Source organism: Myotis daubentonii, chromosome 9 (assembly GCF_963259705.1).
Source record: "Myotis daubentonii chromosome 9, mMyoDau2.1, whole genome shotgun sequence".
In the NCBI taxonomy this organism is placed as follows: Eukaryota; Metazoa; Chordata; class Mammalia; order Chiroptera; family Vespertilionidae; genus Myotis; species Myotis daubentonii.
The window spans coordinates 80823470-81095536 of NC_081848.1; the positions used below are offsets into that span (position 1 = coordinate 80823470).

Here is a 272067-nt window from a genome sequence, read left to right on the forward strand (position 1 = left end):
CGCCAGTGTGGCTAGGTTAGTTGGAGCATCTTCCCGTACACCAAAAGGTCAGGGCACATACCCAGATTGCAGCTTCCATACTCGGTTCAGAGCCATTTGGGAGGCAACCGATCAATATTTCTCTCTCCCCCTTCTCCCTTTCTTGACTTTTTAAATCATTTTTTTCTCCCTCTCTTTTTAAAAAAATATATTTTATTGATTTTTTACAGAGAGGAAGAGAGAGGAATAGAGTTAGAAACATCGATCAGCTGTCTCCTGCACACTCCCTACTGGGTATGTACCGGCAACCACGGTATAGGCCCTTGACCGTAATTGAACCTGGGGCCCTTGAGTCTGCAGGCTGACGCTCTATCCACTGAGCCAAACCCATTAGGGTTTTTCTCCCTCTCTTGAGATATCATTTGGATTTTCCTATTATTCTGTGTATGTGCTGAATTTCCTTGATTTTCAGACGGTAAACAACCTTGCATTCCTGGAAGAACACTTAAAAAAAAATGTATATATATATATATTGATTTCAGAGAGGAAGGGGGGAGAGAGAGAGAGAGAAACATCAATGATGAGAGAGAATCATTGATCAGCTGCTTCCTGCTCATCCCCCACTGGGGACTGAGCCCACAACTGGGGCATGTGTTCTGACCAGGAATCAAACTGTAACCTCCTGTTTATTGGGTCAACGCTCAACCACTGAGCCACACTGGCCAGGCAGAACACTTTTGTTATAAAGTACTAGAAGCCTGATGCACGAAATTCATGCAAGTGTAGGCCTATCTTCTCCTGGCTGCCGGCACCGGCTTCCCTCGGGCACCCGGGACTCGGCTTCCCTCACAGCCCCAACTTCGTCCAGAAGGACATTTGGTCTAATTAGCATATTATGCTTTTATTATTATAGATTATTTATAAAATATTTTGCTTATTCAACTTGATAATATTTTGTTTGTGATTTTTGCATTTATGTTCACAGAGAGATTAACCTGCATTTTTCATTTCTTGTAATGTTTGTGACAAGCGTTTTGGTAAAATATACATAACATACAATTTACCATTTTAATCTTTTTTTGTTTTGTTAATCCTCACCTGAGGATATTTTTCCCATTGATTTTTAGAGAGAGTAGAAGGGAGGGGGTGAGAGAGAGAGACATTGATATGAGAGAGATACATCATTTGGTTGTCTCCTGCACTGGCCTGACCTGCAACCCAGGGATGTCAAGGATGGACCACAAATCTAATTTCAAAATAAAGAACAGAGAGGATCCAGAGACATGGCAGCATGGAACAGAATGTGGAATCTCAGAGGGAAGGTGGGGGAGGTAATCAACCAAAGACTATATATATATATACACACTCATGGAGGGATAGAGAGAGAAACATCGATGAGAGGAACATCGTTTGCCTCCTGCACATACCCCTACTGGGGATTGAGGCCGCAATGACTGGGAATCGAACCAGCGACTTCATGGTTCCTGGGTCGACGCTCAACCGCTGAGCTCCACCTCCCAGCCTCTCGGTGCTCCTCCATCACTCTCCTCAGCTGCTGCGCACAACGACCCCGCGGCTGGCCACTGCCCGCGCGCTCCCGCAGCTGGGTCCCGGCTTACTCGCCCCTAGAACCCGCCAAGTGGAGATACTATCAGCTGATGGAGACGGTCTCCTCTTCCGTCGCCGCCAAGGAGTCACCTGGAGTCGGGCATGGCTCCCCCCGCCCCCCGCCCCACAGCTTTGTCTTTGATTGGATATCAGGTTTATCGTGCGCGACGCCATTGGCTGCAACGCCTGTCGCTTCCTGTGTCCAGACCTCAGCTTTTCAGGGGAATCGCGGAACTGAGAGGGCCCGGAACCAGCGGCGGCGTGGGCGCTGGGGTGCGGGGCTCGGGCTGTGGGGCTCAGAGGTCTCGCGCCACGTCAGCCCCGCCCCCAGGCTGGCCGCTCGCCGCCGCCGTTTGGGTCTGCGCCTGCCGAGGGGCGCGCGTGGTCTGCGCGTGCGCACTAGCCCCTTGCGCCCCCCACCCCGGTCGGTGGGTGGGGCGGCGGGCTAGTGGGCGGAGTGGGAGACTAGCTGGGGGGTGGGAGGTGGGAGGTGGGGGGTGGGGGGGAGGTAATGGGGAGCTGGGGTGGGAGGGCAAGGACTAATGTCTGTGGAGAAAGGGTTTCCGTTTGGATTTCCGCTCTGGGACCCGAGGGAGCAGCGGGGAAAGCCGCACTGGGAGGCGAGGGGGCGCGGCAAGGCCCGCGGCCTGGGCACCCAAGGCCAGGCCCCGGCCCGCGTGTGCTTCTTATCGGAGCTGGGAAGCAGAGGGTCGCCGGTGCGAGAAAAAATGTGGGTCCCCTGGAACGGGCTCATCGTGATTGGGAAGAAAATGGAGCTTCTGGGTAGAAACAAGCAAAAGCCTAGGAAGCCGAAGCCTGAGACGAAGTCCCAGGGACTGGAAGATGAGGAAACGGTCCGGAAAGCGAAGTCGGGCCTGAGTCAGGAAAGGAACGTGCGGCTCCTGCACCGGATGGCCAGCGTGTTACACTCTTCAGCGGGCTTGGTGACGGAGAGCCCGAAGGAAGCGTGGGCGAGGCCAGAAGTCAGCCGCAAAACCAGGGTTGACGTTCCCGCGGGGACTCCCACGGGGTCGAGGAGGCCGTCCGGGCTGAAAGAGGCGCCGAGGTTTCCCGGGGTGGGGACCAGCAGAGAGGACATGAGATCCCGAGGGTACAGACCAGGGCGGGATGGGGAGAAGCTGAGCATCAGTGGAGGGAAGCTGAGGTTGAACGAGGAGAGGAGGCGATCCAGAGGGGAGAAGCTGGGGACTGATGGGGAGGATGTGAAGGGCTCAGGAACAGGGAGCATAAGCGAAGAGAAAACGGAGAGAGTGGTCGTGAAAGAGATACTGGCGCTGAGATAGAAATTCCTTTTCAAAGGGTGGAAGGGAGTGATGAGCGAGGAGCCTGAGGACGGGGTGGAAGTTGAGGAGGATGTCTTGGTGGAGCGAATGATATTGCGGATGAATCTGTTCCTATGGGAAAGGAAGGCTATAGAGGAAGTTACAGGTGAATGAGGCAGGTGAAGGACTGGAGCTAAAGAAGGGAAGAGAAGCAGTTGGAGGAAGTAGTGCAAGTCAGCGAGGAGAAATGAGGGCCCAGCAGGACATTATTGACCCTGAAAGAGTAAATATGAGAGAGGGAAGGAGGCATCTAAGCCTAAGACAGCGGGAATGAAGAGCTCCCGGGGTTGAAGGCAGAGACCACGACCAAAGGAAACAAGAGTGGTGAAGGAGGTGGGAACATTTTGAGGAGAAAGAGAATACTTGAAAATGTGTTAATGCGTAAAGAAAAATTGGATATTATTAGTTTCTTGGAGAAGAGTTGTAAACCAAAGAGCTTGTAGAGAAATAGCTGAGAAATGGATTTAGGATGGGCTATCAGGATTTGGTTTGCATAGTAAGAATGCAGTGAGAAAAATGGAAAATTACAGCACGATAAAGGATAAGTAATGAACATTATTGGAGGAACATAAATGAACGTTATGGAGGAAGATACAGGCCAGAGCGAGCAAAGAAAATTTCTGAACGAGGATCCTAAAGATGGACGAGGGACTCTACAGAGACAAAAGCAAGAAAAGAGAGAGAGAAGAAAATAAACAAATGAAGAAAAAAAAGTAAGAAGCCAAATCTCATAATAGTGATTATGTGTGTTGGGTTTTAAAGTCATTTCATTCACTGTTTCTGTGCCCTCCTCTCGATGTAGCCAATTTTATAATGTAATGGAACAGGCCTCTCACAGGGCCTGTATATCTGGACCAAGCCCATTCCCATTGGTCTTCCCTCTCATTATTCCCCACTATCCTATAATTTCCAAGTTGTTGCTGTTTATAAACACAGTTTTGAATAATTGCTGGGCTCCACTATTTTAATCACTTCACCATGATTGCCATTTCCACAGGTTTCCCTCACCTCCACAGCAAATTTGAATTGCTCATATTGATTTGAAGTTGTATCAATTATTTGTATTGTTTCATCTTTGATTTTTTAAAAAATATATTTTTATTGATTTCAGAGAGGAAGGGAGAGGGAGAGAGAGATAGAAACATCAATGATGAGAAAGAATCATTGATTGGCTGCTTCCTGCACGCCCCGCACTGGGGATCGAGCCCACAACCCGGGCATGTGCCCTTGGCTGGAATCGAACCTGGGACCCTTCATTCAGCAGGCTGACGCTCTATCCACGAAGCCAAGCTGGCTAGGGCACATCTTTGATTTTTAATTATTCACATAATCACATGGACTTTTCCCCTTGTGTTTGTGTACTTTGGGACTTTTTTTAAAAAAAACTATTTTTTTTTTTAATATATCAGAGAGGAAGGGAGAGGGAAAGGAAGATAGAAACATCAATGATGAGACATAACCATTGATTAGCTGCCTCCTGCACACTTCACACTGGGAATCAAATCTGCACTGTAACCCAGACATGTGCCCTGACCGGGAATTGAACCATGACTTTCTGGTTTCTAGGTTGAGGCTCAACCACTGAGCCATGCTGGCCGGGCCTTTGGGACTTTTTTATTTATTTTATCTTTTAATACATTTTATTGATTTTTTTACAGAGAGGAAGGGAGAGGGATAGAGAGTTAGAAACATCGATGAGAAAGAAACATCGATCAGCTGCCTCCTGCACACCCCCTACTGGGGATGTGCCCGCAACCAAGGTACATGCCCTTGACCGGAATCAAACCTGGGACCCTTCAGTCCGCAGGCTGACGCTCTATCCACTGAGCCAAACCGGTTTTGGCAATAAAATATATATTAAAAAAATAAAATAAATGTCTTCCACATGCCACCCAATGTCTACTCTCATTCCAGGGAAGAGAGAAGACTCCCTGAGTGCCTACTGTCAAGACATCAAAGTCAAGATTTAGGCTCTTACATCTGTTGTCTCTTGGATAGGACAACAATCATGGATAGTTAGGACGAAAGGAATACGTAACCCATTTTTCTCCAGGTACTTTTAAAAGTCTGTAAAATATCTAAGGAGTAGAAACTTCATATAACATAACACAGATATCATAATACAAATTTATAATAGCCTCATGTTTTTTAATTGTTAAGTTTCCTACATGCCCTTTACTAATTCTCCCCAGTCTCCAAAAGATATGTACACCCCATGCAATATTTTCATTTATGTGGTCAAACCTAACAGATAATGTATCAATTCAGTTTTGTCCACTGGAATTTTCTTTTCTGGAGTCCTTCATCCTTTGGGTTTAATGTAGGGTGGTTGCGTCCTAGGCTTGCTCCATAGCTGCTTTCCTGGGCTTCTTAAGACTTCTCCTGTGGGGAGACAGGTGGGGCTGTGGAAGCATGTATAGCGGGGATAAATGGTGGTGGAAAAAACAAAACAAAATGAAATTTAAAAATAATAAAAAAAATCACCCTTGCCAGTTTGACTCAGTGTTTGGAGCATTGGCCTGCAGACTGAAGGGTCCCAGGTTAGATTCAAGTCAAGGGCTTATACCTTGGTTGCAGGCTCCTACCGGGTCTGGGCTCATGTGGGAGGCAACCAATTGATGTGTTTCTCTCACATTGATATTTCTCTCTGTCTTTCCCTCTCTCTTAAAAAAAAAACAAAAAAGGAAAAATATCCTCAGGTGAGGATTAAAAAATAGTAATAAAAAGTACAAATAATAATAAAAATAAAAGTAAGCTATAAAAAAAATTCTCTCTGTTCTGTGTTGAATCTCCTACTGCCTGGACCTTAAACCTTCTTCCTCTTTCTTGTTTTACAGGATTATTTTGGTCAACCACCTCATCTAATAGCTTCCAGAGAAAGTGACCATAGGAGGTAAACTTTGTGACACCTTGTCTGTCTGAAAATGTTGATTCTTCGCTCATAGTTTATTGATAGTTTAGCTGGGTATGGAATTCTAGGTTAGAAATACTTTTCCCGCCTTAGCCGGTTTGGCTCAGTGGATAGAGCATCGGCCTGTGGACTCAAGGGTCCCAGGTTTGATTCCGGTCAAGGGCATGTACCTTGTTGTGGGCACATCCCCGGTAGGGAGTGTGCAAGAGGCAGCTGATCGATGTTTTTCTCTCATCGATGTTTCTAACTCTCTATCCCTCTCCCTTTCTCTCTGTAAAAAATCAATAAAATATATTAAAAAAAAAGAAAAGAAATACTTTTCCCTTGGAATTTTAACGGCGTTGCCCCACTGTCCTCTAATTTCCAAGTGTTGCTGTTTATAAATGTAGTTTTGTTCCTCTTTTTATTTTTATTCTATGTTTTCCCCCTTATGTAAAATACCTGTTTTCTACCACTCCATAGTTCAATCTGCACTTTTATCCCAATTTCTGTGGTTCTACTAAAGGATATTGGAGCCTGAATTATAGCTCTTACTTTTTTCTACTTTTGCCCCTCTCTTTCTGTTTATTCTCTGGAGGACAGTTTCATTTTATCTTCTTCTTCTTTTTTTTTTTTTTATTAAAATATATTTTATTGACTTTTTACAGAGAGGAAGAAGGGAGAGAGATAGAGAATTAGAAACATCGATGAGAAACATCGATCAGCTGCTTCCTGCACATCTCCTACTGGGGATATGCCTGCAACCCAGGTACATGCCCTTGACCGGAATCGAACCTGGGACCTTTCAGTCCGCAAGCCGACACTCTATCCACTGAGCCAAACCGGTTTCGGCTCATTTTATCTTCTTATCCTTTCTATCGAGTGTTTAATTTTAACTCTCTTGTTCACTGATTCCTTCATATATATATATATGATATATAATATATATTATTTCTGTTTTATTTCATGCTTTCTTATCTTTCCAAGGAATTTTCCTATTTTTAAGTTTTCTTCTGCTTTTCATATTGTTTCCTCTGAACTCCCCCATTATCTGGTGTACTAGTGTATGTGTGTTATTGTTCTTGAAGGTTTTCCTCAAATGTTGGATCTTTGATTATTTATATTTAAGAATAAGGCAATAAGCAGAGTTAATTGGAAACTCTTTGTGCACAGATGGGGCTTGCTAATTGATGGCTTTCGTTCTAAGGTGACTAGAGTAAGCAGAGTGTTTTTATTAGGTACCCTCAAATGTCAGGTTCTATAGGTCACATTGCAGGGCCGATACAGTTTCTCCAGAGAAGAATTCTCCAGCCTCTATCTGGGGAATATTTGCATGGCCACCACTGTTGAGGTTCTAGTATCAGAGTAGGGGGAACAGAGCTGTGGATCCAACATTTCGCATGCGTGTTTTCACCCAGTCTTTTTGTTTTCAGCTCAGTGCTCACTACTGCCTTCAGCTGTGCCTGGTGTCCCTGAGATGGTGTTTTGCAGATTCAGTTTCTCCCTCTGGTATCCTGCAGGGGTTGTTACCAGGCTAAAAAGGGTTGGAGAGGGGATATGTGAGTTTAACTGCTTTATATACATACTTTTAAACAATTTCCCTGTTTTCAGCTACATGCCTTTCTCCTTCCACCTCCAGGTCCTAAAGTTTTGGAGGGATAAATACAGTGAACATATTAATCTTCTTGTTTATACTCTCCTCTCTGAGCATTCAAGTCCCAGCTTCCTGCACTCTGCTAAGTGAGTTCCCACTTCATCTCTGATTTGCTGTTGTCTGCTCTCCTGTCCTCTTTGTCTTTATAGTTTTATACCGTATTTGTTTATTTATTTTCATCTGGTGGTTTTGGAGATAAACATTGTGTGTTCAATCTTCCACGTTTGACAGAATGTCTCCTCCATTATATTTTGATTTTTCTTAATTGAATTCTCAAGAGTAACCCTCTTTTTCATCATGAAGGTAACTTTATGAATTTTTCTGTGTTAAAGTGGCTAACACAATGAATAAATACGCTGTACTACTGCACTACTACTATAGTGTACAACAAACTCTACTAAATATTATTATACACATGTAACTTCTCTCATTTTTAAAAAACTGAAAATCTCTCTTTACCCCACATTCCCCTCTACATACTGCCCTATTTTCTTGCTCCCTGTGGTAGGCAAAAAAGTGGCCTTCCAAAGATATACTCACTTTCTAATCCCAGGAACCTGTGAATATTACCTAATTTAGCAAAAGATGTGATCAAGTTAAAGATCTTGAGAGGAGGAGCTTATTTTGGATAACCTGGGTGAGCCCTAAATGCCTTCACAAGTGTCCTTATCTGAGAGAGACAGACCAAAGGAGATCAGACATACACAGAAGAGGAGGAGGCAGTGTGACCCCAGAGGCAGAGGCAGGAATGATCCAGCCACAGGTCTAGGAAAGTTGACAGCCACCAGAAATTGCAAGGGCAAAGAATGGATTCTTTCCTAGAGCCTCTGTCGGGAGTGTGGCCTCCGCCAATATCTTGATTTTTGGATGTCTGGCCTCCAGAACTGTGAGAAAATACGTTTCTGTTCTTTTCAGCCACCCGATTGGTGGTGATTTGTTAAACAGTTGTAAGAAACGAAGATCCTCCCTTTACAGCAGAATTCCTCCAAATAGTTGTCATGCTTATTTTTTCTAAGTATTCTCCTCTATTCCTTTCTATCTAACTTTTTACATTGGATATTTTAATATATACAGAAAAGTTGAAAGATTAGAGCAATGAACAACTAAGTATTCTCTACCTATATTCAACAGTTGATAACTTTGCTCTATTTACTTTATGTCTGTTTATTTCTGCACATACCTCCTAAGAATGTAGATATTCTTTTTTTTTTTAAATATATTTTATTGATTTTTTACAGAGAGGAAGGGAGAGAGCTAGAGAGCCAGAAACATCGATGAGAGAGAAACATCGATCAGCCGCCTGCTGCACATCTCCCACTGGGGATGTGCCCGCAACCCAGGTACATGCCCCTGACCGGAATCGAACCTGGGACCCTTCAGTCCGCAAGCCGACACTCTATCCACTGAGCCAAACCGGTCTCGGCAAGAATGTAGATATTCTTCTACATATCAATAATACCTAAATAAATATGATTTTTAAAATTTTTATATATTTTTTAAATTTAATAGATTATAAACAATTCTCTTATCTAATATTCAGTTTATATTCAAATATCCTTTCTTGTCCCCAAAACATCTTTTTTAAAAATATATATATATTTTATTGATTTTTTTACAGAGAGGAAGGGAGAGGGATAGAGAGTTAGAAACATCGATGAGAGAGAAACATCGATCGGCTGCCTCCTGCACGCCCCCTACTGAGGATGTGCCGGCAACCAAGGTACATGCCCTTGACCAGAATCGAACCCGGGACCCTTCAGTCCGCAGGCTGATGCTCTATCCACTGAGCCAAACCAGTTAGGGCCCCAAAACATCTTTTATAACTTTTTTCCTTGGCTCAAGATCCAATCAGGACTCATATTTTCAGTATGATTATTAACTCTTTTAGTCTACATTAGTTTCCCTTTTATTTGGTTTTAACAACTTTGATATTTTAAATTTTTTTTTTAAACACATTTTATTGATTTTTTACAGAGAGGAAGGGAGAGGGAGAGAGAGTCAGAAACATCGATTCAGCTGCCTCTTGCACGCCACCCACTGGGGATGTGCCCGCAACCCAGGTACATGCCCTTGACCGGAATCGAACCTGGGACCCTTCAGTCCGAAGGCCAACACTCCATCCGCTGAGCCAAACCAGCTAGGGCTGATAGTTTAAAATTTTTAAGCCTGTATTCTTATACATGTCCAACATTCTGGAATTATCTAATTGTGTCCAGATGGATTTATCTAATTAGCCCATGCTTCTATCTGCTGTAGTTCCTGTACACTGGAAGTTAGGGTTATAGGCCCTGGTTTCTCTTTCTCTGTAGCACTCATCACTCCCTGACTCAGGGTTTTCCTCCTGTAATTTATTATCTCTCTTCTCCACTAGAATGTAAGCTCCATGAGGGAATCAGTGTGTGTCTGCTGGGTTACCTGGTTTAGTCACTGTCAAGCCAACATATAGTAGGCACTCAGATATATTCGTGGTATGAAACAATCCGTCAGATTCAGTGATTTTACCTGGCTCAATACTATTAAACACCTATTGAGGAATTGCTGTAATAATTTACCCTGTTCTTAGATTATCTCAAACTTTTTGAAGCCTCAAATGCCTAAAAAGTCTCTATTCCAGCCCTAGCTGGTTTGGCTCAGTGGGTAGAGCGTTAGCCTGCAGACCAAAGGGTCCCAAGTTCGATTCCAGTCAAGGGCATGTACCTCAGTTGCAGGCCAGGGCCCTGGTCGGGTCTCTTGCAGGAGGCAACCAAAGCCAACCAATTTGATATTTCTCTTTGTCTTTCCCTATTCTTTCACTCTCTAAAAATCAATGGAAAAATATCCTCGGTGAGGTACAGAGTTCCCCTCAGCAGTTTGAAGGCAGGCCCCTTTGTTTTGTCCCTTCAAGATGGCCGTCGAGAGTCCAGATCTATTTTATGCTTGAGCTATTGTACGTGACCAGGTGTTCTGTATATGTGGCCTGTTTTCTTCTACTTGTCTCCATATTTCTGTTCACTTATTTATTTTATTTATTTTAAATATGTTTTTATTGATTTCATAGAGGAAGGGAGAGGGAGAGAAATATCAATGATGAGAGAGAATCATTGATGGGCTGCCTCCTGCACGCCCCCTACTGGTGATCGAGCCTGCAACCCGGGCATGTGCCCCAACTGGCAATCAAACCCTGACCTTTTGGTTCATAGGTCGATGCTCAACCACTGAGCCACCACTACCGGACTGCTTATTTATTGATGAGAAGTTTATAGCTTGTGCTTTCTTCCATTCTCAAGGAACAATAATCCCATAGTTGGACAATAAAGTAGAGATATTGGGTATGGGCAGAGTTGGAAAGAGAAGCTAAAGAAGGCTCAACTCTCCTAGTAGGAGCTCTTTGACAGATGATGATAGCCAACACTTACTGAATTTATAATAATCAGAATAATTTCACAGGCATTATGCTAAGCACTGTACATGTTCTCTAGCATTTAAGCTGTCCAGCAACTCTGAGGTAGGAACTCTTACTCTATCAACTGTCCCAACTAGAAACTGCAAGGGCCAGGCTTGAGCCCGGGCAGCCTGACCCCAGAGCCACACTCTGCTAGATGACCACCTTGGTTTTGTAGGTTTTGTAACCTGCCAAAGCCAGGGCTCTGAGCCTGGGGCAGGGAATGAGGCTGTGCAGTAACTCTCCCATTCATTCAGTGAATGCTTGTTGAATGAGTGCTTCAGTGGCAAGTTTTTAGGACCATAAATGCCAAAAAAACAATGATGTTTATTTTCCCCTCAGACCTCTGCCTTCCCGAGATCATCCACTCGTAGCCTCCTCTGGTGGGGTTCTCTGAGCACCGAGAACTTGTTGCCTCTCTTAGAAGAGGCCTGCACATGCATGAGGCCAAGATGGACACTTTTCTGTTGTGTGGGTCTCAGATTGCACTGCACAGTATATACATTTTGAACCAAACAACCATACTTTTTCTTTGGCTGCATTACATTTTCTCTTGGGATAACGATGCATTTCACTGAAGCTGCAGAAAGAAAAAGTGGAGATCAAGAACCTGTGGGAAATGGCAGCCACCTTATAGGTATAGGTATTTTCCCTCACCTAGGTGGCTAGCACTTTATCATGTCCCTTTTGACTAGAAGTAACCAAAATGCACACCGTCCAGAGAATTGAGCGCTCCTGAGTGATTTTTTAACATGTTTATTATCCTATTTTTTCTTTGCACACTCTCCCAAATCCCTGTTTCTTGCAACAGGATGTGTTTAAAGTGACATTATTGTTTGGTTTTATTAAAATGTCCTCTTAGTCTGTCCCAGTCATTCATTCAGCAAATACTGAACATGCACTATGTGCCCGATGGGAAGGCAGCCAAAGCGTAGGGCCAGGCCTTGCCCTTGACCTCCTTTCTCATGTTGAGACAATGTCTCAACACGTAGATCACCGTGCATTGTGAGATGGGTTAGCAGGGAGCTATGGACCAGGTACGTGGGAACCACCGAGAAGGGAAGGCCCGACCCCAGGGGGGCTAGTCAGGGAGGTGATCAGAGAAGGCTTTGTGGTGGAGATAACCATTTTAGGCTGGACTTAAAAGGGTGAGACGGTAACAATGGGTGAGAAAAGGACACATAAACATTCTAAGCAGAAAGAATAGTGTTGCCAAGGTACAGTGACCAGAACCTGCATGGCTCATTCAGGAAAAGGAGTAAAGAGGGTATTCTAGAGGCTGGTAGGATGTGAGCTTGGGCAGAGCCTAGGGACAGCCTTGATACAGGATTAAGGAAGTTAGCCTTTGTTCTGTACGTACAGAGAGAATGACAGCATTTATGTAAAGCATCAGATCTTTGCTTTACATAAAGTTCCAAGCCGAGAGATCTAAATCAACTGGGTACAGCGTGGGAGTGGGTCAGAGGGGGCCACTGAGCGGTGCTCTGGCACAGAGGAGGTGCTCAGTAAATCAGGAGGTGCAGTTATTAGCTCATAATGAATAGGGCAGAGAGGATGAGGCTATGAACTAAGGCAGACAAATGGAAATGAAGAGAGGATAGATTGGAGAGGGTTTTAGATGTCCTATTTAGCAGGATTTCCTGACTCTGAATGGATGGTGAGGAGGGAGGCACCAAGCTTAGAGATAATAGTAGTTGCTCTATATCTTCAACCTTACTCTGCAGTTAGGCGCTTTGCATGCAGTATATCATTTAATCCCATAATAGCCTTATGGGAGGGGTTGTATTATTATCCAAATTTTATAGATGAGGAAGTTGGAGCCCAGAGTGGTCAATCGAAGTGACAAGGCAGGTATGTTGTGATTGTAGTCAGGATATGAACCCAGGGGAATCAGCACCCTTACCGCTACTCAGTAGCTTCTGCAGCTGACTGGGTTTCAGTGCCAAGTGATTGGGAGGTGAAGTGGCCACCCTGAGAAGCAGTTAACAGATGGCAGATTCAGGCCTGGATCCCCCTGGAAGCACCTCCTACTTCCCAGAGTTCACACGCAGGCTGCCTGGGTGCCATCAGAATACAGATGTGTTGTGTTTGGTCCATAGAGTTGTTTTTTTTCCTTTTTCTTTCTTTCTTTCTTTTTTTTTTTTTAGAGAGAAAGGAAGGAAGAAGGAGAGGGGGTGGGGGTGGGGATAGAGAGAGAGAGAGAAATTGATCAGCTGCCTCCTGCATGCCCCCAACTGGGGATTGAGCCTGCAACCTAGGCATGTGCCCTGATCAGGAATCAAACCAGTGACCTTTTGGTACATAAGACGATAGATACTCAACTAACTGAGCCAAACCAGTAAGGGTTGTTTTTTTTTCTTTTTAAAATTACAATTGATATTCAATATTATTTCATACTAGAGGCCTGATGCATGAAATTCGTGCAAGAGTAGCCCTTCCTTCCCCCGGCTGCCAGCACTGGCTTCCCTCTGGCACCTGGGACCCAGGCTTCCCTCTGGCCGGCCGCCGGCAGGCACCCGGGACCCGGGCTCCCTCACAGCCCCAGCTTCATCCTGAAGGTTGTCCGAAAGGACGTCTGGTCTAATTAGCATATTACGCTTTTATTATTATAGATTAGTTTCAGGTGTACATGGCCCATAGGAAATTTTAAACAGTTTTTAGAATCAATTGCTAACATTTAAACATCTACAAATTCACATTAAAACCTGGGTTTCTGGCTTTCTTAAAAAGCAGGGAGATCGGGCCACACTGGCCACATATTGCAACCCTTGTTGCCTCTCCGGGTTTCCTGCAGCGGGGACCTCTTCTCCCAGTTGGCCAGAGCCCGCCAGCATGCCTAGGGTCTCCGCCCACCTCCACAGGTACCCGAGTTTGCATCTCTTGGTGACAAGCTGGTCCAGTTGATGCCAAGCTGTGCTTGTGCATTTATTCTCGTGTCAAGCCCAGGCCTCTACTGATGGCTAAAAGAGTTGTTGTTTTTTAAGTATATTTTTATTGAGTTCAGAGAGGTAGGGAGAGGAAGAGAGAGAGAAACATCAATGATGAGAGAGAATCATTGATCGGCTGCCTCCTGCATGCCTCCCCATTGGGGATCGAGCCCATAACCCGGGCATGTGCCCTTGGCTGGAATCAAACCTGGGACCATTCAGTCCGCAGGCCAACACTCTATCCATTGCCAAACCAACCAGGGCTAAATACTCTTTTTGAGCTTAGGGAATGCAGTATAAGATAAAAACTGTGTGTTTTGTTTTGTTTGTCTTTTTCTAAATGCTGTGAATTGAGAAAAACTACATACCTACCCATGCTTGAGTGCCCACAGGGAGCAGGCTTATGTGCGGTAGTGCAGGACAAAGGTGAATGTCTTAGTTTCTGAAACCAGCACCGATTAAAATGAACCATCAGTCTTACCATGGAAAATGGCAAAAGTAGTGGCAGCTGTACAAATTATGCTGTGATGTTTTTCTGTTTAATTTGTTTTGTAATAAGTCATTGGCTTGAATTTTGAGCTGTGTACTTTGGGTGTATTATAAGGAAGCTTTTTGGGAAAATACGTGTGCATGTGTGTGTGTGTACTATAGCTTATATAGCTTGAAATTTTCTGCAGAAATTCCGTTTCAGAACATTTTTTTTAAAGTTGTGATTTAGCCCTAACCGGTTTGGCTCAGTGGATAAAGCGTCGGCCTGCGGACTGAAGGGTCCCAGATTCGATTCCGGTCAAGGGCATGTACCTTGGTTGCGGGCACATCCCCAGTGGGGAGTGTGCAGGAGGCAGCTGATTGATGTTTCTCTCTCATTGATGTTTCTAACTCTCTATCCCTCTCCCTTCCTCTCTGTAAAAAAATCAATAAAATGTATTTTAAAAATAAATTTTAAAAAAGTTTTGTGATTTATCAAATGTTGAAAACCTGTTTCTGTACCATTAAGTTAAAATGTGAGGCACAGGATGGGAAATAGGCATTTGTTCATATTAAATATTTTGTTACATTTCAGACGTAACAGTCCCCCATGGTGGCAGTGGTCAGGTTGGCCAAATAACGGAATTTATTATAAATTGCATTTAGAGACACGGGTTCCAACAGATGTAAGAGATAGAGCTGATGCCCTGGCCAGCGTGGCTTAGTTGGTTGTAGTGTCATCCTGTACACTGAAAGGTCGTGGGTTCAGCTCCTTGTCAGGACATATACCTAGGTTGTGAGAGGCAACCAATCGATGTTTCTCTCCCACATCAATGTTTTCCTCTCTCTCTTTCCCTTACCCTCTCTCTAAAAAATTAATAAAAAACAACAACACATATCCTGAGGTGAGGATAAGAAAGAGAGAGAGAGAGAGAGAGAGAGAGAGAGAGAGAGAGAGAGAGAGAGAGAAGAGAAAGAAAGAAAAAGAAAAAAGAAAGAAAGAAAGAAAGAAAGGAAGGAAGGAAGGAAGGAAGGAAGGAAGGAAGGAAGGAAGGAAGGAAGAAAGAAAGAAAGAAAGAAAGAAAGAAAGAAAGAAAGAAAGAAAGAAAGAAAGAAAGAAAGAAAGAAAGAAAGAGGAAGGGAGGGAGGGAGGGAGGGAGGAAGGGAGGGAGGGAGGGAGGGAGGAAGGAAGAGTGAGCTTCAGGAGTTTGACTCCTACTCTAGGTTCTTGTGTGACACCAGTTTCCCATCATGCCTGGCCCCTGATTTAGGAGCTGGAGGAAGGTGGTGGCTGCTGCTGGGCACAGATTTCTTAGAAGCCACTGGGCACTATTATGGGATGGCCACTCGTCTCAGAAGTTCACTGTCCACCTTGCAAGAGTGTTCATCCTGCCAGATCACACTGACCCAACTTTCATGAGGCCAGCCCTGCCCCCCTTTTCCTGGAAGTTAGAAATAATTGTCTAAGGTTCACATTGCAGAGCCATTTCTACGTAGAATACATGGGCTTGCGAGGCCACACTCTGCTGCTTGGACTCTGACCCTTGCCCAGCACATTCTCCTTCCTCCTCCTCCTCCTCCTCAGAGACGCCCCACCCCCGATGTGTATGCCTAGGGTGGGACCTGGACGTGTGTCGTGGCCGGTTCTGTTCGTGTCTGTATTGCTCAGAATCCATTGTTTCTTATTGGAATATAGACAAATGCCTAGTACTACGTGATCAAAACCGTGCTGAGAGCCAGGGACACAACAGTCAGGTGCCCTGCCCTGAGGACGAGAGGAGCGTGCAGGGACTGATTTGTGAACAAGGTACCCTTTGTTACAGTACATTAACAACTGGTATTTTTATCTCCGTCACATTGTAATTTTATTTTTGTGGTGTGGCCCAAGAAGATCCAGCCAAGTTCATGGTAAAATTCTACAACTTATTCACTTAACAGATATTTAGTAAGCACCTGTTATTTGCCAGGCACTATTCCAGATGTCAGGATTTTAACAGAGAACAAACTGACAAAGCTCCCTGATCTCTTAAAGTTTATGCTATTGTGGAAGCAGACAGAAAAGTGAGGACGATATGTAATGTGAGCTAAGAATTTTGAAGGAGCCGAAACCGGTTTGGCTCAGTGGATAGAGCGTTGGCCTGCGGACTGAGAGGTCCCAGGTTCGATTCCGGTCAAGGGCATGTACCTTGGTTGCGGGCACATTCCCGGTGGGGGATGTGCAGGAGGCAGCTGATCGATGTTTCTCTCTCATCGATGTTTCTAACTCTCTATCTCTCTCCCTTCCTCTCTGTGAAAAATCAATAAAATATATTTTTAAAAAAAAAGAATTTTGAAGGAAAGGCAAGCAGGGCGAGGAAGAGGGTATGGCGGTGTGTGCGCCCTTTTAAGTGGGGGAGTTGGGGAGGGCCTTTCTGAGGAGGTGACTCAAAGCAGGGCCCCCAAGGAGGGGAGGGAGAGGCAGCTGTTTGGAGGAAGTCCTTTCCAGGCAGGAAGGCAGCAGGGACAGAGCCCGAGTGGCAGGTGTGCCTGGCCTGTTGGAGGAATAGGAAGTCACTAAAGGAAGATCTGCGCTCCTCATCCTCCTTGTGGGCAAGTCCATGTTGGGAGGAGCAAGTGAAATCATTCATGTAAACCATCAGGCGTGGTAAAAAGTTGACTTCATCCCGTATTTGTAGAGTGTCTAAATCATCACGGATCATAACGAGTATATTACAATTCTGTCCTTTCATTTTTTTTATGATCGAGGTGAAATTCACAAAACATATAATTAACCATTTTAAAGTGTACAATCCGGTGGCATTTAGTGCATTCACACTGTTGTGCAACCACCACCTCTGTCTAGTTTCCAATCTTTTCATCACCCGGCCCTTTTATTTTTAATATTAGTGTGTGTTGCTGCTCTTGAGAAAGGGTTCCCCGCCATATCTGACTTTGCCCTTTCTGTTTCTGGCTGGCCTCCCCCAGTTCCTATGATTCATCCAGGTGCTTATTCAACAGATAATTATCAAGCATTTACTGTGCAATCGGCACCAGGTTGGGTAGGTACTGGGAATGAAATGCTGACAGAGGACACACTAGTACAGGTCCCCCACATAATCTAGTGAGGGATTTAGCCACTGAACATATCGTTGCCAGAAAATGGATTTAAATTATGATAAATGCTTATAGAAAAAATGCTTTGAAAATTGTGTGTAAAGCTAATAGAAGTGGAGAAGCCACTAGCTTTTAGGGCTCAGAATAACATGATTATATATTTTTTATAATTTGCTCGTAGTTCAGAGACACTGGAGAGAAAGACACTCAGGAAAGTGACCTGGATTATGTGAAGGCAGGCGGTAGGAAGGCAGGCAAAGTTATTTCATTCATTTCCTCCTGATGACAGCCCTTTGAGGTACGCAAGGACAGATGTTCTTACCGTCCCTCCCATGTTATAGAGGTGGACACTGAGACGTAGAAGGCCGTGCCTTGCCTGAGGTCACCTGGTGGGGCTTATCACTAATACTTCACTGTAGCCCTCAGTCTGGTGAAGCTGGAAAGCACTGTGTCCAATAGGGGGCAGTGGCACACCTGTTTGGAAGACTCGCACGTGTGTACCTCAGGGTTTGTCTGCAGCCGCCCAGCCCAGGAGAACTCCCAGCTTTCCAGGAGAGGGCACTGCGAGGCTGGCCTCAGAGTCACCTCACAGGACCTCTTGGGTCCTGCCTCCTCCCTCCCCGCTCCCATCCGCCAGAGACTCATGACCCAGCAAGCTCTCAGCTCCCTTGGGCCTCTTCTCCGCATTGGGTGATTGTTTCTTAATCAGGCTGTGGAGCAACAAATCAGGGCTGGTAGCCCAAGTCAGCTCAAGCGATGAGCTGGTGATCACCAAAACATAGGTGCGGCCCAGGGCGGGGAGCTACAAAAGCTGCTAGCGTGCGCCTCGGCCTCGTGGCCACCTGGTGCCGCCGCTGCGGCCTCGGCACGTCGGTCATGTAGGCGCGATTGTCAGGCTTCTCTAGGCTGGATGACCTGGCAGCGTTTCCACCCCACCCACAGCTAGTTTCGCTTTCCTAATGTCGTTAAAAAGTGCCTTCTAACTGAAGTAGGGTGGTTGAACAGGTTCCAATATTTTACTTAATTTTTTTAAAATTTATTTCAGGCAGGAAGGGAGAGGGAGAGAGAGAGATGGAAACATCAATGATGAGAAAGAATCATTGATTGGCTGCCTCCTGCACGCCCCCCATTGGGGATTGAGCCCACAACCCAGGCATGTGCCCTTGACTGGAATCGAACCCAGCCCCTTCAGTCCATAGGCTGACACTCTATCCACTGAGCCAAACCAGCTAGGACAGTGGTCGGCAAACCGCGGCTCGGCAAACCGCGGCTAGTGAGGCACATGCGGCTCTTTGGCCCCTTGAATGTGGCTCTTCCACAAAATACCGACTTCTATGCATGGGCCATGAAGTTTCAATCACACTGTACGTGTGCGCCCGCACGTGGTATTTTGTGGAAGAGCCACACTCAAGGGGCCAAAGAGACGCATGTGACTCGAGAGCCGCGGTTTGCCGACCACGGAGCTAGGACTTACTTAATTTTTTTATGTGACCAGTTGTTGAAGATTTCTTCCTTCTAGTAAGTCACTTTCATTTCCTCTCAGGGTGAGGCCCAGAACTGGTCTCTTTGGCATTTGTCCAAAGTCCAGGTTCTAATAGCTCTTGGACTGTGGTTTAATTTTAACCAGAAACTCTTCTTTTGGAATAATTACTTTTTAATCTGAAAAGAGCCAGTTTGATCAGAGCAATAACACCTCCTGCCTGAATCAGTAGACAAAGTTATGTCTATTGCTGACATATCCTTTTTATTTATTTATTTAAATATATTTTGATTGATTTCAGAGTGGAAGGGAGAGGGAGCGAGAAATAGAAACATCAATGATGAGAGAGAATCATTGTTTGGCTGCCTCCTGCACAATCGGGGATCGTCGAGCCTGCAATTTAGGCATGTGCCCTGACTGGGAATCAAACTGTGACCTCCTGGTTCATAGGTCGATGCTCAACCACTGAGCCACCTCGGCTGGGTATGACATACCCTTTTTAAAAGGGGAGGCTGATTTGGTGGGAAAACTGAAAATTGTGGATGGTCCATTTGGAGGCCTGTTTGAACATCTGCTTTAATCAGTGTAATAAACTCCAGGCATCTGGGGAGAGAATTGATGGACATGACGGAGAGTCCCCTGAGCCAGCCACATGGCATCAGTTTCTGAGATAATCTCAACTCCTTTGCCAGCCCATACCTGGCACCACGTCTCAGTTCTGAAAGTGTGGCCATGGACAGGCCTGTCAGCAACGACAGGCATTATCGCCTTAGGACTGACCTTCCCAGGCAGGGAAGCAGAGCTGGTTCCCAGAGCTCCCTGCATTGGTCAACATTTCCCATTTCCTTGTCTTCCCTTACAATGCAAGTCCTTCGGGAATGGGTACTTGTATTTGTAGGACCTTAAAGAATTTCTGATGCAGTCAGACAGAAATTGGTTTTTACCTTTTTTTTTTCAGTTTCGGTGACAATGGAAACCAATTCTAGAAAAAAAAATGATTTATGCCAGCCCCAGATGAGGCAAACGAATTTGGGAAAACTTCCTTATTTTACAGAAATAGTCTTCACTTTGTTGGAGATTCATCCTTGGGCTTATTTAAATATGAAGCTCGCCCTGGCCAGTTTGGTTCAGTGGTTGGAGCGTCGGCCTGCAGACTGACAGGTCCCAGGTTTGATTCCAGTCAAGGGCACATATCTGGATTGCAGGCTCGATCCCCAGCCCTAGTTGGGGTGCATGCAGGAAACAACCAATCTATGTGTCTCTCTCGCATCCATGTTTCTCTCTTTCTCCCCACTCTCCCTTCCTCCCTTCCGCTCTATCTGAAAGCAATGGAAAAATATCCTTGGGTGAGGATTAATAATAAATAAATAAATAAATAAATAAATAAATAAGAAGCTCTCCTAGAGCACTTAAGTAGGAGAGAGGAGAGAAAAACTGGAAGCTAACTGTTGAAAGCTGTCACCAGTAGGAGATGAGTCTTACATGAAAATAAAGGCTCTGAGTACCGGTGAGTCAGTAAGGGCTGAGGCTTCCATGTAGGAAAACCTGACCTGGCGCAGACTTTTCTAAGGGCAGGTGTATAAAGGCAGGTGCAGTCATGCTGGCCTGATTAGCCCCCACAAAAGCCCCTGAAGGCACAGACTCCTCACAGCTCCTCACTGCCACGGCTCCTTGTTCAAAACACTCACTGAATGTCAGATCAACATATTTATCGGTTAGATTTGATGTGTGTAAGGAGAACGGTCCATCCGCTCACGACCTAACCTGGCATCGAATCAGAACCTGTTTCTTCTTCCTCCTCTTGCCTCTGGAAGAGGATGGAGAAAGAGAAAGCGAAAGTTTCCCATGCCCAGAGGAAAACTGATGCTACAGAGATGCATTTTTTTTTTTTTTAAAGAGAGCAAACCGACCTAATCTGGGAGTTTGATCACCACTGAGAATGTGTTTCTGTTTCATCATTTAGTTTCTTGCTCAGTCTTCCAGCTCAGACCTGTGCAGCAACGTGGCAGGCAGCTCCTTCATTTCTCAGGCCTTTCCTTGCCCGCCGGGCACTGTTACTCTTTCAGACCTGGGCTGCTACATCCAGGGACATCCCTGCTTCCTGCACCCTCCCTCTGTACCTGCCAAAGGCAGCGGCACTGGGGAGACACTCTCAGGGTGATGCCAGGCTTTCTGAAGGGCACTGTCACCTCCTAGGAAGGACTTCTACTTGGTGGTGTCTCTGAGGAGCCCTGGGACATAACCAGTTGGGCACGGATTCAGTTGGGAGGGAGAGAGCACAGACTGCTGATGCCTATCTAAAGCAGCCTGGAGAAGGGCGGGCCTGGGTCTCCAACTGGTTTGGGGTGGGACAGTGGCGCTGGGAACTTTTGCACCAGGAATTCTTTAGATGTTGTAATGGTTTCCCCAAGATCCCTTTATCTTACAGTTTTCGCCGTCAACCAGCACACAGAGGATTAGGGTTTCTCTTTCGTCCTGGTTGTGTCATCAGAAGCCCAGGACAACCCATGAGAGTGACAAATCTGAGAGTCAAGCTCACATGGGAGGCTCAGGCTATTTGGGGCAGATGCCAGAGGCGTGGGCTATCCGGGGGTGGCTGCAGATGAAAGACTCAGTGAGTGTTTTGGGGTTTGAGGAGAACACTGCTATGTTATTGTCAGTGAGAAATTCCCTCATAATAGTCCCTTCTTGGAGAGAAAGGAATGGAACGAAGGGCTTACATCAGAGTATATGTAGTTGCCCTGGTTAGAAGGTTGTCTGTCTGTTTAATTAATAGATAGTTCCATGGTGTGGGACGGCGAGGTCACGCATAGCCCTGACCGTGAGCAAGGCTAGCGTAGGGCTCTGGAAAAGTGGCGACATCGTGTCCAACTGCAGGCTGGCCTGGATCAGAAAGAGAATAAAATATTGGGGTGACACCCCAAATGTTAGTTCTACAGGACAAACAGACTGGAAAGGGAGAGCAAGCGCCTGCAGATCCAGCCAGAGCGGCCCAGCCCTACGTGAATGATGTCACCACGTGTGCCTCACAGGAGCCCTGCGGCTGTGTGGGAGTTGTTGTCATCTGTGAGACAACACTGCTGACTGCGTGGCTTCCTGCGTTGGACTCATCCTGTCAGCAAGACACTGTTTACATTATTAGTTTGCCAAATTATGCTAAATGTACAATATCTTTTAAGTTCAATTAAGTTAATGTTGAGAAATACTGTAACAGAAAAGGCTAGAATAGCACTACAGCAAACAGTGATTACTGAGATTAGAGTGCTTTGAACTTGAGCACGAGAGAACCTTGTGAATTTGTAGGAATTAACCGGGACAGGTACCCATCTCTTAGAAGAAGCATGCAGGTTCCTAAAGGGAGTAAGCGGTATTTCAGGGAGCAACTAAGGAGGAAAGGAAAGAGATCAAACATCAGAAGACATCTTTGAATACCAGAAGTTGTAATCTCCCTCTACAAAACACTGGGGGCTGAATTGTTTGGGTCAGTTACCTGGGCAGAAGGGTAAACTGAGGAAGAATTGCATGGAGCGGCCTCTGGAAGAACTGTTCAGGGATGAGGGTCCAGTGGCAGCCTCTTTGATTTCAGAGGTGAAATAGCTTAATCCCAGACTCTATGAGATGTGAAGAGTCACTCCAAATTTATAAGCTCATTAAACTTGTATTTTTGACTGTCTACACATATGGCTTTAGGGAAAACATGCTTCTAGCCACGCCTTCTCAAACCACTTAGCTATTTTGTCTTCTAATTTCTCTAGTGAGTGTCTCTGTTATTTACAAAGTTTGGGTAAGTCAGGGCAGGGGGGTTTGCATCTTGGTATCCTTTCTAGAGGGGTCAGATTCAGCCTTGAATTCAGTCTGAACACACACATACAAAATCACCATCTGTCTGATTTGCTATGGCCATGGGGCCTGGGTCAGGGTTTTAGAGTCTGTGCTTCTTTTGTTATTGTTAATCCTTACCCAAGGATTTTCCATTAATTTTTAGAGAGAGTGGAAGGGAGGGGGAGAGACAGAGAGAGAAACATTGATTGGTTGCCTCCCACCCATGCCCAACCAGGGCGGGGGATTAAGCCTACAACCAAGGTATGTGCTCTTTTTTTTTTCTTTTTTAATATATTTATATTGATTTCAGAAAGGAAGGGAGAGGGAGAGAGAGAGAAACATCAGTGATGAGAGAGAATCATGGATCGGCTGCCTCCTGTACATCCCCTACTGGGGATGGAGCCCACAACCCAGACACGTGCCCTTGTCTGGAATCAAACCTGGGACCCTTCAGTCCGCAGGCTGATGCTCCATCCACTGAGCCAAACCGGCTAGGGTGGGTTTATGCTTCTTTATTGACTTTCTGGCTAGTTCACCTAAAGGCTCCTCCTCCCCATTGGTTTTTTTTTTTTTTTAATTAAAACCAGAAGATTTCTGCCCATTCCTTTTTTCCCTTTCTTAGATGTTGGTAAGATCAAGATCATGGTCATACAGTACTTTGCTGTTGCTGTTTTGCGGGCATCAGGACCAACGATCACCAGCTGCCCAAGTTCCAAAAAATTATGCTTCTGAAATCTCTTGATGTCGATTCCACATGTAGAGCAATCAAGCTGCTCTACGTGTGCCCTTGACAGAAGCCCTTTTTGATGGCGTACAGTGCTTTGAATGACTTCAGGAAGAATGCAGCCTGACTGGCCATTCCCCTGGGGCAGTTCACAAAGCCCCAGGCCAGGGCTTCCCGACAGAGATGCTGTTGACACAGTGCCCATGGCACTCTGTTGTTCCTGACCTTGGCATCCACACTCTTATCTCCAGAAGTAGGATAAGCGGTAGTTCAGCCACTTGAGTCTCCTCACGCCAGCCCTCTGTCATCTCCAGCGTGACTTGTCGGGCTGGAACTTTGCAGGTCCAGGAACTAATAAGAGGTAGAATGAAGATTTCTTCCTCTGATGCATGTTTACAAGATGTTTTCAAAGATGAGGCTGCAGGGAAGCGGTGACCTCTGCTCCCTGGTGCGTCAGGCGTCAGAATTCTGACAGGAGGGCAGATGGAAGCTCCACCTTCCCGGAGACCTCTTGCTCCGGACAGCCAGTTCCATGCCAGGGATCAGGGAGCATCAGTTGACCAGGAGCCCATAACTAGATATTGTTGTGCTAAGTAGGCTGGTGCAGTGGGCAGCAGCTGGTTGAAGAACAGCTGTGGCTTGGGCAGGCGGCCTTTTGCACACAGCTCTTCCTGGCTAATGGCTCTTCACTAAGCCTGTGCTATTGGGGCTGTCAGACTTCACCCTGACGCACCTGGCCTTGTGGGTGGGAAAGGAGTTGGATTTTGGGTGGAAGGATGTTAGGTCTCTGTGCCCAGAGGAGGAACCACTGTGTCCATGAGGATTAGTCACCCACAGGAGAACCTCAAGGACAGAGACATGTTCTAGAGCAGAGGTTCTCAACCTGTGGGTCGCGACCCCTTTGGGGGTCAAACGACCCTTTCACAGGGGTCGCCTAAGACCATCGGAAAACACATATATAATTACATATTGTTTTTGTGATTAATCACTATGCTTTAATTATGTTCAATTTGTAACAATGAAATTGGGGGTCACCACAACATGAGGAACTGTATTAAAGGGTCGCGGCATTAGGAAGGTTGAGAACTACTGTTCTAGAGGCAATGTAGAGGGAGGGGTTTGCAGAAGGAGACTCCGGAGTGAGCCCAGAGCCTGGTGGGAGCTCACTAAATCCTTGTTGAGTGAGGAAAGGAAACAGCAGAGGCCGGGAGGGATTGGGAAGGTGGGGCAGTGGCCGAGGAGCATGACAGGAGGAGGAGCTTAGTTATGCTAATTATTAGACTAACTACAAGGGACTGTAACGTTCATATGGTTGCCCAAGGTGTTCTTAGTAGAAAAAATGTGCTCTCCTGCACTGGAGATTGACAAAGGCTTGGTAAGCAAGTGTTGAAAAGGAGACTCACAGCAAACCTTGCAGCTATAAATGGATAGTTTCTATGTTTCCATCACCAGAATTTGTCAGTTTGATGTCAGGTGACTCTTAGTGTTTGGGTGTGAGTGTTTGTGCTATGAGATTGCCTTGTGAGCAATTCTGACTTTTAAGAAAATGGTGGTGAAGTCAACCACCAACAATTCCAGGAGCCCAGGCTCCACCCAGGCCTTGCTCAGGGAAGATGAGGCCCTTCCTCCTGCCGTTCAATGTGTGGCACTCCTGTCATCCTACCCGGACACTGCCCCTTCCTCCGGGAGAGCTGGGCTAGGCCCTGGCGTGTGTGCGTGTGTGCGCGCGTGTGCGCGTGTGTGTGCGTGTGTGCGCGTGTGTGCGTGTGTGTGTGCGCGCGCAGTGAGGGTGGGATTGAGGACAGAGCTGTCTCCTCTGTGATGATGGCCACTAGTCTGAAGGCTTTGAGCTGAGTCAGGGTGAAGCAAGAGTGACACCAAGTGCCAAGAACAGGAGTTCGCCGTGGCATCGGGTGTTTTCTCTCAAATCAGAGGAGAGGAGCGGAGAGAGAGGCTTTGTCTCGGCCCATGGCGTTCACCTCAGTGAGGGAGCGACAGCCTCCGAGGCCGCTTGGCATCCATGATCTGCTCTGGCCATTTGCATGAAGGGATTGGCTCTCTGGGACTCAGATGCAGAACTGGGCTTTGAGTCGATTTTTAAAAAATCAAGGTGAAATGTCTTCTTGGCCAGAACATGATGCAGAGACCCAGGTTGCTCTTCTCCCCCAGGCTGGTCCTTCAGCTTCCCCTGGAGGAGGAGCAGTACCCCAGTAGGGCGACCCTCCTTGCTGGGGAGCGCTCTCAGGTTACCAAGGCAGGTAGTGAGTGGGTCACCTTTGTATGCAGAGAGCAACCCGTTTTCCTTTGTTCAAAAAAACACTGACCCACTTCTCTGTGTTTGTTCCAGAGGCTGCTCCTGGCTCAAGGTCCCTCTGGCCAGAAATCCAGCGCATTAAGCCCTGGGCGGGGACTAAGATTCCCATTCCTGTGGAATCGCCCCCTGAGAGGGACTGGGCACTTTTGGGGGCAGAGATTCTGTGGGCTGCTTGGAGAGGGTCGCCCCCCTGCAGGCTGGAACTGCATTTACAGCGAGCCCCCAGCCGTCTCCCCAGGGGAAGAATAGGCCAAGTCGGTACCTGCCTTCCGGCCAGTTCCTGTTCTCAGCTTGGAGCCTACTTGGCTTCTTCCTTCACGGGAGATAAGGAAGGAATGTTTGTCCAGGTGTCACTGACTATCTCGGGCACAGGAGTGTCTTCAGGGCGTAGTGTCAGAACCGGTCCCCCTGATCTGGGTGTGCTGTAAACAGCAGGTTGATTCAAAGCTGAGAGGCGTTGGGAAACCCCTTGGGCAGGAGATTTCGAAATGAGATTCAGATTAGAAAAAACATAGTTGGGTGAGTTCTAAGGAATGAAGGAGACAGAAAAGGCTTCCATCTGGCACTTGGTGGGTAGCGGGGATAGATGATGAGCCTGGGAGGCCTGGAATGGGAGGAAGCAGCTGAGCTGAGCACTGCTCCCCTCCCCACTGCCCACAGGACAGGAGGCCCGCTGCGCCTGTCCACCAGGCGAAACCACACCCGGAGCGGAGCGGAGCGGAGCGCCCAGCTAGGGCATGTCAGCACCAGCTAGCAGCTCCATCAGAGGCTCTGCGGAGAGGGAGGGGCCTGGGCAAAGGAGCAGGGTTGGCAGGAGTATTAGGAGAAAAACTTAGTTACACAAAGATTTTAAAAGATGTGTTGGATAATTGAGGAAGGGACTGGTGAGGAAACGAGGAATAAAGCTCTGAAAGCCAAAGCCTTGGTGGCCGGGCGCAAAGGGACAGCCCCGCACTGCTGACCAGAGCTGTTCCGCCCGCGCCCTCATCACACAGGCCACTGTGCTCTAGCTCAGGACGCCTGCATCGGCTGGCTCCCTGTGGTGGGTGCCTGTGACATGAGGAGCACGGAGGGGGGTGCTGGCCGGATCTGGAACCAGCGAGGGGACAGGAGGAGAAGGAGAGGGAGACTGAGGAGCAGGGGAGGAAGAAAAGGGAGGAAAGGGCAGGAAAGGTGGAGGAGGAACGGAAGAGTGAAGATTATGCTTCTCATCTGAGGCAGGCGGCCTTGGAGTGGTGCAGTCAAGAATGAGTCTCCGACCTGATCAATACTTAGAGAGCTTGTCACCGCGTCAGTAAACCCCTCTCATGTAGTGGCATGAAGACAGTAGTGCTCTTTGGGGACGTTAGGGGCCATCCTGCGCGAAAACGGCGAGTGGCGCTGTAAGAAGCAGCCAACCAGTTATGAACAAGAGGGGCTCATATTCACGAGCGTGCCTGCCACCTCCGCCCGGAAGCCATGACTTCCCTGTCTCGTGCAGAGTGGGGACCCATCGAACCAGAACCCCACCCAGCCTCTCCCCATCTCCTCAGATGGCAAGCTCTGGCATCCTTGGTCCACCCAACTCAGCCCCAAAACATTTTGCCAAAACATCAGTAAACAAGTATAGGTGAAGGGGTCACAGACCTCTGCCTTTTGTACCATTTTCTCCTTCCCAGAGCTCAGCACATGACTAGCCAGGGGTTTCTCATTACAGGCTAAATATTGTTTCCTCAAAGAGTAGTCAGAAGGCCCCCAAACACCTTCCTCTGAACTCACAGTAGGTGTATTTTGTTTTTATTTTCCATACTATGGACCAGGAAACCCAAGACCTTACCTGAACATGGGAAAATGTGTCCCTCCCTCCAGCACATCCAGAATCTCTCAGCCAATGCAAACTTGTCCACAGCCGCTGGCCACCTTTCTTGCGAAGGTTGAATCAGAGATGAATGTTAATAACTACAACATCTAATGTTTGTTTGGGGCTTTATACCGCACGAAGCAAACAATTGTCATATGTAATTCCCACAGTAATTCTGCATTACTATATTTCCCTTTATAGGCATTGAGTTTCAGAGAAATAAAGCATCTTCCTCAGTGTCAACCGGTAAACCTAGGATTCTCTCACGTCCTCTGACTCCCAGTCCTCTCTGCCTTCTATGCAAGGTCATGGGCCCCCTGTCGATTTCAGAGCATCATCAGAGTTGGGATTCCTGGGTCTCCTTCCTTATCCCATCTCTGCACCCCAAGTGACCTTAGACCTCAGCCTTCCTCCCACCTATTTCCATCTCACCCCGACTTGTAAGATTAAGGGGGAGAAGAATCGCCTGGCCGGTGTGGCTCAGTAGTTGAGTGTCGACCCGTGAACCAGGAGGTCACAGTTCGAGTCCCAGTCAGGGCACATGCCTGGGTGGCGGGCTTGATCCCCAGTGTGGGGTGTACAGGAGGCAGCTGATCAATGATTCACATCATTGATGTTTCCGTCTCTCCCTCTCTCTTCCTCTCTGAAATCAATAAAAATATATGTTTTTTAAAGAGGGAGAAGACTCCATTTCTCAGTGAAGACTGTACACAATGCAAGTGATTCTCACATTTATTCTGCCAAGGACTCTTTCAAAGTCACCAAGGTTTCTTTTCATTACAAAAGCAATGGGGGGGGGGGTGGTTATTGTAGAAAACAAGTACAAAATATAGACAAAAAAACAGATGAAAATAAAAATCATAATTCTGCCATTGAGTAATAACTTAGTATGCTGAGCATTGTGGAATTTAGTCTTCTTTAACTTCTATGATGTACACATGGGCTTGTGTTTACAAACATGGAATATGTGCCTACTCATAACAATGTTTGGGACCTGCTTTTGAACTTAATGTAGTGTAAACATTTTCCTGTTAGTAAATATTTTTATTACAACATCTTTAATGGCTACATAATATTTCCTGATTCTAGAGTTAAACATTTTGATTTTTCCTATTTTTTCATTATTATAATGTTTTATGATAGATTTCTATATCTTATTTTAAGATATAGAATGAAGTTGAATTTTTTTCATATGACTTTGATCATGTTGAATTTCTTTTATAAATAGGTTCTCCACACTATTTGTCAGGGTGGTTTTTTAAAAAAATATATGTTTATTGATTTCAGAGAGGAAGGGAGAGGGAGAGAGAGAAACATCAATGATGAGAGAGAATCATTGATCAGTTGCCCCCTGCACACCCCCTACTGGGGATTGAGCCCACAACCCGGGCATGTGCCCTTGACCGGAATCGAACCCAGGACCCTTCAGGCCGACACTCTATCCACTGAGCCAAACCAGCTAGGGCTATTTGTCAGTTTTTAATGGTATATTTTATTCTTATTGATACGTAAGAACTCTTTATATTAAGGCTAAAAATTTACCTGCCAAGAACTCATTTGGACATCACATTTTAATGCACCACGTTGAATTTGGATGCATATTGATTCTCCCCGACTCTCCCACCGAGACCACGAGACCAGGAATGCTTTGCTCTTTTCCCTCTTCTTGCACTTTAACAAATTCCCCCCAAACAAAGCAGACTCAGGAGAGGGCTCTGCCTCAGGCCTCACCCTCAGAGCACCTGGGCCTCCTAAGGGCAGCTCCCATCCCTTCTGTCCTGACCTCCAGGACCTCCTCTCCTCCCCTTACCCCCGAGGCTGCCAGGGTTGGGGGGGGGATGATGGTGGCCCTAGAGGTTCCTGCTCACGGCTGAGACATGAATGTCTAGAACTCCTGGGAGATCGTGGAGGAGAGGGGGGTGGGTATTAGCATTAGAGGAGACTCATCTTGTTGGGGTGGGGAAAGCCTGTCAGGTCTGTCATGGCAGGAATGTAGAGAACCCCACTCTCCAAGGGCCCCTCTTCCAAGCAAGGCCCTAATGGCAGGGGCTCTGGCATGGCGGTGGCAGCCAGCCTGCCCTCCTCTTCCCAGGCGGGTCCGCTCCTTTGCCCTGTTATTACCGCTGGCAGGTTCGTGTGTGCCTCTGGCAAAGGGGACACAAGTTCTACCAGTTCTCCTGGGTTCCTTCAGCAGCTCGCCCGCTGCGCTGCGCTGCGTGTGGGGAGAGGGAGGCGCCTGGGCCTGTTACCCGGAGTCCCCCTCAGAGGCGGGGGAGGCGGAGAGGGGCTGGCTGGAGCCGGCTGGACTGGATGGGCCTAGGGGGTGAGGACAGGATGAGTTTCTTAGCGAGATCACTACCTTGGAAAACCAGGACTGTGGGGAGGAGGTCAGGTACACGCGGAGGCGGACGCTGGGAGTTCCTGCGGAGCTCCTATGGGTTTGGAACGTCCTGACCCACTCCTGGTCCCTTCGCCCTTCCTCCGGTTTAACAGGAATATTTCAGACAGCAGTGGCTGCGACATTCGCGGGAACAGCACACCTGGCATTTCTGGGGCAGGAGCTAGACCCCCCGCCCCCCCAATGGCTTTTCCCCTACAGTTGGGCTTAGGTCCTTCCAGAACTCTCTCCTCTTGTATTTCTCGGGAAGACAGTGTGATGGCTACAGAGAGCCAGTCCGGGCGTCTGCTGCCGGGTGGCCGTGGGGGCTCTGGCAGGTGGTCGGTCTGCTAGGCTTCTCTTTCCTGCCTGGAGAGACGGTGATAGGGACGGTGCAGGAGCCAGGCAGATGGTGCACGCGCGGGCGCCCCTGCCAGCGTTTCTCCCTCCTTCCCTCTTCTCAGCTCTGTCACATGGGTGACATTTGGGGGCTTTAGAGATGGCCGCTCAAGGGTGGGCCCCCTTCCTGCTGTCCTCAGTTCTCACCCGCTGCTGCTCCTGTCCCTTCACCCCCCGCCCCGACTGGCCACGTCCGTTTCCCCCAGGAAGGTGAGCTCAGGAGCTCGGGGCCGGGCCTCGTTCAGCTGTGTTCCCCGCCTCAGCACAGCGCTTGGCACAGAGCAGGTGCTCAGTGTCAGTAAATGAAGAACCGAAAGGAAAGGGTCCCCCGTTCCAGTCATTGCTAATTTGAAAGTCAAGAGCCCCAGTTGAGTCCAGCAGCCCTAGGCCAGAGGCTGGCTCCCTATCCCCTGACCTTGAGCCAGGCACTGCGTCTCCCCAGCCTCAACTTCTCTGTCTAAAAATAGGAACAGTAATGACTACCTCCCAGGGTGGCTGTGGGGGTTCGCGATGATGTCAGAGAGAAGCCCGGGGTGCAGCGTGTATAGGAGCCATAAACGGAAGGGGTGATACGCTGCTGTTCTAGGACTGTTTACCTACGTGCCGAAAGCCGAATGCTTGCCCCAAGCACTCGGGGGTCAGCAGGGCCCGTGGCCCTGCATCTCGGCGCCCGGGGAGCCTCTTGGTAGGGTCTCCTACCCAGTGCGTGGCCCCTCTGCTCTGGGCAGAGACCTCTGCTGCCGTGCCTGCGGGCAGGGCGGCCGGCAGCTTGGACAGAGCGGCTGAGCGGTGGCACTCGTGGCTCCGCCTGGGGCGGCTCGGCCAGGTCTCCTCTTGGCCAGGTCTCCTCTCGGCCAGGTCTCCTCTCGGCCAGGTCTCCTCTCAGTGGTGTTGGGGCGGGTTTGCTGCCCCTCAGGCCTGGAGTCAGAGGTGGGGCTCCCGTTTGACATTGAGGCCGGGTGTGCAGTGCCGCCAGCTCAGCCCGCACATCGCTGAGCAGTTTTAGGCGCCTGATTTGTGTTTCTTTCTGCTTGGAAGGCCGGTCAGGGGAGAAGTAGCACTCCACCGTTTTATGTGGAGAGAGCAGGGGGAACCACTCACGCCAAACCCAGCTCTTACATTCAGGACGCAGACCTGGCGGCTCGCTCAGTGCACCGCCCCTTCCCAGGACCAGACTCTCCACACCTGACTCAGCCTCCCCTCCAGCGCGGCCCTGCAGTGGTGGGGGACATGAGCCGTCCCCCCCGCACCCCCCCATCTCGTGTCAGCGAGTCTGCTGCCCAGGAGGAGAGCTGCCAGGCGGGGAGGGTGATCTCAGGGGCACTGAGAGGAGCGGCTGGTTGCTTATAGGAAGGGACTCAAAGAGCTGGGCGCATTGGCTTGGGGGTTGGGAGCTAGAGTTTCAAAACAGACTCTAGAAACATGGGAGGGGGCTGGTATGAGGAAAGGAGGAGGGCAGATTGTCTGGGACATGAAGAGTCGGGGACATCCTGGGTCAGGTGGCTGCCGTCACCTGAGGGAGTGGACTGGTCTTGGGAGGCCCCAGAAGACGGGCCAGAGCCGGTGGCAGCGAGAGGGGAGCCCCTGCCCACTGCGTGTCCACATCCTCATCACCCCAAGCCCAGAGGACGGAACAGCCTCCCAAGTCGTGTCACTCAGCTGGTGGCTTCCTCTCCGTTTCATTCTGTTCTCTGGCTCTGCTTCCTGGGGAATGGCGAGGAGGCCTGGAAGGCCTGACCACTGCGCTTTGGCCCATCCTTGTAGAATCTTGTGGGTGGAAAGAGCCTTGGAGATCGTTGTCGTCGTCAGCCTTCAGCCCCGTGACCCAGTCCCTCTGGAGGCTCCTAACAAATGGCCCCCCAGCCTGGCCAGCAACCCCGAGGTGACCATGCCCGGCTCCTGCCCCCAGCAGTCACCCTGTGGCTACGCTGTGCCAGGGCTCCCTGCAGTGGAGTCTGTTCCCCCACCCCCCTCTGGCCCAGGGTCTGCCCCCTGGAACGGCGGACTAAGCCGGTTCCCTCTGCCGGCAGCCATGTTTCCACTCGGAGCAGCGTCTCAGCCTTGGAGCCTCCTCACCGCCACTGCAGTTTGTCAGTTTCCTCGAGGCTTTTATGGAAATGGGGGCCTAGCAACAAAGTCTTTATAACAGAAAGGGACTTTAAAAATATTTCTTTTTTATTGGTTTCAGAGAGGAAGGGAGAGGGAGAGAGAGAGAGAAACATCAGTGATGAAAGAGAACCATTGACAGGCTGCCTCCTGCATGCCCCACACCGGGAATCCAGCCTGCCACCCAGGCATGTGCCCTGACCTGGAATGGAACCGTGATCTCCTGGTTCATGGGTCGAGGCTCAACCACTGAACCATGCCGGCCGGGCAGAAAGGGACTTTTGAACGTAGGAACTCACCTTATTTTATAGATGAGAAAACAGAGGTTTGGCCACTTGCCGAAGGCCACGCAGACAGCATGAGGCAGGGCTGGGCCTCCACCCGGTCTCTGCTCTTCCCCTGTCACCCACTGACTGCTGCCTAGCCCAGGGCAGGGAGGTGGTCTTGGTTGCCACATCTCTGTTATTGTCAAAGATCACATTAGCTTTTCGGGGGGCAGCCCCATCTCCCTGTTGACGTGTTGAATTTCAAGTCTACTAAGCACCCTAAATCAGTGGTTCTCAACCTTCCTAATGCCGCGACCCTTTAATACAGTTCCTCATGTTGTGGTGACCCCCAATTTCATTGTTACAAATTGAACATAATTAAAGCATAGTGATTAATCACAAAAACAATATGTAATTATATATGTGTTTTCCGATGGTCTTAGGCGACCCCTGTGAAAAGGTTGTTCGACTCCCAAAGGGGTCGCGGCGCACAGGTTGAGAACCGCTGCCCTAAATTGTTTTATAACTTTATTTTCTCTTCATTGTAAAAATAATATATGCCATTGTAGAAAAAAATTAGGAAATACATGAAAAATATAAAGTATAAACCTTTATAGCACTTCCTGTTGTAAAGTTTTCCCACCTTGCACTTGGTTGCCTTGTTTTTCGGTATGAAAATAGAACTCTACCTTCATCCTCAATGAGACCCTCTTGCTAGGTCCCAGTCAGCTCGCCTGTCTCTCGGAATCTTGTTTTGTTACCAGTTCTTATTGGCACCTGGGCAGGGCTCAAAAAGCACCCGTGCTGTGGCTGACGGGCCGAATGGCGCAAGCATCCAGACTGTCGATGGAAATACAGACATACCTCGTTTTATTGTGACCTGCTTTATTGTCCCTCATAGATGTTGCGGATTCTGTTCATTCATTCATTCATTTTAAATATAGTTTTATTGATTTCAGAGAAGGAGAGGGAGAGAGAGATAGCAACATCAATGATGAGGAGAATCACTGAGTAGCTGCCTCCTGCACACCTCCTACTGGGGACTGAGCCCACAACCTGGGCATGTGCCCTTGACCAAAATCGAACCCGGGACCTGTCAATCCACAGGCCAACGCTCTATCCACTGGGCAAAACTGGCCAGGCCCTGACCCTAAAACACCTTCCCTTTTCTTTTGTTCTGTTCAGATCCTCCCATTTTCCCAGACCAGCTGGATCCCACCTCTTCCAAGAAGTCTTTATTGTTTCAGATACAAAGACCCTTTGGGGTTCCAGAGCATCTGCAGTGCAGCCATACCATTTGTCCTTAGTTATAGAATGACTCGCACTGATCACTTCCCTCTCCTGCTGGGCCTAGTTCCGTCAGTGAGGGACCCGAATCGCTCTTGTTTCCCTCATGGTATCCATCTTACGAAGTAGAGATCATGATGAGCCCCCAAATGATCTGGCTGGGAAAAAAGTGACTGGCCGTAGCCTGCTAGGGAAGGTGTCCGAGCCTTGAGCTTCTCTGAGGAATGGGAGAGTAGAGCTCAGAGGGGCCCCAGGACCCTCCCCACACCCCACCCCTGGCTTCCTGGAAGCCTGTCTGTCCTCAGCTCCTCCTCCAGTTTACATAGCGGTTAATCATCTGGGCTCCAACAATGGGCTCTGCTCCCGGTGGGGCCTGTGAAAAGGAGATTTGGTTGGTGTTTCACATGGGGGCGCTTGAGATGAAGAGCAATCTCTGTGCCTCGCTATTTAAAGAGACACAGGAGGGTCAGTGGCCCTTTCCAATCCTCGGGGCTTCTCACAGGGAGCCTTGGAGGTCAGATCAGTGTTTTCCTTCCTCCTCACAGGACCAGAGCACTGACCCTTCCCTCCCAGATCATCACTCCCGGGGCCCAGCCTGCAGCTCCCCTCCCCTCCTCGTCCACCTGGCGGGGCGTGACGGGAGAATACTGACCTGGGACTCAGACACCAGGGCAATAAGGTCCCCCGACGATCCTGGGTCAGTGATGGGAAGGCCAGGTCATCTCTAGATTTGCTGTTACTTTGCATTTCCTTGAGGTGCCACGAGGCCTCCTGGTCTCTACATAGCAGTGTGCACAGCGCTTGCAGGCATAGACCTGAGCCGGTCTGGTTTGTGTCCAGCTCCATTACTGGTTAGTCGGAGACTGTGGCCACCTGACTTCTCTCTGCCGGGCGGCGACAACCTCCTGCCTCAGAGGGCGGCTGGAAGGTCCAGTGAGCTGCTGTGTACAACACACGAATGTGCCTGGCACAGACTACATCACGGTGTCTGACCCGGAAGTGACATGAACTGTGTGCCCTATTATTTGGGAATGTGGCTCTTCCTCCTGTGGTCCTGGCAGGCTGTTGGGAACAGACGCCAGACTGTTTGTACCCGCCCAATGGAAAGCCTTGTATCAGGATGTGGGAGCATCAGGCAGGCAGAGAGCCCTGGGGGAGGCCCCGCCAGTCTGGGGTCTGCAGGTACTGACTGCGAGACCAGAGGCAGGCCACCCAATCTGTCTGGGTCAGGCCTTGTCTGAACCCACTGGTAACCATAAGAGGATAAAGCTTTTAATAGAATGCATCAATTGTTTTGATTAATTTCCTGCAAGTGGAAATAGGCCTATAAGACAAATAACAACAACAAAAAACACAGAAAAACTTTTTTATTTTAATAATTGGAGAGAAAGTTATAAAATAGACAACACAGAGCCTTTTGACTCCCTCAGATTGGCAAGGAACACAGGGATACAGACATGTAAACAAACAGAGCTTCCAGATGTTATTTTGTCCTATAGAACTTCCAGAACACAGCAGCGCCCATGCTCTGCAGGCAAGTAAAGCAAGTCTCCATGCAGAGGGCAGCGAGAGGCTCCTTGCCCTCAGCCGGGCTGTGCGATGCTGCTCTCTCTGGGCAAGTCTTCAGGGGTGGCCCAGCGGCTGTGTTCTGTGGACCACTTTCAAGTGTAACTTCTCGCTCTTCTTCAACCCCTGCCCAGCTCTCCCCTCTGACCCACGCCCCGTTCCTGTTACTAGCAGGAAACCTGCCAAGCTAAGGGAGCCTGGCGAGTCCCTCAGTTGGAGCCACTGGCTCGAGACCCAGCCTTGCTACTTGAAAAACAGAAAAAAGGCTACAAACATAACTTATTAGCCATCTAATACTGTCCTCCTGCTACAGGTTTCTGATGTGTCCCAATTTTTGGCTGTTGTTCTCAGGTTTTTGACTCAACCAGGAAAAGAGCAGGCCTTGTGGCCTGGCCTGCACTCTTCTGTGGTTCAGGCCACAGCTCTGGGCCTCTCAAAGATTCTCCCCACCTGGCTCACCCCTGAAGCTAGACCCAGACAAGCCCTCGACCTCCAAAACCGTGAGCTGTTACGCACAAGTCTGTTATCTGAACAGAAGGCCCTTGGTCGGCCCAGGCTGCCTGGAAGCAGTGGGAGGGAGGCAGAGCTGTGGGAGGGAAGAGCAGATGGGATGTGCTGTCCTGGTGGCAGGGGACCAGACAAGGCCCGAGGAAGGACACAGGTAGCAGGAAGCTTGGGGCGTCAGGGTAGCCACCCCAGAACCACGGCACAGAGCACGTGAAATGTCCAGGATAAATAGAACCTCATGGGAGAGAGATAAGCCAGCTCCATCCTCTCTTAAAAATAGTCGCCATCAGCACCAAAAATATATTAATATCTATACATTTGTCATCTTTTAAAAAAAGGGAATAAAACCTCCTTGGCACCTTGTCATTGATTTTTTAAATGAGGTGATATGTGGAAAGGCCTCCTGTGTGTGCAGGCGCGCACGTCTTCAGTGGTGCACACGCGCCCCGCAGAGGGCAGAGCCCTGCAGCCCTGGGCGTCAGAGGCACTGCCAGGCAGGTCATTGCCAAGCGCCACGGCCGTCTCTCACAGGCTGCTTTTTGCAGGTGCTCCTGGCCCTGCCACCCACAGGGGACCAGCAGCCCCACCCAGTGCTCAGAGGCAGAAAGGTCACAGGACCACCTCCTCTGGGAAAGAGTTCTTGGCTCTGCAGGTGTGCTGCTTCCTCAAAGGCAGTCCTGGCCTGGCCCCTGCCCCAGACGTCTGCCCGTCTGCCCAGAATACAGGCTTGGATCAGCCTCCGCCCAAAACACAAAAAGGCCGACATGAGCAGAGGTCAGTGCGGGGCCGAGTGAGCACACATCCTGGGGCTTCAGTCCCGATCGCCAGTGTTCCAGCAGGAGGCCGCAGGAGGTGGACTGGCCAGGCCGCAGGGTGGTGGCCCTTCCTGGGCCGGACGGCGCACTCAGAGGTGGTGGTTGCTCTGCAGCAGGGAGTTGACGGTGTTCTGCAGGGCCACGGCCACCTTCTTGGAGGTCTTGCGCAGCAGCGGGCTGTCAGGGTGGTGCTCCTTCAGGTGCAGGATGTGGCCCTCCTGGCTCTCGGACGTGCAGCCGCACTCCTCGCACACGTACAGCTTGGCCCGCCGCTCCTTGTATGCGTACTTCTGCTGCACGCCATGGATCTTCTTGAGATGAGACTCCAGGGAGCAGCGCTGCGTGAAGGCCTTGTCACACAGGCTGCATTTGTAGGGCCTCACGCCTGCGAGGAGGACAGGGCTGGGCGTCAGGGACCTGACAGCAGCTTCCCGGGCACAGGAAGGCCCGGCCACCTAACTCTGGGGAAGAGGAAGGGACGGAGGCCTGTGCATCTCCAGCTCCCCGAGGGCCCTAGCTGCTGAGCTGAGGACGGCTTCTGCCCTGAGCTCCGGTGCCCCTCCCAGCCCCCCACCCCCAGACAGCAGGCCTGCCGAGTGTCCCACGTGGCCTCAGGCAGGCGCCAACCACGGGGCTCCTCTCACCAGTGTGGGTGCGGACGTGTCTCTTCAGGTCGAAGGTGTCGTTGAAACCCTTCCCACAGTAGGTGCAGAGGTGCCTCTTGACGTCGTTGTGACACTTCATGTGGCGATTCAGCATGCGCTGGTAGGTGAAGGCCTTGTGGCAGATGTGGCAGGTGAAGAGGTCTCCACTGGGGCTGTCCCCCAGCGTCACCTGTGGGCAAGGACAGTCTTTGTGACAGATACCCAGCAGTTAGGACTGCAGGTTGGAGGACACAAATGCCAGCCCCCAGACCCTCTGAGGAAGTGACACCACCCGAGGCCACACCTCTGTGCTGCTGGCTCACAGAGATCAGTGGTGACCGGAAAGAATCTCTGAGTCAACGTCAGCCTCCTGTGAGCTTCCCAAGTCCTCTTTCAAGGTTGCCAGCCAGCCCCTTCTTTTCTGGAGACGGGCAGGGAACTCCCTATACAGACAGCCCATTCATCCTCAGCGATTCTACCTGCTAGAACGTTCTCCCCTTCGCTGAGCCCAAATCTTTCCCTGTCGTTTCTGCTCTCCGTCCTCATTCTATGCCTTGGGACAGGGAAAAATGTCCACAACACTGTCTCCTGCACAGCCTTTCCCGGCGGAGACACCGCTGGGAGCCTGGGCCCCTCCAGGTGAGCCCTGCCCCTGGTTTTACTTGAGCCAGGCCTGACATGATATGGTTTGAGTCCCTTTGCTACCTGATGACTTGCTTGCTTATAAGCATTTTTCGTTTTTTGTTTTTTTTTTGTAATTATGGAAAATCTCAAATCTATTCCTAAGTGGAGATGTGGCCTCAACGCCCCACCTCTGTTAATGTTCTGAGGCTGCCTGTACTTGGTGGGTGGCCATCGCCGGCAACTTCTCCTGAGCTTCCTGTGCACTGGGTGCACCTGTCACACCGCACCTCGTCCTCTGTACCCTGGCCCCGGGTAAATGCTCCTTATTGCCAGCTAGTCAAGATCAGGATTCGCCCTAGCCAGTTTTGCTCAGTGGATAGAGCATCGGCCTGCAGACTGAAGGGTCCAGGGTTCGATTCCAGTCAAGGGCACATGCCCGTTGCAGGCTCAATTCCCAGGCAGCCAATCAATGATTCTCTCTCATCTTTGATGTTTCTGTCTCTCTCTCTTCCTGTCCCTTCCTCTCTGAATCAATAAAAATATATTAAAAAAAAAAAAAAAAGACCAGGACTCATTCCAGCACCTGCTCTCCGGTGCCCTCTGCTTTCTCTGCATCCCTCCCTACCTAGTGGGGCCCCAGGCTGGGAGGAAGGGGGTGTGGGGACCAGGGGCGCCCCGATGGTGCTGGCTCTCTGGCCAGCCCAGCACACATCTGGGTGGTTCCCCTTTCATTACAACACACTTGGCCTCCGCAGGAAACAGAGGAAAGAACAGTATCCACTGCCAGCTTCTCCAGGCTTCTGGCACATGGACGGCGCTTCAAGAACGCTTACACTGGATCAGCGCTGCGGGCGCCTCCCGGTCTGGAGCTTTCAGGAAGGAAGGCCCGGCCAGGGCAGCCTGCGCAGGTGCACTCCTCGAAAGCCTGGGGCATGTACCGCTCCACTGCAGAGCACAGCGGGGCGCCCACCAGGCCTGCCCTAGGCGCAAGGCCTCGAGTGGCACTGGGTGAGGCGGAGACTGTTGAGCACGTGCCTCAGCCGATAGCCAACCCCCAGACCGACTCCAGACCTCACTCGCCTTGCTGCCCGGAGAGGGCCCCAGGAGGTGCTGAGCCGGCCTCACTTCTCCCTGATTTTCCTAGGACTTCAGTGTGAACAGGCTCCCCTTGAGGCCAGAAATAAAACTAAACCCCCAGATGGACTCCCAAGGCTTAAATGTCCTTTGAACCCCGCTGCTGCTTCCCCGCATGACAGCCTCACTTTAGAGCCACTTTTCATCTCTTCCAGCTCCTGTCTATGCCCAGTGCAGGGTCACCTCTGCAGAAACCTGGACCCAGACCTCAGGCCGGTCTCCACTTAGGTCTCATTTGTGCCACATCTCCTGGGCTGTTCCTCAGAGACAGTGTGAGGTCAGTACCTTCATCTTGGTGCGCAAGAAGCCGTGGTCTCTGCTCTGGGGGTCTGCCAGGCGGCCCATGTCTTCAGATGGCAGCTGGGCCACCACGCAGGGTCCAGAGGCCACGCTGTAGCCGGAGTCTCGAAGGCTCATGTCCAAAGCCAGGGGGCACGAAGGGGGCTCAGCCACTGATGGCTCTGGCTCCGGGCAGGGCTGTGGCGGATAGAAGCCCAGGCTGACTGCAGAGAGAAGAATGGCCAGGTGAGGGGCTTGGTGGAGAAAAGGGGATTCAGTGGGATTTCAGGAAGGCTCCCTGGCACTTAGCTGGCTGGAACCTGGAGCCTCCATCCCACCCCTGGCAGGCATGTGGCAGAGCAGGGCTACCCCCAGCTCACTACACATTGCACCTCCCTCCTGCCCCATTAAGGTAATTACAGGTGACGCCAGCCAAGCACCTCGACCCACAGGCCTGCCCGCTGAGTAATTTGTGTCTTAGCGGAACTGGGAGGACCAAACCTGCCCTGCCAATTATCCCTCCGGAGCAGTCTGCCTGCCCCACCTGGGCCAGTCCCTCTGGATTCCAGGCCTCATCCCTGCTCCTGCAAGGACAAAGGGCAGCCCTGGAGGCCTGGCCCAGGGACTCATCCCTGCCCCGGAAGAGTTCCTGGTGGCCTGAGCCACCCTGGGCCTCTCCTCTAGGCAGTTTAGCTGCTGGCTTTAGGGCATTGAGTGCTCCAAGCCCCTTCCTCCTCCGATTGGCCAGTCCCTGCCGCTGTAGCCCAGAAGGGCTCCAGGGACCCCCCTCCCACTGGCCCAGCTTGGCAGGCAAACAGGCCAGGTGGGGTGGAGCAGGGAGGAGGTCAGGGAGCAGCAGGTGGATGCTGCGTAACAGTCTCCCGGGCACCTGCCCAGCTGTTACGCAACCCTCCCCCACGGCAGGGACCGCTCGCTGTACAGTGAGGCTGGGCTCCCGCCCTCCTGGGCACCACCGCCCTCCTCGGCACCGATACCTGGCAGCCTTTGACATGACCGCTCCCCACGACAGACACCTCACACTGAACGGGGCCGGGGAGGCTTGGCCCTGGTCCCCACTAGGGAGGAGGAAGAGTTCTGAGTGACACAGGAAACAAGCCTCAGAGCTGGCAGCTGGGGCAAGCAATCTAATGTTTCAGTTTAGTCAAGAATTTTCTTCCAAAAAGGCAAAGCTCTGTACTTAAAGCCCACACGTGAGGAGCATTTTCCAAGCCACAGAAGGAAAAACCCAGAGGGGCCAAGAAAGAAAGGACGAGTGAGCTTCAGGGAGAGGGACTTGGAAGGTTGAGTTGGGGTGTCAGGCCCATGACAAGGCCCACTGCCCACAGCTGGTGAGACAGAGGGACCCAGGCAGGAGGGCTGCTGCCCTCACCTCCTCTCCAGGCCACTGCGACGAGGCCCAGGTGCACAGACGACGTGGGGGGCGGGGGGGGGCAGAGGGACGTACGGATGGAGGGTGAATGTGAGACACCGAAGTTTCGGGAGAGGCCCCGGCTCTCGCCCCCTCAAAACACAACAAAGGTCTGACAGAGGAAGAATGCGCGGCCTGCCGCCCAAACCCGTTCTGCTGGCACTGGCGTCCGTCTGTCCGGGGGACTTTAATGAGCCACCTCATTCCGGGAGTTGATTCACCAGCGCCTGGCCCTGGCCTGGCCCCTGAAGTGGTGTGGCACCTCCCCAGGCCCTGGAAGGCTGGCCAGCAAGCCCAAGCCGGGGGGGGGGGGGGGGAGGTTGGGGGGGGGGGGACACGACTCCTGTCTTGCTGCAAGGGCAGCTGTCTATATACATGGGCTGGGGGGGCTGGGGGACACGGGGGCGTGTCTGAGTGTTGGCAGTTTAGCAGCTATTACAGATCTTGGCCAAGAATTCAAAGCTGAATGACTATTTCCATTCCTCAGTCCAGGTAATGGAACCTCTACCCTCTCCTGTCTTTCGGTGTCGGAGGCGTGAGTGAGGCTCCGGAGAGTGGGAGCCGGGCGCACGCGCACATGGAGCAGCAGAGGGAGGAGGGACAGCAGGTGAGCCAGCCGGTGTGGCTCACGGTTCCCTCCTAATAAATGGGCTCATGGGTAGTGTTCCAAGGATCCACGCCAGTTTGGGGGGGACCCCGTGCCTGCCTCTCCCATTACAGAAACCTTGGAATGCTGGTGCTAAGGAACTGGGGATGCGCGCCCACCCGGCCTGGCCTCCTTGCTCCTCTAGCTCCCCCGAGGGCAGCCTCATGGCGGCCAGGGTGGGGATGTTTGCCTCATCCTAGCCACCTGCCGAACCTGTCCTCCTGCCACCCCCACGAGCGTGTCCCTGATGCTGCCGCACGCACAGGGAGTGCTCATCGGCGTGCCGCTGCTGTCACTGGGTGTCACCGAGTGTCACTGAGTGGCAGGAGGCAGGAAGCAGAACTGGTTGGGCCCGCCTTGTGCACCTCTGTCCCCTAATTAGATGTTTCCGGCAAGGCGGTGGCCGCTGTGGCTATTCATTGCCCGCCCACAGCTGTGGCGTGTGGCAAGGCCAAGGCCAAACCAGCCTGGCCCTCTCCTCACTCCCTCAGGGGGTTTGCGGGTTCCCCTTCTGTTGCCCAACTTGCCTCTACCTGCATGGCATTGAGGGCAGAGGCCCAGAGCAGCCGCCCATCTGAGGGCCTTCCCCTCCCTCACCTCAGCAAGTCCTGTCTTTCTTGGATTGAAAACTACTGGGCCCTTCCTGGCCGGTGTGGCTCAGTTGGTTGAAGTGTCGTCCCACATACCAGAAGGTTGTGGGTTCGATCCCTGGTTGGGGCACATATGGAAGGCAACCAATCGATGTGCCCTCTCACATCAATGTTTCTCTCCCTCCCCTTCATCCCCCGTCTCTAAAATCAATAAGCATATCCTCAGGTGAGGATTAAATCTTTTTTTTAAAGCTACTGGGCCAAATAGTGCCAGGCCCTGCTCCGTCTAAGGCAGCCGTGGGCAAACTACAGCCCGCGGGCCGGATCCGGCCCGTTTGAAATGAATAAAACTAAAAAAAAAAAGACCGTACCCTTTTATGTAATGATGTTTACTTTGAATTTATATTAGTTCACACAAACACTCCATCCATGCTTTTGTTCCGGCCCTCCGGTCCATTGTGGCCCTTAAGTCAAAAAGTTTGCCCACCCCTGGTCTAAGGCCTCAGGCCAGGCCTGGGCACGAGGTCTGGTCTCAGCTCTCTGGGGAGAGAGAGCAAGTGAAGCAGATGCGAGGATGCACAGCCTCTGAGCCTGGGGCTGGGGCTGACCTGGGGGGTGGGGGTCCACTCAGCTCTGAATGAGGTGGGGGGAACCCACTGCGTCAGTACATCCCAGGTTGGTGTTAGGCCACCTGACACCCTTATCAGCAAGGGCAGGGGTCTTGTGCCGTCTCCTCCAGCCCCAGCAGGTCAGCGAGCAATGCCCGAAAGAAAGCCAGTGCCAGCCAACTGGCAGAGGCCGCAGCCCCGGGAGCACAATGGGTCTGTCCCTCAGCTTGGCGCTTCCATTCTCTCATTCCATTTCTCTCAGGCAGTGTCTTTCCCCGCTCCCCACCCACTTTTCATGCCGCGTCTGTAATGAAGTTGAAACTCTGCACTCAGCCCTCACACTAGGTGGACAGCCCTGGCCAGGAACTAAGGCCCGTTTGCATCCTTCCTACCCTCCCGTTCAGCACAGGGCTGGGCATCCTGCAGGGTCCACACAAGACTTGTTGGAAGTGAACAGCGTTAAAAAGAAACCCCGATATCAACAAAGCCCATGCTTCGCTCCTGTCCTCCCTGTGCCCTCACAGCTCTCCTGCTGGGACAAACAGGTTGGCAGCCTGGGTGACGGCACCCCACGGGACAGGTAGGAGTCCCATCTAGCCCACTGCCCAGGCCCAAGTTGCTCTCTGTCCCCATCCACTGTCTGGCTGTCTGCTCTCCCAGCCTTGCTCCCTGGAGAGCTTGGTGACAAGTCGTTCACTGTCGACACTTCCTAGGAATCACAAGAGTAATCATCACCAGCCCCATGAGGGTAGCTCAGTTGGCTAGAGCGTTGTCCCGATACGTCAAGGTTGTAGGTTCAATCCCCATTCAGGGCACAAACAAGAATCAGCCGACGAATGCATAAGTAAGTGGAACAACATCTCTCTCTCTCTCTCTCTCTCTCTCTCTCTCTCTCTCTCTCTCTCTCTCTCCCCCACTCAAATCATTTAAAAACATCATCATCATCATGATCACCAGAGGCCTAATCTCTCCCCGCCCCCACATGTGTATTCTGGGACCCACAGCTGACTTTCGTGGCCTTCAGGGCCAGGTGAGGAAACACCAGTCTCCCGCACAGCAGCCTGTCTGCCTCCTCGGGGTGGGCATGTGCTGAGGAACTGGCAGAACAGGCAGCAGGGGCTCGAAGCAGAGGAGGGGGTGGTTGGGGGCCTGCAAGAGGCCCTGGGATGCCCATGTCATTCCAGTTTCCAGGGGCCATCTATCTTCAAGAGCCTTTCTGGCCTCCCGAGATTGAGAGACTGAGGTTGCACTTAAGGCCTCGGAGGACTTGCTCGGTGGGAGTTTCCCCTTCAGACCATGAAATGGAATTCGGCCCCTGGGTACAGTGGGTCCGGGCATCCTCAAGAAACCAGCATTACTCCCAGCACTGCAGTCAACATTGACATAACAAAGGAGGAACGCCAGGGGAGACGGGGAGAGGGGAGTGAAGGGCACCGTGGTAGCATCTTAACCTTAACTGCAAACCCTTTCACCTCCCAGCGTGCATGCAGCCATCTCCCACCCCTGTGGCCCCCAGCCACTCCTGGGCTTGTCCTTGGCTTTGGGAGGACAATGAGGCCCAAGGGAAAGGTTCTGCCCTGGGGACGTGTGTGGGGGAACCTCTTGAACTGTGCCTCAGGGCGAGAGCCTGGAGTGCTGGTGGGACTGGGCCCAGGGCCTTCAGTCAGTAAAAGTACAACTCCTTCCGCGCTCTCTGGTGTTTCAGGGTCTCAGAGGGCCCTGGCGGGAAGGTCAGGCCTCAAACACTTCCCTGTTCCCAGCCCCTGCAGTGCCTCTCAGGGGGATGGATGGGGTCAATGCTTAACTGGTCACAGCGTGCCCGGTCTGTGAGGTGGGGTGACGGAAACGTGCCCAGCCGGCTCCTGGGGTCACAGTCGACTGGTGATGGATGGCCCAGCCAGGGGACAGGCCAGCCCCCCCACCTCCAGCCATCTGAGGCACCCGAGCGTGGCCCGAGAACATTCCATTTCTCATTTCCAAAAACGGTGGGGACACTCTCCAGTGCGCCACATGGCTTTTGAGACAGAATTAAGTTCTTTAACTTCGACCCTTTACTTGACTCCACAGGGTTCTCCCTGGCCAGAGCGATGAGGCCACCTCTCACACGCACCTCCATCCTGCAGGGCGAGTGGCCGGCAGGCCTCCCCACCTGGGTCACAGCAGCAGGTGGCAGACGCCCAGAAGCCCTCCTCAGCGCCCGCTGGCACAGCCCTGGGCTGGAGGTCCCCTCAGCCACCCACCGCGGCCACCAGAACTGCGGGGGGGGGGGGGGGGGATCACCAGGCAAAGAAGTCAATGATTTCGGCAAACGGAATTTCTTTGTCCTTTGTAAAAGTCAACACATGCTCTGTTCCTGATTGGGATGTGAAATAAAACTAAAAATAACAGCACAGCGAGTCTCCTGCAAGGCTCTCAGCTCACCTTTACCACAGTCCAAGTTCAGTTATCAGATCCCAGGGAGCAGCTAAGCAGCAAGTCAAACACAGGTGAGGGAGGAGGCGGGAGGGGGGCCCTGCTGGACCTGGAACCCCCGCCAGGAACGCGGGGAAGCAAGAAACTGTCAACAGCCCGGCGCCGCGAGTCCACCTCCGGGGGGAGGCAGCTCACTCCCCTCTGCCCGTTCCCCGCCGGAGCCCCGGGGTGCGGAGGCCACGGACCGGGGGCTCGGCCCGAGAGAAGGCTGCGCTGGGACACATCCCGCCAGCGCCGCGGGCCTTTGGGCCCCGGTGGGTCGGCCACCCAGGTAACCACAGCACCTTTTCCAGAAACGTATTCGGGGGAGAAACTGAGGCAAGAGCCCTCACAGGCCCCCACCGCCCTCATTTCTCCACTTTCCTCCAAGGCCTGGGGCGGTGCCAGGGAGCCCGCGGATCAAGGGTCAAAGTCGGTTGGTTAATTACAGCCTCTCCCCCCTTGGAGGCGCTGGCCGGGTGTTTGGCACATCCCGCCGCACCCCCAGGCCCGGGGAGGGGGCGTCCGAGGAGCGGGCTTTCTCCAGGGGGCGGTTTGCTGGGGGCGGGGGAGGGGGAGGGGGCGGCCACCCGGAGCAGAAGGTTCTGGGGCCGAGGGAGGAAGAGGCCGCCGCGTGAGAAGCAACGCAGGTTACTCATTCCGAGTGGCCTCCGACGCCGCGGTCCAGGCGTTTCCCCAAAGTAAACGGGGTGCACCGCCTCCCGGGGCCTGGTTCCCTGGCGGGGGGCTGGCCGCCTTAACACCACTCCCAGCTCAACTGTGCCCGCTGCCAGGGGGGAGCAGGCGTTTGTCACGGGGGTGGGCCCTGGTCCCCTCTGTCTCCGGGCCAGGGGGCGCCCCGTCGCCGGCCCTCACCGCGGCGCCCTCCCGGCCCGCCGTGCAGGTGGGGAGCGGAGAGGCCGGCGCAGGCGGCCCACCCTCGGGTTTTCTCTCACGTTTCGCACAAATCTCAGCCGAAACTCCAGCTCGCTCCCTGCCCCCCAAAGTGGCATCGCTCCAGTGCCCTCTTCCCGCCTCATAAAAGTCCCGACTTTCCGGATTTACGACGCGGGAGCGGGGGGTCGCCTGAGCGGTGACACACCCGGTTGCCTCCCCTGCGCCGCGGCTCGGGCCGGTGGAGGGGGGGGGGGTCGCCGCTCGGAGACGAGCGCCTCCGACCCGCCCGCTCCCGCCCGGCGCGGGGCCTGGGAACTGCGCTCCCCCGGCGGGCGGCCCCGGCCCCCGCCCTCGCCCCCGCCCCCACTCCTCTCCTTCCGCTGCCCCTGCCTCCCCTCCCCCCCGGGCCGCGGGCTAACGGGGCTGCGGCCGCTGGAACCTGAAATCGGGCCGCCGGCCACTGCGCCTCACGCGTCCGCCCTCCCGACGGGGCCCGGGCTGGCGGGCGGCGGGGCCTCGGGGCCTCGGGGCCGCGGGCCAGGCCTCACCTGGCACGTAGATCTCGCCGCGCTCCTCGTCCGGGAGTTCACTCCAGTTCCTCTTGCACGTGGAGACGCACGGCTTCTTCACTAGAAACGCGCGCGGCATTTTCGAACCCCGCTCGCCCGGCACCGTCCGCTTCCGTCACCAAAGCCGGCGCCGTCCACCGTCCCCGCCGGGGAAGGAGGCAGGTCAGCGGAGAAGTCGCCGCGGCGCCCCGCGTTCCGCCGAGAGACCGTGGCCGGACGCCGCGCGCCGTTCCCAGCTCCTCAGAACGAGGTCGCCGGCAGCCAGGTGCGCCGGGCGGGAGGGGGCCGCGGCAGGTGAGCGTCTCCGGGCTCGGCTGGCGTCCCCGCGCCGCTCGGGAGTCCTCAAGTGCGAGCCGGCCGGCCGGGCTCACGCTTTATTGGCTCGCGGCGGTGTGTGTTGGTGGCTGGGGCGGGGAGCGGGGGTGATCTGAACTAATTAGCTTGGAGCGGCCCGGGCAGCGACGGCGCATGCGTTGGGAAATAACGGTGACAACCCACCTATTTGTTACCTGTCGAACCGGTTTTCATTCCGCTGCTGGTGAGGTGGCCTCGCGGCCTGGGCGGGGTGGCCGGGCGGGGGCGGGGGGCGGGCGCCGGGCACCCAGCACCCGGCGGCCCAACCAGCCCAGCCGCCGCCCGCCCGCCCAGACCTCCCCGACGGGGCGCAGCGTTCGCCAACGGAGTTTGGGAGTTTCGGAGGGAGCAGGGGAGGGGAGGAGGCAACGTTATTTGCACCGGCGCTCGCACGCTCTGCGGGTGATGAAATGAAACTCGCCCAACTGGGTCCGGCCCGGCCCGGCCCGGCGCGCCCCGGGCGCCTGGGGAGGCGCGAAACCGTCGGGCGGGAACGGGCGGCCCGGCCCACACTTGTTGAACCCGGCCCGGGCCCAGATAGCCCAGGAGCCCGATGGCTGGGCTGAGCAGTGCGTGGTTCGGCCCAGAGGTATTTGCTGGGCGCGGACTCCGTGCGGGAGGGCACGCGGGGCCCCGGAGCGCTCCGGCCGGTGGGCCGACGGGCGGCTACACGCAGGGCCGCCATGGAAAGCGGAGAGCGCCGAACTCGGGCCGGAAAGTGTGGAAGGCTTCGTGGAGGAGGGGGCGTTGAAACCGCTCTGAGTCCACCGAGATCCCGAAAGGCGCCAGGCCTTAGGCAGTGGGGTTTACACTGGCGCAAACACCCTCGTCTTTGTCCCAAATGGACGGATTTCAGGTACAGCAATGCCGGAGAGCCGCGGACTCCATAGGAAGTCAGTCCCGGCCTGGCTGCAGCCAGGACAGGAAGCTCATGTCGGCTTCCCCCTAGAGCCCACCCTTGGCCGAGGTTCTGCCTGGGACCTTCCCCAGCCTTTCATCGTGCTCTGCCCAGTGCCCAGGCCGAGCTGGAGGGAGACCCACCCTCCTCAGAACCTGTGGAGCGCTGGTGGCCTCCAGGAGGCTTGCCCCTTGGACGCTAGGACTCAGCTGAGCTTCTCTTACTGACATAGTCAGGGCAGGGACCGGACCCTTCTTTTTCGCTCTCTCCCTGCCCCATAATAAACATCTCGTAGTCCCAGCCACACACACCTTCCTCACATATTGAATGTTTGCTGGAACAGATTAGGAGGAAATGAGTCTGAAAAATGAATTCACAGTTCAAAAGTCACAAGAGAAAAGGGTAGGGTAGCCTGCTGATGGTGGCCTTTCGGGCATCCAGTTGAAGAGGACAGTTTTTCAAGGGGTGGCCCTGTACATCCCCCACGGGACGTCTGTGGAGCATCCAGCTGGGTGGGGAGAGTGTGGCTCTGGGGGGCAAATGAACCTCCTCCTCCACTCCTTCCTGGAACCTGGAGGTTTAGCTAAGGGGCTTTCCTTTCCATCCTGCTTCTTTGTCTGTCACCTGAGAATCCTATCACCACCTCCTAGGGTCCCTGTGAGGGGGATGTGGGCTTGGCAGTGGGGGTAATATTCACCTCACCCTTCCCTTTCCTTTCCAGGGACCTGCCTTCAGGCAGCCCATGTCTGCCTGTCAACCTTCCACTCTTATCCCAGACTGTCTCTTTCAACTGACCCTAAGTGAGCACCTACTATGCACTTCCCTTTCGGATAAATCCTGGAGAAACAACATTGACTAACACAGTCTACCTAGGAGAGAGATGAATTTGGCTCATTCACTCAGTCCATATTGATTGAGCACTCTGGTTGTGCCAGACCCTGACGGGGCTGGTACATAGTAAGTGCTTAGTGAGTGCCCTGTTGTAGTCTTCAGAGGTGACCCTGGATACAAAAGGCAGTCTTTTTCATGGACTGGGAAGCAACGCAGATGTCCCCACGTGTGGAAAGTTACACAGTGTTTGGAATGAGGCCACAGGGAGGGAGTGATGTTCGCCCATGCCGTCCATGCTCTCTCTTCATACCTATCCTGTGCCTGGCATAGTGGGTTAGCAATATTGATTGAATGAATGAATATCCAATTTTTCTTGATTCATGTGACCCATTCAGCTTTTCCTGTTCCAACTTTTGGTATACTAGTACACAGAGATACAGAGCAAAGTTCTTTGTTTGTGTTTTGTTGTTGCTCTTAATCCTCATCTGAGGGTATTTTTCCATTGATTTTTAGAGAGAGTGGAGGGGGAGAGACAGAGAGAAACATCACTGATGAGAGAGAATCATTAATCAGCTGCCTCCTGCATGCACCCTACTGGGGATGGAGCCCAGGCATGTGCCTGACCAGGAATCGAACCGTGACCTCCTGGTTCATAGCTTGATGCCCAACCACTGGGCAACACTGGCCAGCCAGAGCAAAGTTCTTTATTATAAAGAGAACAGTAGTGCAAATTCAGTCATAAGAGGCAACTGGCGCTGGCTGTCAGGGAGACTGGAGAGTCCTGGGGACTGTGGAGAGTGTGCTATCTGCAGGGGCAGTGACAGTTGAGCAGAGAAACCCAATGTGGCCACATCTGTCCGTTTTCCAAGAGAAATAGGAAATCCAGGTTAGTATGTGAATGCTATCAGTTTAAAGTCGACTCGAAAAATTTTAAAGCAGAATCTAATCTAATAAAAGAGAAACATGCAAATTGACTGTACCTTCGCTATGCCCCCAAACCACACCCACCAGCCAATCAGAGTGGCTATATGCAAATTAACCGAACCAAGATGGTGGCTTGCAGCCATGGAGCTGGAGAAAGCAGGAGGCTTAGGTTACCCTAGCGATGGAAGAAGCCAAGCTCCCCGCCTGCCCTGGCCAGCTTTGGCCTCCGCTGAAGGCAAAAAAGTTTCAATTATAATCCCAGATACCTGCTTCCAGCCAGCCTCCACTGGGAGCTTGGGTGGGTGGGGGCGGTGGCCAGCCTGCAAACAGCCATCAGCCCCTCACCCAGGCAGGCCAGGCACCCCTGCGGGGACCTCCATCCTGAAGGGGCTGTGCCCAGCCTGAAAACGGCCCTCAGCCCCTCACCCAGGCTGGCCAGACACCCCAGGGGGGACCCCTAACCTGAAGGGGCTGTGGCCAGCCTGCAAACAGCCATCAGCCCCTCACCCAGGCTGGCCACACCCTCATGGGGTGAGGGTCCCTGCTGGGGGGCTTGGCCAGCCTGCAAACAGCCATCAGCCCCTCACCCAGGCTGGCCAGGCACCCCAGGGGGACCCCCACCCTGATCCAGGATACCCTTCAGGGCAAACCAGCCGGCCCCCACCCATGCACCAGGTCTCTATCCTATATAATAAAAGGGTAATATGCAAATTGACCCTAAAAGCAGAATGACTGGGAATGACTGGTCACTATGACACACACTGACCACCAGGGGGCAAATGCTCAATGCAGGAGCTGCCCCCTGGTGGTCAGTGCGCTCCCACAAGGGGAGCTCTGCTCAGTCACAAGCCAGGCTGATGGCTGCCAGTACAGTGGTGGTGGTGGGAGCCTCTCCCGCCTCCTCAGCAGGGCTAAGGATGTCCGACTGCAGCTTAGGCCTGCTCCCTGCTGGCAAGTGGGCATCCCCCGAGGGCTCCTGGGCTGCCAGAGGGATGTCTGACTGCCAGCTTAGGCCCAATCCCCCGGGGAGCGGGCCTAAGCCAGCAGGTGGTTATCCTCCGAGGGGTCCCAGACTGCAAGAGGGCACAGGCCTCTAGTGAATTAAATAAATAAAATACCTACTAGTATGTGGGTCGGATTTGTCTCAGGCTAATGGTGTGTAGCTTGTGGTTCATGGGCAGCTCTGGAACCAATGTGTACGAACTTGGGTAAACACCAAAGCTAAACTATGAGCTCCATGAAGACATTGTCTGCTCTGTTCACACGATGCCAGTTAGATATTATTCCTTCATTCCTTCATTTAGTCAACAAGTATTAATTGAACATCAGCTGTACACTAGGCACATAACCTGTAAAGGTCAACAGAAAGCTAAGGAAACTATTATTGTGACACAGGACTTTAGTGACGGGATAGCGACAGACAGGGGTGCTGAGATCTGAAAGAGAGGTAGGAGCCAGCTGTGTAGAGCTGGGAAGAGCCTGACCTGCAGAAGGAACAGCTGGTGCGAAGACTCCAGAGTGGGAGTAAGCCTAGTGTGTGCGATGAACCGAAGGGAAAGGCGGCCAGATTGGGAGGGGAGGGGAAGGGAGGGTGTGGGAACTGAGGTTGCAGAGGCAGGTGGGCCACATCGTGTGAGTCCAGTGCGGTGGGGGCTCAGGGTCTGGTAATGGGGGAATGGAGTGTGTTTGGAGGAGGGGTGTGTGTGAGGATGGCAGTAGGGAGACCAGTAAGGGAGGCTGCTTTTATAGTTGGAGCAGGAGGTGACAGTGGCCTGGGTCAGTGCCAGCAGAGCCTTGAGCATTGACTCTGGGTGGACACCTCTCGTAGGCATAGTGTGAAGGAAGGCGGAACCCCAGCAGGCTAGTGAGGACCATGCACCCCAGAGTGCTCGGCTGCCATCCGGAGGAGCAGCCCAGGAAAAGCGAGGGCAGAGGTTGGGTGGAGGGAGAAGGTTCGCAACCAGCCTTCCTGTTCTCAGAGGCTCCCGGGAGGAGCCGGATGGTGTGGAGGCTGAAGCCCTCCCAGGCCAAGAGGGCTTCCAGAAGCTGAGATGTGCTGAGAGGACAAGCAGGAAAGAGCACTTGGCCAGTCGGGTGCCCCAAACTCTTCATCTTGAGGACCTGGGCCTCAGTTTACACATCTGTGAAGTGGGGCTCCTAGTTCCTGCTCTGCTCCTCAGAGCCGTCTAATGATGCTACCAATTTGCTTTTGCCAGAAGGCTAGCAGCCCTAGAAAATGAACTCAGCCTTAAAGCAGGCGAGTGGTGTCCCTTGGTCCCAGGCCTCTGCTCGGCTCAAACAATGGCTTTTCCAGCCTGACAGCAGCTGTGGAGGCTGCACAGCCCCTAACAGAGTGTGAAGTGCCGTGGGGGGTTGATTCCTTCATCTCTTGCTGAGTTCCTGCCCATGGGCCTCTCAGCCCACTGCCAGGGGGCCAGGGCCACATAGGGCTAGCAGGGAGTGGGGGGCTGCATGTGGGTAGAAAGCTCCTGAGGCGGAACTGGGGACCATGGGCAGAGGGGCAGGCCCCCTGGGCCAGCTGGAGCCCGGGAATGCCGAGGGAAGCCATGGGTTCCTGTTGGAGGAGGCCAAAAGCCTGGTGAGGCTCACACTGGCCACATGTCTGACCTGCCAGACTTCATTTCATCCTCACAGCTGTCACAGCCTCTCCATCTCTGACACAGGAACCGTCTCGGAGTCTCAGGGCCTCTCCCTTCCGCTGGTTCTGTGAGTTCCAGCCACATCACTGCCCTCTGTCCACTGATCAGGCCAAAGCTGTTCCCAGCTCAGGCCTATCCTCTGCTCTGCCTTGTGCCCGGAACGCCATTTGCTACTTGATGGCTGACTGCCTCTCATCACTCAGGTTTCAGCCAAATGTCCCCTTTTCTGAGAGGCCTCACTGACCTCCCCAGCTAGATCCTTGTCCCCTGGTCACCTCTGTCCCATGACCCTATTCTGTTCTCTTTGCAGCATCTTTGTTGTCTGTTCCCCTTCCCCCCATGAAAGTTCTGTACAAGAGGGACCTCTTTTAACACCATGTTAGTAGCTTTATTTAGATACTAGAGTCCCGGTGCGTGAAATTCATGCACGGGTAGGGTCCCTAGGCCTGGCCAGTGATCAGGGCCCATCAGGTTCCCTACCTCCCTGCCTCCTCCTCCCTCACTCCCTCAGCACCCCACTGCAGCTGCTGGTTACCTGCCATGTTCCACGCCACCCCTGGTGGTCAGCGCATTTCATAGCGAGCGATCGAACTCCCCAGTGGACAATTTGCATATTAGCCTTTTATTATATAGGATAATTTGTATACCAGAAAATCTATCCTTTCAAAGTATACAATTCAGTGGTTTTTAATATCTTCACCCATGTGCAACCACCACCCCAAATGAAACCCAGTACCCATTAGTAGTCACCCCCATTCCTCTCAGCCTCTGGCACCCACTTCTCTGCTTTCTCTCAGGCATGTTCTTTTTAAAACATCTCCTGTCGCCCCAATACACATAATTAAGCCGGTGTGGCTCAGTTGGTTGAGTGTCATCCCATGCAACAGGAGGTCACCAGTTCAATTCTCGGTCAGGGCACATGCCTGGATTTGGGGCTCAATCCCCGGCCGGGGGGAGGAGTGGGCATGTGGGAGGCAGCCAAAGTGATGTTTCTCTCTCGTCGATGTTTCTTTTGTTTTTGTTGTTTCTCATTGATGTTTTTACATCTCTCTCCGTCTGAAATCAATAAAAACATATTGAAATAATAATAAAATAAAACATCCCTGTACCCCCAGTGCCCAGTGCTGTGAGGACGGGTTGGTCACATCCCCCACTTTATAGGTGAGAAAACAGGCTCAGGACCCCTCAGAAAACTGATTTTCCCTGTTCCGAGCCTGTGTTTATCATCTCCCCGGAACTAGGCTGCACTGGGGAGGATGGGACTCAGCAGGAAAGAAGCAGTGAGGTGTGGGCATCGAGGGGGAGTTCCCATCTTGGCTACCTGGCTGAGGCCCACCCTGGGCACCTCTGCGAGGTCTCCTTCAGAGCAGGTCAGCAATGGCAGATTGAGGGGACATTCATGCCCTCACTGCTGGTGGGCTGAGTTAAACTCTATGCCTGTCCTGTGCCAGGGACAGACCAGCACCACCCTCCCACGGGGAGCAGGGCAAGCAGCTGAGGGCAGGGCCCATCCCGGGAGGGTTGAGGGCAGCTGGTATGGGAGGAGGGCCAAGTCAGGGCCGCGCGGGGCAGTGTGTTTAAGTCCAGGCTCCACTTCGTAGGAGCTCTGGGACTTGGGGCAAGTGACTGCACCTCCCTGGGCCTTCCTTTCCCGTCGGAATGGCACCCATCCGTGGGTCCCTCAGGGTTGTTGTGAGCCTGTGAGTCCATGTGGATGAGCCCACCACAGCGTCGGGCCCCACATGGGGTGCCCTCCCTTCAGGCCCTGGGCCCAGTGGAGCCCAGGCTCAGAAAGGCTGGTGGCTCTCAGAGGCTGAGTGGGGGCCAGAGCAGCGTCAGATTTCCTGACCCTTTGAAGCCTGTCTCCTCAACTGTAAAAGGGGTTTAATAATCAGTCCTCCCTCCCTGTGAGCGGCGAGGGCTGGGGATGTGCAGTTATCAGCAGCCTCTGGGCCTCAGACAGGGAAACCAGACAGGCTCCCTCCCAGGGCCCTCTCATCCTGGCCTCTTTCATCTTAGGCTTAATTAGCCAGGCCGCCCCACCCCACAGCCTCTTGGGGCGGGGGGTGTCCTCACTCCCATTTTATAGATGGAGAAACGGAGGCACCTAGAAGGAAGTGGTTTGGGGCTGCCGCCTGTGAGTCAACTGTGGAGCCAGGGGCAGAGGAGCTGGGACAGGCTTTCCAGTCGGACCTGTCCCTGGGGGTGGATGCTGGTCTCCATGCCCCTGGCACCCCAATAGCCTCTTTTCCAGCTACTCCATCACTTCCATCTGGAGGGCAGCAGGCTGGGTAGGGAGGGAGGGACCTGTGAAGCCTGGAGGAAGGAGAGAAACTAGTTCTCAGCTGCTGTTACGGGGCTCAGGTCTGTTTCATCTTCAAAGCCGGCTAATGAGAGCCGCAGGCCTTAGGCCAGTGGGCTGTGGGGTCCGGCTGCCTGCAGTTCTGTGCCCGGGAACCTGCAGTCATTGGGGCATCACAGCCTTGGTCCCCGGCCCAGGAGCGGCTCCTAGGGAACCCCTGGCCCAGTTCCCTTGGTGCCCCTCAAAGCCTTGACCCAGCCCTCTGGAAGTCAAGAGCGCGGGGTGCCCGCCGTCCTGGGCCCCAGGTCTTCCCCCGCGAAGCCTAGGTTTCCCATCGGTGCGAGGCGCGCGGTGTCCTGACGCCGTGACACGCCAGGCGCTGCAGGCCGCACCTCTGCATCCCGTTGTTCTCCGGCTTCACGGTTTATGGTCTTGTCTCCAGCTCTACGCCGGCCTGGCAGCCGCGACCATGGCCGACCGTCGGTGCCGCCTCTGGCAAAAGTCAGCAGCTTCCTCCCGCCGTGACCCGGGCGCCGGCTCCGCGCCCCCAAGCCGAGCGGGTGGGGGCTCCCCAGGCCGGCGTCGGAGAAGCGAAGCCAAGCCCTGAGGCACCTGCCCGACCGGTTCAGCCAGGGCCGCGGCGCGCGCTTCCTGCGGGAGCCCTGGAACCGCACCTTGCGCACCCCCAGCGGCCACCTTGGGAGCTGGAGCGCCCGCACCCTACACCACCCCGGGAAGGCGCGCGGCTGGCGCGGGGTGCGGTGCGCCCGGGCGCCGGCGGGGGGCGCGCAGGTGGCCATCGTCGCCAACCCGGGGTCGCTGTCCACCCGAGGGCCCTGGGATCGCAGCTCGCGCGCGAGGGGACCCCGGCCTCTGGGAGCGGGGGCCACCCAACTCCACCGCTCCTGCCCCGGCCTGCGGCGGTTTCGGGGAAGGGGGGCCGGTGCGCAGCGGGACAGTTACTCAGCCCCAGCGAAACCGGCGAGTCGGCACCTGCCGGCCGGGTGGGAGGGGGAGGCGGCGGCCCCGTTACGGCCTCGCCCCGCCCGGCCCGGCCTCCCACGCGCCCCGAGCCCCGCCCTGCGCTGCGCGTCCCGCCCCGCGCCGCCCGCCCGGAAGGAGCCGGCTGGCTGGGGCGCCGGCGGCGGCTGAGTCAGGGGAGGTAAGCGCTGCCGCCCGTTACCGCAGGCGCTGGGGACCGGGGTGGCGCTGTGGTTTCGGTGCCGGCCGCGGGCGGGCGGTCTAATGAGCCCTCGGCACGCACCCGCGCTGGCGCCCCGCCCGGCATCCCCGCCCCTGTTCTCCCGCGTTTCTGCCCCGCAGGGATCCTGGCGGCCCCCCAGCGTCACCCTGAAACCTCTCGGTTTTATCTCGGGGCCCAGGCACGGGGTCCCCGCTGGCGTTTGCGCGTAGTCGAGGGTGGCTGAGTTCTGCAAAGGGCTCTGGGGTGACGATGCCTCCTTCGGGGTTGGCGGGTCTCGCGGCCGCCGATCTGATCCCCCCCCCCCCCCCGCGCGCTCCTCCCTGCAGGGACGGACCCACGTGCCTGACCATGGGGCTCCTGAGCCGGGAAGCCTGGGCCCAGCGCCTGGGCGCCTTCCGGGCCAGCCCGTCCGCCTACATGGCAGCTCCTGAGGGTGAGGATCTGGGTCGTGACCTGCTGAGCGACCTGCGGAGTGAGAAGCTGAGCGAACAGACCAAGGTAGGCCCTGAACGCCCCGCCCCTGCCCTGCCGCGTATGGTCTCCTCAACCCACCGCGCTCTGAGCTCCATCGTCTCCAAATCTCCCATCCCCAGGTTTCCATGTTGGCCCTGAGCTTGGAGTACCCAGCCCAGCTGTGGCCAGATGCCCCTGCAGCTGAGGCAGCTGCCACCTCCCTGTTGGATACCCTGGTCCTTCTACCCCCGCGGCCATCAGCTCTGCGGAGGCCCCTGTTGCTGGCAGCAACCACAGCCCTGGTGACCGGAGGTGTGCTCGGCCCCACCTCCGGGGCCTCCCTGCGGCTTCTGCCCCTGCTGCTCGGCTTGGCTTCAGGTGGTGATCTGGGGCGAGGCTTTGGCCCCTCCTCGGAGCAGCGACCCCTGCAGGCCACTGCGTGCGAGTGCCTGCGGGAGCTGGAGAGCTGCAAGCCTGGGCTGCTGGGGGGCTGCCTGGGGCTTCTTCGTGGCCTGTTGGGACAAGAGGGCCCCGTGGCCCCTGTCCAGCCACTCAGCCTGCTGCTGGCACTTGCCCTGCGAAACACCTTGGTGATACAGGCTAGGGTCAGGGCCAGCCTGCAGGGCCTGCTCACAGTCAGGGCTCCTCCCCCCGGGGGTGGCCCCTGGAACTGGACACTAGCTCAAGAGGGCGATGCCCACCTTCAGCCCCAAGCGCCCAGTTGGCCGGCAGCTGAGGAGTGTGGCCTTTCAGCGCTAGAGCCCAGCCCCGAGGAGGCCCGGGAGCTGCGGGCTGCAGTGGCCCAGCTTCTGGACACCTCGTACCTGCTCACACCTGTGGCCCAGGCCCAGCTTCTGTGGCTGCTGGGCTGGGCCCTGCGGGGTCTGCGGGGACAGCCGCCAGTGCTCTTCAAGCCACAGTTGGTACGGCTGCTGGGCACAGCCCAGCTGGCACTGCTGCACGCTGTCCTGGCACTGAAGGCGGCCTTCGGCGAGGCACTGTTCACAGCCCAGGACGAGGCCTTGTTGCTCCGCCGGCTCACCTTGGCCGCGCAGCACCCAGCCCTGCCGCTGCCCGCTCATCTCTTCTACCTGCACTGCCTCCTGAGCTTCCCAGAGAACTGCCCGCTGGGCCCCGCCGGTGAGGAGGCTGCCCCGCTGCTGCTAGAACCGCAGCTCTGCCGTGGCCTCCTACCCAACCTCCTTCATGACCCGATGGCCCTGCTGGCCCGCCTGCACCTGCTGTGCCTTCTCTGTGCTGAGGACGAACAAAAGGAGGAGAAAGGACAGGCTCAGAGCCCCTGCCACTACTTGCAGGAACTCCTGGCCGGCTTGCAGCAGAGGGCGGCCCTTCCCGGAGGCCCCCGGGCCCTGGCAACACTCTGCTTCCAGGCGTCATACCTCGTTGCTCTCTGCCTGGCCGGGCACCATACAGTGCTGGCACCCTTGACCCACGGGCTGGCCCAGCTCTACCGCGCCCGGCCTGCGCTGGCTCCCCATTTTGTTGACCTCTTGGATCGAGTGGCCCCTGAGCTGGGGGAGCCCCTGCGGGTGGTGTTGCGGCAAGAGGTGGTGTCAAGGCCAGGTGGGGGTGAGGCCCTTCGTTGGCACCTGCAGATGCTGGCAAAGGTGGCAGACAGGGACGCTCAGAGTGCCACCCTCGGTTTCCTGCAGGCTGCAGCGGCCCACTGCACGGACTGGGGCCTCCAGCAGGCCTTGCTGCGAGTCTGCCGGGCCCTGCTGCGGGCGGGGGTTGGGGGAGGCCTGGCAGACTTGCTGCAGGCATTGGCCAGGCAGCTGGAGGACCCTGATGGGCGGGACCACGCCCGCCTCTACTACGTCCTCCTGAGCCACCTGTCAGGGCCCAAGCTGGGGGTGGCGCTGGGCCCCTCCCTTGCTGCACCTGCACTGACCTCTTCACTGGTGGCCGAGAACCAGGGCTTTGCCACGGCACTGATGGTGCAGGAGGCCCCAGCCCCGATTCGGCTGAGCGTGGGGCCCCAAAGGGCTGAGGGCCCGGTCCCAGTGCTGCAGCTCCAGGTGGAGGTGCTGGAGCCCGTGTACTCTCTGGAGCTGCGCTTCCGAGTGGAAGGACAGCTCTATGCACCCCTAGGGGCTGTCCACGTGCCCTGCCTGTGCCCTGGCCGCCCGGCCCGCCCTCTGCTCCTGCCCCTGCAGCCCCGGCGCCCGGCCCCTGCACAGCTGGATGTCCGTGCTCTTTACACCAAGTCCACTGGCCTCACGTGCTATACCCACCTGCCACCCCTGCCTGTGAAGTTCGCTGACCTCTTCCTGCCTTTCCCGAAGCCCCCCGAGGGTGCCAGGTTGGGCTTCTTTGAGGAACTGTGGGACTCGTGCCTGCCAAAGGGCACCGAGAGTCGCCTGTGGTGCCCTCTTGGGCCACAGGGTCTGGAGGCCTTGGTGTCACGCCACCTGGAGCCCTTTGTAGTGGTGGCCCGGCCGCCCACGAGCTACCACATAGCCATCCGCCTGCCCCCGGACTCCAAGCTGCTGCTGCGGCTGGAGGCAGCCCAGGCGGACGGAGTGCCCGTGGTCCTGCGGACGGACGCCTGGGCTGTGCTGCCCCTGGTGGGGGACTACCTCCGCGGGCTGTCGGCTGCGGTCTGAGCCCCGGCTGGGCTGGGCCAGGTGGGAACGGGACTGTGGCCCTTACAGGCTCCTGTCTAAGACGGGCAGCTGCGGAGCAGGACCCAGTCCTATGGATCCTTTGTTCAAAAACCTCCGTTCACCAATGACCCTCGTTTGTTTTCTTCTGGGCCCTAATCGGGAGCAGACCACTGCGATGGGGTCAGAGGCTCCCCGAAAGCTTCTAGAGTGGGAACCCCCCAGACTGCGGGGCTCCAAAGTTCCCTCCTGGCAAATAGCCTGGGATTCTCCAGAATCTCTGCCCAGGAGGCAGGAGAGAAAACATCATCTCTGCTTCCCAGAGGGTCTGGTCTTGCCCAAAGCTCCCCAGTAATTTAGGAATGAGCCTGGAGCTGGGGGGCCTCTCACCTGTGGGCCCGCGCTTTTCAGCTCCTGAGGGTTGCAGGGTCCTGACCCCGGGAGCTTAGGCTAGAAACAGTGAGGAGATTGCAGTGGCCTCTTCCCTGGGGAGTGAGGCTCCCCCAGGCTGGGGAGGGGAGCCAGCTCTAGGAAGGGCCTGCTGGTACAGTTTCAAGGCTGAGGGGGCCCCATGGTCTGGGCTAAAACGAAGCTGGGTTTTCCTTACCCCACCAGTGGACCTCGAAATCTTCCTCTAAGAACCACCCCCTCGTTCTTATTCCAAATATGCAAAATACTCAGGATTCTGATGTGTGTTTTTTAATCCTCACTGGAGAGTGTGTGTATGGCTTGACAGTGCTGCTCGGTGGATAGAGTGTCGGCCCTCAAACCGAAGGGTCCTGGGTTCAATTCTGATCAAAGGCACGTACCTGGGCTGCAGGCTCAGTCCCTGCCCCAGTAGGGGCACATGCAGGAGGCAGCCAATGTGTCTTTCACATTGATGTTTTTCTGTCTTCCCCCCTCCCTTCCACTCTAAATATCTATGGGAAAACACCCATGAGTGAGGATTAACCTAAATAAGTAAACACAGTTGTGTGTGTGTGTATACATTTTTTTCCCCCATTGATTTTTAGAGAGAGGGGAAGGAAGGACAGGAGAGAAGCATTGATGCTAGAGAGACATCCATTGCCTCCTGCACACAGCACGTCTGGGGCATGGTGTAGAGGTTTACCATCCTGGAGCGGGTTTCTGTTGCCACATTCAGAGCTAAGCTCTGCACGGGCCATGGGGGGACAGCCCCCACCCTCTGCCCTGGGGCCAGCCCCCAGGAGCTCACAGGAGCAGCAGTCAGCAGTGCTGGGTGGAGAATGGCCAGAGGCTTGGGGGGAGGGCCTCTTCTGCCACCTGCCTCCTGCGCCCCCAGCCAAGCCTCTCCTGTCAGGCTGCCTAGGAGAGGAAAGAAGGGCCTGGGACAAGTGGAGCCGTTACAGGGCGGGGGTCAGGTGGTCTGTCCCAAGGTTGAGCTCCAGCGACTTGCTGTAGATCCGGGCAAACCCTGCAACACGCTTCTCCAGCTGCTTCCAGCAGAAAGGATCTAAGGCAGAACCGGGTGCTTAAACCAGGGGTCCTCAAACTACGGCCCGCGGGCCACATGCAAACACAAATATTGTATTTGTTCCCGTTCTGTTTTTTTACTTCAAAATAAGATATGTGCAGTGTGCATAGGAATTTGTTCATAGTTTTTTTTTAAACTATAGTCCGGCCCTACAACGGTCTGAGGGACAGTGAACTGGCCCCCCGTTTAAAAAGTTTGAGGACCCCTGGCTTAAACCCCTGGGGAGGCTGGAGAATGGGCCTGCAGGAGGCCACGGCTGGGCTGTTGGGTTCCAGAACGTACTCCCCTGCCTGCAGTCCAGCTCTCAGCACCCAGGAAGCTGGTTCCGGCCCTGGAACATGGGGTGGGGCTGCCTTCACTGCCTCGACTCTGCCCACAAAGCCAGGGAGCTGAGGCTGCTGCAGAGACTGGAGCGGCAAAGGGCTGCGGCCTCACTCCTCCACCCACACTGTGCAGAGGGCATCTAGTGAGTGGGACCTATTTCTCAGGCACCACAGCTGTAACTATTCATTTTTTTTTTTAAATCCTCAGCCAAGGATATGTTTTTCTGTTTTTAAATTGATTTTAGAGAGAGGGGAAGGGAGAGAGAAATATTGATGTGAGAAACATCAGTTGGTTGCCTCTTTACACGCTCTGACCAGGGATTGAACCTGGTGTGTGGGCTGGTACTCCAGCCACCTGAGCCACCTGGCCAGGGCTGAATTACTCCTGAAGACAGAGGACAGCTGTGACTCTTGGGGTCACGGGTACCCAGCTGGCTGCAGGCTTCCTTTCTCCACACTCAGGTTTTGCCTCTCCCTGTCATCTCTTGCAAGGGGAGGGGCTGGGGGTGGAGTAGGAGAAAAGGTAGAGTGTGGTCAACCCAGAATTGGGTGGTGGGGACCTCACAGCGTGGCTGCTGTGGGGCCCGGGCTGGGGTGTGACTGCTGTTGGCACATGGACGGTTCTGGTGTCTTAACTGTCCATCTTTCTGTGCTGCCATGGCTGGGACCTGAGTTGCAGCCGGAAGCCACACCCTGGGCATCTCTGGGCGTGTTGTGGGCTGTGCAGCTACTGTGTAATGCACTTGCATCCAGCTGTGGCCCCAACCCCGGCGCTGCAGGAGGTTCGGTGCCCAGGCCACAGCCTACAGCCCTTGACCTGTGGAGGCATGAATGGGTACGATGGATGGAAGGATGGCTGGTGAGTCCGTACATGGGCCGATTATCTTAATCTTGGGCAAAGGATTAATGCCATCTTCTGCATCTGAAGTCAAAAAGAAAGCAGGTGCGTTTTCCGGACTCCTATGGTACCTGGGAAATTTGCTGTGGTGAAAATGTTTAAATATCAAAGAACTTCCAACACAGTATTCACACATCTCCCAAGCAACTCTTCCAGGAGGAGGCCCTGTCGAATACAGACAGCTCTGCCAGCCTCAGCGGAGCCACCGAACGAAGCCACAGAAACCCTGAGGATCACAGGTCCAACTTTTTAAGGGCCCACGGGACCCGGTTCAGGTCAGGTAAGACACACAAACCACCTACTCTTTCAGGCTCAACTGCAAAAACTGCCCCCCCCCCCCCGGCCAGCCCCTCCTACTACAGGAGCTGGGACCCCAAACTAAGGACCCTCCTGGCCTCAGACTCCCAGACTCTAGAGGTGGTGTCCTCTGACACCTGAAATCAGGCGAGGAGGGACCGCACACCTCAGCCCCAGAGCAGCGCCGGACACACTGCAGGCAACATGAAAACAACTGCAAAGAAGACGAGGGGGCCTCTTTTTGGTCCAAGAAAGACCAAGTCCGCTCTAAGTCTGGAGAGTTAGGGCTGGGACTACAGGGAGGGGTTTCTGAGTGTATGTACCACTTGAAGGGGCAGCCTTTGAAACATGTAAACTCTGGGGGAGCAAGACACACGAAAAGGAAGGAAGTCATTTGGGTGTGAAAGGGGAAGTAAATGGAGAAATGTCATGGTTCTGCAAGACAAAACAAAATCAGAGGCACTACAACTCCGCCCCCATCTACAAACAAATCTGGACTCAGCAGTGTTGACAGAAGAGGGCGCATTAAACAGGGATTTTATAAAACACCCAACAGCACAGCAATGAACAAGATAAAGATTAACAGGTTTGTACAGTTATTGCAAAATATCAGAAAATGAATCTCATCATCTATCAAAGTAGTCCACACACATCCCCCTGGAAAGGCAGCCTGGAAACAGAAGAAAGCTGTAATACAACACTCTAAACAGGGCGAAATAGATCAAAACCACCTTGGATGAGAAACTTGAAAAGAAAAGAAATAGACAAAACCCAGGAAGAAATAAACAAGATAAAAGAAACACAAAGGGCCGAAACCGGTTTGGCTCAGTGGATAGAGCGTCTGCCTGCGGACTGAAGGGTCATGGGTTCAATTCCGGTCAAGGGCATATGCCTGGGTTGTGACTCGATCCCCAGTAGGGGGCATGCAGGAGGCAGCCGATTAATGATTCTCATCATTGATGTTTGTATCTCTTCCTCACCCTTCCTCTCTGAAATCAATAAAAATATATTTAAAAAAACCCACAAAAGTATCTAGAAATAAAGATTACATTACAAGCCCTGACCGGTTTGGCTCAGTGGATGGAGCGTCGGCCTGCGGACTGAAAGGTCCCAGGTTCGATTCCAGTCAAGGGCATGTACCTTGGTTGTGGGCACATCCCCAGTGGGGGATGTGCAGGAGGCAGCTGATCGATGTTTCTCTCTCATCGATGTTTCTAACTCTCCCTCTCCCTCTCTGTAAAAAAATCAATAAAATATATATTTTTTAAAAAGATTACATTACAAGATGCCCAAAGGAGAATAGACTCAAAATATAATAAGGGGCATTGAAGAAAGACAAAAACAAGAGAATGAAAATGAGACAAAGGGGTCACAAGAAAGGAATGAAAACAGAAGATAGTGAAAGAAGGAATCGCATTTGCGTTATTGGGTCCCTGAAGAAAAACTGACGGATGAACCAGCACCAATATTTACTGCTGCATTCTAAGAAACACTTCCCAAGAAAGAAAAATCTGCACATTCAAAGGGCCCACTGGGAACCTTGGAACAGTTAACTTACTTTGTGACATCCTCATAAAACTATTAGTTTTCTATTTTTTTTTTTTCCAACAAAAATCCCCAAGATCTCCAAGCAGAAAGATCAAATAACTTAGAGAGGCAAAAGAGCCAAAATGGCACATAAAAATCAAGATGACATTTGGAGCAGCATCTATTAAACATTTAAGGGTAAACCAAGGTTTTTATATTCGCACGGATTGTCCGTGTCAAGTGTCAAGGCTTTAGGAAACAGTTTTATGTTTTTCAACAAGTATTTATGCACCCATAAGGGAATCTGATAGAGAATGCACTCCATCCAACCGAGAGATAATGAGCATGTGTGTGTGTTTATCTAAATATATGATCCAGGACTAAAACAAAGGTGGGCATGAGGGTAAATAAATAAATAGATATATATCATCATGAAGTAGAAATAATATCACTAAAGGCATGAGAGAGCCGGTGGGTGTGGCTCAGTGGATGAGCATTGGCCCATGACCCAGGAGGTCACCCCCAGGGCACGTCCCTCTCCCTCTCCCTCTCCCTCTCCCTCTCCCTCTCCCTCTCCCTCTCCCTCCCCCTCCCCCTCCCCTCCCCCTCCCCCTCCCCCTCCCCCTCCCCCTCCCCTCCCCCTCCCCCTCCTCTCCCAAGTAAATTAAAAAAATATATATTTTAAAAAAGCATGGGAGAAGGGAGAGGGAAATAGGAAAGTAAGATAAGCTGACTGGTGGCTGTGTAGGTGCCTCTCAGCTCCAAATTCATTCTTCATTGCCTACTCTGAAAATGGGCCTGGACCCTTTACCTTTGCCAGCTGGCGCATTATTAAGCTCTGTCGGTAGAGGGCGCCAGGGAGCCATTGCAGAAGGGCTTTTTCGAACTGCCTCCTGTGTGCTGACCAGAAAATTTCTTCAAGCTTGTCTGGTACCCAAGGTCGTCCAGCAGCTGCCATGGTCAGTGCTCATGGCTTCTCCAGCACCAAGCTCCTGCAGGGTGCAGCAACCAGCAGTACAGCAGATGGCCCCTGTGCCCCAAACACCGCAGGAATGATGTAAGCTAGACAGCCCTAAACTGTTGATCCTAATCCCACCTTTCCTTTCCCTCAGAAGCATCAATAAACGTGTGGCCTATTCTGTCCTTTCTGTCTCCCGACCAACTCTAGCGCTTACCCATGTGGCCCTGAAACTAGCAAGAGTATGGCCCCCAGTGGGTGGCATAACCGAGTCTTCAGTCAGCACTCCACGGTTCATGCAAGCCTGCTGTTCTGTTTTTTTTTGTTTGTTTGGTTGGTTTTTTTTTTTTTAATATATTTTATTGATTTTTTACAGAGAGGAAGGGAGAGAGATAGAGAGTTAGAAACATCGATGAGAGAGAAACATCGATCAGCTGCCTCCTGCACACCCCCTACTGGGGATGTGCCCGCAACCCAGGTACATGCCCTTGGCCGGAATCGAACCTGGGACCTTTCAGTCCGCAGGCCGACGCTCCATCCACTGAGCCAAACCGGTTTCGGCTGGTTGGTTTTTTTTTTAAATATATTTTTTATTAATTTTTTACAGAGAGAAAGGGAGAGAGATAGTTAAAAACATCCATGAGAGAGAAACATCAATCAGCTGCCCCCCGCACATCTCCCACTGGGGATGTGCCCGCAAGCCAGGTACATGCCCTTGACCGGAATCGAACCCGGGACCCGTCAGTCTGCAGGCCGACGCTCTATCCACTGAGCCAAACTGGTTTCGGCGCAGCCTGCTGTTCTGGAAGGAGGCGCACGGGTAGGCCAGGGATGCCCATGGTTCTGGTCCCGTTACTTCTTCTGTAACCGAAAGCGCTATCACACGAGGAAGCAGTACTGTGAGGCCGGGTGGGGAGCTGGGATACTCTGTGAAAATAAGGGCTGAGGCAGTGTGGTCAGGGAAAACCACGCCATGTCCTGAGGCAGCCAGTCCTGCCACTTTCATGATGGGAAGGGTCTGCTGTGATTACCCTGAAACAGTGTCTGGCTGGTCTCCTGGGCACGTTCTGCTATTTGGGAACGCAGTGCTAGTCTCTCCTGGACATTAGACGTGTCTGTGGAACAGATCAGCCTTGCTGAGGAGAAACTCATGTTGAGCTCAGCATGCATCACTTCCAGCCCTCATCCATGACATTTTTAAAATTTATTGATTTGAGCCCTGGCCCGTGTGGCTCGTTGGTTGAACAGCAGCCCGTGCACTGAAACGTCACTGGTTTGATTCCCCGTCAGGGCACATACCCAGGTTGTGGTTCAATGAAGGAAGCAATCAGTTGATGTTTCTCTCACATCAATGTCTCTCACCCTCTCTATCTAAAAAAAAAAAATCAATAAAAAACATTTTTTAAAATGTATTGATTTGAGAGAGAGAGAGAGAGACAAACATCGATTTGTTGTTCCACGTATTCATGCATTTATTGGTCACTTTTTAATTTTTCATTTGTATGTCATTTTAATAGCAGAATACTCCTTATTTTATGGGTTTAAGAAGATGCATCTTGTCTTTATTCTGTGTGTCTTATTTTAAATGATGTTTCTGGGCTTACATTGGCTAGGAAAATCCTTGGTTACTGCTTGCATGTGCCCTGACTGGAGACTGAACTGCAACCTTGGAGTATTGGGACGACGCTCTAGCCCAGGGGCCCTCAAACTCCGGCCCGCGGGCCACATGCAAATACAAATATTTTATTTGTTCCCGTTCTGTTTTTTTACTTCAAAATAAGATATGTGCAGCGTGCATAGGAATTTGTTCATAGTTTTTTTTAAAACTATAGTCCGGCCCTCCAATGGTCTGAGGGACAGTGAACTGGCCCCCTGTTTAAAAAGTTTGAGGACCCCTGCCCTAACCAAATGAGCCACCTGGCCAGGGCCTCCCCTGACGACCTTTTTCATGAGCCTGGTGAGCAAGGATCGGCATGATTTGGAGAGGAAGGTGTGCCTTCTACCTGCAGAAGGTGGTCTTTGGTGAGCATTCACAGGGACAGTTAATATTACACTCTGGACCCATTCCAAGAAGCCTACTGATACCAGAAATGAAAGAGGAGTCATCACTAGTGAGCCCATGGACATTAAAAGGATAATGAAATATTATGAACTACTCTATGTCCCCAATCTGATAAATGGACAAATTCTTTGAATGACACAAAATAAGGCAACCTTGAATATACTGGGGTTTGGTTCCAGACCACTGCAATCAAGCGAATATTGCAATAAAGTGAGTCACACAAATGTTTTGGTTTCCCGCTGCTAGATTTTGCAAATAAAGTTTTATTGGGCCCTAACTGGTTTGGCTCAGTGGATAGAGCACGTGGACTCGATTCCAGTCAAGGTTGCAGGCTCATCCCCCGTAGGGGGTGTGTAGGATGGAGCCAATCAATGATTCTCATCATTGATGTTTCTATCCCTCCCTCTCCCTTCCTCTCTGAAATCAATAAAAAAAAATACATACATACATATACATATATATATTTTTTTAAAAAAATATATATTTTATTGATTTTTACAGAGAGGAAGGGAGAGGGATAGAGAGTTAGAAACATCTATGAGAGAGAAACATCGACCAGCTGCCTCCTGCACACCCCCTACTGGGGATGTGCCCGCAACCCAGGTACATGCCCTTGACCGGAATCAAACCTCGGACCCTTCAGTCCACAGGCTGACGCTCTATCCACTGAGCCAAACCGGTCAGGGCAATAAAAATATATTTTAAAAAAAAAGTTTTATTGGAACACAGCCATGCCCATTCATTTACATATTGTCTATGGTTGTTTTTATGCTACAATGACAATTGTGACAGAGACCATATGTGAGGTCTGCCAACCTCAGTAGGTAAAATGGGAAAAAAGATCTAGGAATACACTTTAAAATATAACTATTGCCCAGCTGGTGTAGCTCAACAGATGAGCGTCAAGCCAGGAACCAAGAGGTCGCTGGTTCGATTCCTGGTCAGGGCACATGCCTGAGTTGCAGGCTCAATCCCCTGTGCGGAGCGTGCAGGAGGCAGCTGGTCAGTGATGTTTCTCTCTCATTGATATTTCCATCTCTCTATCCATCTCCCTTTCTCTCTTTGTAAAAATCAATTAAAACACTTTTTAAAAAAAAACTATTGTGTATTAAGAAAACCTCAACTGTACATAGAAGATGTAATTGGTACTATGTATCTTATTTTTAAACTTTTTAAAATTGATTTTAGAGGGAGGGAGAGAAACATCATTTGGCTGCTTCCTCCTACACATCCCCTATTGGGGATTAAGCCCATAACCCAGGCATGTGCCCTGACCAGGAGCTGAACCAGCAACCTTTTGGTGCATGGAATGACGCTCAACCAACTGAGCCACACCAGCCAGGTTTATGTATCTTATTCTTGATAGAAAACTAAAACAAGATTCTCTAAATTAATATGTCAATACTCTCCGGCCCAAGACCACCAGGAGCACATCTGTAGGTGAATGAATGGGTTTATTACTCTTACGCTGTGGGGCATCTCAACAAGTGGGTGTTAGGAAGGATTTATAGGGTCCGTGCTTGTGTTAGGTGATTTGGGGGAGGGTTTAATGAAGCAGCGCTTTTCTCTGGATTGGATGCTTGTTAGGAAGTATTTCTATAATGGAATAATGTTAACATCTTCACTAGATGGAGGCTAAAGCTATATTGGTAAAGAAGCAAATCGCATATAATCCAAGATAGAGGGATGTTTCATCATTTTTGTGGTTTGGACAATTTTTGCTTTTGTCCAAGTTCAACAGATTACAGAGTGACCTTGTTTTTCTTTTGGTCCTCATGGCCTTGTCTGGTAATCTATGGAATTATTGTGTCCAACAGAACACCAAAGCCAGCTCCCGATATCGGGGATACTTTTCTCTTTCTCAAATCTATGAATTAAATGCAATTTTAATCTTAATCACCAGTTCATATGTGTTTGTTTTTTGAGGGAACTTGACAGAACATATCTATACAAATAAACATTAGAGAAGAGTTAAGAAACCCAAAAAGTATTATGAAAACTAAAAAACCTGAAAATAAAAGATTGGTAAATTTCACTGCACAAAATAAATTCATCTGTGTAATAAAAATCAACCCTAACTGGTTTGGCTCAGTGGATAGAGCGTCGGCCTGCAGACCGAAGGGTCCCAGGTTTGCTTCCAGTCAAGGACACATGCCTGATTTGCGGGCTCGATCCCCAGTGGGGGGTGTGCAGGAGGCAGCCGATCAATGATTCTCATCATTGGTGTTTCTATCTCTCCCTCTCCCTTCCTCTCTGCAATCAATAAAAATATATTTTTAAAAAATCAAAATACACAGGTTTGGAAGACAAACCACAAATTCATATAAAATATCTTTAATTCATTTGAGGAAGAGTTGATATCCCTAGTAAAATTTAAAAGAACCTCCCCTGCCCTGGCTGGTTTAGTTCAGTGGATAGAGCATCGGCTTGTGGACTGAAGGGTCCTGGGTTTGATTCCAGTCAAGGGCACATGCCTGGGTTGTGGGCTCGGTCCCCAGTAGGGGGCGTGCAGGAGGCAGCCTATCAATGATTCTCTCTCATCATTAATGTTTCTCTATCCCTCTCCCTTCCTCTCTGAAATCAATAAAAATATCTTTTTTAAAAAAACCTTAAAAAAAATAAAAGAGCCCTAACTGGTTTGGCTCGGTGGATAGAACGTCGGCCTGTGGACTGGAGGGTCCCAGGTTCGACTCCAGTCAAGGGCATGTACCTTGGTTGCGGGCACATCCCCGGTGGGAGGTGTACAGGAGGTGGCTGATAGATGTTTCTCTTTCAAAGATGTTTCTGACTCTCTATCCCTCTCCCTTCCTCTCTGTAAAAAATCAATAAAATATATTTTTTAAAAATAATAAAATAAAAAATAAAAGAACCTCTTTGTCAATACAAAAAATTATTTTAGGAATAATTTTAATTTTTAAAAATAAGAATGTACCATTCTACACCTGAAACTAATATTGTATGTCAGCTGTAATAGAAAACACATTTTTGAATTAAAAAATATATCATTGAAAAAATTTTCAAGGCCCTGACCTGGTATGTCAGTTGGTTAGAGTATTGTCCTTATACACCAAGGTTGCCAAGGTTGTGTTTGATCCGAGTCAGGGCACATACAAGAATCAACCAATGGATGCATAAATGGGTAAAGCAACAAGTTTTTTTTCCTCTCCAAAATCAGTAAATTTTTTAAAAAATATGTTTTTATGGATTTCAGAGAGAGGGCGAGGGAGAGAAACATCAATGATTGAGCCCCCAACCCCAGCAAGTCCTGGGACTGGGAATGGAGCTGTGACCTGGTTCATAGTTCAAAGCTCAGCCACTGAGTCACACCAGATGGGCATAAATGTTTTAAAAAGAGAAAAAATAATTTTCAAGAAGAAAACAAAACTGGGACTTACACAGAGGAAGGTGGGGCTTGCAAGAGTCAGAAAAAGACTACGCTTCCCAGGAGGCTCTGCGCTGACTATCCAAGGGCTCCCGACAGGCTTCGCGCGCTTTACGCGCCAGCTCTGGCCTCAGTCCGGGAGCCACGGAACCCGCGGAGGATGGAGAGCGGCGACGAGGAAGACGTGGAGAAGCACCGCATCCACCTACGCCCCGTCACTCTGCGCAGCGCCCCCCCTGTCACGCTGCACCTTCTGCCCTGCGAAGTCGGGGTTAACCGGCCCGCCCCTGTGGGGCGCTTTTTCACCCCGGCCATCCGTCAGGGTCCCGACGGTGAGCGCTCGCGGCCGGACTACGGCTCCCGGTAGCCCCCGCGCCGGCGCCGCGCTCTCATCGGCGAGGACGGGCGCGAGGGCTCCTGGGAACCGTGGTCCACCGGAGGCGGCGGGAGAGCCGCCCCGGGGTTGCCCCGTTGGGCAGGGACCAGGCCCTCACTGAGGCCCCACGACCCCCTTCTTCAGGACTCGAAGTGTCGTTTCGGGGTCGCCGTCTACGGGGCGAGGAGGTGGAGGTGCCGCCCGGCCTGCTGGGATACGTGATGGCGATGGAAGAGAAGTCGCTGGGGAAGCAGGACTTCCCAGGGGGCTCGGACAGTGAGGAGCAGGAGCTGGTGGAACCCCCGGAGGCGCTGGAGCGGGACTTCGTGAGCACAGGGGCCTGGGGGTGGCCGGGGGCGCGGGCGGGAGCGGCGGCCCCACGCTGAGCCCGCCGCCTCCCCCAGGACCGCTTCATGGGCGCCTCCGCCAGTTTCCGCCGCTTCACCCTTTGGGGCCTGGAGACCGTCCCTGGCCCGGATGCCAAAGTGCGTGCGGCCCTGACCTGGCCCAGCCTCGCCCAAGCGGTGAGTGGATACGTGGGCCGCCTCCGGCTTATTCACTGGGCTGTCTAGAGTCCTGCCCCACGCGGCCTTGGGCTTTAGGGCTGCTGGTACAATGGGGCTCTAACTGGGAGGTTAGACTGACTGGGTTAGGGCTGTGCCCCCCCCAAAGGGCTGTCATTCTGGGGAGCTGGGTCCCTCCAGAGTAGGTGGACCACCCAGCCCCCCCCCCCCCCTCTCAGAAATCCAGTAGTAAAAGTGACCCCTGTTGCAGATCCATGCACAGGTGCCGCAGGACTGAACCGGAGCTTGAAACTGGAAGCCACCGATCCCTTCACCCCAATAAACCAGCTCTCCACTTTGGATCCACCGATTCCATCACCCCAATAAATGAGCTCTTCCACGGCGTCCGTGAGTTTGCCCACACCTTGGAGCTGCTCTTTCTCCCACAAGAACATGTCATGGCTCCGGCCCATAGAAACAGTTTATTACAGGGGCGAGGGGAACAGGGGCAGGACAGGCACTGGGGCAAGAGGCCAGAATTCTGTAGCCAATACCCACCCCCACTCCTACTTTACAAAATCTTTTTACAGCCGCCAACCCTCTGTACATAGTGCCCCAGCCCATCTCACTGTACACGCCCGCCTGGCTCCCTCTGGGCCCCGGTTCACAGCAAGCCCGGGCCTGCAGCCAGCTGGCCTTAGAGCTGACCTGAGCCCTGAGCTCACTTTGGTGCTGGGCACCAACCAGCCCTTCCCAGGCCTGCCCTCTCCTTGTGGAACTGTCCTCAGCCTGGTCCGTCTCCCTTAGTGTCCCCCTGGGGGGCCCTGGGGCGGGGGGTGGGATGGGCTGTCAGCTCCAGTTCTGCCAGCTTTGTTGGTGCTGCCATGGGCTGTGCCTGGTCACCACTTCCCCCTCTTGCTCCAGTCCTTGGGAGTGAAGTGCAGACACTTGGAGTCGATGCGGAGGAGTCGCTTGAGCATAGCCCGTTCGTGCCCATCCACGATGTCCTCTGACAACGTGAGGATATACTGGCCCTGGGCAGGAGATGGGACAAGGCAGGTCAGCCCATGGGCTTGCACTCTGCACCTCCACACCTGTCCCTGCCCACCTCCCTACCTTGTAGTAGTTGATGAGGTTGAGGTACTGGAGCGTGGAGATGACATCCTCCTTCTTGATGCTGGTGATCTCACTGATCTCACTGTGGGAGGACAAAGACCAGGTTCCCTGGGGCCTTCGTCTTTGCCCCCGGAGCTCAGGGTGAGAGGCCTGGGAACACCGGCCACGCCATGCACCCCCAGGGGGGCGGGGCCAGGCTCACTTGATGGTAATCTGTGGCCTCTCCCCGCTCTCAGACTTCAGTCCCATCAGAATCTCCAGGATGGTCTGGGACCAGTAGCTTCGGTAGGACAGGAGGCCAAGGTCCGAGAGGGGCTTCTCAGGGGTCCCCGTTTTCCCTTCCACTTTGGAGAGTTCATAACCTAAAGCATCGGAGAGGAAGGGAATGAGTACAGGGTCACAGCTTTGTGAAACCAATGCCGAGGCTGACTGCCTGCTTCCCATCGGGCCCTGCTGTGGGGTGGTTCTGTGACAGGGTGTGTGGCTTGTCTGCTCTGTGCCTGTTTCCTCATAAAGGACTAATGAGCACACACTCCTCACCTGTGTGCCAAGCACAGGGACGGGTACTGAGAGAAATGGCTACAACCAGCTAGGAGGGGTGGTAGGGTTAGGGCAGGGGTCCTCAAACTTTTTAAACGGGGGGCCAGTTCACTGTCCCTCAGACCATTGGAGGGCCGGACTATAGTTTAAAAAAAACCTATGAACAAATTCCTATGCACACTGCACATATCTTATTTTGAAGTAAAAAAAACAAAACGGGAACAAATACAGTATTTGTATTTGCATGTGGCCCGCGGGCCAGAGTTTGAGGACCTCTGGGTTAGGGTAAGGGTTTAGAGGTGGGGTATGGCGAGGCAGAGAAAATGGCTTCTAGAAAGAGTGCCTCCGCTTTTCCTGGGCCATCCCACACTCGCTCTGTACTTGGGTGTGTGAGGAGGGAAGCAGAGCAGACCCCACCTGTGGACCAGGCCTGAGGTGCTCCCCGCAGCTGTGACCTGACCAGGTGGTTGTGAGGCTGCAAGGAGCACCAAAGAGCTTCCCAAGTCAGGGAAGACAGTCCTCCCTCTCAGTTCTCTCCCTCCCACTCTCGACTGCTCTGCCCTCCTCTCGCCTGCTGACCACTGGCAGTTCCTGGTGAGAACTCAGACCTGCAAAACACTGCATGGCCTCACGTTCCTTGGCAGTGCAGTCTTCACCCGTCAGGGCCCTGGGTGTCTCCACCCTTCCTCATCCTCAGTCATAACCGCTTTGTTGCACCATAGCCCATTCTGCTTTCCTCCTCGGCTCATCTTTATCGGCCAGTCTGGCCCTCTTGCCCAACCTCATGACTTCCACCGAGAAAGCCAGTGTTGAGGACAGAGGGTCGTGCTTTGGAGAGAGGAAGCACGGAAGAGGATGGAACACACTGGGTTCCTACTTAACCTTGCTGGGTCATGGTGCACGTAAAGTCCTGACTCATCAACTGGACACCACACTGGCCTCCTCAGCTGTAGGGAACTCCTAGCCCCGCATCAGTGCCCCTCCTAACACCTCCCACCTTGTCTGCCAAACTGAGCACACGTCCTTGGTAGCCCTGCCTGCACCCCCTTCTCCATTGAGGTCTGACCTCCAGGACTTTGTTCAGCGTCACCTGCTTTACCAGGCTGAGGGCTTTCTAAAGATGTGACGCCATCGTAGCATCGTTCTACCAATAACATTTCTCAAGTGGGCCACGACCCGGTCAAGTCCAGCCTCTGTCTTTCCCAAACAGCTAAGGCTCCCTCCCCGTCTTCCCGCTCAGCTCGGTTATCTCAGTGAATGGTGAGTTGAAGAGAATGGAGAGGGAGGCTGGGAAGCAGAAGGGAGACTTGGGATTGGAGGGGACACTGACAAGCTCATGAGGGATGAGGGCAGAGTCCCTTCTGGGCTTTAAGAGACTGACCTGATAGAATACGAGGAATATGGGCCATAACCATGCAAGTCAGTGTTTCCACCTCTTTGCTGAATTAACAGCATTTTGAACATCTGTCTACCAAGCTCAGGAAACAACTGGTCCTCACCCAGGAACTTACATGACAATACAGTAGCAGAGGGATGAGCAACAGCGGCTCACTCGGCTTTAGCTCATGGCCCTGGGCAGGATGAGTCAAATTTGGGGAAAGTGGGGTGATGCTTAGAACCTTGGTCAAGGAACAGTGAGGGGCTGAGAACCTAATCCAAACAAGCAGGGCCGTCAACCTGAGAATGAAAGCATCTTGGAAGAGTCCCGTCTTGACTTCTGGCCAAGGTGACTGGGCTGAGAATCACAGCGAGGCAGCATATGCGATGGGAGCACTGGCGCCCCAGCCCCTGGCCATGAGCGCAAGTACTCACTGAATTCAATCAGCAGCTTGCCATAGCCCCGACGCTGGTAGGGAGGCAGGGTCAGGATGCAGGCCACGTTGTAGTCTTCTGTCGATTCCTTTTCCTGAAAAGTGGCAGGTGAGTGTGAGGGGAGGGGCCTGGCCCAGGGCAGAGCAGGCTGAGGGAGAGGCAGGGTGAGCTCACCTTGGAGAAGTAGCCCACAATGTGGAAGCCCTTGCAGTCGTACTCGGTCATGACGTAGAAGAGGAAAGGGTCTGTGTCATAGTACAAGGTCTTGTGGTCGAGGAAACACTTGGCCAGAAGACACAGGTTCTGGGAATAACTCTGCAAAGGAAAAGCCTGTCACCGCTCGGTGCCCGGATTCCAGCATGGCCATGGGACAGGGTCAACCAGGAGCTTCTCTGTAGCCCAGGCCGATAGGGGACAAGCGTTCCTCCCCGAGACCCGACTGATTCCATCAGGCAGGGCCACTGTGCCGTGTTGAGAAACCCATGGACCAGCCCATTGGCCCTGGGGGACCTCCACTGCCCTCCCCGATAGTTAACAACGGTCAACAAACTGACATGTACCAAGAAGACTGACGATGCTTATGAGAGCAGCTCTGCCCATGTGACAGTCTTAGGAGTCTGGCTGTCAAAAAATACAATTCTTTTGCCTACAGTCACACCTCTTGGGAACTGACCTGATTGTCTACAACTGAGGTAAGGCATTCTGGAACTCAAAAAAAAAGTAGCCTTCGGAGCTCCCTGCCCAAAAAACTTATTAATTTTGCTATTTTAACTCTGCACATAATTTATCCTGCATTTCAGACATGACTTTTTAACTACCTGCTGGGCACTGCCACCTGGATGCCAAGTCCACCCTTAATACAGAACAGTAGTTAAAGCAGCCCTTCCTCTCAAGCTCCCAAGCCAGAGCTCTCCCCTGCCAGTCAAGGTGCCTGCCTCTCCCTCTCCCTCACCACCTTCTAGGCCCCAGGAATGGGGGAGTCTCTCAACAGTCCCTCCAGATTACCCCTCCTCCCCACAACCACAGGCTAAAGCAGGCTTGAAGCTTCAAACTTACGGTGTCCCCAACTGGCCTCATTCCCACCTCCTGAGCTCTGTTCCTTGTAACAGCTTTCCCTCATCCTCTCTGCCCTTCAACACCTACTATCGCTATACATCCACGCCTGCCCTTCAGAACCCCACTGCTTGCGAGTCCCTTACCCACCTTGTCCTTCACGTCAAGGCTCAAAAGTCACCTCTTCTGTGAAGCTTTGGTGACTACCTCCTCTGGGTCCTAATAACCCACCCTTTGCTTCAGGATACTTAACACACTGGGAGATCTAATGTGGTCATGGGGCCTGGCTGGTTTGGCTCCGTGGATAGAGCGTCGGCCTGGAGACCGAAGGGTTCCGGGTTCGATTCCGGTCAAGGGCACGTACCTCAGTTGCAGGGCTCCGCCCTGACCGAGGCCCCAGTCGGCATGCGTGCAGGAGGCAACCAATCGATGTGTTTCTCTCACATTGACATTTCTCTGTCTTTCCCTCTCTCTAAAAATCAATGGAAAAAATGTTATTCGGATGAGGATTAAAAAAAAAATAAAGTGGCAATTGGTGTGTCTGTTTCCTCCTTGGACTGTGAGCTCTCAGCAGAGATTTTTATCTAATTCCAGACTCCAAGTTCCAAGGCACTCCAAGTGCCTCAGTCACTGACCTTATTCTTTCGTCCATCAATCTCAAAGAAGGAGATGGTGCCTTTGCGATAAATCTCGTTGCCTGGAGGATGGCGCAGGTCACACTTGGTCTGAGGAAGAGAGGAGGATCAGGGGTGGCGAGGGATGGGGTGGTAGTAGGGCAGTACCTGGGACCCTTCATACCAAGTGACGCTGCAGACACTTGAGGCTACGGCCATACTTGAGGCAGAACTCGCAGAGATAGAGGACTGGCAGTGTGGTGAGCTCCTGTGGGTACGGGGAAAAGTACCACGGCTTGAGGCGGTGCCGGCCCAGCTCGATGCACTCAATGTTCTTCATCCGGGTGACAATGTCGTCGTGGCTCCGGTCAGACACCAGGCTCCCAGTCATGCGCGGAGCTGATGGTATTCCATCCGAGCTGTCCTGGGAGTCCTGCCCAGGGCCAGTGAAAGGCACTGGGTTACAGGAGACTACAGCTCACACAGCACTGCCCCCTCTCCCCCAGGTTCTCTTGTTCAAGCCTAACAGCAACCCTGTGGGGGAGGTACATATAACCCCCACCCTCCAGATAAAGAAACCAAGATTTAGAAAGTTTTCATTGAAAACTTTGGAAAGATCGCCAACCAGTTCGGCTTAGCTCCTAATAGCACCACCATGGCTGCCCACCACTGTTATATATTTTTAAACTAGCCACTAAACTCTCCACCTGCCTTTGTCCCTTCCTTTTTACTCAGCTCCCCTCTTCCCAAGACCTACCTCATCAGTGCCCAAGCAATTTGATTTTCGCTTCCGTCCCGGCTGAGCTGCCACTGCCCTGCGGGCTGATCCATTCTGTAGATGAGATGACAGGAATAGAAGTGGCTGTGAGATGCGTCTGAAAGGGGCTACCAGAAGGTAGAAGAAAGGAAGGGGAGAAAAAGTGGTCTGGAGGACTCACCTGAGGAAAAACTGAGGCTGGGGCTGTCTCGCTGGGCACTGGAGTTGCTGGTGAAACCACCTCCACCTTCCGTTTCTGCAGAGAGAAACCAAGAAAGGTGGGTCAGAAGGTAGAGAAGGTGGGACCTGAGAGGAAAGCAAGGTCCCTGGAATTGCTGAGGGTACCGTTGAGCGGTGGTTGGGCTGCAGACAGGAGCTGGAGGAGAGCGGCTGGTCGGGCTCACCACCGGGAATGGCCTCCCGCTCCTTAGGCAGGTTGAAGCGGAGAGTGATCTGGACCGGGATTGGCAAGGTCTTCCCGCTGGCCTGCGCGGAGGCCGGCTGTAGAGATAGGTCCAGGGTCTTCCTCTGGGGTGGGGATGGTGGTGGGACGGGGCAGGGGGGTGGGGGCCCCTCAGCATGGAGTCATCAAACCCCTCCCCCTCAAGGACACAGGAATAGCCGCTGGACTCTGGAAGCTACATCTGCGATTTGGTCCCCATCCTTTGCAAGCTGAAACCAGGATGGGAGGTGCTGCCTCCAGCCCATCCAGGAACCACTGAAGCCAAGAGATGAGAGAAGTAGGAGGCAGGAGAGAAGAGGTGAAGTAGGGGACCTACTCACCACCTCTCTCTCTGGAGAGCCAGGGCGGGACCCAGGAAGTCCGTTCTTGGTGGGGGTCTTGGCCTCTTTCTTAGGGAACTGAATCTTCTTCAGGTCCAGCCGTTCGTGGGTCACCCATTCATCCAGGCGCTTGTTGACTGCAGCAGTGGGGATGGCTCAGGAAGGAGGCCAGAGACCATCCCCCAACTCTACCAGGGGCCCCTCCTTACCCCAGCCCGGCACTCACAGTCAATGTAATGAACGTAGAAAAGCTTCCTGCCACTGATGTCCTTCACGCTCAGGATCTCGGCCAGGGCTGGGGAGCAGCATAGGGGCCGTGGAAGGGTCAGGCCGGGGGCGCCACCCTTCTACGACCTGAATACACTCCCAAGCCCATCTCTAAGCCCCAGCACTAGGCAGCTCTCGCCCAAGCCCCTTGTCACCCGGTGCCACCCCCTGCAAGCCCCGCCCTACCCATCGCGGAGCCGCGACAAGCCACGCCCCTCCTGTGTATCTGCGCCCCGCCCGCCCCAGAATTCCCGAGGTCCCTCCTCCTCCCGAGGGTTCGGTTGACTCCCTCCCGCCCCTCGCCCTCGGGTCGCTTAGCCCCGCCCCCCGACGTCACTCACGCCACTCATCTTCGTTGTCCTGGTTCCGCCGCAGCACCGGCAGGCGGCAGCCTTCGATTATCTCCCCCTGGGGAGACAGCGCGGCGCCAGGGTCGGCTACTGGGGGTCCTCGGGCTCTACCCACCTCCCCTGGCTCCCTCCGCCCCGCCCCGGGCACCGGACTCACCACCTCCGCCATCTTCCCTCCCTCCACTGCCACTTCCGGCCCCTCTGGGAGACGTCACTTCCGGGACCGAGCGCGTTCTAGGCCCGGGCTTCCCGGTGCCACGCCAGAGTAGGACCTTTGAAAGACCCCACTGCCCAGCTGGGAGCGGGAGGACGGCCCGTTTGGCTGGCAGGACAATCGGGTGTTTTAAATCTCGGGCCGGGTCCTGGGTGGAATCGCCACAACATGCACAACGATTGGAGGAAAGCTGAGTCCGTCACGTGACGCTCACCGGGTGCGACGCCAGTCACGTGGGCGCCGCGCGGGTCACTTGGTGCTAGTGTTTGTGCTTTGGGGGTGGCGGGCCTGCTGCGTCTCCTAGTGGCTATGGGGGGTGTCGATGGCGGGAAAGGGCAGGTCCGGAAGGCTTGGGAGGCTGGAGAATTGGGTGGGACTGTGAAGGGACTTCATTCCTTACTTATGGGGACTCACAGAGTATTTCTAGGTTGTCTTGTAAGTTAAGTTTGTAGTTATAAGAACAATACCACATTATTCATTCAGACCATGTGTCAGGTACTGCTCCTGGAGTGTGGACTACATCCTGTATAATAAAAGGCTAATATGCAAATTGACCAAACAGCTGAATGACCAGTCGCTATGATGCACACTGACCACCAGGGGGCAGACGCTTGAGCAGGAGCTGCCCTCTGGTGGTCAGTGTGCTCCCACAGGAGGAGTGCTGCTCAGCCAGAAGCTGGGCTCACAGGTGGCGAGCACAGCAGTGGTGGCAGCACTAAGGACCCCTTGGGGGATGTCTGTCTGCTGGCTTAGGCCTGCAGGGTTTAAGCCAGCAAGTGGACATCCCCCGAGGGGTCCTGGACTGTGAGAGGGTGCAGGGCTGGCTGAGGGGAACCCCTCAATACCTCCCCGTGCACGAATGCCATGCACTGGGCCTCTAGTCACTAAATAAAGAACCTTGCCCTCATAGAGCTTACATTCTTGGAGGTTGGGAGGAAAAAAGTGTGTATGTAACAAACAGTAAATATGTCATAAAGTAAATCATTCAATATATTAAAGACAGGTAAGTGTTTGGGGAAACCAAAAAGAAGGCACAAGGGAAAGGAGATGGGCAGGTAGGTTGCAGTTTTAAATAGGGTGGTCAGGGCAGGCCTGGCTGGAAGTACACCACTTGAGAAAAGATTTAGAGCAGGGGTGGGGAACCTCTTTTCTGCCAAGGACCATTTGGATTTTTATAACATTATTCAAGGGCGATACAAAATTATCAACTTTATTTGGCCAATATTCTGCCTACAGAAACACAGTTCAGACTGAAAGATGCACACAGGTTAAAAGTAAAGGGATGGAGCCCTGGCCAGTTTCCTCAGTGGTTAGAGTATCGTCCTGTAGATTGAAGGATTGCAGGCTCAATTCCTAGTCAAGGTCATGTACCTTAGTTGCAGTTTCCCCAGCCCCAGTAGGGGCACATGCCGGAGGTAGCCAATGGATGTATCTCTCTCACATCGATGTTTTTCTCTGTCTCTTTCCCCCTCCTCCCTCCCTTCCACTCTCTAGAAACCAATAGGAAAAGTATCCTTTTGGTGAGGATTAAAAAAAAAAAAAGTAAAGGGATGGAAAAAGATATTTCGTGCAAATGGAATTGGAAAAAAAAAAGCTGGGGTAGCAATGCTTATATCAGACAAAATATAGACATTAAAACAAAGGCTTTAACAGACAAAAAAGAACTTAGGAATTCCACTTCTGAGTACTTATCCAAAGAAACCCAAAACACTAATTGAAAAGACATGCTAGCCCTGGCTGGGTAGCTCTCTCTCTTTTGATTAGAGTGTTGTTCTGATCTGCCAAGGTTGGGGGTTCGATCTCTGGCCAGGGCACATACAAGAAGCAACCAATGGCCCTGACCAGTTTGGCTCAGTGGATAGAGAGTCGGCCTGCAGACTGAAAGGTCCCAGGTTCGATTCCGGTCAAGGGCATGTACCTTAGTTATGGGTACATCCCCAGTGGGAGGTGTGCAGGAAGCAGCTGATCGATGTTTCTGGCTCTCTGTCTCTCTCCCTTCCTCTCTGTAAAAAATCAATAAAATATATATATTTTAAAAAGCAACCAATGAATGCATAAATAAATGGAATAGCAAATGGATGTTTCTCATCAATAGGTAAATAAGCGAAAGTAAAGACATGCAGCTTTGTGTTCATTGCAGCATTGTTTACAATGGCCAAGAGAGGGAGGTGACCTAAGTGTCCATTGACAGACGAGTGGATAAAAGAAGAGGCGGTGCCAGCCTTGCCGGGTTGCTCAGTTGGTGAGCATTGTCCTGTACACCAAAAAGGTTGCGGGTTTGATTCCCAGTCAGGTCACATACCAGGTCTCCGGTTTGATTCCTGGTCAGGGCACACATGAGAGGCAGCCGATCGATGTCTGTCTCTCTCTCTCTCTCTCTCTCTCTCTCTCTCAAAATCAATAAAACATCTTTTAAAAAAATAATAAGAGAGCCCCAGTCAGAGAAAAGTGGCTCACAGAGCAAAAAGTCAGGGCCTACCCTTCACATTAGCTCCAGGATTTTGGCTTGAAGGGTGTTGTTAAGTGTTTGCGCAGGGAAATGGGCCTCTGTCAGGCTGAGAACTTACCTCAAGGTGTCGTCTGCCTTCCATTCTACATGTCGCCAGCACAGAGGCCCTCAGCCATTCCACCACTTTCAGAAGAAGCTTATGTGCTGAAGCAAAGGAGAAATGCCGATTGCTGTATCACAGAGACAATAATGGTGACACCTACAGATGAAGCCTGTGCAGGTCAGACACAATGTTCAGCACATGGTGAGTACCCCCAAATCAATAGGTCTTTACCACAAACAAGGTGGTTAAGTGTTTTCAATAAGCCAATCGTGCCTGATGTTGCAAAAATGACGCAAGAAGAAATAGAAACAGAATAGTCCTATGTGTATTAAAGAAATTTAATTCATAAATTAAAACCTACCCACAAAATGCCTGGCTGGCATGGCTCAGGGTTGAGTGTCGACCTATGAACCAGGAGGTCACGGTTCAATTTCTGGTCAGGGCACATGATTGATCCCCAGTAGGGGGCATGCAGGAGGCAGCTGATCCACAATTCTCTCTCATTATGGATGTTTCTATCTCTCCCTCTCCCTTCCTCTCTGAAGTAAATAAAAAAATATTTTTTTAAAAAACCTACCCACAAAGGAACTTCCAGATCCAGGTGGTTCACTAGTGAATTCTATCAAAGTTAAGGAAGAAATAATACCGATCATATGCTGGGGTCCAACCCCAGCAGGTCCAGGGGTCCCCAAAGGTGTGGACGGAGTCGGCGAAGAAGGAATGACACGGAGACAGCGTTCAGTTGATCAGCAGCAGCCAGGATCTCTAGCCAGGATCTCCAGCCAAGTTCTGGTCTGGATCTCCAGTGAAGTTCTTGTTAGGATCTCCAGCGAAGTTCTTGTTAGGATCTCCAGCGAAGTTCTGGTTAGGATCTCCAGCCAGGTTCTGTGTCCATGTTCTCTTGCTAGGTTCTCCAGCCAGGTTCTCCAGGTTCTCCAGCCAGGTTCAGTCACCAGGTTCTAGTCAGGTTCTCTTGCCATGTTCTATCCAGGTTCTGTAGCCAGGTTCTCTCGCTAGGTTCTGTCTCCAGGTTCTGTGGCCAGTTTCTGTCCAGGATCTTTTGCCATGTTCTCTCCAGCGAAGTTCTTCTGTCTCTAGATTCTGCGTCTAGGTTCTGCGTCTAGGTTCTGTGTGTTGTTGTCTTGTTACATGTGTTTTATACCAGTTGATTCCAATCCTATCAATCTCTATTTCAAAGGTTAGGGCGTTTCTTATCTCCATTCCAGGGAGTAAAGATTATGTAGCTTAAGCATGATTGTTGTAGTTAAAGTGATTAATTACCCGCCTGTCACTTAGTTAAGGGGTTTTATTCCCTCCCTAACTTCAGGGGAAAATCCCTACCTGGGGAAACAACCTTTCTCAGAAGTGACCTTGGTTAAAACACATAGTGCCAAGAAGGTGAGCAAACATATTAAGAACAGTATGCCATATATGCCAGGTCCCTTGAAACAGCAAGGATGGACCGGCTCCCGGCAATCATACATACATTTTCTTAGAAAACAGAAGAGGGGACACTTCCCAACTCGCTTTATAAGGCCAGCATTACCCTGACACCAAAATCAGAGCTATCACAAGGAAAGACTTCACAGATCAATATTCCATATGAACACAGATACAAAATTCTTTAATGAAAGATTATCAAGTAATTCCTCCTCTTCACTGCACTTATCTCTACCTGATATATTACACACTCATGTGTCTACTTATTACCTTTATCTTCCAAGTAGAATGTAAGTTCCCTGGGTGCAAGGACTTGTTTTGTTCATGACTGTCCTCTGCACAGCACCATCCAGCATCTAGAATAGTGCTTGCCCAATGTTAGATGCTCAATAAATACTTGTTGAGTGATGAAGTGAGAGAGGGACCGCCTGTTGATTTCAGGAGACACATTGCTGCCCTTGTGAACCCACCTACAGACAAAGATAATAGGACACATTTAAAAAATATCAAAATGAGGATTGCAGCCCTGCCCCACCCTCATACTATTCTAGTTTTAAATGCAGGTAGATGTATGCCATTAATTTGTTAATAAGGCTTTAACTTCTATTTTGTTAAAACACACATATTACTTACCCTTTTAACAACTTATAAGTATACAACTCAGTGGCATTCAGAATACTCCCAATGTTATGTAAGCATAACCACAACCCATCTCCAGAATCTTTTTCATCATCCCATAAACTCTACCCATTAAACACATTTCCATTCCCTGCTCCCTAACTCCTTGGTAATCTCTACCCTGCTTTTTGTCTCTATGAACTGGCCTGTTCTGGGTACCCCATCTAAGTGGAAACACATAATATTAGTCTTTTTGTTATGGCTTATGTCACTTGGCATAATGTTGACCTTAAACAGCCATTTATTTTACCAGCACAAATGGGTTTACTAGGGAAGTGCCAAGAATCGTAATTGAGGACAAGCAAGCTATAGCAAAAGCCATAGGCAAATTGACAGACAAAAGAGAGGAACATTGTTTTATGGAGAGAAAAAAGGAGGAAGTCAGGAGTTGTTTTGAACAAAAACCCATTGGAGAACGGCAAGAAGAGTTCAGGGAAATGAAGGTTTCTCGTTAGCTGAGTTGCAGGGCTGGTGGATTCCTTGTAGGAGATGCAATGTAAATCTTTTCTGTTGGGGCCTGTAATTGATCATTAATTCCTGTTGACAATTCTGTTGGGGTCTGTAATTGACAATTATTATAGTTAGCATCAGTGGTACTGAGTGAGAGCTCCCCCTATTGGCCTTCTGACTCCTTTTTAGTGACATTTCCCTTTATTTTCACAATGTCTTCAAGGTTCATCCACCATATAGCGAGTGTCAAAAACACATTCATTTTTTATGATTGAATAAAATTGCATTATATGAATAGACTACATTTTCTTTATTCACTCATCTGTTGATAGGCATTTGACTTGTTTCCACCTTTTGGGTATTGGGAATAATGCTACTATGAACATTGGTGTACACATCCATTTGAGTCCCTGTTTTCAATTCTTTTGGCTATATACCTAGAAATGGAATAGCTTGGTTATATGGTAGTGCTATGTTTAACTTTTTGAGGACTCACCAAACTGTTTTCCACATTTTACATTCTACCAGTAATGCACAAGGGTTCCAATTTCTCCACATCCTCACCAACACATTAATTTTTTTAAATTAAGGACTGAACTTTATTAATTATTCAGATTATATCAACTTTGGTTACTCCATGGCTACAGTTAATAATTACAAATTCTAGAAATTTGATTTAAATATGTAGTTGTCCTTTCTTTTCCCTTTTTTTGTTTTTTTGCCCCCCCCCCTTTTTTTTCTTACTGTTTCTGGCCCTGGCCAGATAGCTCAGTTTGTTAGAGCATCGTTCTGATACACCAAGGTTGTGGCTTTGATCCTCAGTCAAAGCACATACAAGAATCAACCAATGAATGCATGAATAAGTGGAACAACAAATCACTGTTTTTCTCTCTCTAAAAATCAATCAACACTAATAAAAGAGAAAAATGGTAATTGGCGTACGAGCTACCCTTTTCATTGGCTAATCAGGGCTATATGCAAATTAACTGCCAACTAAGATTGGCAGTTAACTGCCAACAAGTTGGCGGCTAATTTGCATATGTAGGCACAATGCAGGGAGGCGAAAGGGAAAGCAGGAAGAAGCCCCCTGCCACTGACAGTGATTGGAAACCCAGGGGGGAGCTAAGAGCTGGGGGGCAGGGCAAAGGCGGCCCTGGGGCCGCCTTTGCCCTGCCCCCCAGCCATGATCGGAGAATCAGGTGCCTTTTCCGCCCTGGCCAGTGATAGCAGGAAGTAGGGGTGGAGCCAGCGATGGGAGCTGGGCATGGTCGAAGCTGGCAGTCCCGGGAGCTAGGGGTCCCTTGCCTGGGCCTAAAGCGAAGCCCACGATCGCGGGGCCGCTGCAGCTGCGGGTCCCTGCTGCCCAGGCCGGACGCCTAGGCCAGAGGCGTCAGGCCTGGGCAAGGGGCCGATCCTGCAATTGGAGGGTGATGGGGGTCAACGCCTGAGGGCTCCCAGTATGTGAGAGGGGGCAGGCTGGGCTGAGGGACACTCCCCCCCCCACACACACCCAGTGCACGAATTTCGTGCACCGGGCCCCTAGTCAATAAATAAAAGAATGTACTGTTTCTAAGCAGTCTTTCTTATTTTAAGAATGAGATTCAATTTTATAGATTCAAAAAAGAATCTTAATCAAAATCTCATTAGTCTGGCCTGCGTGGCTTAGTGGTTGAGTGTTGACCTATGAACCAGGACATCATGGTTCGATTCCTGGCCAGGGCACATGTCTGGGTTGTGGGCTCAGTCCCCAGTAGGGGCCATGCAGGAGGCAACTGATCAATGATTCTCATCATTCATGTTTCTCTTTCTCCCTCCCCCTTCCTCTCTGAAATCAATAGGAAATATTTTTTTAAAAATCTCAGGATGCCGAAACCGGTTTGGCTCAGTGGATAGAGCGTCGGCCTGCGGACTGAAGGGTCCCGGGTTCGATTCCGGTCGGGGGCATGTACCTGGGTTGCGGGCATATCCCCAGTGGGAGATGTGCAGGAGGCAGCTGATCGATGTTTCTCTCTCATCGATGTTTCTAACTCTCTATCTCTCTCCCTTCCTCTCTGTAAAAAATCAATAAAATATATTTAAAAAAAAAAAATCTCAGGAGACTTTATTGGTAGAAATTGACAAGCTGATGCTAAAATATATAGAGAAATTCAAAGGACCCAGAATAGCCAATACAGTTTTGAAAAAGAATGAGATCAGAGGCCTCACAGTATAATATTAGCATAATAGAAACATATCAAAACATAGATCTATGGAACAGAATAGAATCCAGAAATAGATCACACATACATATTCAATTGTTTTGTGACAAAGTGAAGAGAATTCAGTGAAGAAATAATAGGCTTTTTAACAAATAAAGCTGGGATAGCCAGACATCCATTTGGGGAAAAATGAGCTTTGATTCTTCATAGCCTATACAAAAAGTAATTAAATATTCATTATAAATCTAAGTGTAAAACTAAAACTATTAAACTATAACAATAAAACTTCTAGAAGAAAATGCAGGATAAAAGTTTTTGTGACCTTAGGGTAAGCAAAGATTTCTTTGATAGAACATAAGCATGAGCCATAAAAGAAAAAAAAGTGTGAAATAGCCCTAGCCGGTTTGGCTCAGTAGATAGAGTGTCGGTGTGGCTCAGAGGATAGAGCGCTGGCCTGCGGACTGAAGAGTCCCGGGTTCAGTTCCGGTCAAGGGCATATGCTGCATATGCTCAGAGTTTGGGGCGTGCAAGAGACAGCCAATCAATGATCCTTTTTCATCACTGATGTTTCTGTCTCTCTCTCTCTCCTTCCTTCCTCTCGGAAATCAATAAAAAAAAAATATTTTTTTTAAAAGTGTGAAATAAATACAAATCTATTCTTAGAAAGACATCATTAGCTAAATGAAAAGGTGAACCACAAACTGAAAGAAACTATTTGCAATACAGGTGTTGCAAATTGGAGACTGGTATCCAGATGTATGAAGGACTGAAAAACTCAATAACAGAACAAAACAGCAAAAACTGGAAACTTCACAGTAGATGACATATGAAGCCAGACACAAAAGAGTACATACTGTATGATTCCATTTTTATGAAATTCTAGGTAAGACAAATTGAATTAATAGTATCAGAAAACAGATCACTGATTGCTTGGGGCCTGGGACGGTTGTGGGGACCGGCTGGGAAAGGGCACAGGGAGCATTTTGGGGCGGTGGAAATCTTCAGTATCTCGCTTTTGGTGATAGACACATGGACGTAAACATTGTTAAACTCATTGAACTGTACACTCAAAACATATGCATCTATTGTGTGTAAATATGCCTCAGTAACATGGATTTCTAAAAACAAGTGAAAATACTGCCCTGCCACTTACCTGCTGATTCCTTGAGTGTCTTCACTTCGCAGTTCTCTCGTCTGTAAAATGGGAAGAATAGTGTCTCACGAGGTTGTTTTGAGATTTAAATGAGACTCATTCACATGAAGGGTCCTGTTGTGAGCACCCCACAAAGGCTCAATACTGCGGTGGGGGAGGGGCACCTGATCCCTCCTGGCACCCAGGGAAAGTCCGCTTGGTCCCTTCAGTTGCATCTTGTGCCTCCCCCTCCTGCCGGCAGGGCCACTCCAGGCCTGCCAGCTCTTTTTAAAATGCCGCTTCAAGGCCTTGGCACTGGTTGCTTTCTTCCCCTCCCCAGCTCCCCTAACCACCCCCCTTTGGCAACCATCAGCTTCTTCTCTACATCTGTGGGTCTCTTTCTGTTTTATTTTGTTTATTCTTTTTTTTCTTTTAAATATATTTTATTGATTTTTTTACAGAGAGGAAGGGAGAGAGATAGAGAGTTAGAAACATCGATGAGAGAGAAACATCGATGAGCTGCCTCCTGCACATCTCCCACATGCCCTTGACCGGAATCGAACCTGGGACCTTTCAGTCCGCAGGCCGACACTCTATCCACTGAGCCAAACCGGTTTCGGCTTTTTTTACTTTTAAAAAAAATATTTTTATTGATTTCAGAGAGGAAGGGAGAGGGTGAGAGAGATAGAAATTTCAATGATGAGAGAGAATCACTGATTGGCTGCCTCCTGCACTCCCCCTGCTGGGGATTGAGCCTGCAACCCAGGCATGTGCCCTTGATCAGAACTGAACCTGGGACCCTTCAGTCTGCATGTGACACTCTATCCACTGAGCCAAACCAGCTAGAGCTGTTTTGTTTGTTTGTTTTTAGATTCCACTTATAAAGTGAAATCATATGGTACTTGTGTTTGTCTGACTTATCTCACTTAGCATAATACCCTCTAGATCTATCCATGTTGTTGCAAATGACAAGATTTCATTCTTTTTTATTGCCACATAATGTTCCATTATGAAGACACACCTTATCTTCTTTATCCATTCATCTATCAGTAGACACCTAGTGTTTGCTTCCATGTGTTGGCTATTATAAGTAGTGCTCCAGTGAACACAGGAATGCACATCTTTTCAAATTAGTGTTGTTGTTTTTCTACCAGCTCTTGATGCTAAATCACTCAACTCTTGGTGGCTAGGGGAGCTTCTTCTGTGCCCTGACTCCTCCCAAAGCCCGGGGACTCTGCGAAGCTCCTCACCCCAACTCCCAGGCTCCCACTCGGGCATTTGGATAGACCCTTGTCCTGGTTCCAGCCCAGAAACACGGCCCAGGCATCAGGGCGGTCAGCAGGCCTGCCTCCCTGCGTCCTCTTTTCATTTCTACACTTCAGCTGGGGTGGAGGCCAGTAGGGACTGAGACACAAGCTCTTCCTGGGAACACCCTAACCCAGTGGTCGGCAAACTGCAGCTCGCGAGCCACATGCGGCTCTTTGGCCCCTTGAGTGGGCTCTTCCTAAGCCTTAGGAGTACCCTAATTAAGTTAATAACAATGTACCTACCTATATAGTTTAGGTTTAAAAAATTTGGCTCTCAAAAGAAATTTCAGTTGTTGTACTGTTGATATTTGGCTCTGTTGACTAATGAGTTTGCCGACCACTGCCCTAACTTCTCCACTCCTCTCTGAAACTTCTGCTATTCCTCTCTTTTCCTCTCCTCATCTTTTCATTATTCCCCTTGGTGGAGAGTGGTAAGTTGATCAGTTCAGTATCCGAACATTTCATTCTTCCAATCTATTGTTTATGACAATGAAACCAGTGACTTCTTTTGTTCCACTGTGTCCTGAGTCAGTGACTAAAGAGGGAGTGTCTCAGGGTACAAGGAAGTGTGTGTGTGTGTTTGTGTGACCTGTGATACTATCTCAAAATGTTCTCCCGTTCCAAAGATCTGTCAGGTTGAGAGGTGCAGCGGAAGGGAGGGAGTCTAAGGAAGCATCACTGACTCCTGGTCTTGGGTCATGCCTGCACTGAAGATAGAGGAGGGACTGAGATATGTGCGTCTGGGGCACAGTGAGAATAAGCCAGCAAGCTTGGGGCTGGAGGAGGGCCGAGTGTGACTTTAGGCAGAAGTGCCCATAGGCCCTGGCTAGGGGAGGGCAGAAGCAGACGCAGGACTTAGTTGGTGGGAGTGGGGAGTGGGAATGGGGGCGTCTGGCCTTTGGGAGAGGGCGGGAGGCCAGTAGAATGGACGTCCCTTACTGCCTGCTTGTTTGGTCTATGACAGCCGGGAAACGGGATTTTCTTTTCCTTTTGGCAGGATTTGGACAGAGTGAAGCTCCAGGATTCCCAGGACCTGTGACCACTCTGAGCCCCAGGAACAAACCAGGGTATGTCTTGTGGGGTCATCACAGGCACCCCCATGGCCCTGCTCTTTGTGTGACTACCTCATCTGGGACCACATTTCCAAAGGGTGTCGAATCTGGAAATCTGGAATGATCCAGAGAGGCTAGAAGGGGACAGGGTGTGTGTGTGTGTGTGTGTGTGTGTGTGTGTGTGTGTGTGTCACTGTCGCCATGGAGCTTATGTCTCTCTCCTTTTAAAACATCAACTCCAGCCCTAGCCGGATTGGCTCAGTGGATAGAACATCAGCCTGCGGATTGAAGGGTCCAATTCTGGTCAAGGGCACATGCCCTGGGACTCAATCCCCAATAGGGGGTGTGCAGGAAGCATCCGATCAATGATTCTCTCTCATCATTGATGTTTCTATCTCTCTCTCCCTTTCCCTTCCTCTCTGAAATCAATTAAAATATATTTTAAAAATAAAATAAACATCAACCCCACCAGGGCTACGACTCTGTCTTGTTCACGGCTCTGTCCCAGGCACATGTGGGCACACAGCCAGTATCTGGTGAAGGAGAGATTCAGGAGCTGAGGGACTCCTTAGCGTGGGGAGCAGCCTTATGTGTTCTCTAAGGCCCACAGGGCAGAAGGCTGACCGTACAGGGAAGTCAAAGGGAGACAGATTTTGACCTTCCACCAGAAAGGACCTGGAGAAACCAGAGCTTCTGGGAGCAGCCTGTTGCCTAAGCTGACCAGGTTGGGGCAGAGATGGGTCTGGAGGGACACGGAGGAAGCTGGCTTGCTTCAAGGCAGACCTGAAGGCCGCTGAGGGCCCTTCCAGCCACTGCATCTAGGACTTGCCTCATGGTCACATTGTGATAGGTAACTGCACAAAATGTCCACTCTCAAGTCAGACGTAACCGGGTTCAAATCCTGACTCCTCCATTCAGCTGTGTGACCTTGGGCATGTTACTCAGTGTCTCTGAACCTGTTACCATGTGGAGATATCATGGCACAACACCTACCTCACAAGTTGGTTGGAAGCTTTAGATTCAAATGGTTACGCAGGTCCAGCCTTTAGCTCAGCATCTGGCACGCCGCCCGTCTCAAACCTCAGCTGTGATTACCGGGCTGGAGATGTGCCAGAGGGGGCCGCTTCCCAGGGCCCCGGGAACAGGCACAGGCACATGTGAAGTGGGGGAGAGATGGAACAAGCAGCACAGCTGGCCATTTACACAGGCTGAAGGATGGGTGTGTGAGGTTAATTATACCATTCTCTTTAACACTGAGTGTGTTTGGCCCTAGCCAGTGTGGCTCAGTGGATAGAGAGCCTGGACCAAAGGGTCCCGGGTTTGAGTCTGGTCAAGGGCATGTACCTTGGGCACAGTCCCCTCCCCTGCGCGGGCTCCTGCAGGAGGCAACCAGTTGATGTGCATCTCTGACATTGATGTTTCTCTCTGTCTTTCCCTCTCTCTTCCACTCTCCACCCCCCCACAAAGTATCATAATGAAACACTGTGTGTTTGAAAATGTTCATAATGAAAAAGTTAAAATCTTTCTCTAGAGGAAAACAACAGCTACAGGCAATTTTACTGGTGAGTTTTACAAACCCTTTAAGGAACAGCTCTAGCTGTTCGGTTCAGTGGATAGAGCATCGGTCCTCCTCGGACTGAAGGGTCCTGGGTTGGATTCTAGTCAAGGGCAAGTACCTCAGTTGTAGGCTCGATCCCTGGTCCTGGTGGTTGGGGTGCGTGTGGGAGGCAACCAGTCAATGTGTGCAATGTGTGTTTCACATGGATGTTTCTCTCCCCCTCCCTTCCTCTCTCTCTCTCTCTCTCTCTCTCTCTCTCTCTCTCTCTCTCAAATCAATGGAAAAATATCCTATCTTCGGGTGAGGATTTACAATAACAAAAATATCTTTTTGAAAAAATATATTTTATTGATTTTTTACAGAGAGGCAGGGAGAGGGATAGAGAGTTAGAAACATCGATGAGAGAGAAACATCCATCAGCTGCCTCCTGCACAGTCCCCTACTGGGGATGTGCCTGCAACCAAAGTACATGCCCTTGACCGGAATCAAACCTGGGACCCTTCAGTCCGCAGGCCGACGCTCTATCCACTGAGCCAAACCAGTTAGGGCCAAAAATATCTTTTAAGGAACAAATTCTTCCAAACTTATGTGGACTTTTCCAGAGAATAAAAAAGGGGGGTATTTTTCTTCAAATCATTCTATGAGGCTGATACAACTTTGATACCAAAATTAGACGAGGCCAGGAAAAATAAAGGGAAACTACAGCCAGTTCATTTACAAAGGGAGTTGCAGAATCCTCTCCTAACTATCAGTGAATCAAATTCAACAATATGATAACACCATGAGCAAGTGAAGTTTATCCCAAGAATATAGGATGGTTTACTATTAGGAAGTCTATGTCATACTCTACATTAACAGATAAAGGAGAAAAATCTCACGACCTTCTCTACAGATGCAGGAAAAGCGTTTGATAAAAATCAGCACCTATTTATCATAACCATTCTTAGTAAACGAAAAGTAGAAAGGAGCTTCCTTAACTTGATAATGGATATGTACCCAAAAGTATATATAACCTACGAACAAGAACTGCAAAATGTGTTCTGTTTCAGTAATCACATTATTGGTGGGAGAGCCGGTATTGTTATTCTGAGAGTGTTTTGTGGATAGTGTGAGGTAGATCCAATGAATAACTGATTGGTATCATTGATAATTTATATTCTTTGGTAAAGAGTACATAAAATTTACCATTTTAACCATTTTAAGTGTACAGTTCAGTGGCATTAAGTACATTCACACAGGTGAGCAACTATCACCACTAGTTCCAGAATCTTTTCATTATCCCCCAACATAAACTCGGTACCCATTACACACTAACTCCCCATTCTTGCTATCCTCGCCATTGGTAGCCATTATTCCACTTTCTGCCTCTATGAATTTGACTATGTACCTCATATAAGTAGAATATACAATGTTCGCCCATTTGTCCCTGGCTTACTGCACTTAGAATGTTTTCAAGGTTTGTCCTTGTGGTAGCATGTATCAGAATTTCATTCCTTTTAAAAAATATATATTTTTACTCATTTCAGAAAGGTAGGGAGAGGGAGAGGGAGAGATAGAAACATCAATGATGAGAGAGAATCATTGATTGGCTGCCTCCTGCATGCCCCTCACTGGGGATCGAGCCCACAATCCAGGCCTGTGCCCTTACCAGGAATCGAACCCTGACCTCCCGGTTCATAGGTTGATGCTCAACCACTGAGCCATGCCAGCTGGTTCATTCCTTTAAAAAAAAATTATATATATATATATATTTTTATTGATTTTCAGAGAGGAAGGGAGAGGGAGAGATAGAAACATCGATGATGAGAATAATTTTGTTTGTTTGTTTTTAATATATTTTATTGATTTTTTACAGAGAGGAAGGGAGAGAGATAGTTAGAAACATCGATGAGCGAGAAACATCGATCAGCTGCCTCCTGCACATCTCCCACTGGGAGATGTTCCCGCAACCCAGGTACATGCCCTTGACCGGAATCGAACCTGGGACCTTTCAGTCCGCAGGCCGACACTCTATCCACTGAGCCAAACCGGTTTCGGCTAATGATGAGAATTATTGATCAGCTGCCTCCTGCACACCCAACTGAGGATGGAGCCTGCAGCCCTATTACTTGACCAGGAATTGAACCATGACCTCCTAGGTCAAGGCTCAACTACAAATCACTCTGGCCAGGATGCTGAACATTTTTTCATGTGCTTATTTATTGCCCCTTTTATATCTTTTTTGGAGAAATGTCTACTCAAGTCCATTGCCGATTGTTTGAATTGGGTTATTTGGTTTTTGTTGTTAAGTTTCAGGAATTACTTATATATTCTGAATATTGATCCTTATCAGGTATGTGGTTGTAAACATTTTCTACCATTCTGTGGATTGCTTTCTTACTGTTTAAAGCTTCCTTGATGCACAAGTTTTAAATTTTGATAAAGTCAAATTTATTTTTTTAATCCTCATCTGAGGATATTTTTCCCATTGCTTTTCACAGAGAGTGGAAAGGAGGGAGGGAGGGGGAGATAGAGGAGAGAGAGAAACATTGATGGGAGAGAGACATATCAATTGGTTGCCTCCTGCAAGTGCATGTCAGGGGCCAGGGATGGGGATCAGGAATGGAACCTACAACCCAGGTGTGTGCTCTTGATGTAAATGGAGCCCAGGGCCCTTTGGTGTGATGGCCCAGACTCTAACCACTGAGCATGCTGGCCAAAGCCACAGGAACTCTCTCTCTTTAAACATTAATCCTCACTCGAGGGTATTTTTCCATTGATTTTTAGAGAGAGTGGAAGAGAGAGGGAAAGAAATATTGATGTGAGAGAAACACAATTGGTTGGCCTCCTGCAAGCACCCCTACCAGGGCGGGGGCTCAGGAGGAGCCTGCAGCTGAGGTACATGCCCTTGACCGGAATCGAACCTGGGACTCTTTGGTCCGCAGGCCGCCGCTTTATCCACTGAGCCGAACCAGCCAGGGCTCACAGGATGTCTCTTAATCACACTGCTTGTAACGGCAAAAAACTAGACACTGAAATGGCCATTCTCAGGATGAACAAGTAATCAGTGGCTTGTTTGCACAACGGCATCGTCAACAGCCATAAAAAGTGGATGAACTATGAAACTTAGTAATATGTTGAGTGAAAAAAACAAGTAACAAAGACCAAAAATAATATGAGACTCTCTTCATAAAAGTTCAAAACTAAACAAAATCAAACCGCCTATTGCGTAGGCATGTGTAGTGAGCACGGAACAGCGAACAGGGAGTTCTGGGCGGTGGCGCCCTGGACGGGGACAAGGAGACGGACGGTGGGTGGCCAGTCCCGGCGGTCTGACCAGCCCCTTGGGTTTGGCAGCGGGTACAGCGGAGTTCTATTTGTTGATTTAAACGATAAGTAGATATGACTTTTTAAAAAGAGGCCCATGCAGGGGTCGCTGATGATGGCGGCCGTTCACCAAAGGTGACGTGAGCCTGTTCTGATCCTCAGCGGCCTCCCCAGCAAAGTAAACTGGCGGGACCGGCGCCCGGGCAGCGAGGACCCAAGGATGGCGGGTGGTGACCGTTTTCACTTTTCTCTTCCTGTTTTTTCAGGGCCGGGGAAGCAGCTCAGAATTTCCAGTCTTTTCCAATTCCCACATGCTTCCCTAATTTAGAACGAATTCACAGAAAATAAAGTCTTTTTCCATCTGGGAAGACGCTAGAGATCCTCCCTCCGGGGTGAGGCCCCGGCCCGGCGTGGGGGCCCGCCGCCGCCCCTACCCCGACCCGGCCCCGGCCACCCCCACCCCGATCCGGCCCCGGCCCCGCGGACAATCAATCCGCGGAAGCGCTTCGGCCAACTGGTCCCTAACGGGAGGCCCCGGGGAGCGGCGGGGCGGCGGCACATTGTGGGTCAGGCGGCCCCTGGGGGTCCCGGCCCTCGGATGCCGGCGTCGGGCTGCAGGAACGAGGCCCGGAGATACCCCTCCTGGGCGCCTCCTGCTCACCCAGCGCCCGGGGCCCAAACCCGCGCTCGAAGGGCCGGGCCACGACCCCGGGGCCGGCCCGCCCTCGCGTGTAGCAGCTCCCGCGGCCCCCGTCCCAGCTCGGCCAGGGGGAGAGGCCCGCCCGCCCCGGCGGCGGCAACGGACAGACAGACAGACACCCTGCAGCGGTGGGTAACGTGCGGGGCCCCGCGCTCGGCTCTGCGGGCGGAGCAGGCCGGAGCCTCTCCCTGCGGGGCGGGCGGCCGCAGCCCAGCAGCCTGGCGGGGCTCCAGGCCCGGCCCGGTGACATCACCAGCTCCTCCGAGCGGCGGGAGGGGGCCCCGAAATCCCCTAAAAACATTGTGAGTAATCGGCCCGCCCTCCAGGCGGGGCCCAGACCGAGGAGCCGGCCGAACCCGGCCGCCCGCCAGCCGCCCGCGGACCAGAAGCCCCCGTCCCCGGCGCAGCGCACTCGCCCCGGCCCCGGCCCCGGCGGCGCGCAGCCTCTCGGTGCCGGGCGCGCCGGTGGCCCCCGCGCGGAGCGGCGGCGGCGGCGGACGCAGCGCGCAGGCGCGGCCAGTTCCCGGCAGTGACGCGGCGGCGGGCGCGCGCGGCGCATTTCCGCCTCTGGCGAATGGCTCCGCAGTAGCGCGCGCCGCGGGCCCAGCTGCGACCCCGGCCCCGCCCCCGGGATCCCGGGACCCCGGCCATGGACGGTGAGGGCGCGCCCGGTCCCCGGGGGGTGGCCGTGCGGAGGCGCGGGGACCGCGGCGGGAACCGGCGCGCCGCCTTCCGCCCCTTCCTGCGCGGAGGGGCCGTGGGGCGGGGCCGGGGCGGGGGGCTGACTCACCTTCCCTCCCAGCGGGACGGGACCTGGATCAGTAGGTGGCGGAGGGGGGCCTTTGACTCAGTTTCCCCCCAGGCTCCGGGGGCGGTTCTGAGTTCGTGTCCCTGTTCGGGGAGGAGGTGCCCGACTCAGTTTCCCCTTCGGATCCCGGTGGGAGGTGCCGCCCGCCGGTGTCTTTAGGAAAGTAGAAAGGCCCTGACTCAGTTTCCCCGAGTAGAGGGCGACCGCCATCCCCGTGTTCCCCGGGAGCAGGTGTCCTGGCTCCTCTCCCGCCCTGAGTTCCGCCCGGGCCCCCGGGAGCGGGCCCTGCCTCAGTTTCCCTGGGGGAGCTGGGAAGCGGCTTGTGCTGACCCTTTTCTCCCTCCCCTTTCAGACCTGTTCCCCCTCATCTTCCCCTCCGGTAAGTGGACCTCCCTCCCTCCCTCCCTAGAGCTGCCAGGGGTGGGGGCGGCGGGGCGCCGCCTGATGGGCTGTGTGTCCGCAGAGCCCGCCCAGGCCCCGGGCCCCTACGTGGAGATCATCGAGCAGCCCAAGCAGCGGGGCATGCGCTTCCGCTACAAGTGCGAGGGCCGCTCGGCGGGCAGTATCCCGGGCGAGAGGAGCACCGATACCACCAAGACCCACCCCACCATTAAGGTCAGCGGGGCCCGCGGCCTGGCTCGGTGGGGAAGGTTTGCCTCCGGCCCTGCAGTCTGCGCCTGGGACTTGGGTCCGGAATTCCTGAGCCTCCAGCGTGCGCTCTGTGCTTTGGACAGATCATTGGCTACACGGGGCCGGGGACGGTTCGCATCTCTCTGGTCACCAAGGACCCCCCGCACCGGCCTCACCCCCACGAGCTGGTCGGGAAAGACTGCCGGGATGGCTTCTATGAGGCCGAGCTCTGCCCGGACCGCTGCATCCACAGGTGAGCTCCCCAGGCCCGCGGGGCCTCAGGGTGCGGTGGGAGGACAAGGGGAGGGCGTGTCACGTTACAGAGTCACTTCTTTCTGGACACGGGGCAGAATTCCTTACTGCTGCTGCGTCCCCAGCTCTGCCGGCAGATGTCTCCTCTCGAGCAGATCTTCATTGCAGCGCAGTGGGAAGCCCTGTCAGATGGGGCTGGGGCCCTAATTACCTCTGACCCCAACCCCTGTGGCTGGAACATCTTTCTCAGGAGAAAGGAAACCTCAGAACCAAGTCTCCCCTGGAGCTTACAAACCAGTTGACAGAGACAGGCTGTAAAGAAAAATGTAAATAATAAGCAAAATACTGTCCGAGAGTAATAATCTCATGGTGAAGATGAAACAGGAACAAGTCGGGAGAATAGCCTGGGGTGGGGAGGCGAGGGAGCTGGCCTCATTGCTTTGAACTGGGAGGCTCAAGAAGGCCTCTTCCAGGGAAGATGAATGTGAGCTGGGGCAGGGAGGCACCGAGAGGACATTCCGCGCAGAATGGACATGCAGAGGCCTTGAAGGGGGACTGGGTTTAGCATGTTTGGGGAACAGAAAAGAAGCCGCTGGGACTGAGGGTAGGGAGCTGGCAGGGGCTGTGGCTAGGGCCAGACCACAGGCAGAGGGTCTTGTCAGCCAGAGTGAGGAGTGGGCTTCATTGCAGCGCAGTGGGAAGCCATTCCAGAGGGCTGAGCCTGGAGTGGTCTGGTGAGGGGATAGGGGAGGAAGGGACAGACTGGGTGAGGCAGGAGGCCCAGGCGTTGCTGGAGACAGTGCGCCTGATGCCTGGGGAACTCAGCTTCCAGAACCTGGGGATCCAATGTGTGAAGAAGCGGGACCTGGAGCAGGCCATCAGTCAGCGCATCCAGACCAACAACAACCCCTTCCAAGGTGAGGGCTGAGGGCTGAAGGCCTGGGCCTGTCTGGAGCACCCCCACCCTCTGTCACCCTTCCGCGGCCACTCCCTGCATCTCCCTCATTGGCCAAGACTCACAGTACAGATGGAATCTTGCTGGCCATTCGATACACTCCCATTTTACCACTGGGGAAACAGACCCAGAGAGGGGACGTGACACCCAGGGTCACACAGGTCAGTGATGGGTCTAGAGCCTTCTCTTCCTCTTCTAGGACACCTACTGTTTCACATACCCTCAAACAGCCCTTCCTAGCCCCCAGCTCCCTGCCCCCAGCCCCTGCCCCGGCTCTCCTGACCACCCGTTTTCCTGGCAGTTCCCATGGAAGAGCAGCGCGGAGACTACGACTTGAATGCTGTGCGGCTCTGCTTCCAGGTGACAGTGCGGGACCCATCAGGCAGGCCCCTCCGCCTGTCACCTGTCCTCTCTCATCCCATCTTTGACAACCGTGAGTGGCCAGGGAGTGCAGGAAGGGAGAGGAATGGGCCTGTGAGGAGGAGGAATTGGTGGTTATGGCCTGCGAGGGCACTTTGGCTTAGTTCGGTCATCTGGCCTTTTCATCATCTCTGTGTCCTGTTCTGCTGCCCGGGAGACAGGGCAGAGAAGACTTAGCTGCTCTGTGGAGTAGCGCCCAGGCCGGCAGGGAGTTAGATGAAAGGATGGCGTGCCCAGAACTGCAGTCATGATTCCAGGAAATGACTCCCAGAAGCAAGACAATGTTAGAAAGTAATAATTCAATGATGAAAGCTGACAGGAAGTTCACAGATCAATTGGGCTGACATTGATTAACTGCAGTCTTTAATTAAATAACCAAAAGGATGAATGAAAATAAAGGGCTCTTGCCCTGGCCGGTGTCTCTCAGTGGTTGGGCATTGTCCCATGCACCAAAAGGTTACCAGTTTGATGGCTGGTCAGGGCACATGCCTGGGTTGCTGGCTTGATCCCCGGTGGGGGGAGTGCAGGAGACATGTTATGTTCTCACATTGATGTTTCTCTCGCTCCCTCTCCCTTCCTCTCTAAAAATCAATAGAAGGATTCTAAAAAAAATAAAAGGGCTCTAGGCCCTTAGGACAGGAAACTAGAATGAACAGGGGGTCAGGAGAGAAGGGTTCATTGCCAAAGTGGATGTAATAAACTGGGCCTTGAAGTCAGGTGGAGAAAGGAGGTGTGGCCAGACTGGTTCCCACTGGACTGTAAGCTCCATGAGGGCAGAAATGCTTAGGTTTGAGTCGTTGCATTCATGCCTAGAAGAGTGCTGTACACATAGTAGGGGCTGGTAAATAGTTGCTGACTTGGTTGGGGTGAGGAGCCAATGGGAATGGTTGAACCTTTGGCCGCAAAGGAGTGGTCAGCAAGCTCTGGATAATCTGACTTTGGGGTGGACCAGGATGTTGCCTCTCCTTCAGGCCAGGCCTGGAGACCTCTGGTGGTTCAGGGCTTTCTTCCTTGTTCCCACCCTCCAGGCGCCCCCAACACAGCAGAGCTCAAGATCTGCCGAGTGAACCGGAACTCCGGGAGCTGCCTCGGGGGGGACGAGATCTTCCTGCTGTGTGACAAGGTGCAGAAAGGTACGTCCAGGAGGCAGTCAGGACTGGAGGGGGGTGAGGGCAAGGCTGAGCGAGGTGGAGAGTCGGGACTGGCTCTAAACGCTCGCCCACCTCCTCGGGGAAGCCTGAGTATCTCGGGGAACAAGCATCGGCGATGGGGTGGGCAGCGGGCTGTGGTGAGGCGAGCACACCAGCCACACTGCCGCTCCATCTCCTGCAGAGGACATCGAAGTGTATTTCACGGGACCAGGCTGGGAGGCCCGAGGCTCCTTTTCACAAGCCGATGTACACCGACAAGTGGCCATTGTGTTCCGGACACCTCCCTATGCAGACCCCAGCCTGCAGGCCCCCGTGCGCGTCTCCATGCAGCTGCGGCGGCCTTCAGATCGGGAGCTCAGCGAGCCCATGGAATTCCAGTACTTGCCAGACACAGGTACACAGCTGGGGAGGGTGACTCAGCCGAGGAGAGCAAGGCCAGGGCTGGACTTGTGGGGCTGTAGTTGAATCTAAAGCTAGAGCTGGGTGGGGTTCACACAGTAATCGCATTCTCTCTTGCCTTGCTGAATAATAACAATATTCAAGACTGTTGAGCTCTTATGACACTCTTGCCTCTATTCCAAGCATATCAGCGCATTACCTGGTTTTATTCTCTCATGAACTTTTTGAGGCAGGAGATAACATCTAATTTGCCTGAGGCCACACAGATAGTGAACCAGAGTCAGCAAGGGAACCCAGGCTTCTGGCTCCAGGGTCCTTTTGCCATGCTGTCTCTTGTCACTGTCACACAGCCATGGTTTCATCAAGGCCTTTGTGCATCTCACCACAGTAGGAACAGCCAGAATGATCCTCTATCCAGTGCCCCTCATCTAGCCTGTTTTCTGCCCTAGGAGCTTGGAAAGCAACCCCCAAACCAGCCATCAATTCATTCCACAAATAATTATTGAGTGCCCACTTGATGCCAGGGCCTGTGCCAGGTATTGTGAACACAAAGATGACTAAGACGTGGTCCCTGAGGTTCAGTCACATGAGGAAGACATGCAAAACAGAGTGACTTGTGAAACGGGGAGGTATGTGCTGGAGGCAGCAACATGGAGGAGGTGGCATTGAAATTGGAGAAAGATAGAGCACACTCCCCAGGCAGGTGGACCAGTGCCTGGAAGGGCAGGGAGCACGCACAGCGTGTTTGGGGCAGTTTTGTGGTGGGAGGTGACACTGGGCAGTGAGCAGGCCCAGGCAGGAGAGCCTTGAATGTTAGGCTTAAGACATTCATCTAGGGTTTTGTCCTGAAGGCAGTGGGCAGCCACCGAAGGTTTATAAGCAGAGAAGTGATGTGAGCAGATCTGGAAGCTCACCCTGGCAACAGTGAGTAGAGGATCTGAGAGGGAGAGACTGGAGGATGGGAGGCCATGCTGGAAGGTGTCACAGAGTCCAGGAGGAGAAGACTCTGCCTGAGCCTTGCAGAGGGAATGGCAGAGACGCTACCATACGCTGCTGTCCTCCTCTGTTACCCAGCAGCCCCACAACCCTTTCTGAGTTTCACACACACCAAGCTCGTCCCGTCTCAGGACCTGTGTTCTCGCTATTGCCTCTGAAGTGCTTGGCCCCAGATCTTCATGTGATGGTCTTGCACCAGCCTTTCCTGGCCATCTCTAAGCTAGACTCCCTGACATCACCTTGGTACTGTTAACGTCACCGGTGTCTTCCTTAGTGCTTTTATCACTTGTACAGGTTGTCTCCCTGCCCCTCTGTCACTAGGATGTCACTCTTGGGAGCAGGAACCTTGTCTGGTTACTCAGGGCTATATCCTCAGTGGCTAGGATGGAGCCTGGCACATAGTAGGTGGTTGGTAATCGTATGTCAAGTTAGTGAGTGGTGTGAGTGAGAGGAAGATGTTGAGGATGATGCCAAGATTTCTAGATTTGGTGACAGGGCAGACAGGTGGGAGGGAACACGGGAGGAGAAAGAACCAGGTTTCTGAGGAGAGATGATGAGGCTGGCTCTGGACTGATGGTGTTGAGTACCTTGGAGTTACCCAATTGCTGCTGTAGTTAGGAAGACAGTTCTGAAAGCTCTAGACTGAACTCTCAAGCCATCAGAGAAGAACAGAGCCTCTGCCAGGCCTCAGCTGTCCCAGCGCACAAAGAGATCACCGCCAGGCCTGGATCGAGGTGGAGAGGACCTAGGATGTGAGCAGTGCAAGTAAGAGGATAAGCTGAGATGGGGCTCATGAGGACCCCTGCTCTCCCAGACCAGGGCCCTTTACTTGGAGGCACTCATGTGCCCTTCAGAGGGGACAGATTCAGACAGCGGCGTCTCAGAAAGCTGTGGGATTCTTAGAATCGTTGAGTGTCATGCAGCTCTTCTCACTGACTAGGAAGGTTTGGAGAAAGGGTTGCAGGGAAGCTTGGCTCATCACCTTCCTCCTGAGGGCCCTTTGAGAGCTTGGGGGTCTAGCTGAAAAGAACAAGACTCATTTCTCCCCGTCACTTTCCCAGATGATCGTCACCGGATTGAGGAGAAGCGCAAAAGGACATATGAGACCTTCAAGAGCATCATGAAGAGGAGTCCTTTCAATGGTGAGGTGGGGAGTGGGGAGAGTTAGAAGGCATGGGTGAGGAGTGAGACCCCGGGGGCCAAGAACTGACCCAGACTTGCTCCACAGGACCCACCGACCCCCGGCCTCCTCCCCGGCGCATTGCCGTGCCTTCCCGCAGCTCAACTTCCGTCCCTAAGCCAGGTAACGATTTCCTATTGTCCCACTGGAATTATAGGCTCAAGTCTGTTCAGCCTGTGGCTCACACATCCGCCGGGAGAGAACAGAGCAGTCAGTCTCATCCGCAGGTGTCTGACGACTGCTGTGTGTTGGGCTCATGTTTCTCAGGGCGTGCAGCCTAATTATCTCTGCCAGAGCCACCTGGGAGTGGTAATGATGCAGATTCCCGGGCCCATTGCACATCTGGAATCAAGCTTTGGAAGTGTGGTCAGGAACCAGCTACTTCCTGGGGACACTAACGCACAGTGAGGTCTGCGAACCACTGTGCCAGTTAGAAACGCCGTATTGGATACCTAGGGATCCAGAGTTAAAAAGCACACCGGCTCTGCCTTCAGCTCTCAGTTGAATTGGGGAAACAAAGAAACACGTCTAAAGTAGCAAAATGTACGTGCTGGTGTGTGGCTCAGAAAAGAGTGATGTAGTGCCCTGCTGCAGACTGCACTGGCTGGATACTCCTTGGGCCCATGCCCTCCTGGGACTTGGCTTTTCAGCTCTGAGATGACATTTTACCAGCCGACCTCTGAAAGCATCCCTTCCTCTAAAAGGCTGGGAGAGCTTTCTGGGCTGGAGTGAATAGAGCTCCACGGAGGTGGGGCTGGACCTGGACCCCCAGCCTGGTCAGACTGGGTAAAGGGTGCTGGCAGGGACTCCACAGGGAGGGGTTGGTCCTGTGCATACTGATGGGCTGGGTTATAGAGGACGGGGTGGGTCTCAGGCTTTCTCTGACCCTTGTCTCTCTGTCTCTCTTCCAGCTCCCCAGCCCTATCCCTTTACGCCACCCCTCAGCACCATCAACTTTGAGGAGTTTTCCCCCATGGTCTTTTCTTCTGGGCAGATCCCAAACCAGCCCTCAGCCTTGGCACCAGCCCTTGTCTCAGCCATGACACCAGCTCTGGTTCAGGGCCCAGCCCCAGCCCCTGTCCCTGTCATAGCCTCAGCCTCCAGCCTTGCTCAGGCTGTGGCCCCGCCTGCCCCCAAGCCCACCCAGGCAGGGGAAGGAACACTGACGGAGGCCCTGCTACATCTGCAATTTGATGCTGATGAAGACCTGGGGGCCCTGCTGGGCAATAATACTGACCCAGCCGTGTTCACGGACCTGGCTTCCGTCGACAACTCTGAGTTTCAGCAGATGCTGAACCAGGGTGTCTCTATGGCTCCCCACACAGCGGAGCCCATGTTGATGGAGTACCCTGAGGCTATAACACGCCTGGTGACAGGGTCCCAGAATCCCCCTGACCCAGCTCCTGCTCCCCTGGGGGCCGCTGGCCTCGCCAACGGCCTCCTCTCAGGGGATGAAGACTTTTCCTCCATCGCAGACATGGACTTCTCAGCCCTACTGAGTCAAATCAGCTCCTAAGTGGGTGACCCCTGCCTTGCCCAGAGCACTGGGTTGCAGGAGATTGAAGCCCTCCCAAAGCAAGCACTTCTGGATTCTGGGGGGAGGGGTGCTCCAACTGCCCCCAACTTCTTTGGGTGATGATGTCTTTGTGGTGGTGGGGGGTTGCATTTTATTCTTTCATTGGCCATATCTCTCATTTCGGAGGTGCTTAAGCAGAAGCATTAACTTCTCTGGAAATGGAGTTGGGAGGACTCAGACCCTTCCCTTGTCCTATGTTCAGCTCCTCTGTAGGGAATTCTGGAGGCTCCACCCCACCCTCCAGCTTCTAGTACCTCCCAGAGAGGGACAGGCTGGAGCTATGGCCTTGGAGGCCACAACGCCTTATTGTCAAGTGTCTTCCTCAAACCATGGGTTCATTTACACTTGAGCCAAAATGATGCCCCTGTGACCAGCTCTTCGGTGGTGCTGGCATTTCCCTTGTGCCTAACACCAGCATTTGAGAGGCTGGACTTCCTGCCCTGCCAAGGTCTCCGCCGGCTCTGGCTTTGCTCAGCTGTGGCTGAGGAGACTGGTGGGACAGCTCTGGCCCTCTCCTCTCCATATCCAGGGAGGTTAGGTCTGAGACTTTTCTGTTCCCCTTTTTCAAGTGCCTTAATAGAAGGGCGAGTTGTTTGGAGAGTGGGGGGAGGGCAGGCTGGCAGCTCTCCAGTCAACAGGCTCAATTTTTACTGAAGAATCAAAGCAGTTGGACTCTTGCTCATACTCTGAACTAATAAATTTGTTGCCAAGGCTAACAGATTTGCCTTCTTTAATCGCACTCCTTGCTGGTCACGTCAGACGGGCCTTGGTGATACAGACTTGGATGAATATTTAGTCATTGGGGAGCTCGCAGTCTGAGGACGCCCTTGGAAACCCTAGTCGCTGTCCAGTGGATGCAAGTAGACCGCTAAGGGGTGGGGTTCTCAGGGTAGTGAGAGCCTGCGGCGCCTATTGGCTGTGGAGCTTCAGCTCGTAGATGAACAGGGAGGTGGGTGTCAGAGGGGCCAGCCAGCGTTTGTAGGTGAGCAGGGAAGAACGGGGTGGACAGGTTCACTGGGGCCAGGCTGTGAAAGATCAAGAATGCTGACTGAGGTTTGGACTTCATCTTTTGGGTGGGCAAGGGAGAGAGTGTATCTGTGGGGGAAGTAAGTGCCAGGTAAGGTCTGTGGTTTGATATCCTGTTCTGCTAGGACCAGGGACCTAAGAAATCTCAACTCGGCAGCCCCACAGGCCTAAAAGCCAGGCCACGACCCGAAGGGCTGGAACAGAGGCATTTCCGGTTTGGCCTGACGCATGCGCAGTAGAGCAGGATCCCGGTGCACTAGGCCCGGCCTTAATGAGTGCGCATGCGCACATGTAGTATTGTGTGCCCGGAAACCAGGTAACGCGCTCGGGGAAAACCCCTGCCCTGTAGCAGATGACGTCTGTGTTCCGGGTTTTGCACTGTTGCAGGCGGGTGAAGGCAGGGGGACTTGCTGCAACAGCTAGCGAGGCCCGTGGGAACACGGTAGACTGGGTGCAGGGGCGGCGGAATGTTGTGAAACCGGAAAACGTCTGTAGCGTGGACCTCGCTGCAGCCTCTTGGTCAGGGGGCGGGGCCAGCGGCGGGGCCTGAACCAGGGTGAGCTCCTCGGGGTCGGCACCAGCGGCACTTCCGTGCGAGGGGCGGAGCCTGACCGTCGTGGCCGGGTCAAGACCAGGCCAACCTGCCGGGCAGCCCTCGGGGAGGCGGGGCTTGAGGGAGCCATGTCCTGGGCCGCCGGGGGAGGGGCCTTGTCTGGTGAGAAGCCTAACCCTAACCCTAACCCTGACCGCGGAAGCGGATGGCGGGGCAGGAGCTGCCCGAAACGTGGCCAACCTGGGGCATAGAGGGGCACTCCTGCCACGCCTCGCTTCGCTCTTGGCATTCCCAGCGTCCGGCAGTGTCCTCCCGTGACCCCGGAAACCCTCTAACGGCCCTTCCCACACTTCCTGAGTGACCTCATCCTGCTCAGGGAGCACCGGCCCCAAATTCTTATCTCCAGCCTAGACCTCTCTCTCCTGCATGCCAGTCCACTGGACATCTCACACCGGCGTCCCTCTCCAAAGAGCCATTTCAAATGACCAGAGCCCTCCCCAGCCTACTCTCCCCATCTCAGCTCTGCCCCTGTCCTCCTCCAGGGGCTACCACTGTGGACGCTGCATTTTCTCCCCAAGCCAGGTCCTGGCAGGTCTGCCTCCTCCCCATCTCCACCCCTAGCACGCCTCGGTAGGCGTCCACTACCTCCCAGCAGGGCTGCTGCTACAGCCTCCTCCCTGGCTTTGCTTTCCCTGCAGCCAAATCTCACTTCATCAGTCTCATTTTGAACATCTATCAAAGACATGACCAGATCTGTTTTCTGCAGACACACACCCAGAGAGCGACCAGAGCCTTCCACACTGGGCCGTGAGGGCTGCTCAGCATAGCCCAGAGCAGGTAGAAGCTGGACGTGTTGGGAACTTAGTCCGGGACCCCTAGTGCACCCTTCACAGCCCTTTCTGAGTCAGCTCCAGCCTCTTGCCCTGATGCCGGTCCAGCAGTCCCCAGACTGGTGCTGCCCAGAATGCCTTCAACCCAACCTTCAAAACCCAGCCCTCACTACCTTCCGCATGAAGCCTGACATCCTGACGCTGTGACTCAAAGCCTAGTGCAGCCAGCCAGAGCCTGAGTTAATGGTGAGCCCAGCCAGCCTGCAGGAGCGGGGCAGGCATGTGACACTGGGCAAGTCAGTGCCCTGTTGGGGCCTCAGATCCAGGAAACGGGTTTAGATACAGTTCAGGTTTGGATCTGCTCATGGGAAAGGGCCTAGCCTGGTGAGTGGTCATAGGCTGGTGAGGAGAAAAGTAGGTCAAGGACTGATTTCCTCCAGGCAACTGAGGCACAGACACCGCCACTCTGGAACTGGGCCCTGTACCATCTGGCCCTTCGGGAGGGGGAGCAGGGAGTGCCAGGCTTGGGAGCTCGGTGACTAGAGAGGAAAGGAGGGGCTGCGCAGGGGTGGGGAGGGCCTTGCAAGGTGAAAAGGGGGTGGTCAGGGTCCTTGACCCCTAAACTCCATCTCTTCCCTGTCCTGCTGACCCACCCTCTGCCCCTGATCTCAGCCCCTCAGGTTTGGTTCCAGGGCAGGGACCTGGCTGGGCCTAGTTTGGACAACCAAGCAGAACAGGTGTGGGTGTGGCCACCTGCTTCCCCACAGACCAGAGGAATGTTTGTGGAAGAGAAGCCAAAGGGTGGCCGAGCATCAGAGACCCTCAGTGAGTGCCAGCCCAGCCCTGGGCCCATGTCCCCTGGGCCTGCCTTTCTGACAGGTCTGGGAGCTTGGCTGGGGTCTCTGAGGGCAAAACCCCTTCCCCTGTCATGAACATCAAACACAAACAGACACAAATTGCAGTGGCTTCTTTAATCCCTGAAGTCCCCTTTTCTCACAGAATATTTACACACAGGATGGGGCAGGGGAAACTTCGCCACCGGTAATGGGCTGGGGAGTGGGGGCAGTGCCAAGACGCGCCTCTGCGCAGGGAGAGTTCCTGAGGGGGCCCGGGCCCTGAAGGACCTGGGCTGTTCTGAGCAGGTGCACAGCCGGGCTAAGGCTGCACCAAGCGGCTCAGGCCAAGTCCGTGGCAGGTGAGCCCAGATGCTGCGAGGCCAGGAGCAGGCGGTTGTTGTTCCGCAGGTTGCGAACCTCCTCCTCCAGGGCTGCTCGGTCTGCCTTCTCCTGGGGGTTGGGGGGGAGGGGGGCGAGGCAGCAGGAGTCAGAATGGTGGGTCCCTTCCCTGAGGCAGCCCTGCGACTCCCCCACAAACCCCAGCCACCCTGTCACCTTCTGCAGGTCCTCCTGCAGCTTCCTGAGCAGGGACTCCAGGTGAGAGACCTTCTCTGACAAGCTCCTGGGTTCTGGCCTGAGGACATGGGGGTCAAGACTCAGTTGGACTGAGGCAGCGTCAGTACCACAGCTGGCCCCAGACCCACCGGAGAGGGCCCCCCAGTCTTCTCAGACATATGTACGTGCTTAAGGCCACTGAATGGGCACAGATGGTGGTCGCACAGACACAGTGAAGGGAATAGATCGGGGGGGGGGGGAAGCCTTACTCAGCATCAGCTTTTGGGGCTCCCCTGGTATCTCCACTCTCTGGGATGGGCTGTCCTGCGGGGAAAGAGGAACAGCAGATTGGTAAAGGAAGTAAGAGCCACCTCCTGGCTCCTCCCCCCAGCACTCACCCTCCCGGGACAGCGACTCCAGGATGGTGTTGCAAGTGGAGGCGATTTCCGAGATGGACTGCCACTCGTCTTCCAGAGTCTCCATGCCCGCCTCCGACATGACTGGGCACAAGGAGGTGGGCTCAGCGAGGGAAGCCCCGGCCAGCCTGCCCACGGCCCACGGCCCACCTCTGACCCTGTACTCCACCTTGCGCCAGACTCACTTTTGCTGATGGAGTTTCGAAGAGACAAGGTTCGTGGCAGGAAGGAGGCCCTCATCTCTGGGGCCGGGTCGCCTCTGTCCTCACCGCCACTGGGGCTGGCTGGGCCCTCCTAAGGGCGGAAATGGGTATGGGTGCCGTGATGCCCACCATCACCGCTGTGCCCACCCCTGCTGGTAGGGCTCCAGAGCCTGGTTTCTGCTCACCTGGGTGGGGGGTGTCTCCCTGCCAGCACCAGGAGGTGACGGCTTGGCCGTGGTTGCCAGGAGGAGGTCTGGGGTGGTGTTGGGCAGGACTGGGGCCTCATCGGACAGGGAGCTGGGGAGAGCAAGGAGAGCTCAGCACTGGAAGCTGCACCATGGCCCTTGCTTGCAGAGGCCGCCTGCGCAGTCTCACTGGGCTGCAAGAGAGCGAGGGCAAGAGGGTGCACCTGCAGGGCGATGGCGAGTTCTGGCTGCGCAGGAACTCAGTCCGCTCCTCGGCTAGGTCCCCAGGCCCCGGAGGACCGCTGCCCTCGCTCAGGCACACGTGCAGCAGCTGCTTCGTGGAGGGCATCAGGGCCACCTCGGGGGCCTCTTCCTGTGCCGGCTCTGGGGCCCCACGCCGGCTGGGCTCCTGCAGGGACAGCCTGTACAGCTCCGAGAAGCTCCTGGGGGAGGAGGGGAGCTTCAGGTAGGAAGGCCCCACCCCCAGCTGTCGAGGCTCACTTCCAGGAGGAGAGCTCTCCACACTCCCTAACACTGAAAAAACGTTAGCCTGGCTACTGGCCGCTTTTCCAGACTTTAATCCAAATCGCTGTGCTGCCCTGTGTGTCCTAGGCACATCACTGTCCATTTCTCCGCCTGTGAAATGAGGCAACAGTCCTGACCTCATACCTTCCTGTGAGGGTTTAAATGACACAGGTGCATGCCCGGCTGGTGTTGCTCAGTGGGTGAGCGTCGACCAATGAACCAGGAGGTCACGGTTCGACTTGACTTCCGTCAGGGCACATCTCTGATTACCGGCTCTATCCCCAGTGCGGGGCGTGCAGGAGGCAGCCGACCCATGATTCTCTCTCATCACTGATGTTTCTATCTCTCCCTCCCTCTCTGAAATCAATAAAAATATATTTTAAAAAGATGACACAGGTGAATCATTTAGCATAGAGATCCAAAAGCTACTGTTTGGGGACCAAATCCAGCCTCTGCCTTTTCTGCCCATTTCTTAACTAACGCAAGCTGAGAAAAGCTGAAAGAAATCAGAACATTTCATGACACGAGAAACTCATAAAACTCAAAGGTCAGCGTCTGTAACTAAAGCTCCAGCAGAACTCGGCGCAGCATGGCTTCACCCGGCCCATGAGGACAGGGCTGCGCAGAGACGGGCCGGGGGTTTCTCCCGAGGGACGGCCCTCAGCAGCTGCTGGCGACGCAGGAGCCGCCCGGCCCTCCCGCTGCCCGCACCCACGCCGGCGCCCTGACCTGCGGGGCCGGCCGCTCTCATCCGGGGGCAGGACGGTGATGCAGACCTTGGGCGCGGAGCGCAGGCGCTGAGCCGCGGCCTCGGGGCCCAGGCTGGGCAGCGTCTGGCCGCACACGCGCAGCAGGCGCGCCCCGGGCCGCAGCCCCGCCGTCTCCGCGAACGTGAAGCGCTCCACGTGCGTGACGAAGCCCTCGGCATCCACTTCGAAGCCCAGGCGGCCCTGGCCGTCGCGGGGCAGCGCCAGCTCGCGGGTCTCGCAGCCGCGGCTCACCAGCTGGGGCGGAGCGAGGCATGAGTGGGGCGGGCGGAGGAGGGGTCGCCCCAGCGCCAGCCCCGGGAACCTCGTCCACGGCCGCACAGCCCTCCCCCCGGGCCCCGCCCGGCAGATGAGGGCTCGGGCTCGGAGACCAGGGTCACCCGCCCCAGGGCCCGCAGTCCCGGCTTTGCCCAACTCGGGCGGGGCCGCCCCACGACCGCCCACCGCAGGCTCCGCCCCGGCGCCCCGCCCTCCTCCCGTCTCACCTGCAGGCGCGCCACCACCTCGCCCACCGCCTGCTCCGGGGGGCCGTCGAACCGCAGGGTGATCGCCTCCCCGCGGCCGTGGTACAGGTCGAGCTGCTGCTCCGAGAAGGTCCAGGCCAGCACGTCGCGACAGGCGCAGTTAAAGACGACCCGGCCGTCGCGTGGCACCACCAGCACCAGCGCCTCGGCGGAGATGCCCAGCAGGCAGGGCACCTCGGGGTGGTCGGGGCCGCCTGCCTGGGCCCCGGCCGCGCCCCGCGCCCCGGGCGCCGCGCGCACTCCCCACACCAGCGCGCCCGCCGCCTGCAGCTCGGCTCCCGCGCCCCGAGGGGACGCCCGCCGCCGCACGCCCAGGGAGGGCAGGCCGAAGCGTGAAGCCGAGTCCAGCGACGTGGTGGTCACCTCGTTGGTGGCCAGGTCCTGCAGGTACTGCTGGCGCGTGCGCGTGGCCATGGTGTGGAACTGGCGTGCGTGGCCCGCCGCCTGCTCGCCATTGAGCGCCTTGGCCAGCAGGAAGGCCCGGAAGTCGGCATTGGCCGGGAAAGGGCCTCCACCTAGGGGCAGAACCGGACCAAAGGCTGGGGTGTCCTGGGTGCGGCTCACGGCCACCCTACGGGGAGGAAGACGGTAGTCAGGGGCCACAGGAAGGGTCCAGGGAGGCCTGTCCAGGGCAGAGCTGGGGCCGCCCGGGCACCCACCTGTAGGAGGTGTGCGCAGTGCAGGGCGCCTGTGCCCGCACCACCAGGAACACGTGCTGAAAGTGTGAGCGGATGGTGGTGGGGCAGAAGGGCTTGCTGCCTGGCTCCTGGAACACGATGGTCACAATGTTGTTGCCGATGTGGCGCTTCCGCAGGAGCTGGGGGAGGATGGCGGGGTGAGTGGGACCTGTCTGTCCAAGTCCCTCCCGCGCTCCAGCAGGGCAGGGCCTGGGCACCCGTGGATCCGCCACTTTGGGGAGCGTTAGCCCCGGGGAGGGTTGTTGGAGGTCATCAGAGCTCAAGCCAAGGCTCCAAGATTGCCATCCCCACAGCGCCCCCCCTGGCTCCCCTGAAGCCCCGACACCCCCACCCCAGCCCCTCACACCTGCTGCTGATTATTGGGGGTGTAAGGCAGCATCGTGGACACGTGGAACATGATCTCGTGGTCCTGGTACACGGTGTACAGCGAGTGCGTGCCCGTGGAGTCCGCTGGGACACAGGGAGAAAGGGCCGTCTGGGGGACTTGCCGGCCATCTCTGCCCGGAGTCAGGAGCCTCGGCGCCCCCGCCCCGCAGGTGGACAGCCCCTCATGCCACCAGGCCACGAGGCTTCCAGCCTTGGCGGCTCCCTTTCCCCTTCCCCCACAGGTTCCAGCCTCCAGCCTGGGGTCAGGTTGGGGTGTTGACAGAATGAAGACAGAAATAAGAAATGGCCTGCTAAGAGGGAGGCAGGACAGCTGTCCTAGGGGAGGACAGATGTTGGCCCAGGCACCAGCACGTGTGGAGCAATGAGAGTGGAAGGCAGGCAGGAGGTGCTCCATAAAAACACCTCCTAGGGCCTGGGCCCGTCCGGCTAGGAGGCAGGCGCCCCCCGGAGTGGAATGTGCGTTTGATGGAGGGGGTGGTGCCTCCAGACCACCTTGGCCCCAGCTCAGTCCCAGCCCCTCCTCCAGCCCATGGGTTTGCCTGTGCAGCCCCTGACCCATGTCCCCAGCCACCAAGGAACTCTCCACTCCCGGCCCCACCCCTAGGACAATGAGACAGAAAAGTGACAAGACAGTTGGTTCTCACCAAGGCATCCTGCCCCTCAGCACAGGGCTGCCCCCACCCTCCACCCCAGCTTCCTGGGTCTCAGAGGATATTTTTCCATTGATTTTTTTTTTTTTTAAGAGAGAGTGGAAGGGAGAGGGAGAGACAGAGAGAGAGAGAAACATCGATGTGAGTCCCAACATCGATTGGTTGCCTCCCACACGCGCCCCAAACAGGGCTGGGGATTGAGCCTGCAACCGAGGTATGTGCCCTTGACCAGAGTCAACCCCGGGACCCTTCAGCCCACAGGCTGATGCTCTACCCACGGAGCCAAACTGGCCAGGGCGGGGGCTCACTTTTGGTGTCCAGCTGGGCCCGGTAGCTCTCAAAGCCTTTGAGCCGCACCACGTCGCCCAGCAGCGTGAGGAACTGCATGAGGGCGGGTCCTGCCTCCTGGTTGTTGTACATCTCCTCTTCTGAGCCCTGGCCCGCCCGGCAGTACAGGATGCCCACCTTGCGCTGGAAGCTCAGCTGGGGGCAGGGAAGGCACAGGCGGAAGACACGGGCCTCAGTCCCTCCCAGTCCCCCGCACCGGTCTTGGGGAACGGATGGGACGCTGGCCTGGAGGCCGGGCTGCCCTGATGCCCAGCCCTGAGCGCCGGCCTCTCTAAGCCATCTGTGTCCTCACCCATCCAGTGGGTTTGTTTATCCGCTCCCAGTGCTCAGGAGGGGAGAGGAGGCCCCAGGTGGGACAGCGCTGGGAGGGGTTGGCTCTCCTGTGTCCACAGAGGAGAGGATTCATGGAAAGGATCCTAAATACCGTGGACTCATCTCGATATACATTCACATCGTCATCCTCCTCGTCTTTTTTTTTTTTTTTTTTTTTTTTTCATCCTCCTCGTCTTAAAGCTAGCCTGTCCCCTGCTCCCTCAACCCCAGCACCCCCACCCCAGCCTCTGGCGACCTTGCATCCCATACCACCTCTGCTCCCTGTGTGCTCCCGGCTCCTTTCCATCTGGGCTTAACTGCACAACTCAAGGCACTGTGGCCCCACACAAACAAGACACATCTCCCTCCAGCTCTGGCCTCCCTTCGTCCTGCTAATCCTGTCTAACCATCATCCTCACTGTAATTTCACCCCCCGCCCTGACTCCTGCAGCCCCACTTCCACCCCAGCTCCTAAACCCCGACTCCCTCCCAAATCCATCGGATCTTAAAGCACCTGCTCTCATGCAATAGGTCTGGGGCCGGGCCCAGTACCTGCATTTCTAACAAGCTCCCAGGTGATGTGGCTGCTGCTCGTCTAGATCTTATTTATAGAGGCCAGGCTCCAGATGACCTCTGCTACCCTCTCTGAAAAGCCAGCTTCGCTGGGGTTACATTCCTGTCCAGGATCAAGGTCAGGGCTAGGTGTCCGAGAGCTGGGCAGGCTGGGTTCAGACCGGGTCTAGGGATAGGGCTGGGGGTACCCCGGCCACTCACCACTTGCTCGTCCAGCGTGAGCAGGGTGCGTGGCACCTTCGGTGAGGCTGAGCCCAGGCGCAGGCAGGTGGGACTCAGCCTGGGCGCCACATGCTCCAGAAGCTTCCTCGGGGACAGGCCCCTCGGGGGCCCTGGAGGCAGCACCTCCTCCGAGATGGTGCCACGGAGGGTCCGGAGCTGAGGAGGAAATGGAGGGCGCTCAGAATACATGCGGGTTGTTGAGGATGACATCCGCGGTCTGACCCCACGACCCTGGCCCACCTGCGTGGTCCGAACGATGATACGGTAGCTGTGCAGAGTGCCCCCTCCGCTGCCCTCCTTCTCCTCCCGCCGCAGGCTCACTGCCACCGGGCCCAGCACCTCATCCAGTCCGAAGAAGTTCTGGTGTTCTGAGGGGCCCCAGACAGTGGGTGACTAGTCCTGCCGGCCCAGCAGTCCACCCTCGCTGGACCACACCCATCACCAAATCCCTCTCTCAGGCCCCAACTCATCACCTAGTGCAGACCCTACCAGTGGTTCTCGGCCTTCCGAATGCCGCGACCCTTTCATACAGGTCCTCATGTTGTGGGGACCCCCAACCATAAAATTATTTTCCTTGCTACTTCATCACTGTAATGTTGCTACTGTTATGAATCGTCATGTAAATACCTGATATGCAGGATGTATTTTCATTGTTTGTGACCCACAGGTTGAGAACCGCTGCCCTAGACTAAGGCCCACCCCTCCCAAGCCCGCACACATTCTACCAAGCCCAGCACCTGCCCTGGACCCCAGGCCCTAAGCCCCTCCCCCCTGCATCCCGGACCTATCACACCTTGTCTCGGATCCAGGGGGCCAATGCCTGCCTTCTCCTCGCCTAGACCCTGACAGGACCCTGCCCACCAGCTCAGTCTCCAGGATGTGTGGGGCCCTCCCTTCTGGACACAGACAAGAGTCAGGTTCTGGTTTGCGGGGTTTTCGGGCCTCAGTGTTCACCTCACCGAGAGGTAGATAGGAAATCTCTCCCCAGCCCAGAGGAGTCTGAGGCGGAACCAGATGGAAGCAGAGGGGCGTGCCTGGCTGTGGGTGGAGGCGGGGGTTGGCGGGCCCAGCAGAGCAGCCCTGGCCCAGCGGCCCAGCCTAACCCTTGTCTGGCCAGGGACTTGACAGGGAAAGGCCAGCTCACGAGTCTTACTGTGTGCACCGCAGTGACGGGGACCGCCGCCCTGCCCGGGGCCTGCCCTCACCTTTGTTGTAAAAGTACTTGCGGTAGTAGCCGGCGCCCAGGTCGGCGTGCTCCAGGCTGTAGGCTGAGGTTCGGTTCTGTGGCTCCTCCAGGACCGACACGGCCGCGTTGGGCAGCGCGGGAGGCACGGGCGGGGACACCGGTCCGCCCAGGCCCAGCTCACCCTCGCCCCCGAGCTCACTCACAAAGCCAGGCGCCTCCAGCAGCAGGTCTGAGCTGGCAGTCCGGTCCGCGGCCGAGGCCAGGGTCCCGGAGCCGGGCTCAGCGTGGCCCCCCGCCCCCCGAGGCCTCGGGGCCCAGTCAAAGAGCAGGCTCTGCACGTCATAGTGGGCGAACCAGCGGGGCTCAGGCACTGGTGGGAAGGAGGGCTCTGGCTCCTCGGCCGGCAGCCCCAGCAGGGCCAGCGGGTCAGTGAAGAGCCGCGTGGGGGCCGCGGCAGGGCGGCTGGCCTCCTCGTGGCTGTGGGCGCGGGCTCGAGGGCTGGCGGGCGTGGGGGGCCGGGCCTCGCCCGCGTCACTGCCGCTGCGCAGGAGCGGGCCCCGGGCCGGCCTCGGCTCGAAGGTGTGTGGTGTCAGCGGGGGCCGGGCCGGCTGGCGCAGCTTCCGGGCAAAGAGGTCGTCGGTGGGTGCCGGGGCCGTGCCCCGCCGAGGGCTCCCCACGCCGCCGGCCCACATGGGCATGCAGCGGGCCTGGCTCTCCCGGGGCCCGGCCGCATTGGCGGGCGCGGCGATGCTGGACGCCGGGTTCCCAGCCGGCGGGCCGGTTCCTGCCCTGAGGGAGGAGGGGGCTGCTCAGAGGGGCCTGGGGAGAAAACAGGAACCCAGGTCCTCCACCAGCGGGCTGGCTTCCGGCCCCTCTGAGACCATCAAAGCCGCTTCCGCTTTCCTGGCCACTTCCTCTGCCTTGGGCTAAGGTTTCCAGCCCCCTCCTCCGGCTTGGTGCTGGGCAGGGCCAGGGCGAGGCTGTCGGGGCCTCGGCCCTGAGGATCTGGAGCCTGGGCTGCCGGTGCGACCCAGTTCCCACTCACACACCTCGGCTTTGGCCCGGGCCCAGACCGAGGTCCCCACCAGGCCTGGCCCAACTGGACAGATGATTTGTCCCGGCTGGGACGGGAAACCCATGGGGCCACTGGTGTCTGGATCCTGCCCACTTGACAAAGGGAGGACGTCCTGTCCCCAGAGACTTTCCTCCCTGCCCTTCCCACTTCCTCTGGGGTCCCCGAGGAGGTGAGCACCCAGACGCCAGGTCTCAATGCCCTCCCTCACGGCCTCAAGGATACAGGGGTCCCCAGGGGCACTGCCAGGGCAGCAGGAACGACAAGAGGACTTCCTTTGGCACAGGAAGTGGCCCCAACTCTGGGCCCAGCCCCCTGCCCAGCCCCACATCCTGAGGAAGGTGGTGGGGTCACACCAGCTCAGTCATGGGACCCAAGTCACACTGGCCTGAAGGACAGGCCTGGGGCTGTGGCCATGCCTGGGGCAGGGGAGTGAGTCACAATGACTGGGCCCCTTTTCTGGAACCGAGACCCTTGGGGATCTCTGCCTATCTGGCCTCACTGATGCTCACAGGGAGGGCTGAGCCCATGTGGCAGACAGTCCAGCTGAAGTCCAGATAAGGGGATGCTCTTGCCTGAAGCAATTTCATGGCAGAGCTGGGATGTGAGCCTGGGTCTGTCCACTTCCAGGGCCTCAACAGTGCTGCACCCGCCCACTCCTGTCCCTGTGTGTAGAGTGTGGGGCAGGTGGGGGGTTGGGCCGAGGCTCAAGATCTCACAGGATGTAAGACTGAGGCACCCCAGGCCCCAGGGACCTGCTAGGTGCGGAAATGTGTTGGGGGCAGGGGCAGGTGCAAAGTGTGGTATGAGAACATAAGGGGAGCACCCCGAGTGAACCCAGGATGGAGTTGGCCACTAGGGGTGCAGGCAAGGGTCTGTATACATCATCCAATAACACTGTGTGGGACTGGGCTAGGGGAGGGTTGGGGCAGAGGCTCTGTGCACCCCGCTCAAGTTCCAGAGCCAAGCAAGGGGAGGTCTCCAAGGCTGAGTGTCTCCCTCCTTGTTTCTCCTAGGACAAGCTCGATGCCGACCCCGAGCCTCTGTTCTCTAATCCCTAAAATGGGGTTAACCAATCCCATCCCTTCTCAACACTCCGGGGTGCCTGGAGGGTGCAGGAAGTAAAGCTGGCCATGTGTTAGGTGAGGAGGCAGATGCAGGCCCTGCTCCCCGAGCCAAGCTCTTGGGCCTGGACTGTGTTGTGTGGTGAGTGAGGGGACAGAGGGAGGGGTCTGTGCTGTGTGAGCTGAGCTCCGTGCAGACCAGCCAATGGGCTGCTCTTGCTCTGGCCCAGTGCCAGGCTCTGGCCGTGCCTTGGGGGTGTTCTTGGGCTCTGCCCCCCACCCAGCAGCTTCACACAGGGTCCATTGAGGCCGGGACATTCCTCCCCGCCTGTGTCACTGGGGAAGGGGGGCTGGCCCCGCCCCCACAGATCCGGAAGGCCCGGCTGCCCCAGGAGAAGGCGCTGGATGCTTCCCAGCACATCTGGAGGTCACGACCCTATTTCTGCTGCCAGGGGGTGCGACAGATGTTTCCTCCCAGGCCTGGCCCTGGACTGGGGGCGGTGTGCAAAGGCTAGGGAGGAGGCCACCCAGGGAGAAGGGGAGCCCCAGAACAGGGGGAGCCCTGCGGTCAGCCAGCCAACTGCAGGGGCAGTCCCAAGTGTCACCGAGAGAAGCCAGGGGCGGCCGCATCCACTCGTCGCATACTCGCACACTGGCCCGGCGGGGCAGCCAACAGAGGTCAGAGTGGGGACCTGGGAGCCACAGGCAAGGAACCAGACACGCCGACTCGGGACCGGAGCCCGAAGGGAGGCTGGGAAGCTACGGGCAGCAAAGGCGGCGAGGGCCCCGTCCCACACGCACAGCACCGAGCCCACGCCAGTCCACGTTCTCCCCTCCAGCCCGACCGCGGTGACTCCACTCCCCCGCGCCCGCCGGTACCTCTGGGGCTCCCGCCCTGCGGCCGCCTCCCGCGCTGGGGTCCCACTGCCGGCTCTCCAGCTGCCGCTCCGGCGCCGGCTCCGCCTGGGGGGGCGGGGCTCGCGGGGGCGGGGCCACCGCGGGGCGGGGCCGGCCCAGGAGCGGGCTGGGAGGGGAGCGCCGGCCAGAGCTAGGCCCGGCCCAGCCCAGCAAGCTGTCCGGTCCTCCAGCGCCAGACTAAGCCGCACAAACAAGCGGACCCGCCCCTCAGACCAACGGGGGGGCCAGAGCGGATACCAGCGTCCACTCTACCAGGTGCGCAGGAACAGAGACCACTGCGGTCTGAGCCCTTGCTAAGCACCGGTCCTGCTCTATGCACACAACACCGCACACAGGTGTCACCTTCCTTACAGCTGGAGAAATTGGGCTCAGAGGAAGGTCTTGGCCAAATAAGGCCAGTTATCAGGGCTGATCATTGGAGGGGCCAGCCACGGTAGCTGGAAGGCTCCAAATGTTACACAGGTGAGAAGAAATGAAACGGGATTTTAGATCAAGGCTTGAACAGGGAATAGGCTTGTAAGGAAGGGGGCCCAGGCCTACCTGAACCCCACCTTGGTCTTCTGAACTTCTCCCCCCATCCTTTATACTCCTCTCCATGCTTACTCACTCTGACCTGGCAACTCTACCTTCCACCCAAACATTCCCAGAGAGAAGAAGAAACCACCAACCAAAATCAAAAATAGTGTTATTAATTCTGGTGTCTCCGAAGCACGGAAGAAAAAAAAAAAAGAAAAGAAAAAGAAACCACCCTTCCCACGTTTCAGCCCCAGGTCCAGGCCACGGGGCTGCCCCTGCAGGCAGTGCAGGCCCAGAGGCCGTCAGTCCTGCCACAGGCGTGAAGCGGGACCAGCCCATGGGTTTGGCTCTTCGGGCCTGGCTGGGAGGCTGCCTGCCTCAGTTCGGGGAGTCCAGGCCCTGGACTAGGGATGAGAGATCAGGGGTCAAGGTAAGAGTTCTGGGCCACTTAGTTCTGGTGCTCTGGCTAAGGCTACCAGAGGTCAGGGTTCAGATGTGGACGGAAGCCAAAACCATTCAGTCCTGTGGTCCAGCAGAGAGGGCCAGAGGCCATGGTCCAAGTTCCTGAATCCGGGCTGGGATCCAGAGAAGAGTGGGGCATTCAGTACTGATGGTCCAGCAGGGGCTGGGCGGCTGGGCTCTCACGCTCCTCAGAAGGGGCAGGCCAGCCACCCGGGGCCCCCGTGGGTGTGCCACTCTCCGGAGCACTGCTGTCCAAGCAAGGAATGTCCTGGGCTGCTCGGGGGGGTGAGGCATCGGTGCTGATATCCAGGCTGAAGCTGAGGTCTAGGGGTGCCTGGGGGAGGGGAGATAGGTTGGTAGAAGAAGATCTGAGCTGCCCAGAACCCACCCCTCCCACTGGATCCTTACCTGAGATTTGGGGGTGCCTCCTTTGGGGCTCCCTGAGGCTGGCTCCCCCTCGGATCCCCCTAGCCCCTTTCGACCCCCCAAGCTCCACTTCCCACTGGGACCTTCGGAACCGAGGAGACCAGTGCCAGGGGGCCTTGAGGGCCGGGGACCCTCAGTGGGGGCAGGTGAAGCGGGGGGCTGTCCAGGGAGCCGAGGGGGTGGCCAGTGCAGCAGAGAAGGGGGGCGGCCATCACCAGAACTGCTAAGGGAGGGCCTCGGGCCCCAGCCAGCACCTGGTGGGAGGAGTTGGTCGCCACTGCCTGTGGAAGACAGATAAGAGGGCAGACACTCAGCTAGGCTGTCCCCTCACCTACTGGTTCAGCCTGGCCTCGCTGGCTCACCTGCTGTGTTCTCAGGTGTGGGGTGTGCCAAGGGGGGGTTATTGCTGAGGGAGGTCAAGCCACCGCCTCCACCACAGTCTGAGTCGTCTACGTTTCCGCCACTATTGCAGCCGGCACCACAGCCCTTATGAAGCCTGGAGGGGGGGAGGTGAAGAAGTTGGTGGAAAGGCCAGAGACCTCACAAACGGAAGTTCTCAGTTCAGGACAAGTCTCCTAACATTCCTGAGCCCTGGGGTGCTGTCTCTAAGAGATTTTGCCATCTGCTTTACAGGATCTTTTCAGGAAGGCATTACCAACGGCTCTTAAGGCTAAAGGCCACCTTCAGCTGTGGGGTGGGGTGGAGCCGAGTCAGCTCTGGGAAGGGGTCAGCTCTCGGCTCCATCCTGGCTCCAGCACTTCCTCCCCGAGACCCTGGAGGAAGTGGCTTCATCTCCTCGAGCCTCAGCTTCCTGCCCCGTGAACCAGCCTCCCAGGTTGGGTGGCGGTGAGGGCTCACCGTTCCCAGCTGTGCAGAAGCCAGCGGGCAATGGCGCCCAGGCTGATGGGGCCGCCCCACAGCGCCCGCAGCTGGGGGTGGCTGCCAGCCAGCGAGGTGGTGAGGGGCGACACGTAGATGGGGTAGCCGAGTGGTTGGTCGCAGGAGGAGTTGATCATGTTGCGGAGCGCCTGCTTGGCGTTCTGGATGCTGCCGCGCTCCGGGTTGCGGTTGCGCAGGAACACCAGCTCCTGCTGCTGCCCGGCCCACAGGCCGCGCACACACTCCCGGTTCACCTGCGGGAGGCCACATGTGAGGGTCAGGGGGCTGCAGCAGGACGGGGGCCGGGTCGGGGGGTAGGCTGGCCCCACCTTGATGACTCGGAAGCTGAGGTGGCGCCGGTTGAGCATGATGATCTTGTACTCGTCAGAGGCGTCATCCAGGACGTGGCGCAGCGCCAGCAGCGAGGGCGTGTTGCTGAGGATGGCGCTGCGCCAGGCCGGGTCGCCCTCATGCGAGATGACCAGCCGCTCCTCATTGGCCGCGATGGCATCATACAGGGCGGCTGGCTCCTCGTACTCATCTGGGGACGTGAAGTGGTCCTGTGGGAGGACCAGAGGGCTGGGGTCAGGGGCCCCTGCCCCGAGGGGCTTCACCCCCACCTGCCCACTCTGCCTGGGCACGCCTCTCCCCACCTGGTGAAGCTTGAGGGCCATGCGAACCCCGGGTGCCACCACGCGGTGAAGCAGGTCCATGTCGGCAAAGACCCACTCGTCTCTCGGGGAGGTGATGCGGAAGTCCCCCTTGAACAGGGCGTGCAGGCCGTAGAGGAAGGGCTCCAGGCTGGAAAAGGAGCCAGGAGGTGAGCGCCAAGGTTTCTTAGCGCTGGCTCCACATGCAAAGGGCTATGCCGAGGCCAAGCTTCATGCTGGGCCTCAGTTTCCCCATCTGGACAAGGAGGTCAGTTTCTGCCCAGGTCCCTCACAGGGTGGTGGTGAACAGACAAGGTCACGGCTATGGGGTGCCTTGCCCACAAGAGAGCCACACCGAAGGAAGACCAGAGGTGACTCCTGGTGGCCTCTGGCCTGGAGCTCTTCATGGAGGGGTGGAGGGAAGTGACCGGCCTGCCGGACGCGGGCACTCACCTGGCAGACATGCTGTGAGAGGCCGTCCCCAGGGCCCGGCGGCCCAGCACACACAGGCCAAAACACAGAGTGACCAGCGGCGAGTTCCAGTCCTGATCCACGGGCTGTGGCACAAGGACCCCCATCCCCAGAGCCCAGCTCAGACCTGGGACAGGGAACTTGGGTTGGGGTTGGGGCTGGGACCCAGGCCAAGGGAGGCTGAGGGTGAGAGGAGGCCACCCAGGGGAGGAGAAGGCAGTCCAGACCTGGCTGCGCCGGGAGGCGCAGTACTGGATCCACTCCAGGTGCACGGCGCAGAAGGAGGGCAGCGAGAGGCCGGAGAGGCGCAGGTCGTAGTCCTCGTCCACGCTCAGGGAGAAGGTGGGGTCCGAGTCCGCATAGCCGGGCGCCCGCACAGGCCGCAGGGCGGCCGAGATGCCCTCATGGCCCAGCCACGCCTCCAGCTTTGGGGAGCGGCTCACATAGTAGATGATGCTCTGAGAGGAGACGGCAGGCGTCAGGGCTGGGCAGTGCGGGGGGCAGTACCTTAGCCCTGGCCGGGCACTGCTGCAGGAGAGCGTGTCGGGTAAAGGGGCTTCTCCCGGACACGGAGCAGGCCTGCTTCCTCGGACGCCCATCCATGTCCCACCTCGGCTTCCGGAAGCCGCACAGGCAAATCTGCTCCTCTCCCTTGGGCCCTGGAGGAGCTCGAGAAGGCGGAAAGCAAGCACCCCTCCTTACAGAGCGTCCCTGGGGTCCCGCACTGTGCAAATGCTTGCCTCGGAAGATGCCCCATTTGTGAGGGAAACCGAGGCTCAGACAAACCACAGGCCTGCCGAATTTGCACAGCAGGGCTGACGGAGGTGCGATGGGATCCCAGGCCTTTACTCTCACGATGCCATGGGGTCCAGATCTCAGAAGCCTGGCAAAGTCAGGCTGGGTTAGTGGGGCTGCCTACAGGCCACTGGGGCCGGCGCACAGGTCTCTTCAGGCAGCTCAAGTGTGACCGTCACGGGACCTACCCTCAGAAAAAAGCCATCCTGTGCCCAAAGTCAGGGACTTCCGGACCCCTTAGGAGACTGCTGGTGTCTAAGCAGCGTTTGGGCACATGGAGAGGAGCTTTTGGAAGCCTCGCTGAGTGGGGCCTCATCAGCTCCCAGTACATGGCGGCTGGAATGGAGCAGCCCCATGTCACTCTGGCTGTGGGAAGGAGGTTGGACAGTCTGGAGAGGGCTGGGCTGCCCCCTTAACAAGAGGAAGGGGTACCAGGAGCCTAATGGGTGAGTAGGGCAGGATGGCTATGGGGTCACTTTGGGCTCCAGGCAGACTGGTTCCTGACTGACCTTTTGCCTAGAGGGCATCTCCATAGTCTGGGCCCACCACAGCCTCCAAGAACCAAAAAAGAAAACCCTTGGGAATGCGGGGCGGGCTGGCCTGGCACAGTAAGTGCTGCCCACCTGCCCTCAGTGCTACTGCCTTCTGAGGGAGGATGCTGAGACTGGCGTCCAGCCTGCACGCACTCCGGAGGCCTCTGCTTCCCTTGGGCAAAACAGGCTCCCACCAATCCAGAAGCTGGCACCCGGGGTGCTGCCGGCCAGTGAGCAGGACGCCACTGTGCAGCCCCGCTGCCGTACCTTGACATAGTAGGTGATGAGGATCTTGCGGAGGTCGAAGACCTGCAGCATGGAGGCTGCGTTGTTGTCGCTGATGCTGTAGCCCTCCAGCACGTACTTGCTGGCCGTCACCTCCCAGGCCAGCCAGCGCTGCCCGAAGGCAGCGTTGAAGGACAGGACCCGCGGCAGGTGGCCCGGCTCACAGCAGCAGCAGCCCTCGTCCTCCTCCACGCCCTCGGTGATGGCCTCCACCTCACGCTGCTGGCAGTATGTGCCTGTGGGGAGAGGGGCCCTTCAGAGGCCCACCCGGCGCCCCGCCTCCCTCCTCCCCGTGAGTGCGCACCCATCACCCTCCAAACGGGGATGCTAGGTGAGTAAGTTAACGAATGGGCTCCTTTCTCCTGACTCCAAGGGCCACAGCGGGGTGGGAGTGGAGGGCACAGGGCTCTGGTCCCTCGTTTAGAGGCAGACTGAAGCTCAGAGAGAAGTGGCTTTGCTCAGGTTCATGAGCTGTGCTCAGAGCCCCGGGCGCCGCTAGGGGCCTCTTCTGAAGCAGGCATCCAGTGTGTACGTCCTCCTGTGGCTAAGAGGCTAGTTCACCCACAGGGGTTACGTGTGGCACCCAACCTGGGCCAAGCCCAAGGCCAGGGAGCAGGCCAGAAGGCACTGGCGGGAGAACTCAGAGCTCCAGGCCCAAGCCTTCACCACGCAGTCCGGTCAGTCACATCAGCCCCAAAGTCCAGGCAGGGACAGAGCTTGGCCAAAGGCGACCCTGCCACCCCACTGCTCAGACTGGCAAACCCAGGAAGGAAGAGTGCCTTGCTCAAGGTCACCTGGAAAACCAGGGCAGAGCTGGACTGGCCTCCAGCCTGCACACACTATGAACGAGCATCCTGCGTCAGGCCAGGCCCAGCAGCTCACCCCGGAACTCAAGGCCACGCAGCTGGAAGGTGACGAGGCCATTGCCAACCTCGATGAGGTGCACCAGGGCATTGAGGTAGTCGGAGGCCAGGACGAAGCAGTCGCCGGGGCCGTAGTTGCCCCAGCGGCCCAGCACCAGGTCCCCACACAGCGTGTGCTGCAGCGAGCGTGTCAAGTGCTCATAGAAGATGGAGTTGAGGTTGTTGTCATCAGCGCCTGGGACCAGGACAGACAGACAAGTGACAAGTAAGCGAGGCTCCCTCCTCAGGAGACCCCACCTGAAAGCCCCCTGAATGGCCGAGTACACACCGGGGTTCCGGTCCAGCTGTGTGACCAGGCGGGTGTTGGAATGATCCACACGTTTAGTGCTGTTCAGAGAGAGCGACAGCAGTGGGTGCAGAGCAAGCGGCTCAGATGGCAATGCCCCTCGGGCCACCCTCACGTCCCGCTGAGCCCCCCCCGCCTGGGCGGATGCCATGATGGCACCGTTACTTAGGAGGAGGCTGAGATTCAGGAGCAGGAGGGGACTCACCCAGGACCACACAGCCAAGAAGCCCGGGGTGAGCCCGAGGCCGTGGTGTGGCCTGGGTTTTGCCCTCATCAGACCAGCCACCTGAGCCCATATGCCCGGGCCTCGGCCCGCCGCGGGCCCAGCTGGCCTCCCTCCCGGAACCTTCCCTGCCTCAGGCAGCAGCCCCTCCCCCCAGGGTCCCTCCGAGCAGGCGCCTGTCTCCCTGGAGACTCACTTGTAGTCGCGCTCCCAGAACTTCAGGGGCCGCGCATAGGACATGATGAAGACGGCGCTGCCCAGCAGGGGGTTAAGGGGCGTGGAGAAGAGCGCTGAGAGCAGGGCCTGAACGAACAGCATGGCCGAGTCTGGGCACGAGTCAAGGAGGTGGCCAGGACATTGGACCCTTCCCCGCACCCCTCCCCACCCCTCAACCCCTGCCAATCCATCCCGTGCACCCCCATCCTAAGCCATGGTCCTCTCTGCACACCCCCACCCAGGCAGCGGGCGGTAGGCCGGGTACGTGGCACGGCGAAGGGCTGGGCAAAAGCGTGGAAAGCCGAGCCCCAGGTGATCTGCCAGGGCGCGATGTAGGTCAGCACGAAGCGCAGCTTGTACAGCAGGTCCCACAGCTGGCAGGTCAGAGGGGAGAACGTCAAAGACAGGAGGTCACTCACAGAGTGGGGTCTACCAAGTGCCCACTCAGAGCCTTGGGGTACCCCACTGGCTGCCCACATGAGAGTCAAGCTCAAGTTCACTCCCAGCCCTTTCTCTCTGGACATGGCTCAAAGCACTTGTTCCCATTAGCCACCGCGCTGAGGGGGCATTTAATTCGTCCAACCACTCGAGGAGCTCCCATTGCAGGCTCCCTTCACAGATGGGAGAGCCGAGGTTCAGAGGGACCTGGGCAGGTAGGACGAGCTCAGGCCATCTCTCTGTCAGTGATGAGGCTGGGCCTCGACTATGGTACCAAAAGCCTAGACACAGTCACAGGCCCTGCCTCAGAGGAGACAGTCGGGCTCTCCACTACCATGGGCCAGGCCAGAAAACCAGGTCAGAATGCCCCACGAGTGAGAAAGGGCTCGGGCCGACGCTGTGGCACAAGTGCAGAGCCAGGACCAGTCCTTTGTTCACTGTGACCCCAACCCCCACTGGGGTGTCCTGCAGCCTGGCAGAGAAGTTTTTTGTTTTGTTTTAATTCTTTTTAAAAATATATTTTTTTTATTGATTTCAGAGAGGAATAGAGAGTTAGAAACATGAATGATGAGAGAGAATCATTGATCAGCTGCCCCCTGCACCCCCCCGACTGGGACTCGAGCCCGCAACCCAGGCATGTGCCCCTGGCCGGAATCGAACCCGGGACCCTTCAGTCTGAAAGCCAACGCTCCATCCACTGAGCAAACCGGCCAGGGCTAGAGAGAGAAGTTTATATACACCCCGGTCCTAGGGGCTTCTGCAACTCAGCTCTTAACTGGACTGCTGCTGGCAAAGGGGCAGAGCCCAGAGGTGGGTGTCCTGAGAACAAGGCCAAGACCTATCTCCTGCTCACAGGAAGGTGGTCAAGTATCACGATTCAGAGAAAGACCGAGATTCAAACCCTGGCTGGTGCCCAACCAGCGTGGCTCACTGGCTGAGCGTTGACCTATGAACCAAGAGGTCTTGGGTTCGATTTCCAGTCAGGGCACATGCCCAGTTTGCAGGCTCGATCCCTAGTGTGGGGTGTGCAGGAGGCAGCCAGTCGATGTTACTCTCTGTCCCTCTCCCTTTCTCTCCAAAATCAATAAAAACATATATTTATAAGTAAGAAACACAAATCCTAGTTGGTGACCAATTCTCTCGGGGACCTGAAGCAAGTCACTTAACCTCTTTAGACCACACCTTCCTCTCTGTCCCTCAAGAAGCTGCTGGGAAGGCCCACAGCGGGGCTGATGTGGGAAGCAGCTAGAGGGGCACAGGTCCCTGGGAGTCACCCCCCCCCCCCCACTGAGGCAGAAGAGCTCTGCTCCTGCTGCACAGCCCAGAGCCCGCAATGCAGCCACAGGCTCACCTTGCTGCAGAGCAGGGACATGAGGAAGTAGTCGAGCAGAAAGCCCTGGGAGAGGCGCGGGTAGTCGAAGTGGAAGAGCAGGACTGTGAAGGCCAGGGTCAGGTACTGCTGGGGTGGACAGCAGAAGGCAGAGCGCAGCAACTTCAGCCCAGCCACGGTCATCAGCAGCGCCCGGCAGCTAGGGGTGAGGGGCAGGGATTGTATTAGTTGCCTGGCGGGGGCTCAGGGGACACGGCTGTGCTGCCTGGGCTCTGCTGGGCTGGCCCTGCTCTTTTGGGCCAATGACCCTTAATCTCTGCCCTCGTAGAGTCACCCCCTTTAGACATATTTGGGAAACACACTGCTTTCCAAGAGGCAACTGCTCAATGGAAAGCGAGTTAGGAGCTGGGGTCCCCTTTAGCTTGCTGGGCACTGAGGCAGGTCTCATTCCTCTCTGGGCCTCAGTTTCCCTGTGGATCAACGGGAATGTAGGTGGTAGGAGGGGGGGTCCTCACTAGAGGCAGAACTTGTCCGGGTGGCTGACCACAGTGTGGGCATCCACCGTGAGGGCGTTGAGCACCACGGCGGGGTAGATGAGGTACTTCTCCACACACTGCAGACCGGCGTACAGCTTCTCAAACCACATCACCTGGGCAGCACCTGCAACACAAGGCGCTGTTGTCAGCATCCCCCCCCCCCCCCCCCCCCGCTGCAGAGCCAGAACAGGTGTGCCCCGGAGGAAACCTGGAGGGAGGGCAGACCGTAGGACGTGGGGTTCCGGGTCCCTAGAGACTCTGGTGGGGGAGGCGGTGGTCTCTGCACTCAAATAGGGATGAGGAGGCCTGGGCAGGGCGCGTTCAGGGGCTTTGGGAAGGTGCTGTAAGGCCTGACCAGGGCTTCCCAGACGCCTGCTACAGCCAAGGCAGGCGGGTGAGGCCCAACACAGTGACCCTGAGCTCCAGGGCCCTTCTGAAGGGGCCACTGCCACTTGGTTCAAGCTAATTACAGCCACATGGAAATGCTGGCCCAGGGCTAGATCTTCCATCGTTTTATAAAAACAAGGCACGTGGGCCTCTGTATAACAAATCCAGACGTTAAATACAGGCTCCAGTGAGTTTGTTGCACCGCCCAAGTGAAAACGTGCACCAGGCAGACTTAGTCCACGGGTAACCAGTTGGTAACTCTTTAAGGCCCTGGAATTCTTCCATCTCCTTGGAGAACGCAGGGTGAGAGCAAAGCAGGAGCCAAGCGGGGCCCAGCGGGTAGGAGAGGGCACAGAGAGCAGTGGGGCCCAGCGGGTAGGAGAGGGCACAGAGAGCAGTGGGGCCCAGCGGGTAGGAGAGGGCACAGAGAGCAGTGGGGCCCAGCGGGTAGGAGAGGGCACAGAGAGCAGTGGGGCCCAGCGGGTAGGAGAGGGCACAGAGAGCAGTGGGGCCCAGCGGGTAGGAGAGGGCACAGAGAGCAGTGGGGCCCAGCGGGTAGGAGAGGGCACAGAGAGCAGTGGGGCCCAGCGGGTAGGAGAGGGCACAGAGAGCAGTGGGGCCCAGCGGGTAGGAGAGGGCACAGAGAGCAGTGGGGCCCAGCGGGTAGGAGAGGGCACAGAGAGCAGTGGGGCCCAGCGGGTAGGAGAGGGCACAGAGAGCAGTGGGGCCCAGCGGGTAGGAGAGGGCACAGAGAGCAGTGGGGCCCAGCGGGTAGGAGAGGGCACAGAGAGCAGTGGGGCCCAGCGGGTAGGAGAGGGCACAGAGAGCAGTGGGGCCCAGCGGGTAGGCGAGGGCACAGAGAGCAGTGGGGCCCAGCGGGTAGGAGAGGGCACAGAGAGCAGTGGGGCCCAGTGGGTAGGAGAGGGCACAGAGAGCAGTGGGGCCCAGCGGGTAGGAGAGGGCACAGAGAGCAGTGGGGCCCAGCGGGTAGGAGAGGGCACAGAGAGCAGTGGGGCCCAGCGGGTAGGAGAGGGCACAGAGAGCAGTGGGGCCCAGCGGGTAGGAGAGGGCACAGAGAGCAGTGGGGCCCAGCGGGTAGGAGAGGGCACAGAGAGCAGTGGGGCCCAGCGGGTAGGAGAGGGCACAGAGAGCAGTGGGGCCCAGCGGGTAGGAGAGGGCACAGAGAGCAGTGGGGCCCAGCGGGTAGGAGAGGGCACAGAGAGCAGTGGGGCCCAGCGGGTAGGAGAGGGCACAGAGAGCAGTGGGGCCCAGCGGGTAGGAGAGGGCACAGAGAGCAGTGGGGCCCAGCGGGTAGGCGAGGGCACAGAGAGCAGTGGGGCCCAGCGGGTAGGAGAGGGCACAGAGAGCAGTGGGGCCCAGTGGGTAGGAGAGGGCACAGAGAGCAGTGGGGCCCAGCGGGTAGGAGAGGGCACAGAGAGCAGTGGGGCCCAGCGGGTAGGAGAGGGCACAGAGAGCAGTGGGGCCCAGCGGGTAGGAGAGGGCACAGAGAGCAGTGGGGCCCAGCGGGTAGGAGAGGGCACAGAGAGCAGTGGGGCCCAGCGGGTAGGCGAGGGCACAGAGAGCAGTGGGGCCCAGCGGGTAGGAGAGGGCACAGAGAGCAGTGGGGCCCAGTGGGTAGGAGAGGGCACAGAGAGCAGTGGGGCCCAGCGGGTAGGAGAGGGCACAGAGAGCAGTGGGGCCCAGCGGGTAGGAGAGGGCACAGAGAGCAGTGGGGCCCAGGGGGTAGGAGAGGGCACAGAGAGCAGTGGGGCCCAGCGGGTAGGAGAGGGCACAGAGAGCAGTGGGGCCCAGCGGGTAGGAGAGGGCACAGAGAGCAGTGAAGCAGAGGGGCAGCCCAGGAGGAGGCTGCCCCCTGCTGGCCCTCTAAGCCGAGAGGACCACACTGTGACCAGCCAGGAAGTCAGGGCGGGGGGGGGGCGGGGGGGGGTGGAGGGGTCCCAGCACAAAGGCGGGCACTCACCGCGCACTTCGTACTGGCTGTACTCCAGCGGCTTCAGCACAGGCTGCGACAGGCAGAACCAGGGCAGCTGCTTGCGGAGCTGTGGCAGCAGGTAATGTGTGAAGAAGCCCACAGCCCCGGCCAGTGCATACAACACGAACCCCAGCACTGACTGCAAGAGAGAGAGGCCAGAGGCTCAGCCAAGGGGAGTGAGGCGAGGGCCACAGGGGGCCTGGGCACAGGCTGGGCAGGGGCCGAGGGGACATGAGGCCCAGCTGCTCAGAGCCCTCAGGTCAAGCAGGCTCCTGCAAGAACCAAGGGGGAAGGGGGCGGCCTGGCCACACAAACCTTCAGGGCAATGAAGACGGTGCTGGCGCTGATGGCAAAGGTGAGCACGGCGATCACCACACACATCACCAGGTCAGAGTGCAGGACCTCGCGCTGCAGGGCCAGGAAAACCAGCTTGGGTGCCCGCCACCCAGTGGCCGACAACACCCTCGCTCAGCCCCCACCCCAATACTAGAGCCCCACACGCGGGCCCCTCACCACGGACTGGCGCATCTTGTCTGGCAGTGGGTCTGGGGGCTCGGCCCGGGCTGTCTCCAAGCTCCGCTCCTCCAGCTCAGGGAAGAGCTTGCTTCGGATCAGAGACCTGCGGGGTGAGAAGAATCAGGTACCCAGGTCTGGAGAGAGCCCCCTCCTCCCACAGGCCCCAAGGTCAGTCGGTGACAGGCACATGCACAGACCCAGACCGCCCCCCCAACCCTTGCCATGCAAAGACACACATACAAACACACGTGTGTGCACAGAGACTGGCACATGCAGGCACCCACCAGAGCACGGTGGGGTCACTGCTCTGTCGGCTCAGGTGGTAGGACAGTGCCACCAGGAGGCCACAGAAGACCGAGAAGAGGACTGGGACGTGCTGCTCTGGCCAAGGAGTCTGGGGAGAGAACGCATGCTGGTCAGGGGAGGGGAGAGGAGGTGAGGTGGGAGAAGGGGATGCCGCCCCCCATGGGAGAAGCCATTGCTGAGCTAAGCCCAATACACAGCCCTATCCCGACAACACCCTGGGCCTCAGCGTGCCCTCCACCACACAGTCATCGCTACCTTGATGGCCCCGAGGCAGAAGCCGTAGAGCAGGGCAGCCGCCAGCAGGCTGCGGGAGAGGCTGAAGACTGCAGTGAGTGGGCTGGTGGCGGCTGCGAGGTAAGAAACAGCAGCTAAAGCCCTACTCCTACCTGCTGGCACCCCACCTCACCCTCACCCCGCTGCCCCTCAACTCCCAGAGGCTAACCTCCCTGGAACCCCGTCTCTAGCCCCTTTTCTGTTCCCCCAGCCTGAGAGGCCTCCAGAGCTTCTGGCATTTTTGGGTTTAAACCACCTGCCTGGGGGGGAGGAGAGGGGAGGAGAGGGGAGGGGAGGGGAGGGAAGGGGAGGGGAGGGGACAGACAGGCTCTTCGAATCCATGGTACCCTCCTGGGCCCACCCTGCCCCCCAACCTCCAAGCCACCTGTGGGCACCATACCTGTGCCCCCAAAGCCGTGCATGTCTATCTGTTCCAGCAGGTACATGAGGCAGGTGTTGACTTGGGGCAGGAGGCCCAGGAGAAAGACGAATGGGAAGCACAAGGTAAACACTGGTAGGAGGGGAAGTGAGGACCCAGTCAGCCTGTAGGCTGGCCACAGGTCCACCCTTGAGGCCTTGCTCCCCTGGATCATTGCAGCCTTGCCCAGTCTCACCGGTGGCCACGTCACGGGCACAGAAGAAAAAGGAGGCGGAGAAGAGCGTGAGGCCGTAGAGGGAGACGGGCGGGAAGGGCTGAGCCGAGCCTAGGGCATCCAGCAGCCAGATGAGCAGACAGCAGATGCAGAAGTAGACAGGCCGGCTGTACGCGATCACCCAGTTGTGGCCCTGGGAAGTGGGCCTGTGAGGAGCTGGGCCTCCCCCACTGACCACCCTGCACGCATGTGCACACATCACACATGCACATGCACACTCAGGTGCCCCAGGCCTGGCCCTGGACCAAAGACAGAAAGCCTGGCAGGGGAGGGGCAGAAGGACGGAGGACCTGGGGCTAGCCGAACCCTCCCCACCTGGTCTCAGCCCCGCCCAGGGCCAGCCTCCTGGCACAGGGGCTGCTCCGCCAGGACTTACGTGCATGGGAGATGCCGCATCAGGCTGGACACTCTGGAAGAGATGGGAGCTACGTTGCATCGAGAGCCAGCACCCTCGGGGGGACAGGGGCCCCAGGAGCTGCTGAGTTCTACCAGGGGCTATGAGTGACCAGGGAAGGACCCTAAACTGTACTGAGCCCCGGTTCTCCCATTTGCAAGATGGGGGCTAGCTACAGGGGATTTAGGCATCTTGCCTTCGAGCTAGCTCACCTCCCTCAAGACAGGTCGGGGAAGGAGGCGGGGAAAGGAGCCAGGCCTGACCTTCAGCAGGGAATACTGGCAGGAGGCGATGACCAGGCAGAACTGGAAGACCCAGATGTCGGTGAAGAAGCCCTTGAGCAGCAGCAGGTAGCCCAGGAAGGCGACCAGGCTGCTCAGGCCGACGCCCAGGATGTTCTCCAGCAGCCCCCGAGTCCTGGGGAGACAGCGGGCCGGGTCACACAACCTCCTCACCACTAATGGGGCAACAGGAGCGGGGCAGAACCTGACCGCAAAGGCCCCTGTCTGGGCCTGTGCCCATGCCAGGCGTCATCCTCTGACCTATGACCTCAGGGGCATGGCCAGGTTGCACCTGCTCCAGGAAGCCACCCTGTGTCCCAATCTGTGCCTCCTCTAGAGACTGCGGACTCCAGGTGCCACCACTCGTGGGACCTGCCCATCTCCAGCTCAGGCACGCCACACGAGGCACACGGGCAGCCCAAGACACACTGGTCACAGAGCCTTGGGAAACCCAGAACACAGGAAAACAGGGCGTGGGTTCTAGGCCGAAATTGTCCACACGGGCAACAAAAGACACCTGACTGCTCTGACTTTCTGGGCCTCAGTTTCCCCTGAGAAATGGGGTGACAAATAGTCTGTCAGCTTTTTTAGGCAATAGGACTCGATTAACCCAACCCAAATAGACCACAAAAACAAATAGAATAATAGGCTAAACAGAAACAGTTTGTTTTGAGCAGAGCTTTGGGAGAGGGCATCACCCACTTGGCCATCCCTTTGTGCCCCAGAGGAACCTAAGAAACCCCACTGCAGACTTGTCTTTGGGGCACCCTCAGTGACCCCAGCAGCCAGGTTCTCGGATGCCAGGAGAGCCTCTACACGTTCACAGGGTCTAGAAGGGACTGGGGCTAACACGGCGGGCACTCACCGGTCCAGCAGGGCCAGCAGGGCGAGACGCTCGTAGCGCACAGACGTCCAGTGGCCGGGAAAAAGCCAGTACTTATAGCTGTGCTGGGCTCGGGGCGGTGCCTCCTCCATCAGTGTCTGCTCCTGGGATTCGTGCAGGGAGTCCTGGTCCAGCAGGTCAAACTGCAGTCCCCACAGCCGCGGCCATCAGCCCCTCGCCCTCTACATGGTCTATCACCCCTCCACCCCCCACTGGGCACACTGTACTGGTCGACCATTTCCTCCAGCACAGAAAGTCCCCACCTTCCAGCAGCCCCGTGGCCTGCCCCGACTCTCCACTGCGAGGGCCTCCTCATTGCTCCAGGTTCCCTGGACGTGGCTCACTGCCTGCCGGGACCAGCTCCTGTATCTGCCTGTCTTCTCCGCTCGGGCAGCATCTCCTGCCTCTTCCTGGGCTCACTGACACTCACCTTGTCCTTCAGGACTCAGTGTAAATGCTGAGCCCTCGGGGTCACTCTGACTAGCCCCCCTGGCGCACACAGAACACTGGCCACGGACAGACCCGGTGCCAAGGTCACTGCTATAGCCTCTTTGACTTCTTGTGTTCTTCATTCAACAAGTACTGATAGGGCCCAACCTGGGGCCTGGCTTTGTGCCGGGCCGCGGGGATGTAACGGAAAGACAAAGACACGCAGCCGCCTTTGGAGCTGTCAGCTGTGCAAGGACAACGCTGCTACCACATATGAAAGTGAGGGGGAATGTGTGCATCAGGTAGAGGCACCTGGGGCTTCTGCGCGATGCCCATGGTCTACCTGTGGCCCCGGGTGCTAGATGCTCTTTTTATCACTCCTCTTTACACTCTGAATCTCTGTTCCACGCGTGCTTAGCACTTCCAGTACTAGGCTGACCCTGCAAATTATTGTCCAAATCAGGACACTTTCAGGAGTAGAAGAGAGCACTGTACCTGCCGAGATGACAAGCAGGAGCAGTGTCCCCAAGCTATCGCACATGGCAGGTGCCCAGGCAGGGAGCAGCAGTTATCATCTAGTACAGTGGTCGGCAAACTGCGGCTCGCGAGCCACATGTGGCTCTTTGGCCCCTTGAGTGTGGCTCTTCCACAAAATACCACATGCGGGCGCGCATGTACAGTGCAATTGAAACTTTGTGGCCCATGCGCAGAAGTCGGTATTTAGTGGAAGAGCCACACTCAAGGGGCCAAAGAGCCGCATGTGGCTCGTGAGCTGCAGTTTGCCGACCACTGGCCTAGTAAGTAAGTTAACCTGCCCCTTCTGCAGGTATCACTGCTAACACCCGTCATCTCCACTGACTACGGGTCCCTCCAGGATTAAGAAGATACTCTATGCCCAGCCGGTGTGGCTCAGTGGTTGAGCATCAACCTATGAACCAGGAGGTCATGGTTCGATTCCCAGTCGGGGCATATGCCTGGGTTGTGGGCTCAATCCCCAGTGTGGGGCGTGCAGGAGGTAGCCAATCAATGATTCTCTCTCATCATTGGTGTCTCTCTCTCTCTCCCTCTCTCCTTTCCTCTCTGAAATCAGTAAAAATATATTTTAAAAAAAGAAGAAGAAGAAGAAGATACTCCAGCTGCATTTGGTGAATAAGCAGCGCCCTGAACCATGCAGATCCAGGCACCCTGTGCCAGCCATCAAAGGCCAGAACAGACACCGTAAGGCCCCTGGAGCCCTCACTCAGCCGCCTGTCCCTCCTGGTAGCTGGGGGAGGGCTTGGTGTCTGCCCCACCCCGTTGCCCCCTCCTCCAGGTCCCCACCCGATCCGGTAGCACCTCACCTCCGGGATCTCCAGGGGCACTCGGCGCACCTGCATGCCCTGCAGAACCACGGGCCTCGGCTGCAGCAGGTTCAGTCCAGCAGCCACCTCAGGGACATCAGCCGAGTGGAAGCTGGAGGAATGTGAGTGGCGGTCCCTGTGGAAACCACAGCCATGTGGGTCCGGGCCAGTGGCACAGGGCGGGGTTGAGGCCAATACCAGGCCATAACTGGAGGGGCTGCTCAGATCAGAAAAAGAACAGAATAGGGGATTCCAGAGGGGGCAGGTGGCCCTGAGTTCCTGGAAGACCCTGGAAGCCTCCTGCATAGAAGTATTATGGAGTCAGGGACCCAAGAGATCCTTGTAGGCCTGCCCTTCACTGCCCCCACCTAGAGGTTCTGAACTGCCCCTTCCCCAGCCCAGTAAACGGAGAAATGGGGAGACACGCAGAGCCACCTCCACCGCCCACCTGGGCCTCCAGTTCAGCCCTGGAGAGAAAACTTCCCAGAAAGGGCCGCCCGCCAGCTGCGGGCCCAGGAGAGCTCAGTGGGGAGACTCACCAGGTCCCATTGGCTGCCTGCTCCCCCTGCTGCCCTACGGGGTTTTCGTAGCCGCCGCCAGCCAGCCCGAAGGTGTAGGAACGCCGCACGCCTGGAGCAGGGGTGTGGGACATTTGGCAACATGTCACAGGCAGGAGCATCAAGGCCCGGCCCACGTGGGCACCAAGGCCTTCGAGAGAACTCTGTGCTATGTCCCTCTACCCAGCCCCCAAGGACAAGAGCAGAAGGGAGGGCCTCTGGTCAAGAGCCTGGGCCCTGCACTCAGGCACCCGGGTGTGGATCCCGTTCTACCACTGCCTTAGCCTCTGACTGCAGGCTGTGCCTCAGTTTCCTCATCAGCAGACCGGGTATAACGAGACCATCCACACCCCAGAGAGGCTGCAGGTGGCGATGCGGGTAAGGCGCTCACCAGAGGGCCAGAGGTGAGGGTGTGCCTGACGGCAAGCACTGCTGCTGGGCTGACGAAGACCCCCAGCAGAAGAGGGGCCACTGGGCTGGCTGGAGTCAGAGGCTGGGCCTACGGGGTTCTCAGGACTCAGGGAGGGGCTCACCGCTCTCATCGTAAAAGTAGTGCACAGCCCCCTCCGAGGTGTCATCAAAGGTGCAGGCCTCGTGCACGTTGGCGCCAGCCCGAGTGAGCAGCAACGAGGAAGCGAAGTGCAGGGCAGAGGGCAGCGTCAGGGCCCGGGAGTGGGAGGAAGCCCGGCCCCGCTGAGCTTCGTGCAGGCTGCTGGGGAGGGTCAGCCGTGGGTCAGCACCACCTAGAGCCAGCCGGCCCCTGGCCCCACCGCCCTCCGACCGGAGGCAGGAGCTCACCTAGGGGGCGAGCCCATGACAGATGCTGGAGGAGTGGGGTTACTGCCTGCGTTGTGGCGCCTCCGGATGGCCTGGGTCCGCCTCACGTTGCTCGAGTGGTCCCGCTTTCCCGTCTCCTCAGCTGCTGCCCGGAGAGAGGCCGAGGATCAGTGACAGTGGCCTGGACAGAGCTGGAGGGGGTGCGGGGGCAGGCCTAGTCCAACCACGCCCTGGCTGTAGAGCCGTGAGGTCACCAACCACTCACGCCAGTTCCCACATCTCAGAGTAAGGACAGTACGAGCTGCCCTGCCCCACTGGTGACCCAGGATGACGGATGTGATGCTGAGAGTCCTCAGGGGCAGAGGTTTCGGGTACGACCTGCAGCACCGAGGGCAAGGTGCCCGAGGTCTCTGCCTGTCTCCCCGTGGCTGCAGCCCTGAGGGACTTGGCAGACAATGTCACTCAGGCGCTGAGTTCACGTCCATCTGCTGCCTGAGACAGGCTGAGCTGACTGACCAGGCCCACTCCAGCTGCCCCTTGCCGAACCCAAGCCTCTAGCCAGCTCACCAGCCACCCAGCCCTGGAGCTGGCACTTACCTCCGCCCACAGCACCTTCCTCCTGCAGCTCCCCCCGCCAACCAGGCTGGTTGGCAGCAAGTCCCCGATGGGCCTCAGCAGACAGCACAGTGGGGTCCCCAGCAGCCAGCTCCACCCCTGCCTGGGCCTCCAGCTCAGCCTTGGAGCCAGCCAGGGGGGCCCTCAAGACATCACCCCCCGCCCCATCCATGCTCAGCACACGGGCGTGTGTTTTGGCGCTGGCAGTACTAGGCGTCCGCTGGGTCCCATAGGGCCGCTTAGGGGGCACAGCAGTCCCTTCCTCAGCCCCGTGAGGGGCCCGTCGCTTCCGAGGACCCCCTGCCGCGCCCCGGGAGCTCTCTGGGGAATAGCAGGACGAAGAGGAGCTGTCGGTACTATAGCGGCGCTGAGATCTGAGACTGGAGGCCGGGCTCAGTTCACTGCCCTCGCTGGTGTCTTCATCTTCAAAGAAGCCCCCCCCTTCCAGCAGGGGCCTCCGAGGGGCATGGCCAGGTGGGGAGTGTCTTCGCACGGGCGGCCGCCGTGTGCTAGGCCGGAGCAGGGCCAAGTCCTTGGGCCGCACAACCAGGAGCGGCTCAGCGGGGCCTGGTGGTGTCCCTGCTCCTATGACCGTGTCAAAAGAACGCAGTGTGTCATCTGAGGGGACGCCAGCATCTGGTGAGGCTGGCAGCTCAGCTTCGGAGGGGGGGTCTGTGTCGCTGCCCTCAGGGGCCTGCCCCCCAGGCGGGCTGTCCAGGTGGGTTGAGTTGGTCTTCTCACTCTTGAAGCTGCTCAGTGTCTCCCTGTCGGTGCCACTAAAGCAGGAATCTGAGGAGCCAGCTTTCTGGGGCAGGGGCTCCCCTGAGCCCCGCCGGTCCAGGGGCTGGTAGCCACCCACTCCCCGGCGCTGTTCCCGTCGACTGCTGGTCCTCACCAGGGCCCGGTCAGGCCGAGACAGGGTCAGGAAGCTCTTGCTCAGCTCCTGGCTGAGGCTCCCCTTCAGTAGGGGACTCATAGGAGTGTCAGCAAGACTGCTCCCACTCCAGGGGACTCCATCTCCAGCCAGGGGGGAGCGTTCCGAAGAGTCCGTGCTGGGGAGAGAGGGGTCTGGGGCAGCACCCAGGGGCGTCTGGGGAAGGTCTCCAACTGTCAAAAGAAAGGAAGGCAGGTGAGTGAAGGACACATTGCAAAAGGAACGGGTGGCTAAGGGATCTATGGCCCGTGCTTTCTCTGAGAGCCCAGCTGGGGTAGGACCCCAAGAAGGCCCCATCCAGAACAAAGAAAGCACCAGGAAGCAAAGTTGGGGTGACTCTAAGACAAGACAGTCTTCCCCCAAGCCCCTGCCACACTCAGCCCACTCACTCAGTTTCTCCTGTGAGCTTAACTTTAGCATCTCTCGATCGGCTGAGGTCACGATCACGTTGTTGCTGCCCTGCTCCCGCACCAGCTCCTTGATGTCTGCAACCGTGGCCCCAAAGGCATCAGCAGGACCCCAGGGCAGCTGCCCGCCATCCCGTTCCACACCACCACCTTCAGCCCTGAGCAGCAGCCACCTACCTCTGAGGGGCCCGGAGTCCTCCATCCGGGGAAGCAACTCCTGAGCAGATAGAGAAAGATGTGAAGGAGCAGACAGGACAGGAAGTGAGCCCAGGACCTACCCATGGTGGGGAGGGCTCCCAGGAGAGGAGTAGGAGAGGCTGAAGGCTGGGATCACTCACCGAGACCTGGTTGAAGCCAAACACGGAATGCTGGGAGCTACAACGTACTGGGGGGGTGGAACTCACTTTCCGAAACACTGTCATCTCCACTCCAGGGTCCCTGAAAGTGGAAAAGAGCATCAGCTGGGAGCTAACCTACCCTCTTTACACAGTACTCCCTCTCCCTTCCCCATCACTTCTCACTTCTCAAGCATTCCTTCACGATTCCAGGGCCAACCACAGAACCAGGACTGACCACTCAGGGAGCCAGTGCTCCCTAGGCCCCTCCTCCGTCCTCCAATGCTCAGGCCCAGGCACCAAGAAGCCTTCAGTCCCCAACAGAGCCCCGCCCGCCCCGCCCACCTGAGCAGATTGCTGTCCCCCTGGGCAGGCTCCTCCTCCGGCTCCCCCATGGTCGAGTTGCGCTTCTCCACAATCTCGCCCTGGTCGAACATGGCATGCAGCCGGTAGTTCACAGTCTTGATGGTAGTGAAGATGACAGCCACCACAAGGCAGTACACACCGGCCACCATCAAGCTGGGGGGCAGGACCTGGAGATGTCAGCAAGAGCAAGTCAACAGCCCTAGCACCGCCGGACCGCTCGGACTCACCCATTCGCAGGAGGCTTCGCCATCCCGCAGTGAAACTAGTGAAAATGCCTTGCCGGGGGCCCTGTCTCCTAACTCAGGAAATTACACGAGGTGCTCAAGGTCACCAGCCCAGCAAAGGGAGGCTGTGACTGCTTCGCCACACGCCCCAAACTCTGCGGAGATTCCCCTCTCCGCGCCCCGGCACCCAGGGCGCCGTCCCGGATCCCTGCCGGGCTGCCAACCCTCCGCGACATCCGCCTTCACTTTCGCCGCGGGAGTTACAGGTAGGCGGTGGCCGTGTCTCACCATGTACAGCAGGAAGGGGAAGGTGAGCAGGAAGATCCAGACGTAGAGGTGGAAGCAGTTGGAGAAGGTGCTCTGGTGCGGGTCGAAGAACCAACCGCCGGTGAGCGAGGCCCACACCCCCTGGCGCAGGATCTGTAACACCTGCGACCCCATGGCCCCGCCACTGCTGCGCGCGCCCCCGTCCCGGGACCCTCATGGGGGCGGCCCGCGGCCCATGCCCCGCCTGGCGCCCGAAGGCCCCGGGGCCGGCCGCGCTCACGCCATGGCCTCCCCCAGGGAAGAGGGGTCGGCGGGGCGAGGTTGCGGGCAGGGGGCGGGGCCGGCCGGGGCAATCAGCGGAGCCAGACCAGGGCGCGGCGGTGGAGCCGCATCAGGGGCGGGGTCTGGGCCCCCACCCCCGACCCAGAACTGCTCCGAGGGGCCGAACCGGCGAGCGGGCGCGGGGCACGGGCCGGGCACCCGTCGGCGGCATCCAGAGGTGGGCGTGGGATGGGTGCTCCGGGGATGCAGACGACGGCTCCCCGGCTCCGGTCCGGGAGAGCCCCGGGACCCTGAGGTCCACTTCCGGGGTCACAGGTCACTCGCTTCGGGATCCACACTCGCCCCGCTCCTGCAGGCGCCGGCCCAAGGGGGAGGCCGGAAGAAGGTGCCGCGAGCCGCCAGCCTGCAGTGGCGCATGCGCCCGACAGGCCCAGTTGGGACCCGGAAAAGGAAAACCTGACGGCATGAATGCGCAAGCGCGAGAAGCCGTCGGGGCGCTGAGAAGCCGGGAGCCCTTTGGGCGTGCGCAGAGCCCAAGTCTAAGGGAAGAGAATCCAAAGGGTAGAAGCGCGTGGGCGCATGCGCACACGTAGGCGTTGCCAACCAAGCGAAAACCACTACTGGGTGGAACTAAAGGTGCTTTGGTGCGGGTCAAAGAACCAATCACCGGCGAGACCCCTGCCCCCGGCGCAGGACCTGTTAATTGGCGCAAAGCTCTTCCAGTTCCTTAGCTGGTTTGGTTCAGTGGATAGAGCGTTGGCCTGCGGATTGAAGGGTCCCAGGTTCCATTCCGGCCAAGGGCACCTGCCTGGGTTGCAGGCTCTGTCCCAGTAGGGGACGTGCTGGAGGCAGCCGATCAATGATTCTCATCGTTGTTTCTCTCTTTCCCTCTCCCTTCCTCTCTGAAATCAATAAAGAAATATATCTATTTAAAAGGCCTTCCTATGAAGGTGGTGGGGAAAAGGATGGAGGCGTGGACTCCCCAGGGCTACAGCGATATTTCAGCTCCACTGGAGCACCTCCCTCTAGGTCAGCCCCTTTTAGTGCTGGACCTCAAACGTCACGAGCGTCTGTGGACTGGAGCTGCCTCTACTTCCGGGTCAGAGCTCAGATTTGGAGTGCAGAGAGCGACACTCCAGAACAGGCGGGAATAGTCGAAACAGGATAGCGTCGTTTTTCTTAAAGTGACAGGCTCAAGGCAATTGGGGTCAACACTGTGGCTGAGGGCGACTTAACTATTCTGACTCCAATCGCTGCCTAAGTTCAGGACAGGTCTCGGGTTTCTGCCTACTTGGGAAGAGGCATGAAGAAGCGAACTGCTTCGCTGGTGAGGGGAAGAGGAGCGCCTTAGACAACCCGCTGCAAGAATTTGAAGTGCAGCCAGTTCTGTCCTCCTCCAATTTCCCCCACCCCCGCCCCACTAGCTCTGCAAAGCTGGTCCCCATTTCAGATGCGAGAATGAGGCGCGGAGAGGATGGGTCACAACTTGGGAGCCGAGACCGGACTCGGGTTTACGCCACTTCCAAGCCAGGATCTTAACTGACGCTGATGCAGAGGGCGGGGTGGCCCATCCTCATCAGGGACAACCTCGGCCGGGGCCGGGGCTGCCCTGCCCTCCTTCCGTCTTCTGCACCGCGACCGGGAACTCGCCTGCTTGGTCTCCCGCAGCCTCCGGTTCGGGAGCGGTGCTACCCGCTCGCGTCATCTGATGCTGTTTCCTGCAGGAGGGAGAAGAGCGGAAAAAAGTGAAACTCCACCCTCCACCTCTGCCTCCCGCCCCCGGGGCCAAAGTACAAAGGGAGGAGGAAGAAGGGAACGGGGGTTGGAGCCATCGGGCCGAGGGAGCTGGGCCAGGAAGGGGCAGCTCGGCCCAACTAGGGACGCTCCAGCCACCCCGGCGCGAAAAGACCCAACCGGAGCCCGGGCGCTGCCCCTGGCCGGCGCCGCCTTACACTTGGCGGGTGCTGGAGCCAGGCTCCCGGGACTGCGGAGGGACGCCAGGCCCTTCTGAGCTGGCAATGGTGAGACGCCGGAGACCCCGGGGTCCCACCCCCCGAGCCTGACCACATTGGCCTGGCTGGCCCTCCTCGGAAAGCCCGAGATGCGGCGGGCCAGGAGGCGACACTCCTGGCTCCCCAGAGAGGCGTGGGTCTGGGGCTGAGGGCCAGGGCCCGCATGCCCGGGTTCCGGGACTAGGGCCTCCGCAGCCAGCAGGGGTGGAGACCCGGGGCACCCGGGGAAGGTCCCCCACCGGCCCCAACGCCCGCTCCCAGCCATGGAGCCCTTGAAGAACCTCTTCCTCAAGAGCCCGCTGGGTTCATGGAACGGCGGTGGCAGTGGGGGCGGCGGTGGCAGCGGCGGAAGCTGGCCAGAGGGGTCCCCGAAGGCAGCGGCTTATGCCAACCCTGTGTGGACAGCCTTGTTTGACTACGAGCCCAATGGGCAGGACGAGCTGGCCCTGCGGAAGGGTGACCGTGTGGAGGTTCTGTCCCGGGATGCAGCTATCTCCGGCGACGAGGGCTGGTGGGCGGGCCAGGTAGGCGGCCAGGTAGGCATCTTTCCGTCCAACTATGTGTCTCGGGGCGGCCCACCCCCCTGTGAGGTGGCCAGCTTCCAGGAGCTGCGGCTGGAGGAGGTGATCGGCATTGGTGGCTTCGGCAAGGTGTACCGTGGGAGCTGGCGAGGTGAGCTGGTGGCTGTGAAGGCAGCTCGGCAGGACCCCGACGAGGACATCAGTGTGACGGCTGAGAGTGTGCGCCAGGAGGCCCGGCTCTTCGCCATGCTGGCACACCCCAACATCATTGCCCTCAAGGCGGTGTGCCTGGAGGAGCCCAACCTGTGCCTGGTGATGGAGTACGCAGCTGGTGGTCCCCTCAGCCGTGCCCTGGCTGGGCGGCGTGTACCCCCCCACGTGCTGGTCAACTGGGCTGTGCAGATCGCCCGGGGGATGCACTACCTGCATTGTGAGGCCCTGGTGCCCGTCATCCACCGAGACCTCAAGTCCAACAACAGTGAGTTTGGGGGAGCAGGGTTGGAGGGTGGCATGGCCCAAGCGCACACATACTGCCAACTCTCAGCTGAACCTGCTGGGGCTAGCTGGCCTCTGAAAGGTACTGGCCCCCAGCCCTCTCCCAGGATGGCCTCTGTGGTACTAGAGGCAGGATCTCTTGCCCAAGGGGAGTCCCAGTTGACTGGGATGCCCACTGCCCCCAAAGCAGGAGTACCAGGCACCGGAGTCTTTCATGCCCCAGCCGCAGAAGTTCTTGGCCCCAGCTTACAGAAGCTAAAAAAATTGGGATCGCTCAGGTGGGCCCTAAGGATCCTGCGTAAGGATGGCCGCCTCAAGGTAGCAGGACACTGGATGCTGGCACTCACCTTCCTGTCCCCTAAAATTCACACCTGTGCTGTTGGCTCTCTCCTCTCCCCTCCTCTTGTGATGGGCAGGTACTCCAGAACAGAGACCTCCGAGGGGAAAGCCTGGTGGTCGTGGGCTGGAATTCTGCCTCCCTCCCCTCCCCCTGGCTGCATGACCTCTAGGTGGTTATTTCAACTCAGAGCCTCAATTTCAGACTCTGTAAAAAGGGAGTAACGGGGCGGGGAAAATGGCTTAACAGTCTTGGCAAACCCTGGTGTCTGGTGCCAGCACACAGTAGGTCCTCAGTCGTGAGTGTGGATATTTGGAGATTGGCTCACCAATGGGGCCTCGCCTGGAATCAGCCCTTGGGGTGGGTGTGGTGGGACGAGGCCTCCATCCTCAGCCATTTGGGATTGCACACTGCTCAGCCAGGACCCAAAACAAGGAGGGACAAGTTCAGAGCGCTTCCTCCCGCAGACAAGCTTCGCACAGGCCAAAAGCAGTCAGCGTTCAGGGAGGCACCCCATTGGATGTCGGCAGGGCCTGACAAGAGCAAAGGCCAGGAGGCAGTGCCCAGCACAGTAGTGGGGGGGACACAGGCTGGGCCGGGGGAGGCCGGGTGTAGGCTACAGAGCAAAAGGAAGTGCAGGAGGGGCCAGCGGGATTACTGGAGAGGCATGGGGAGCTCTTGCAGGGGGAGCTGTGTATTTTGAGCCTCCTGGGCTGGGCTGACCATGGACAAGGGACCTGGAGGGAGAACGCCAGGACCCGGTGATATCCAAGCCCTGGCCAGGGCCAGAAGGGGCCAGGGGATGTCTGCCAGCCACCCACCCCCTCCTGTCATCTGTAGCAGGGGGCAGTTTCCACCTCTCAGCCTCACTTCTGGGTTCTAGCCATCTAGGACCCCCCACTCCCTGCCCAGCCTGAGGGGGATTCCCCGAAGGCCCCAGGGGGAGGGGACTCCATCTTCTGTTTTTCCTCCAGTTTTCTTTCCAGAAAAAATGGAACAATAGCCCAGGCCCCTGCTCCCCACCCTCCCCACCGCTTCCTGCGTTTCCTGCTGCCCCTGAGCCAGCTTCCTGCCCCTGCTCCAGCCTCTGCTCCCTCCCCAGTCCAGCTGCCTACAGGGGAGGAAAGAGCTGGGGGTGGGGGGCTTGTGGGAGAGGAAGGAGCCAGGGATTGCACCCCCACTCCCCTCCAGTCCCCCTGCTTCTCTCCCAGAGTCTGGGTGGTGGTTAAGGGCAGGCGGGGTGCCCTCAGCCTCGCTAGCCTGGCCTCCCACCTTGCAGACCCCAGTCCTAGGCCTGAGGTACTGTCTGCGGGATTGGGGCGGGGGAGTCCCTGGACTGGGGGGGCGCAGGCAGGAAACAATGGCGTGATTTTCCTGGACAATGGGGGCCTTGTGAGGAAGCCTGGCGGGGAGTGGAGGGGGAATTCTCCAGGCCCACGAGTCACAGGACTGACCAGCCAGCCCGGCCTGGGGCTGACCTCCCCCAATTCTCCCCCGAAGGACCCCCCCAGTTGGAGACCTGCGCCAGGCCCCCAGAAAGGAGAAGTAGAGACCATGGGAGGGAAGCGGAAGAGGTGTGAGCGGCCTCGGCGACTCCCGAGCCCCACAGAGGCCAGCCTGGGAGGGGGCTGGGGCCAGGGAGCCCTCAGGGGACACTGAGAGGGGGCTCTCTAGCTCTCTCTCTTCCAGATGGCCCCTGACCACCCCATTCCCAAAGTCTACACCAGACATCAGAAGAGCAGCTTGGGTTGGGACAAATTCAAAGCATTTGGAGAAAAACAGGAGATGCAGGGGAGAGGACGAGACACTGAAGCTGTCAGGTCCAGCTGTGGGGGGGGGGGGGAGGTGGCAGAAAGGCCGTCCGTACAAAGAAGTCCCGAGACTTTGGGTGAGTTATCTGGGTCTCAGATTAGCTGTCTGAAAAGGAGCGGCTGGCCTCCCGGCCTGAGATGCTGGTACAGCAAGTGCTTCGCTCGTCTGTGAGGTCTCACATGTGGCCAGAGACACAGCCAGGAAGCAGCCAGGGCTGGTCTGCGAGAGGATGGGTGGGTCCTGGCACCAGAGGAGACAGGAGTCCCTTCCCAACCCTGGCACACAGACCCCTTTGGCTGGTCCCACCCCAGCACCTGCCCCTAGCCTGTTGCAGTTCTTGGGAATGAGCTCCTGTAGGGTTTCCTAAAAGGTCCAGTTCTGAGCCTCCAGCAGCCAAGCCAGAGTAAGTTGTGATGGAGGATGGAGAAGAGAGAGTCTACAGAGAGATATTAGCGAGTGGCAGAGTCTTTAGCACAACTGGCGTCCAGCATCTCATGCCGGTGTCAGACCCGGTGCTGAGGCTTTAAAAGGTGGGATCTCATGCCCACCCTCTGAGGTGGCTTTTGTTATCACCCTCGGCTTTATTAACTGTTCAGGACTCAGCCCCAGTCGGGCTCAGAGGAGAGGGGAGATTGTAGGACCATCCTTGAATTAGGAGAATTGGCAAGAAGATTTGCCGGGCCTGGTGGGATGATGCCGGTGGTTGTTGAGGGCCGGTGGACATCGGGTAGGCCAGCTGATGGGCAGCTGAATTGACTTCTGGCCTAGAGGTCCAAATATGGGAGATGCCAAGGGGTGGCTGGCACCCGGGAGAGCCAGAACAGTCTGGGAGCAGCGGGCAGAGGTTTAGGAGAGGCCGGGCTCTGAGGAATACCTGCATGGAAAGGGCTGAGGGCAGGGGAGGCCCTGAAGGAAACACAAGCAGTCAGAGGCCCCAGGAGTCAAGGACCTTGGGGAAGGGTTGGGGAGCAGTGCCAGATGCCCCCACAAGGCCCAGAGAGCTTGTCCAGAATCAGGATCAGTTGTGGCTTTAGGCCTGGAAAAGTGAGTACCCTGGTTCTGCCACCTCTTCTGAGAAGTCTTCTCTGACTCACTGGGCTGTGTTAGGTGCTGGGGCCCGCCCCTGACCGAGTGACACGCTGGTACTCCACCCCCAGTACCCTGTGCTGCCCCCATTATGATGCTGTCACCTGGGCAGGAGAGCTGAGGTGTGCTCTGGAGTGACCCATATTCAGAAATGTCGTTTCTGAATGTCACTTCTCTGCAGTGCAGTTTTCTACAACCAGAAAGGGAGAGAGGCCCTTTCAGACCCTGGATGATTCTGTTGCTTTGTCCTCTCAAACTCCTCTCATTTGAGCCATGTTTTTCCTGATGAGAGGTTTGCAAGTTGCTGCTTCTCTCTGTACAGATATGGTGGCCCCATCTGGGTCAAAGCCATGAGCCCCTGCCAAGTCTAACCATCCACTCCTACATTTATCCCAAGCTCCTCCTTTCTGGGCAAGAACCATCATCTTCTCAGACCCCTCCCTTTCCCTCCACATCCAGCTGCGTTAGTAGTTATCTTTTGGAGTCTCGCTCCCGTGGGAGTGGCTGCCCTGGCCACGCTGCGATATGGGCACCGGGGGTCTGTGGTGCCTGCTGGGCTTCCTTTCTCACCAAAGGGCCGCCTCCTGCTCCCCACCCCAAGGGAGGTTCTGATCCACACTCCTGCTTTAGCAAAATGGCCAGACACGGGTTTCTCTTGAAATTAAGGCCACCAAGGCTAAGAGGCTGCTACATTGCTAGTTTCTATTCAGTGCAGCATTAGGAGAAAGTTATAGGCCTGGCTTTGGAACCTCACAGACTAGACTGGAATCTCTGTTTAATTTGTTTATGACCTTAGCCAAGTTTCTTCATCTGTAAAATGGGGATAATGATGTCTACCTCACAACATTTTTGTGTGCGACTGCTAGAACTGAGTGTAAAATGCCTGGCTTATAGTAGCCCCTCTGGAAACATTTCCCAGTATTGTTATTTTTGTCTGATTCCATCCCAGCCCCAGCAGCAAGCTCTCCTTCCTGGGCAAGATCACCTCCATGCCCCCAGCACCCAGCTACATGTGTGTCAGAGGAGTTAGCTCCCAGCTCCTCCCTGGTCCCTCCCACCTGAGCCTGCAGCAACCACAGTCCTGCCTCTCTCTCTTCCCCAGTTCTGCTGCTGCAGCCCATTGAGGGTGACGACATGGAGCACAAGACCCTGAAGATCACTGACTTCGGCCTGGCCCGAGAGTGGCACAAAACCACACAAATGAGTGCCGCCGGCACCTATGCCTGGATGGCGCCCGAGGTCATCAAGGCTTCCACCTTCTCCAAGGGCAGCGATGTCTGGAGGTGCGGCCTGGAGGGAGGCTGGACGGGGTAGATGTGGCTGCCAAAATCTAGGGCTGGGCAGACAGGTGGAGCTCAGGGGGAGGGGCCCAAGCCATTTAGTTCCTGGTTGCTTTGGGGTGAAACGGCAATGAGTAGAGGAGAGGACACACCCTTCTCTCTCCCACAGCTTTGGGGTGCTGTTGTGGGAACTGCTGACTGGAGAGGTGCCCTACCGTGGCATCGACTGCCTTGCTGTAGCCTACGGAGTGGCTGTTAACAAGCTCACACTGCCCATCCCATCCACCTGCCCCGAGCCCTTCGCACAGCTCATGGCCGGTAAGGGGATGGTGCGGGAGGGTGAGGGACAGAGCTCCTCCACCTACAGACCTCTTCTTACTCTGTCCCCGCTCCATCCTGTGTCCCCAGATTGTTGGGCGCAGGACCCCCACCGCAGGCCGGACTTCGCCTCCATCCTGCAGCAGCTGGAGGCGCTGGAGGCCCAGGTCCTGCGGGAAATGCCGCGGGACTCCTTCCATTCCATGCAGGAAGGCTGGAAGCGTGAGATCCAAGGCCTTTTCGATGAGCTGCGGGCCAAGGAAAAGGTGGGAGGAGTCAGGGTCCCGGGGTTGGAAGGAGACACTCGGGCCTCCTTCGGGCAGAGAGTTGGGGCGGGTGCCAGGGCCCTTCGGGACTGACCCCACCGTCTCCACTGTCCCGGGCACAGGAACTACTGAGCCGCGAGGAGGAGCTGACCCGCGCGGCGCGTGAGCAGCGCTCCCAGGCCGAGCAGCTGCGGCGGCGCGAACACCTGCTGGCTCAGTGGGAGCTGGAGGTGTTCGAGCGCGAGCTGACGCTGCTGTTGCAGCAGGTGGACCGCGAGCGCCCGCACGTGCGCCGCCGCCGCGGCACCTTCAAGCGCAGCAAGCTCCGCGCGCGCGACGGCGGCGAGCGCATCAGTATGCCACTTGGTAAGGGGCGGGCCCGCGCGCCGCCCGCCATTGGCTGCGCGGGCTGGGGGCGGGGCCAGGCCTTCGCGCTGATTGATTCGGGGAGTTAGTGGGTGGGCCCGCGAGCTGAAGGCTGGTCGGGGTTGGGACTCGGCGTGTTTGTGGGCGGGCTCTGGCGGGGATATTTGCATGTCGGCCTGAGAGTGGCTGCAACGGGGAAGGGGCGGGACCCTGGAAGTTCTGGGAAGGCCGAGGGGCGGGGCGGGCCGGCGGCGGCCGCTGGGAATTCAGGGCTCCGGCGCTCTCCTCCGGATACTGGGGTCCGGGCGGGCGGGCGGTCCGCTTTCCTTACCGAGAGCCCGGGGCCCCGGAGGGCAGTAAGCTGGCCCCAGCCACATCCCCATCGTGCCAGGCCCGGTCACCGCGCTGCCCACGAGCCGGCCCAGGGCCCCTGCAGGTTGGGGTCTTGGCTCTCCTTCACCACGAACTGGCCCTGCTTCCTTCCCAAACCCAGACTTCAAACACCGGATCACTGTGCAGGCCTCGCCCGGCCTGGACCGGAGGAGAAACGTGTTCGAGGTCGGAGCTGGGGACTCGCCCGCCTTTCCCCGGTTTCGGGCCATCCAGTGTAAGGAGCCGCACCTCCCTCTGCCCTTCCCCACCCTTACCTTTCTGTCCAGCCTTCTCCTCGGCCCGTCTCCCTTCGCCGTCAGTCTAGACTGGTACCTTCGCGTTCCCCAGCAGCATTTATTTTACTACCTTGTAAAACGTCAAACAGTTGTAGGATACTAGTATTTTCCAATTTTATGAGTCCTCGTTTTTCTAAGTGTCTTGCTGATATTGACTTAATTCCTCACAATAACTTTGTGAGGGAGCTGTCCTTACTAAGTTTTATAAATAAGGAAAGTGAAAAAAGTAACTTGCCTAACATTACGCAGCTAATAACAGTGCAGAATTCAAACCCAGGTGGATTTCTGCCGTGTCTGTACTAACTACTAAACAGCAAATTAACTACTAAACAGCAATTTAACTACTAAACAGCAAATGCCCGCTGAAGGACTAGATGAGATTGCCCCCCCCCCCCCCACCCTGCTCCCTACCCCAGGACCCAAACCCACCTAGGAAGCCCCAATTCTGTTAAGTTTTCTGTGGCCCAAAGCCCACCCAGGGATGGGTTGGGGCCCAGCCTGCTGCCATCCTAGCATGTTACCTCTGGAGCCTGATTCTCGCGATGGCAGAGTACAAGGATCAGAGCTCTTGACCTCAGCTCAGACTCCACTGGTTTTCCCTCCACAGTGGAGCCTGCAGAACCAGGCCAGGCATGGGGCCGCCAGTCCCCCCGACGCCAGGAGGACTCAAGCAATGGAGAACGCCGAGCATGCTGGGCCTGGGGTCCCAGTTCCCCCAAGCCTGGGGAAGCCCAGAATGGGAGGTGAGTGCCTGAGTGCCCCCAACTCCAGTAGTCTCTGCCTTCCAACAGTCCTAGACTCACAAAGCACAACTCCCTTCCCCTCCTGTAACCAGGAGAAGGTCCCGCATGGACGAAGCCACCTGGTACCTGGATTCAGATGACTCATCCCCCTTAGGATCTCCGTCCACACCCCCAACACTCAATGGTGAGTGGCCTTGTTGGCCCCCAGAAGACTTTTTGCTGCACTCTTTCTGCGGGTACTGTGGGGAGACGACCAGAAGCCAGCAGGCACAGCAAAGCCAGCCCTAGAACCCAGTTCTGAACTGTAGGCCCACAACTGAGCTGGATGAAGCCAACCTCAGGGAGCCCAGAGTCTGAGAGGGCTCTTTCCTGGCCCCAAGGCAGTCACTATGCCTTCAGCAGGCTCTAGGAGGGAAGGAAGATGGAATGGTTACCTGAAAGGACATCACCTGCCCCCGCCCAGCTACGGGCTGAGCGCCAGGTTACCCTAGCGCCGTGGTCGGCAAACTGCGGCTCGCGAGCCACATGCGGCTCTTTGGCCCCTTGAGTGTGGCTCTTCCACAAAATACCACGTGCAGACGCGCATGTACAGTGCGATTGAAACTTTGTGGCCCATGCGCAGAAGTCGGTATTTTGTGGAAGAGCCACAGTCAAGGGGCCAAAGAGCCGCATGTGGCTCGTGAGCCGCAGTTTGCCGGCCACTGCCCTAGCGCAAGCCGCATTCCAGTCGCCCACAAGAGTACAGGACCTTAACCTCCCAGCCCCCTGCAAGAACCTCTTTCCACTCCAGTTCAGTTCATTTCCAACACTGTTTGCCTGGAGTTAGTTACCTGGACCCCACGGGTTAAGGGCTCAGTCCCTCAAGACCTCTCCCAGTTCAGATGCCAGTGCGGGCTGTCACCTGTGTGTCTGACCTACTGGCTATAAACTGGAGATCCCCACAAGCCCTCCTCAGGTTTGATCATTTGCTAGAGCATCTCACAGAACTCGGGAAAACTTTACTTACTAGATTACCAGTTTATTATAAAGGATACAGGTCAAGAACAACCAGGTGAAAGATGCGGAGGGCAAGGGGTATGGGGAGGGGCGTGGGCACCAACACCCTCTCTGCATGCACCACTTTCCCAGCCTCCAGATGTGTTCAGGAAGTTCTCCAAGCCCCTCCCGCCGGGGTTTTTATAGAGGCTTCATTAGGTGGATATGATGGATTGATGAACTCATTGGTGATTGAACGCAATCTCCAGCCCCTCCCCTCCCTGGAAAGTTCCAGCTCTAATGATGTGGCTGGTTCCTCTGGCGACCAGACCCCTATCCCTAAGGACTTTCCCAACGTCACCCCGTTAATATGAACTCGGGTGTGGTCAACGGGGCTTGTTCTGAATTTTAAAAGGTGCTCCTTTTACCTTTGTCACTCTATCACTTAGAAAATTCCCGGGGTTTTAGGAGCTCTGTGCCTGGAATGAGAGGAAGACCAAGTATATATTTCTTATTACAAATCACAATACCAGCTTCCCAGAGGAGGCGACACCTGAGCTGGGTCTTGGTGGGTGGGGAAGGTGTGCTGGGCAGAGGGAATGTGTGTGCGCAGACGTGGGGCTCACCAGACCTGAGCAAAAGGAAGTCCGGCGGGACTCAGAGCAGAGTTGAGAGCCAGGCAGACAGGAGAGCACTGGGCCTGAACCTCCTGGGTCTGTGAAGCCCCGTGCAGCCCTGACAATGGAAGTTTGTCAGTAGAAGTTTGTCGAATGAATGAGTGAGCAAAGCTGGAAAAATAAGCAGGCGCCAGTGAAGGAAGAGCCTGAAAATGGAGGGGAGTTTTTATGCAGAGACCTGTCTTCAGAGGCAGAGAGACTGGGTCAGGGTTGTGGCTGAGAACAGGGACCCCCACTCCCCAAAAACAACAACGACAAAGAAACAAGTTCTGATTCAAAGTAGAAGCTCGTTTTCTCCCAGTTTTAGTTCTTTCTCTTGATACCCCGCCCAGTGCTCCACTCCAGGCAGGCCCACTCTACGTTTGGCCCAAGGAGACAGGGAAGGTGGAGGGGGAAGGCTGGGGAGGGCTTTGAGGGCCCAGCCAAGGAGCGTGGACTTTCTTCTCTTGGCAGTGGAGAGCCATGGCAGGTTCTAGAGCCAAGGAGGACCGGACAAGATTGGGGTTTGACAGGCCCCTAGGCCCACAATAGGACACAGATGTCCTGAAATCAGAGCAGAAAGGTTGGAAAGTGGTGGAGAGCAAAGGCTCCGTTGCCCCTGCCTAGAGTGAGGCCTGCTCCGCCCCATCCTGGCTGTGCAGCCTGAGACCAGCCCTTGACCTCTCTGATCCTGGGACTCTTGAGGAATGAGATTGGTCGGCGTCATTCCCTAAATCATTCAGCTGGGGGCTGGCACAAGCAACCACCTCTCTGAGCCCGTTTCCTCGTTTCGGGAACAGGGACAGTGATGTGTGCATTGGAGTTCACCTGCCGCCCCAGATAAGCTACCGCTGAAGGGGGCCAGGCAGGCAGAAGGGCCAGGCTCTGCCCATCCAGGAAGAATGTGGGCACAGGGCTCAGGCCCTAATCCCGTCCCGGGGGCCCTGCAGGTGCTCCTGGCTGGCCTTTGAGGATCTGGCCAATGCTTGCCTCCTGGTGACCCCTTTTCCTCCCCCCACCCCCCATCTCTGCTCCAGGGCATGGAGCTGCCTCCCAGGCTTTGCCCCTGCTGCTTCTTTGGCATGCACTGCCGCCGCCCCCCCTCCCCCCCCCCCCGACTTCTTGAAAGACCTGGATGTGTGTGAGGGGGGAGGCACAATGGGCGGGGTCTGGGAAGATGCTAACTCGGACCTCATACCAGGGCCGATGAAGGATACCAGAGCACCCCACCTGAAGGTCCCCTAACCTCTGCCCCACCCTCACCACCAGGTAACCCCCCAAGGCCGAGCCCAGAGCCAGAGGAGCCCCGGCGGCCAGCCCCAGCTGAACGCAGCAGCGGCTCTGGGACCCCCAAGCTGATCCAGCGTGCACTGCTGCGCGGCACTGCCCTGCTCGCCTCACTGGGCCTCGGCCGTGACCTGCAGCCGCCTGGGGGCCAGGGCCGAGAGCGTGGGGAGCCCCAGCCAACGCCCCCCACCCTGTCTCCCACCCAGCCCCCTTCCCCACTCCCCTCCCGGCTCATCCGCTCTTCCCCCAAGACGCCCCAAGCCCCCATTTCTCGGTTGAGCCCCGACGCCCCAGGCCCACCCACCCCCACACCTCTGCTGCTGGAGCTGGGTGTCCCTGCAGGTCAGCCGTCGGCCAAGAGTCCCAGACGCGAGGAAGGGAGGCGCGGTGAGTGGCCCAGTGCAGGCCTCCTGCCTGGTGATGGGGAGGGGAGGAAGGGCTGGTGGGGGCATGCAGGGCAGTAGGGCCAGGCCCACTTCTCCGCTGGTCCCCACACCTGGGCGCTGGGCACGCTTGAAAGGAACTGAATTCTGAGTTCAGCCACCAGTGGTCAGGAGTGGAGCAGGGCCCGCCGGGCTAGTTGAGAAATAATAGAAGGAATAATGACAACAGTGATGGCAGACGCCTGCTAGTTGCCTGCTGGTGCGGGCACTGTTTCTAGTGCTTTACAGAGATTGCTGCAATTATTGTAGGAGCCCTGTGAACTAGCTACTCTTGTTAGACCCAGTTTTTTTTATTTTTATTGATTTTTTACAGAGAGGAAGGGACAGAGAGAGAGAGTCAGAAACATCGATGAGAGAGAAACATAGATCAGCTGCCTCCTGCACATCTCCCACTGGGGTTGCGCCCGCAACCCAGGTACATGCCCTTGACCGGAATCGAACCTGGGACCCTTCATTCTGCAGGCCGGCGCTCTATCCACTGAGCCAAACCGGTTTCGGCTAGACCCATTTTTAAATGAGGAAATGGAAGGCACAGGGAGAGCCAGGGACTTGCGGCTCCCACCCACCACATTATAGACAGATGCTCCGGGAGCAAACGGGGCCATGGAGTGAGGAGTCGAGTAGCTCGCTGTGCAGGTGGGAAAACAGGCCCAGAGCAGGGCATGCCTCCTGGGACCCCCAAGAGTAGGCGCTGCCTGACCCTGTGCTCTTCTCCCGCTCGTCACAGGAAGCACTGTTTCACCCCCGCCAGGGATATCCCGCTCTGCTCCTGGCACCCCGGGCACCCCACGCTCCCCGCCCCTGGGCCTCATCAGCCGACCTCGGCCCTCACCCCTGCGCAGCCGCATTGACCCGTGGAGCTTCGTGTCAGCTGGACCACGGCCTTCGCCCCTGCCCTCGCCACAGCCTGCGCCCCGCCGGGCGCCCTGGACCTTGTTCCCAGACTCAGACCCCTTCTGGGACTCTCCACCTGCCAACCCCTTCCGGGGGCGGCCTCAGGACTGCAGGGCGCAGACCAAAGACATGGGTGCCCAGGCCCCGTGGATGCCGGAGGCAGGGCCGTGAGTGGGCCAGCCGCTCCCCACGCTCCAGCTGCCCCAGAGGAGCCACAGCGTACACTGGAACAGGAGCCGGGCCAGCCGCTGGCGCTGCCTTGGCTTCCCCCAGGGACCCCGCCCCCTTTGGGGGTCAGGAACACTACACTGCACAGGAAGCCTTCACACTGGATGGGGGGCCTGCACCCCCCGCATACCTGCAACCTGTGGGTCCCCTGACTTACCTGCCCCACTGGGGCTGACACTGTACCCAGCTGGTTAGGGGACCATAGCCTGTCTCAGGGAATTGCCCCCAGGGGGAGCGCAGGGAGGAGGGGAGGTGCGAGGGAGAGGGGCCGGCCTCAGCTGTCACCAGCACTTTTGACCAAGTCCTGCTACTGTGGCCCCTGCCCCAGGGCTTAGTGCCTGAACCCCCCTGCCCTGGGGGTCATCTAGGGCCAGGGTTCTCTAGGTGCCTTCCTGCTGCCCCGGCCAGGGTTGGGGCCTCGGCCTCAGGATCCAATGAAGCCAAATAAACTCCCCAAGCTATCTCCCAAGCACAGCCTCTCACCTTTCTTGGAAGTAACCAGGGATCCAACCCATCACACGATGCTGGTGACTTCCTGGCCCAGCGAACGGTCACGGCCTGGGCCTGGGCTGGTGCCTTGCACCGCACCCCACTCCTGGGATCAAGTCCACCAGCTTCAGTCAGGCATTCAAGGCCCTTGTCAGCCACCCTGGCACCCACACAAACTGGCCTCCCCCACCTCACCCTTGCCAGGCGTTTCCCACCGTTGCCGGTGACTTCACCTGACTAGTCCTGCTGCCGGAAGGGTCCTGCTTAGCCTCTGGGGGCCAGTTCGTGTTACCTCCCCTGGGACTCTTGGCCATGCTGCTCCCAACCGGGCAGCTCGCTGAACTCAGGAACACAGCCCTCTGGGCAGCATTTTGGAGGTTTGTCCTGACTGCCTATCGCAGGGTCTGGACAGAGGAGTGACCTACTGGCACCTGGCTCCACTCACTTTCCTTACTACCATGGGGTTCTGAGGTTTATGCGAGTCCCAGTCTGGGCTCCCCTCCCCTTCATGCTCCATGGCAGCCAGGCTCACCGTCTGCAGTGTTCAGAGTTACCAGGAAGGACTTGGAACGGGGACCTGACAGCACCATCTCTCCCAAGCGCTCTGTGTCCTCAACGCCTTGCCACCCTTGTCCCCAGCAGACCCACCCCAATCCCCTATTCCTCTCCCACTCAGCTGCCCAGCCACCACCTTCCGTCCGGGATGCATACAGTAATGCCCCCACAGGTCTCCTGGGCCACACGTCCTCAAGGCCCTGTGTCCTTACCTCTCAGCCCGTTCCTCTCACACCCCAGCTCTTCCCCACCTTGACTAGCCTCTTCTACCCGCAGCTGAACTGTCACTCCTACAGGCACCTTCCCAGCGAGAGCCCCAGCCTGAGCTCTCGCCCATGGCCCAGGTTTCCTTCAGGGAGCGTATGACACCGTGAACCTCACGCTTCCTTGCCAACAGGTTCCTGTGTGAACACCGGAAAGGAAGGGGCGTGTGTCTGTCCTCTCCCGCTGTCCTCGGGACCCAAGCCGCCGCTGAGTGGATGGGCGTGTGTGACTGAGTGGTCGTGCCCCCGAGTAAGCACTGCAGTGTGATTCTGAGCCAGCCACTGGCCGCTCTGGGCCTCGCCTTCCTCCCCCTGGTCCTCACCACCCCAGTTTTGGGGAACTGGGCAGAGTGGCCGTCGAACCTGGGAGGCGCGATCCAGCTCATCGCCACGCCTGAGCTGCCTCCTCTGCCTCCATTCACACTCGCCCAGCTGCGTCCCAGGCTTCCCTCACGCTCAGCCACCCACGCAGCACCTCCCGGCCCCACCTGCCAACCCTCCCAGTTGCCTGAGGTGGAGCAGCCAGCTTTCAGGACACCCCAGACTCCCAGGCGCACACCATGGGGGGGCTGAGGCCCTGGGCTCGATACGGGCTACTGATCGTGGCTCACCTGCTGGCTCTGGGCCTTGGGGCTGCGGTGCTCCAGGCCCTGGAGGGGCCCCCAGCACGCCGGCTCCAGGCCCAGCTCAGGGCCGAGCTGGCCACTTTCCAGGCGGAGTACGGGGCATGCTTGCCAACCGGGGCACTGGAGGAGCTGCTGGGTACCGCCCTGGCAGCCCAGGCCCATGGGATCTCCAGCCTGGGCAATGTCTCAAAGGCTGGGAACTGGGATCTGCCCTCAGCCCTGCTCTTCACCGCCAGCATCCTCACCACCACGGGTAAGGCTGCCAGGTGGCTGGGCAGAGGGGGCCTCCTAATTCCAGCGCCCCCTGGGGTCCCTGAGGGTACAACCCTTCCCCCAGCTCCAAAGTGCCAGGCAGAGCCCAGGCTCTATTAGGCCTGACATCACAGCTGGGTCTCTCCACACCAACACACCCCAACTGGTGCCTCAACTTCAGCTGCCAGGAGGGGTGTGGCCTCCCCAGCCCCACCCCAAGGCACCCTTTGAGGCCCAGGAGAGGTGCCCAAGACCCCATGGGCCCGCAGCAAGGCAGGGAACACGTTATGGGATGGATGATTGGGTGGGGGGAAATGGAGTGAGCCTCGGGCGTACAGATGGGCAGCGCCGGCTCAGGAGGGAACGTGAGGGAAGGCTCCCAGGTGAGAAGTCTTGATGAGATGTTAGCCAGGGCACAGAGATGAGGGGTGAAGGAATTCCTGGCAGAGGGAACAGGATGTGTGAAGGGCCGAAGAAATAAAGCAATGGGACACACAGCCCTGGTTTTTTTGGTTGGTGTCTTTTTTTTTTTTTTTTGTCAGCAAAGTCTCTACATATTTTTATATTTTTTAAAATATATTTTATTGATTTTTTACAGGAAGGAAGGGAGGGGGATAGAGAGTTAGAAACATTGATGAGAGAGAAACATCGATCAGCTGCCTCCTGCACACCCCCTACCGGGGATGTGCCCGCAACCAAGGTACATGCCCTTGGCCGGAATCGAACCTGGGACCATTCAGTCCGCAGGCCGACGCTCTATCCACTGAGCCAAACCGGTTAGGGCTCTACATATTTTTTTAAAATTAATCTGTTTTCCAACTTCTGTTGGAAAAATCAGAAAACCTATTTGCATTGAGCCAGAATTCCTGCAAGGCAACGTTTGGCAGCAGTGGAACAGGGCCTGGCCTTTGGGGCAGAGCACAGGCTCTCAGTGCACCCCAGGCCCCACCACTCCCTTTTGTCTCCTGGTCCCCACCATGGCCTGGCTCCTCGAGGCGTTTGAGTTTACAAGCTCTGGACTAGCTGGGCCTGTTCTCCCGCTCTCTCACCTCTCCCTGCTTTCCAGAAGCTGTCCTGGCACCGAAGGCCCTTTCTCACGCATGCTGCCTCCCTTGCAGCTCTTCCTGTGGTGCCTTGACCGGTTTCCTGCCCGTCTCCCCCACCGCATGGCAGGGCCTGAGCAGACTCAGATTCCAGCGCAAGGCCCAGCTCACAGGAGAACTCAAAACACCTTTGGGGGATGAAAGGGTGGGTGATGCCCTGCCCAGTGGGGGCAGAAGTACCTGTCAAAGGCAGAGCTGAGGATCTTAGAAAGCCAGGCTCCCTCTGGGGCAGGACAGCAATTCTCAGAATTGTCCCAGCCCCAAGAGGACTGAGGGCAGACTGTCTCTTTTAATTTTTCACTTTCCAGAAAATAAAAGAGTCCTCCAGAGAGGTTAAGGGACTTGCCCAAGGCTCTCCAGTTGATGAGGAGCAGAGCCAGAACATGGGCCCCAACGGTTCCAGCAGTTTCAGCCGCTAGAGGGCAGCCTTCCACAGGCTTGTTGGGGGAAGTGGGGACCCTAGCAGGCGTGCACACAAGGGCTCATTGCCCACTGTCTTTCTCCTGTTCAGGTTACGGCCACATGGCCCCGCTCTCAGCAGGTGGAAAGGCCTTCTGTGTGGTCTACGCGGCCCTGGGGCTGCCAGCTTCCCTAGCACTTGTGGCCACACTGCGCCACTACCTGCTGCCTCTGCTCAGCTGCCCGGTCGCCTGGGTAGCTGTCCGCTGGCAGCTGACCCCAGCCAGGGCCGCGCTGCTGCAGGCACTTGGACTGGGCCTGCTAGTGGCCGGTATCTTCGTGCTGCTGCCAGCGCTGCTGCTGTGGGGTCTGCAGGGCGACGACAGCCTGCTGGAGGCCATCTACTTCTGCTTCGGCTCACTCAGCACCATCGGCCTGGGGGACCTGCTGCCTGGTCGTGGCCGTGACCTGAATCCAGTGCTTTACCACCTTGGCCAGATCGCACTTCTCGGTGAGTTCAGCTGCCCAGGAGCACCGGGGGGAGGAGAGGAGCCTGGACTACAACTCCCATACACCACTGGGGGAGGCTGAGCCTCACAGGTGTAGGGGATTTTAGTTGGAAGAACTCAGCAGAGAATTGTGAGTGGCATCAGGTACCACGGTGGGTCCCCAGGCGAGGGGGTGGGCAGAGCGCATCATCGCTTCCCAAAAGCTGCCCTAGAACCTTTTCTCCCCAGGCTACTTGCTCCTGGGGCTCCTGGCCGTGCTGCTGGCAGTGGAGACGTTTTCGGAGCTGCCACAGGCCCGTGCCTTGGTGAAGTTCTTTGGGTCCAGTGGCCCTTTGACTGCTGAGGACCAAGGTGGCATCCTGGGTCAGGATGAACTGGCCCTCAGCACCCTGCCCCCCTCAACTGCAGCCCCAGAACAGGCCCCCGCCTGCTGACAGGTGTTCGGTGATGGAGTTAACTCCTTTCAGGTGAAAAAGCCCGAGGGGAATTCTCTAGAGATGAAGGGGAAGCATGGATGTGAGAACCTCAGAGAATAAAATGTTAACAAAAAATAAAATGGTTGCCCTAGCTGGTTTGGCTCGGTGGATAGAGCGTCAGCCTTCGGACTGAAGGGTCCCAGGTTCGATTCCAGCCAAGGGCACATGCCCCGGTGGTGGGCCCGATCCCCAATGGGGCGTGCAGGAGGCGGCCGATTCTCTCTCATCGTTGATGTTTCTATCTCTCTCTCTCCCTCTCCTTCCTCTCTGAAATCAATAAAAATATTTTTTAAAAAGAGTGAATCTTAAAAAAATAAATAAATAAAATGGTCAACAACCCCAACTCTGGTTTTGTCTTTTCTTTGGAAATGGTTGTTCCCTGCTGTGAACCCAAAGCCCCATCAACCTTGGGAGGTCCCGCCTCCATTGGCATCTGGGAACCTCAAAGCCCCCACAGCCCCGTCGAGGATCGCAGACAACCTTATCGGCCTAAGCACCAACCCCTTCCGTCCATTGAAACCCCAGCTGCCCCGAGAAAGAGTCTGGGTGGCCTTGTCCAACTTTATTGCTCACAGGGAACAGGAAGCGAGGGGCGGGCGCGGCAGTTCACAGCCACCTGCTCCCCTGGGGCTGGCCACCCGGGCCCTGCCGTCGAGGAGGGGTTCTGCGCGGCGCTCCGGGGACCCCCAGCCCCCGCGAACACGCACACACTCACACACAGACAAATAAATACGGCCCGAGGGCGCGGCACCCGCCGCTCCGGTCCTACGGACCCCAGGGCCGCCCGACCCTCCCGGGGAAGGAGCGACAGCGGCCCCTACAGGCCGCGCGCGGCAGCCGAGGGGCCGGGTCGTCGGGAGCGCACGCCGGGGCGGCGGCCGGAAAGCCGAGGACTCCGGCGGCGGCTCAGCTCAGCGCACAGCGTTCGCGCCGGCTCAGCTGCCGGCTCAGCTTGCGGCGCCGCTGCTCCAGGCCGCGCTCCAGGCGCTCGTCCTCCTCCAGGGCGCTGGGGCGGGGCGGGTGCGCGTCAGCCGCGGGGCCATGCCCGGCGCTCGGGGGTTCGCCCCGGGCTCCCAGCTCCCAGCTCCCAGCTCCCGGGCCCTCCCAGCTCCCGGGCCCTCCCAGCTCCCAGCTCCCAGCTCCCAGCTCCCGGGCCCTCCCAGCTCCCGGGCCCTCCCAGCTCCCAGCTCCCAGCTCCCAGCTCCCAGCTCCCGGGCCCTCCCAGCTCCCAGCTCCCAGCTCCCAGCTCCCGGGCCCTCCCAGCTCCCGGGCCCTCCCAGCTCCCAGCTCCCAGCTCCCAGCTCCTCCCAGCTCCCGGGCCCTCCCAGCTCCCAGCGCGCCCTGGCCCCACTCACATCCGCTCCTTGTGGTCCAAGTTCCGGACCAGCTCGTCGCGCTGGTTCACCAGCGACACCAACTCCTCCAGCAAGAGCTGCTCTCGGTGCTGCTGCGCCGCCGTTTTCAGCCAGTCTGAGGGCGGGAGGGGTGGAGGGTCAGGAGGCACCGGCCGCGGCCCTGTCCTCCACCCAGGCCCCTCCGGCCGCATCTCCCACCTTCGATGGCCAGCATGGCCCGTAGCTCCCGGCTCAGCAGCTCGAACCTCCGCTCCAAGTCCTGCTCCTCGATGCTGGGAGGCGGAGGTGCGGGTCAGGGGAAGGGGACGGGGAGAGCCACTCCCTGGCCCCCACGCACCTCACCCCCCAGTTCTCCCGAGGGCCTGGCTGAGGGCACAGCTCTCTCCTGGAGTCAGCCATCTCTTTTGTTCCAACTGTTCCCCAATTGTTGGAAGTGTATATTGTCTCCTCCCACCCCCACCCCTTTTTAATTATTGATTTGAGAGAGGGAGAAACATTAATATTGTTGTCCCACTTACATATGCATGCATTGGTTGCTTCTTGTATGTGCCCTGACCAGAGCAAACCTGCAACCTGGCCTGTGGGGATGACTTTCTAACCAGCTGAGCTACCCGGCCAGGGTGCCCCGCCCCTTTAGAAACACGAAACAGCCCTGTGTGTTGCTCAGTGGGTTAGAGCATCGCTCCCTGCACTGAATGGTGGTGGGTTCAATCCCAGCTGGGGCGCATATGGGAGGCAAACCAGTGGATATATCTCCCTCTCTCCCTTCCTCTCTCTCTCGAATCAATGAAAAAACAAACAAGCATATCCTCTGGTGAGGATTTAAAAAATAATAAAATGAAATAATAGCTCAGTGGGATTATTTGCATGAACATTACTCATAAACAGCAAATGTTAAATTAAAATTATTCTGAAAAATGATCCAAAATGCAGGACTACGAAGGCGATTGTTGCCAGAGTGGCTTCCCTGATGCCACTGGGGGAATCAGCTCAGGTCTCTCTGGGCCTCAGTTTCCCTAACTGTAAAGGAACAGGGTCAAACTAGGGCACTCAGCCCCGACCTGTCTGCACCACATTTTTCTCTCATTTGTAAAATTAGCACCAATTTAAGAGGTACACACTTTAAACAGGAAATTGGGGGAGGGGGGAATAAGATGGCTGAGCAATTTTTCAAAAAGATCTTCATAGAAGAAAGCAGTGAGTCGCTCTCATCACAGGAGCAAAGCTCCTCTGCTCTGTGGGCCGGGGGTGGCCGGGTGGGGCCTGGACAGCGCGGGGCCAGCACTCACAGCAGCTGCAGCTGGTCCTGCCTCCGGATGAGGGCGTTCTTCTTGTTGACCAGTGTGAACCACTCCTGGATCAGCACCTCCTCCTGCAGCTTGTTGGCACCTGAGCCCGGCCTGACAGTCACCAGGCCTGGCCCTGAACCGGGGGTGGGGGGGGTTGGGGGGGGCTCCCTTATGGCATCCCAGAAGCCAGAGCTGTGTGTCTCCAGCAAGCTGCTTCCCTTGCTCAGGCCTCAGCGTGCCCAGCTGTAAATGGGGACGATGAACCCAGCCTTGCCTCCCCCCAACTCCCACGGTCAGGAAGGGCTGCGGGACTGGCAGATCGGGGGGCATGTGTTGGGGAGTGGACTCTAGACGCCTGGCCCACCTGATGCCATAAGGCTCCTCAGCTGCGTCTCCACCTCAGCTGCCCGCCCATCTATCTGCCTCTGCTCCTGTTCCAGGGCCTGTAGTTCTGCACACACGTACTGACTTGTGTCCTGGAACCGTTGCTGGGGTAAAAAGGGAGGGGGAACAGGGTGGATTCAGCCCAGGCCCTGCCTAGGAAGTGCCCACTCATCAGCTCCTCCCACCTCAGCCCACCTTACCAGCCCAGCCTCTTCCCCTGGGTTTGGGGATGGCTCCTCCAATGGGGGACTGCCACCTGCAGACAGAGACCAGGCTAAGGCACCTCCAGCTGACACCTGCCCCCAAGAGGTCCCCAGTGCAGGATCAATGAGCAGCTGGAGTTGAGCTGGGTTCACCCCTTCAAAACTACTCACCAGAGGGCTGCTGTGGGGCTGGGGCTGGAGGTGGGCTGGGGGCAGGGCTCAGGCCTTCCTGTGGAGGAAGGAGACAGTGACGGCTTGGAGGGGTTCCCCAACAATCCCACCCTGGACCCAGCCAGAGCCTTACACACGGAGGGAAGGACCCGCAATTCCATACCCTGCCCATCCAGCTGTGTCTCCAGTCCTGCACGCACAGCACCCCAGCCCCTAGCTCCTCTAGGAAGAATTCTCCATCCCTAGCCCTGTGGTCCTGGCCAGTCGACTCCCACTCTCTGAGCCTCACCAACCTTGTTCCTGGGTCCTCACAGAGTATTGGTGAGTCAGGGGTGAGAGGCTGTGAAACGGCCAACTGCGGCCTCTCTTTCCATGGAGCTCCCTCTCTCTGGCCACCTCTCACTCCTGTCACCTGGTGCTGGCATCTCCATCATGGCCAGGGCCCCACACAGGGACAGAGCTGGCCTGATGTGGCCATCCTGAGCCAGCACTTCCACCCACTGACCAGAAGGGGGTGCTCTCCTGTTACCAATTTCTATGCCAGCCCCACTTCACATATCACTCAGAACAGGAAAGTTGCCTGGAACTACTCATTTCTGTTTATTTTATTTTCAAAAATATATATTTTATTGATTTCTTACAGAGAGGAATAGAGAGTTAGAAACATCGATGAGAGAGAAACATCGATCAGCTGCCTCGTGCACACTCCCCACTGGGCATGTGCTCACAACCAAGGTACACGCCCTTGACCAGAATCGAACCTGGGACCCTTGAGTCCGCAGGCCGATGCTCTGTCCATTGAGCCAAACCGGTTAGGGCTATAACCACCCATTTTAGACTGGAAGGGCAGGACTGGCCCCTGATGTGCCTGCCCCTGGCGACTCCCGGGGATAGACCCCGGGGCCCCCAACTTTCAGCTTAGCTGACAGCCAGGCTCCATGGATGGCTCCTGCTCTTGGTCACCCCACTGTCCACCCCACCCTGCACCCCTCTGAGAGGGAGCCCTAGACACCCCTTGCTCAGGTGCCATGTCTCTGGCCTGAGTCAGTGGTGGCCTCCTCACCAGCCACTACCTATGCCCTTCCTGCTGACAACCCGAAGGCCACAACTGAAGGGTCTTCCTAAAACCGCCACCTCGCCAGCCCCCAGCCTCGTTGCCAAGGCCTACCGGCAGCTGCAGCCTCAACTCCCACTACCCTGAACCCCACCCAGTCGCCACCCTCCAGCTACAGGCATGGACTTCACTTCCCCAAGTAGCTTCCTCAGCCTGGAGTCAACTTGACCTTCATGCCCGGCTCAGCTCCACCTCCTCCAGAACACCTTCGGGCTCCCAAACCGCGTTCTGCTTCCCTCTTTGACCTTCCTGCCTCCTGAAGCGCCCCCCTGAGCCCCAGGCTGGGCAGATGGCCTCCTGGGCCTCCCCCATCATAGCCCTACCCCCCACCCATCATGGCTGTTGGTTACCCATGTCTCCCTGGCCAGAAGTAGCCCCTGCAGACAGGGTGGGGCCCAGAGAATGCACTCAGAGTACACTGATTAACCTAAAACATTATTATTGTGTTATCATTAAAGCATAGCTGACATTGATTCAGCATTCATTCGCTGGGCACTATGCATGTATTAGCTCATTTAATTCTCCCAACAACCCTGAGAGGCAGGGACGACTACTATCCCCACTTCACAGATGAGGAAATGGAGGGTCAGCGATGAGGCTCATACAGAGCCTGGCCTGGGGCCCAGGGCTGTCTAATCCAAAGGTTTGTTCCCAGCTTGGCCACCGATTCGCTGCTTGCCTCTGGGCTGAACAAAACCACGGGGCCTCTGTTTGTGTTCCTGAATGTCAGATGGGAAGAAATCCCAGCCCTGTGTAACCTGGAGTTGCAGGCTCCAGAGAGACACTGAGGGAAAACACAGGTCCCGTTTTAGAAAGATCCCCGAAGTGGGTTTCAAGGCGACTCTGCAAAGAACTGTCATGCCTTTGCCTCTCATCGCCAGGAAAAGAGCACAGAGGGTCAGTGGCTTTCCCAGGGTCACACAACCAGTCACTAGTGCTGGGCCCAGCAGAAGGCACCATTTAGGAGTTCAGGCTCAGAAGCTGGGTTCACACCTGTATCAACTCCCTTCGCCTCTTTCATCCTCTCCCTGAGCCTCAGTGTTCTCACCTGCAAAATGGGAGAGTCATTCCTCCCTGGAAGGAAGGGGCATTGTGAGGAGTCAGTGAGGGCTTGTGGAGGCAGGCCAGGCACACAGCAAGAGCTCAACCACCAGGCAGGCAGAGGCAGGACGGTGGAGAAACCCCAACCTCAGCAGCCACTGAGCTTACTCACACCAGCCCTGGTGGGAATTCCAACAGTTCCTCACGTCTGGCCCAAATTCCCCTTCCTACGCCCTGATGTCTGGCCCCTGCTCCGGGAAGCCTTGCTGAACCGCGCCAGAGGCCTCCTGGCCTCCTCATGGCATGGCTTCAGCCCCACCCCAGCTGCGAGGTGCCTGACTTCATCCTACTCCAGGGCATGGGGAGTGCCCAAGGGTGAGGCCAGGCCTGACATTCCCCCGCTGCACACAGAAGCATGGGGGATGGGAGAGGCCAATGAGGAGAAGTCCTCTCCAGCTCCACTGGTCAGATATCTCCTGTGGGACAGGAGCAGGAAGAGGCCTGGCTCGGAAGGACCAGGTACTGAACTTGGGCCCAGAAGACGGTAGGATGAAGCCTCCCTTTATTTTATTTTGTAATATTTTGATTAATTTCGGAGAGGAAGGGAGAGGGAGAGAGGATCGAAACATCCATGATGAGAGAGACTCACTGATTGGCTGCCTCCTGGTCCATAGGTAGAGAGATGCTCAACCACTGAGCTATGCCCCTGGGAGGCCACTGCCATTCACAAGGCTGTGTCCAGAGGCCAGCAGACTGGCTCAGCCGGTGGCGGTGCCCTCTGACTCCTGTCCATCACATCTCCTATGAGGGCCTTTGGGCCTCCCTGTCTCTCATCATGGGCTCAGTGCTGTGCCGCTGACGCTGCCCTCAAGGCTTCTGCTCCCCAGGCTGCCTCACCACCACCTGCGGACCTGACCCGCAGTTCCCTACGCGAGACCTCAGATGTCCTGCTGCCACGTTTTTGCTTGTGCGGGCCCCTCCACTTTAGAACCACCCCTCCCATTCTCCCCCTGGGAAACCTGCCTGTCCTATCCGCCTGGCTCAAAAAAGGCTTTCCCGTTTATTCCCTCCCTTCCTTAGAACTCAGGAGCCACCCCCGGGCGGGCGGCTGAGGGCTGGAGCGGCCTGACAGGCAGGATGATGTAGTGGGCGGGCCCCAGCTGGAAGCCCATGGCCTGGACTCTGGTGGCTCTGAGTCCTTGGGCAAACCCCTCCTCTCTCTGGAACCATCTCCCCTGTAAGATCTGTAGTGACCACGTGACACCCCGCAGGCTCTGACCTGAGACCTGCAGGGGCTGAGAGTACAGGGGTGCCCAGCAGGGTCTCCAATCTCCACCCTCCCCTTATCACAGAAGAGAGGAAACTGGTCTCCAGCATCTGGAGTTAAAGACCCCAGTCAGAGAACGCTGGTGTTGGGAGGCCCTGCATGGCCCCCTTGGGTATGGAAAGCTTGCCCCCACCTTGCAAGGCAGCGATTGCTACTGGTTCCCCGGGGGCCACCTGCAGGGGAAGGAAGGCCCAGCCCACTCTAAAGGCCACATAGAGTGCTGCCCTGAGTGCTGACAGCCTGGGGCCTTCTGGGAATTTTCTTCTAGAGCCCGATTCCAGGAACGGGGTGCCAAGACTAAGAGACCGCCAGCAGGTACCTAGGCTGGCGGCCACGGCCAGGGCTCTTGCCCGCGGTCGCGTTGGGCCCGGTGGGCCTCGCTGACTCTCCGCCGGCACCGAGGTCCCTCTGATCAGAGAGTGTCCCCCCAGCCCTGCTGGGTGCCCCTCCCCCTGCCCTGAAACCCCGGCCCCCCCCCACACCTCTGCCCTGGGGCCCCTCGAGACCCGCCCCTTTGCTCCCAGGACCCACCCGGCGGGGCGGCACTCACCGCGGCCGTGGCTCCCGCGTCGGGGTCGTCTGCGGAGAAGGAGTTGCTGTTCCGCAGCCGCGAGCGCCTCTTCTTCAGCAGGTCGGCGTCCCGCACGTGGGAGAAGGAGCCGTGCGCGCGGGGCGGGGGCACCGGCCCGGCCTCCCCGTTCACCGAGGACCGCCGCAGCCGCACGCCGCCTCCCGCGCCCGGCGCCCCGGCCCCGTTCACCAGCGCCTCGGCCGCGGGCACCGACGCGCGGGCTCCGGGGCCCTCCGCCGGGGCCTCCGCAGAGCGCGCCTCCTGGGCGGCCTCGGCCCCTTGGTCCTTGGAAGCCTCCTCGGGGGCCGCCCCTTCCCCGCGGCTCGCGGCCTCCTTCGGCTCCTTGGGCTCCTCGGGCGACTCTGCCCGGTGCTCCCGCAGCCTCTGTGCCAGGCCACTGGCGTCCAGGTCGTCGGGCGGGCTGGACTGGGTGCTGGCTACGCGGTACGTGCCGGCCCGGCCACCGCCCTCCAGCTGCACCAGCTGCAGCTCCTGCCCCGTGCAGAAGGCGCGGATCTGGCACAGGTAGGTCATGACTATCAGCTTGTCCGGCACCGACAGCAGCACCATGTCCGCGGGCTCCAGCAGCCGGGACACGCCCAGGGCCGCGAAGCCATCGAAGGCCTAGGGACGGAGTGCTGGCGTCAGCGGTGGCAGCCGGGGTTCGTTGCCCAGCTACGCGGTGGCCCCACCCTGGACCGCCCGGGGTCCCCACGACCCGCATGCCAGGGTTTGCCTAGCAACGCCTTCACTCCCCTATTGGAGGAAGAGTAGCAACAGGGCAACGCTCGTGTAACCCAGCAACTGCACACGAAGGAGGGGGTTTGGAAAAACCAACTAGTGGAAATATGCTTTAAAAACCCACACAACTAAACGATGGAAAATGAACAATTTAAATTTTAAAAGACCAAAAGGATAAAAGGTGGCAGAACTTCCAAAAGCCGCGGCTGGGGCCCACCAGCCCAGATTCCTCTCCCACAGACACTGGGACCGCAAGCCTGGACCTAGGGGGCTCTAGTCTAGACCAGCGGTGCTCAACCTGTGGGTCGCGACCCCTTTGGGGGTTGAACGACCCTTTCACAGGGGTCGCCTAAGACCATCGGAAAACACATATATAATCACATATTGTTTTTGTGATTCATCACTATGCTTTACTTATGTTCAATTTGTAACAATGAAAATACGTCCTGCATATCAGATATTTACATGACGATTCATAACAGTAGCAACATGACAGTTATGAAGTAGCAACGAAAATAATTTTATGGTTGGGGGTCACCACCACATGAGGAACTGTATGAAAGGGTCGCGGCGTTGGGAAGGTTGAGAACCGCTGCTCTAGACCCTCCTTCCCGCCAGGCACTGCTCCCTCCCAGCTCACCTGCTTGTTGTTCTGCTTGATGTTGAGTGGGTCAAGGGAGGCATAGTCGCTGTGGAGAGAGCTCTGGTCAGAGGCTGGTCCACCCTGCCCTCCTGGCAGGCTCCCCACTTCATTCCCACCCCCTTTGGTGGCTCACATCTTGTCTGGGTAGAATCGGTGCAGGATGGCACAGAAAGCCAAACCGTTGCGCCAGGATGTAGTAAAGTTGGTGATCCGGACGCCACGGTAGCCAGCGGTGACCTCCTGGCACCACTCCAGTAGGGACTGGCTGGAGCTGACCAGGGCAGGCAGTGCCTGGGGACACAGGGATGGGCTTAGGGAATGTCAACATGTGCCCTCTGTCCCTTGGGCATAAAACAGCCCCAGCTCTGGGTTTGTCGGAGGCACCAGAGACCACTGGCCAGAGCCTTGGAGCCAGGCAAGAGTTTCCAGCTCTGGGGTTCTCTACCAAAGTCACCTAAGAGATCAGTGGCCCCCAGGCAAGATCAGAGGTCACAGCAGCCACACCTCAAGGTCAGCCCAGAAAAACCAGCTTAAGGTTGTCCCACTCCATGCAGCCCAGGGAAGACAGGGTGGGGGAGCCAGGATATCCTGAGAGAGGAAGGGGTGAGGGGGCTCTTTGAAGCTGAGCCCGTCCCACCTCACCCCAGTCGACCAGGTGGGTCCATGCAGAGCCGCCGTTAGCTCAGCCCCAGGTTAGTGGAAAGCACAAGACTGGGCCCTCGGCAGCCCCCATTCCCTACCTGGCTGCCGGGCAGCCTCCTGTCCTCTTCAGGCTCCTCTGGGGAAGAGGCCCCTGAGGGCCTGGGCACCCCAGCCCCTGCCCCACTGGCCGCCTGCGTCTCAATCAGGCTAGCCTCAGCTTCTCTCCCCTTCTCGGTTCCCAAGACCCCAGCCTCTGCTTCCTGGGCCTCAAAAACACCAGATTGGTTCTCCGGAGGACCTAAAACTTCCACCGCTGCTTCAGGGGCCCCCCACTCCCCAGACTTGGCCTCTGAAATCCCCAAATCCCCAGCCTCCAACTCCTGGACCCTCAACACTGCAGTCTCTGCCTCTGCTCCCTGGGACCTTAAAACTCTGTGCTTAGTAACTGGGGCCTTTAACGCCTCATACATGAAGCTCCCGCAGAGCCCGGTCCCTCCCTCCAGAACCCCAGAGCCCTTAGCGTTCTCAGCCTCCAAAGCGGGCCTTTCTGTCTGTGGAGTCCCCAGTCCCTCAGCCTCTGCCATTCCAACCTCTGGCCCTGAGTCCCCTGAATCCCCCATCTCTGTCTCCTGGGCCCCTGCTGTCTCAGTCCCCACCCCTGGGACCCCTGAACCCCCAGCTGCTACCTCCTGGGTCCCCAATATCTCAGCTTCTGCTGTCTCAGTCCCCACCCCTGGGACCCCTGAACCCCCAGCTGCTACCTCCTGGGTCCCCAATATCTCAGCTCCTGCTGTCTCAGTCCCCACCCCTGGGACCCCTGAACCCCCAGCTGCTACCTCCTGGGTCCCCAATATCTCAGCTTCTGCTGTCTCAGTCCCCACCCCTGGGACCCCTGGACCCTCTGCCTCTGCTTCGTGGACTCTTGCTACCTCAGATTCTATCTCGGGGACCCTTGAACCCTCAGCTGTTTTCTCCTGGGTCCCCAGTACCTTTGCCTTTGTTGTCTCAGCCTCAAACCCTGGAACCTCAGAACCTCCTACTTCTGTTTCCTGAGTCCCCGATGCCTCAGATTTTACTGCTGAGACCCCTGACCCTCCCACCTCTGTCTCCTTGGCCCCCAATATTGCAGGCTCTGCTATCTCAGCTTCTATTCTCAGTACCCCTGAGCCCCCTGTTATCACCTGGGCCCCCAATAGCTCAGTCTCTGCCACCCCCGTCTTTGTTCTCAGAACTCCTGTAGCCCCAGCCTCTGTTTCCTGGGTCTCCGGTTCCTCAGACTCTGCCATCCCAGCGGCTTCTGACTCAGGGACCCCTGATCTCACTGCCTCTGTCTCCTGGGTCCCCAAAACCTCTGATTCCATCATCCCCATCTCTGTTCCCGGGACGCTCAAGACCCCAGTTTCTGCCTCCCAGACCCCCAGATCCCTAGACATTGCCCCCTGGTCAGCTGTGGGTGGGGCTTCCTGGGGCCTGCTCACCTGGGGCCTGGTGCTTGCTGCTCCAACAGAGGGGCCCTGCTCCAGGCCTGTCCCCCCAACACCAGAGGCCCCGCCCCTCACCTCTGCACCCTCTCTCTCCTGGCCTGCAGCAGCCCTGGACCCCTCAGAGTCACTGAGATGCCTGGAATGCCCTGCAGGCTCTGCTGGGGGTGATGAGCTCTGGACAGTAGGAGCCTCATCCCGCGTCCTGACCCCTGTCCTCCCCTGAGAGGCCCTCAGAGGAGCCTCAGGAGTTCCCTTGAACCTTGCCTCAGACATCAACCCTGCAGCCTCTGGTCCCTTAGTGTCCACATGTCTCACCTCTGACCTCTGCTCAGCATCCACTTGACTAACTTCTGAACTCTCTTCAGCCTCCCCAGTTCTGACCTCTGACCTCTTGGTGTCCACGCCTCTGGGTCCTGACCCCTGCTCAGTGTCCACCCCACTGGCCTCTGGCCTGACCCCAATGGTGCCTTCCTCAGCCTTGACTTTCTGCCCTCCCAAAGAGTTTCTGCAGCCTCCATCCTCAACGCCTGGGCTCGGCCTGGCTCCCTGGGCCTCTGTCCCTTCCTGAGGGCTTGCCTGGGCCTGGGTCTCCCCAGCAAAACCCACTCCTGCTGGGGGAGCCCCTGAGGCTTTGGGTGCCTCATCTTTCCCTTGGGGGACTGAGGGCCAGGGGGCATCAGAGCCTTTCCGGAGCCGGGGGGCCGGGATGGGGGCCAAATCCTGGTCTGGATGTCTTGAGGACCTGAGGAGAGAGCAGGAGGGGGCGTTGGAGGAGTCATTGGCCCCCCACTCTCAGCCCCAACCCCCCTTCCCCTCCGATTGCTGGGGTGCAGGAGAGGTAGGTTGGTAGAGGGAGTGCAGCTTCCTAACTGGTCAGGGCATGGGGGTGGGGCTGGTTCCAAAGCTCACCTTGTCTCCAGTGGGGTTCCGGGGGGCCTTGGGGCTTCAGGCCCCACCTGGCCCCCGACTACAGTAGCTGGTTCTGACCCCTGGCCCCGGGAGGCCCTGGCTGGGGGCGCAGGGACACTCACAGGGGCTGGGCTGGTATCCTCAGTACTAGACGGGCTGGCAGCTGGGGAAGAAGGAAGGAGAGCGGTGCTGAGGCCTGGGCCCCATGACTGGAGGTCCAGTCCCCATCCAACCCCGGTCTAGGCCTCACCTGCCTGCCGGGGCTGTGCTCGGCCCTCCTCCTCCTCACAGAGTGTCTTCAGCTCCCGAGCGGGATCTGGGGAAGGGTTTGGAGGGGCAGGTTCAGCTCAAGGCAGAGCCCTGAAGGTCTGACCCCCTCCCTCCAACTAGAGCGCTGGGCCTACCTGGGAGCCGCCCCGGCCTGAGGGCACCGCCCCGGCCTGCGAGAAGAGACAGGCCCGAGAGTGCAGAGAAGAAGAGAGAGAACCAGGAGGACAGACAGAAAAAAAGCCTTAATAAGCTAACGGGAGGGATAAGGAAGCTGGCGACAAGCATAAGCGTGGGTGGTGAGGGTGGTGAGCGGGGACTGCAGCCCCTCTCTGTGCCTTGGGCACAGTTGTTATAGGACAAGTACAAGGTGGGGGAGGCACCCACTCAGGGGTGGAGAGGGCCAGGGGCATGGGGACCCTGGGAACACTTCCTGCAGGACTCAGCCAAGGACCCCGGCCACCACAGGACCAGGGGCCAAGTCTGGACAACCAGGGTGGCAGGGCAGGTCAGAGCTGCCTGGGCTATAGTGAGCTCCCGTCACTGGGCGTGCACATGGCAAGTGGCTTATATATGGTCTTGGTGGCAGTCCCCGTCCACGGCCATGAGCCCACCTGGCTGGGGGGCATGAGCCCGAGCCTCAGGGGCCCCTGGACCATTAGCCTCCTCCTCGTCACTCTCAGCAAAGTCGTCCAAGTTGCCCACGTCGCTAGGTTTCACGCTCATAAGGCTCGCCAGACTCTGCATGTCATCGTCCCTGGGGGTCAGAGGTCAGGAGTAAGGGTTGGGGTCGGAGATTGAAAACTAGGGCCAAGGAGGGCGGGCAGACACTCACGTGGCACGGCCCTCTCGCAGCAGCACCCCCGAGAGGGTGAGGCTCAACTCCGCATGTACCACCTTCACCGACTTGGCCTTCAGCCGCAGCCGCAGCGGAACTTGGGCAGGCACGGGCCCCGCGTGGCGGGCCAGGTCCACCTCGGCTGAGGCCAGCACCTTCCGCTGCCCCTTGGACTCCTGTGGGCCAGGGGGAGAGGCTGGGGGAATGAGTACAGTGCTGCCCCAGAGTCCCCAAGACCCCAGCCCCCAGCCCACCACAGGCACTCACATTTTCAATAACAAACGTCCACTCTTTGGCCTCATACTGGTCCACGTGGGGGTCCTGGGAAAAGCGGGCACAGGTGAGCACAGGGGCTGCTGGGGGAGGGGCGGGGCCGGGAGAAGAGCCTGTGCTCAGAAGGTGTTGGTTGGGGCCTTCCCACGTGCTGGTCCATCCCACCTGGGCTGCCCCTAGCTTCTCCTAATCCCGCTGTCTCTCCTAGAGCCGGTGGCAGGTAAATGTGACCTCCTCCAAGAAGACCTCCTGGCCACTCAGGCTGAACAGGCAGGCCCTGCTGCAATTCTTGGTCTCACCAGTCTTTCCTCTTTGGAGTGACAGCCCAGCAGGGGAGCCCTGTGGTTGCCTGGGGCTGTGATTGCCAGCCCAGTCCCTTCCATGTGGAGGGCGAGAGACTCACCCTGTACAGGGTCACGGAGATGTCCACATTCTCAGGTACCATCCACACCACGGTGCCTCGGTAAGGGTTCTGGATGCCCGGCTGCCAGCTGTGGGCCTACATTGAGCAGTCTGAGTCCTCCCCCAATCTTAACCCCCCCCTCCCCCTTTGCCCTTGTCTTCAACTTTGACCGCATCTTTCTCTCCATTCTGTGGATTCTGATCTGAACCGGAGTCCACGACCCCATCAGCCCTCACCCACTTTACCCACCCACCCCCTCACGGGCCCCACCCCTAACCTGTATCCCCAGCTAACATCTCCCCCACCTTGGAGCAGATGCGTCGGTTCCGCCGGGTCCACACCACCACCAACTTATCCGGTTGCCTGGGAGGGGTGGGGGAGAAGCGGGGGGCTGCTCAGTCAGGCTGCCCAGCTTCTCCATGTCCCCCAGGGTCTACCCTCTGCCCTCATTCCCCTCCCCCAGGAGAGGGCATGGACAGCCCTTATCTGAAGCCGCAGGGAGCAGGGTGGGGCTGCTGAGGCAGGGTGGGGCCCAGGGCAGAAGGGCAAAGGCCCCATGTAGGTCAGCGGGATCATAAAGACAGGGAGCAAGGGACCGCACACAGCAAGGACCCTGCAAGAGGCACAGCCCAGGCTGAAAGAAGTCCCTTCACTCACAATATGTGTGAAGTGCTTCTTAGGGTCAGAGCAGAGCAAAGCAGAGGCAGGACCCTTCTGGGCTCAGAACAACAAAGGTGGGGGGAGAATGCTAATCAAGAAGAAAAAGGCATTAAGCTGACTTCGTGTCGTGCCTGCACAGAGCCTCCTTAAGATTGGATGTGGGAGCAGAAGCATGAGTGGGGGAGGGATGGGCTGTGTGAGGGCTCCAGGTCAGTGCAAGGTCCAAGTTTGGGGGGAGGCCCTGAGTCAGAGTAGGGGGCAGGGGTGCGAGGTGGTCAGAGTCAGAGGGTCCACTGTTCTTAGACCCCCTTCCAGGCCCTTCTATGCCCAGTCCTTTGTCCTTTGCTGGGCCCAGGGACCCGGCCCTGCGTCCCACCTCTCAAACCCAGAGCCCTGGCCCCTAGCTCTGCAGGGCGCCTGGCTCCTGTGAGGGGCCTCAAGGAAGACCTCCAGGTTCTATCTAAGCTGAGCAGCATAAGCAGGGCAGACGCCGAGGGCAGGCAGAGGTGTGAGGAGACAGAGACAGTCAAGAGGAGAGTGTGCAGGGCCCAGTCCCGGGCACGGAGCTAACACATGCTGGGCCGTGAAGGAAGAGGGCCCCTTTGGGTCAGAGGGTCCACTGCTGCCAGCAGGGCCGGGTGGTTGAGGGCCTGTATCCAGCCCCCTGCCAGGGCATTTGAGCTCACCCAGTTCACTGCCCTCTGGAGTCTGAGCCAAGATAAACAGCTCACTTGTCAAACCCTGAGGGTGCTGAGACCTGGAGAGCTTGGGGGGCCAGGAAAGGTCACCCAGCTGACCCTAGAGGCCTCCAGCTCCTTTCCCCAACCCCAAACAGCAGGGGATGGGGCCTTCCCAGAAAGGGGAAGTGGGCAAGGGGTGCCTAGGGAGGGCGGGGCCTGGCCAAGCAGTCTGACTCAGGCTGGGCACGCCCTCCTGGGGAGCTTCGACCTGGACAGGGGCAGCTCCCTAACCTGGACTCAGAAGCCCAGGAGGCCCTGACCGCCCGCCCCCCGTGACTCACAAGCGCTGACACTGCCCACACCCTTGGCCTGCTCTCCGGGACCATGTCCAGTATCCTCTGACCTTACCCAGGGTGCCAGGGTAGAAGGTAGAAGCCAGAGGCCCGAGTTCCCTCCCGTACCAGCCCTGTGCTGTGCCACCCCAGCCAGCCCGTCTGCTCCGGGCCTCGCTGAGAGGGCTGGCCCAGGCAAGACCAGGAATATGGCAGCTACCTAAGGACCCCAAGGTCCCTTCCTGCCCCAGCAGCCCTTCCTCCTGGGAGCCTAAATTTAGCCTGGCGGGTAAGATCCCCTCAGCTGTGCCCTAATCCAGCCAAGGGAAGCTGACACCAGTGAACACATATATTTAGGGTGTGACGCAGGGGCCTAGGCAGCTGTGGAGAAGGAGATACCCCTGGGTCCTCTGGCAGCCCAGGCCAGGTCCCGCACCCCCACATGTCTCCCCCACCCCACTGCCTTGCCCTCTCCAGGCCTCCTCTTCCCCGACCCACAACCTCCCAGGCCCCTTTAAGCCACTCCCGCCTCCCTCCTCATCCCTCCCAGTGCTCAGTTTCCCCTTTTAAGGACATTGTGGAGATGAATCCAGCCTCCCAGAGCCCAGTCCGGCTGGGGGGGGGGCGGGGGATTCTCTGGCTCAACAAGTGGGCAGGGGAGGAGGGGACAGCATCCTTGTTCTGAGCTGAACTGAGGCCCATGAAGGCTTCTGCCCCAGCCTGGCTGCCGGCAGCTCCAGACTGGCCACCTTGAACCACCCCTCGGGCCCCAAACGTGAGGCCTCCCTTCCCCCCAGCCCTGAGCGCAGCTGAGGGAAGTGTGGGCGCAGACAGTCTCAGGCCGGAAGTCCTGACTCCACTCCCTCAAGGCTCGCACACCCCCAACCCCAGGGGTCCCACAAGCGGCAAGGGCCCTTCTGAGCGTCTGTGCCTGGACAGCAGGGGCCAAGCCAGGGTGGGGGCCACTGTGGTCCTGGCGCCGGGACCGGGTTGCCTCGGCTCCAAAGGCTGGATGGGGTCCCAGCCGGGGTCCCGGGCCTCCGCCCACTCACCATTTCTTGGTGCACTCCACCACCAGCTCGTGGTAACAGGCCACGAACTGGAACTTGGCGGCCCGTTTGCCCACGCGCTGCAGGCGCTTCCACACCGAGGTCATGGCCCCGCCGCCCCGCTCCTCAGAGCCCCGGCTCCCGCTGGCCCGCGACCGCTGGCCCCGCCCCGGTCCCCATGGCTCCCGGCTCCTGGCCGCGCTGCCCGCCCCGTCGGTGCGGAGGTGCCTGAGGCTCGGCCCCGGGCCGCTGTCCGGGCTGCCGCCGGTGGGTCTGGCTGAGACGCCGGGGGCGGCCGGCCGGGGAGCGTCGGTCCCCGGAGCGCCGAGCGGAGAGCGCGCCGTTTCCTGGAGCCGCACCCCCGTCGGAAGGCGGGCGGGGCTCCGGCGGCCGCGGGCGCGGGGCGGGGCGGGGCGGGACGGCCGGGCTTCCGGGGCCTTTCACCCAGACCGAGAGGGGGAGGGCGGGTCTGCAGCGCCCGCTCGTTGCGCTCCGAGGCGGTGTGGACGCGCTGGCGGGGGAGAGGGTAGCCGCACCTCGGGGCGCCTCCCTGCCCGCCCCCGGCCCCGCGGGGTCCGTACCGGTGGCCCCATTTCACAGGCGGGGAAACAGAGGCCCAGGAAAGGGAGGAGACTTGCTCAGGGTCACAGTGCGAGTCTGGACCAGAGCCAGCCGCACTCACACCGGGTGGCAGGAGGAGGAGCTAGGGACGGCCTGGTGGCTCTACCTGCGGACGGCACCCATCTGCCCGCCGGTAGGAAGCTAGTCCCAGCAGCCAGCGGAGCTGGGGGTTCAGACCGCGCACACGTGTGTGGCCCGGCAGAGCGCGCCACTGAGCCCGGCTCCCACCTGTTACACAGGAGTCATTACAGTCCCGCCTTTCACAGTGACGGAGAGGATGAAACCTTGGGAAGTTGTGTTTGTACTTGGAAACCTTACAGTTTGAGGTTTCATGGCGTAGAATCCGTTATCACTAACGGGACTGCGTGTTGACGCTCCCTCCCCCCGGGGAGTCCGCCTTGGGTGTCAGCCACTGTTCACACCTAGATTAGAGCCCTCGCGGACCCGCCCGCCCGGTATGGTAATGAGCTGCAGGTGTCAGGCCGAGTTAGAGAACTGGCCCGGCAGCACATCAGCCTGTTCCCTCCCCGCCAGCGCCCGACCTCTGCCAGGTTGGTGAGCGGACAGAGCAGCCTGGTGCTTGATAAACTCCATTTACACAGGATGCCTCATCTGCCAGGAGTACCCGCCCAGTTGTCTCCAGGAGGCAAGAAACTGGGCTTGGGTCTGCGCAACCCCAAAGCCTAAGTGAGCGACTTCCTGGTCCTGTTCTCGCTTCTTGGTCCCAGTTGTGGGGTGATGCCCAGCCGGTGTGGCTCAGTGGTTGAGTGTCGACCTATGAACCAAGAGGTCATGGTTCAATTCCCCGTCAGGGCACATGCCTGGGTTGTGGGCTCGATTCCCAATGTGGGGCATGCAAGAGGCAACTGATCAATGTTTCTCATCATTGATGTTTCTCTCTCTCTCTCTCTCCTCCCTTCCTCTCTGAAACCAGTCATATACATTTGAAGTTGGGGGGTGTTTGTGTGTGAATGAGGGAACGAGGACCCACCGTCCCCAAGTGTGCAGGCTCCTCTGGTGGGTTTGGATCCCAGTCCCAGCAGAGTGGTCCTCCATTTCCTCTGTAAGACTTTTTAACTTACAACCCTCAAGGTCCCAAGTGCTGTGGGGCCAGGCCAGACTGTCTGTATGAGACTGAGGAATGGGGGTGTCTGGGACCGTCTTATGCACCAAAGCCGGGGGCACTGACCCCCACCTCTCCTTCAAGGCTTGTTTGGCCTCTGGGAGAGTTGGGATGGCGACTTCACCCCCTTCTACCTCTGCAGCTCCTTCCTCCCACCCACAGGGCGCTCACTAGCTCCCAGGCCCTTCCCAGAAGTGCCTTCCCCGCTCTCTCCCCCCTCCCCCTCCGAGGGGCCCCTTGGCCTGCGAGCTCTGGCCCACCCATTTCCTGTGCCGCCCCAACTCCGCCCGCCTCGACTCGCGGTGGAAAATTTCTCTCCTTCAGATGGGCGGCTCCTTCTCCTTCCTTCCAGGCCGCCAGGAAGGCCCCGAGTGAGTGGGAAGGAGGCTGGGCTCCAGGCCTCCGGCCAGAGAGGGGAAGTGAGTTGCCCGCAGACACACAACCGCGGGGCCAGGCTGGGCCAACTTGGAAAGCTCCCGGGTCGGTCCGGGGAGGATGCGCACCCCGCCGCCGCCGCCTTTTCTCACTCGGTTCCGGCGCCACCTGCCGGCGGAGCACGGGGCCGCACTTGCCAGAAACGCCGCTCTTCCCGCCCCAGAACCAAGAGTCGGAACGCTGGGACGCTGAGAGGATTTATTGATCTATGCGCCCAGGAGGCTGGCCCCTCGACTTAAATATCCTGCGCAGAGTCTTGGCCCTCCCGGCTGCGGGCGGGTGCCAGACTGGGTCCTGGAGCCCTGGTCGAGGGCAGTGGAACCCAGGGACCGGAGGTGGGATGCCCCTGAGCCAGCAGCTGCCAACAGCAGCACAAGGTGAAGAGGAGATGGGAGTCAGATACGCATCCCAGTCCGAGATACCAAGGGAGAGAGGATGCGCTGGGCCCACGGACTGACTGAAGGTTGGCTAAGCCGAGGTGCGTACACGGAGAAGTGCAGGTCCAGCGCCAGGGCCAGCGGCTGTAGCCCAGGTGCCTGCCCAGAGCCAGGGAACCCGACGGGAGAGGAGGTTGGCAGCTGTGCCTCTAAGGGACCAGGCCTTCCCTCCTGTGGAGGTGGTGAGGGGGAAGCACACTACAGTCTGAGTACTTGCTGAGGGGTACGTTTCTGAGCCTTTTGCATGGGTACATGCCCCACCTCCCCCCAGCTCTTCAGAGGTTGATGTGGAAGGCATCTTGCAGCCACTGGTCACGGGCATTGTGCGTCTGGGGCACAGTGAGGGGAGGTGGGTCTGGGGGCAGGCTGGCGTCAGGAGGTTCGTCGTCATCGGATAGGCCAGCATCAGGTGGGTAGGAGCTGTCTGAATGCAGGGAAGATGACAGGTCCTGGCACAGGCTCAAGTCTTGGCACAGGTGCTTGTAGTCCTGGATTGACTCGTACAGGCCCCACAGCTGGCACAGCAGGGACATGTCCAACTGCCGCAACCCCACCTGCAAAAGACTGAGGGTGGGCTGGGGTTGGGGTCCAGGCCACCCTCAGCCCAGCCGCAGCCCTAGCCATCTTCCCACACTTTCTCAGTCAAATGTCTGTGGACACAGACGCCACCTGCAAGCTGTGCATCTTTGGCAAGTCACTAACCCCTATCTCTAAGTTGATAACCTTGCAGCGGTTCTCAACCTGTGGGTCACGACCCCTTTGGCGGTCGAACGACCCTTTCAGAGGGGTCGCCCAAGACCATCCTGCATATCAGATATTTACATTACGATTCATCACAGTAGCAACATGACAGTTATGAAGTAGCAACGAAAATAATTTTATGGTTGGGTCACAACATGAGGGACTGTATTTAAAGGGCCAGAAGGTTGAGAACCACTGAAGTAGGATGGAGTGAAATGCAACAAGGAAAGCGTTTAAAAACACATGGAATTATTGGCATAAACGGTAACTGAAATTACTGTTGCCATATCCCTTCTGACCCAACCGGCTCCGGCACGTCCTCGGAGACCCAGGCCGCGCTGGTTCCGCCCTCTGCGCTCCACCCCACCTCGGGGCTCTCCTATTCGGCACAGCACCCACCCCCTCTCCCACCCAAAGCCCTGCCCGGGGCCCAGCTGCTCACCATCTCTTTGCGCAGCGCCGCTAGCGCCGAGTCGAGGTTGACAGGGCGTCGCGGGCCGGGGGGACCGGCGGCAGGTCCGGCGTGGGCAGCGCCCGTGGCGCCGCGGGGCCCTTCCGGGACGCGGGCCGCCCGGCTCAGCTCGTCGTGGATGCGGCTGCGCTGGCTGTAGACGCGCTCCAGCTCCCGCCACGAGCCCCCGCTGGCGTTCAGGAGCCCGCTGAGGCCGCGCGGCAGCGGCGGGAGTCCGGCCAGGGCGCAGCCCGTGCCGCCCGGCGCCTCGGCCGAAGGCAGCCCATTCATGGCCGGGCCGACGATGCCGACTCCTTCCCTCCAAAGCTCCGCTCGGGCTGCCGCCCTCGGGGCCCGCACCCCGGGGCCCCACCGGCCGAGCCCAGCCGCCGCCCGCAGGCCGCGCTTTGTTCCTACCCGGACGCCTCCGACTCCGCCCCGCCCCGCCCCCTCCGCATGGGCGGGGCCTCTCTTAAAGGGGCAACGGCAGCGGGCCCAAGTTACCTCCCCCCACCACCCCCCACCCAGGCCCGCGGAAAGCTGAGTAAAGGGAATGGGCGACAGAAGGGAGACAGAAAAAGTGGAGAGGGAAGAGACCGAAAGCGGCGGTCATGGTTCATTCACGGTTCTTTACGCTCCCCCAGCACTGTGTTGAATTATCCTGTCCAATTATAACTCCCAAGGAAAAGGATCTAAAAGCGGGGTCAGGAGGCTGGGGTAAATCCATACTTGGTCCCTAACGGGCAACCTGATGCCTTGTCAGTGTCTGAGTACCCGGGCTGGGCAGGGAGGCAGCTACCAAGGGGACTGGACTCCCTAGCTCACCAAAGGGTGGAGAAGGAGCACTGGATGGCTCAGGAGGCCAGAGGTGCTGCGAGGCACATCCCCCCTGTTCCTGACTTTGAGGAGGCAACTGTCACAGAGTCCTCTCCCTCCCCATCACTCCCGAGTGGGGAAATTGAGCAGAAACAAGGCCGACTCATGTCTCGGGACATCAAGGAGATTAGATAGTGGGAGGGTGAGAGACCAAAAGCAGGAAAAAGGTGAGTGCCGCTGGGGCTAGCATGCACACTCAGAACCACGGCAAGAACAAACCACACAAGAGGAGCAGCTGTTTTTCTAGCGGGTTTTTCTCAAGGGGGGGGTCTCTCAGTGTTGCAGCTGCTGCAGGCTTTGCAGGGCTTCCGCACAAGCCCGGATAAGGCTACACAGCTGGATGCTAGTCTCCAGGGAGGTGCTAGAGCCCAATTCAGCTGAGGCCCAGGTCAGCTTCTGCAGGAGGGCCTCCTGGGTGCTGGCCATGACATCTGCATTGGGAGGCACAGCAGGAGGGGCCGGGCCCTGGGCAGCCTTGAGCCCTGCTGCAGCTCCCTCACAGTGCTCTGGGCGGGGTACTGGGGGCTGAGGGGCGGGCCGAGCGCCTGAGGCGGGTTCCAAGGCAGAGGCGAGCTGGTGCTCCCGAGCTTGGGAGAGGGCAGCCTGGGCATTCAGAGCTAAAAGAGGAGAAACCGAGTAGAATGGTCAGGATGCCTGGCCCACCTCGGCCCTGAGCCACCTCCTAACTCTCTACTGCTCTGCTCTTTATGTGCCTCAGATGTGTTCCCTGCCACTCTACAGGGCAATTCATTCATTTTCTTTTTGTATCATGTTTACTTACGTCCTTGCGTCATCGGTCTCAGCAGGACTATGCCTCATGGAGCCGGGACCCTCCCCTGTGTCTGGCACACAGGAAGTGCTCGGCGCTCTTACTGAATGAATGCTCCATTATAGAGCTAACAGGAGAAAGCGCCTTACCTCCGTCCCACTCAAAGACGCCACTGCCACCTCCCAGCACTACTGCTCCCAGGGCTCTATCACCACGCTTCTCCACCAAGCACACTCAGCCCCTCACCCGGATTATCCTTATCCACGTCTGAATCGAGCTCCTGACAAGCCACGCAGTAGGTCTGCCGCTGTTTGTTCTGGAGGAGGATCGTCTAGGGGCCAGAAAGCACAGGGGCCGGGGTGAGACGCCAGGCAATAGGGACCGGAGAGGAGAGGCTGGGGAAGGGCCGTGCGGCCTAGTCTGTGTCCCACCCCTGCTCCCACATCCCAAGTCCCTCCTCACCCCACAGTCCGCGCACGTGTCGCCCAGCATGCGGTAACCACGCAGCAGGTAATCGCCCATGAGCGAGGAGATGCGATTCTGCCGCTCCCGCCGAGCTTGCAGCACCTTCGTCTCCGCTTCGGTCGGAGGCTCCCAGGAGAAATCGTCGACTTCTGGAGAAAGAAAGGCACAAAGGACCTGGTCCCCTCGCCGAAGCAGGTGGCCTCCCGGACCCCGCAGCCGCGGACCCCGCAGCTCAAGTCCTCACCTGCACCGTTCAGGGCCATGTTGCCCGTTGTCGCCGCTGGGCTCAATGGAAGTGACGCACAGGCAGAGCGCCTGTCTCCGGCTCCGCCCCCTCCGTGGTGGGCGAGGGACGGGAGCGGAAATGACGCACAGAGGCTTCCCGGACGTCGCGACGCCCCGAGTGAGGCGTGTCTGCTGTAGACCACCCAGCCCAGTTCGCGACCCCAGCGGGAACCCAGTAGGAGGGGCTTTCCCGCGGTGACTCCGCTCGGCTCGCAGCGCACGGGAGTGGCTGCGCAGGCGCCGTTCTGCCCGCCGGCTCCGCCTCCCCGGGGGTTTCCCTTTCCGCACTGGCCGGACCATTGACGGGCGGGGCAGTGGCGTCATCACTGCAACACCCTTGCTAATAGCGGACGGCCCCTTGCTCGCGCGTGGAGCCTTTTCAGGCCTCAGTACTTACCACTTCAACCTGCAAGGCGGGCCAGCAGAGACCATTCTCACTTTCTATACCTTTCAGCCTATTTGCATGTTTGGTGCCCCAGTCACTCCATCCCCTGCCTACCCTAAGACCTGGCACTGATAACGGAGACAGCTCCTAACTTTTTTTGAAGACCTCAAAAAGCCTGGTGCTTAAAAACACTGTACTGGGCATGCGCAGTTCCGGGAGCGGCCACAGCTGAGGAATGCTTGCTGGAGAGGGAGGGTGAAGGGCTTGTTTCACATGTCGGTAACCATTATGCTTTCCTTGGGTGGGTTGCTATTAAAATTACTCGTGCTCCCTAACATTGGTCTTGGTGATTTTTTTCTATTTTCTCTGTTCTTTTCCATACACATCCTCTCCCTTGTTAGGTTTGGCCAAGCCAGATGGGGCAGGCAGTGGGCTCCAGAGGTGCAGCCTGCAATGCCGCAAGGCTGTGCACCAGAGCAGTGGAGAAGGACCTAGGACTTAGACGTCCCATAATCTCATCTGCAACCTCCTCCTTTGGTTAGGCAGCACATGCTTCTGCAATATAACCTGAAGACTGAGTGCCCTCCCAGCCCCATCTTCTTACATAGACACTTTGGAACTGCCATTCTGCCCCAGCCAGTTGCTCGGGGTCCCTGAAGGATCCCTGGTTCGATTCCTGTAAAGAGCACATACCTCAGTTGCAGGCTCCATCCTGGCCCCCACACCCTGCATGCAGGAGGCAAACAACTATTATGTTTCATATTGATGTTTCTCTTTCTCCGTCTCTCTCCCTCCCTTCCACTCTCTCTAAGAATTAATGGGAAAATATCCTCAGGTGAGGATTAACAAAAATTAAAAATGGAACTGCCATTTTCTGATCCTTGCTGCCTCTTGCTTACTTGGAGAGCCCCGAGCCCTCTTCGCTCTCTCCCTCTCCGGGCAGTTTCCCTGACTCGGGCCCTGGCCTCACGTCAGTTCTGCCAAGCTGACTGGAGGGATTCTCGGATTCTAACCTGTACGCGTAGACCTTCCAGGTCCTCGCTGTCTTCGGCTCCCAGCCTCACCCTGAATTCTTCAATGCACCTTCTGTGTCATCGTCATGGCCAATATCCATTCAACAGCCTAGCCTGCCTGGCACCAACGAAGACCCTTACACTCATCCTCCCATTTACCCCCCTTCATTTCCTCACGACAACCTTATGCGGGAGGTACTGCAGTTATCCCCATTTTACAGAGCAGGAAACTGAGTGATTCTTTTAAAATTTAAATCAGATCATGTCAGTATTTTGCTTAAAACCCTCTGGCATCTCCCCATCACATTTAGATGAAAATCCAAAGTCCTTACCATGGTCTCCAAGGCCGTACAAATCTGGCCCTTGGCCTCTCGTCTCCTCCCACCCTCCCTGCCTTCTTCCTCTCCCACCACTCAAGGAGATTCCCATAACCTTTCTCCACTCAGGGCCCCTCCCTGCCTCAAGTTCTGCAGGAGGGTGGACAAGGCACAGGCCTGGAACCAGGCAGGCCCGGTTTGATCCTGCATCTGCTGCTCACTGGCTATGTCACCTGGAGTGGTTTACCTCACCTCTCTGGACTTCAATTCCTCACCTGCCCAACAGGCCTTATACCTGCTGAGCAGGGCAGCTCCAGCTGGAAGGCAGTGTGGCTGAGGTTGCTGAGTCAAGGAGTCCCAAACGTGAAACAGATACTGTCAGTAATAGCCCCGCTGCCCAATAGAGGGCTTTGCGCGGCAATGGTTTCCGCTAACGGGGAAACAAATCATAGCTGATCAAACTATCTAGACTCCGGAGCACTCTGCAGATGTCCGGAATCAAGCTGTTGATCGGCCTTGCACTGTCCAGACGGTCTCCATCGTTGTACCAGACATGGCAACATGCCAGCCATCACTGAGCGGGCACAAAGCAAAGGGCTCTGTACTCCTGAGTCCTTCCCCGTCCTCGACAGGGGTGGGCACGTAGAAGGTCCCAGAAGTGCTGGTGATAAAGCCCACGTACAGCGGTCACGGTCGGCGGACCAGCTGCCTGGGAGGCAGTGAGCTTGGGCTCTTCCATACCCTTCCCTCACCAAAGAGTTTAGCGCACTCTCTGTGAGCCAGCCCAACGCCTGAGGCACTGCTGGCATGGCGGTAGTGAGGCCCGTTCCGAGTGACAGCATACACAACGGTGGCATTTTCACACACGGCTCAATTACAGTCCCCCCTTGACTGCCTCACATAGCAACACGTGGCTTACGCTGTGCAGCTGTGGCTCTGAAAAATCATAACGTACATTGTCGTATTTTCCCACTAACAGTTTCTGAAAAGGGGTCAACTTTCCTTTTGTTTTTTCACTGCCACGTGAATTGATATGACATCTCTGTGAAACAGGCAAGGGCCAGATGATACAGCGATAAAAACAATAATACTCAACTCTTGGTATATGTTTTCTTTGGGCTGGGCACTGTGCTAAGAGCTTTGCATGAATTCTCTCATTTAATCCTTAGGACAGCGGTTCTCAGCCTGTGGGTCACGACCCCTTTGGCAGTCAGTCAAACGACCCTTTCACAGGGGTCGCCTAAAACCATCCTGCATATCAGATATTTACATGACGATTCATCACAGTAGCAACATCACAGTTATGAAGTAGCAACGAAAATAATTTTATGGTTGGGTCACAACATGAGGAACTGTATTTAAAGGGCCAGAGGGTTGAGAACCACTGCCTGAGGACAATGCTATGAGTTAGGTCTTATCATTATCCCCAATTTGCAGGTGGGGAAGCTGAGGCTGGGATGGGTTAAGCAATTTATCCACGGCCACCCTGCTGGGATGTGGCAGGGCTGGGCTCCACCCAAGCAGCACACATCTGCAGCCTAATTCTCACCAGTGGACTTGACCTGCATTTGAAAGTAGAGACGAGTGGTGGAGCTGAAGATCCTCTCTGATTTATCAAGAGTGAAGATAGCCCGGCCGGCATGGCTCAGTGGTTGAGCGTCGACCTATGAACCAGGGGGTTGCAGGCTCCATCCCCAGTGTGGGGTGTGCAGGAGGCAGCCAACCAATGATTCTCTCTCCTCATTGATGCTTCTATCTCTCTCCCTCTCCCTTCTTCTCCAAAATCAGTAAACATGTATATTTTTAAAAAGAGTGAAGATAGGTTCATTTCATTTTCCAAGCCCATCTCTCAGTGCCCTTCATCACAGTACACGGCACATCAGAAGGGCTCAGCGACAGCCACTCTCAGTAAAGTGTCATTGGAGACACGTGCTTCAAGGGCAGAATGTCCCCTCCAGGCCTCTGAAATGTCCAGCCCTCATCTTTAGAACTGAGGTGCAGTCCCCAGCTATCCACCCCAGTGCCTAGAAGCTTCCCCGAAACATTCAGAAATCAGAGAAGCGGCACCGAGCCCGGCAACGGTCAGCTCTTTTAATGGTACCTCCCCTCCCACCAGCCAGCCCATCGTGGCTCCCAGACCCAGATAACAATGAAAAGAATGTGTGTGCCGAGCACTTATTATGTGGCCAGCATCTACCAAGGACTTCTTAAATGTAGGCTCATTTGATTCTCTTCTTAAAAATGAGGAAATGGAGGCATGGAGAAGTTGAGATATTTTCCCAATTCACATAGCTGGTACAGGATGCAGCCAGGAAAAATTAATGCCAGAAAACAACCGCTAAGCTATGCCGCCTCCTGAAACATAACTTCCGTTATGCAGGCGGCGGCTGCCCTGTCCAGCCAATTCCCCTAACGCGGCAGGGGGAGCCTGGGTTTGAGTCTTGGCTCTACAGTTGATCAACTGTATAACTTCAGCCAAGTCCCTTGCCTCTTCTGGGTTTCAAGAACCCCTCTGCACAAGGAACCCTCCCTAACATTTAAGCGGTCTGACCTGTCCCTGGGCTCTTTGTCCCATTCCAGCAAAGCCCTTCATTGCCCTCGGGCCCACCCCCCTGTCTTTAGGACATTGTGGGACCCCCTCACTCCTCCATTCCAGGAGCACTGCGTAGGCTTTGGGTCAGGAAGACCTGAGTTCAGGCCCCACATCTTATCACCCAATGACCTGAGTCTAATTCAGCGGTTCTCAACCTGTGGGTCGCGACCATCGGAAAACACACATAGCAGATCAGATATTTACATGACGATTCATAACAGTAGCAAAATCACAGTTATGAAGTAGCAACGAAAATAATTTTATGTTTGGGAGTCACCACCACATGAGAAACTGTACTAAAGGGTCGCGGCATGAGGAAGGTTGAGAGCCACTGGTAATTGTCTCATCTTGCAGAGCCTCGGTTTCCCCTTTGGAGCGGGGCTGGGAGGATGAAATACTGTAACCGTGTAAAGTACACAGTAAATGCTGGGTGCTCTTGTGGCCTCGCTCCATTCAGTCAACAAACTTCAGCAGCCTGTGTGTGCAGCCCTGAGCTGAGATCTGGAGTGTGTGCCTTCCTGGGAGGCCAGTGAGACAGACAATAAGCAAGTAGTCAAACTCACAATGTTTCAAGTGGTTTCCAGCGGTAAACAAGCAGGTAATGTGACCCAGAGGGCCAGCATGGCTGTTTTAGAAAAAGACATACAGAAATGCCTCCCAGAGACAGAAACCCAACAGCCATCACTCAGGCAAAGGACTGGCTGAGCTCAGCATCTTTTTTTTTTTTAATCCTCACCCGAGGATATTTTCCCAACGATTTTTAGAGAGTGGAAGAAAGAGGGAAAGACAGAGAGAAATATCGATGTAAGAGAAACAGGATTGGTTGCCTCCTGCTGGAGCCCCGAACAGGGCCCTGGGCCAGGGAGGAGCCTGCAACTTGACCGGAATTGAACCCGGGACCCTTCAGTCCGAAGGCCGACACTCTATCCACTGAGCCAAACTTTGTAGGTACAGGTGAGCAATGAGAAGCCATTGGAGGTTTGTTTTTTTAAAATATATATATATATATGTATATTTTTATTGATTTCAGAGAGGAAGGGAGAGGGAGAGAGAGAGAGAAACATCAATGATGAGAGAGAATCATTGGTTGGCTGCCTCCTGCACTCCCCCCACTGGGGATCAAGCCTGCAACCCAGGCATGTGCCCTGACCAGGAATCAAACCATGGACCTCCTAGTTCATAGGTCGACGCTCAACCACTGAGCCATGCCAGCCGGGGCAATGGAGGTCTTCAATCAGAGTAGTAGTATGGCTGGAATCAGGCAACTCCGGCACCAGGTGGAGGAGGGACCGACCAGAGCAGGTAGAAATGGTGGTGGGGAGACCGGTGAGGCAGCAGAAAGGATCTGGGATGACCACAGAGGTCATGGTCTCCTTGGACTTACAGGAGAACGTACATCTTGGAGGCATGAAAACATGCCAGTAGCTTCTAGGAAGATGGGGTGGCTGGGGGGTGGCACAGGGATGAGGATAGAAAAGGTGGCCGAGCCACCGACAGCACGTGTGGACTGTCGCCGTCTGCTTGCAGACCCACTTTGCGCCCTTGGTCTCCCTGCTCCGTGCCACAGGCTAACGTGTGCTGTATCCACCCAGGCTCTCCTGGACAGGACCAGACTAGTAGTGTCCTCTCCCTGGCTCCCTCCCTGCGGGCCGCAGGGCAACAGGCGCAGGTCCCCGCTGAGGGCTCTGCTGGTCCCCAGGAGGGGTGTGCAGGAGGCTCTCTCACCCGTGTTCCTCTCTCTCTGTCCCTCTCCCTTACTGTCTCTCTAAAATCAATAAAAACATATTTTAAAAAATGTTCAGTCACCCACCTGGCAGGTGGTAAGCACTCAGTATTATTCCTGCCGAGTGTGTGACCTGAGCCCTGAGGGCAGGCGGGGCTGCCCCTCCCTCCCTCTCCTGGATCCCAGCAGCTGGGAAGCCCTGGGGACAAGGGATAGCTCCTGCCCCACCCCTGCAACACCGGCCTGCGCAGCTCAGGCAGGGTCTCCACAAAAGGGTTTCCCTCAGTCCTCCCCAAACTACCCAAATAAATCTACCCTCAAAGTAAGCGCCGTGAGCTCTTGGACAGGTGTGCCTGAAGGACCCATCCCGAACCCCCTTCCTCAGCCAGACTGCCATCCCCGCTGCCCTGCAGGAGAGGGTTTGGTGCCACCCTGACTGGGTCCTGTCTTGCTCTGGATATACCCAGGTCACACCCACCCCCTGCCGAGTTCTGTGAGTCAGAGACTGAATCCTGGGGTGTCGGGGCCAGGCCTCCCCCTTATGGCCTGGGCCCCAGGACTCTGTAGCCTTCCAGGCCTCCCTTCCAGACCGGTGGACAGGCCTGGCTCCCCTCCAGCCTTGACCAAACTCAAGGCCTTGCCCCAGCCCCTGCCAACCCCTGCCCTGGGGCCCTGCTCTGCCCCTTCCCCGGGCCCCTGGGCCCTCAGGCAGCACCCCCCTCCTCCCGGCTGTTAGCCTGGGAAGGGGGCCAGACCCTGAGCTCAGACCTTGGCGATTCCAGAGTGTCTGAGGCCCAGAGCCAGCCCCGCCAGCCCGGCCAGACATGCAGAAGGGGGCGGGGGTACAGGGTGGGCACCAGGAAGCCATTTACAGGGGGGCTGGGCACTCTCCCTGCAGGAGCACACCCGGACCGTCCCCCTCCCCTTCCTGTCCTCACCCCCAGTCCTGTTCCTCACCATTACCTTCCTCACTCCCTAGGTCCCAATAAATTAAAAAAAGGGGCAGGGGGGCTGACAGGAAAGCTGGTTTCCAGCTCTGTCCTTCCGGCTCCTTTTCAGGGACCCCTCACCGAGCCCCTCTCGCCGACGGAGAGGGCACCAGTACCCCTGGGGAGTGGCTGGGTGATCGGACCCCCACGTGCAAGAGGGGCTGGGCTGAGGCCTGGATCCAGCCGCACGGGACGCCCCTCCGCCGCGGGGCCGGGCAGAGCTGCTCCTCCGCCCCAGCCTCGGTTTCCCGCTTCGATGGGGCGGGCCGAGGTCTAGGCCGGCCCCCCGCCCCGCCCGGAGGAATCCGGCGGCCCGGCCGCGGCCCAGGTGAGGGCCCCCTGGACGGGGCCCAGCGCGCGGTTCCGGCGGGGCGGGCATCGGGGTGGGGACCGCCCCGCTCCACTCGCCCGCACCTCCTCGCTCCTCCCGGCGGGAGCGGCGACGCTTTAAGCAGAAAAAAACTGTCTCCCTGGCCGGGGGCCAGCGGCCCAGCCCCCTCGCCGCCGGCGGCAGCCAGGGAAAACAACTGCTCACTTCTCCTCGTCCTGCCGCGCGCTGCTTCCCGCCGCGAGTCCAGCCCGGCCCCGAGGCGCGGAGCGGGCGGCCGCCGTCGCTCCTCCTCTCCGCCGCCGCCGCCTCGCGCTGCCTCCGTCCGCGGCCTCCGCAGGCTCGGGCCCGGCTCGTGGCGGGGCAGCTGGCCGGGCGGTGGGAGTTGGGGCTCCCCGCGTCCAGCCTCCATCCCCGGGCCTCTCCGGGGCCCCGCCGCGCCTGCCGTCCGCTCCCCGCGCGCTTCCTCCCGACCCGCTCCCGGGGCTCCGGGCTGGCCGCCCGCCTCGGGCGCCGGGACCATCGCCCCCGTCCAGGCGCGCCGCCCGGGTCCTGCGGCCCCGGATGCCCGGGCCCCGAGGGGCTGCTGGCGGCTTGGCCCCTGAGATGCGCGGGGCGGGGGCGGCGGGGCTGCTGGCGCTGCTCCTGCTGCCGCTGCTGCTGCTGGGCCCCGGCGGCGGGGCGGAGGGGGGGCCGGCGGGAGAGCGGGGCGCCGGCGGGGGCGGGGCGCTGGCCCGCGAGCGCTTCAAGGTGGTCTTTGCGCCGGTGATCTGCAAGCGGACCTGCCTCAAGGGCCAGTGTCGGGACAGCTGTCAGCAGGGCTCCAACATGACGCTCATCGGAGAGAACGGCCACAGCACCGACACGCTCACGGGCTCCGGCTTCCGCGTGGGTGAGGGCCCGGGGCACGGGCGGGGGGAGCGGGCCAGGCCGGCACCGGGACAAATGCGGGAGACGTGGCAGAGGAGGCCCTCGCCACTGAGAGCAGCTCTCTGGGGACCTGGGCCCCCGGGGCGTCAGGGGGCTTGGGAGGCCCGGGCCAGAGTTGGGAGGGGGGGCTGCAGGCTGCGGGGGCCTCCTCGCAGCGCTGGGTTAGGGCTGAGGCCTGAGTAAGGAGTGGGGGGGACGCTGGGGTCCTGGATGGCACAGACTCTAGGAAGGTGCTGGGTTCTGAGAGGAGTCAGGTCGGCACACAGGGGCGTTGAGGGATGTGAGCGGGGGCAGGAGACCTCAGAGAGGGGTACATACTCCCCCAAGAAGCAGATTTGCTGGAGGAAACAGGAAAAGTCATTAAAAATGTCTCAAGTCAGGCCTGCCAGGGGTAGACACCTGCATTCTCTGGGGGGAGGAGCTAAGGTCAGGGCTCGGCTGAGAGACTTAGTTCCTGGGAAGTCTGGGGGGGGGGGGGTGTTGAGGCCCAACCAGTGGGCTGCAGGGCTGGGGCAGGGGCTGGGCTGGTCCTCATCCCTCCTTTCCCCGGTGTCCCATCTGTGCCGTTATGGAGGACATGAGCTCTAACGGCTCTGCCAACCAGCCCTCCTGACTCCCCAGTTCCGCCTGCAGCCCACCCCTTCCCGGCATCTCTTTTCAAAGGCCAGGCCTGGGGCTCAGCTCTCCTCCCCCGGGCCTGGGCGGAGGGAGGTGTCCCGGCAGTAATTACCTCCTGGACAGGGTAATTAGGCTGGGCCCAGGATGGCACTAGCAAAGCAGCCCCTCTTACACATGCCTGTACTCAGTCCCACTCGCTGACATGGTTCACAGTTCCCATGAGGTGTGTGCATGCGTGTGTGTGCACATGGCAGACAGGCCCACACATGGCCTTCGGTGTGGCGCAGTGACTAAGTACATGTTTCTCTGTGCTGTCCTCCTGGGTGCGTGTCTCCAGTCACCGTGGGAGTGTGGATGTGAACCTGTGTTGGTGTCAGAATGAGTCTGTGAATGTGTAAGACAAGATGACTGTGCATGAGTGTATGTGGGCCAGACCTCCCAGGCCCCCTGGCCATCCTGCCCAAGCTGCTGTCTCCCTCCCTGCTGCCCACATCCCCCCGGCTTGGTGCCCAGGCCTCAGTGGGCGGGTGTCACTGGGAGGTCACCCTCACCGCTATGGGTGACTCACTGGGAGGCAGGAAGGAGAGGATCCTGCCTCCCCCGGCCCCAGACACACCCCTTCTGCTCTGAAAGTCCTGGCCCCAAGAGACCAGGCAGGATGGGCTGGGCTGGGATGCTCTTGGCCAGGCCCTGATGGCCATGGATGTGAGCTGACCCTCTGAGGCCCTCCAGGTGTCCAGGAGAGCAGCACCCCACCTTCCCCTCTGGACAGTGAGGGCATCGTGGGGCAGGCAGGAGAGGGGCTGGGTCCAGTGCGTGAGCTCAGGGCCCCAAGGCTGAATGTCGGGTTGGGATGTGAGTGTGTGTGGTAGAGAGACCGAGGTCCCATCCTCTCACTCAGTCACTCCGTGCATGCCCCCTGCACCTCATCTGGAGCCCAGAGCTGAGGCAGACCTGGCCCTGTGCTTCAAAGCACCTTTATTGTGTGGGAGACAGACATGACAGTAATAGCCAAGTCAGATGCCAGGCAGAGCTGGAGCGGAGGGTGATAACTCAGGAGAGGGCACAGGGGTGGCTGGGATGTGAGGAGGAGAAACTGACACTGGAAGGGTAAGATGGGAATATACAGAGATGGGGGACAGGCTCTGAAGTGGAGGGAATAGCATGAATACATCCCTGGAGGCAGCGGATGTGGCTTCTTTGTAGTGGGAGTGAGTCCTGCGGAATGGGGTGGGTACACACGGAAAATGCAGAGGGGATGGGCTGAAGGAAAGTTCGTTCTGGGTCATGGAGAGCCTTAAATGTCCCAGCAAGGAAGCCGGCCTTGAGCAGGGGTGTGACAATGCAAGGGCTTTGCTTGAGGTGGGGGAGGGGGAGGAGAGGGGTGCTGGGGTGTGAACAGGCAGGAGAGAAGCAGGGAGCCAAGGAGTCTGTGGCAAGGCTCAAAGCAAGGGAGGGGCAGAGGGCATGGGGAGGAGGGGAGATGGACTCTGAGGCCGTGCAGAGGCCAGAACTGTGCGGGGCGGGAGCAGGAGAGATGGGCCTCCAGGCTCAGCTGTGAGTGACCAGGGCAGGCAGGGAGTGCTGGGGTCTAAGGTCAGAGAGGTGGGCAGTCGGGATGATTTCCGACAGTGTCCCCTGGGTGGAGGGGCCCCAGAGAGGTCCCAGGGGGCTGTTGCTACAGATGTGGGCATGGTTGGCAGTGGTGAAGTGCGGGCCCTGGGATGGCAAGGTGGAGGGAGGGAGAAGGACAGGGAGAGCCCAGAGAGGGCTGAGGCCTGAATCAAAGGGAGGCTGTAGAAGAGGAAGTGCAGGTACAGATCGCTTTCCAGGAAAGGCAGAGCAAAGCCAGAAGAGGAAAAGGCTGTTCCATCGCCATTTGCTACTACTTACTAAGTACCCTGTGTCAGGCACTGTGCGAAGCATTAAAAAAAAATTATAATTTTTTTTGTTGATTTGAGAGAGGAAGGGAGAGGGAGAGAGAGAAACATCAATGATGAGAATCATTGATTGGCTGCCTCCTGCACGCCCCCTACTGGGGATTGAGCCCACAACCGGAGCAGGTGCCCTTGACCGGAATTGAACCTGGGACCCTTCAGTCCAAAGGCTGCCGCTCTATCCACTGAGCCAGACCAGCTATGGCTGTGCTAAGCATTTGTACAGGCATCACCTAATTTCATAGACACACATCCTACAGATGAGGACCCAGGCATAGGGAGAGGAAGTAAGTTCTTAGGGCCACACAGTGGTCCCGTGGCCTCCTAGCTAGGACTTAAGTCCAAGACTTAAGGCTCAGAAGCCAACATGGGTAGAAGGATGTTGGGGATCCTAGAGGGCAGTTTCCGTGTGTTTATGTGTTACAAAAACCATGGATGTGGGCTCTCCAGGAGGACAGAGCCAGTGGGTGGCAAGGAAGTAGGAATGAGGGGGGAGACAGGATGTGGGTGAGGGACTGGGCCTGGGTGCTGGGGGCTGGGGTGGGGCTGCCTGAGCCCTGACCCATCTCCCTCCCCAGTGGTGTGCCCTCTGCCCTGCATGAATGGCGGCCAGTGCTCCTCCCGAAACCAGTGCCTGTGCCCTCCGGACTTCACGGGTCGCTTCTGCCAGGTGCCTGCCGGAGGAGCTGGCGGAGGCACGGGGGGCTCAGGCCCTGGGCTGGGCAGGGCTGGAGCCCTGTCCACAGGCGCGCTGCCGCCCCTGGCTCCAGAGAGCGAGTCTGTGGCCAGCAAGCACGCCATCTACGCAGTCCAGGTGATCGCTGATCCGCCCGGGCCCGGGGAGGGGCCCCCTGCCCAGCATGCGGCCTTCCTGGTGCCCCTGGGGCCGGGACAGATCTCTGCGGAAGGTACCGGGTGACAGACCGGCCTGAGCGGGCGGGCGCTAGGGTGGCGGGACGGCAGAGGCTAGCCCTGGAGGAGCTCCTGGCTGCCCACCGAGGGGGTGCGGGGCAGTCCTGAGGCCACCGTGCCCCGCCCCCAGTGCAGGCCCCGCCCCCTGTGGTGAACGTGCGTGTCCACCACCCGCCCGAGGCCTCGGTCCAAGTTCACCGCATCGAGGGGCTGAATGCGGAGGGCCCAGGCCCCTCCCAGCACCTGCTGCCGCACCCCAAGCCCCAGCACCCCCGGCCACCCACCCAGAAGCCCCTGGGCCGCTGCTTCCAGGACACGCTGCCCAAGCAGCCCGTGAGTCTCTACGTCTCTCAGGCTGCCCTGAGCCAACCCAAGGGGATTGCTCAAAACTGGGGGGCCTGGGGGGTCTGCGGGGTGAGGAGGGAGGAGAAGAGGCTCAGGAGGGAGGCTGGGTGGGGGCTGGGCGCCCTGTGACCCGGTCCATCCTCCCCCCCTAGTGCGGCAGCAATCCCCTGCCAGGCCTCACCAAGCAGGAGGACTGCTGCGGGAGCATCGGTACCGCCTGGGGCCAGAGCAAGTGCCACAAGTGCCCCCAGCTGCAGTGTGAGTGCCTGGCTCAGGCATGGGACCCACACACACTCCTCCTGCACCCCCCCCCCCCCCCCGCAGCCACCGCCCATCCAACTCTTCTGCCCCTCCCCCTTCCCACCCAGCAGGCCCTCAGTGCCCTCCCCTGCCACTCTCTCCTCTCTCTGCAGACACAGGGGTGCAGAAGCCAGGGCCTGTGCGTGGGGAAGTGGGCGCTGACTGCCCCCAGGGCTACAAGAGACTCAACAGCACCCACTGCCAGGGTAGGGCCAGCGGGGAGATTCTGTGGGCTGGAGGCGGGCCACTTGTCCCTGGGGGAGGTCCCAAGGTGTTGGAGGGAGGAGGTGGGGCTGGGGCAGGACCTTGAGGTTCTTGGAGCAGCTTGCTGTCACCCTATGGCCCAGACTAGAGGGACCAAACTCCCACTTACCACAGACATCAATGAGTGTGCAATGCCGGGCATGTGTCGCCACGGGGACTGCCTCAACAACCCGGGCTCCTATCGCTGCGTCTGCCCACCAGGCCACAGCTTGGGCCCCTCCCGCACTCAGTGCATCGGTGAGACTGGGGCTTGGGTTCCTGGGAGGTCACAAGGCAGGGGCTAGAGGGGTACAGCTACAAGCAGCAGGGTCAGAGGTCAGAATGGAATCCAAAGTTGGAGAAACAAGACACAGAGAAGTGGCCAAGAGTCACCGGAGATCTGGGGTTAGAGGTCACATGGGGTCAGGGACTATATGGAGTCAGGGTCATATGAGATCATGGACTTGAGTAGGAGGGAGAAAGTCTAGAGCAGCTAGAATTGGGTCAGTGGGTTCAGTGGTCACAGAGGTTTCAGGAGTCGCATGAGGTCAGAATAACAGGCCCAGGGGTCACGTATATTCAGGGTGAAATGGGGTCAGGAGCCACATGAGGATCAGGCTGGCCAGAGGCAAGGTCTGGAGCGGCTGGGAGGAGGGATGTGGGCAGCGTTCAGGCCCAGATGCCCATGCCCATCACCTGCCCCTGCAGCAGACAAGCCAGAGGAGAAGAGCCTGTGTTTCCGCCTGGTGAGCCCCGAGCACCAGTGCCAGCACCCGCTGACCACGCGCCTCACCCGCCAGCTCTGCTGCTGCAGCGTCGGCAAGGCCTGGGGTGCAAGATGCCAGCGCTGCCCCGCCGATGGCACGGGTGAGCCTGGGGCCTCTGGGGCTAGGGGGCTGCCTAGCTGTGTGCCTGTCCAGGAAATACTCACTTCTCTGCCCCTTGCTCTGGCCACAGCTGCCTTCAAGGAGATCTGTCCAGCTGGAAAGGGCTACCACATCCTCACTTCCCACCAGACACTCACCATTCAGGGCGAAAGTGACTTTTCCCTTTTCCTGCACCCCGACGGGCCACCCAAGCCCCAGCAGCTGCCTGAGAGCCCCAGCCGGGGGCCACCGCCTGAGAACACGGAGGAAGAGAGAGGTCTGGCTTGACCCTTTCTATTCTCTGACAGACACTGAACCCCTAGACCTGACCCCTCGACTCCTGATCCAGGGACATGACCTCGGAGTGTAACTTCTAACACCAAATCCTGGTCCTAACCGCTGACCTCCAGAGCTGACCCTCTCACCCTAAGCAAGATTGTAATCCCAGGACTTAACCCCTGATCGACAAGATCTGACCATCCATTGCCCTCCAGTTCTGTTCCTCTAACCCCACAACCCCTTTGACTTCCAGACCAGGGCCCTGATTCAGCCCAAATGCTGGCCCTAGATCTGACCTTCTGACCCTGACCTAGGATCTGACCCTAGCTGTAACCTCCTACACCTTATTCTATAACCCAAAGACCTTGACCCGCCAATCACTCTCCCTATCTGTTCCCCTGATGTGCGATGCAAGCACTCCATGACCCCAGGATCTGACCCTTGACACTTGATCCAGAGACATGACTGTTAAACTCTTAGAGCCGTAACTACAAATACCCCACGGCTGATCCCAGACTTGACTCCCTTCCCCCAGCCCAGCACTTAATGGCCCCATCTTCTTCCCTTTTAGGGGTGAGCACAGACTCAGTGAGTATGAGAACCTAGGCGGGAGGGACAGGGAGGCACAGAAGACACAGCGGGCTCATGCTGCTGTCACCTGCAGCCAGGGCTCGAGGAGCAGTCAGCACAGCAGAGCCACCCGACCGCCACCACCTCTCCTGCCAGGCCCTACCCTGGTGAGATGGGCACTGCAGGGGCCAGTCCTCAAGGGCTGTCACTGCTGGGGGAAGGTCACAGCCTAGGCACTGGAGGGGGGCGGTGACCCTGGCTGTGAAGTTTCCAGCTGATGGCCTGTGGAGAGTGGGGCCGCTCTCCCACCCTCCTCCCCTCTGATGGCTGTGTTGCTGCCCCCAGAGCTCATCTCCCGGCCCTCGCCCTCCACCGTTCGCTGGTTCCTGCCGGACTTGCCCCCGTTAGAGATCGCCCCTACTCAGGTCACAGGTAAGACCCGTCCACCTAGTCCATGCCCTGGGTAAGCCCTGCCCCTCGCTTAGTTTACCTCTGTCCCTTCCTCCCTCCAGTCAATCTGGAGCTAGAACACTTATCTGGGGCGTCCTGTGCACCAGGCCATGGGGACCCCTCCGAGTGCAGCAGAGACCCCACTCTGCCATATAATGATATGGGTATTATGATCAGCCCAGTCTGAAAGCATTTATTCCTTCATTCAACAGATATTTGTTAAGCACCTACTATGTGCCAGGCCCTGGTTTAAGTGCTTGGATACAGCAGTAAACAAAACAGACCAAAATTCCCTGTCCTTGCAGAGTAGGCAGACAACAAACAGATTAATGAATAAAAATCTAGTCTGTCTCATAAATGCTTGAAAAAAATAATAAACCAGAGAAGAAGAAAGGAATCTGGGGGTTGTGATAATAGGGAGCAGGCAATGAGAGAAGACTTTCTGAGCAGGGCTTTAAAGATTGTTAGAAATTAAAGAGGAGAAGGTTGGTGAAAAAACATTCCAAGGGAAGTTAAGTTTGGGCAAAGCCAATGGAAACATGAAACTGGTGGAAGAGGGAGAAACCACACACAGATCGGTGTTTCTGAACCAGAGCAGGGCCGGCACATGAAGCCTTGCTAAGAGGCTTGGGTTTGATCCCAAAGGCTGTGGGAAGTGTCTGCAGGGTTTTGGGCATCATAATTGCTAGCTGTAGCTGAGCAATCGCCCTGTGCCGGGCACTCACTGAAGAGATCTACATGCTAAATAACATTTAGTCTCTCACACTCTGTGAAATGGGCATTGTTGGCCTCCTTTTCCAATAAGAAAGCTGAGGCTCAGAGAGGTTCAGTAACTTGCCCCAGGTCACACAGCTGAGCTAGATTCAAGCCCATGTGTTTGTGGATTCCAAAGCCACAAGGGAGCTGTCAGCCTGATTGAAACCTGGAGGCTAGATTTGCTCCTGGGTGAGGGCTTGGGTGGATGATGGATGCCCTGGAGGCCTGCACTGACTAGGAAAACCCAATGACAGCCCTGGGGACTGTGGAGTGTGAGGAAGAGGACCTGGGAGGATTCTCAGAGGGGATGTTAAGAACGTTTAGGAGAAGCCCTCAAGGCAGAGAACACCCCGAAAAAGCCCACTGGCCAGGTGTGTTTGGGGTAGGGCAGAGTTCAGCATCAAGGCCTGGGCTGCATGGAGATGGAGGGGAAGCGGGTCAGGGGTAGGACCAAAAGGAGGAAGAAGAGGTAGGAGGCTGGAAGTCCTGGGACTGGTGACAAAGAGAGTGAGAGGGGTTCCTGGATCTGGCCACTTATGTACCACCATGAGGCAAGCCACAGTTCCCAGGAATCTCGCTCCTGCCTGCCTTGAGAGGGGGAGGGCTGAGGTCCCTGAGGCAATGGGGGTGAGGGTCACGGGGCTGCAGGGTTTAAAGTATTGAGGTAACAGGTCAGGGTACAGTGAGTGGAGGTTCTGAGTGGAAGAGGTAGGGATGTCAGGGCCTGGGGTGTGGTTTGGGGTTATCTGGGAAGGAGGTGTAGGAAAGTCTAAGACTTGGAGTGTGGGTGGGCAGGGACCCAAGGTCACAGTGTGACCAGGCTCAGGTTTCCCAATCATTAGGAATGGGGGGAGAGGGGGTTTCGAGGTCCCTACCGGGGACGTGGCGGAAAGTGAGCGCCCCTCCCCCGCCCGCCCGCAGAGACCGAGGAGTGCCGGCTGAACCAGAACATCTGCGGCCACGGGGAGTGCGTCCAGGGCTCCTCCGGCTACTCCTGCCATTGCAACCCAGGCTACCGGTCGCACCCGCAGCACCACTACTGCGTGGGTGAGCGGGGCGGGTGGGTGGCCGCGGACGGCCCTGGCTCCCGACACCGCTTTGACGTCTCTGCCCTTCTCAGACGTGAACGAGTGCGAGTCGGAGCCGTGCGGCACCGGCCGGGGCATCTGCATGAACACCGGCGGCTCCTACAACTGCCACTGCAACCGCGGCTACCGCCTGCACGTGGGCGCCGGGGGGCGCTCGTGCGTGGGTGAGCAAGGCGGGCGGGGGCCGAGTGCCTGGGGGGCCGCCCTCCCGCCCCCGCCCCCCCCCCCCCCCGTGCACTCCGCTCGCGCCCCCTTCCTTCCGCGCAGACCTGAATGAGTGCGCCAAGCCCCACCTGTGCGGCGACGGCGGCTTCTGCATCAACTTCCCGGGTCACTACAAGTGCAACTGCTACCCCGGCTACCGACTCAAAGCCTCCCGCCCGCCCGTGTGCGAAGGTGGGGAGACGCCATCAGACCGACCGGGGTCCTCGGCTGTCCCTCGACCTGGGGTGGGGACGGGGGACCGGAACTGTCTGCCCCGCGCAGAGCCTCTCTGAGGTTGGGGTCCGGGAGCCCCGTTGATCTGTGACGGACGGAGGCGGCCCTGCTGCAGCCCTGAGCGCCCAGCCGGCCAGCTGTTCCCAAACGGGCCCTCCTCTCTCCCGCGCAGACATCGACGAGTGCCGGGATCCCAGCTCCTGCCCCGACGGCAGATGCGAGAACAAACCCGGGAGCTTCAAGTGCATCGCCTGTCAGCCCGGCTACCGCAGCCAGGGGGGCGGGGCCTGCCGCGGTGAGGGCGGGGCCGGGACCGCCCTTTAGGGTAGGGGGCGGGGCTTCGAGGGCAAGGGCGGGGGAGCCGTCTCGGAGTTGCTCCCACAAGGGTCCGCGTGGGCTCCTGATGGGGCGGGGGCGGGGCTCGTGGCGGTGAGCGCCCGCTCCGGGGCGGGGCCTCCCGGGATTGGACGGTCCCCGCCCCCACCGCCGGCGGAGGGGACCCCACGCCCGCACGAGGCACCGCGCAGCGGGGCGGGATCCGAGACGAGCCTTCTTTGCCGCAGACGTGAACGAGTGCGCCGAGGGCAGCCCCTGCTCGCCCGGCTGGTGCGAGAACCTCCCGGGCTCCTTCCGCTGCACGTGCGCCCAGGGCTACGCGCCCGCCCCCGACGGCCGCAGCTGCCTGGGTGAGCCACAGTCCTGCCCCGCCACGCCGCCCGTCACCCACACAGCCCGAAGGCGGGGACTGGGTCGCTGGGTCTCAGACGGGTGGGCAGGCGGTGACTAAGTCACCCCTCCGTTCACTGATCTGTTCACTCGTTTTCTCAGAGAACCTGGCCGTGGAAGGGCCACCAGAATTTCCACGTAGGAAGGGTCTTAGGAACTGCATTTGCAAAACACGTTACTTAAATTAGGAGAAAAAAGATAAAAGAATGGAGGGGGCCGGGTAATGAATAGCCCCCGTTGCACTAGTGTTTCTTATGCCCCAAGAAGCCGTTTGGGGACAGGAGACACAGACAGTAGAACACAGGGCTGCGGGCCTGGAAGGGTCTGGGTGCTCTTGGTTAACAGCAGCGGGGCTGGGAGCAGGGGAGGCCCGAATTGTCTTAAAAAATCAATAGGAATTAGCCAAGTAAAGGCGGGTGAGAGGGAACAGCACGCCAGGCAGAGGGACTCGGAGGTGAAAAACGGGGCAGAGTGTGCAGGAAGCTGTAAGGTACCAGCAGGAGAAGGGGGGAGGCTGGCTGGTGAGGGGCAGGTCCCCATCCCTTGCACCCCCATCCCCCTGAGGTTGAGTTTCATCCTGAGGGTAAGAGGCACCTGAAGCATTTTAAGGGGAAGAATGACAGGATTCACTAGTTGCTTTAGACAGTTTCCTGATGCCAAGGTGGAGAGTGGCTGGTCTGTTGGAAAGACTCAGGACAGAGATGCTGGTGGGTGTGAGGAGCGTGGTGGCCTCAGGTGGTCGTGAGATGGTGTGATATTAGAGAGATAGTTAACTGGAGTCCAGGTGAGGGAGAGAAGGGCGGGAGGGGCCCTCCGGATTTCCAGTTTGGGTGACTCGGTGGGTGGTGCTTCTCACTGGGAGAGGCTCCCCAGGAGTGGGGCATGTTTGAGAAGGAAGACACTAAGTTTCATGTTGGACAGGTTGAGTGGGTGGTCCCTGTGGGCCTCTCAGCTGGAGATGCCAGCAAAGGGTGGGCCATACGGATTAGAAGCCTGGGCCAGCCACACCCACCCAGAACTGGGGGCTGTGGGACTTTAGGGTGTGCATGCTCAGCCAAGGGGTTGGGTCCCGTGAGGGGAGCTTGGCAGAGCCTTGGGGACACGGCCACAGGAGTGGCAGGCAGGGGAATAGGAGCGGGAGGTGGGGGAGAAGGCGTGGTGGGATGGCCCAGGAGCACAGCTGAGAAGCTGGGTAGGAGAGGCTTCCAGGGAGAGGAGGAGGAGCTAAATGCAAGAGAGGTTCTTGTAAACTTACTTACTGGTGACCTAATAAGGTCCCTGGTGGCCTTGGCAGAAGGCTTCTGTGGCATGATGGGAGTCGGAGACGCAGGGAGCACCGAGGGAGAGCAGGAGCTGGGGTCGCTGGGTGGGTCTAGGGCTCTAGGCTGAAGAGGAGATGCCAGGAAGGTGGGCCACGGGACAGCAGGGGCAGCTGGGAGAGGAGCCATGGGTAGGAGGACCATCTCTTGCTCTAATGCAGTGGTTCTCAACCTTCTGGCCCTTTAAATACAGTCCCTCATGTTGTGACCCAACCATAAAATTATTTTCGTTGCTACTTCATAACTGTCATGTTGCTACGTGATGAATCGTAATGTAAATATCTGATATGCAGGATGGTCTTAGGCGACCCCTGTGAAAGGGTCGTTCGACCGCCAAAGGGGTCGCGACCCACAGGTTGAGAACCACTGCTCTAATGGGACTAAGAAGGAATGGATGGAGATAATGATTTTCAGGAGGTTAAAAAATCACCCTTAATTCTCTCAAGTAAACGTGAGGGCCAGAGTTGAGTAGGGGACTGGGGAACAGTCAAGGTTTGGAACTGCCCTAGGGCTTTCCAGAAGTCAAGGCTGGAGAAGAGGGGAGAGGGTGGCCATAGCCACACAGGACCTGGCCAGAGGGAGGGGCCATGGCCCAGTGCCCTCAGCTTGGTGGCTGGCTCGAGCCCCGCTCAGCACTCAGATCTGGAGGCGGAGAGGCAGGCCGTGGCTCTGTCTTTGCCAGACCAGTGGAGAGAGGAGAGGTGGTCATGGGCCCCTGGGAGAGGGAGTAGAGGAGACTGGAACAGCCGAGGCAGTGGGAGGAAGCAGCCTCTGGGACAGATGCCCCAGGTGGGGCAGATTCCAGCCCCTTGTCCCGAGAGAGAGCGGCTGCCTCTGCGGTGGTTACAAACCGAGGGATCAAGGTCAGAGGCTGGGCTGGCTGTCCACACGGATGCCGAAAGCTGCTAGGATGAGGGGGAGACAGAGGGAGAGGGACTCGGAAGGTGGGTGCTGAGAGCCATAGAATAGAGAATGGAGGCTGGCATAGGGCCAGGGGCACCTCCATGGCTTGGAAGGAGCCTGGGGTGTGGGCAACATCAGTCTTCTCCCAGAGGGGACTGAGGAGCAGCATTTCTCAGCGGGAGCCAGGTTCCTTCCTTCCTGTGAGAAGGACAGACATGCAGGAAGCATTACTGACACGGGAAGAAAGGGAGCCATGGCAGGTGGGGGAAGGATAAGAGCACAAGTGAGAGGAAGCCCAGGGCAGTATGGGAAGAGGGGATGCAGAAAGATGCCTCTTGTTTGGTGAGGATGAGCAGAGGAGAGGAAGGCCCACGCTTTTGGAATCAGACAGGGCCAGGCTCCCTGGCAGCACCTGGCCTGGGCCCCGGGGCACCGTGTCCCACTTGGGAGTGGGGTGACGGTCCCGTGCTTCTCCTGAGCTCTGCTGGCCTCAGCTCTTACCTCCAGGCCAAGGGCAGGAGTGGGAAAGGGTAGTAGAGGCCGGCGACACTGCCTCCACCCTGGCCCTCTGACCCCACCCCCACCCCATGCCCTGCAGATGTGGATGAGTGTGAGGCCGGGGACGTGTGTGACAATGGCATCTGTACCAACACGCCAGGCTCCTTCCAGTGTCAGTGTCTCTCTGGCTATCATCTGTCAAGGGACAGGAGCCGCTGTGAAGGTAAGAGGCGCCTACAGCTGGGGGGCTGGCCTATTCCTCCCTCCCCCAGAACCTCCACTGCCCAGCCCCAAGTCCAGGAGCTACGTGTAAACAAGCCAACATTCCCTGGTCTGGCCCCCATCCTCATCCAAGATGGGACATGGCGTGTGGGCCACACCTGGGGCTCCGCGGGAAGCCGTGGCAGCCTCAGCTGTGTGCGGAGCAGCCCCTGAGATGCTCCACCTCTTGGATCCCCTACAGACATTGATGAGTGTGACTTCCCTGCAGCCTGCATTGGGGGTGATTGCATCAACACCAATGGCTCCTACCGGTGTCTCTGTCCCCAGGGGCACCGGCTGGTAGGCGGCAGGAAGTGTCAAGGTATGGGGGGATTGGGTGTGAGCTCCTGAGGGGGAATGACAGGGAGCAGTCATCTCCTAGGCACACTGTTGCTCTGTCTATTCGTCTATCCATCCACTCAGTCATCCTTCCACTCTTTTACTTAGAATAACAGCAACGATGACAGTAATTACGCGGTGCCTACTATGTGTCAAATCACCTTGACATGCATGTATTCATCCAACAAGAGTTTACTGAGAACCTACTATTTATTGAGCAGTGACCCAGGGCTCCCAGGGTGTGTAAACTGATTCTTACCGCTCAGGGTGCTGGGTGCCAAAAGTGGTCTGAGCTAGTGATTAATTGCAAGGAGTGCCGACAGCTGAATCCGAACCTGAAGCATAAATAGGATTCCCTGAAGCATAACCGTGTTCCCTCTCTCTTCTCGGCAGAGAGAGCAGCCTGGGATGGTATTCCAGGCCCAAAGAACAGAATTTGCAAAGCACAGAGATCTGGAAGGAGCTAGTTGTGTTTTTAGGAGGGAGTGGACCCCTGTACCCTAACACAGAGTAGAGGTGCTGGTGGTTTAAAGGGCGATGGGGCTTAAAGATACTGGGAGACCAAAATGAAAACGTTCTCAAGTGCTGACCTGAGAGTTAGGACTTCGTCCTGTTGTCAGTGGGACTGACCAGCTGCTCACAAGAGTTGCAGATTCACTTTAGGGTTCATAAAGTCTGCCTGTGTTCACACATCTCCCCACATGCAGACAGGAGAGGGCTCCTGTTGTGTGCACTTGGAGATCAAGTGGAAATTCAGGTTCTGAACTTGTGTGAGGCCCTTGAGGCGCACCCCCAGGGGAAGGGGCTGGTATCCCCCTGAGCAGCTCTTCCTGTCCCCCTCACTCCCTGAAGACATAGATGAGTGCAGCCAGGACCCGGGCCTGTGCCTTCCCCACGGGGCCTGTGAGAACCTGCAGGGCTCCTATGTCTGCGTCTGTGATGAGGGCTTCACGCCCACCCAGGACCAGCACGGCTGTGAGGGTGAGTGCCTCCCAGCTCCCTCTTCTGACCAGATGACTCCTCTGAGCTGCAGCTGGGGTTCAGAGATGCATCCTGGTCCCAGCCTCCGGAATTCGGGGAACAGGGAGAAATTTCTTTTGCCTGGAAGAATCCAGTGGGGCCAGACCTGGCTTGAGGATGGAGGGTGGCCATCACTGGGTGGCTCTGGGGAGGCAGGGAGTGTGGGGGCGCAGAGGGATGAGGGTGGCGGGCCGTGTGGACAGGAAAATACAGTATCAGCACCCTGCGCTGCCCTGCCCTCCCCTCAGAGGTGGAGCAGCCCCACCACAAGAAGGAGTGCTACCTGAACTTCGATGACACGGTGTTCTGCGACAGTGTGCTGGCCACCAACGTCACCCAGCAGGAGTGCTGCTGCTCGCTGGGGGCAGGCTGGGGAGACCACTGTGAGATCTACCCCTGCCCGGTCTACAGCTCAGGTCAGGAGCCAGCAGCCCTCCCCTCCTAGAACCTGTTTCTTCATTAGGAAATGGGTTGGGGGGAACGAAGCTGGGAGCTCACCTGCTGCTCAACCCTGCCTCCTTCCTTCCGCTCTCATTCCGCAGCCGAGTTCCACAGCCTCTGCCCGGATGGGAAGGGCTACACCCAGGACAACAACATTGTCAACTATGGCATCCCGGCCCACCGAGGTAAGCGCCGCCCACACCGCCATCGCCGGCCCCGCCCCTCCACCAAGCCCCGCCCCATCACTCACTGAGCGGCAGGGAAAGCCTCTCCCACCGAGCTGCTCTGCTCCGGTGGTCAGCCTGGCTCACGGCCCGGGCTTGCCAAGCCTCAGTGGCCCCGCAGGTAGAGGCTGCTGTGCGCTCACGGCTGTCACTCCGCAGACATCGACGAGTGCATCTTGTTCGGGGCGGAGATCTGCAAGGAGGGCAAGTGCGTGAACACCCAGCCCGGCTACGAGTGCTATTGCAAGCAGGGCTTCTACTACGACGGGAACCTGCTGGAGTGCGTGGGTGAGTGCCAACCGCCCGGCGGCCAGGAGACACGCATGACGCCGGGCCGGCTGCTACCGCCTGGGTTTTCCTCCCTGCAGACGTGGACGAGTGCTTGGACGAGTCCAACTGCCGGAACGGAGTGTGTGAGAACACACGGGGCGGCTACCGCTGCGCCTGCACGCCCCCCGCCGAGTACAGCCCTGCCCAGCGACAGTGCCTGAGCCCCGAGGAGATGGGTGAGGCCCGGCCTGCTGGCTGGGGAAACAGGAGGAAGGCGGTGGCCTGGGATGAGCTGTGACACCTCCCCCCATCCATACCCTCACTGTCCGTAGACGTGGACGAGTGTCAGGACCCCGCAGCCTGCCACCCTGGCCGCTGTGTCAACCTACCGGGTTCCTACCGCTGCGAGTGTCGCCCGCCCTGGGTGCCCGGGCCCTTTGGCCGAGACTGCCAGCTCCCCGAGAGCCCGGCTGGTGAGGGCAAGGGTCATCGCACGGACTCCAGGGCCCTCTGCTGTGTGAAGCCTTGGGCGCAGGTGGGTGGTCCTTGCTTTGGGCTTCTCCCTGACAGGTCCCCTTCCGCAGAGCGTGCCCCGGAGCAGCGGGACGTGTGCTGGGCCCAGCGCGGAGAGGACGGCATGTGTGCGGGCGCCCTGGCTGGGCCCACCCTCACCTTTGAGGACTGTTGCTGTCGCCAGGGCCGCGGTTGGGGTGCCCAATGCCGCCCGTGCCCGCCCCGCGGAGCTGGTGAGCCGACCAGGGAAGGGCTGGCCCAGAGGGAATTGGGGGCAGGAGCTGAGTGCATTGACCGCGCTGACCGCTGCCTGCCCCTCCCAGGATCTCAGTGCCCCACATCGCAGAGTGAGAGCAATTCCTTCTGGGACGCGAGCCCCCTACTGCTGGGGAAGCCACCACGCGGTGAGTGTAGGGAGGGGCGCAGGCGGGAGTCAGGCCATCACCGGGCGGTGCTGACGTCTTGTTCTGCTGGCTGCGCAGAGGAGGACAGCTCCGAGGAGGATTCGGACGAGTGCCGCTGCGTGAGCGGCCGCTGCGTGCTGCGGCCCGGCGGCGCCGTGTGCGAGTGTCCGGGTGGCTTCCAGCTTGACGCCTCCCGCGCGCGCTGCGTGGGTGAGCTGGGCGGAGGGGGCGGGGCCAGAGGCTGGCGGCGGGGCGGGGCGGGGCCCTGTGTCATCCTGCCTGGACCAGAAGCTCGGGCTGTGCAGTTCCGGTCCCCTCGCAAAGTCCACACCTGTCCCCACCTCCAGACATCGACGAGTGCCGAGAGTTGAACCAGCGCGGTCTGCTGTGCAAGAGCGAGCGATGCGTAAACACGAGCGGTTCCTTCCGCTGTGTCTGCAAACCTGGCTACGCGCGCATCCGCCCGCACGGGGCCTGCGTGTCCCAGCGTCCCCAGCGTCGCCGCTGACACCACGTTCAACCGGGACCTCAGCGATCACCAAGCGGTTTCTGCCCGACACGGGGGCGAGCTCAGCCTCTACCTTCTGCCCAGATTCGGGGTCGGACCCAGGGACCGCCAGGCCTGTAGACCCCTTCCAGAGCCCCGTGTTCGGAGGGTGCCCATCCGGCTCCACCTGGTTTACAGGTGGATGCTGGGTCTCCCGGGCGCTGTCGGCCTTCCTCCCAGAGGGTGTTTCCTAGAAACTGATAAATCAGATCCTGTCTCTTTATTCTTGGCTTTTAAAGCAAATGGTATGTGCACCTCCGTGGTAGGCATGGACTCCGCAGGGCAGTGCCAGACCCCAGCCTCCTCGAAGGGGCAGGTGGAGCCCAGCACAGGGGTGTGAAATAGGATTTATTGTGGCTGATTATGTACATGTGAGGTGTGCCTGGCCGGGCTGGCCGGGCTGGCATGGTTTGTACAATAAATACATCCATGGGCTGCTCCCCGTGGCCGGGGCGCCCACACCAGCAGTTCAGTCCAGCTTCCGGGTCCCCAGCTTCATGGGGCCCTTTGCGGCCTTCTTCTCAGCACGTCTGGCTTCCATCTCCCGCCGACGTTCTTCCCGCTTCCTCCGGGCCAGCTCCGCCTTCGCCTGCCCTGCAACAGGAAGGGGAGGCCGGCTGAGGCCTCGGGACAAGTGGGTCTGATCCCCAGCCCAGGCCTGCTGGAGAGGGAGGCGAGGACTGCCCTGATGTGCCAGCCCTCCTCGGGGAAGCACTTACGGCTCTCGGTCTCCAGGCCATCATCACCCCAGTTGTCATCACCCCATGAATCAGGTCTTGGCTGAAAAGGAAGCATGGCCTGAATTGGAGACCAGCTCCCTGTGGAGGTCCCTCCCAGGTCTGCACCCTCCCACTGGACTGGACTTGAGTACCTGGGTGCCAACCTCCCGACGCGCCAACAGGTCAGCAAAGGGGTCGCCTTTGTCACTGGGCTCTGGTCCACCCCAGTTATACTCGCTGGTCAGCTGAGTGCCCACAGGGGGTGGCTCCTGGGGACTTGGCTCCTGCCAACCCTGCTCCCACGAGCCCTCAGCTTCCCAGCTGCTCCAGTCCGACTCAGGAGATTTGTGGTCAGGGTTGCTGGTCTGCAGAAGAGAAGGGGGAGGTAGCACCAGACAGGGAGGGGCCAGGCGCAGCTTTCCATGCAGACACACACCTGTCCCATCCAGCTCACCTGCCCAGCGCGGCTGGCTTGGCCCCCAGTACTCCAGTTGTCCTGCTGAGCTAATACAGACTCGGCCTCCTGCTACAGTGTGGAAAGGAGAGAAAGACCATAGGACCACCCCCCACCTCCAACCCAAAAGGGCAGGAAGCCCTCCAGCCCCTTCCTAGCCATGGGTTCCACCGTTTTTTCTTTTGCCTTCACCTCATTTGCTCCTCAAGCCCTGCTTCCCATCTATAAGGTGCACACATTGAACCTGGCCTCCGTTACTCTTCTAGGCTGGGAATGAGGTCCAGAGTTCCACCCCTTCCCCAAAACTGCAGTCAGGCAGATGGGGAAATCGGGCCCAAAGCCCCACTCCATCCTCAGCCTGTCCAGAACCCCCCTCCCCCAGGGAGGACTGGTCTGGATCTAGGCCTGGGAGTGGCCTCTCCTTGCTGAGCACTGGGGCTAGCTGGGCTCTGAAGCAGGTGGAGGGACAGGGACAGGTGAGAGGGAGGCTCACTGGGCTGCTCCAACCCGTGCCCTCCAGCCTCTCACTGCCCACTCTGCTCCCTGGAGGTGAGTGGGAGCTCATCTGCCAGCTCTGGCCACAGTGGCCGCTCCATGTCTACTCACCAGGGATGCAGGCGAGGACAGGCCTGAGACAAGCCAAGCCCACAGGAGCCCCTTGAATGGCAGCCTGTGGCCTTTAAGCTGGGGTCCCCCTGGGAGGCCCCCTCAGCCCCACTCACCTCCAAGCTGCCCCAGTCTTCGTCATCCCATCTGTCGGCAGCGCCGCTGTCCTCTGCTGTGTCCTTGCCCTCCTCTTGTGCCTCCCAGTGTCCTGAGGTAACGGGTGTGGGAGGGGCAGGGGTAGGAGCCGGGGCAGGAAGTCCTGGGAAGCAGAGACTCACTGAGTTCCCACACACTGGGGCCCAGAAAAGTCTCAGAACAGGGCAGAGGTTTCTGGGGGTGGGGGCAGAGTGTAGGGAGGGGAAGCTCTTAAGGGGACTAGATCCAACCCTGTCCCCTATGTCACTACCCCAGGGGGAGTCAGACAAGAATAGCTCCTGGGTGCCAGCACCTCCAAACCCTCTGCCGCTGATGCAGCCAGTCTGAGACACTCACCCTCAGGCGTGGGTCTCTGGGAGACATTGGGCTCCCCTGGGGCAACCGTGGGGTGTGCACGGATCAGCTTGGAGGTGAGCGAGGAGACCCCTGTCACAGCCCATCCTGCCCAGCTGGCTGCGGCTCCTCCCATTCCAGGGCTGGAGGCGGCATGGACATCCTTCTCTGGGCAGTGATAGGAGAGAGACAGGTGTAGGCGCCTCAGGGGTCCATGGGGAATGTGATAGGGCAACAGAGGGATCTAGAGTGGGCACCCCTTCTCCAGCCTGCCTTCCCTCATCTGCAAGATGGGGGTGGGGAGAGCAGTATCAAGTCTGCTCTCTAGGGTTCTTCCAGTTTTCAGATACTCCAACGAGGTGGAAGGGGCCAAAACACGTAGCAGTCAAGGAGGTAGCAGGAGGGAACATGAGTGCGGGCCACTCACCCACTTCGGCCAGCTGGGTGGGGTCCTCTGACACAGACTCCAGTTTGGAAAGGAAACTTCGAATGGCCTTGAAGGCCTGTGGGGTAGCAAGGGGCAGAGCTGGGGCCTCCAGGGCTCCTGTGAGCCCAAGAGGCCAGCTAGGGCCCACATACCCCCCGAGCCCCAGCTCCAGGGCCAGGCCCCATTTATGCCTCACCTGGTCCCGCACAGATTTCTCGGGATCCACAGTGAGGCCACAGAGCACGGGCAGGATTTTGTGGGCGCAGTCATTCATCGAGTAGAGGTTGTGGGTGGCAGCAAAGCCCAGAACACCGGCAACCCGAGACGGTGCAAACGGGTCCTTAGTGGCCCGGCTGAAGGCGGAGGTGAGGACCCTGTGTCTGGTCTGGGGTGGAGCAGGAGAGAGGGCCCCCGAGCGTAAGGTCAGTCCTGGGGCCCAGAACTGCCCGGCCTCACTTCCCAGAGCAGAGGCCGTCCGTCCACAGGGCTCCCAGAGGCTAAAAAATGGGTTAGTCACTAACAAGTGGGGGAGAATTGACTTAAAACTCTGGATCTTGGCTTCTCCTCCCAGATCACTGGACTAACAAGGTGACAGGGGCCGGAGCAGCAGCTGCCCTGGGGTGGGGGTTGTGCCTCCTTCCCACCTGCCCCACTGACCCAATTCATTCACTCCTGTCAACTATCTGGACACTGCAGTGTCTGCATTTACAAAACCTGGCTGAGAGGGTGCACACAGCCTGTGGGGGCCAGCAGGCCTGGGTTCGGTTCCCAGATCCACCACCTACTGGCTGTGTGACCTGGCACAACGCACTCCACCCTCAGACATCAGGGCTGGGAGGACCTAGGACCGAGGCCTCTGGGAGGAAGATGGTCACAAACAAGGAGGCCTGGCCCCGGAGGAGGCTGCGGTCCTGTGACAGTGAGCACTCCTGACCGCTGTGCAAGGCACTCACACTGGCGCTGAGGTAGGAGCCGATTTTTCCCAGGCAGACGGTGGTGTTGCAGCGGATGGGGCCCTGCTCGTCCTTGGCCTGCAGCCGAGCGAAGTGCTTCATCAGCTCCACATTGAGGTTGGCCTCGTTCAGCTTCGGGGCCAGGAGCAGCATGGACTGCAGGGCAGGGACAGTGGACATTGTGGGCCACATGAAGAAGGGCCTCCTGGGAGGGTGCAGAGGCCAACGGTGGCCCTGACCTGCCAAAGCCCTCCCAAAACTACCTCCCAACCTGTCCCGTACCCACAGTGCTGAGGACGGTGACCCACTTCCCTTGTCCCTTTACAGCAAAACCTCCTAAGTTTGTCTGCACTCCTGTCTCCCACCTCTCATCTGCTCTCTCTGGCATGCGTGCAACCCCCCTCGGACCTGCACCCCACACTCTCTACCAGTCGGCTCAGGTGGGGAGCACCAGTGACTCCCGTGTCACTAAATCCAATGGCCAATCTCCATCCTCACTGAACTCGACCCTCAGCAGCTCTGACACCCCTGAGCTCTCCCTCCTCTTTGAAACTTCGGTCTCTGGTCTTCCAGAACACCACCCTGTCCTGGTTCCCCTCTGACCCCGCCAGCTGCTCCTCCTTGGCCTCCTTTTGCTGAGCTCTGTCTGTTCAGACCCCAGAGCCACCCGTCAGGCCACGTCTTTTTCACGCCTCACCCGAGGCGATCTCACCCTCCAGGGCTTTGAATGCCCGTTAGCCGACACTGCCCAGATGCGCGCCTCTAGCCCAGACTCATTCCCTAAACTGCACACATGCATAGCCAGAGGACATCGCCACTGGCTAACAGACATGACCAAGACTCAGCCCAACTCCTCCCGCACACCTGTCCCTCCCGGTCTTCTCAGTAAATGGCAACTCAACCTTCCAGCTGCTTAGGGCAGAAGCCTCGGACTTCCCTGACTCCATAGCCACCCATCAGCAAATACCATAGATTCCACCTTCAATATGTGGCCCCTTCTCTCTCCTCCTGCCGCTACCACTCACATCTCAGCCTCCATCCTCTCTCCCCTGGGCCACTGCAATAGGCCCTAACAGTACCTTAGCTTCTACCCTTGCTCTGAGGGTCAATTCTCCACACAACACAGCGGCTCTTTTGACCAGGTCAGTGCTCGGCTCCTGTTCCATCGAATGCATCAGCTCCCTGCCACACCCTATGAGGTCCTGGCCCCCAACCCCACCAACCTCTCAGGGCCCATTCCCACACCCAGATCCCTTCAGCCACACTAAACCTCTTGCTGCTACTTCTATACTCCAGGCACTTGCCAGCCTCAGGACCTCTGCACATGCTATTCCTTCTGCAGAAGGCACATTTCCTTCAGATCTCCATGTACCTCGATCCTTCACCTTTCCTTGAATGACACCTCCTTAGCAAGGTCTACCCTGACTACTGTTTGTAAAACCCTTCTCTTCACATTCTATTACTTCCTAATGTAATACATATTTTTAAATTCTGTTTATTGTCTGCCAAGCCCACACCCCATCCCCTCAAAAGAAGCCCCATGAGAGCAGGGAGTCCGGTCTGCCTGTGCTACCGCACCCCAGTGAGGTGCTCAGCCAGTGTCTACTGAACATAGGACTATAGGCTATGCCCACCTCTCCCCCCACAGCTGCTCAGCTGCACCCATGGCCTGGATCCACATGCAGGATGGTGCCTGCCCATCCCATAACCTTCTCAGACTCACAGGCCAAAATCAAGACCTCTGTGTCCTGGGGTAAGCCCCCTCCAACCCTTGGAAAACCAGGGTGGCCACTCTGGGCCTGGCCACACCCACCTTGACGGTCTGCTCCCGGATGGCAGGGTTGGTGTCCAGGAAGCCATGCACGACGTGGGGAAAGATCTGGGTGTTGACTGTTGGCTCATCAAGGTATTGGATGAACTGCTCCATCTGGCCAAGTGGGAAGTGGGAAAACTCAGTCAGTCCCTCCATCCCCCACCCCAGCCATGGGACCACTCTTGGCTTGGTTTCTCCACCTGGCAGGCACTGGCCAGCCAAGTGAGTCTCCTGAACCTCCATGTGGAATCTGGCCTCAAGCTAATGAGTGAGAAGAGGCCAGGAGGATGCTGGGAAGAGCTAGGGACTGGGAATGGGAGCGCTTGGACTCTGGTCCTCCTCAGCAAGCCAACTGTGTCACGCCCCCTTTCAGACTCCCCACTACTTCTTTCATAAAAGGGGGTATAATCCCCAACCAGACAAGGGTTGTGAGGTAGACTGGTACATTTCCTTTTACTGTTTTTATTGATTTTTAGAGAGAGGAAGGAAGAAATAGAAACATTGATGAGAGAGAAACATCATCAATTGGCTGCCTCCAGCACACCCCCTACTGGGGATCGAGCCCGCAACCCAAGCATGTGCCCTGAATCAAACCAGCAACCTCTTGGTTCATGGGTGGACGCTCAGCCTCTGAGCCACACTGGCTGGATGAGGGCTGGTACATTTGTCAGCTGGAGAGGGAATACCTGAGAGCCACCGGTATTTCCTAGTTCACAGGGGCCCCCACCCTCCATCTCATCAATCTTGTCTGATGCTCCCAGCTGCCCTGGAGTTGGCAGGAGACATTATCCCTTCTCTAGAGGGCTAAAGTGCTACCGTATCCCAGTGAGGGGCTCAGCCAGTGTCTACTGAACAGAGGCTGGAGATGGGAGCGTTTGAGCCCTGCAGCCAGGGCCGGCTGGGCACTCCCAAAGCTGCCAATGAGCCCTGTGATGATCTCGACTCCAGAGAGCACAGCCTCACTGGTCCCTTACCTGCACGTATGTTTGGGAAGGGGTTTCTAGAGTGCCAGGGCAGGGGCCTCCCCAGCAACCAAGGTGGAGTCTGGGTGGAGTGGAAGGGGGCTACCTGCTGTAGGAGGCGGATGCGCATGGCCCGATCAGTGGATGAGAACATCTTGACAACGACAGGGATGATCTTCTGCTGATACTCCTCAGCACTGAGGAACTTGCCCACCTGAGGGAAGGAGCAGAAAGGGGCTCAGCTACGGCCACAGGATGGGAGATGTCAGTAGGCTTATTTAACTCCTGCTGATCCCCAGGGTGGGAATGGAGTGATGGTGGGGGGGGGGGCAGTCACTTCCTCAGCAGCCACTCTGCCCATATTCCATTTCAGTCAGCCCTGCCCTTGGCCTTTCTGGGTCAGCCTCTCTTAGGAGGCTGATGGAAGTGCTGCGCCCCTCCCTAAACTCAGGTACCTACAAGCCAAATGCACACACATCTCCGCCTACAATTTCTGGGGGTTCCCAGTGACACAGGACTTACTTGCTGTCTTCCCTACGCCCTGCACACCAAGTCCCTTCAGGAGAAAGCGTTCTGGTGCCCAGTTAAGGGCAGACTGGGGTCTGGGGAAGGGGATAAAGACCTAGCCCACAGAAGGAGATCACGTGGTCACGAGGGAGGATGGAAAGTGAGGTGGTGAGCAGGTGATCCCCTGGGCCCTGGGAACCAGGATGGGATCACAGGTCAAACAGGAGAACTCTCTTGGTGACATGGAGGAAGGACTGAGGGCTCTGAAGCCAGAGGTCTTTGGAGAAAGAATTTTGGAGGCACAAGGTTTCCCCTCCCCAAAGACCAAAAGTCCCCTCAGCCTCCCTGACAACTGGCCGGCAGGAAGCAACTCCTCATATGGGCTTGGGTCTGCCCTAACCAACTCCTCATATGGGCTTGGAGCCTGCCCGTCCCTAGAATGGCTCCGCGGGGCTGGCCCCCAAAATGGGGCCTTCTCTTTTGTGGTTCCGATCCACCAGCCAGTCTCTGGCCCCACAGTTCCTGAGGCTTTTAGCCTTGCCGCCTCCCCTCACTGAGGCCCCTGGCCCCGCTCACCTTGAAGAGGGGGGTGAGGACCACAGCCCCCGCATTCCCAAACTCGAAGGCAGTCAGCAGCTGGGGCAGCACCTTGTGCCGGCAGAAATCCTCGGGGAACGAGTCTAGGCTCTTGCTCAGCTCTTGGAAGAACTTTTGCTTCTCAGCCGGCTCTTTGATCTGCAGGAGTGCGGACAGGACAGGATGCAGGAGGAGAAAGCAGCCTGGTCATGGCCCTCCCCAGCCACAGGCAAGGACAGGGGGTCACCGCAGCCTGAAGAACTTAAGCTTGTGAGTCCAACTGCCTGGGTTCAAATCCCAGGTCTCCCATTTATCAGCCATGTGACCTTGGGCAAGGTTCCTGCATCTGTAAAATGGGAGAATAACTATACCACCCCCCAGGGTTGTTCTGAGGACCCCCCAGAAAATGACACAATTGGCAGCACGGCGCCTGGCACATCACAGAACCAGTGTCATTCTCATCACTGCCGCCTGACCTGTTGCTAGAAAAGCAGCCACTGTGGGGATCGGGCCCTTTATCAGCATTGCCTCTACTCACAACAACCAAAATGTACCACTAACCCCATCACACAGATGAGGAGACTGAGGCTCAGAGAGGGGAAGAGGCTTACCCCATTCCCTGACCCCGGCTGGGTTGGGCACAGCTGCAACCCCACGCTGGGTGGAGTTCAGATGGGAAGACAGGGCTTACTTTACCCCCAGACCTGGTCCTTCCACTCACTGAGCCCAAGGAGCCAGGCTGTCAATCAGTTTCCTTTAGTCCTAACCCCTCAGAGGCCATAATATCCACAACTTGCATTTCTGGAGGACAGACTACATGCCAGACAGGGTTATGTACTAAAACCTTTACACAGATTACATAATCCTCCTCCCAGCTTTATAAAGGTACCAACATAATCCACATTTAATCCAACAAGGAAGCACCCTGTCCAGTGTGGCTCAGTTGGCTGAGTGTTGTTCCATGCACCAAAAGGTCAAGGTTCAATTCCTGATCAGGGCACATATCCAGGTTACAGGTTTGATCCCTGGTCGAGGTGCATATGGGAGGCAACTGATCAATGTCTCTCTCAAATCAATAAAAATATTTTTAAGTCAAAATTTTATTTATTCATTTATTTATTTTTGTTATTCTTCACCTGAGGATATTTTTTTCATTGATTTTTAGAGAGAGTGAAAGGGAAGGTGGGAGGGGGAGAGAAACATCGATGTGAGAGAGACACATCAATTGGTTACCTCCTGCACGTGCCCCGACCAGGCTGGGGATCAAACCTGCAACTCTTTGGTACATGAGTCAATGTTCTACCGCTGAGCCACACTGGCCAAGGCATTAAAAAAATCCAAAAAAAACCCTAACCATTTTTTTTTAATCGAACAAGGAAGCTGAAGAACAGAGAGGGAAAGGAGCTTGTCCAAATTCACATGCTAAGAAGCGGTCAGGCCCTGACCGGTTTGGCTCAGTGGATAGGCCTGCGGACTCAAGGGTCCGAGGTTCAATTCCAGTCAAGGGCAGGTACCTTGGTTGCAGGCACATACCCAGTAGGGAGTGTGCAGGAGGCAGCTGATCGATGTTTCTCTTTCATCAATTTTTCTAACTCTCTATCCCTCTCCCTTCCTCTCTGTAAAAAATCAATAAAATATATTAAAAAAAAAAAAGAAGCCAAAACCGGTTTGGCTTGGTGGATAGAGTGTTGGCCTGCGGACTGAGGGGTCCCGGGTTCGATTCCGGTCAGGGGCATATGCCTTGGTTGCAGGCACATCCCCAGTAGGAGGTGTGCAGGAGGCAGCTGGTCGATGTTTCTCTCTCATCAATGTTTCTAACTCTCTATCCCTCTCCCTTCCTCTCTGTAAAAAATCAATAAAATATATTAAAAAAAAAAAAAAGAATCAGAGAGGAGAGGGTTTGACTCAATAGTCTGGGACCTCAGTTGTGCTGCACCCAGGTGCTGTCATTCTATTCACAAACGAGGAGGCTAAGGTTCAAGGTCAGCTCCTGAGACTCTAACCCAGTCCTACATGACTCCAAGGTTCCTGTGCTCCCTGCTGCACCCTCACCCCACAGCTATGCCTCGTCTAGGAGCGGTGGTCTCCGGCTGGGGATGCAGAGGACCTGACTGGCTCTCCGGGGCCCTACCAGCATGGGCGGCAGGCTGGGCGCTCTGACAGCAGGGTTCTGGGGGAGCCAAGCCCAGAGAACGGCCAAACCACATGCAAGGTTGCACATCCAGAGTCACAGCTGGGCTCTCTCCACTGCCCCACCACCTGGCCACTGGCCACCCACTCTTACTGGCCAGAAACAGCCCTTTTGCTATGGAGAGCATTTCAAGGAGAAGGGCAGCCCAGCAGACCCAGCCATGTGAGAAGAACTCCACGGAACAGAGGTCTGCTGCCCCCACGCTGCCCAGGAGGCAGTAGGACTCGGGTGTTTCCAGCTCAGGTTCTCCATCCTCCAGCCAGGTCTATGGAAGGCTTGCCACGCCTCCCCACTCCAGATTCTCAGGCACCTCTGTGTGCCCCCCACAGCCGAGAGAGTAGAGCCTCTCTCCTGCACTCCTTACAACTCTATGGGCCAGCAGACAGTACTGTCACCCCATCAGATAAAGAAACAGGTTCAAAGAGGGTAAGCCAAAGGTTCCCTGCTCACCATCTTTCCATTTGCTGTTCCCTCTGCCTGGAACACTCTTCCCCAGTTACCATCCCGCCTACGTTCACACACTTCAGGTCTCCACTCAAATATCCCCTGAGAGAGCCCTTCCCTGAGCACCTGCCCTGCTATTTTCCTCCCTGGCGCTCATCCCCTCCCAGGGAACTCAGGCCTCCTCATGTATGTGTTTCCTGCCCTCTTCTCCAGCGAGAGTTCCCAAGGAGGGACCTGATCCCTGCTGGATCCTTGAGAGCAGGGATCTGACTCCTTCCTCCGCCCTCCTGCGCACACTGCAGCCCAGCACGGGCATGGCACACATCAGGGATAGAGCGAGCATGTATGAGTGGAGTTAATGGCCAGGAGCAGTCGCTACACACCTACTACATGCCAGGCACCATACTATGCACGTTAAACTCACTGAATCCTCACCACACCCTTCTAGAAGCTACTGTTATTAGGACTGAGCTTTAGCCAAGGGAGATCACACATAAATGAGAGCAGGAGCCAGGGTTTGAACTCAGAGAGCCTCGCTCCACAGCCCATTGTGGTCTCCGAAGATCTAATTATGAGGGAACCGGCAAAGAGGGGAGGGGACTGGGTGAGGAGTGCAGGCCCAAAGGGTGGGGTGGCTCACCTGAATCTCTTCCAGGAACAGGTTGGTCTCCACAAAGCGGTTGTTCATGAACCCACCGGGTGCCCGGCAGTTCTGCAGGAAGCGGGCTGGGTTGGGACGCATCTTGGGGTTGGCTCCAACCAGCTCGCAATAATGGGGCACCAGCGATTTGGGGATCTGTGGGAGAAGGGTCAGCATCAGGGCAGGGCTGGCTGGCTGGCTGGCAGGGAGGGGTTGGGGAGGACCAGGCACTCACCTTCCCGGGGTTGCGCAGGGCAGTGGCCCGAGGTAGGGGCCCGTTGAAGACTTCCCAGATGAGGCAGCCCAAGCGCCACATGTCGGCTGACCTGAGACAGTGACCAGAGCTGCTGAAGGCCCTGCCACCTGCCGGCAGAGGCCTCCAACCTGCCCTGGGCACCAGCACACACTGCATGGCAGACCCTGGGCTGTGTCCTTCAGCTGATCCTCCCCATCAGCCCCAATAAGCAGGTTGCATTAGCCCATTTGACAGATGTTAAAAAACGAGGCTCAGAGAAACAAGGGCATCTGTCTGAGGTCACACAACTTCCGAAATCAGAGCTGCCTAACCCCAAAGCCTGCGTTCATCCTGCCACACCCCCCTGAGGGCAGCACGGGCCAGGGGAGCGCTTGCCAGCCAGTCTAGGGGTCCTGAGGCTGCAGGAACTTCCGGAACAGAGCAGCTTGGGGCACCCACCACGTCTCTCGGACGGCTCTGCCACTGCTATCAGCCAGCTCTGGAGGGTCATACTGCTCGAGCTCGGGGATCCCCTTGCAGGGGGGCGCCCCGCCATTGCCCTGGGCCGAGTACATGTAGTCCAGGCCCCCGAGCTTCCACTCGCCGGCACGGTCCACAAACACAGCGGCCATGCAGACGTTGTTGTGGATGAGGCTGCAGTCGTTGACGAGGAAGCTGAGGGCTTTCTGGGGGCAGAGGCAGCCATTACAGCCCAGAACCCGCAGCCCCCAGCCCCGCTCCCACGGCCATGCCCCCGCCTCACCACAATCTGGTGCAGCCCCCAGGACAGCTCCAGCTCCTTGGGGCCACCAGCCTCTGCTCGCGTCCTGAGGTGCACGCCCAGCGGAGTCACGGCCTCTGTCACTACGTGGACGCATTTGTCTGTCTGAGGGGGGACACGGGGGGCGGGAGACGGAAAAGGGGGATCGCATCCCGGCGCTGAGGCAGGAGGGTGGGCACTGGGAGAGAGTCGGGGGCAGAGATGGGGCAGCAAGTACCTCCAGCCCGTCGATGAAGGCCAGAATGTTGGGGTGCCGGAGCGTTTTGAGGCGCTTGAAGGCAGCTTTGGCCGCCTGGGTCTGCTCTTCGGCGCCAGGCTTCACATCGTACACGAAGATGGACACCGGGCTGCCGGTGGCCTGGGGAGGGCACAGGGGCCTCAGGGTGTGGGGCCGGGCCGGGCCGGGCTGACCACTCGGCTCCCCGGCGGCCCCAGAGCGGCCCGAAGGGAGCGCCGGCCGGGTCTCTCCCCAGGTCGGTCCTCAGGCACAGAGCCGGGCCCAAGTGACCCCGGTTCCGTCCGCCTGTCAGTCCTCGGTCCTTCCTCCCGCCACGTCGGCACTGCCCGTCCCCCTCCCGCGGCCCGTTGTCCCGGCGGCTCCGCAGCCACGTCAGGCGGGCGCGACGCGGCGGGCCGGCGGCGCTGACTAGGCGAGACCGAGGTCCGCCGCGGCCTGCGGAGCGCGGGGCCGCGCTCACCTTCTTGCGGCCGCGGTGCAGCGCCCAGGGCCCCGGCGGGCTGCCCTCGGCAGGTTCCGGGCTGAGCTCGAACGGGAAATCCCGGACCGGGTCCCGGACAAAGAACCACATCGTCCCCGCGCCGCGGGCTCGGGCGCCTCTACTCCGGGTCCTCGGCAGCCCGAGCCGGGGCGGGGCGGGGCCTGGGCGGGCAGGGGCGGGGCCTGGGCCGGTGGGCGGGACAGAGAGGCTGCAGGGGGCGGGGCGCGTGGGCGGAGCAGAGGGACGGGAGGGGCGGGCAGATGGGCGGGGCGGGGAAGTCGTGCGGGGCGGGGCCAGGGGCGAGCCGGAGGGCCCTCAGGGGGCGGGGCCAGGGGCGGAGCAGAGGGTGTGGAGCGGGGGCGTGTCGGGGGCTTGACATGTGGGCGGGGCGAGGTCGGAGGGCGCTGGACGCGGCCAGTCACTAGCTGCGTGGCGCTGGAGGTCACCCAGAGTCCCCAATCCTCTGCGTCCTTAGGTCTAAAACGTGGTGGTAATAGAGTCCACTCCCCAGCCTCATTACAAGGACGGGAGCTTGAGAAGGGACAGGATGGGGAAACCGAGGCGCAGAGGAGAGATGGGGAGACACACGAAGAGGAAGTCGACAGACCAGGAGGGATGCAGAGATCAGATACTCCTCTCCTTTCATGAAAGAGAAACATTTTCACTTACTAAATTGATAAAAAGTTGTCAAATCCTTTAGTTTTGTGTATGCAAGTAGCGTTCTGCCCTCAACAGCACAAGAGTTGGATGAGGAGGAATTCGGACTGCAGGCGCTCTGGCAGAATTAACCAGCACCGCTGTAGTGAAGGACAAGGGTGCAATCCCTGTTTAACCCTTTGCTCTAGGAATTCCACTTCTAGAAATGTGTCCTGCACAAACCCTCATTCAATATGCAAAGATTCAGACTAAGTTGCATAGTTGTTAGAGCCTGGATTACAGAGCCAGACCAGGTATCCCAGCTCAGCTGTTTATGAATTGCTCAACCCTGGCCAAGTTACTTTCTCTCTTTGCACCTCAGTTTTCTCACCTATAAAACGGGTGGAATAATCGTATCTGCACCGTAGGTGTGGCTGTCTGAAAATGTCCACTCAAAGATGTCCACCTCTTCATCCCTGGAAGCTGTGGATTATGTTACCTTACAGTCAAAGGGAAGAGGGACTTTGCTGTTCTGATTAAGTTCAGGGTCTAGAGAGGGGGCGATGACGCTGGATTATGCAGGTCATAAGGCAGAAGGCTAGGCGACATACATGGGAACAAGAAAGTGAGGTGATGTGAGGAAGGGGTCATGAGCCAAGGAATGCCGGCGGCCTCTAGAAGCTGAAAAAAACAGCCCTCAGAAGGGACACAGCCCTGGTGTCACCAGCATTTGGACTCTGACATCCAGAACTGTTTTAAGCCACTGAATTTGTGGTAATTTGTTACAATCACCATAGGAAACCAATACAGGAAGCATGTTGTGAGGATGCCTGAGTTAACATGTGTAAGGGCTTCAGTGTCTAGCTCTAGCACATAGCGAGTGATCAATAAATGACAGCCCTCATGTGGATCACAGGACTGTTTGTAATAATGGGAAAGTGGAAAAATCCAAATGTCCATCGGCAGTGGAGTGGCGGGAAACTCGCTCCACACTCTGGAACCGCAGCAACAGTTAGCAAACGAGGCTGCCCTGCAGGCACTGAGGCAGAAGTGCTCACGATCGCCATGTCACAGCTGCCTGCCCAGTCTCCCTGCATCATCATTTCTGATCCTCCTGACAATATGCCAAAGGGGTCGCGACCCACAGGTTGAGAACCGCTGCTAGCCGGTTTGGCTCAGTTGATAGAGCATCGGGCTGGGGACTGAAGGGTCCTGAATTCGATTCCCGTGCATGCCGGGGCTGCGGGCTGGGTCCCCAGTGGGGGTGGGGGGTGTACAGGAGACATCGAATGGATGATTCTCTCTCATCATTGATGTTTCTATCTCTTTCTCTCTGAAATAAATAAAAGTATAACAACAACACGGGGCTGAGATTGACACCTGCCTGCTGCGCGGGCCCCATGGAACTTGCTGAAAGTCTCCTGCGGGCGGGGTCGCAGGGTGCGGTGGGGTCCTGCAGGCCACCTGCGTGGCAGGGCCTGGTGCTGGAGAAGCTGCCCCCTGCCGGAGCTGAGAGGAGCCCCGCAAAGGCGGACGCAAACCCTCTGCGCCCTCTACTGGCAAGACGTAACCGGTGCCGGAGGGCCGTTCTCAGAGAGACGGCAAACGTGAGCTCAGAGCTGAGAGACAATGAAGGAGTGAACAGGCCCCGGAGGGAAGCAGCGCGGCCAGGGCTAGGGCTTGCTGAGCTCACAAAGCGTTTAGGAAGCTAGTGCGCCCAGCTCTGGTGGCTCAGCGGTTGAGCATCGAGCTGTGAACCAGGAGGTCACCGGCTCAATTCCTGGTCAGGGCACCTGCCTGGGTTGCGGGCTCCATCCCAGTGTGCAATGCTTCTCTCTCATCATTGATGTTTTTATCTCTCCTCTCTCTTCCTCTCTGAAATCAATAAAAATATATTTTTTAAAAGAAGACAGGTTGCAAAATAGCCCGTGTCCCATCCCCATGGTGATAACCCACTAGCCATAAACGCCCACGGGCATCCTCTCCGCCTGGAGGAAGACGCGCCGAACCCAGGGGTTCCCTCCAGAACCTGGGGTCGCGGGGAGCTCTCCGTGCTATCCCATTAGGTTGAACAGTATGAAATTGCTGTTTGGAGTTAAAAATAGTGAAATAACTGGCAATTTCACACAGTTCAGCATCATATTCATATCCGATGTAATGAGAGTGAATTACTTTTATAAACAATAAATGATATATATGTACATGTATACTAACACACATACATGTATGTATACGTATTTATTTATACGCACAATCAATGTGTGTAGCATGTATGTAGGTATGTTTTGGAAAGTCCTCCCTCCAGCTGTCTTTTGCCTGTGATGGGACCTTTTCCTCCAAAACAATAGAAACTTTGAGCTGACGGGGTTCAAGACTTCAGGGGAAATATGTGCTCAACACACTGCACGACTTGCTAATGGTCCACGCTCTGTTTCTGGACAACCCACCACCTGAAAAACTGTCATGTGTGTCCTTTTACTTATTTTAAGAGATTTAAGTCACGAAACAGAGAAACTGCTATTAAACCATGGTGGAGCTCAGGTGGCAGTTAACCAGATTCCATTTTAGAAAGTATTTGAATCGTGCTTCATCCGAAATCTAAATGTTCAGAGTTAAAGAAAACATTTCAATGTCTGCAAAAACATATGAGAATGACTTTAAGGTAAAGTTACTTTGCCTTCATACAATTGCCTTTCAAAAAAACAAAAGGGTGACTCTGGCCTGTTGTGGTCGGCAGGATAATGAACCCCCAGCGTCCATCTTCGAATTCTCAACACCTGTGAATGTTACATGACAAAGGGGTGATTAAGGTGAGCGTATCCAAGGTTATCCAGGTGGGCCCACTGGACCGCAATCATCAGTCCTTGAAAGTGAAAGAGATCCAACCTAGCAGAGTATACAGGGAAGGGCAGAAGCAGGTTAATAGTAATAATACAATAATTAATAAGTAATAATACAAGAATAAACTGTTGTGCGTACTCACAACTTCCTCTCTCTAAAATCAACACATTTTTAAAAATAAAATTCACCTGGAATCACAAGAAATTCAGCATAGCCAAAACAATCTTGAAAAAGAACAGAGTTGAAGGACTTACTCCAAAGCAGTAGTAATCAAGACAGTGTGGTGCTGGCATAAGGATAAACATATAGAGAAACAGACTAGAATTAGGGGTGCTGTACTATCTTGGTTGTGGTGGAGGTTACACGGTACATACATGCATAAGAACTCATCAACCTGTACACTTACAAGACATAAATTGTATTGTATGTAAACAATAGGGAGGATTTTTTTTTAAAGAACATGCCTCCTGATTCAAAGAGTAAAACCAAAACACAGCAGCCTTCGCAAAGCACAGGCTGCTCAGCACGCACCCAGCCCGGGGAGTTTCACACGTGCCCACAGCAGACTGTGGTGCAGGACGACGTGCCAATTTCTCTACTGTTGGCTTACCTGGCAACACTTGTTTGCAGATAAAAATCTTCCCCAACAAGTGATGCCTGTGGGGAGACTTGGAAGGAGCCCTTTGTTTGAGGGACGAAGAGGGAGCCAGGAGGTGGGCACGGGCAGACCCTGGAAGGCCCCTTGGTCGGGTCATGGAGGTTGACCACCTGGGAGAAAACAGGCTATCGAGGAGGGTGGCACGATGAGAGCAGCCCTCAGGGGACAGCCTGAGGAGGGGGAGGAGGAGAGCGTCACCGAGGGGACACTTGGGAGGGTTGTGGGTGTCACTGAGGGAGCCATGGCTGGGCCCGCGTAGAGGTGGGGGGCAGGGCCGGAGCTGTGTGGGAGGAGGGAGGTCACAAGAGGACAGGAGCAGAGGAGGGCGGAGCGTTGTGGAGCAGGAAGGAGGCTGCCAGTCTGTACGGGGCAGAGTCAGGGTGTATCATGTGGGGGTGAAACAAGCAGCTGGTGAGCTCAGAGGCCTCCCGGAGCCCACCGTTTCCCAGCCCCCAGGGCCCTTGTCCTGACTCCTGGGCACCCGCCTTCATGAGCGGAAGTCAGGGCTGATGACGAGCTCCCCAAGGCCCAGGCCCACGTCCGCTCTGCCACTGGGTGGGCCCACACGCACCCCCCCCCCTGCCCACGGGGGAACGTGTGTTGAGAGTGTGATGGGCGTGTGCCAGACAGACTACCTGGGTTCAAATCTCAGCTTTTTAAAAATTATATATTTTTTTTATTGATTTTTTTTACTGAGAGGAAGGGAGAGGGATAGAGAGTTAGAAACATCAGTGAGAGAGAAACATTGATCAGCTGCCTCCTGCACGCCCCCTAGTGGGGATGTGCCCACAACCAAGGTACACGCCCTTGACCAGAATCAAACCCAGGACCCTTCAGTCCGCAGGCCGACGCTCTATCCCCTGAGCCAAACCGGTTAGTTGAATGTGGGAAATACATAAAGCACAGAGCCTGTGATGGGAGGTACTATAAACAGTACAAGGAATGGACAGAGGGTGTGTGTGGCTACAGAGAAGAGGTCCATTGAGAGAATAAACCAAACAGATCACCAAGGTTTGGACTATGTGGGGTTTTCAGCCATGGTCCAGTGAGTCACTCTCTCCCAAGGGAAACAGGTGAATACAGAGAGATTTACACCAGACAATGGCAACAGCTGAACATTTTAATTGTCTTGGGTGCTATATCTCAGAGGAGCATAGGACAGGAATTCTTGTTCCAACCAGAGTCTGGGTCTCACTTCGAGGGAAAGTACCCAATAGCTATGAGAAGAAAGAAGGTACGCAGGTGACACACTAACCTAGCTATGTGACTCTGAGCAAGTCATGTCCCCCTTCTGAACCCCACCTCCTCCTCTAGCCACCAAGAATTTGGGCCTAACACTTTGTAAGAATTTGTTGAATCTTTGGAGATAAATAGACTCACTTTCCAGCCATGAGCTTCATCTAGAGGGGAGCTATGATTTTTCCCCTGTAAAAGGTCTCCTGAAATACAAGAACATCATTTAAGAGTGAGATCTTGCTGTAGGTGAATATGTTCCAGTATTAGATGAGAAGGGGAATAAAACCGAGGACCAGGGAGGATAAAACCCTCTTGGTCTAATGACAGGACTAAATTGGGTTCTGTTTCAAGTGGCCATTGAGTTTCTGAGTTCTTTAGAAGGCAGATAAAACAACCTCAAAAAGAATGATGTATATAACGGATTAATTTCCAGAGCATTCACAGATGCCATTTATGTTGCAAGTCTTCCTTCCTGAATTGCTTTCAATTTTCAGTTGAGGGGTTATGTTAAAGCAAATAGATGAACCTGGTGAAAGGGAGAAAGAGAGTGAGGAGGGAGTGTGGGAAAGAGAGGCTTTGTAATGACTTCCACGTGAGGACAGCCTGGGACCCCTTTCTCCAACTTCACCTCCTTCCTTTCACTGTATGGTTGGAACACATCATAATTCCCCAACTTGTACACTCTGTCAAGACTCTGGGGTGTTACCTAGACTGCTCTGTGTCCAAGTAGAGTTCTTTATCCCTCCTTTTGGTATGGATTCACAACCCTCTGCCTTTCCACTTTCCTTGTACCAGGGAAAAAGAAGAGAGAACAGCTGTGACTGGTTTGGTGCAGTGGATTGCGCGTCGGCCTGCGGACTGCAGGGTCCGAGGTTCGGTTCCAGAGAGAGAGAGGAAGGTGAATGTTTCATTTTATAAATATAAAGCCACCAACACAAAATAATTCAATAATTAGTCCCTTCACTTTTTTGTGATCCTCAATGAATATTTTTCTCTTTTTAAAAAAATATATTTTATTGATTTTTTACAGAGAGGAAGGGAGAGGGATAGAGAGTTAGAAACATCGATGAGAGAGAAACATCGATCAGCTGCCTCCTGCACACTCCCTACTGGGGATGTGCCTGCGACCAGGGTACATGCCCTTGACTGGAATCGAACCTGGGACCCTTCAGTCTGCAGGCCAATGCTCTATCCACTGAGCCAAACCGGCCAGGGCTCAATGGATATTTTTCCATTGACTTTTAGAGAGAGTGGAAGGGAGGGGAAGAGACAGAGAGAGAAACAGGGATCAAGCCTGCAACTGTGGTACCGTGCCCTTGACCAGAATTGAACCCGTGACCTTTCGGTCCGGGCCGACACTGTCCACTGATCCAAACCAGCCAGGCCCTTCACCTGCCTTCCCTGAAGGTCTGTTGATGGCCTGCGTGTTATTGTGATGAGCGACGGCATGAGGGCAGGTGGGACAGTCTAGGGCAGTGGTTCTCAACCTTCCTAATGCCGAGACCCTCTCATACAGTTCCTCATGTGGTGGTGACCTCCAACCATAAAATTATTTTCGTTGCTACTTCATAACTGTCATTTTGATACTGTTAGGAATCGTAATGTAAATATCTGATATGCTGGATATTTTTTCATTGTTACAAATTGAACATAAGTAAAGCACAGTGATTCATCACAAAAACAACCGGGGCTCAGAGGAGAGGCCAGAAAACGAAGGGGTGGGGTAGGGGTGGAGAAAGGATGGAGAGCAGAGGGCTGGGGTGGGCAGGGTCACTGGGGTGTGAACTGCGGGGTTTCCAGGCTGCTGTCCTGGCCACACTCCGCTGGGCCTTGTTGGCAGTGCCCCGGTCAGGGGCTCTGGAGCTGAGCCTTGGTCGGGCAGGTGGTCTGGCCAAAGCATGGCCCACCAGGTCACCTTGTAAAGGCCGGGCTTTCAACGCCCGTCCCTGAGCCTGGCCTGGCCCCTGCTGTTCCGGATCCCCATGACCCTGCTCAGGCTCGCCCAGCAGAAAACCGCAACGCCACCCTCCCAGGCCCGAAGCCAGGGCCATCCCATCCCACGCAGGGGCTCCCAGCACCTGCCCCCCCATCGCCTCCCCACTGCCAGGCCACCTGCCTCCTGGCAGCCCCCTCACTCGTCTCCCACTTCCCCCACTGCCCCCCGCAGTCTCCTGTCCTCGCAGCCCCCCCCCCCCCCCGGATCCGTAGGGAATGGAAGTTGGGTCACCTGACTGCCGCTCACCTTGCAAAGCCCCGGGCTCACTCAGTGAGGGCTGGACCCTGCCCTGGGCCTGCAGAGCCGCCTGCTTCCGGACTCCTTCCTGCCCACCCTCCGCCTGGCGGAACTGTCCCCAAAGCAAGGCACTTCGGTCCCCGCGATGCGGCCCTGACCCTGCCTGTTCCAGGTGCTCCCCGCTGTCGTGCTGAGTTCAGTGTGAGTGTCTTTTCTGCAACCATAATGTTGGAATGTCATATTGTAACAGTAAATCTATTTGGCGCGATTCCCAGTAAACGGAAGAATCATTATACAGCCTGGGGTTTCGGCACCAAAAGCAAAAGAAAAGAAATCATTATAACTTGTTGGACCATTTTTGCAACTTTTCTGTAAGTCTAAAAACATTATAAACTAAAGTTTATTAAAGTGAAAAAGCGAGCCTGGCTGAGTAGTCAGTTGGTTAGCGTGTCGCCCGATGCGCTGGAGTTGGGGTTTGATCCCAGGTCGGGGCACATACAGGAGTCAACCAATGAGCGTAAATATGTGGAGCAAGTCAACGTATCCCTCTCTCTCTCTCTCTCTCTCTCTCTCTCTCTCTCTCTCGTTCACATCAATTAATCAATCAATGAAATGCTAGTAATAAATAAATAGCCCTGGCTGGTGTGGCTCATGTGGTTGGGCATCGTCCGTGCACCGAAAGGTTGCCCATTCAATTCCCGGTCAGGGCACGTGCCCGGGTTGCGGCTTGATCCCCGGTAGGGGGCGTGCACAAGGCGGTTGATAAATATTCTCTCTCTCTCTCTCTCTCTCTCTCTCTCACTCTCTCTCTCTCTCTCTCTCTCTCTCTCTCTCTCTCATGGATGCTTCCCTCTCTCCCCCTTAAAAAAAAATATTTTAAAGAATAAGAAAGCAAGGGACGGGAGAAGGGGAGCAATTGTGGTGAAAAAGGAGTCTGTCCAAAGGCGGCCTAACTTCGTAAGAGCCAGTCCTCCTGTGCCAGTGTGCAGCAGCACAGGGGTCTGTGACCAGGGCTGTCCCGTGCCCGCCGGGGCTGGCGGGGTGTGGCTCTCCTGTTTTGGCTGAGTGAGCAGAGCATGGCTTCGGGTTGCGGTCAGACGAGCCAGGCCTGGACAGGAAGCCAGAGCACAGGCCTGGGAAAGCGTGTGCGAGGCAGAGCGGCGGCAGCGCCGGCAGAGGGCAGTCAGGCATCAGGTTTCCCTGGGAAGCATCTGAGCTGGACCTGGAAGGAGCGGGATTTCCGCTGGAGATGGGGGGGGGGGGGCAGAATATTCCAGAAAGGGGGAATGAGCCAGTGGGGGGCTGTGGGTGGGGCGTTGGTAGTTCCTTCGCAGGGCTGGGAACTTAAAAATTAGCCTGTGGCTGGTGTGGCTCAGTGGTTGCGCGCTGGCCTATGAACCAGATCCCCCGCCAGACATCTCCATTCAGACATCCCACAGGCCCCTCAAAACTCAACGTCCCCACACTCCCCTCGTTGTTTTCATCTGCCCGCCGACCCCCAACCTCCCAACCCTCTCCTTCCTGCCCGCTCTGTCTTGGGGATGGCATATCCATCCCTGTGGCCCTGCAACCAGAATCCGGGGGGCCTTTTTCAAAGCCCTTCTCTCCCTCAGTCCTGGCCTAGGGATTTCACTCCCTCCACGCCCTGGTCCCCAGACCTTCAGTCCTGCCTGCTTTCCAAAAATTAATTAAAAAAAAAATTGCCCTAGCTGGTTTGGCTCAATGCATAGAGCATCAGCCTGCAGACTGAAGGGTCCCGGGTTCGATTCTGATCAAGGGCACATGCCCGGATTGCGGGCTTGATCCCCAGTGGGGTGTGTACAGGAGGCAGCCAATCAATTATTATTTCTCATTATGTTTTTAAAAATATATTTATTGATTTCAGAGAGGAAGGAAGAGGGAGAGTTAGAAACATCAATGATGAGAGAGAATCATTGAGTGGCTGCCTCCTGCACGCCCCCCACTGGGGATCGAGCCTCTAACCCAGGCATGTGCCCTTGACCAGAATCGTACCTGGGACCCTTCAGTTCGCAAGCTGATGCTCTATCCACCGAGCCAAACCGGCCAGGGCTATTCTTTCTCATTGTTTCTGTCCCTCTCTCTTTCTCCCTTCCTCTCTCTGAAATCAATAAAAACATTTAAAATATATATATATATTTTTTTTATTGATTTTTTACAGAGAGGAAGGGAGAGGGATAGAGAGCCAGAAACATCGATGAGAAACATCGATCAGCTGCCTCCTGCACGCCCCCCACTGGGGTTGTGCTCGCAACCAAGGTACATGCCCTTGACCGGAATCGAACCTGGGACCCTTCATCCGCAGGCCAACGCTCTATCCACTGAGCCAAACCGGTTCTGGCAAATAAAAACATTTTAAAAAAATATTTTTTTATTGATTTCAGAGAGGAAGCGAGAGGGAGAGAGAGAAACATCAATATGAGAGAGAATCATCGCTCCTCCTGCACGTTCCCTACTTGGGACTGAGCCTGCAACCTGGGCATGTGCCCTAACTAGGAATGCAACCATGGCCTCCTGGTTCATAGGTCAATGCTCAACCACTGAGCTACGCCTGCCAGGAAATAAAAACGTTTTTGTTTTTTTTTAATGTTTGTTGAATGTATTACAAAGTAGTCCAAGGACGGTGTATGCAGTATTCCATTTGCACACTAGATGGCGGCAAAGGCCAACTTATGTCCAGTTCCGTCAATCTGAGTCTGTGGCTCCTCTTCCTGACCTGAGCAGGGAAGGCCGGCCATTACCCCAAATTTAACCTGAGAAAAAACTCAGACCTGGAGAAGGCAGGCGACGCTCTAAGTTTGCCAACTTGTCAGAGCCAGGAGCCAAGATCTCACCCATGTCTCCTAGCTATTCTGGGCTTCCAAATCTCCCTTTCCCAGGGAGACACTCTCACAACTCACTTTCCACCCGCACCCTGTCGGAGGCCCACCCCCATGTCCTCTCCCTCTCCTAGTCTCAATCCTCTACTGAAGTCACAAAGCTAGCCAGTTTGCTCAGTGGCTAGAGCATCTTCCTGCAGACTGAAGGGTTCCAGGTTCGATTCCAGTCAAGAGCACATGCCCAGGTTGCTGGCTTGATCCCCAGTGTGGGGTGTGCAGGAAGCAACCGATCAATGATTCTCTCTCATCGTTGATATTTCTCTTTGGCCCTCGCCCTTCCTTTCTGAAATCAATAAAAAAATGTATATATATATATATATATTTAAAAACCTGTCCAAGTCCATACCAACTAGCCCTGGGCCTGGGGGCTTGAGGGGAACCTTGGGAAGGCTGGGATATGGGGGAGCTACCACTTGGATTCAGGTTTGTTTACCCCTGTACTTGCCGGGATGATGAAATCCAAGGAAACATATATAGAAGACATACATGCTGGGGGTGTATGTTGTCAAGACCTATACTCTTGACTTGGACATAACTTTCAGGAAAATTTTACATTGGCCTCCTCCATTCTTTGGTGTTCAGAGGGTGGAAGGTGGCTTCCGGCCTACATTTCTGTCTCTGTGCCTTTACGTTTCCAGTCCCAGCCGACTGTGAGCCCCTGGCAAGGCTCCACTCCTCTCTTACTTCTCCGCTGATAAGTCTAGTGCAGCCGTGGGCAAACTCCGGCCAGCCGGATCCGGCCCACCGTAACTTTTTATGTAATGATGTTTGCTTTGAATTTATATTAGTTCACACAAACACTCCATCCATGCTTTTGTTCCGGCCCTCGAGTCAGAAAGTTTGCCCACCCCTGGTAGTGCCTCAGGGAGCCTTCCAGCTCTAGACAAACATGGGAGGCCTTTCTCCATAAAAGGCTCCTAAGACGCTGTGACTCAGCATCAAGGAGACCATGGGGTCTAGTGCCGCTTCTCCCTTCCTCTGCCCCCACTAGTCACTTCAAGAGCAAGGCCCTCCGCCCCGGGGGCCGCCCGGGCTGAGTCTATTGGTCCCGAGTCTGCATGGCTGCTTCCTCTGTGAGGACATTCCTCTGAAGAAACAGCAAGAGTTGAAGTGTTTGAAACTGACGAGGGTTCAAATCCCAGCCTTGCTGCCTCGGCAAAGTGACCCCTTTGCAGCAGTGAACCCAGCCGTTTACTGAGGCCCCGCCACTGGGCTGGGTACAGGATCCCTCTGCGGGTGCAGCCTCTTTGGTCCTGGGTCCCCATTCTCGTAGGCCTGGCTGGCTTTACTGGATTGAGCCTCTCCCAGTTAAACAGGCTGATTAGAAGCAGACACCTCAGATATGTAGTGGCCAGGGTGGAACCACGTGGGTCATCTTAATTATTTCATTTGCAACTGAGGAAATACTACCTGAAGCTCATGCGGTTGCACAGAACAGGGGAGACATGACCAGCTGTTAGGGCAGCTGACAAATGACAATGTGACCAGCCGGAGACTTCAGAGGTAACACCAAATGGCTCTTTACTGGCTGCAGTGGCCTCTTCAGGGCTTGCATGGGAGCAACGGGAACCCTCCTCCTCCCGTCCTCCCGCTGTCTCTCCACCCCACCAGCTCACAGCCAATGCACAGAACAGGCTGCTTAAAGAAGCTCCCCTTGGTTTCTGGGGATGTTATTGGGTCCACGTCCCTCCCCTACTTGAAGACTGTGCTGTGTCACAGTGATGTGTACTTGTTACTCGACCCCAAGTTAAACAGGAACAAGGTGGGACCCCACAGAACGCCCACTTCCTCCCTCTACTCAGGGACAGAAACTCGGTTTTTACTCAAAAGAATGACACCAAGAAGACCTTTTAATTTTTTATTAATATAAAATCTTTGAAGTTTTTAGCCGTAATCAGCGTGGTTCAGTTGGTTGTGTATCGGTCGTCCCATGCACCAAAAGGTTGCTGGCTCGATTCCTAGTCAGGGCACATGCCCGGGATGTGGGCTCCAGCTCTCTCACTAAAAAATTTAGAAATCATTTTTTAAAAAAGTTAATTGTAAGGCTTCTCAACACTAGATGCATGGAAAATACCTGAAAATAAAAAATAAGGCAGTTACATTATGTCTCCGTGTAAATACAAACCGATTCAGGATTCTGTCAACTTCAAAAGCTACTTACTCCCAACTCGAGCCCAGCTAGCCCCTGAAGAGGAAATGAAGGAGAATCCTTAAGGCAGAGTTATTCAAGCAAAGACGCCACAGGGACTCGAACCCTGTCCTGGAAACCAGGAGTGCCAACCACCAGCATCTTTTGCTTTTTTTAAAAAAGCTAGGAAAAGGCGAAAAAGCAAAACCTGAGAAAACAAAAGATTGTTTTCTCAGGAAAAGAAAAACCTTTACAAGCCCTAGTGAAGAGCACTGGAGAATCTGCTTCAGCTAAGATGCTAGCTTGGCCAAGTCTGTATGTTCACCTGCAAAAGTCTTAGCAGAGAATTGTGCAATCCCACCCACTCAACCACTAAACCCTATCTTCAATTTAAAGTTACAACTTCCCACCCAACATTCCAGTTCTTAAATGTTATTCTGCATTTACTAGTTTAAGTCAGTTTTAATCACTGGTAATAGTGCTGAATATTTAAAACATTTTGAGCTCAGTGTGGTTTTAGTAACAACCATTTGCAGGCAAATTAATGGCCTTTCTAGTAGTGCAACCCACCAAGACCTCAGCACCACTGTTACCTTGCGACAGATATGGACCATGCCAAGGATCCAAGCTACTGGCAGCATCGAGGTGAGGGGTGAAGGGTCTGTGCTAGGCCAAAGGCGGGGAGTGGCGATGTGGCAGAGAAGTCACTTGTGGGGAGACCTTGCTTTTTAACAGGCTTCTGGAAAAGCTAGGGAAAAGGGGTTGCCCGCTTTACCCCTTTCCCTCCCCTTCAAGCATCGCTTGAAGTTTGTTCAAGCTTTAAGAGCTGCTATAAAAACAGCTTAATTCATTATTAGGACAAGCCCAGGGGTTTACAAGGTACGCAGGCATTCCTTTGGGCGCGTCACTCCCCAGGAAAGAGGACCACTGCATGTCTGCCAAGTGTTAAGGCAAGTCCTCGTTTCTGACAGAGGATGGGGTTATGAGGCCGACACCCTTTTGACCTTAGTGTAATAGCGCTTTGTTGTCTCTTGCCACAGGAAGGCTCCGTGGTTGTCCTACTTTAAGCCTTCGGTGCCTTTAGTGAGGTATACCTGAAAAATCTTAAAAAAAAAGGCTTAGAGCCCACCTCACCCCTCCGCCCCCAGGCCAACAACGTGCTCATGTATGTGCTATTTGCTCCAGCATAAAGCTGAAGTCTATTCCACACTAAGTTAATTACTAATTACCCATAACTTTGGTATGTAAACAGAAAAGGCTTGGTCACCTGTTGTCCTCATTGTCCACTGGTGAATGCAACTGGAAGCTCCTTCTATAGTCTGAAGAATACCATCTGAAAGAACTAGTGGTTCCCAATCCCCACATACAATACGGAATATTTGTTTAAAGAAAATAAGCTATTTTTCCTTACTGGGGCTGGCTTCTCTGGCCCTTCTCATACGTCTGCTGTTTTGAATGTTCCTGTGTGTAAGAATTAAGACCAAGGGAGGGGAGAGAGAAACCCACACAAACACAATGCACTAAGTAAGACCACTGAACTGTATTGACATTTCCACTTGCCAGTTACATTTCTTGAAGACTTGCATTTCTTGTCACTGAGTTTAAGTTGCATCTGGAAAAGACTAAAGGCTTCAGTGCCCTCCCCACCCCCCTACCAGGAAAGAACAAAAAGCATTTTACCTAAAGCACAGCAAAAGGCACTTGGCTTCAATCACAAACACGAATACTTAAAGCTGCAGAAATTTCCTCAACACTCAGCCTTTAGCACTCAGCTGGTTTTCCTTCAACAATCACTACTCCAAGCATTGGGGGAAACACAACTTTAAATCATACTCCAGTCGTCTCACAATGCATTCTAATAGCAGCGGATCAGAACAGTACTGCATTACTTGCCAACAGAACAGACAGACCTGAGGTCAAGACAACCGCTTTCTGTGTAGTCTGTAAAAAAAAAAGCTGACAAGTAAGCCCCGCCCCCTCCTCCCATCCCCGGAGAATCAGAGGGGAAATGTTACTTGAGTATGCTGATAAACTCACTGCAGGGTCTCACACACTAGGAGAACAGAAGGCAGAGCCAAGCGCTAGATGCAAGTCAAAGTTCTGAACAGCTTCATGAGGGATGAAATGAAGCCTCTGCAAAGGAAAATTCTTAAAAAACCCACATGCCCCCCAACTCGTGTCTACATAAAAGGCCAATCGTGTGGACATTAGCTAACACTGGATGAGATGGTCATAAGCATTTAAGTTAACATGCAAACTTTGGAAATGTAGACAGTATTTTATTGCTCTAAGTTTACAGACTCCTGGACTTTCTGGAAACAGTGTAGGTGCAGTTACCTGTTTTTCTGATTATCTCCCACCTGTCCTAAGAGGTATTTATTCCTTATTTAGAGGCCCTCTATTGCCATGTGCCTGGCATTATTAAATGCTCATCAATTTATGAAGAATAAAATTTGTCTTTCCTGCCTTAAGAGTTAAATTCCTTCTTCCGCTCAATTCCTGATCTTGTCCATTAAAGAGTGTTCGCAAAGTTTCTGAAAGATTAGAGAAGAATCCCCCCAAGATTGCCCAACACTAACCACAAAACAAACAGTACTTTATTTAAATAAGACAACTGCTTCCTAAAAGAATACATTCTCTATTAAAAATGTTTTATTTTGAATGATTTAATGGTTTTCTGCACAACATACAACAACACAACTTTTAAATTTTAGCAAGATTAACATCTGATTAACAGCACATTCTTATCCTATCCTATCCGTGGGTTTTTCAATTCAGTGCTAAACAGAAATTTCAGTTTTATTATTAAGTACTTATCTGGAGAGGCTTGAAGAATTAACTTGCCTCTGAGTGAGGTGCTACCCCACCATGGAAGCCCACAGGTAAAGCCCTGTCTAATCTTAGAAAGGCGGAATGGGGAACTTCCTCACAACCCTGGAATCCTTGGGAAGGGACCAGGAAGGAGGCATGTTCAATACCTAAGACCTCCACAGCTCTGAATAAACATAAGCACTCAGCCCTAACATGCAAAACTGCAGATGCAAGTTAAACTTATCTGTGACAGTTGCCTGCTGTTTTCTGCTCCCAGATGAAATGAAGCAACTCTTCTGATAACGAAGAGAACCTGTCTGAGGCAAACGAAAGATTGGCAAACGGCACAGCCTCCTCTCCTCTGAATCCACTTGATCCCAACTCCTCTGAATTATTTCAGCTTCTTTTATTCCGGGATTAATGTAGTATTATCATTTTCATTTCAATAATATTCTGCTTTTGTAAAAGCAGTATTTTGAGATGGACATATGATCTTCATTGTATTTCTCAATTCATTATTTAATTTCTCATCGATTCATTTTTTTGTGGGTATAGCTTGATAAGCCGTAACTTTAAAATGGTAGATTCCATTAACTTTAAATTGGTAGCTTTCATCTGCTTTTTTTGGCATATGCAGACAACGTTTTCATCAGTAGTTAGGATCTCAGGGTTATGCTTTTTCCCCAATGAAGGTATGAAATATAATCTTTTCTGCTTTTACTTATCATTCACCAAGGAGTTGTTCCCTCTCCATCTAGGCCATCATTATTGCCAGGCTGGTTATGACTCAGAAGATGTTATCTGAAAAAAGTCTACAGAAAAAAAGATTTCCCCTCCCTCGTCAACAAAGCCCACCCTTCCTTTCATCAGTTATGATTTACAAACTTAGGATGCAAACATAAAATATACAATTGACAATAATTTTAAAGCATACCTTAACATCTTGTTTTGCAGTCAAAGGAAAAATGTTTTTCCTACACTAAAAAAACACACACACTTGCTCATGTACAATTAAAAATAAAATCTTACTTGATAACACAAAAGCTACCATCAGAAGAAATCCCTTCAGGATCATTAAGCCACTTCCTCTGCTCTGAAGCTCCTATAGTATTAACTTTTATTAAACCACCTGAAAAAAATTCCAAAAGAGAACCAACACACTACCATATCCAAACTTTAGTGTTCAAAAATTCCCAAGGCATTCTCTTTGTCAGCCCAGTGGGCTAGACCAACCCCGGCCAACACTTTCCTTCCCCAGGCCCTGCATTTTGAATCCAGTGGATCTTCATGAAACTTCCCAGCTGCTCAATTCAAAAATTGAGGGCAAACAAAAACTTGAAGATTGGGAGTTACTTGCCAACATGGAAGTTGAGATTCCTTAGTTTTTTCATCCTAAGTACTTAAGTTCTCTGGCATGAGTTTATCTGAAATCATAAACTAAACAATTACCTAAACCCAACCCCCCCCCAACCCCAACCATAACAAGCTACTGCCAAAGGCTGCCAAAATTTGCCCCGCCCCTCTTAATAAAAGGTTATTTTAAAAGTCACATTATTTGAAAACTTAACTTCAACATTTGGCCTAGTCAAGATCTTCTTAAGTTCTCCTGAGATGACTGAATGTGAACCAAAGCTGCACTGTGCTGGACCTTTCAGCTTCAACTGGGAATACTCTTCCAAGAGAAGAAGCAGCTCCAATCCCTAAGGGCGGTGTTGCCAACAGCATAGCGGCACAATCCTTCTCTAACCCAGTTTGTCAATAGCACTATAGCATCTGTGGAAAATCTTAGAAAAAAACATTTTGCTCCCCCCACCCTTTTCCCTGTTAAGAACACCCCAAAATACTTCAAATAAACTTTTAAGGATTACGTACTTTTAAAATGATTATGGGGTGGAAAAAAAAGAATAACTACCAGCCATTTCTCCAATGCACAGCTCCTCCACAGACCTCAAAGTGAGAACTGCTCGTGCTCTAATTTCTAGAAACTGTAACCTGTGATGTTCTGATTATCCTGATACTGGGTTTTCTTTTTTTCTGTTACCTTGAGTCATTTGCCTTTGAGATTCTAGACAGACCTAAGGGGAAAAGAACTCAAGACATTTTGCCCCCCCCACAAAACTTCCCCCCATACACGCCCAAACTTGACATTCACAAAACTCAAATGTTTCATTACCCCAAGCTAAAAACAAAAACAAAAACCAAAAACAGCCGCTTAAAAAACTTGCCTTAATTTTGTCTTAATTCATGTTTCCCTCAAATTGGTTAAAAGACAAAAACCATAAAACTTGCCATCTACCATTCCTCCGGGCCTTGGAAGTCTGCCCTCAAAAGCTTCAGACAAGATGCATGAGAAAATAAGCCTGAAAAAGAGAAACCTACAACACCCGGAAATCGGCCTACAGTCCATAAGCAAGCCCCTGCCGCTTAACACAACGCCCCCATTCCCATCAGTGAAGTGAAGGTTACCATACTCGTTACCAAAACCAGGGCGCGGCCGCCCGCTGCTCTAGGCTCCTCTATCTATCCTGCCACCGCCTGCTCGCCGCCTCCGCCGGGTCGCCCGGTCGCCCGGTCGCACGCTGGCGTCAGCACGCCGCACGGGCTCCGCCTCCTTCCCCGGAAGCCTCTCCTAGCTTCACCGCCAGCGCTCCTTCTGGCTAGCTGCCTCCACACGCACCGCTCCCGGCTCCCGGCTCCTCTACTCGCCGAGCGCCGCTGCCGCTCAGTCCTAGCTTCTCCACCGGCTCCCGGAAGCCTGTCTGTCGCTCCTGTCGTCCTAGCGCCACTGAGTCCACTTCTGGCGGCACCTGGTCAGCTGACCGTTAAGCTAGTCCTCCGGTTTTACTTCCTGAGCTCAGTCCAAAGCAAAAGTGATAATTCTTGATCTCGAATCACTTCAGTTATGAAAGTCCTTTCAATTTTCCAAAGAGAACTAAGCTAATGTATTTAGGCCTTTCAAGATTTTGTAAGTCTTCCAAAAAACATCCTACCCTTAGTTTTAAAATTACTTCAGTCCTTTTAGTGGATTTTTGCTATTTTTTTTTTAGCCGATTTCCCTTCTAGCTTCTTCCGGATATTCTTCTAAATTAGGCCTGTTCTACAGCAATTTAAACATCCTCGTCTTCTCAAAGCTAACTTCTGCACCACCAGAAATTAAACTTAGGGGCTTTTATAATAAATTCTTATTAATTACAAATTATTAAAAATTTAATTTCCTCCTTTTGTTCCTGTACTATCTTCTAGCTGAAATACTTTTCTTGACGACCTTCTATCTTCTACTAAACTTTTATCTTCTCGTTTTCTATCTTCTACTTTTCTACTAAACTTGTATCTTCTCATTTTCTATCTTCTATTTTTCTACTTAGTCTGTATCTTCTCATTTTCTATCTTCTATTTTTCTACTTAGTCTGTATCTTCTCATTTTCTATCTTCTATTTTTCTACTTAGTCTGTATCTTCTCATTTTCTATCTTCTATTTTTCTACTTAGTCTGTATCTTCTCATTTTCTATCTTCTATTTTTCTACTTAATCTGTATCTCATTTTCTATCTTCTATTTTTTCTACTAAACTTGTATCTTCTCATTCTCTATCTTCTAGTTTTCTACTTTTCTGTATCTTCTCATTTTCTATCTTCTCATTTTCTACTTAATCTGTATCTTTTTCTGTCTTCTATTTTCTACTAAACTTATATCTTCATTTTCTATCTTCTAGTTTTCTACTTAATCTGTATCTTCTCATTTTCTATCTTCTACTTTACTAAAACTTGTATCTTCTCATTCTCTATCTTCTAGTTTTCTACTTTTCTGTATCTTCTCATTTTCTATCTTCTATTTTTCTACTTAATCTGTATCTTTTTCTATCTTCTATTTTCTACTAAACTTGTATCTTCATTTTCTATTTTCTACTTTTCTATTAAATCTGTATCTTCTCGTTTTCTATCTTCTGGTTTTCTACTACATTTGTATCTGTGCCCTTAGTTGCTTTGGTTAATTTGCCTAAATATTTTCTCTTCTGCTTTCTACCTTTAGGACTTAGTTTTTCTGTCTTCTAAAATGCATGTTGTATCTTCTATTTTCCTGTCTTCTCTAAGTCTTTTTCTTCACCTTCCTGTACACTTCTGTCTTCCAAGTTTTCCACTTCAAATTTCTAATCTTTCTCCAAAATTTTATCCTATGATTTCTAAATTAACAATTGCCCATCTTAAGCTAATAATGCCGTAAGAGCAACTGGGCTTCAAATGACACAATCTTTACTGCGCCATGAATTTGAAGGCCTCTCTTAAATCAATTTTCTCTTTTAAATACGGCATTTAATATATAGTTTAACCACCTCCAACTTTCTTTAAATGACAATTATGTTCTACTTATGTCACCTACGGTTTAATGGCATTTTTAAAGTTTGCCCTTCAATTTATAGTTAAGGCGTTTTTGAGTTCAGACTTTGCAGTCCTATCAGCCATTTCTTTGAAAATTATTTTACTTCGTAAAGAAGTTTCATCTCTTAATCTCCGTCATGTTCTGGAAGTACTTTTCTTCTCTCTTCCTTTCTGAAACTACTTTTTAAGTAAGTCTTCATCATATTTTCCCTTAAATAAGATCTTTGTTAGAAAAGTTAAAATATTAATGCTAAGCAGTATCTCAGTAAGTACCTTCCTTCGCTATTTACATTTCCTAAAGAATATTATTTTCTATCTCTTTTTAATAGAAAAACTTATCTGGTTTCCTCAAGTAGTGCCTCGGTCTCAGCAGTCACCTCTGCGCTCGCTGCCTGAATGCCTGCTGCAGAGCCGGGAGAGGCGTATTTATGGGCGAGGGACAACTCACGCTGTTGGCATTCAATAACCCTCCGCAGCCTTTGTGAGGGAAGCAAAAGTAGTTCCTAGGAAAGGTTAAAAATAGAACCTGGTTTACAAGCTTTTCTAGTTTTTTCTAACCGTCTATGCAAAATAATTGCAAACCATATACCCAGAAATATTTAAGACTCATTAGCAAGTAGATTTGAGCTGAAAATTTAGGCAAAATCCATGGAGATCACATTTGAGTCCACCATCCAACAGCTCACAAAACCTCAGCGCCATTGCTTGGGAATCTTTTAGTAGCTTTGAAAATACCTTTCCTCGAAGTTCAGTAGGTACCATTTAGTGCTTTTTGAAGGCAGGTTAATACGGGTTTGCTAAAGGCCTTAATTTTCATTATGTAACAGAGACCGCAGCCATTTTGGCTGTGGCAAAGTGTTGAGGTCCCCCCCCACACACACACACACACTGCTCACGTCCTGTGAGTTGATTCTGGGGTTACACCACGCTTTGATTACCCGTTTATTTGAGAAATCCAGTGGTCTGGATTATCTGCTTAATTCTACTGTGAGAACCCACTAATAGAACATGTCTTCGGTAGACACAATCCACTGTTATCTCCGGCAACAGAGTCGGCACCGTCTCAGAAGCCGCCTACGGCCTGAGGCATCCGTGCGGCTCGCTGTGGTTTTCACTCGCTGAACGTCCTTTGGTTTTTGCCATTCCTGCCAGCTAGACCCTACGCTTTTGGGTGCCTGCTGAGGCTTTAAATCAAGCCTGGTTTCTGTGTTCCTAGGCTTTTCTCGCATATCAACATCCAAACCCGCTGTCAAAGCGGAGGGGAAGCGCCCTCTGTAAAGTGCCCAGACCGCGAGGGTTTTGCCTCTGGAGACGCAGGACCTGGGGCAGCCGGGCAGGCGGGCTTGTCAGTGCTCAGGAGTCGCTTTTCTGGGCTCGTGCTGCACAGACGCTACCCTTTCCGGTTTGGCTGCATTCTGACACCTTCGGGCTTGGGGCTGGGAGGAAAGCAAACACTCACACAAAGCCTTTTCTCCCTGCAGTTTGGTTTTCTCTCGGCCGCCCCCTCAGTCTCTCCCCACAGGGAAAGCGGGGTTAGGCTCCGGACATGGGACTTGCAAACCCGGGGCCCCGGCAGCAACGAGGCCTGAGGGAGTGGGAACAACGGCACCGGAGGCTCCCCGCACAGTTTCCACGCAGCCAACGGGGCTGCACAGAGAAGGCAAAGCCAGGGTGAAGGGGTGGGGGGACCCCACTCCCCTTAGTCTCCCACCCTCCGGCGGCCCGGGACCAGGCTGGGGGAGGGGCGCGGCCCGGCACCCACCCACGCCGGCCCGGCGCAGGGATACGCGGGCAGTGAGCCGCCGCCTGCCTTTGTGAGGTGTTGGCTTCCGGGCGGGCGTCACCGGTTCCAGCCGGTTCCAGCCGGTTCCAGCCGCCTCCGGGAGCCGGCGGTTGGCGCAGCGCGCCACTGCGCAGGCGCGCCCCGGGAAGAGGCGTTGGGGGAGGGGCGCGGCTCCGGCCCGGCTTCCTGGCCGCCCCTCCCCCCTCCCCTGCCCGCGGGTTGCTCTCCCCTCCCCCGTCGTCCGTTCTCCGCCCAGGCCTGCTTTTCCTTCCTTTGTCAAAGCCATCCACTGATTTAATATCTATAAAGCGGCACGTCTTTAGGCAGGAGGTTCCAAGAGGGGAAGATGGAGGTTAGTGACCGATACAGGTTAGAATGGCAGCTAGCGGAGGAGCTGTGTGATTAAAGCCCTTCGGCTCCCGTCTGACGGCGGCGGTGAAGGTGGGAGCCGCCTGGGGCTGGCAGTGAGGGCGCTGCCTCCGGGGACCCCGCCCGCACCCAGTCAAGCGGGGCCGGGCTGACCTTCCTCTGCGTCTCCCCTTCCCTTCAGGGGGTGCCACTGAGATGCAGGCGGATGCCTGCGCTGGGGCCGGAAGGAGGAAAACGGTCACCCCATTTTACCAATGGGGATGCGGGAGCCCGGGGGGTTTGTGATTTCCCTAAAACCAGACACAGCTACCTAGTACCGGAACCTGTTCTCGAATCCCAGAACTCGGACTTCCTGGCGCCGCTGTCCGCCCGGGAGGGCGCGGGCCCTCGGGATCGGCGTCTGGTCCCACTCTGGAGCCAGGAGATGAATGTCAGGAGCCCGACAGTGCTTCAAATAATTGCCAGAGTGTCCCTACACTAGTCCCCCCTCCCCTTTACAGATTATAGCATTTTTCTTATCTTGTGAAAATGCTGTTTATTATTTGATTCATTCTCCTTGGGTTTGGGAAAAGGAACAGAGGATTTGAATGCAGCTCAGCACTGCGCTAAGAGATGGCTTGCCAAGGCCAGAGAGAAAATTCTAATTTTTCTGATTGGTAAATGAAAACCATCTGAGAGATGATTATGGACACTAACTCCTGTTTTTACTGTTCGGGCTCAAACACTGATTGCCTTCATCTCTCCTAGCTTTTGCTTCACAAAACAGTCTCCGAAATATTCTGATTCCCACCCTCCTCTCCTTTATATATTGATTTAAACAAGATGGTAAAATCACCATGTTCTTTGATGAGATTAACATGTGCCTTCCCTCAACTCTGATCTAAGAAGATCTTTAACATAAAACTGCATTTTTCCTTTTTTTTTTTTTTTGCTTTTTTGTTTTGTTTTTTAAAACTGCATTTTTCAAGGCTTTTTCCCCTTGCCTGCATCCATGTCCCTGTTAACTTCAGAATGTCGGGTTGATGGCCGCTGCTCTCCCCGCTGGTACTTCATATCCTCCTTCTGGTCTTCATCGGAGCCTGAAGATACAAATTTAGAGGGCAAGTCCATTTTGGCTGGTGTCTCCTGTTCCCTGCCCCCACCCCCAAAAAGCCGAGGCTAAAAATAGGAGGTCCTTGGATTCTGGCAGTCACCCCAGGGAGGAAGCCAGTGTGACCTTGGGCACTAGCCCAAATACCTTCTCAGCAATTTTCTTAGGTGTAGAATGAGGAGATTAGAGGACGGAAGTGATGATGCTGATTCTATAAAATGCAGTAAACAAAGCGATGGGAGGAGAGCATGGGGGATTTCAGATCCTGGTTTTGGCTTCAAGGCGGTGGTAGGGCACTGAAAAGGGCAAGATTTAGAATGAGGGCTCCAGGGCCTTCTGTCAGCAAGGCCCTACCTCATCCCCCAGACTCACCCCAAGGCCAGGAACCTCCAGAAAATGCCCGATCCTTCCCTCTTCAGTCAGGCTTACTCCAGAGAGAAGCTTCTGAGGCCCTTCGTATTTGGGTCTGGGGTCCAGAGGCCAGAGGGGTGAGGCTGCAGCTACACCTGGATCCCCTCCGGGCCTCGTGTTTGCTTTTAATCTCTTCCTTGTGGGGTTTTTTCTGATCCTGCATTACCAGAGGCTGTTCTAGAAATGCATGTCTCAAAAGGCAATGGGTGTCCCAAAGAAACAACTTGCTTGTTTTCTGAAGACTAGGAATTCGGAGTTCCCAGCCCCCTCCCGCCGCCCACCTTCCAGAGCTGATCTCTGCAACAATGACCACAAAACGTCAGCTGCTCCTCTGCGGAGCAGCCAGATCCTGCGGCAGGAAAAAACCCAGGGATGACTCAGCTCGCAGCTCCATTATGCGGAAGAGAGATCAACAGCAATCAGAAGTGGCTAAAGGAGAAACATCCTTAATCCCCAGGAATTTACAGTCCAGTGAGTTAGAGATGTAAACCAATCACAGTGCAATGTGATCATTGTATTGGTGATATCTACAACAAAGATATATACAAAGAGCTATGGAAAACAGGCCTGGGGCGGGAGGGAGGGAGGGCAGTATAATCCTCTGAGTGCTGCGTAGGAAGTAGAGGGTGAGGGGGGCTAACCACTACACAGAAGAACTGGGAGAGGATATAGAAAGTAAGAAGCTACCTTTTGTTGGCCGAGGAATACCTGACCTCAAGAATATATCGTTCACAATGACCTGAAAGTTTCGTCTTTTAATAACAAAAAAGTTAAAGAGATTCCATTTTACTTACCAATGTCAGGACTCAACAGTTCACTGCCTCACTGGCTGAAACACTGACACACGCTAGGGCCTGTTGGGCTGGGAAGAGTCCAGAAATAATTCTTGACGTTATTTCTTGCTCTACCCCAGGGGATAAAAGTTAAGGATTCCTAAATGTGATCGAAATGTACAGTGTTAGAAATTCCACCCTTAAAAATAACCTTTAACCATGAACACAAACACTCATGTGTGAAAACAGTCATTCTAAAAGCTGAATCTGGAAAGAAGAAAAAAACAAATGTCCCTCCAGCAAAATAAATCACATGAAACAGAAAAAAAAGGAGGAGGGGGGCGAGAAGTGGCTGTAGCCCTGGTCTTCCCCCAAAATGCTGCCAGGAAGAGGCAGCCCTGGCCTCTCCCACACACACACCGGGCAGCACTAGGTAGAAGAATAAGGGAAACATTTTCCTCTTATCTTCCTGAGAAAAGCATCCATCTTCTAAATGCACCTCCCCTAAGACTCAGAAGAAGGGTTCTGTGTGATAGGATCCACTTCTGGGGAGGGGACAACGGTATCTTGAAAGAGCAGTTCCCCACCCCCAGCCCCAGAGCTCCAGGCTGCTAGTTCCCTTCTTTCGTTTATTCCCCACGTAAAGTGTCTGGCCCTGCAGCCTGCTCTGTGGATCTTTCTAGAAGGCCTGGGTGTGGCAGTGCAGCTGTAGCACCGTGAGCTGTGGGAGGAGGGTGGCAGCAGTGGCCAGAGCATGGCTCTCCGAGGAGCAGCTTTAGCCCCATCACAGTAGAGACTTTTGCTGACCTCCTCCCCCCAGGAGAGAACAGTGCACCGGCTTTCCTCGGCCCCTCCATTGCCCCGGTGTGTCTGCAGGACCGGAAACCCAGCATACAGCTTTCTGTTCTGTGACATGTAAAGAGCTCTGTGCATGATCTCTTCTCAGTCCTCCCAACCACCTGTGAGGGAGACGCTGCTGTTACCCTGCAGCGGTTCTCAACCTTCCTCATGCCGCGACCCTTTCATACAGTTCCTCATGCTGTGGGGACCCCCAACCATAAAATTATTTTCGTGGCTACTTCATAACTGTAATGTTGCTACTGTTATGAATCGTCATGTAAATACCTGATACGCTATATGTGTTTTCCGATGGTCGCGACCCACAGGTTGAGAACCGCTGCCTTAGAGGGATGAGGAAACGGAGGCCTAGGAGGTCTGTCTTGGTATCACTAGTGCTGGGCGCTCAGTCTTGAGATTAAAAACCCAAGAAGAACAGTGAAGAGAGCCTGGTGATAGGTGCTCAGTAGGTGCAGCGTGACGGAGCGACCCAAAAGCCAGCGCAGAAGGGGCTGTGAGAGAACCAGGGTTCCCCTCCTGGGATGTCCTACAGACACTTGTCTCGGTAAGCCCAGTGGTAAGGGAGGTTTTCAGCAGGTGGCTGTGGTGTTTATGTCCTGGAGAATGGTGCCGAGTATTGCTCGTAAGGAAGAAGGAAGTGACGAGGCACAATTTGACGTGACTCTACAGGAACAAGGTGAGTTAGATTTGATGTGAACGCACTGCCCATCAGGATGGAGTGACTGCGTGGAGCTGGTACTGAGTGAGGAAGGGGGAACTGCTCCTCTCTGAAGAACTTCTAGACAGACTGTGATCCGCCAAGGCAGGAGAGAAGACCGAAGGCCGCCTCAGGGCTCCATGGAGCTCCAGTTGGGCATTCACCCCGAGGGGAGGGGAGCGAGGGGAAGGCTCAGCCTGGCTGTCATTCCGCTGTGTGACTCACTGCGGGGAGCAGAGTGTCCAGCCCTCACCTGTGCTGGGGCCTCTAGTCACTCACCCTCTGAGGCCTGCTGAGTGGACCTTCAGAAATAGCCTGAAGGAATAGGGAGGCTCCCCAGTGAATCATGTTGACCTTGTATCCCCACCTGTGATCTGTTCAATCACCCCCTTTGAGGTCCCGGCAGATGTTTGTGTCAGCATCGCATACGCGTTGCACACCCAGCAGGAAGCTCATTAAACATTTCACATCTTCCGTATGTGTTCATTCTTTCTCAACACAACTGTGGCCCACATCCCCACAGAAACAAGTCCTGTAGAACAAGGGGGCAGAGGTCACCCAGTTCCAGGAACTCTGCCAATGGTGTATTTCTCAACATATGCCAGGTAAAAACAGAAGCCCACAGCATTACGGATCCTTCCTGGGGCTAAGGTCATAGTAGACCTGTACAGTGACTGAGGTGGAGTGGACCTTAAAGCTCGTTATGTGCTGGGAACCCACTAGGGAGTAGGGGGAGCAGGAAGGGAAGGCTAAAGTGAGGTCTGCCAGGGCTTGAATTACCTGGAGAGGGGTTTGAACTGGACTCTTTGAGCAGAGGATGACTCCTGAGCCAGGAGGGGGCCTGGCTTTGGGAAATGCCGTGGCTGCTCTTTGCAAGGTGGCTGAGGGGGGAGAGGTGGGAGAGGGGAGGGCACTGGTGTGTCCATTCTTGCAGCCCAGGCAGGCCAGAGGTCATGGAGGCCTGGATTGGGGTGGGTGGTGGCCATGGGACAAGGGACAGAACACAGGTATAGAAAACCTGCCTGAGGCTCTCTGAGCTTCCCACACTGGTCTCTGTGGCACCCCTGGCGTTTCCAGAATCATGTTCTTTACTCTTGATGACACACCTGCTTGGAATATACCTCCCTACCCTTCAGATGAGACGCATTCTCTCAGCCTAGATGGCACTCCTCTCCCAGGGCCTCTTGGACCAGCATATCCAGTCACCTGGCATCGTCACCCCTTAGTTATCTCACCTCTGTCTCAGCACAGCCTCTATTTTCCTGGACGATGCTGTGTTGTTAACATGTCTCCTGGCTCCTCTGAAGGCCAGTGGGAATGTGGGGTTTGCAGCCAGGTTGGTGGGAGGATGAGGTGCCACTGCTGGAGCCTGAAAGTGGACAGAGAAACCTCAGGCTCACTCATGCCCAGAGGTGGGAGAGGTGACCTGTATCAACCTCACTGAGGGCGATCCCCCGCCCCCCCCCCCCCGCCCTCCAGCTGTGGACAAGGATGCAGACACCATAGCCATGTCATTTTGCCCTGTTTGGTAACCTCACTTTATTGCCCTAAGGCCAGGGCTCCATCTGGCCCCCACCCCAGCTGTTGCTGTGGTGGGAGAACCTCACTGGAGGTGGGCAGAGCTGAGATCCTGGGCAAGGAGAGGTGGGGGTGGGGCGGGGGAGAGCTCCTGGTGTCTTCCCAGCTCCCCTCTCACACAAAGTCACTTCTTCCACTTGGGAGCTGTGGGAAATAAATATACAAAATGCGCCTCCCAAGAGAACTGAGCAGACGTGGTGCACTCCCCGTTTAGGTGCCTCTGGGCTAGTTCTGGGCCCGAGGCCTTGTGCTCTGGGAGGCACAGGCACAGGAGCTGGCCTGGCTTCAGAGCCCTGACAACATGGTGGGAGCTGCCCTTCCTCCCTTTGCCTTCCTGGGAGCAGGAATCCTGGCGCCTGTCAGTTGGGGTGACAATTCCAGTTTCCAGATGGCACAGTGCCCTGGGTGCCTGAAGCTCTGACCACCTCTGTGGCTGTCACGGTCCCTGGGGGAGCCCTCGCCTCTCCAGCCTGCAGCCCACACAAGCAAAAGAACTTTGGACTCATCAGGGCCTGGGAGGAAGGTGGAGCTGAGAACAGCGCTGGGGAAAGAACCTGGGTGGAAATTTCCATGGCTGTTCTGCTTCAGCAAAGACTTCAGCTGAGACCTTCTGGCCTAGACAGAGACCAGTGGGCTACAGACCATCAAAGTCACACTGAGTGACCCTTCCGCATTGTCCCAGACGCTTTTCACTTGCTGTCCCACCCTGAGCCAGGGCCATAAAGCCCAACCAGTCGTGTCCCTCTGTCCCCTTTCTAGCCCTGCTTGCTGTCAGACCCCTAGTTCACAGGATGTGGGGAACTGGTTCCTGAGCCTACCCGTCAGGAACCAGGTCAGAGCCCTTTCCTCCGGCAGGAGGCTGCTCAACGGCCAGTCCTTCCTGCAGACGCCTGTGGCCTTTGCGGTCCAGTGACCTCAACAGCACTCCTGTGACCACACCCTTCACTCAGTGACTCATCTGTTGTGACTTTAAGCTATGGCTTAAGACTTCTGTTCTTTGTTATTGTCACTTAACATCCTTGAAAACAGAGTTGGGGTCTTCCTGCTGCCCCGCCTCAGCTCAGAGCAGCTCTGCACATGCTTACCCAGCCCCGGGAATTGCTCCTGGCCTCACCCCGGGTTCCAGCGGCTGGTTCTTGGCTCTGCCAGCAGCCATGTCTGTAGGCCTGCCTCCCTCCCTGCCCAGCACAGCCAGTTCTACAGGATGAAACAAGGACTGGGCCGGTCTGGCCTTACCCACCCGCCCTCAGCTCCATATCCTTCCCCTCAGCCTCAAAGTCACCCCCCTTGTTTGGTGAAGCCTCCCTTCAGCTCCCCTGAAAACCATGGCTCTCGCCGCCCTCTGCACCCCTCCCCACCTCATCTGGTCCTGTACACCGCAAGCATTAGAGAGCCATCAGGGAGAGAAGGGCCTGGGAGTGCCGCCGTGCCTCAGCATGCTCTGTGACACGGGCAAGTTCCCTAACCTCTCTGAACCACGTTTACTCCTCAGTGAAATAGAAATGTTCTGCGCCCCACCCTCCTGTCGGGGTGTGAGGCTACCAGGCGCTCGGTACAGTGCCGGGCTCAAATGCTTTGCGCTATAAATGCTGTCCCTACCAACTTGGACTACCTTCCTCCCCCTCCGGTACCCAGCACAGTGCAGGGCATGCTCCCCCTCCCAGGCCCCTGGATTTCACTGGGAAAGGGGCCTGGGAGGGGGGGCACCGCTAGGAAAGGGTTAAACACCGGCCCTGACCTCATCCTGAGCGCCTCAAGCAGGAAGGAGGCAGAGAAGGTAAAATCAGGCTGAAGGCTGGGTGGAATTTTCCAGTCCTCATAAACAGGACCAGCCGGAGCTGCTAAGGGAGGTCACCATGGAAACGGTCACGTGTGTCCGCCTCCTTGTTGTTCCAACCTGGCTCGAGGCCGCGGACCAGCTCCAGGCCTCGTCCTTGGCTGCCGCCGTCCTCTTGCACTGAAACCCGCCGTCCTCTTGCACTGAAACCCGCCGTCCTCTTGCACTGAAACCCGCCGTCCTCTTGCACTGAAACCCGCCGTCCTCTTGCACTGAAACCCGCCGTCCTCTTGCACTGAAACCCGCCGTCCTCTTGCACTGAAACCCAGCAGGGGGTTGGCCGCTGGGCTGGCGGTCCTGGGCTCGCGTTAGGCTTCCCCACCCCCGCTGGAACCTGCTGGAAGCCGGAGGAAGACAGACAGGCTGCCAAAGATGTTGCCATAGCAACTGCCCGCCTTTCTGCCCTACTTGGAGTTAATAGTTAACTTCTTTGTAGTTGAAGGACTTTTCCAAAGGCAGAGAGGGTGTCGGCCATTTTACAGGAACCTGACTTCCCCCTTTTGAAGAGGACAGCCCTCAACTTCCAGAGGAGTCAAGGCATTTCTGAGCCTCCACTCGTCAGGCCTGGGCCCCAGCCCACCCTGGGGGCCTTGGCTTCCTTCTGTGAAATGAAATACGGGGTGGGGCAAAAGCAGATTTACAGTCGCTCATCTGGAAAGTAATGCAATAATTAATAAAACATAATACAAGAATAAACTCCGGTCCTGCTGGCATGGCTCAGTGGTTGAGCGTCGTCCTATGAACCAGGAGGTCACGGTTCGATTCCTGGTCATGGCACATGCCCGGGTTGTGGCCTCCATCCCCAGGGGGTCCTGCAAGAGGCAGCTGATCAATGATTCTCATTATTAATGTTTTCCCCTCTCCCTTCCTCTCTGAAATAAATAAAAAATATATTTTTTGAAAAGGATAAACTCTGGGTTTCGTGTATTTACAATTGTAAACCTACTGTTAGGTCTGATCAAATAATGAGTCAATTGAGTGCATCCCCCTCCCCTGTGCACCGACCTTTAGCCACTTCACAACAGTCCCTTTTTGCTTCGACCACATTCCAGCTGCTAAGACCATATCCTTCCCCTCAGGACCCGCCCAAGAGAATTCTCTGCCCCAAGAAGCCCAGCTGGAGTCCTTTAAAACCTCGACTCCCCAGCCCCTGGATGCTGGCGCCATTTGGGGGCTCAGCCCATCTGGTCTCCAGATGACCTAATAAACTCATAATTCTTCACCCCTTTTGGCCGAGTGTGTTCCTCCTTCAGCGACCCTAACACCTACTTTGCCCCACCCTGTATTCATTCCAGGATTCACTATCTATAGCTGGAGTAAGGCTCCCACTGGACCAAGTCTGCAAAAGATCGTTGTAAACTGTAAAGCTCTGTGCACTCGCCATGTGTCTTTAATTGACTGGCATTGACATTAGCTTAGGGCTCTATGAGGTGGAGCGGACCCCCTCCCCCACCCCAGAGGGAAGCCCAGAAAGGGGTGTCTGTGTGTGTGTGTGTGTGTGTGTTGGTGTGTTGGGGCGGGGGGGGGGGGGGCTTTGAAGTTTACTTCCTCTTCTGCCACCAACTGCTTCCTGGGACCCTCAGCAGATCACATAGCCCCCAGGGACTCATTTTCTCTTTCTGTAAAAGGATTTCCTGTAGATGATCTCAGGAGGCCCATTCCCGCTCTGTCATTCCTGCTTTCCACAACAAACCTGTGGAACTCATCTTGCCCATAGGAGGTAAGAATACAGGCAACTGCCCTACACCAAGCACTTTCTATGCAGCAGGCACTGCAAAGGCATTAGCTCAATCTTCACAGCAACCTTAGAAGGTGAGAACCACCATACAGCATCTACCCATTTTACAGATGAGGAAGCTGAGGCCTGAGGAGTTGGGTAAACCTACCCAAGGTCACACAACCAGCAATTAGCAAGGTCAAGATTTAAAGCCTGGTGGTCTGGCAGCACGACTACACAGCTATCTTTCCAGGCAGCAACTTAAATGAAGACAAAAACAATATGCATTGATTCAGAGTAGGTAAAACACTGGGTGGAGCGAACCATGGAACAGCAATAAAAAGCCCTGCGTTCTTCTCTGGGTTCTGCCATTAAGTCACACTACGTTACTTCCAGCAAGTCACTTTTCCTCTCTTGGCCTCAGTTTTTTCATTTGTAATAACAAGAGGTTATGCTACACCTCTGAGGCCCTTTCTGGTTAAACACGGAGTCTCTGAGAGAGAAATACTGGCACAGAGCAAACAAGTGCAGCCTGAAATGGCCTGTCGATTAGCTATGATCTCAGTTTTTCAAAAACAGGAGGTTTGGGAAGGATTGTTTGAAGCTGGGGCTCACAGACTGGCTTTTATTCAGAGATAAGCCCTTTCTGCATCCTTGATGTTATAAAGACCGCTAGAGGCTTGGTCCACAAATTCATGCACGGGTGGCGGGGTGGGGGACTCAGGGAGGTTGGCCGGCCAGCCCCACCCCCTGGTCGAACTCTCAGTCTAGGGGACAATTTGCATATTAGTGTTTTATTATATAGGATTTGCTTAGGAAATGATGGTGCTGGTGAATGGTAGCTACTTTGCTGTAATCTTATTTGGGAAAAGTTGGCTAACCTTATATCAATATATACAATTTAAAAAAATGTTTTATTATGAAAAATTCCAAACATATAAAAAGTATCTCTGGCTACTAGTATGGCTCAGTTGATTGGAGTGTCGCCCTGTATACAGAAAGGTTTCTGTTCGATTCCCGGTCAGGGCACATACCTAGGTTGCAGGTTCAATCCCTGGTCCCTGGTTGAAGCACATATGGAAGGCGACCGATTGCTGTTCTGTTCTCTCTCACATTGATGTTTCTCTCTCTTTCTTTCCTACCCCCCGTCCTTCCCCTCTCTCTAAAAATCAATAAGCATATGAGGATTTAAAAAAAAACCCTAAAGAAGTAGTAAGACCAGTTTAATGAAATTCCTTTGTTACTAACTCCTAGCCACTTTTGCTTCCCAACCCCCCATGCCCTGCATTATTCTGAAGCAAATCACAAACCCCATATAAACTCACCTGTAAATGAGTTATTTTAACATAATCACATTACCATTTCACACCTTGTCTCAATTTTAAATGTTTTTGCAGTTGATTTGTTTAGTTGGGATCTAAACAGAGTGAACAGCCCTAACCGGTTTGGCTCAGTGGATAGAGCATCGGCCTGCGGACTCAAGGGTCCCAGGTTCGATTCCAGTCAAGGGCATGTACCTTGGTTGCGGGCACATCCCCAGTAGGGAGTGTGCAGGAGGCAGCTGATCGATGTTTCTAACTCTCTATCCCTTTCCCTTCCTCTCTGTAAAAAATCAATAAAATATATATTTTAAACATTAAAAAAATAAACAGAATGCACACATTTTCTTTCCTTCTATGTCTCTTAAGACTCTATCATGTTCTATAGATTTCCTCTCCCCACCGTTCTTTCCCCTGTAATTTATTTGAAGACTTTGGGTTGTTTGCCGTTGGAACTTTGCACATGTGGATTTTGCTGATCAGATCCCTGTAGTGTGGTGTAACATGTTCTTCTGGCCCCTCTGCATTTCTTGTAAATAGGTGAGTAGATCTAGAAGCTTGATTCAATTTTGTTTTCTTTTAAAAAAAAAAATATTTTTTTAAATTAATTTCAGAGAGGAAGAGAGATATAAACATCAATGATGAGAGAGACTAATTGATCAGCTGCCTCCTGCACACCCCACACTGGGGATGGAGCCCACAACCTGGGCATGTGCCCTGGTGGGGAACCTAACCGTGACCTCCTGGTTCATAGGCCAACACTCCGCCTCTGAGCCACGCCGGCCAGGCTGTTTCCTTTTTTTTTTTTTTTTTTTGCAAGAATATTTTATGGATTGTGTTGAAAACATCCAGTTTAAAAATAAAATTATTAGTCATGTAATCCAAAAAGCTGGAAGTCATACTGCTCTGAAGGGAATTATGTGGTTCTAGGCCTCAAGCCTGAGTCTAGCCAGAGCCCCAGAAAACGCCTTGCTCTGCCCTGCAGAGCTGCAGCTGTGCTTGGCATCCTGCTCACTGCTGATGTAGCAACGCCCCGTGAACAAGGCCTTTAGTTAGGAAAGCTGTTGTCGACAGCCACCACACATCCCTATGTGAGAAATTTCTTATAAACTGCCAGCAAAATGTTTGCTTTTTCCTGAGAAATGAGGATGCTTTTCCTTTTGGGCAAGGTAAATCATGTAACAAATTCTGTTCCCTTTTTCTTTGGCTCCCAGGAAGCTCAAAGCCACAGGAGGCACAACTTTGGTGGTAATGTTGGGTTCTATGAATCTTTCTTAGTCTATGGCCTTTTACCTGTTATTTTTTTTTGAAGAATTTTCTTTTCTTCCCATTGATTCTAGAGAGAGAGGAAGGTTGCCTCCCTTATGTGACCTGACCGGGGATTGAACCTGAAACCCAGGTATGTGCCCTGACCAGGAATCAAACTGGCAACCCTTTGGTACATAGGATGATGCTCAACCAACTGAGGCACTCCAGCCTGGCTCACTGTATGTTTAAAAGCTGACTCCAATCCTTTGTGTAAAAGGTTCACAGAAAGAGAGAAATTAAAAAATTAGTAGCAGAACAGGGGCGGATCTTCCTGTCTTCTAGTTTCAAAATTTTTTTTTTCACTGTTAAAATTCAGCCGAAACCGGTTTGGCTCAGTGGATGGAGCGTCGGCCTGCGGACTGAAGGGTCTCAGGTTCGATTCCGGTCAAGGGCATGTACCTGGGCAGCTAATTGATGTTTCTCTCTCATTGATGTTTCTAATTCTCTATCTCTCTCCCTTCCTCTCTGTAAAAAATCAATAAAATATATTTTAAAAAATTCAAATTTATTAATCTAGTTTCAATTCTTTACATGATCTGGAACAGAACTGCATTCTTTCAACAAATACCCTCCTTGCAAGGCAAAGCGAGTGCAAATAAGGTTTCTGCCTTCCTGGAGCTTACATTCCGGTGGGAGACGCAGGCAGCAATCCCAGTGACCGGCAGCAGGTAAGTGTTCTGGAGAAAGTGAGGTGGTGGTGGGACAGAGCGGACCAGAGGAGGACACCCCTTTAGGCAGGTGGGCAAGGAAGGTGACGTTTGAGCGAGAGTCGAAGGATGAGCAGGAACCAGCTTTGAGAAGAGATGGGGAATCTGGACAAAAGGAAGAACAAGGGTGGACAGCAAGGTCAGGGTCACAGAGGTATCCCTCTGGGGGAAGGGCTGCTCCCCAAGGCCAGAGGGCGGTTCCTTCCCCTCAACCCACGCAAGAAGCTCCCAGTAACAGGCCATCTGTCCTTGGCTTACGAGTGAAATATGCACTGTTGTTACTGCCCCCCGATACCTGTGCTGAAATACATGCCTACAGCCTTCTTCGTGGGTGGGAGCCCCAAACCTTCTGACTCTGGGCTTAACCTCAGACAGGTAGCTACTGGTGTCCTGGCTTCCTGCACCATGTGTCCTCGGTCCTCCTGCTCTAGGGGCTGTGCCAAGGGGCAGGAGCCAGGTTTACATGGACCAGCGCAGCCCCAGAGGAGCCATCCTAGTACCCACTTGCCTCTAGACCAGCGGTTCTCAACTGTGGGTTGGGGGTCGAACGACCCTTTCACAGGGGTTGCCTAAGACCATCAGAAAACACATATATAATTACATATTGTTTTTGTGATGAATCACTATGCTTTAATTATGTTCAATTTGTAACAATGACAATACATCCTGCATATCAGATATTTACATGACGATTCATAACAGTAGCAAAATTACAGTTATGAAGTAGCAACGAAAATAATTTTATGGTTGGGGGTCCCCACAACATGAGGAACTGTATGAAAGGGTCGCGGCATGAGGAAGGTTGAGAACCGCTGCTCTAGAGAGCAGAGCTGGATGCCTGCGGGGGTGGGGGTGGGGGTGCCGTTTCAGGCTCAGGGTTCAGCTTTCACTGGGTGTTGGTGCATTAGTCATCACCAAGCGCCTTGGTCAAGCCCAAACCAGAAGGGGCTCCACCTTCTCCAGTTTATTTTTCATTTTTTTATAGCAAAGGTAGAAATTTGAGAAACAAGCACAGACTCCCACATGGGGGGAGATGAGTCCCCTTCTCCAGTTTATTGAAGTGAAGGTGGGGTGGGTGCTGATGGGGAGGAAGCCTGGGGAGCTACTAGGTAGAGCACAGAAGGCGGCTTTAACCCAGAGGACAGAGCTAGGAGCGTTTCCAGGGGAAGTGATCCACAAGCTCAGAAGAATCCTAGAACACGAGCCAAGAGGCTTGGGGCTTGGGCTTTATCCCTGTAAAATCCTCATTATCTAGACCAGTGACCAGTCTCTGCCACATAGTGGGTGCTAAGTGAACATTTGTTGAATGAAAAAATAAGCGAGGCCTAAGGGGATGTCAATTCAAGAACTTCCTTAGTAATAAGTAGTGAGCTCCCTGTTAGTGGGAGAAACCAAGGAACAGCTGGATGGTCACTTGTCTGGCGTCCTGTCTTAGGGGCCTAGAGCAGCCTTCCATCCCAAGTGTGTGAGGTGAGTCAGAATCACCTCAAGTGGCGATGGGATCCAAAGATGGCAATCCAGATTCACGGCGACTTCCCGCTTAACCACTTTGCACGCCAGACCCCCGCATGCCTCCCCAGCCGCTGTCTGGCCCACGCCCTCCCTCCGGCACTGGAGGCTGCCTATACCAACCCTGCCCCCAGACCCCAAGGCCAGGCTGGCCCGGCGCCTCCTGCTCATGCAGCTCCGGCTGGAGAATGGGGAGCGGGCGGGCGGCCGAGGCTGACGCAGCGGCCACGCTGGTGCTCGGGGAGGCGATCAGAGCCTGGCGTCACCTTCGCGGGTGAGCTCAGCCTGCGGGCGCCGCCCGGCCCTGCGGCCAGGGGAGGAGAAGGACACGGGTCTGGTTCGCCGATCCCGACCCCACTCCCTTGACAGCGATTCCTACGGAGGACGAGTGACCCGTCCACTCAGCGCCCAGCCCTGGGCCGCTCCCCAGCCTCAAAGCCCTTTCACGGAAAGTGCCAGGCCCTGTGCTCGGGGGGGGTTCACACGCACTGGTTCCTGGTGGGGGGACAGGAAAAGAAGTGGGGCCGAGAGAGGAGCTGGTAGACACTCCCAGAGAAGGCATTCCAGAGGGGCCTGAGTTCACCAGGGACAGGAGAGGGTGCAGAGGGCAGGCTGGGGGCGGGGAACGGTATGTGCACAGAAGGGTGTGCGAGCGCCCCCTGTGGGAACAGGCAGGAATGTGCGCAGAGGAAGCGAAGGAAGGGCGCGCAGAGGGCACTGGCCGGGATGTGAAGGGCTCCACGCCGGGTCGCCAGTGCTTGGAATCCAGGGAGTTGTGTGTGTGTGTTGCGGGGAGACGGACCACGCGTGAGGGGCAGCCCCTCTGAGGCCCAGCAGGGGGCTGAGGTTGTTTCGGAGCGGGTGGGACAGAGCGCTGTACGGACAGCCTTTCTGAAGACCCACATCCCCAGCTCCACCTTCAGGCACATGCGGGAACCATGCCAGGTGCCCAGATAGTCAAGGCCGGTGGGAGCACAGAGGCCTTGTTATCCATACACCAGCATGGCCACAGGCCGCTCTGGGCATGTGCCTAAACCGATGTTCAAGGACTCTGAGCCTGAGGACCATAATCAGGCCGATACCACGCAGATGCAAGGACACAGTACAGTGTGCCCCTCAGTAGCCCATATAATTGAGGGAACTATTGGCAGGAAGCCTTCTTTGTCTAAATAGGGTAAAAAGTAGGTTACTGACCAGCTTGTAGGGTGGGGTGTGTAAAGAAGTTTGCTGGAGAGAGCAGCTGGGCAAGAGAGACAGGAGAAGCTGCTGAGCCAGAGCTCAGGTACCGCTCCATGGAAGGCGGTGGGCGTCAGGCAGCGTGCGGCTGCTCAGATAAGGACTGTGGGTACAGGGACTAATGCTACTCTGTGAGGAAGATGTGTGTTCACCAGCCAGGGGCCGGCCGCCTGCCTGTACGGACTTTGCTGTGAGGACTGTTCTTGTCGATGGCCCTGTGGCCACTGGCTTCGGCAATAAAGACTCATTCTTATACACCCACAACCTCTCATGGCTTCTCCGCCTGCCCCACCCCCGAGAATTGACCTGTAACTAGTAAGCAGAGAATAAAGGAGGAACTTGGACTAAGTTCCCAACAGTGAGTACAGTGGGCAGGGTTCGAGAAGGACCAGGCCTGGCGGTCGGTGGGAGAATTTAGAAGAATACACGGACTCACAGCCACTCAGAGCACCGGAGCCATGCAGGGAGGGCTCTGAGTTGTCCTCTCCTCCCCTCCCAAAGTATTCCCCCTATCCTTCCTCCAAACCTGGGACACTCCCTCCAGTCAGTCCTGACCCCTCTCCCCTCCACCCCAACACCTGTACCCCAGTTATGAGGGTTGCTTTCTAGAGCCTTTGTCTGCCTCTAGATTCCCCTCCGCAGCCTGGAAGTCCTTGGTTTTCCAATCCGTAACGCCAGGGCAGAGACCCTGGGCGCTCCCACCCCACTACAAATTCTCCGCAGGTTGGGACGTTTCTTACATCAATAGTCCTTAGAGCAGCTCAGCCTGCAGCCTGCTTGAAGACATGGGTGTAAAGATCCCGCTGCCGGGCTCCCTAACCTTAGGGAGAGAGCGGACTCATTCTTGTTCCCTGGGGCCCAGCTCAGGCCTCAAGACAAGGGAACCAGTGACACAGGCCCGAGTGTCTCCTCAGATCTCAGAGTGCTGCCACCGAGTGTGTCAGCCCACTCTCCACTCTCACACCAGTAGCTCTGGGGAAGCTAAATCAGCAGAGAAGATTCGGAGAAGGGGTCAGTCACACTCTTCTGTTAAGAAAGAATTACTCAGCCCTAGCTGGTTTGGTTCAGTGGATAGAGTGTCGGCCTGCGGACCAAAGGGTCCCGGGTTTGATTCTGGTCAAGGACACATACCTGGGTTGTGGGCTCAATCCCCAGTTGGGAGCATGCAGGAGGCAGCTGATCAATGATTCTCTTTCTTCACTGATGTTTCTCTTTCTTCCTCTCCCTTCCTCTCTGAAAGCAATAAAAATATATTTTTTAAAAATTATTCAATTTGAAAATAAGGCAAAAGGATGACTGCCAGTCCCAAGTTGGTGATAAGCAAATTGATAAAATGTAAATAACTGTCAGGTAGAAAAGATGGTTTGACTTCCCTGTAAGTCACTTGCTAGTTTTGTAGGAGTACCTAAGAAATCTTACTCCGGCCCTTTTGTTTTGGTGCCGTTAAATACTTCTGTCTCTCCAGTTCTCTTTAAACGAGCCCTTCAGCATGCTGGTACCCTCCTTAAGGAGTTAAGTGATCTTTGACACATACTCTATATTAAGGGGAGTCATGCCTCAGCTTTGAAAATTATATACTGTGACACTTTGGGAGACTATCTCACGGATGTCCAATTGGACTCAGCTGCCAGAGCCAGTTACACTTTGTTGCAGAAGCGAGTCTCATGGGCTCCCCTGAAACACTGCGTCTCCTACCTCAGGCTTCCTGGCTCCACCTGTGACTTGTTATTATTATTATTTATTTAGAATTCTCAAGTACAGCCCTGGCCAGATAATTCAGTTGGTTAGCGCGTCATCCCAATACACCAAGGTTGTCGATTCGGTCCCCAGTCAGAGCACATACAAGAGTCAACCAATGAATGCATGAATAAGTGGAACACAAAAATGGATGTTTCTCTTTCTCTCTATCCCCCTCCTCTCTCTCTCTCTAAAAAAAAAAAAAAAGAAATACTCAAGTACATGGGTACTTTCTTGTTGTAAAATTTAAATAGTACAAAGTCCCTTGTTTAATCACCTCCCATCCTAGGCCTGTCCTAAAGTTGACTACTATTATTCTGCATTTTTAATATATTATTATGTAACATCTTATATATATTGCAGTATGCAGGATCCATATACTCATTAATATACACATCATATATGACACAATATGCTTGTATATGTTTATATATACATACCACACAAATATACATACATATATTTATACGCATATACATATAAAACCTCTTTGATATATGTGTATATATGAATATACATATATAAAAATGTCTTATCACTTTAGTGGTTGGGGGATTGTTTTCATAAAAGATATATTGAAGATATTCTTGCAACTTGGTTTTTCTCATTTAAAAATAGGGTTGGAGATCTATTTTGGTACATGAGACCTACCTTATTTTTTTAACCACTAACACAGCAACACAAACCATAAAACATGTAGAAATAAATTTAAGAAATGTGTAAGGTTCTGTGTAGAAAGTTATGAAAGATTTTGGTATTTTATAACAAGCATTTAAAACAAAACGTTGTGAGATTTAAACCCGTAATATTGATATATTTTATGAACAACAATGAATGTATAAAGCAAAAAGTACAAACACTCCTCACCCCCGCCCCCAAGGCAACAGCACTGTGTTTTTCCAGGCTTCTCTACCTTCTGGAACTTGCTTTTGGGGGCTGAGTCAGAGAGCTGAACACATCTATAAATAGCTGTGACGCAGCTTGGGCTGTGCACCCGGCACTGGGAACCTGCGTCAGGGAGACAGTCATGAGCAGGGGGAGGCTTCCGGGAGGGGGTGGGTCTTCAGTTGGGCCCGGAAGGATGAGTTGGTGAATAAGTTGGGCAGAACATTCCAGGCAGGGGGCTTGGTCTGGAGGTGGGATAATTTCTACATGGCAGGTCTCTGACAAGGGTGAGACTGAGGGCCCACAGACAGAGGTGTGGGGCTGACCAGGCCCATGGCCAGTGTCCTGGCTCAAGCCTTATGGAGAGCCAGGCCAGAAGCCTGTCCACAGCCAGACCCATGTCCATTTCCAGTTCCAAGAAACAGGAAGGGTCCAGGCTGTGACCTGCACTGCTCTAAGGGGGGGGGGGGGGGCACAAAAGAAAAGTCTGTACCCCTAAAGGGGCTTTCCAGAATGCCGAAGCTGGGAACTTGCTTGGTGCAGGAAGGGGAAGTACTCACGCCACCCCCCAGGCAAGGCCGGGCATTGCCCAGAGATGGAGCCCAGGGCTCTTCGGGCCCCACTGGAAGTCAGTGTGAGCTGGTGGGAGGACTGGCCGCCTCTGTCTCTCTCATCATTTCATGAGTTGGCAAATGAATGTGTTCTGAGTCATAGACCTTCCTGACCCAGGGAGTTGCTTTGAGGCGCACACTGCCCCCTAAGGACCTGATGCCGGTGGTGCAGCCCGCAGTGTGGGCAGGGGGACACCTGCTCCCCACAGGGGGCAAAACCTTCCCCCACCCAGCCTCTCCGTAGCCCTGGGAAACAGAGGCCCAGAGACAGCCAGGCCAGGCTCAAGGTCCCCCAGTGAGGAAGATAGCTGGTCTAGATTTCAGATTTCCTGCTCCTCACTGTCAGGTCAGGTCTCTGTCTGTTTTTTTATTTTTTACCTTCAAGAGACAGGCCAAGCCCAGCCGGTTAGCTTAGCAGTTGAATGTCGACCTATGAACCAGGAGGTTATGGTTCAATTCCCATCAGGGCACATGTCTGGTGCGGGCTCGATCCCCAGTGTACGGAGTGTAGGAGGCAGCTGATCAATGATTCTCTCTCCATTGACGTTTCTTATCTCTCCCTCTCCCTTCCTCTCTGAAATCAATAAAAGTATATTAATAAAATAAAATAAAAAAGAAATAGGCCCAAATCCCATTATGACTTGCAGGAGCCCACTAACTCAGGCATGGCAGCATGGCATGCAAGGTCAAAGTTTAGGTCTACCAGACCTCCTCATATTTTACCTGAAACCCCCAACCTAACCCAAAAGGGAGTATTTATTGTATCGTTTAACTTCAAAACACAGAGGTGGTCTAGGCCCCTGGCCGAGGTGGCCCCTTGCACGCCACAGCTCTCCCTCCACCTTGAGGCTCTGCTACCCTCTGCCTTCCTTTTCAGACAGGCCTTCTCACAGCACCTGGAGAACTGGTTTTTGTTGTAGATAATAAACAGGAAATGCTTGTTAAACTGGTTTTACAAGTATTAAAAATGGACAGTTTACTGTGATTTACTCATGCTGTGGGATGCTACAATCCGGAAGGGACCACAGCTTCACGGGAGGTTCCTGGAGGTATTACAGAGTTAGCCAAATACTAGATTCATCAGACCATCAGGAAACTGCAAGGCCTCTGTCAAAGTCAAAGCAAAACAGACCAGGCTAGAAGAAATGCAAAGAGGATGTGACCGTCAAGGGGTCAGAGGACAGGAAAGAGACAGGCCGCAGGAGTCTGGTGCTGAGGTTCAGCGAGAGTTCAGGAAGCGCAGAAGTTGGAGGGAAGGCCACGCTTAGCCCCAACTAAAGATGAGGACAGTGTGACCCTGACTCATCCCCATGCTCTGTAACTGGGGGGGCTTACAGTACAGGGACCAGTTCACGGCTGACGGGGCCTTCTTTCTGCAGCTCGCGCTGGCTCATGTGCCGCATATTTGCATGGTGTCTCTGGTTCTAGTGCTTTCCATTTTCCAGCTGAGCTCTGCTGAGCTCTTCCAGTGTTCCCGGATCCTTCTGGCCCCACATGCTATTGGGAGACAGAGTCACACCCATGGGCCGGAGAGGCCAGGAGTTGGGTGTTTTCAATTAAAGAGACTCGACATATTTTATGGCCTCCTGTGGGGCCCTGGAGCAGGCACTCCTCCGCTGGGTCTGCTTCCTGGCCACAGGACAGTGGCCTCGGCCAGGAATTAATTTTTTCCCCTCATCAACCTATAACAAGATGACATTATTTGAGGGCCTGCTGTACATTGTTTTTTCCTTATATAGTCAATTCTCTTCTAAAGTCTTTTAGCCATGTAGTTGTCATTTCTGGTATTCTTTACTCCTTTCTGTCTAACCGCATTTCCAACATTTCCAACATGTGCAGTTTCCCTTCCATCTGAAGGCCTTCCTTTTTTTTTTTTTTTTTTTTTTAAGTATATTTTATTGATTTTTTACAGAGAGCAAGGAAGAGGGATAGAGAGTTAGAAACATCGATGAGAGAGAAACATCAATCAGCTGCCTCCTGCACACCCCCCACTGGGGATGTGCCTGCAACCAAGGTACATGCCCTTGACCAGGATCGAACCTGGGACCCTACAGTCTGCAGGCCGACGCTCTATCCACTGAGCCAAACCGGTTAGGACCTGAAGGACTTCCTTTAACATTCATTGTAGTGTGGCTCTGCCGGAGATACATTCTTTAGCATTTGTATGTCTGAAAAAGTCTTTATTTTGCCTTTGTTTTTGAAACACACTTTGCTGTACATAGAATAATAGGTTGACAGTTTTTTTTCTACCAGTACTACAAAGAATCATGGGGGATCAGGTAAAAAACTCAGAAGGGTCTTGCCCAGGTAGAAGGCAAAATGTGCCTGAGATTAAAATCTGCCCTGATCTTACCAAAGAAAGCTGAAAAGCAAGATCCAAAAAGAACAAACTGTTCCCAAGTTACACAATTGCATCCCAGAACACTGTCTCTGACTTGCATTGCTTCCGTCCTTTTTATGTAACACGTCTTCTTTCTTTGGCTGCTTTTCCGCTCTGGCTGGTGGGATCCCAGGCCTATGTGTGTGTGTGTGTGTGGGGGGGTGGGGTATGTCCCCAGTCCAGCCTGCACCCTCTCCAATCTGGGACTCCTCGGGGGATGTCCGACTACCGGTTTAGGCCGGATCCCACGTCCCTCTCGCAATCCAGGACTGCTGGCTCCTAACTGCTCACCTGCCTGCCTGCCTGATAGCCTCTAACCACTCTTCCTGCTGGTCTGCTCGCCCCCAAATGGCCCTCAATGCCAGCCTGCTCGCCCCCACGCCCACAACTGCCCTCCCCTCCTGGCCTGATCACCCCTAACCACCTCTGCCTCAGCCCCACCACCATGGCTTTGTCTGGAAGGATGTCCTGAAGGTCTCCCGGTCTAATTAGCATATTATCCTTTTATTAGTATAGATAAGAAATAATAGCTCAAGCCTGATGATAAATGGTAACTGACATTGGCTTTGAGGACCATAGCAAATTGTAGAGCCTTCCATAGAGAGGAGCCACTTCTCAGCTATGGCAGATTGTTGGTAAGTGGGAACACAGGCCCATTGTCCCCAGATCGCCTCAATTAAAAAAATATATGTTTTTTAAATTGATTTTTTAGAGAGGAAGGGAGAGGGAGAGAAAGAGAAACATCAATGAGAGAAACGCCCCCTATTAGGAATCAAGCCCTAACCCGGGCATGTGCTCTGACTGGAAATCAAACCGGAACCTCTTGGTTCCTAGGTCGAAGTTCAATCACTGAACCACACCGGCTCGACTCTCCCCAATTTTGGAAGCAAAACCACACATTGAATTTTAACATAAAATCAGCCGACCTTCAGATATGTAAGTTAAATTAGAAAATGTTAGACACTGTGAAAGGCAAATAAATAAGTCTACAGGTCACGAATCGCACCAGTTTGGGGCCTCTGTAGCCCCACTCACCTCCTAGCATGCAGCCAACTACTTCCGGGTCGTCAGGCCTCGACCCCACACTGGCCCAAGGTGGCTGCATCCTTAGGGGAGAACCCGCCGGAAGCACGACCTTGGCTCCGGTGCGAGGCCCTCCAGGGAGGCTACAGGGGCCTGGGGAGGAAAGGGGGAGTCAAGTGCTCTGTGGGGAGCCACGGGGCGGTGCGTTAGGGACGCTCAGGATCACATGATCATCTTGACCTCGATCTGGGCAGCGGCCTCCAGGCCAGTCACTTCAGGCGTGTGAGTGAGGTCGGCAGCTGGCGGAGGCAAGGGAGGATGTGGGGGTCCAGGCCAGTTCGTGGGCTGAAGGGCGCTAGTGGACGGGCAACATCCTACGGGAATGGTGGGCGGAACGGACTAGAGCCGCAGGAGGGCACGCGCGGGGCCGGCCTTCCTCCCGCGTCCGGGTCAAGCCCGCTTCCCTCTCTCCCGGTCCCCCGTGTCCTGCAGCCTCGGTCCCTCAGGGTTCATTTTTCAACTGAAACACGATTTACCTGTGGCATCGCCTCGGGCCGCCGTAACCGTGGAAACGGAATCCGGAGGCGACAGTGAAGGCGTGAACACACCCGCCACTAGGGGCGCCTGCGTCACCGCCTCCCGCCGGCCGCCCAGGCCACGCCCAGTCCTCTGCGCCACCCCGCGCCGCGCATGCGCCGGCCGCCCAGGCCACGCCCAGCCCTCCGCGCCACCCCGCGCCGCGCATGCGCCGCCCGTCCAGGGCGCGCCCAGGCTCTGCAAAGCGGTCCCTGCGGACGGTGGGAAGCGGCAGGTGATGGGAGCCGCTTAGCTAGCACCGGTGGGAGCCCAGCTATTTGTCGGGACCTTGGAGCAACGAGTTCTCAGCTGGAACCTCGTGTTTTCCTTGACACAGAAAGAGTGAAAGCGAGAGAGCTCGCGGAGTGTGCGCAAGGGGCACACGGGGCTGGAGGTGCGGCCAGGAGCAGAGGAGGCGGCTGGGGAGGTACCACGTGGCCCAGCTACAAGGAGCCGCCTGGCAGCCCCTCTTGCTTTGTCGTCCTGCGGCCTGCTCCAGCACTGGGGTGCTGTGTTGGAAAGAGAAATACTCCGAATGGGTCCTGAAGGCAGAGGAGTTACGTCACAGATTGTTGGGGGACTCTAGGTCTGAATGCTAACTCAGAATTTACCCGGTCCTCGCCTCATTCTTCTGTGAAGTTGTGTAAAAAGAATTACTAGCTTGTGAGATTGCAAGATATATGTATGACTCTCACTGAACATAGTGTTGGGTGTGTCTATAAAATCAAAACTGGGAAAAGCCTGCCCCAGAAAGGTAGACTTTTAAGTATGGAAAACTCTAGATCTTGGCCTGGTATATTGTTCAGGCTTTGGAGTCAGACTGAGTTCAAATTCCAGCTCCGTAGTTTATAGTCCCTTACCTCACTTTTCTTATTTGAGAATGGAAATAACCTACTCATGTGAGAATTAAATAATATACAGAGTGGGAAAAAGTAGTTTTACAGTTCTATGGAAAAAGACATGCCAGTTATAATTATTACAGTAGCTTTATTAACTCAAAAGAATGTCATAATAGAACGGTGAACCTACTTTTGCCCATCCCTGTATTTATAAAGCATTTAGAAGTGTCAAGCACAGAGTCAAACATAAATTACTGTTTTTTAAAATATATTTTTATTTCAGAGAGGGAGGGTAAGAGGGAGAGAGAGAAGTATCAGTGATGAGAGAATCATTGATTGGCTGCCTCCTACATGTCCCCCACTGGGGATTGGACCCCCAACCAAGCCCACAACCCCATATATGCCCTGACTGGGAATTGAACTGTGACCTCCTGGTTCATAGGTCGATGCTTAACCATTGAGCCATGCCAGCCAGGCTAAATTATTTTTAATAAATAAAATAAATATCATCTTGAGTTTGAGATCCAAACATTTTTTTCGGAATTTTTCAAGTGCATCTCCTCACTTGAGACTCACATGTGGGAAAAGCAGACACCTCAGAGCCCAGCCCTTTTTCCAGCCTTGTACCCCACTAGTCTGCACTCCCGGCAAACTGAACCCAATGCTTTCCTACCGACCCTACTTTGTGGTGTACTTTCAGATGCCCATCTTCCACCTTGTCCACAAGGACCACCCATACCAACTCCAGGTGAAAAGGGGAGACATCTGGCCAACGGGTGTGGGAGTGGGAGCCCAGAAGGCGGAACTGTCCTCCCTGGCCTCGAGGGGTGAGGCCTGTTCCATCTCCTTCACCCCTTTGGGGGGACCTGCGTGAGGTGAGGGAGAGTGGAACAGGAGAGCTCCTGGGAGAGAGGCACCCCGCCCCGACATCTGTCCTTGGGGAGAATGATGTCCCAGATGGGGTGGGGAGGAAGGGCCTGGAGGGGGAGCTGGAAGGAAGCAAGGACACCACAGGGACTCGAACCCTGACCCAGCAGTGCTGGGTGTGCCGCCACCAGTGCCTTTTGCTTTTTCCTGCTCATTTTCTCACAGATTCAAAGGTGAAAAGCAAAACCTGAACGCGGCCATGAGCCGCGTCCAGTAAAAGAAACACCTGCGGCGGCTCCGCGCCTCCCCCACCCAGGCTCACTCCTGCCCTGACAGCCCTGCCCGGTGCGGCCCCGGGGACACACGTCCCCTCAGGCCCCCGCTGCCTGCTGTGCTGGTGCTCCTTCCGCTGCAGGAGCCATGAGGTCAGACGGCAAACGAACTGCACATGGTCCTGCCTGTTCTCGCAGTGACAGCTTGTATGTGCATAGAAATGTCCAGAAAGGTTCAAAGGAACTGGAGGGATGGGTGAGGGAAGGGGCTTTTACTACCATTTTGTATCTTTTCCAGGGCTTGGATGTTCAACTCTATGCAGATTTTTATATTTACAGGTAAAAATCTTAAGCTTTTTCATCAGAACAGGAAACCTAAGAACTAGGGGGCAGGTTGAGCACTCTGGCCTAGCTCAAATGCCAGCTGTGACCCAGGACTGCTGTGCCCCAGCCACGTGGGGTTGCACGAACGCCCACCTGCCGCTCTCCAGCGCCGCTGTGGATCCTTCCCGGGAACTGCCGTTACTTGAACATGAAGTCGGAAGCTCAGTGCCCCCACCGGCCTCTCTCCTCTCCTCGGACTCACCGGAGTCTGAGTTCCGGGGAGGACGGGTCCAAGTCGCCAGGGCCCAAGATCCACGAAGCCCAATCTGGACCCTTAGCCAGTACCTGCCCCAGGCCACCCTCCAAGCCCCCTGCCCGCAGCACCCACTGCTCCCAGCCCAGGCTCTGCACCCCCGGGCCCCCGACGGGTCTGGTGGGAGCAGCTCCCACTAGCTCTGCAGTTCTAGTCCAGGAGTCCTGCCCGGCCTCTCACCGGGAGGGCTCCTGGCCCCTCATGTCAGCCCTGAGGAGTTCAGAAGTCCCTCCCCAGCGAGGCCAGGTGAGAAGCTGAGGCTCACAGAGGGATGAATCCTGCTCAGGGTCACGCACAGTGGAGAACTGGGTCCTTTCTACTCATTCCGAGGATTGAATGCGAGCTGAGCCAGCCCCACTTCACACACACACACACACACACACACACACACACACACACACACACACGAGTCCTATAGTCACCCACACTCATACACACACTGTTACAGTAATACACAGTCACACACACACGAGTCATATATAAAGTCATGCACAGACATACTGTCAGTCATACACACAGTCACACACGAGTCATTTACAAAGTCATGCACAGACATACAGTCATACACATACATGAGTCGTACACATAGCCATGCACAGACATACACACACACACACACATGGTTTGTGGACGACCAGATGGGCTCAGAGCCAGTCCTGAAGGCCCAGCCCCCAAACCTCCCACCCGGCTCCCTCCACCCGACCCTCCTCCTGGCCCATCTGCCTCACAGCCTCCCTCCAGCTTGAACCCAAACACACCACAAAGGAGAGGCACTTACTGATTGCAGCAGGAGAGGAACCATGAACGGCCATCTAAGTCCCAACCTGACGATGAAGTAACAAAGCTCTGGCCTTAGAAGGCCTCAGAAATGTGGGAAGGCAGAACATACTCTGTAACATGAGCAAAGAATTAATGTAACACGTTAATGACCAGATCTCAAGGCTTGTACTGTGGGAACCCCCAAGAGTGAGCTAATAGGGCGGAAGTTACAATAGCTTCAAGGAACCACTCCGCACTCAGTCCATGAGCATGAATAAAAACGGCTGCGTTTGCAGGGCAGCGGGGGAAAGTGTACGTAACCGCCCCTGAGAACCATCTGGAGGGCACAGGCAGCGAGCAAGGAGAACAGAGCAACTGCCCTTCCTTCAGCCAGTTGGGCCGCAAACCAAGAGGGACTGGCCCGAAGACGTTTGTGCAGCGTGATTTGTAACCACAAAATGCCGTAACCACCCCCCCCCCCAAGTGGCTCACAGGTGGCCCGGACAGGCTCACACACCGGAGTGCCCCAGAGGGTGCCAGCCTGGCAGAACTGTGCCCATAACGTAACCTGAAGTGGAAAAGCAAAATAACCACTCATCACAACCGTGTAAAATAAAGCATGATGAGCAGAAAAGAGAAGTAAAAATAGCTTCACAAACACCTCAACGGATGAAAATAACCCCGACAGGTACTTCGGTCAAATGCAAACAGGACGCGGCCGGGTGGGGTGGGCGCAGGTGCAGGCCTGGCCTGTGGACATCAGACAGTGAATTCCAAGCAGAAAGCCCCGCACAGAGGAGGGCGGTTTGTGCTGCTGGGAATCTCCAGGTTCCAGTCACACTGCAGGGAAACACGGGAACAGACTGTAAGCCGCCTCGGAGGTGAGGGCAGCGAGGAGCGGGGCTGTGATCCCACTTCTCATTTCAGGTGCAGCGGGTCTGGATCGGACCCGAGGCAGTGGCTGGTCCAGAGCGGGACGTGACACGGAGCACCTCGGACTGCCAGGGGACGTGATCAAAATATCATACCTGGCCCTAGTTGGCGCGCGGACTGAAGGTCCTGGGTTCAACTCTGGTCCTCAGTTGCAGGCTCAATCCCCGCCCAGCTGGGGCACGTGTGGGAGGCAACCAATCAATGTGTCTCTCTCACATCAGTATTTCTGTCTCTCCCCTTCCCTCCCATTCTCTCTAAAAATCAATGGAAAAATATCCTCAGGTGAGGATTAACACAACAACAACAAAAATCTATATATTTATCACACCTGAAGCGATGAAAAAGGAAATCATAGACTCCAAAAAGCAGGAACTGCACAGGCTGCTTGCTCAGGTAACCAGTCACTCATTAAATTAGAAACAGATTACAATAGTTAAAAATACTATTTCCCAAACACTTAGAAATTTTTTTTTTTTTTTTTTACACTTAGAAATTTTAAAGCATGCTTTTAAATAACTAGTCAAATTATATGGCAGAGCTGAAACCACAAAGCACACAGGACATGAGGACAGCAGATCTTTCCCCAAGTGCAGCTGGGAGGCCTCCCGGCCCCTGGAGTCACATCCGAATCTCAAGGTGGCTCCAGCCAGTCCCCTTCACAGCTCAGGGGCTGCCATGCCCTGGTCTCCGCTGGAAATGCTCTTCCTCAGACAGGCCCTCCCCTCCCAAAGGGGAGCTCACAGGTCCCTCCCCAAGTGAGGGTTTCTGTCCTTACTCTCAGGCCACGCTCCTAAAAATCTTAATTCTTTGAGAGAGGGGAGGAGGGAGAGAAACATCGATGTGTCACTCCACTCACTGATGCATCACTGGCTGGTTCTTGGATGTGCCCTGACTGGGCCGGCTCTAACCACTGAACTACCCGCCAGGGCTTCGGGCGGCACTTCACTCCGTTGTGGCTGTGGCCACAGCGGTGCTAACCTACAGTCTGTGTGATCCCCACCTCAGGCCTGTGCCCCGTGTGGCCGGGGCGCCATGAAGGCAGGGCCAGCGTCCTGTGTGCTGTGTCTGCCACGGAGGGCGTTACTGGAGGGACTGCTAGAAGCGGACACTGAGGAAGGAGGCAACAGTCTGTTCCCTTTGCCGAAGGCCCCACGTGCCTGCCGGGCCCTGCCCACCAACAGGACCCCGACATCCTCTCGGGAGGACGAGCAGCTGAGGCCTGTCCCGACCACCGACCACCGGGTGGCGGCTGGCGCGGCTGGCGCAGGACTACCTTGCGCCAGGGCCTCCCTCCCCAGGCTGCACCTTCCCTTCCTACTGTTCAAAGTATGTGGGTCTGAACATAAATGAAGACTAGAAAAAGGGTAACAAAACCAACCCAAGGAAAGCAGAAGGAATTAATGCAATAAAAGTAGAAATAAATTACAAAACGAAAGCAGAACTGTTTATCTAAAGCTGTTTCTTTGAAAAGGTCAATAAAATGCATTTCTTGAAGGTCCACTAAAGGTAAAGAAAAACTAGGAATCAGAATAAAATGAGAAAACTACTCAGAATATTAAAATGTAAAAGCATATTTTACACTAATACTTATGAAAAAGGTAATTTTCTTAGGAAATATAACTTTGAAAAATTAACTTATGATGAAATAGAAACATTGACTAGCACAGTAACTCAGGAGAAATGGAAAAAGTTCCCAAAGAACCAGTGACCCTCGAGGAGGAGTGGCGGCAGCCCCGGCCGCGCTTCCTGTGCCGAGGCTGGGACTGGCCTCTGTCCAGTATTTCTCTCCTGACGCGCAGGAGGCAGCTGTCCCCTCACCCACTCAGTGCCCACGCCCCGTGACCAGCTTCGCTCAGGCCAAGAGATGGGTTCTAAGACGGTTTCTGCCCTCATTTTATCACTGAGGAAACCGACTTCAAGAAATTAAGAATTTTGACCCAAGTCCGATTCTATTAAGTGACAGAGCAGGGAACAGAGGCCAAGTGGTCAGAGCTGTGCTCTTAGCCACTGCTCTTGACCGTGCCTTCCCACGTTCTGCCTGACAACGCCCTGAAGTCGACATGGACCTACCTTCTGACTGATTTCTGTGTCGACAAAACAAAGCTCCAGGCCAGGGAATGGTTTGTTTCAGAAATCACAGGACAGCAAATGATCCCATTAATATTAATACAAACCTTAATATTCCATTAAGATAATTAACCATTAGAAAATGAAAGGAGAAAACCTGAGTCTCATCTCAAGACGCAGAAAAGACATTTTAATAAACCCAACATGTTACTGATGAAAAAAACAAACGCTTTTGAGCAACCCAGAGGCCAGCACACCTAACGCGATGCCAGGGGACATCATACGCGAAGGGACGCACCAGGGCGGCGCTCACCCATTTCACGGTCAAGGATCACACTCCTTTTCCTGCCCCCAGACACCGGTGGTCTCATCGTCGTCTCCCTCCCAAACTTTCATCATTCCCACAGCACTGGGAGACTTTTGCCACATCTGAGTACAGCAGTGCCCCCCATCCCCTTATATCAATTCCTTTTTTTCAAATTTAAATTCTTTAAATAAAGTATTATATATGTCTCCTCCCCCCGCCCCCCATTGACCTCTCCCCAGCCGCTCGCACTCCCCAGCACATGCCCTACTGTGTGTGTCCATTGGTTATGCTCATACGCATGCATACAAGTCCTTTGGTTGATCTCTCAATTCACTTTTTAAATGTAAATTTATTTTATGTCCAAGGAACTTATCAAGAAAATGGAATCACAAATTCCCAGATGGGAGAAATTATCTGCAAATCACATATCTGAGGGAGGTCGTACCCAAACTCCATACAGGACTCCTGTAACTCAGTAATGAAGAGACAAAAACCCGAGTTAAAAGTGGTCCAAGGATCAGTGTAGATACTGTTCCAAAGATACAGACACGGCTAACGAGCACATGAAGAGGCGCCTGACGGAACGACACGAGATACCGCTTTCCCGTGCCCCATGGGGGCTACCATAAAACCAGGTAAGAAGAAGCGTTGGCGAGAATGGAGACATGGAACCCTCACAGATCACTGGCGAAAATGTAAGACGGCACAGCTACATTGCAAAGGCTTGGCAGTTCCCCCAAAAGTTAAACACAGAGTTATTATATGGCCCAGTAATTCCTCTCCCAAGTAGATATCAAATCAAAGAGAATTTAAAACTTATGTTCATACAAAAATTTCCTCACAAATGTTTATAGCAGAGTTATAATAGCTAAAGGAGTGGGAACAACCCAAATGTCCAACTGACATCTGCTAAACCAAACGTGGTGCATCCGTACAACAGAACATGATTCCGTCATAGAAAGAAACGCAGTGCTGTTAAATGCCACGATATGGACGATCCTTGAATTCTTCATGCCAAGTGGAATAAGGCGGACACGAAGGACAGGCATGACTTCACTTATACGAGATACCAAGAACAGGCAAATTCATAGAAACAGAGGCCACCAGGGACTAGGGAGGAAGGGACGGGAAGTTATTGTTCAATGGGCGCAGAGCTTCTGCTTGGGATGATGGAAAAGTTCTGGAAATGAATACTGGTGATGGTTGCACAACATAGTGAAATGCTAAAACCCACTTACTTGCAGTTTAAAAGCATGCATTTTATGTTGTGTAAATATTTCAATTTAAAAAAGAAAAAATAAATTTATTTTAAAAGGAAACTTTATATTACCACCATAAATAGAAAACCAGTGGTTTTTCAAATACATGTTCTATAAATACAATATAAATACGTAAATATTAGAATTTAAAATGCCCACCAGCAGGCCGCCCAGCTTGTCCTGAGGACCACCGGCGGGACACTCACCCCTCAGCCACCTGATGCGGCTGCTGGGGCCTATGTGCACCTCCCAGGGCCCTGCCTGGCCCCCTTGTATTTGCTCACAGATCCCAGGAGAGGGTCAGGTGGGAACAAGCCCACGACGCTCACAGCTCATTGGTAATTAGACAGGTGAGAAGCATGAAAAACGGAGTAAGTCCCACGATAATACACGTATTAAAGATGACTGGCTACTCACGTGGACACCCCCCCAACAGAGCCACTCCATTTCAGGAGCGCACAAATAAGCACAATGCTTACTTAACCCTCATCATATTCTTAGTAAGTAATATGATGATACTTTTTAAAATATGGGAAACTAAGGCAGGAGACTGGTCGTGATGGAGGCGGGTCCAGTGTGAGAGCAGGTGATCGGATTCGAAAGCTGACAATTTTAGCCAAGAGGCTGCATTACCTCTATTTGGCCCTAACATTGAAGTTCAGCATAATTTACTACACACACACACCCCTTACCATATGTTTCCATCATCTGAACTTTTTTCTTTTATGAGCAGTAACTGTACCTCGGATAAACCTCATTGGCTACGACACTGCCAATGTGCAAAGCTCATCTGAACTTTTGATTGAAAAACAGATCCAACCACGATACAGCACAGCAGTCCTAAGAACGCCATAGACGTGCACAGCTTGTATATGCGAAGCCTAAAACCCCCGAGTCTAAACTGCCTGGTGACAATCCTCCCATCTGAACGCACACGGAGGCCAGTTTCTAAATGGAAAGTCTCGGTATTATGATGTTTATGTTGATAATGCAATTCCAAGAAAAACCTATTTTATTATAAAGCTAAAATAATTAAACCATTGGGTTGGCCCACAGAAAGACAGGTCAGTGGAACAGACTAGAAAGCTCAGAAACAGAACTTAATGAAGTAGTGGCATTTCAAATTGAGAGAGAAAGAATTACTCAGTAAATGGTGCTGGGAACTTTGGTTAGCCATTTTGAAAGAACTAGATTAGATTCTTACCTCATACTGTACAGCAAATTAACTTCTAGACCGATTAAAGAGTTAAACGTCAAAATTAAAACCACAAGGAAATAAGCATAATAACAAAGGATGAAACTAGTAAGAAAATAGATTTGATTACGAAACATAAAACCGTCGGGAAGACCCAACATGCAAATTTAAAGGGCAAACTTCAAGCCTGAAAGCTGTTGTGATTTGTAAGGGGAGCCGCCCTCAACAGCGGTCCCGGGAAGTGGAAGCTTAAATGAAGCACAAAGCAGTCGGCTAACAGACACAGTGAACACAGCTCACACCATCAAAAGTGCAAATGGAAACGCCGAGACCCTGTTTTTGCCTCCCAATCAGCAAAGATGGAAACAAACCGGGGAGAGCAGGGCTGTGGGACGGCTGCTGTGGGGGGGCTGGGAGAGCTGAGCTGTGCCCCCGTAGGGGGGGCACCAGGCAACCCGAGTCCAACGCCTTCATGCTGGCCACACCCTCTGAGCCAGTAGCATCACTGCTAAGGAATTCTCTTAAGGAAATAATCAGATTCATGCACAGCAACGTCTTAGGAAACAGGGAAAAGCATCCCACCCAGTCTCAGTCAGAAAAAAGGCATCACCAGAACACAGAGCAGTGCTGACGGAAAACCAGCCCCACCGGCAGGCTCAGGCCCGACTTCTGCGCAGAAAATGCATCGCGGACGGAAAGGCTTGGCGTCTGGCTTCAGGCACCTTCAGTTCTCCGCTGCGGCACAATGAGCCCAGGAAAGGAGGGGCGGCTGACCCTGACTCGGCCCCTAACCAGAAGGCAGTGAGGGGACGAGCTCGCCCCACCTGGCAGCCCCCAAAGAACCACCGTGTCCCAGACAGGACAGGGTGTTCACAACAGCGGCCTCGAGCGCCTGGGTCCAGCAGATCCTGGCCTGCGTGATCTCTGACACGGAGGAAAGCACAGAATGCATTCTGTCAGCTGTTCCAGCAGGTGTGGCCAGGAGGGGCGGTTCAGGGTTGAGCCTGGGGTCAGGCGCTTGGCACCAGAACAGGACTCTGTTCACACACCCGGGTACACAGAACTGCCCACAACAGGAGTCAGCCGCACAGCAGAGGATCAGAATTGCTCAGTCAGTGACATCTCAGTGAAACCGGGGCAATGGGAGCATCCCAGAGCAGGCCCAATTCCTCCCCAGCTGGGTAAACAGGTCGGCATGGCTACCAGGACAGTGTGTTAGAAGCGTTGCATCCGAAAGTCCGCTGAACTGGACACGGCCAGCTTCACAGCAACAAGTCACTCTTAGGCAGAGCAAAACCCAGGAAAGTTTTCTGTGACGGCGACGGTCACTAGGACAGGAGGCCCAGACACCGTCAGGACCAAGACCTCTGACCACACCCTCCCATCAAGCACAGGGCCAAAGCAAACATCCGTGAGTAAATGGAAAGACATACCATATTCTTGCACAAGAAGACAGTAACACATCTTAAGGAAGGAGAAGTACAGTAATGAGGCCTGGCCACCCGTACCATACACTGGAGCACAGAACTGCAATATTTAAAACCGAAGCCGGCACATGAATAGACAGATCAATGGTAGCAGAGGTATGAGTCAGTACACGGCGTGGAGACAATAGGCTACCTGTCCCTTAGTCACTCATTACACCAAATTCAGTCCAGACAGATCCCAGATTCAAATTTAAAAAACAGGATGAAACATGGGGTTTAACAAAAAGTAATCTTGAGAGGGATTGATGAGTATTTATATATTTAAAATTCTGAACAGCAAAATTTTAGCATAACAGTTAATAGTCAGTGACAAACAGGAAAGTATTTGACAGGGCTAATTTATTTAATATATAAAGAGCTCTTAAAAGTAATTAAGTACACAATCCAAAAGAACTGCAAAAAACTACGATGAAAT

The 272067-nt window shown here is 55.4% G+C and overlaps 14 protein-coding genes, 3 long non-coding RNA genes and 1 other non-coding gene across 64 annotated transcripts; 8 read left to right on the top strand and 10 right to left on the bottom strand.

Annotated features, from left to right (window-relative positions):
- Positions 1 to 23359: 23359 nt before the first annotated feature.
- On the bottom strand, positions 23360 to 23490 carry LOC132242445 (U11 spliceosomal RNA). The gene has a single exon (XR_009454636.1). It is a non-coding gene; the product is annotated as a U11 spliceosomal RNA (small nuclear RNA).
- Positions 23491 to 35355: 11865 nt separating this feature from the next.
- OVOL1 (ovo like transcriptional repressor 1) lies at positions 35356 to 47166 on the bottom strand. Of its 3 annotated transcripts, XM_059710063.1 has the most exons (5): positions 46737 to 46812; positions 44990 to 45094; positions 39574 to 39791; positions 37531 to 37720; positions 35356 to 37271 (listed from the first exon to the last, which is right to left on the bottom strand). In XM_059710063.1, exons 3-5 carry the CDS (start codon positions 39703 to 39705, stop codon positions 36976 to 36978), a joined length of 618 nt encoding a protein of 205 aa, XP_059566046.1. In that variant the 5' UTR covers positions 39706 to 39791; positions 44990 to 45094; positions 46737 to 46812; the 3' UTR covers positions 35356 to 36975. The 3 variants fall into 3 exon arrangements, with proteins under 3 accessions (XP_059566046.1, XP_059566043.1, XP_059566045.1); XM_059710060.1 differs by lacking the exon at positions 44990 to 45094 and having other exon boundaries at positions 46737 to 47166; XM_059710062.1 differs by lacking the exons at positions 44990 to 45094; positions 46737 to 46812 and adding an exon at positions 45262 to 45354.
- Positions 47167 to 55787: 8621 nt separating this feature from the next.
- Positions 55788 to 59988, top strand: AP5B1 (adaptor related protein complex 5 subunit beta 1). Of its 2 annotated transcripts, XM_059710058.1 has the most exons (3): positions 55788 to 55888; positions 56261 to 56428; positions 56524 to 59988. In XM_059710058.1, the coding sequence occupies exons 2-3, from the start codon at positions 56279 to 56281 to the stop codon at positions 59008 to 59010; spliced, it is 2637 nt and encodes an 878-aa protein (XP_059566041.1). In that variant the 5' UTR covers positions 55788 to 55888; positions 56261 to 56278; the 3' UTR covers positions 59011 to 59988. The 2 variants fall into 2 exon arrangements, with proteins under 2 accessions (XP_059566041.1, XP_059566042.1); XM_059710059.1 differs by lacking the exon at positions 55788 to 55888 and having other exon boundaries at positions 56257 to 56428.
- Positions 59989 to 70053: 10065 nt separating this feature from the next.
- RNASEH2C (ribonuclease H2 subunit C) lies at positions 70054 to 71232 on the top strand. Its single transcript, XM_059710070.1, has 4 exons — positions 70054 to 70281; positions 70470 to 70651; positions 70730 to 70849; positions 71100 to 71232. The coding sequence occupies exons 1-4, from the start codon at positions 70110 to 70112 to the stop codon at positions 71124 to 71126; spliced, it is 501 nt and encodes a 166-aa protein (XP_059566053.1). The 5' UTR covers positions 70054 to 70109; the 3' UTR covers positions 71127 to 71232.
- Positions 71233 to 71291: 59 nt separating this feature from the next.
- KAT5 (lysine acetyltransferase 5) lies at positions 71292 to 78350 on the bottom strand. Of its 6 annotated transcripts, none has more exons than XM_059710066.1 (14): positions 78278 to 78350; positions 78112 to 78178; positions 77730 to 77798; positions 77504 to 77640; positions 77066 to 77221; positions 76902 to 76976; positions 76721 to 76795; positions 76148 to 76396; positions 75985 to 76074; positions 74471 to 74611; positions 74297 to 74390; positions 72147 to 72306; positions 71945 to 72026; positions 71292 to 71862 (listed from the first exon to the last, which is right to left on the bottom strand). In XM_059710066.1, exons 1-14 carry the CDS (start codon positions 78287 to 78289, stop codon positions 71728 to 71730), a joined length of 1542 nt encoding a protein of 513 aa, XP_059566049.1. In that variant the 5' UTR covers positions 78290 to 78350; the 3' UTR covers positions 71292 to 71727. The 6 variants fall into 6 exon arrangements, with proteins under 6 accessions (XP_059566049.1, XP_059566051.1, XP_059566048.1 ...); XM_059710068.1 differs by having other exon boundaries at positions 76148 to 76231; positions 77066 to 77248; XM_059710065.1 differs by having other exon boundaries at positions 77066 to 77248.
- LOC132241410 (uncharacterized) lies at positions 72766 to 75887 on the top strand. Its single transcript, XR_009454494.1, has 2 exons — positions 72766 to 73744; positions 74949 to 75887. It is a non-coding gene; the product is annotated as an uncharacterized LOC132241410 (long non-coding RNA).
- Positions 78351 to 78398: 48 nt separating the features above from the next.
- Positions 78399 to 89616, top strand: LOC132241409 (uncharacterized). 2 transcript variants are annotated; one of them, XR_009454493.1, is made up of 4 exons: positions 78399 to 78590; positions 80941 to 81087; positions 86379 to 86535; positions 89089 to 89616. It is a non-coding gene; the product is annotated as an uncharacterized LOC132241409 (long non-coding RNA). The 2 variants fall into 2 exon arrangements; XR_009454492.1 differs by lacking the exon at positions 86379 to 86535.
- Positions 89617 to 95106: 5490 nt separating this feature from the next.
- On the top strand, positions 95107 to 103790 carry RELA (RELA proto-oncogene, NF-kB subunit). Of its 3 annotated transcripts, XM_059710075.1 has the most exons (11): positions 95107 to 95363; positions 95868 to 95894; positions 95979 to 96130; positions 96250 to 96398; positions 97223 to 97314; positions 97654 to 97785; positions 98801 to 98905; positions 99105 to 99317; positions 101380 to 101460; positions 101547 to 101621; positions 102410 to 103790. In XM_059710075.1, exons 1-11 carry the CDS (start codon positions 95357 to 95359, stop codon positions 103012 to 103014), a joined length of 1638 nt encoding a protein of 545 aa, XP_059566058.1. In that variant the 5' UTR covers positions 95107 to 95356; the 3' UTR covers positions 103015 to 103790. The 3 variants fall into 3 exon arrangements, with proteins under 3 accessions (XP_059566058.1, XP_059566059.1, XP_059566060.1); XM_059710076.1 differs by lacking the exon at positions 95868 to 95894; XM_059710077.1 differs by lacking the exons at positions 95107 to 95363; positions 95868 to 95894; positions 97223 to 97314 and having other exon boundaries at positions 95996 to 96130.
- A 2651-nt stretch (positions 103791 to 106441) lies between these two features.
- Positions 106442 to 116970, bottom strand: SIPA1 (signal-induced proliferation-associated 1). 3 transcript variants are annotated; one of them, XM_059710074.1, is made up of 16 exons: positions 116886 to 116970; positions 113890 to 114689; positions 112925 to 113052; positions 112664 to 112840; positions 111538 to 111712; positions 110539 to 110642; positions 110154 to 110311; positions 109456 to 110065; positions 108933 to 109207; positions 107903 to 108121; positions 107679 to 107790; positions 107476 to 107584; positions 107273 to 107374; positions 107144 to 107198; positions 106875 to 106953; positions 106442 to 106769 (listed from the first exon to the last, which is right to left on the bottom strand). In XM_059710074.1, the coding sequence occupies exons 2-16, from the start codon at positions 114566 to 114568 to the stop codon at positions 106659 to 106661; spliced, it is 3093 nt and encodes a 1030-aa protein (XP_059566057.1). In that variant the 5' UTR covers positions 114569 to 114689; positions 116886 to 116970; the 3' UTR covers positions 106442 to 106658. The 3 variants fall into 3 exon arrangements, with proteins under 3 accessions (XP_059566057.1, XP_059566056.1, XP_059566055.1); XM_059710073.1 differs by having other exon boundaries at positions 107144 to 107374; positions 113890 to 114659; XM_059710072.1 differs by having other exon boundaries at positions 107144 to 107374.
- A 622-nt stretch (positions 116971 to 117592) lies between these two features.
- PCNX3 (pecanex 3) lies at positions 117593 to 138927 on the bottom strand. Of its 8 annotated transcripts, none has more exons than XM_059710083.1 (35): positions 137852 to 138927; positions 137319 to 137506; positions 136977 to 137076; positions 136816 to 136855; positions 136621 to 136716; positions 135280 to 136404; positions 134704 to 134824; positions 134439 to 134614; positions 133888 to 133978; positions 133349 to 133484; positions 131562 to 131722; positions 130679 to 130832; positions 130398 to 130430; positions 129983 to 130154; positions 129769 to 129879; positions 129351 to 129442; positions 129074 to 129183; positions 128787 to 128892; positions 128589 to 128681; positions 128262 to 128412; positions 125873 to 126017; positions 125379 to 125556; positions 123855 to 123963; positions 123570 to 123699; positions 123133 to 123191; positions 122824 to 123039; positions 121924 to 122177; positions 120556 to 120786; positions 120311 to 120414; positions 119861 to 120008; positions 119537 to 119767; positions 119187 to 119461; positions 118691 to 118824; positions 118311 to 118609; positions 117593 to 118236 (listed from the first exon to the last, which is right to left on the bottom strand). In XM_059710083.1, exons 1-35 carry the CDS (start codon positions 138002 to 138004, stop codon positions 118042 to 118044), a joined length of 6117 nt encoding a protein of 2038 aa, XP_059566066.1. In that variant the 5' UTR covers positions 138005 to 138927; the 3' UTR covers positions 117593 to 118041. The 8 variants fall into 8 exon arrangements, with proteins under 8 accessions (XP_059566066.1, XP_059566064.1, XP_059566065.1 ...); XM_059710081.1 differs by having other exon boundaries at positions 134439 to 134617; XM_059710082.1 differs by having other exon boundaries at positions 134704 to 134827.
- Positions 138928 to 139911: 984 nt separating this feature from the next.
- On the top strand, positions 139912 to 152966 carry MAP3K11 (mitogen-activated protein kinase kinase kinase 11). 2 transcript variants are annotated; one of them, XM_059710103.1, is made up of 10 exons: positions 139912 to 141123; positions 145478 to 145658; positions 145825 to 145973; positions 146064 to 146239; positions 146362 to 146605; positions 147099 to 147212; positions 147881 to 148016; positions 148109 to 148200; positions 150917 to 151321; positions 152105 to 152966. In XM_059710103.1, exons 1-10 carry the CDS (start codon positions 140388 to 140390, stop codon positions 152440 to 152442), a joined length of 2571 nt encoding a protein of 856 aa, XP_059566086.1. In that variant the 5' UTR covers positions 139912 to 140387; the 3' UTR covers positions 152443 to 152966. The 2 variants fall into 2 exon arrangements, with proteins under 2 accessions (XP_059566086.1, XP_059566087.1); XM_059710104.1 differs by lacking the exon at positions 150917 to 151321 and having other exon boundaries at positions 139913 to 141123.
- Positions 152967 to 153103: 137 nt separating this feature from the next.
- KCNK7 (potassium two pore domain channel subfamily K member 7) lies at positions 153104 to 157507 on the top strand. Its single transcript, XM_059710105.1, has 3 exons — positions 153104 to 154685; positions 156299 to 156697; positions 156924 to 157507. The coding sequence occupies exons 1-3, from the start codon at positions 154367 to 154369 to the stop codon at positions 157127 to 157129; spliced, it is 924 nt and encodes a 307-aa protein (XP_059566088.1). The 5' UTR covers positions 153104 to 154366; the 3' UTR covers positions 157130 to 157507.
- A 210-nt stretch (positions 157508 to 157717) lies between these two features.
- On the bottom strand, positions 157718 to 173923 carry EHBP1L1 (EH domain binding protein 1 like 1). Of its 14 annotated transcripts, none has more exons than XM_059710092.1 (22): positions 173551 to 173923; positions 171484 to 171574; positions 171132 to 171189; positions 170827 to 170922; positions 170418 to 170471; positions 170148 to 170326; positions 169927 to 170069; positions 169450 to 169485; positions 169296 to 169361; positions 169046 to 169208; positions 166751 to 168878; positions 166144 to 166301; positions 166008 to 166056; positions 164606 to 165250; positions 160574 to 160631; positions 160400 to 160455; positions 160180 to 160303; positions 159816 to 159915; positions 158725 to 158798; positions 158527 to 158641; positions 157961 to 158177; positions 157718 to 157928 (listed from the first exon to the last, which is right to left on the bottom strand). In XM_059710092.1, the coding sequence occupies exons 4-21, from the start codon at positions 170866 to 170868 to the stop codon at positions 158078 to 158080; spliced, it is 4290 nt and encodes a 1429-aa protein (XP_059566075.1). In that variant the 5' UTR covers positions 170869 to 170922; positions 171132 to 171189; positions 171484 to 171574; positions 173551 to 173923; the 3' UTR covers positions 157718 to 157928; positions 157961 to 158077. The 14 variants fall into 14 exon arrangements, with proteins under 14 accessions (XP_059566075.1, XP_059566077.1, XP_059566076.1 ...); XM_059710094.1 differs by lacking the exon at positions 171484 to 171574 and having other exon boundaries at positions 166751 to 166912; positions 168131 to 168878; positions 173551 to 173921; XM_059710093.1 differs by lacking the exon at positions 171484 to 171574 and having other exon boundaries at positions 166751 to 166918; positions 168131 to 168878; positions 173551 to 173921.
- Positions 173924 to 175906: 1983 nt separating this feature from the next.
- On the bottom strand, positions 175907 to 177800 carry FAM89B (family with sequence similarity 89 member B). Its single transcript, XM_059710107.1, has 2 exons — positions 177347 to 177800; positions 175907 to 176717 (listed from the first exon to the last, which is right to left on the bottom strand). Exons 1-2 carry the CDS (start codon positions 177644 to 177646, stop codon positions 176439 to 176441), a joined length of 579 nt encoding a protein of 192 aa, XP_059566090.1. The 5' UTR covers positions 177647 to 177800; the 3' UTR covers positions 175907 to 176438.
- A 667-nt stretch (positions 177801 to 178467) lies between these two features.
- On the bottom strand, positions 178468 to 180857 carry ZNRD2 (zinc ribbon domain containing 2). The gene is made up of 4 exons (XM_059710106.1): positions 179710 to 180857; positions 179463 to 179614; positions 179247 to 179331; positions 178468 to 178848 (listed from the first exon to the last, which is right to left on the bottom strand). The coding sequence occupies exons 1-4, from the start codon at positions 179726 to 179728 to the stop codon at positions 178505 to 178507; spliced, it is 600 nt and encodes a 199-aa protein (XP_059566089.1). The 5' UTR covers positions 179729 to 180857; the 3' UTR covers positions 178468 to 178504.
- Positions 180858 to 187662: 6805 nt separating this feature from the next.
- On the top strand, positions 187663 to 204518 carry LTBP3 (latent transforming growth factor beta binding protein 3). 6 transcript variants are annotated; one of them, XM_059710129.1, is made up of 28 exons: positions 187663 to 187990; positions 191162 to 191491; positions 191626 to 191828; positions 191993 to 192098; positions 192254 to 192346; positions 192519 to 192641; positions 193092 to 193250; positions 193341 to 193526; positions 194100 to 194116; positions 194193 to 194265; positions 194444 to 194530; positions 196226 to 196351; positions 196425 to 196556; positions 196660 to 196788; positions 197003 to 197125; positions 197394 to 197516; positions 200377 to 200499; positions 200740 to 200859; positions 201729 to 201857; positions 202145 to 202312; positions 202439 to 202522; positions 202721 to 202849; positions 202930 to 203067; positions 203164 to 203304; positions 203416 to 203577; positions 203668 to 203748; positions 203827 to 203958; positions 204096 to 204518. In XM_059710129.1, the coding sequence occupies exons 1-28, from the start codon at positions 187663 to 187665 to the stop codon at positions 204254 to 204256; spliced, it is 3906 nt and encodes a 1301-aa protein (XP_059566112.1). In that variant the 3' UTR covers positions 204257 to 204518. The 6 variants fall into 6 exon arrangements, with proteins under 6 accessions (XP_059566112.1, XP_059566113.1, XP_059566114.1 ...); XM_059710130.1 differs by having other exon boundaries at positions 193095 to 193250; XM_059710131.1 differs by lacking the exon at positions 203164 to 203304.
- Positions 204519 to 204625: 107 nt separating this feature from the next.
- On the bottom strand, positions 204626 to 216978 carry SCYL1 (SCY1 like pseudokinase 1). 2 transcript variants are annotated; one of them, XM_059710135.1, is made up of 18 exons: positions 216791 to 216978; positions 216310 to 216450; positions 216075 to 216197; positions 215771 to 215997; positions 215312 to 215402; positions 215077 to 215232; positions 211802 to 211960; positions 210825 to 210932; positions 209757 to 209870; positions 207944 to 208099; positions 207187 to 207375; positions 206991 to 207066; positions 206567 to 206731; positions 206191 to 206333; positions 205469 to 205540; positions 205167 to 205379; positions 205015 to 205075; positions 204626 to 204889 (listed from the first exon to the last, which is right to left on the bottom strand). In XM_059710135.1, exons 1-18 carry the CDS (start codon positions 216899 to 216901, stop codon positions 204765 to 204767), a joined length of 2430 nt encoding a protein of 809 aa, XP_059566118.1. In that variant the 5' UTR covers positions 216902 to 216978; the 3' UTR covers positions 204626 to 204764. The 2 variants fall into 2 exon arrangements, with proteins under 2 accessions (XP_059566118.1, XP_059566119.1); XM_059710136.1 differs by lacking the exon at positions 205015 to 205075 and having other exon boundaries at positions 204791 to 204889.
- Positions 216979 to 235739: 18761 nt separating this feature from the next.
- LOC132241419 (uncharacterized) lies at positions 235740 to 255299 on the bottom strand. Of its 7 annotated transcripts, none has more exons than XR_009454496.1 (5): positions 254950 to 255299; positions 243843 to 243976; positions 242887 to 243139; positions 241074 to 241141; positions 235740 to 237129 (listed from the first exon to the last, which is right to left on the bottom strand). It is a non-coding gene; the product is annotated as an uncharacterized LOC132241419 (long non-coding RNA). The 7 variants fall into 7 exon arrangements; XR_009454497.1 differs by lacking the exon at positions 254950 to 255299 and adding an exon at positions 244146 to 245511; XR_009454495.1 differs by lacking the exon at positions 254950 to 255299 and having other exon boundaries at positions 243843 to 245511.
- Positions 255300 to 272067: the final 16768 nt, after the last annotated feature.

Excerpts from the sequence above, each read along its gene's own strand:
- KAT5 (XM_059710064.1), bottom strand. The coding sequence starts at position 78,289 with ATGGCGGAGGTGGTGAGTCCGGTGCCCGGGGCGGGGCGGAGGGAGCCA. Across the intron at positions 77,641-77,729 it reads CTACGTTCATTACATTGACT|TCAACAAGCGCCTGGATGAA; the intron begins GTGAGTGCCGGG and ends CCACTGCTGCAG. Across the intron at positions 76,397-76,720 it reads ATTGCTTGGGCACTGATGAG|GACTCCCAGGACAGCTCGGA; the intron begins GTAGGTCTTGGG and ends GGCCCTGGGCAG.
- FAM89B (XM_059710107.1), bottom strand. The coding sequence starts at position 177,646 with ATGAATGGGCTGCCTTCGGCCGAGGCGCCGGGCGGCACGGGCTGCGCC. Across the intron at positions 176,718-177,346 it reads CGGCGCTGCGCAAAGAGATG|GTGGGGTTGCGGCAGTTGGA; the intron begins GTGAGCAGCTGG and ends AGTCTTTTGCAG.
- MAP3K11 (XM_059710103.1), top strand. The coding sequence starts at position 140,388 with ATGGAGCCCTTGAAGAACCTCTTCCTCAAGAGCCCGCTGGGTTCATGG. Across the intron at positions 145,659-145,824 it reads AAGGGCAGCGATGTCTGGAG|CTTTGGGGTGCTGTTGTGGG; the intron begins GTGCGGCCTGGA and ends TCTCTCCCACAG. Across the intron at positions 148,017-148,108 it reads GGGGAAGCCCAGAATGGGAG|GAGAAGGTCCCGCATGGACG; the intron begins GTGAGTGCCTGA and ends TCCTGTAACCAG.
- SIPA1 (XM_059710073.1), bottom strand. The coding sequence starts at position 114,568 with ATGCCCATGTGGGCCGGCGGCGTGGGGAGCCCTCGGCGGGGCACGGCC. Across the intron at positions 111,713-112,663 it reads TCACGCTGGACGAGCAAGTG|CTGAGCTTCCAGCGCAAGGT; the intron begins GTGAGTGGCCGG and ends CCCTGCCCCCAG. Across the intron at positions 110,066-110,153 it reads ACTGCGCACACCTCCTACAG|GGTGGCCGTGAGCCGCACCC; the intron begins GTGGGTGCCCGG and ends TCCTCCCCGTAG.
- AP5B1 (XM_059710058.1), top strand. The coding sequence starts at position 56,279 with ATGGGGCTCCTGAGCCGGGAAGCCTGGGCCCAGCGCCTGGGCGCCTTC. Across the intron at positions 56,429-56,523 it reads AGCTGAGCGAACAGACCAAG|GTTTCCATGTTGGCCCTGAG; the intron begins GTAGGCCCTGAA and ends TCCCATCCCCAG.
- LTBP3 (XM_059710129.1), top strand. The coding sequence starts at position 187,663 with ATGCCCGGGCCCCGAGGGGCTGCTGGCGGCTTGGCCCCTGAGATGCGC. Across the intron at positions 196,352-196,424 it reads GCAGCACCACTACTGCGTGG|ACGTGAACGAGTGCGAGTCG; the intron begins GTGAGCGGGGCG and ends TGCCCTTCTCAG. Across the intron at positions 201,858-202,144 it reads GGACCAGCACGGCTGTGAGG|AGGTGGAGCAGCCCCACCAC; the intron begins GTGAGTGCCTCC and ends CCCTCCCCTCAG.
- EHBP1L1 (XM_059710087.1), bottom strand. The coding sequence starts at position 173,654 with ATGACCTCGGTGTGGAAGCGCCTGCAGCGCGTGGGCAAACGGGCCGCC. Across the intron at positions 160,456-160,573 it reads AGCCCCACAGCAGCCCTCTG|GTGGCAGTCCCCCATTGGAG; the intron begins GTGAGTAGTTTT and ends CTCTGTCTGCAG. Across the intron at positions 158,799-159,815 it reads CAGGACCAGCTGCAGCTGCT|CATCGAGGAGCAGGACTTGG; the intron begins GTGAGTGCTGGC and ends TCCGCCTCCCAG.
- RELA (XM_059710075.1), top strand. Across the intron at positions 101,461-101,546 it reads GAAGAGGAGTCCTTTCAATG|GACCCACCGACCCCCGGCCT; the intron begins GTGAGGTGGGGA and ends CTTGCTCCACAG. Across the intron at positions 101,622-102,409 it reads AACTTCCGTCCCTAAGCCAG|CTCCCCAGCCCTATCCCTTT; the intron begins GTAACGATTTCC and ends TCTCTCTTCCAG.
- SCYL1 (XM_059710135.1), bottom strand. The coding sequence starts at position 216,901 with ATGTGGTTCTTTGTCCGGGACCCGGTCCGGGATTTCCCGTTCGAGCTC. Across the intron at positions 216,451-216,790 it reads TGCACCGCGGCCGCAAGAAG|GCCACCGGCAGCCCGGTGTC; the intron begins GTGAGCGCGGCC and ends TGCCCTCCCCAG. Across the intron at positions 207,067-207,186 it reads AGAAATCTGTGCGGGACCAG|GCCTTCAAGGCCATTCGAAG; the intron begins GTGAGGCATAAA and ends GCTACCCCACAG.
- KCNK7 (XM_059710105.1), top strand. The coding sequence starts at position 154,367 with ATGGGGGGGCTGAGGCCCTGGGCTCGATACGGGCTACTGATCGTGGCT. Across the intron at positions 154,686-156,298 it reads CAGCATCCTCACCACCACGG|GTTACGGCCACATGGCCCCG; the intron begins GTAAGGCTGCCA and ends TCTCCTGTTCAG. Across the intron at positions 156,698-156,923 it reads TGGCCAGATCGCACTTCTCG|GCTACTTGCTCCTGGGGCTC; the intron begins GTGAGTTCAGCT and ends TTTTCTCCCCAG.
- ZNRD2 (XM_059710106.1), bottom strand. Across the intron at positions 179,332-179,462 it reads ACACGTGCGCGGACTGTGGG|ACGATCCTCCTCCAGAACAA; the intron begins GTGAGGAGGGAC and ends TCTGGCCCCTAG. Across the intron at positions 178,849-179,246 it reads CGTGGATAAGGATAATCCGG|CTCTGAATGCCCAGGCTGCC; the intron begins GTGAGGGGCTGA and ends CTCCTCTTTTAG.
- OVOL1 (XM_059710060.1), bottom strand. The coding sequence starts at position 46,836 with ATGCCGCGCGCGTTTCTAGTGAAGAAGCCGTGCGTCTCCACGTGCAAG. Across the intron at positions 39,792-46,736 it reads CGGCGAGATCTACGTGCCAG|TCAGCCTGGGCTTCTATCCG; the intron begins GTGAGGCCTGGC and ends TTCTCTCTGCAG. Across the intron at positions 37,721-39,573 it reads TCTTGCGCACCAAGATGAAG|GTGACGCTGGGGGACAGCCC; the intron begins GTACTGACCTCA and ends CCTTGCCCACAG.
- PCNX3 (XM_059710079.1), bottom strand. The coding sequence starts at position 138,004 with ATGGGGTCGCAGGTGTTACAGATCCTGCGCCAGGGGGTGTGGGCCTCG. Across the intron at positions 119,768-119,860 it reads TGGCCCTCAAGCTTCACCAG|GACCACTTCACGTCCCCAGA; the intron begins GTGGGGAGAGGC and ends GTCCTCCCACAG. Across the intron at positions 118,825-119,186 it reads CTTCTGCACAGCTGGGAACG|GCTTCATAAGGGCTGTGGTG; the intron begins GTGAGCCCTCAC and ends CCCCCCCTCCAG.
- RNASEH2C (XM_059710070.1), top strand. The coding sequence starts at position 70,110 with ATGGAGAGCGGCGACGAGGAAGACGTGGAGAAGCACCGCATCCACCTA. Across the intron at positions 70,652-70,729 it reads AGGCGCTGGAGCGGGACTTC|GACCGCTTCATGGGCGCCTC; the intron begins GTGAGCACAGGG and ends CGCCTCCCCCAG. Across the intron at positions 70,850-71,099 it reads GGCCCAGCCTCGCCCAAGCG|ATCCATGCACAGGTGCCGCA; the intron begins GTGAGTGGATAC and ends CCCCTGTTGCAG.